The following is a 224,209-nucleotide window of genomic DNA, read 5'->3' on the forward strand; positions in this document are numbered from 1 at the left end:
ACTGAGCTGAGCATTGACTGCAGACATCCCCCACCTCAACAGGAGGGGACACTTCTTTACAGGGAGGGTGGCAGAGCACAGGAGCAAGCTGCCCAGAGAGGGTGTGGAGTCTCTGGAAAATTTCAAAGCCCACCTGGATGCATTCTTGTGTGGCCTGCCCTGGGTGATCCTGCTTTGGGCTGAATGATCTCTCAAGGTCTCTTCCAGAGTGATTTGCCATTGGAATGGGCTGCCCAGGGAGGTGGTGGAGTCACCGTCTCTGGAGGTGTTCAAGAAAAGACTGGATGAGGCATTTAGTGCCATGGCCTAGATGACTGGATAGGGCTGGGTGCTAGGTTGGACTGGATGATCTTGGAGGTCTCTTCCAACCTGGTTGATTCTATGATTCATGACAAAAGGCCAGTCTGAAAGCTGATTCATTGTACAAAAATAGAAATAATGCATTCATATGCAGTTGGGGGATATTTTCTATAAAGCTATCAATATAGTTTAAAGCTGAAATGGAACAATGTGGTAATCTCATTTGATATTTGATCTCCTACAGAGCAGTAAGTATTGGGATGCTCTGAATTCTTGACTTTAAAAAAAATGGACTATACTTTTAAATTGACAACATGTCCAAATTGACAACATTTATTGCGGGCCTGTGATGAACTTTTCTCACTACTACTACTGTTTGTATCAGTGAAACCTGAGATTAGGTGCAGTTCTAGAGTCAATATAGCACAGTACAACATTGGATCCTTCTCTTACAAGGTTAAATTTCCTATCAACAGTACAAATATTCAAGTAGAGATTTTCACTGCTGTGACAGTTTTTAGGAACAATCAAATACATATAGTGTTGGCACTACTGAAAACCTACATAGGAACCTGGTTTGGATCCAAAGTCACTTAATCTCTTTCCAAAATGCATTATAAATAAGAATTGATTTGGTAACATTTAAAGATTGCATTATCAAGAAAGCCAGGTCTAAATGCACCATTTTAACTTGATTTGCCATTTCTCATTATCATTTTACTATTTATTTTGTCCCATTTTTCAATCGAGTGACTTAAGTATTGCCCTTGAGATGCTCCTATTTATAGCATATCTTAGAATTTATTAGGTTCACAAAAATTCAGTCGATGATGTTGACCTTTACAAGAAAGAATCACTCAGACTCCTTAATTCCATTTCACTGCATTGCAGTGGTAGCTACCTTTCTCCATTTCATCTACATTTTACTTATTAATTTCTGTGTCCTAAGGCTGCTCAAACTAGAGGATATTTTCAAGCTTCTCTTTTTTCATAGCTTCTTTATTAAAGGGAAATTTTCTCCTTTTGTAGTTTTCCTTTTCATTGACAACTTAGGATAACAAACAACTGAACTAAGAACAAGATGCTAGTTGGTGAGCTTCTGTTCTGCAGACAGAGAATCACAGAATCACAAATACATTCAGATTGGAAAAAACCCTCAGGATCACCAAGTCCAACCTATAACCCTACTCAACGAGATTCACCCTAAACCATATCCCTAAGCAAACCTTACTTTCCACAAAAGCATGAGCAAATCCAGAGCAGGGCTAAGAATCAAACTGAAAGAATGACCATCCAGGTCACCTAACTGTAGTAGTGTGGGTTAGGTATTCCAAAATTAATACAAAAACCAGGGTCAGTAGAAATGGCATCATACAAGGAGGGGGGGAAATCATGCAAAACTGAATTAACTTACTAGGTTAAATAAAATGTCAGCACTGGGAGGAACATACAGCACTGAGAAACTTCAGCATACCAAGCAGTGTGATGGAAAAGAAGGTGATGGCAGGTTAATTAACCACATTTCATGAAGCTGTAGAAAGATCACAAAAGGAGCAGAGACTCAGCAATGGTAGTAAAAGCTGCTATATTTTAATTTCAAAGCTGGAATTGGCATGGAGTTTGTAATTGCTGCCACTAACTGCTGACTGTTTCATTCCTGTGTTCAAGTGCCCAGTGAGCAATGCCTTAACACAGAAGTTGATTTAAAAACTCAGGAGAAGCTAGAAGGACAGCGAGCCCTGATAGAATCACAATATTTACTCAACCAGAGCCAAAGTCCAGAGCAAAAGCTCTGATGCAGTGACATAAGGCAACCAGTGACAGAACAACAAGGGGACACAGTGTCAAGCTGCATCAAGGGCAGCTTCAGGCTGGATGTTAGGAAGTTCTTCACAGAAAGAGTGATTGGCATTGGAATGGGCTGTATGCAGAAGTGGTGGAGTCACCATCCCTGGAAGTGTTTAAAAAGAGACTGGATGTGGCACTTAAAGCCATGGTTTAGTTGAATAGATGGGGTTGGGTGATAGGTTGGGCTTGATGATCGCAAAGGTCTTTTCCAAGCTGATCAATTCTGTGACTGTGATAACACATGGAAGAGGCAGCAATTTACCAGAGTATAAAATGATTATGCCACACAGAAGGGTCAGGAGAACTCCTAGGTTCAGCTTCTCACTTTCTTATTGTTACAGAAGGGTGGCAAGTTAGCTTCCTCCTTTCAAAGGTATCATCCTTTCCTCTCACAGACCATCTGTGCTACCCAGCATCATCCTACAGCCTTGGCTGCTAGGAAGGAGATGGGACCAGGCAAACCTTCCAGCCCTGCTGAAGCATCACATTGTAAATGAGGTGATGTCCAGATGCAGACCCTGGAAAGCTCTCCTTCTCTCCAGTTTGGACAGTCAGAACTACCAGTTCACAGCATGCCTTTGCAGAGAAATGGACACTGCCTCAGAGACTCTGAGGGACTCGTAACCATGCCTACAGTGTGTGCTGCTCTGGGAGAAATCCAACAGTGGCAATCATCACAATTACAGTAGCCACTACCTACCTGCTAAGGGCAAATCAGTTCATTACTGTACAAAATTGGGATAAAAAGATAAGGGCTATTTCATTTGGTAATACCCAGACTAAAACAGAGCCCTGCAATAGAAAAATGCAAGGCAGGACTACATCCTTCTAAGTCATTCTTATCGATCAAGATTTCCCCAGCTGCTAGGGGCACAGGATCTAAGGCTGGCTGTTTGCTTCCTCACCCTCTAGGCAGGGCTTTTCCAGAAGGGACACCAACTTCTCAGCTATCATCATTAGAGATGGCTGCCCTGCTTGTCACCTTTGCCATGCTGGGAAAAAAATCTCCTTTTCTTCTATCAGGATTTGCCACTTCATTTTCTGTGACAAGTCATGTGGTGGTGTGAAAAACTGGGTTATTATCCTTTCCAGTCTTCCTTGATGTTTCCATGAGCCACATACCCATTGGATATGTGGATCTCTCTGCTACTTTTCCCATGAGGCATCTTTTTTGTGAGGAGAGGGGGAGGTGAAAAGGAAAGGAGGGTGAAATTTGTCATCCCATAGACAAAAGTCTCTGGAGTGTGCTATTTATAGGCCACATCTACCTTCTCACTGACCTTGCCTCCTCTGCACACTTATATATCCATTAGAATTTATTAACTATGAATATATTAGGCTCCAGGTGCATAACAAAGTGACTAGAAATGGTATTTTAATAAAATATCCAAACAGCATGTCCAGGTAATGCCTGCAATGTCCCCATATGCCTCACTACACAGATCATACAAGTTAGTATGTCCTGGCAAAATGACCTGTAATAGGTATCATCAGCTACATCCATTACCATTCAAGACAGGACAAAAAGCCACGCTACTGTTAAGTGTTTTCTGCTTTCTAACTGTTCTGTTTGATACCTAAGAGCATAATATTTTAATTAAGGAAGGTTTAGGATTTTTTTTCCACCATTATGGAAATTATTTTGAAGCAACTTTCCTTCCAGTTGCTTAAGAAGGTTCATTACAATGCGATGCAATTTACCCAGCTGAACAGGCCTGCAGGTGGCCAGAAACCCATTAGAGGGGTATCTACCTACTACAGGGGAAACTAATATTCAGGAGACAGGAAATCTCCCAGGGACTTCGATTTTGCCAGGCATTAACACAGTTGACTGGGTAGCAGGTGGCTGGTAGCATAAATTTCCCTGTAACTTATTTATTAGGGCTCCCTTGCCTCCCTTCTTCTAGAATTATAACATGCTCTTGGCATTGATAAACCCCAGCAAGGGCACACTGTAAAGACACAAGTAGCAAAGTCCTGATAAATATTTTTTATCTATTTGACCTCAGCTATTTGAGCCAAACTGGAGTCATATATGGATTTTTTTTCCCATTTCTGAGGAGAAATAAAGTATTCCTATGATGCAAACCTCCTCATTTGAAATAATATATAACTGCCTGTCCTCCTGAACAGAACAAGAGTCAAAGAGGAATTATGTTCTTCTGTCACAGTTCCAATGCTCCTTTCAGCCAACTGTCTGCTTGGAGAGCTCTCTAGGATTTTTTTTTCCAATACCATAATGTGTTTTTCCTCTGTGGCTTTTTCCCCTCTCCACATTTCCATGATGTTTTCCCTCTCACTGAAGCCCTAGCCCCCATGCTTATTCCTGTGCAAACTGTTGGAGCCACACAATTCAGTTGTCACTCAGCACATGCCTGTGTGCTGTCTATATGTTTTAACTGTCTGGTGCCCCAGAGAAGCTCCTCTGTAGTTTGCAATTCCCTGGAAGGAAAGCTCTTTACCACACCCACTAGCTCTAAAGAGGTTTGCTCTTGTGTATATCAAGAACCTTGATTTTCTATTTGTTCTCCATTTGAGTGCTTTGGGGGTAATTATTCAAATTCTCTGGAATACTCTGAAAACTCCAGCATGAATTCACCAACACCAAGGTCTGTACTACTGCAGTGCATCACACATACAGGAGCTCGTGAACCAGCACTCGCAACACCTTGTTTCACAGCACACTCACCCCTTCTGCTAGAACAAAGCATAAACATTGCATTTAGACTTTTTTCCCCTCACAGACTATTCAGAACAACCTCCTATTCCCTCTCCAGCCCCGTGACCACACATGCTACATGTGGATAGATGTGGATTTGTGTAGGACTGATGTGCTGATCACATCAGCCCTACATTGCAAGAATCCCTGCAAGAATCCCTGCTGGCTGACTCCTCATTTGGAGTATTGTGTTCAGTTCTGGGCTCCTCAGTTCATGAGAGACAAAGAACTACTGGAGAGAGTCCAACAGAGGGCTACAAGAATGATTAAGGGAAAAGAACATCTCTCTTAAGGGGAAAGGCTGAGAGACCTGGGCCTGTTTAGCTTGGAGAAGAGAAGGCTGAGAGGGTACCTGATCAGTGTTTACAAACACCTTGAGTGTGTGTGTTAAGCAGATGGGGCCAGTCTCTTTTCACTGATGCCCAGTAGGATGAGGGGCAAGAGATGCAAACTGCCTCGACATGAGGAAAAACTTTCCTGTTAGAGTGTTGGAGCACCAGAGAGGTTGTGAAGTCTCCTTCTCTGGAGACTCTCAAAGCCTGCTTGAGCACGTTCCTGTGCAACCTGCTGTAGGTGGATCTGCTTTGGCAGGGGGTTGGACTAACTCATCTCCAGAGGTCTCTTCCAACCCCTACCATTCTGAGATTCCAACACAAAGCTGCCTTAGTCCACTTCACGTGCCACATGCATCCTGTGTCACACAGTCTGACTGTGTCCCATGCTGCAGAAAGAGGTCCTGGAGAGGCCAAGCGTATGGAAAGCTGCAGTGTCCATCTTGCAAGCCCAAAGCTTTTTGGAAAAGCACTGCTTTGTGCACATTAAAGACATAGTCTCTCTGCTAACACCCACACGTCTTTTCCTGGAGCTCATAGTCTCCAAGTAAGCAACAGATCCAGAAAGTTGATATAGTTACTGTAAATGGCTTGGAGAATGGAAGTAGGTCTTATGCCTGCTTCTAAGAAATGTCATTAATAAGTAAACATATCCATAAATATTCTGGATGAAAGAGGGGCAAGAAAGACATGCATTTCAGCCACTTAGAAGAAGGAAAGGCAAGAAAGCATTTTCACAGACTCTTCCTGTAAATTATAAGGAATAGCTGCATAAATCTTCCTTGACCTGATTTAGCCATACACTGTGTTTTCCTGTTAAAATATTCACATACAATTAAGCATCCACAGGCAGGCAGACAGCAGCAGAGAGCATGGAGATGTAGGAGTCTGCCACAGAAACAGTTTCCCCCTCACAAAAAGTCCCTAAAATGGTCAATGGAAATGTAATCTGTTGAAAAGTGACTCGAACATTGGCACTTCCTTTGTCCTTTCTCCCAAGTCGTTCCAACTTTCCTTTGTGAAAGTTGTCAGGCAGAGAACAATTGCAGTTATTTTTCTTCTTCTCAGCCCTTCAGTGCCCCACACCATTACCAGACAAATGCTGCAGCTTTATTCACACACATCTCATCTTAATGGCCGTCTAAGGCCGTTTAAAACGAGTCGTTAAATAATAAACTCAGCCACAAATATACAACCATGGCAATAAATTCACATTAGACGTTCAGACATTATGACAGGAAGAGTTTAAATGACTGGAAAGATACTTTAAATACAATTACAAAGGAAATGCCATCAGCTGTGTTTTCTCCATTTGTTTTTTCAAATGAAAAAAGCACTGCTCCTTCAGCACCTTCAGTTCTTGCCCTCCTTCCGTGTGGGAGGAAAAAGGGCCATTTTGCAATCTCTTGGCCTCAAAGAAACTGTCCACATCCACCTCAGAGACTCCTGGGTTTGCCCCCAAAGTATTTTCTGCGTAGCCGTGTTGTTTAAATGAGCCCCACACCTCCTTTGCACTACAAGAGGCAGACATATACCTCTGTGGAGACCTGCCCTGACCCTGCATTGCCAGGGCTCAGCCACGAGGAAGGGTCACCACAGCATGACTATGGGTAGCCCTGGGATGATGTTTCTTGGCATGTTGCAATTGCCCAGCCCAAAAGTTGCCTCTGCTCAAAACATACCTGGGGGAGAACAACTTCTTTGGACAGCTTTGCGTTCAGAAACAGAGAACACCTGTGTTTCCTCCCAAGAGTCACTGGACATAACTTGCAATCAGGTCCAAAGCCTTTCTTTTGCTTCTCCTTACATGTCTCATGCTTCCCTCTGTGCAGGTGGAAGCAAGGAAGAGCACTACCTTACTCAGACTGTCCTGGAGCCTCATGGTAAAAGCACTGCCTGGGAAGGTTCTTAGCAGATGCCCTCCCTGTGAGCAGTGTCCTAAGCAGCTCCAAGGTGAGCAAATGCTCCCATGCTCACAGCAATTAAGCACCTACCCCCACCAAAACCAATGCTCTTAATAACAAATCATCAGCATGCCAACTCTAAATGGAGCCAAGAGTCAGGCAACTCTTCGCCATCAGATACATACAAAGATGCAGTGTTTGATGTTAGCTTGTCTCAGAAGACTCTGTTCTACATGCAGGAGCCTTACATAAGCCTACACCAAAGGCTAAGCTCCCTATTTAGACAACAAACATTTTATTCACGTGTCACAGGTCTTCATGAATACTTTGCCTCTGCAGTGATTGCAAAGGCCTGTACACCTAATGTCAGCAGTTTGAATTCCTCCACCAAGGCTAAATGCTCACACACAAGGTTTTGCACTGCCTAAGTACTGATGGCAGGTGATCAGAATCTGGCCTGATACCACATAAAAATTCCCTGGAGCTGAATCGTTCCCCTGAAAAATGTATTTGGCTTAATTATCTGGTAAGAAAAACAACTTTGCTCATGCTGTTGACCCCTTGTGGAATGGAGTTGATGCAAGCTGTACGTTTTACTTGTTTCTTCAGTTTTTTAAGTCTTTCATTGCCTTTTCTCCCTTTGCATTTAGGAAGAAGCATTGTTTACTCTCACATTAAGCTTAACTGAGAACAATCACAAGCTCCACACTGACAATATATGGCTTTAATTATTTTTCCATAGAAAACTCTCACATTGGAGCAGAGTAACAGAGTGGTCATGACATCCTGCTACAAACTCTTATGTGGGAGAGTGCGTGGTGGGAATGGGTCCTGGGGAGAGCTGACAGAGAGGCAGGAGAAGGCAGAAATGTTCTTTTGGTTTGTTTTTTTTAAAGAGAAGAATCTTGGTGAAATATTTCTGTATGCCACATATACTAAAAGTGCTTCCATCCTTAATGTCATCTGGTCAGAATTATGCATTCAGCACACACTAAAATCTAAATCAAATCATTCATTACTTCTTGAGATTATAATCGTGCTTCTATTAAAACTTTTAGGCAGTGTTGAGCAGACAGATTTCCAGAACACTTAATTTGTCAGCCACATTCTGCTTTTCCTGCCTTTGCTGCTTAGGCTATCTCGTGGCACCGTAAGAAGTCCTGCCATCTGGCAGAGCAATCACAGCCTTCCGAACTAGAACATCATTCAATTCTGTACTTTCTTGGTTTGTTTCCTTGGCAAAGATTTTGTCCTAAAATATGAATCTCCTTACAAGTTAGAAAATACTTCCTAAGTTATTTAGAGCCACAAAAGCCTTGGTACAAAGTGCCCCTTTTTACCCACTCGTGCTGCTTCTGAAAGCAGAGGGGAATAGGACTCTGCATCCTTAATGGTCTTGGCTTTTGCTTCATCAAACATTCGGTACTATTGATATGAGAATTCTTGTGCTGGCAAGAATTCTTCTTTCAAGGGATCATAAAATAGTGTTGTGCATTGAGAGGATCTTTATTCATATCCTACACATCAGAGCTTATTCCACTGGCAAGCTCGCTGAGGCCCAAATCTTGGCCTCCCTTTTATGTCTCCAAGATATTTGCCATTACTTCATCTCCAAAGAACTGTGTTTTTAACTTCCAGGCACTTTCTTCCTTAATGAAAAGGCTTTCATCCTCCAGTAAGTCACTTTAAGGGCACAAATGAGACCTGTATACACCCCCGAGAGAAGGCAGCAGAGTCAGCATGAAGTCTCCAGGTGGGACGAGAACAGCCACACTCAGTTTTCCTACAGGCAAAAGGGTGCAGGGCAGCCTTGCACGGGTCCATGAATGGCTGGGTGGGAAGCTCTTTACACTTTAAGCTGCCTCTCAGTTTGCTGACAGTTTTCAAACCATCTGGCTTGTTTCTATGAACTGGCATCACACCACTGACTTATTGGCAACTTTAGCCATCTTGGATGGGGCAACCTTAAGCAACGTGGTCTAGTAGGAGGTGCCCCTGCCCATGGCAGAGGGGCTGGAACTAGATGATCTTTAAGGTCTCTTCAAACTCAAACCAGGTTGTGATTCTGTGACTTCAGATCCATTGTTTCAATCCCAGACTCCACCCTTAAAACAAATAGTTGCTGTATAGTGAGTGTATAAATGTGCACAGAACTCCAGAAACTTCCAAAACTGCAGTTCAGTTGTTCTGCTGTGATCTCTGGTTCTCAGGGTCCCTTAGCCCTTGTCAGTGAAATCCTGATGGTGAAGAACAGATAACTTAATTACCCTGGAATTAAAGTTTCAGCCTCAGTGTTACCTAGGAATATAAGCATCAAAAGCATCATGTTTTAAAAGCCACTTAAAAGCATGGGAAGGTTGCCAGCTATTCAAGTATTGCCACAGCTCTGATTTTCCTCCAGCTCCCCCGATAGGCAGTCAGAAATGAGACCAGCCTCCCAAGGAGGAATGACAGATGGGATCAAGACATCTCTGCTTATATATCCTGAAAACTTTCAAAGCAAAGAGCTGTACCTGGCTTCAGTTTGGCATGTTGATGCCTTCACATGAGGGAAAAAGCATCCCCCTCCACTCTGCTGACTGGAGGAGGCAGGCTGCTATGGAATCCATACAGACCCAGGTTTTGGAACAAGGGGGTTTGTCAGGGTGTCTCTGACATGCCCACAAGATTGCCATAGAAGCTATGCTGTGTTTATTATGGATTTCTGCCTCCTGGTCCTCACTGTGAAGGCTCAGTCTCAAGGAACACAGAAACCCAGGAAGCTATGGTAATCCTTGAAGTATTCACCTGCAAGACCCAATTCCTTTTTTTTTTTAATCATCGCTTCATAACTCTTACCTGTCTGCTCCAGGCCTGCTGCCTCTCTCTAAATCCTGCTGATGGGCAAAGGGCACCAGTTGTCATCTTGGCTAATATGGTCTGCTTGCTGGTTGGTTGTGTATCTCTTTGCTGTGTCTCATTGCTGCTGCTACACACTTTGATTCAAGGTGTGCCTTGCTCTGAGGCAGGAACTGCCTATAATAAAAATGAATTAAACTCTAGGCAGCCTTTATCGTGCTTCACATTACAGAGCTCAGAAGTTCTTTATCATATGGTTTCTTCTACATATGTTTGTGCAAAAAGAGAATCCTTTTTCTCTTGCAAACGTGACTGACCATAAGAATTCATCATGAGAGGTTCAGTGTTCTCTAGTTAAGCATCCTGCATTCTCTTCTATGGAAGCATCTTGAGAGCTAGACAGAATAAAATAGGAAATGAAAGCCCGCTGAGGCCATGCAATGTGGAAGGTCAGAAGAAAGGGCAAATAGCATCACAGATTTTACCCTTCCCCTCTTGTCCCAGAGTGGTGCAGTCCCTCTTTGCAAAACTCCTCAGCATTTTCCCCTCTACCACTGCTAATGATCCTCCTTGATGCTGCCTTAAAGAACCTGCTCGTTTGAGCTAACCCCCATGTTTGTACTGAAACAGAAGCAGCTCATTAAATTTCTCTTAGATAAATTGTTTAGACTAAGTAATTCTCTCCTTTCCTCCTCTTGTGTTGCCAACCTATTGTTTATAGCCAGCATCCCAGGCTGCGTGTGATGAAACTGCTGATGTGTTTCCTGAGTTACTGACTCAAGCTTTATCTCACCTCTCATGTAGGAAACTGGCTGCTTTATCATTTCATGTTGCTGTGTGCAATGTTTATTTTTCCCCCATTATTAACATTGTATAGGAGGATGTGCCCAGCCCCATCAGCTGTTGGTTGTATTGTGCATACCATACACACAAAAACCCCCCAAAACAGTTCACAAATTCCCTTTGACTTTAAGGACAGTCTCCGGGCGCCTGTCAGTGTGTAGCTATGTCCTCCACACACTCTATTGACTGAAGTTTGCTGGCATTCTGCAGTTTTTCACTTACCTCCCCTCCCCATCAAAATCCACAGGATGTGACAAGAAAAACTCCTGCCCTTTGTACAGACTTAATGATGAACACCTATTCATCTGGAGTCCTCTCAGAAAGCTTAACTCCTCTTTAGGTTTCCCTCTGCTTGAATTCCAGGGGAGAAATCACTAAGCAGTGACTCACCCAATGGGTCATGAAAGCAGCAAAGGAGACCAGGGCGTTGCACATGAATCTCTGACTAAGCTGTTCTGGTCAATAGCAAACTAATTGGAAAAGTCAGATACACAGTCCATGATTTAGAGAAGCTATGTTTAAGGGAATAAGAATACTGAAATTCTGATAGGATTTTGATTTAAACCCAAAGAATGCACAAGCAGTTAGGAAAAGGAGGCAGATCCTTATTCTTTTTTTTCCACAAGAGATATCTCTTGGGCTGATTCAAGTGCATTGATTTTTTTTTTAATCAATTTTTGCAAAGCTCATTTAACTTTTTTTGCTTTAACTGCTGAAAGACATCAAGACTGGGAGGAAGAGGCACTACAGTATTGAAAGAGGATTAGCAGAGGTTGCAGGGGCCAAAAGCAACCGAATTAGAAGATGTCATGGCTGCTAGGGTGTAAAATTGCCTGGTCTGGGCTGTGTGCTGCCTGTGAGGATAGCTTCTAAATCTGAAACATTCTCACACATGGTAGTCACATCTGAATATTTTCAGCTACTGCTTTTACCAAGTAGAACAGATTCATTGCATGTTCACAATTGATTTCTCTGGGTTTCAGAAGGGTCCCCAAAATAAGGTTATCTCACATTCTCAACATCAGACAGTTTGATTATTTTTTAGTGATTCTATTAATTGCTGATTTTGAACCACCTCTCCTTTACTAATAATAAGCATTCTAATTATAAGCAACCAACCATAGAGCAAGCAGAAAATGAGCTACGATTTCAGTCTTTCTACGTTGTTTATGTAGCCTTGCTTATGCTGATCTTCCATTAGAAACCATCAGCTCTCCAAATTAGTTTAAATTTACCTTGGCAAGAACAAAAAGTCCTGATAAAAATACAGCCTGTCAAAATCCAGCTTGATCTTAGGCTTGCTGCTCAGGTCTGCTTCCTTGTCACTCCACTCACCCGGTGGTATTTTATTGCTCTAATTCAGATATTTTCAGTTCCATTTTATGTTCCCTTTCTCAACACCTCACTTCCTCATTAATGTCCAGAATAATGTATGGTTTCAAATGTTTGCCCTGTGGTTATTCACAAAACTCACATAAGCAATGACAGAGCTAAATGCTGATCTCCAAGGCATAGATGTCTGAGACTTGGACCATGTGGAATCAGTTTTCTAAATGTTCATAAACTCTTTTTTCTTAACCTTGGCATCACTGCATTGCCTCTAAGTTTCTCAGCTCTCCAGCTGTATTTTGTTTACACCATTTAAAATTAGTGCCTCACTAACTGTGACACCCACCTCAAGGTATCCAGTTTAGTTATTTTGGGATCAATAAAAACAGGGATACTGGATGTGACACACACTAAACCAGAAGAGTTTGTAAAGATGCAGTATGCAGACCGCTCTTCTCATGGAGAGTTGAGGGTGTTCAGCTTGCTGAAAAGAAGGTTTGGGGAGACCTTCCAGTATGAAAGATAAGAAGGGATTTTTTACAAGGGTTTATAGTGACAGGATGAGAGGGAATGGCTTGAGGCTTGAGGAAGGAAGAAATCTTCCTGGATGTTAGAAGAAATTCTTCACAGTGAGGGTAGTCAGATACTGGCACAGGTTTCCCAGGGAGGTCGTGGATGCCCCCTCCCTGGAGGTGTTCAAGGCCAGGGTGGATGAGGCTTTGAGCAACCTGGCCTAGTGGAAGGTGTCTCTGCCAATGGCAGGGGAAGTTGGAACTTTAAAGCTCCCTCCAATCTAAACCACTCCATGAATCTTTTGCAGGACCCCTAGACAGGAGGCTCATGCAGTGGCAAAACAGGACCTGAACGACCCTGACTCTATATTCAGACTTACATTATACTCACAGGGGCATTTTCTTCTTTTGCTTTAACCCAATTTACTGCTCTTCAGGAACTATCACAGCAGTGATGTGATCCTTGTTACACTGTATTGCAAGCCAGGGGTGATATTTAAGCCATGATGTCTGTGACCTCTTTAGCGCCTTCCCCTCTTCCATCCCTAGTGCCAGAGCACAGAGAGGGCACGGGAGAGTCTCACAGCCTGCAGACAGGCACGGGTTTGCAATGGTCTGTCTGGTGCAGGATGTGAGACGTCGTTCCCATGGGAACTTGGGCCATTCCGCTCGGAAAGTCTGCTTCGTGTGAGGAACACTAGATGGCACACAACAACCGCTGAATGACTCCTCTCTCTTTTTTCGGCTCCGAAACCAAACAGCGGTTTCAAACTATCTGCTTGGAATGTGACTGAAGAACTGAACGCAAAACATGAGCCTTAAGTATGCTATAAAAATCCACTGGGAAGATAACCTTTCCAAAAAATAAAAAACACTTCACCCCACTCCCTCCATCGGAATTATTCTTCTATTTATAACTCTGCCTAACTCGGCAGGTTCAGGATGTAAACACGGATTCTGTTTAGTGGCTTGTTAGGGAGCAAGGGAATAACAGCCTCCTAGTGCAGAATAAAGTCACAGAGCCCACTTGGCTCAGCAGCCTCTGCAATTCGAAAGACAACTGCTGGGACAAGATTCAGGAGACATAACAATCCTGATAGGTTTCGTGGATTCTCTTAAAGGATCCATGCTTCACTTTGTAAGTAAAATAAATTACTCACTTCACACTTTGCATACCAAGAAGCACTGTGATAACAATCCTGATAGGTTTCGTGGATTCTCTTAAAGGATCCATGCTTCACTTTGTAAGTAAAATAAATTACTCACTTCATACTTTGCATACCAAGAAGCACTGTGTCTTAAGAGATCCAAAAGCCCAGAGAAATAGATATATTTTGCTATTCCAACTTCTTATATCCCAGCTTCTTATATTTTAGTGCATCAGTGCTTAGCATGAGTCTGGTCTAGTTTGGGGGACAAAAAGAAAAACAGCCAGTAAAAGTCCTTCAGATCTTTTTGTTTGTAAAAGCACAGCACATAACAAGGAAAAGCATTTACAGGACTCCACACTTCATTTCCAAAACACTGAAGCAATCAGCACTTCACAAATTCAGCACACCAGCATGAAGTGGTGCGATTTCTGTACGTGGGTGAGGTTATGATTTAACTGAAAACATGTGAACTTTCAGCTTCCTGCAAACTGCCAGTGATTGGCACAGCTTCTCCGGGAAACAGAACTATGCCCATGACTATCTGATAGAGGGCCAATCCTAAACTCACCTAAGGAGGAAATTGTAACTGTCAATTTACTGGCAGGAGGGTGTAAATCTTTCCTTGCTTGTATTAGTACAAACTAGCTGATGTACAGGTAGGGTAGGGAGGCTTGACTCTTTCCCTCCTCAGAAGCAGTCTGGAGAGACCTACTGGCCCTTTAGGAGGGGACCTTTCTGAGAAAACAACCACAACCTGTAGTCATGACCAGTATAAAGCACCCACCAAGCTGAGAGATGACTTGTCCAGGGAGAAAAGACTTTCAGTGATAACCAGAGCCCTTGGCAGATATGAGTGCTGGTTTAGGGGGGTTTTTTGCTTTCATTTCCTTTCATGTATTTTTACATATTTTGCATTTCATATTACCTCTTTTCAACTGTGTAAATAAGTAGTTCTAGTTGCTTTTAGCCTACTCTGGTTTGGGTCAAAAATATCTTTTGAGTAACTGGCTGAATCTCCTTGTATTCCAGTCTTCCAGAACGGCAGTACACAAAAACCAGGGTTCTGGACATCTCTCCCCTGCTTCTCATCTTTGCACTATGTAAGAAGACATGTTTTCACATCACTGCAAGGAACAATTTGCTATGAAAAAGCAGATGCCTTGGGAGAAGAATTCATGTCTGTAAGTATCATTAACCTACAAAGTTCTCCAGCATCAGGTTTAAAAAAGGGGAGTGAGAGCACAGATAAGTTCATGGGACTTTTGAAGGGATTCTATTGTAGTAATTATTGATATCTCATTTTCAGTTGTAAATTAATTTCCTTTCCTAGTGAATGTTCCTGTCAGCCTGGGTTAACTAATATATGTTTTAAGGATTGAACAGTAAGAAAAACTATGAAAATAGTACTATGTCAATCTGTATTGTGGCTTACAGGAAACAAGCGTCCAAACCCACGTTCACAAAGTTGTTGACCACTTGCTGTAACAGCTGCATATATTTAAGAGATGGAAAGGACCTAAGTCTATGTAAAGAATTCTTCCACCTTTTGTAAAGACTCCTATTTTTTGTATGGGGTGTAGAACTGTAGCTGCTAATACTGAGTTTGTTGCCTGAAAATGAATGGCATTTGTATTGGGTTTGTCCAAAAGACTTTATTCAAGATCTTAGCCAAAGTTAGTCCGTCCATGCATGGCATTCTTCTCTTGGTGTCTTCCACTTCCATATCGTGCTGCAAATTCACTTCATAAAATCCTCAGCTCTTCAGAAACAGGTTTTTAGCACGGGAACTTAGTATCGGCAAAAGAATGAGGAGCGGTTGTAAACTTCCTGCCAGCATGGGAGCGATTGGAAACACCTGTCCCAAGCACAAGGGCCAACAGTGAGAAGCAGCTTCAGGAGCTGAGATTCTGCACTTGGGGCCAATCAGTGCCAACCCAGCTCTGCCACTTCCAGAGCTATAAGGCTGACCAATTGCAGTTGTACTGGATCGACGGGAAGGAAGTGAAATAACAAGGAGCCACTGCCTTACAAAGGCTTGGGTGTCTCAGAGTTAGATGCCTACCAGCCTGTCTGAAAATCCTCTTGGAGATCTCCCTGCATTTTTAACATACACACACCTGAAGACTTTTCACTAATATTCTATGAACTCAATTCTTGAAAACTGGTCTTAGGACCTTTGTTGCTTCTATCTTAATAAAAGTACACAGCAAATAAACGTGACTATTTACTGACATTTTCTGTAAGCATACCCTATTATTCTACTCCACGTTTTATTCTAGCTACTGTACAAGAAAAGTGTTAAATGTGACTTGGGCAGGGCTTTCAGGCTGCAAATTGCAAAGAGCAGAAGGTGCAAGGGCTGTACATAAACTCTCCATCAGCTGAGGCTTTCAAGCGAAGAGTGAAAGCCTGGCTGGAAGACGTTTGTGCAAGGCTTGCGCTATGCAGGAGATAAACTGGATGCTCTCAAGGATCCCTTATGGCTCTACAGCCCGTGAATAAAGAGCCTCTTTCACTGTACCAGTCTCAGTACTGCGGCAACTTCGGCCCCGCCGCGGTGTTAGCAGCGCTGCTACAAAGCGGGAATTGTGTCGGCTGCTCCCAGCGCTGCGACAGCCTCTGCGGAACACAATGCGGGACAAGTGTGTGAAAGAAGTTCTTTCAGTGCCCCATCAGGTCAGTCGTTGGAGCACAAAGCAGCGCTGAGGAAAGAATCACAGTATCTCTGGTCTGTTCTCACGTTATGAATGCCTGTCATTGGCGGCCCCGTGGACCCGCTAAATGTGATATTTCGGCTGCACAAACTCCAAGTCTTCCCAGCGTGGTAAGTGGTATCTACGGGTCTCCTGCTTTGACGTTTCATGTAAACATTACTGCTCGGGGGGAAGGGGGAAATTCAGAACCAGGATGAACTTGGCTTACAAGAGAGGCTTTCAGACGCACAAGTAGAGCAGAAAAGGGGTTTGTTTTTTAAAGGCTAAAACTGACAGGTTGGCCACTCGATGCCAAACTGGAGAAAAGTTGCTCTGCCAATAGAAGCTAACAGGTGTTAGTGTCGAGACAATAGAAGAACAGGGTTATAAAAAACCCACACCCAACAAATTGAGACATGCTATTTCTTGTTTTTAAAAAGGAGAACATTTTCATAGATGTAATCTGCAACAGCCTGATTTTGGGAGGCACTTGTAACAGCAGCTATGATATCTAAAGTGATAACCAGCTATGGTATCTTAAAGAGGGAATGCTAGCTGGTTTGACAAAACCCAGGTGTGGCTTTGCTGCAGATTCTGAAGTAGTTTCAGCTTAAAAGCAGAGACTTTATCCTATCTCTTCCCCATCTACTTCAGATATTACAAGGAACAGAAGCATGACACCACAGAGCTCAAATGCAGTTAACCACAGAACCTTGCTAGGCATGTGCTGCAAACCAACCTCTGTTTCATTTGGCCATTTCTATAGAGCTGTCAGTAACCAAGCTGATTTCCATCGGAAGCAAGCTGATGTATTTCTTCATTTGGCACGAGCTACAGTGGTCACTGAAACACAGATACTCTCAAACTAGCTGGTGATGAAATATAAAACAATTCTGAGCTAATTAATTCTGAGCTGAAAGAGAGGAGAGTACATATCCAACAGGAAAACCATTGAAAAATATTAGGGGTTTAGAAGAGGGATAAACAGTACATTTTTACAGGAAAATATTAATTTAGGATGGGTTGCATCTACTGCTTAAGTAAGTCACAGACATTTCTGGAATGTAAAAATGAGCAGAAATATTTGCTCTCACAATCCATTCTCAAAACCCAAGTTCTTATCATGTTTATTGGAGTAAACTTCAGATGAAAGGCTACTTCTTGATGTCCTTCAAAAGTAAGCATATTAGAATTCCATACATCCTTCTTGGTGTAGCTTAGCTCTATGGGTGCTTATGCTTCTCCTCTTCATTGATATTAGGGATAAAGACCAAAGCTCTCATTTCAGCAAGGCAGAAGCCAGAGAGGAGGAGAAGAGGGATGTCTCAGTCCAGGCTGAATTTTAAACATGCACATTCTTTCACCACTTTGTTTTTCCCCTCTTGCTGACAGTGCCACACCACTTCATGAGTAAGAGCTTCCTCTGCTTCTGCACCCTCATTTCCTGCTGATTCCATCCAGTGAGCCTCCTTCAGGACTTTCAAAATATTTTTCCACTCAGGCTGGGAGAGTGCATTGAGCTCCACCACAGATGGTGGGGGGAGACAATGTAGAACAAGAAATAGAAAAGGAAGTAAGAGAGAAAGAGAAGGCATGGAAACAGAAAGGGCAAGTATAAATCAAATGAAGAAAACTGAGAGAGGACATGAATAAATGAAAGAACGAGCAGAGTGGTGAACAGCAAAGTAGAAGCAAAAGGGATGCTTTACTGCTTCCCATTTCTGAATACTGGACCATGGAATGAAAATATAAAAGACCTTAGCATCCATTATTGGTAAGAAAATTAAAGCAGACCATTTCTCTGAAATCTGGCTGAGCTGCAAGTGTCATATAACACAGACAAATCCTCTAAACCCTGATGCTACATGGGCAGCTTAATGGAAGAAAATCTGTCTCTTTGCATGCAGAGGGTCTAAGGTAACTAAGGAGTAAAGCTGTGAGTGAAGGCCATAAGAAAGCCTCAAAATTACATGTCTTAAAATAGATAACTTTGTGGTGTGACTGCACCTTCAACAGTACACATTTCTGACCTCTCAATGAAAAACATGAGATGGTTACCTCTACCATCTGCCTTAGAAAGCGGGACAGAGATCACTACTGATCTCACATCTTTGTCTCAGCAGTGCAGACTTCAAACAGCTCAATAAATTATGGGGTTGAGATATTCCAGTTAAATCTTTCAAAAATAGAAACCCTCAACTTTCTGTATGTGAGAAAGTAAAAGTTCAAAACTAAAATAATGTGTCCCCAGGCAGCTTTCTGTACAGCTTCTGCACTTAACTCCCATAAGACAGCAAACACAGGCCTGGGGCTTGGTTTGCACTGTTCTGTAATCATTTGGTTTGTGAAGGCTTCTCGTTTTCCTAGAAGGGGACTAGGAGGCCAAGCCACAAACATATGTAAAAATCAACCATTATTGGGCAAGTTACTCAAAACAAAATAAAACCAGTCAAGGGGAAGGGCAGATCTTCCTCTGCTCCCAGATCAGGTTAGTCAGGCAGACAAGTCTGTTCTAGCAGTACAGAAGAATGCCTGAACATGCACTGGCAATTCATGTGCTGAAGTCTGGGCTGGAAGCACTCTGGAACTGTGCTGTGCCTCTCTCTTTCACCAGCACTTCAAGAAAAGTGCAAGGTAGCATCTCTGCCACCTTTTGGAGCAGGACAAAGGCATCAAATGGGACACTTGAAACTGATGGATATATTCCATTGGGAATTAAGTATCTCAAAGCTCCAGATAAACCATCTTAACATCCTGGGGTGTGCTACCTACACGGTTGCTCTGTGGATACAAGCTGAAGCTGACTTTCTTCACACAGACCTTATCCTGCAGTCAGATCTGCAGTTCTGCAGAGCCCCCAAGCTCTGAATTTCCATCCTGTTGCATATGCAGGGTTCATCTCTACAGATACAGCTGCAGGATCCAGGGTCTTGGGCTCCAATTCTCTCAGGGCATGGATGATGCCTTCCTTCTAGTCTTATTTTCTGTCTATAAGCTGCTGTCATGTAAATGATACCAATATTAAATTTGCTTCTTCCTAGAGAATTTCAGTTGTTACTTTTCCATGCTTCCATCAGGAGTATTCCAGAGGACTTTGTAAAGGAGACATAAGGCTTTTATTTCTGGAATCTCTTCTGCATAGCAGTAAGCTTGGGAATTTTTTTCCCTTGCCCTTTTTTAACTTGTCCAAAAATATGGTTTTGCTTTGGTTTAGTTATTCTTGATTCTAAGTATAAGCTCTTGGGTACTCCTGGAAAATTCCCTTCCCTCCTTGATGTCAGTGCCCTTTGACTACTTGCAGGCATTAATCTTCTTCCTTCCATTTTCTAGTCAAAGTATGTTTTTCTGTCTATTTAGATTGCTTTATTTTCTTACACAGATTATAACCAAAGCTCAGCAGAAGGACAGAAATCCCTTCAGTAAATGCAGTGCAGAGGGCAGAAATCTGTCAAATCTCCTCAGGGAGGCAAAGGCTACAACATCAGCTGGTGTCCTGGTGGGCAGCAGAAAATGTATTTGGAAGCAAATCTATAGGAGGAGGATTATATTTATGGTGTGGCAACAGAAGAGGCTTCAAAAAGGTTTTGTCTTTGTACACCAAAACATGTCAGAATGACTATACCACAGCCACTCACTCTACCACTGTGTCTCCAGCAATGATCAATAGCCTTGAGAAGAACTCAAGTAAGCAGACACTGCTGCTTTCTGAGAAGTTCCAGGGTTGCAGTTCCTGTCATCTACTGCTGCCAGGGAAAGGATGGTGGCAAGCTCCAGCAAGCTGACACCTGGATCACATTTTTTAAGAAGAGAAGGAAAAGCAAAATTCTGCTTGCAAGCTGTATTGAAGTTATTGAAGCAAAAAGCAGCCCAAGGTCACTCTAAAAGATATTATCTCCTATCTCTGTGTCTGCTCTCATTGCAAAAGCAAAGGAGTTTAAGCTCGTAGTAGCTTTGGAGTTTACACACACACACACTAGATTAACCAGACTAACTCAGCCCAATGCAAGTTAAGGAATGAAGCTTTACATTTACAGCTTAGCACAGTGAAGCAGAATGATTAATTGGGATTGTGCAGGTTCAGGCAGAAGAGATAATACGGCGACAGCCAGGCAGAGACTGCCTTGTCTTTGTGCCCTTGTTTTCATACGTCCCAGCAGAGCAGATGGGTTGGGCTGGATGATCTTGGAGGTGTCTTCCAATCTGGTTGATTCTATGAATATTCTATGAATATAGACATCACCTTTATTTTCCTTTCACAGCCAGTAATCTAGTATCTCTTGTTAAAATATTCCAATTAGCCTCAAACCAACACAAAGCTCAAGTTAATTAGAAGATTACTTATGCAACCAGGCACTGTAAAAAAAAAACACAAACAAACAAAAAAGGAAAAACAACAAAAAAAAACCACCCTGCATCATTGAATGTGGAAAGATCTGCCTGGAATAGCTTTCATTTGGCAGGCCTTTGCCAAAGCCATGCTTTCTGAGGAAGCCCAGTGGATGTGGGCTGGATAGCACTGATGGCAGCAGAGCTTTACAATGCATCAGTCAGGTAAAGCTCTGAGCTGGGACACAGGCAGATCCAGCAACTTCTGGCTCACCAATATGTTTCCAGACTAAGGTGGAAAAAAAACCCTCTTGTTTTGATTAGATAAATGTGGTGCAAATGGAAAAGTTTCTTTATAATCACTGGTGGCAAACTCCACTGATGCTATCAGAACTGATGTACATCTCTCCACCACTGCACTCAATTCAGTACAGCACTGAAGAAGACTACTTGAGTTTCAGGTCTCTTGGCACTACTTCAGTTTTCTAAAAACTCTAGCAGGAACATTTTTTCCATTCTTCCTGCCCAGGAAAACAAGAGACAGGAGGAGAGCCTCCTGCCAGCATTCCCAACTCTCCACTAGTGGATTAGTGTCTCTGCATATTAAATGTTAGTATTTTTAATTCTCTTTTAAAAGTTGGTGGCTCTTCTCTTTTCCAGTTGTTTGTGTATGGGAAAAAAAAAATTACTTGTTTTAAATAAATGTGGGGGATTAGGGAAAACTAGGGATGTGGCCCTGTCCCTGATGCCACTTAAGATTAGACTCAACACAGTCCTGGGCAGCCTGATCTAGTTGGAGGTGTTCCTGCTGCCTGCAGCGGGGCTGGACAAGATGACCTTTGGAGGGTCCCTTCCAACCCACTCCAATCTGTGAATCTGTGAAATCCAATTGCAAAACTATTTTGGCAATATTTACTGGGGGAGAGAGGAAATAAAATCATAGCATAACCATTCACTTAACACTGTTAAAATGTGACAATCCCACGTGAAGCAACACTGCCCTGCCTTGTGGAATTATTAAAGCGCACATTGTACCTTTTCTATCTTCAGAAGCCTCTGCCAGGACCTTTAGGGTGTTGTTTTCTTTTTCTGTTTATGTTACTCACTTGTATAGAAACCCAGAAACTAGTCCTGTATTTATTGAAATAGAAAATTAAAACACAACATCACCCAAAAGAGTTATTTATGGTATTTGGGGGGAACAAACAAACACAAAAAACCCCAAACCAACAAATCAGGTTTGTCGTGTGAAATGTAATCGCTCTTTAGCCTCTGCATGTTCCATTTTTGTTCTTTATACTGTTATTACACTAAAAATATACTCTGGCTAGGATAGCAAACCTTGCAGGGATCTTTGGATTTAGGAGCACTGAGGAAAACGAGCCCAGCATTTGCAAAACAGCTACTCAGGATATCTTGCAAAACCAAAACCATGCTTGATTTTGACTGATTCCTCTCTTCAGTGCTCCAATTTAAGTCAGTCTACAAGGCCAAAGTGCTCCAGACTAACTGAGTTTACCAAACTATTACAACCAAACTGGTGATTTCTGGTAGTCATCCTTTCTGGGTAAAGTTCACAGACTTGCAAATAAGCTAATCAAAATCCTCTGCACAGCAGAAATGTGAAGTGAAAGACTTGGAAGTCTGTCAGGGAAGAAAATGCTAGATTCACACTTGAACAGATCCAGTGGTTACAATTAGAGATGTGGATGAGGGCAACAGCTGGAAATAGAGCTGACATCCCCCTACTTTCCATGGGCTTTCCACCAAGTGCTATTATTTATTCAGAAGCTATTTTCCAGGAAAAGAGCCAGCCAGCCTGCAAGAGAGTTGTCAAGAAAATAATTCTCAAAGGGTGTTGGGACAACAGAATAAGCAGGCCACAGATCCCAGTTTTTTCTTGTAGGTCACACTATTTGCCTGTTTATAATAATTTCAAGCTGGCAGTAGTCTGTTTAAAAATAATATACTTGCCGTATTTCTACTCTGTATGGCCAAATAATATTTCAACACCATTTGTTCATCTTTTTGCTCCAGTTCAACATGGAAAGAAGCAAGTTTTTTCATCCCACCACTAGGAATAGGTGCACATACGTGTGTCCCACTGGGTTTGGACCCTAGAGTGGATTTTCAATATATGCAGAAAATTAATGGTTTTGGTTGCCTAAGAAATAATTTTTTATGGAAGAATGCATCTTGCATCTAACACTACAAAGTCTGCTGCTAAGCCATGTCTGCACTGCTTTTAAATACCTTCAGAGTAGCCGAGTGGCTGAGAAAGCATTCAGGCAGAAGCACAACTCCATGGGCAGCCACAGACAGACTGAAGCTGGTGGCCAAGCAGCCTGGGACTCAGTTTTGTGTGGCTGGCTTGAGGTGGGTATATGGGGCACTAAGAGTAGAAAAGGGGCTGTGAAATAAAGAGCTTTGGCAGTCACCATAGGGCATTTCCTTGCTGAAATACCTGAAACCAGAAGGCTGATACAAGAAAAACGGTGAAGCACAGGGCTGTTTCACTCTGCCAGCAGCACAGCATCATCCTTCATGTTGTCAGAAATAGAGTACAGCAGCCATAAATATAGTAGTCTGCATGCTGCTGCCCAAACACCCCATGGGAGAAGGGAGAATTTAATTGCACAATATATGTGGATATAAAAGTGAAATGTTATCATAACTGATCTAAAAAGTGAGGAAACTACAAGACTCATCCAAAGAGGCTTCACTAGCTGCTCACAAACTTGTGTGCTCACCAAGGTTCATGTTTTCCCTAGAAAAATCACAAGTAGTGGTGGCATCAGTCAGAGCAATTATCTACTCCAAATCCAGTGTGACAAATCTTGCTTATTTCTTGAACACTAACAGGGTGTGCCACACAACAATTTAATGCTGATATGAAATGTCATTCCTCAAAGAGAACGCTCTAGCAACACTGCTAAAGAAATCAAAAGGAGGATACTACTGTTGTGAATTTATCCCATAAAGTTTAGCTTATAAAGGTTTATGGAACTATTAAATAGCTGCTTTCTTTACATGGTCCAGAGGAGGGCCACAAAGACCTCAGAGCACTGAAGCATCACTCCTATGAGGACAGGCTGGGAGAGTTGGGGCTGTTCCGCCTAGAGAGGAGAAGGCTCTGGGGAGATCTTATAACTACTTTTCAGTACCTGAAGGGGACCTAGAGGAAGGCTGGGGAGGGACTGTTTAGAAGGGTCTGTGGTGAGAGGATGAGGGGCAATGGTTTTTAAATTGAACGAGGTGGATTTGGATTGGACATTGGAGGGAAGTTCTTCACAATAAGAGTGATGAAATACTGGAGTCAGTTGCCTAGAGATGTGGTTGAAGCCCCATCCCTGGAGACATTCAAGATCAGACTTGATGTGGCCCTGGGCAGCCTGATCTAGTTGGAGGTGCTCCTGCTGACTGCAGGGGGGTTGGACAAGATGACCTTCGAGGGTCTCTTCCAACCCAGTGCAATCTGTGAGTCTCTGAATAGTAAAATACTAACACCAGGTAATATAAACATTTGAGACTCTGAAACAGTTTTTATAATACAGAACATAGTTGCTTCCTAGAAGAGGATGAAAAGTTGAAAATCTTTATAAACCATAAATAGGTACAAGTTTCTAAATGCATCTGTGTATATGTACAGACATAAACAGGTGAAGGCTTTGATTTCATTCACACAGTAATTAATGCACTGCTTTCCCTCACTGCAAGAAAAGTGAAATCAGAACGTCCTGTCTTTTATTTACCAGTACTGGATAGAAAGGAAGCTGACAGAAGTGTCTGGTATAATTTTAGGAGCTAGACACGAGAATTCACATTCCTTCCTCAGCCAGGAAAGCGCTGTGCCATTGAGGGGACACTACCACAGGATGAAATCTTCAGCTATTAAACTCCAAGTCCCACATGCTGGGAGAAGCCAGTCTCCTGCATGAAATTAACTGCATATTAACTCCTCTGACATATAGCAGATCACGTCATAAAACTGCCCCAGCTATTCCTTTTAGCTAAAAATGATGCTTAAATAGATGTCTTAGCACGGTTTTACTTCTTACACTAGTCTCTCAGTCATTCTTCTTTCTTCAGTGATCAAAAAAATGAAATCAAATTTCAGAGTAAAGTCAAACTGTAACAAGTAACTAAGTGCCCCAAATAAGAAATTATCTCATAACTGAGGATTTCTTTTACTAGGTGCTTCAATAATTTCTGCAAGAAGACAAAATGATAAAAGTGCCTTAATGAAAAAGTCTGCTAAGTTAGCTCATTTTTCTCTATTCCAGGAAAAAGAACATTTCCAGAAATATCAGAGTGCTTTTAAGGCAGTAGATGCAGTAAGAGAGAATAAGGTGATACAACAAGGTCAGTATATGGATCTAACAGTGCTGTGTCATTTGGTTTCGCTCTGATTCACTTGTTGAGGTCCAAGCCTTCAGTTGCAGGTAGTGTCACAAGCAAGTCTGAACTTCTTCCCAAAGGTGAATCAAGTTCCTCCTTGGCCTTGGAAGTCAAGGCTGCTCCTAAGAGTATGACTGAAATGAAAATGCCCAGATAACAACGAATGACAACTTCCATTTTCACTTCAGTCCTGTCCTTTGCCACCAAAAATTAAAACAAAACACTGCTTGTACCCAGTTTACCTCCACTAAAAAGGACAAGGTATAACAGATGAGCTACAGAAACACCTCAGGGTTGCCTGCTATCAGTTACATTTTAAAGAAGGAAGAACAAAAGGCTGCCTGGTATCAAATGAAATTTTAAATAAGGGAGAACAAACAAGCCACTTGAAAGTCTTGACTATTTTTTTATAAATAACCTGTGATGCTCTCCAGAATCAGCTGAGCTGTAGGCATCATCTGCCCCAGCCATGAGTCAGCTTGAGTCAGTTCAGTGTACTTTTATGGTACTGTTAGAGCCAGAAAAGACAGCTCTCAGCAGCACAAAAGGAGTCTCTGAAATATGGAAGTCTTTGGTAGGAAGGCTTTCTCTACTATATGCTGGCAATGAAATCAATGGAATAAATAAAATGCCAGCATACTTCACATTTCTGTCTCTTTATTTTTGGCCCAAACAAGGGACTGAAATCAAGGCACAAAATAGAAAGGCAAATCACGTGTTCTTAAGGCCAAAGAATCTGAAATTCTTTGTGAACTGCTCTTTCTGCACAGCAATTCCCCAACTCTGTAAAGAAGCAATATGGATTCAGTAAACAGGGAATGCTTCCAGCTGTTTGCGTCCCTCCCACTAGCAGTATGCATAACATCCTGCCTGGTAGAAGCTGTACTTGTGTTTAAACATGATAAGACTGATTTATATTAGGGGAATGTTACTGATCATCATTCGTGGTGAAGAGCCAGTGACTAAGTAGAAATGGCTCAGAGGGAGCACTGCTGAGTAAGAACTGAGTAAGAAGTTTATAAAACTTGAGAATATGGCCAACAGTCTCTAATCTTCTTAGTAGACAGCATGCAGCTTCCTGTAACCGCTTACACTGGGCACACAGACACCTCTCTTCCAGCCCTCGGGAGAGCCCCAGTATTTGTATTGTAGAACATAAAAGATAGGGAGAGTTTGTCACACTTTGACAATGAGAAGTTAGCTGCCAAGTGCAAGCTGATTATTACAGTCAACAAAGAGAGATATGAGACTCTGTAGGCACTGATCTTCAGGCAGCAGGAATCACTCCATCCACTGACCATGGGATCAGCTTAGAAACTAATTAGCTACCTCAGGCTGAGACAGATCACTCCAAAAGTTTAGTGCTGTCTGTTTGTAAGATGGATCACAAGCTGATGTTCTCTGCCATGCTGTCAATAGCTATGGGTCCAGTGGAGCTATGAAAACCAGCAGAAGCAAAGATCTGCTGCTAAGTCTTTGCCAAGTTTGCAATCCTGGGGCCTGAGTACAAGAGGTCTGCTCTTGAGGACTCCTTGAGGAGCAGTTTTACAGTGCGTAAATAAATATTTAAAGCAGTGAAACACTACTCCTTTTATATTTGAAAAATAATAAAAGAAAGTGATTGCATTTAAAATAATGTTCATCTTCATGATGTTTTCAGGAAGAAAAGCTTAAAAAGAAGGGGGAGAAGGAAGGGCAGGGTAAGATGGAAGATGAGTTGTATAGGGAACAAGTTTTTCTGTGATATGGGTACCAGCCAAGCAGAAGGCCTGTACACTCTGTCTGAAAAGAGAACTTTTCTGCTTGCCTGACAGCCATTGTTTTACAAACAATGGTGAGCTGAAGGAAGGGCTTGCTGGACTTTGACTCTTGTGCTCATGCTAGAAACAGAACCATTGGTTGAACACAGAGATCTAAGTGCTGACCATAAAACAGGTGTTAAAATACAAAGCTGATTGCAGCTAAGTGCCGAACATTGCTCCTGTGAGCAGAAGGCAAGTTCAGCAGGTCCCTCAGTGCCTTGCATAGCCTTGTAGAGCAAGCCTTTGCCCACAGACCACAATCTACCACAATCTTTCAGCTGGACATATCTGTGACTCACTTTCCTCCAGCCCTTCTGTGGGGCAGGAGAACCTTGTTCTAATGTAAACGTACAGTTCTATATAATGGGCACATTGTGCATGGCTGACAGGCTGCCAGGTTTGGTCACTGCCTGCCTCCAGAGAAGTGTTCATTGCTCATGAGAAGAGGAGATAAATGCAACCTGTTACTGAAAGCAGCTATCACAACCATTTAGCACCAGCAGTTCCTGTACTAAGTGACTCTATCTTCTAATACTACTTTCTGTATTAATCTTGTGTCCACATCTAACATCTCCTTCATCCTCTGCACCAGAAAACACAGCCTGGTGCTGACCAGCTGCCAGCGAGGCCTCAGTGACTGCATGGCCACTGCTGAGATAAAACAGTGGTAGCAGCTGCTGCTGCTCTGAGGCAAGGCCAGGAAAACCTGCTGCTCCTGCACACAGCATCACCCGGCCCAGGTAGCCACAGCTTGGTGCAGTCCCATGAGATCTGCCTGGCTCCGTTGCTATCCTCATGAAAATTACTTTGGCTTTCTGCTTTCTCTCCCGCTTTTTGATCTGCCTTTTGGAGTATGATTTTTTTTCACCTCAGGTTTATGATTTGGTTTTCTTTAGTTTGGAAAGAAAAAATTATCTTAGGTAGCATAGGAGAATTTTGAAGAGGCAGAAGAAGAAGAGACAGAATGTCTGTACTCTGCTATCAGTAACAAAGCATGTTGAGAAAGAGTGGGTATAGATAAATAAGCACTCCCTGGGGCAGGGGTGGGTAAGATATCTGGTATACTATGAAGATGCACAGGGGAAAAGACCTGTCAGTGGGTGGTGAGATTATGAAGCTGCCCCCAGGCTCTGTTGATGGGAGGCATTTGGGGGTTAATGTACAAACCATGGTACTCCCCAGTGTGGCCCCACCTGCAAGCTTCAGAAGTGGAATAGGAGATGCTGAGGAACAGGGTGACAGTTCCTCAGATGTGTGGGTTTTAGTAACTCAGAGCTCAATGACTTAGCAGAAACACATAGTGGCTGGGATCTGGACCTCTACTGATCACTTCTGTGATACTGGGACCCTCTTTTGCCAGTGTTTCAGATCAAGAGGGACCTTGACAGGCTGGATGAGTGGGCAGGGGCCAATGGGATGAGATTTAACAAGGCTAAGTGCAAGGTCCTACACTTTGGCCACAACAACTCCAAACAGTGCTACAGACTGGGGACAGAGTAGCCGGAGAGCAGCCAGGAAGAAAGGGACCTGGGGGTACTGCTGAACATGAGTGTGCCCAGGTTCAGGATCAGGAACAATGTGGCCATTAGGACAAGGGAGGTTATTCTTGCCCTGTACTCAGTACTGGTCAGGCTACACCTTGAGTACTGTGTCCACTTCTTGACTCCTCAATTCAAGAGAGATGTTAAGATACTGGAAGGTGTCCAGAGAAGGGCAACAAAGCTGTTGAGGGGCCTGGAGTGCAGCCCTGTGAGGAAAGGCTGAGGGAGCTGAGGGTGTGCAGCCTGAAGAAGAGGAGGCTCAGGGGTGACCTCGTTGCTGTCTACAACTACCTGAAGGGAGGTTGTAGCCAGGTGGGGTTGGTCTCTTCTGCCAGGCAAACAGCAACAGAAGAAGGGGACACAGTCCCAAGTTGTGCTGGGGGAGGTCTAGGCTGGATGTTAGGAGGAAGTTGTTGCCAGAGAGAGTGATTGGCATTGGAATGGGCTGCTCAGGGAGGTGGTGGAGTCGCCATCCCTGGAGGTGTACAGGAAAAGCCTGGATGAGGCACTTAGTGCCATGGTCTGGTTGATTGGACAGGGTTGGGTGCTAGGTTGGGCTGGATGATCTTGGAGGTCTCTTCCAACCTGGTTGATTCTATGATTCTATGAAATGACACCCAGCCAAAACAAACATATAGTCTTCAGCAGGCTTTTAAAGCAAAGCTCTAGTAGATATAAAAGACAATGCCACATAATTATATCAGCTGTATCTACTAAGAAAATAATTTGCCAAATACACTGGAAATACTTTAAAGGCAATAACTACAATAGAAAAATATTTATTTTTCTGGTCACCTGTGTGATTTTTTCAACATTATGGCATGCAAATAATCACAAAACAAAATATTTGACTATTTCTGCTAATAGCTGCAGACATCACTTAGCCAGTTGTCCTATGATGGTATATTCTACACCACAGAAATTTATTTCTTACCTTGTTCACAGAAAGTAAACATACATCATACACAAACCAAAAGGCAACAGTACCAAATGACAGTCCTTATTGTCTTCTGAACATAACTCAATTATTAGATACACATTAAACAAAAAATCAAGGGGAAATTTTGTGTTGATTTAATGTAATTAAGCCAATTGAAGAAAATTAAGTTAAACTAAATGAAATATTATAATTCTGATATTTTGCAAGTACTAGATGAGTTTAACGCACACAAGCACTTGGGGAAAGAGGAGTTGAAAATTTCTATCAAAACCCTACAACAAAGAACCATAACCTCTTGAAGACACAGGGGGGAAAAAGACAATAGCAAACTCAACAGCAAATCCAGCAGTAGCAAAAAAATCAGTATAGAAAGTCAGTAGATATTGTTCACACTCCCATCTCCAATCAAACCTTTTCACCTGTTTTCTGTAAGATGCAAGGATGTGGATTCCCAGAAACAGTGCCCAAGTCTAATAGTGACCTACACACTTCCTAGCTGTCCACTCAAGCCATGAAAACCTGTCTTTTCTTGAGCCCTTCTACACAAAACTCTCCCAGCCACGCTTACCACAGTATGGAGATGCTACATTAAACATTTTGACACCATCTGCAATTATGTCTGCTGGATCTGGCACCTACAGCACTTTTTCTGACATCTTTAGTGCTTCAGAAGTGTTGCAAAATAACAAATGGTGTTCATACACATCTGTACTCTCCAAAAGAGTCCAGAAAGCAGCCAAGTAATTCACCAACTTTTTTTTTCAGCCATTTAGGAGATTATTTTTTCCCCTGCCAATTTCCTATGGCATGGCACAGCCAGACACTGGCAGCTTGACACATAAATGTCTGAGTGTTGGGTAGTACTTGAAGCACAATTTGTTAAGCAGTTCTGCTTACTCTTCATAGTCCCAGCAGACTGAGGCACATTTTTGCCACCCCTTGTCTGCAGCACACTACAGTGGGCTGCTCCTCACCACTTGCACACTCTGGCAAAATGTGCTTGTTCCCCTGCAATAAGGAAGCAGAGCATAACACCTTGGCTAAAAGTCATTCTTCTCTCTCCCAGTACTTAGATTTCTTACATTTTTGGCAGATGGCTATCCCTTCAGCATTTCCTTTTATTTCGCATGGCATATATTTCTACTGCTTTAAAACTTTGCTTTTATGGCAGCTTCTTTACCTATTCCTGGCAGTATTCATGTTATATACCAATTTATCCTCTTGGAGCATATGGTCTCTGGCTTCCTTACCTCTGTCAAAGTTCTCTTCCACTTGATTTGACCAGTGTCTGCTTTCGATGAAGCTTCATGGAGCAGCAGACTATTATTTCAGTCTCATTTTCTAACACCACTAATTATAGTTGTGCCAGCATTAAGAGCTTCTGCTAATGCAGCTACAGTAACAGATGAGATCCTAACCCACCCCACTATTTGAATGGCACATGGGGATGAATCACAAGCTGCACTTACATTGCAGGACAAGACGCAAAAAGTTATTACTGAAAGAGGAAAGGCGTTGGAATAGGTTGCTCAGGGAGGTGGTGGAGTCACTGTCCCTGGAGGGAAATGTGTAGACACAGCATTTTAGCACACAGTCTAACGGTCACGGTGGTATTGGGTTGGCCATTGGACTTGATGATCCTAGAGGTCTTTTATAAATGAAACAATTCTACGATTCTATACGTTAAAGGGCAGCTAGAAATAAAGGAAGGAGGAAGCAATAAAAAGTATTTCACTTTGCAGCAAGACTGGTTTAGCTCATCATACCAAAGTAAGAACTAATGCCAGCTCTAGTGGCCACACGCAGAGGCACAGCTTGTATGATGAGCTGTAAATCCATAGCTTGTTTCTCATTCACTGTTCGCCACCCTCCCGCAAAAGAAAAAAGAACAAACAAGTGTTGAATGACAGATTTTGACTGTTGTTCTTTGTAACAGTAGGTCCTCCAAGAACCTACTTGCAGGAGCACTTTAAAACACTGGAAGCATGTGCTGAACGGCAGCAGACTCTGACCAAGAGACTTGGGGAGTTGTGCTTTAAGCCGGGACGGGGTGTCCGCGTCACGCTAGGCGCATCCATCGCTCCGCCACTTTTGGAAGCAGTTGCCAGCAGAGGGACGGGCGGCCCCCCTCTCCCCAGCCACGCCTCTGCTTCCACGCGTGTCCTTACACCATCGGGGCGAGCCGGGAGGAACCAGGCAGCCTTGAAAAAAGAAAAGCTGGGGTCAACCAGCCTCCCGACCCCAAAGCGAGATAAGAAAAGCCGCCAGCCGTGGAGCAGCCCCGTCCCCGGCAGCCGTCCCGCGGCACGCACGGGAGCTGCGGCGGAGAGCCAGGCAGCCGCGCGCTGAGACAGCCCCACCAAATAAGGCGCTGGCGGCCGGTGAAGGGAGGTGGGAGACAAGTGGGAGACAAGCCGCGCTCCGAGCAGGGAGAACCCTTCCCTCCTTCCCCGCCGCGCCGAGAGCGCCTCCCCCGCCCGGGCTTGACGGCAGCGGGGAGGAATGTGTTTCCGGGGCGGGGAAAAGCGGCCGGGCACGGACCTTCCCCTCCCCCGCGCGCCGGGCTCCCCTCAGCAGCTCTGAGGCGAGGCGGCGGCGGGCAGCCGGACGCGGAGCGAAGATTGAGGCCGGGCGTCCCGCCGTGCCGCGCCGCGCCCAGTCCAGCCCGCTGCTGGAGCAGAGGGGCAGCCTCAAGCGGGCCGGAGCGTGCCCCGCCGGGAGCCAGCCGCGCCGCGGCCATGGCCGAGGTACCGGGAGGACGGGTTGGCGGTTGAGCCGGCCGGGAGCGGGGCTGAACGGTGCCTGTCCTGCCCGAGGCACCGATGTCAGGGCGGGCTGCGGCGGGTGGTGCAGCGCAGAGGGCGGCTAGTGAGGCTTTCCGCCGCTCGCCCGCGCTGGGAGCCGCCGGCAGCCGCACGCCAGCCGCTGCCGCTCCGGGGCGTGGGTTCCTCAGCGCCCGTCGCGGGCGGAGAAGAGGTCCGGCACTGCGGGCGGGAACGTGTCGGGCCCAGCCTGCCGCTTCCTGTGGCGGCGGGACGGCAGCCTCGGGCCTCCCGGGCCCGTGGGGGCCAGCCAGGGCTTTGTCCGCCCGGGGCCTGGCGGTGGGAGCCTGAACTGGTGTCCTTCTTGTTTGGAGTGACCCTGTAGCGGCCGCTGGCTCGGAGTTGGCCCGGGAAGGGCAGCACTCGGCTGGGTAAAGTTTGGGGCGGCTTGCCCACGGGTGCGTGGGAGGTCAGGCGTCGCTCCGAGCGCCCGCTCCGGCGGCGGCAGCAGAGCCGGAGGGAAAAGGCTTTCCGTCCGCGGGAAGCAGGCGTTGGGAGAAGCGCGGTGCGGGACCGAGGCAGTGCAGGAACTTGAGTGCCTCGAGTTTTGCCCTGCACATGTCTGCTGAAAGCAGCCCTTAAGAGCGGTGTATGTGCGCTGTTTGAATGACGGCACGATCGTTGCGCAGCGTACGGACTGCTCCATGCCCTCGGTTTTATGCCGTTATTTGCTCTAAGCTGGCCCTGGGTGGTTAAGTTGCTGCAAGCTTGTATGAGGCTGGAAGTGGGAATGTGAGGCCTCTGTTCTGTGTGGAGATTTCTGAAATAACTTACAGCAACAGGATCACGACGTCTTCTCTTTTATTGCCTTCCTATACCGATGGCTAGAAGGAAACGCGAAGTGCTGGGAAATATTCTGACTCACTGTTTAATCCGAGTCATATGTCGTTATTTTATGGAATAATGTCTGACTTGCCTGTTAAATTCATTAGCAAGTCTTTGTGACTAGTTTTCTTTAGGAAAAAAGTTGACCAGTGTTCTTGGTTCCTTCTGCGTTTGTCCTTGCAGTCTGTTCATAGAATCGTAGAATCAACCAGGTTGGAAGATACCAGCACATGTGCCTGTTGGGCCAAAATGTTGGCTTTCCTGGTGGTTCTGTCACCACTGCTATGGTCCTGTTCATGCCAAGACACACAGACCTCAAGGAGCAAGGATTGTCTCCATTCAGATTAGGGGAACTGCTTGTGTCAAATGCTGCATGTGTGATGAAGTGTCAGAATGGAGCAGGGCTTTATCAAAGCATTTAAATCACCAGTACTCCTTGGCACGTTAACTATGTGGTAGGTGGTAGTGGTAGGGTGAGAAAAATCACTTTTCCATTGTGAAATGCCACTACTTGGTAGCAGGTTTTTTGTTTTGTTTTTTAAGAACTATTGTACCACTAGAAAGATGTAAATTAGACTAAACAAGACTGAAAAAGTTGTGAAGACATTAATTGTTCACATTCATCCCAGTGATGATCGTGAAACTGATGATTCATTCTTCTCTTACAAAAAATATTACTTGCCTCTGGCAAATAATTAAGTTGCATTTTGCAAGCCTGCCTAAGGCTATGTTTATAAAGGCTGCAAAAACAACGAGCCATTGGCAATAGGCAGGCAAGACAAGGCAAGTTTCTAGGGTATGAACACCTTCAGGTTTTGTCCTTTTCAAAGATGTTTCAGCTGAGAGGTGTGGACCTGACAGGCATGCAGAACGAAATTTTAACCTTAATGAGAACTGGAGCTGGTAAGTGCTGTGTCTGTTTGCCAGCCACATTCTAAATAAACCAGACTTACTTCAGAACGAAATGTCAGCAGTTAAAAGATCTGGTGTGCTTTGTGCGTGCAGCCAGGGAGCTCATTCCACTCTGTTCGTTTGGCTGTCCAATCTGCATCATGTTTCTAGTTATGGCCACCCTTGTGGAGGACTGATTGTGAGCTTCTTCAGAATGTGCATGGATTTCTGATGTGAGTGCAGAGTTACAGTGTTTTGTCTTGAGTTTTAAGTGACTTAAGTGGTTCATCTTCTACCACTTCCTTTGGGAAGTGATTCCCACAGCTGAGTACAAACTATGCGGAAACTTATCCTGCTGTTCTCTCTTCCCAGTTCATTATTTCATTTCTCTTCTCCTAGCCTTCCTCTCTAGACCTCTCTTAGGGTAGCGCTGCTATGGGGCAGTTTTGGAAAGCTCCTTGGCTATAACAAGCAGCTCAGGAGGCAGACAGCTTGGGCAGCAAAGGCAGGCCTGAGGAGAGTGCAGATGTGGAGTGGACACGTGCTCTGTACTCCAGTGCCCTGAATAAAATTCCCTTGCTGCCACTGGTATGAATGCTCTTCAGACGTTTGTAAATAGTTGTCATGCCTACCTTTCCACCCAGTCTTGATTTAGTTGAGTGATGTGTGCTGAACTCGTGGTTCAACCAGCCAGCTGCAAGGCTTCCTGGCTGCCCATGACACTTGGTAATGCAGCCTTCAGAAACCAGCCTGGCTGCGATTGCAGCAGGACTGCTCTTGAAGTACTTCCTCTTGATGAGACTCTTTTTGTAAGTCATCATCAGAGGCTGTAGTTCTGGAATGAACTTCTCACGGGCAAATATGCAGTGTCCCTGCTGGTTTTCTGCTGCTCATGGGTGTAGTGGGAGCGGGTACTGAGCTTCTTCAATGCAGACCTGCATGCAATGCCTAGGGAAGCCTTCGCTCCTGTAACCATTGCACATAGGGAGCGCATGCCTGAGCTGTGCTACCTTCTGTTGTCTGCTAGCTGCACCCACTACTGCCTGGAAAAGAGAAGGCTTCGAGGAGACCTTGGAGTAGCCTTTCAGTATCTGAAGGGGGCATACAGGAGGGCTGTGGAGGAACTATTGACAAAGTCTTGTAATGACAGGTTAAGGAGTAATGTGTTTAAACCAAAAGAGGGGAGATTTAGACTGGATGTTAGTAAGAAGTTCTTTACGGTGAAGGTGGTGAGACACTGGCATACGTTGCCCAGGGAGGTTGTGGCTGCTCCCTCCCTGGAGGTGTTCAAGGCTGGGTTGGATGAGGCCTTGAGCTACCTGTTCTAGTGGGAGGTGTCCCTGTCTATGATGGGGGCTTGGAACTACCTGAGCTTTGAGGTCCCTTTCAACCTAAACTATTCTGTAATACATGGCATGGGGAGTGGGGTTTTGCAGGGGAGGAGCAAAGGCTGAATATAGCTTTGCTAACAAAGCTTGACAGATTTGATCTCAACTTCATCAGATTGCTTGATGAACCTGATCTTCTCTGACAAGGTGGCCTGCTTGGTGGATGATGGAGAGGCTGTGGATATTACTTACCTGTAAGTTAGTAAAGCATTTGACAGTCTCCCACAGCATCCTCCTAGAGAAACGGGCAGCTCATGGCTTGGATTGATGGACACTGCTGGGTCAAAAACTGGCTGGATGACTGAGCCCGTGTGCTGAATGGAGTTAAATCGAGTTGGTGTTCCCCAGGACTCAGTACTCTTTGATATCTTTTATCAGTGATGTGGGCAAGAGAATTGGGTGACCCCTCAGTAAGTTTCCAGATGACACCAAATAGGGCAGAGGCATTGATCTGTTTGAGGGTTGGGAGGCCTTTCTACAGAGGGATTTGTATGGGCTGGATCGATGTGCCAAGGCCATTTGTATGAGGTTTAGCAACGCCAAACTCTGGGTCCTTCAAATGCTATGCAATGTTACAAGCTTGGGGAAGAGCAGCTGGAAAGCTGCCCAGCAGAGAATGACCTGGGAGTGTTGACTGACAGCCATCTGAATTACGAGCCAGTGTGTGCCCAGGTGGCCAAGAAAGCTAACACCTTCCTGGCCTGGATCAGGAGGAGTGTGACCAGCAGGAAGAGAGTGTGCCCCTATACTCTTCACTGGGGAAACTGCACCTGTGTTCAGTTCTGAGGGCATCACTACAGAAAAGACATTGAACTGCTGGAGCAGGCCCAGAGAAGGGCAGTGAAGCTGGTGAAGGGTCTGCAGGACAGAGCTGGTGAGGAGTGGCTGAGTGAATGGGGGTTATTTAGTTTGGAGAAAAGGAGGCTGAGAGGTGACCTTCTCACTCTACAGCTACCTGAAAGGATGTTGTAACTGGCTAGGTGTGATAGGAGGAGAGTAATTGGCCTCAAATTGCACCAGGGGAGGTTTGGATTTGGTGTTGGAAGAAACTTCTTGACGGAGAGAGTTCTTATCCACCCAGGGAGGTGGTTGCATCCCCATCCCTAGCAGTGTCTAGGTCAGAGAGATGTGATGGTTAAGTGGTAAGGTTTGACACCAGATTATTGGTAGATTTTAGGTTATGGTTGGGCTCAATGATCTTAAAGGTATTTTCCAACCAAAATGATTCTTTGAATTGCTGTACTTGACCTCCTTTTCACCTGTATTCAAATGGATTTTGTACCCTTTCCCTGTTAGTGAGACTTAGGGATCCTGCAAAAAACAAAGCTAGGCAGGGATATTCATCAGTGTTAATTGCAGCAAGCTAGCTGGTTTTCAGATTGCTCATGCCTCCTCACATGGCACTGGGAAAAGAGATCCAGAAAAGAGGGAATCAAGGCTTGGCAGTACTGGAGGCTATTCTGTTCTGATTTTGTTTTTCTAAAGCTTCAAGTGATTTATATTTTCTCAACTTCTTTTGTTTTAGGATGGCCAATCCCCTTGGTGTCCTTTTAATTCTTGGAAGCTGCAGTCAGCCTTCTAAAGGGGAATCCTTCTTGAGAGTGTCTTGTGGTTTGTTGGTTTGTTTTTTTCAGGCTTCTCACAATCTATTGGTAGAGCTCATAAAGCAATTACATAAATTAAATAATTGCAAAAAATGTAATTAAGGCAATGTGTAGTTAGATTGGTTTTGGAAGTGTCATTAAAAAGTGCTTCCCACTATGTGTATTATTCCCCTATGAGTAGATTTTTAAATTCTAGTTAAAATTTCCTATCTCCCAGCAGCACAAAAACTCAAGATTTAAGTTTGTATTACCTTACCTTTATGTCCTGTCTGCCTTTACGTTGCTGAGTCTACAGGTTGTTCCCACTTGCTCTACTCACCATGCTTGGAAGGCACTTACTAGCAGTAGTAGGTTTAACTTTACATAGAATCACAGAATGTTAGGGGTTGGAAGAGACCTCAAAAAATCATCCAGTCCAACTCCCCTGCCAGACTATAATCACCTAGAGCGGGTCACACAGGAACACATCCAGGTGGGTCTTGAAAGTCTCCAAAGAAGGAGACTCCACAACCTCTCCAGGCAGCCTGCTCCAGAGCTCTGTCACCCTCGCAGTGAAAACGTTTTTCTTTATGTTCATGTGGAACCTGCTGTGCTCCATCTTACATTGCTGGGTAGCTGATTTGAGATGTTTCAGGCTTCTGCTGTGGCATTTGTGCACGTGGGTGGTTTTTATGCAAACACCTGCATCTTAAAGCTTTACAGGAAAATGAGTGTTTGAGGGCTGCGGAAAGTTAGCTTTTGTTTCCAAAGAGGATGTTTGTTTGTTTTTCGAGAGGGAGTGCCACAGAATCATGAAGAGATGAACAAATTCTGCAGCTCTGTCTCCTGGACAGACACTGGCAGTATCTTGATCTGGTTTAAGGCTTCTTTTGTGTCCAAAAAATGGGAATTTGTTGCTCAGTTCTAATGCTGAATGATGTCCTTCATGGTGGTTGGTACCATCTCCTTTTTTTCCTGTGTAGCTCCTCATCACTCCTTATCACTGTTCTGTTGTATATTCTGTTGCCAGTTTCCTGGCCATGCAAGTAACCACAGTGGACTGCAGTATTGACCAGAATCTGTCAGTTGCTGTGGTTATGAAGTTTGCTTGGTCGTTTTTGTGTTTATCCACAAATGGGAAGACACATTTTTAATTTATGTTGTTTTCTGTGTGTCCTGTCCTAATTTGTCCTGCATAGGTGTGGTCCTGTAACCCAAGCTGTTTAACTCAGGATTTCTCATGGTGAAGACCTCTCCCTAGACTTTTTTTCCTCTCTCCCTCCACATGGATTGGTAGTGAAAAAGTTCTGTACAGCTTAGTGGTAAAAAAATTGTCATGTGTTTTGGCTGCATTCATAACAGACTGTGAGCTTCTAGTCCAATTTGAGATGCATAGGCTTGTACTGAAAATGTCACATGGAGAAAAGGAAAGCTCTGACCTCTCTGAATGAAAACTTAGACGCTGGGCACCTCATTGTGTGTCACTAAATAGTACAGTTGTCTGTTTAAACCATGCTAGAGGTGCTCTCTGTAGCACTATCTACTTTCCTATTCTTACACTAATCAAGTGGCTCCTGAATTTCCTAGGCTATCTTTTTGTCCCATCAACAGAGTGAAGATGTTCACAGAAATGGTAAAGTCACTGATTTAGTACAAAATTTGCATATAGCCAAGCCACGTGGTAGGGAAAGTTGCCTGATGAGGCTATAATATTAAAATTTTCTTTTGGGAAAGGTAATAGGAGTTCTGCCTGACTTCTGAACTTACTTTGGAGTGTCACTGAGCAAAGAGTTTGGTAAATTAGAGTGATATTTTGGTTTATATCTTTCTCAGTTTCTCTTGACAGCCAGCTAGAAAAAGGGTTATGAAATATGCTTGCTGCCTTTTAAAGTAGCTTCATGTACTTTCTTTCTTTGCCACCACCACCAGCAAAATATCATTAGTATTCTTGTGGTTTCTATTAGAGGGAGAAGTTTGGAGTAACAGAATTGAGGCTGGAATCTTAACTTTGTTCTTGCTAGTAAGAGCTAAGAAGACACCCAGTGCTTTCTCACCATCCTTTTCATCCTTCTCCCACAGAAAAATGTCTTGCACATATTTGATCAGTTAATGCAGTTCTTTTGGTACGTTCCTGGTACATTCTAGTGCGTAAGCAGGAAGGACAGCTGTTGTTTGTATGGATTCTTATTGGATTAAACTATAGATTTCTGTGTAGTATAGCTAGCACATGCAGGTACTCGCATGTAGTTAGTTTTAAGGCAATTAACAAATAAATTTTTTACCTTTAGAGTTGTGCAGGTAAAGGCAGAGTTGACGTGGAAGCTGAATGGAAAAAGTGAAAGCTTTCTTCTTATACTTTGTGGTAGAACGAAAAACAGTAATTATATACTGGGCTGAAGTGAAACACTGATCTTACCCTCATGCAAAGATGACTGATTTGTGGTTATTTAAAAGAGAAGAAAGATGATCCTATTAATTTAGAAAGAGTCAATATTTCACTTAGGAAATGATGTTATTCTGAGTTAAAGGTGGTATCTTGGATCTTAATGCAGACTTCTTCTCTGAGGTCATGGTTTTGAAGTGCAAACCTACCACCAAGATGTCTGGTTTGGTATAACCTTAACCTCAAAGCAAGTATTGAAGTAAGGGTATAAGAGGTTGTTCCCTTTTGCAAAGGGGTGTCAGCCATCATTGACATATTGGGATGCAGCAGAAGTGTCATCAGTAGGCTGACAGGCAGTTATCCCCATCCGTTCTGCTCTTAGGAGACCTCTTGGCATCCATATGTTCAGGTCTGGGGCTCCCAGCATGAGAAGGACATGGATGTGCATCTGAGAAGGTCCAGAGGAGGCCCACAAAGATAATCAGAGGGATGGAAGAGCTCTGCTGTGAGAAAAGCCTGAGAGAGCTGAAAGAAGATAAGACTACCGGGAGACCTTACAGCAACCTTCCAGTACCTAAGCAGAGCCTACAAGAAATCTGTAAGGGGACTCTTTACAGGGACATGTGGTGATGTGACTAAGGGTAATGGCTTTAAACTGAAAGAAGGTAGGTTTAGATTAGCTGTAAGGAAGAAGTTCTTCCTTTTGAGGAAGGTCAGTCACTGGAGCAGGTTGCCCAGAGCAGCTGTGGATGCCCTGTGCCTGGATGTGCCAGTTTGGATGTAGCTTTAAGCAGAAAGATCTAGTAGAAGGTGTCCCTGCCTAAGGCAGGAAGGTTGGAACTACATCATCTTTAAGGTCCCTTCCAACTCAAAACCATCCTATGAGTCTAGGATTGTTAATTTTCTTTGGTGTAGTTGCAATTTACTGGTTTTAACACAGTGCTAGTCTTGGGCATTGGCATGAGAGTTGTCTGCCTCTTGTGCTGCTAGTTAACCTGCAAAGCCATTTGATCTAGCCTTATCTGCTCTGCCTTTGTAGGCTGGCAGGACATCTGAGGCGTGCTGCTGTAAAGCAGACCATAGGATGCTCTCCTAGTGAGTTGAGCTAACCCGAGTGTCAGGAGTGTATCAGAGAGCACAGGAGGTCATTTCAAGGGCTGGCACTCTAGTAGCTTGGCCAACATCCTCTGCAGATTCAGTTGCTCGTGTATTAAATTGGGCAGCATCCAAGTGCTCTATAGACCCTCAGCTGCCAGGTTCTCCAGAGCTAGGGTAAAGTGGGTTTGTGTGGGTAAGTACAGCAAAAGGGAAAGCCTGTTTCTGATGTAGAGATAAATACACGAGAATGTCTTCTTTTTGATGTTAAATAAAAAGCACTCTCCTAGAGATCAAAAGATGACACATCACTAATTCATTATCATTAAACTGGGATTAGATTTTGCTTTGGGATGACTTCTATTATTACTGTGCTACAGAGAGAGGAGTGGTGAAGACTGTGCTTGTGCAGTCAGCAAGTAGAATGCTCCCTCTTCTGATAACAAAAAAGAGAAATGAGGAAGCCTTTGCTAGCATCGACCACAAGACTGATTGGGTTAACCAAGGTGGAATGCCAGTTTGTCCTGGCTGAGTTTTGTCTTATTGCACTGATGCTTTATTGGGAAATTAGTTTTGGCGGGCATAAGATAAAGGCAGGAATTGCCTTCTATGTTGTTTTCTTTGTTGGGGGGGAGGGGTTTGCACGGCTGTATTTAATGTATGCTAATGTGCTCTCTCTGTGGTGCTAGCTAAAGAGTGTCCTGATGCTGAAAAGAAATCTGTAGCCCATCTGCATAAAACACAGATCTTTTTTAAATGTCACTTTGCTGGGCTTGTGTCAGAATAGATGAAAAAAAAACCAACAAAAAAACAGTCTTCCAGTTGTGCATGAATATAACCTACATGCATTTCCAAAACCATCTTGCCAGTGTAACAGTGCAGGAGGTTACATCTGTTAGTTGATTTTAGTGTACAGTTCAAAAAAAAATGGGGAATTAATTCTTTTGGTGCTGTTTTTGTCATTTCTATGCAAATACAAATTAGTGTGAGAAATTAGTGTTTGAGAACTTCAGTGTCATTTTTCCTGGGTGTGGACTTGAGTGTAAAAAAGGAAACAGCAGATTTCCTTTTTCAGAGGAACAGGCTATACATATTACTTATAGGTTGTTTAAAGTGCATCATCAAATAATAAACAGTGGTAAATACTCTGGTTTTCTATCTATGTGTTACTTCCCTCCACTGCAGATGTTGTTTACATAGTATTTCAAAGGATAGGCTGAAATGTTACATTGACATGTTGCTGGTATCACTATTTTCAGTGGAAAAACTCAACTTCAGCATTGAAGAATAACTGTAGTGTGCAAGTTTTGCTGCCAGCAGTTTTAACACCCACAGCTGACCAACCTGGAAAGTGTTTAGATAGTAATAAAAACACTTGCACAGATACTGGCTCCTTTTGGTGCATAATCCACAGTGCAGTTTCACTTTCTAGATTACAAATCTCAGTATTTAATATGATTAACGTTTGCTTTTAGCTGGAAGAAATTTTAATACTGTGTGCCTCTGTAGAGTTTTAAAACAGCCCAACAAAACAGGTTGCTCTTTAGTGATAACTCAAAACTCTGCAGCAGACAAGTGGTTTTCAAATTTACTTGAATTTCATGGTTTGTAAAATGCTGTGGTGGTCCTTGAGCCATGAATTCAACTAAAAATGTTTTATTTGCATAGGAGTGTGGCTATGCAGTAATTAAACCAACATATTAACATATTAATTGTCCCTCCTGCTGTGTACTCCTGCCATCCTCTTTGCATCAGCAGTGGAAGTCCTAGGGCTGCACATTAAATCATTGAAGCAGCTGATCAAGTTGAAAAATAGCTTGGCAAAGACTTACTTTTCAGCTAGATCAGCTGTTTCAGCTAGGTGACCACACACATTGCTAGTGATATGCTCCAGGCTAAGGGGAGGAATAGGAAAATGTGCAACTCATAGCAAGAAGAGTGAGGGACTCTGATAGTTCAGAAATAAGGTGGCATAAACTGCTGTGGAACCTCACAGCATCTGCTTGTGTGTGCTTCAGTGCTTTTTTGACTTGAGTAATTCATCTTAGCTTGCTAGGTCAGGTGAGAAATAACTCAGCAAGGAGTTATTGCTCAGCTTGTTCCTCTGTCTCAGTTAAGAGGTGAAGGTATGGTCCACAGTTGGCACCAGGTAGGGGAAAGGTGCAAACGGGGGAATTTTAGAGCCTGGAGAAGTTGAGCTGTCTGTGTTGAGTAGTGACTAGCTATCAGATCTACTTGGCCATATTGAGAAACCTCATCTTTTACTATGTTTTGCAGTCCTCTTAGAAGCAGCCCATCAGCTCCAGGCTTAAAATTCTTCATAAAGTATTTTGTGAACTGTGTATTGTTTAAAGTAAAAAACAACCAACCAAACAAAACCCAAGGTCAAAGTTGATTATTTCCCGAGATTGGTCACCTTTTTTGTAGGTACTCAAGCTTCAGGACCGAAGTCCAGATGAAGTCTGCTTTTTGTTTCACTGCGTGTTTTTACCTAGCAAGTAATTGAATGAATAACCAACATGAGTGAGATAGATGTATAAAAACATACATCTATAAAATCAAACATATACAATTGACTGTATGTTTTTAAATCAGGTTTATAAGGCTCTATATATAGTTCTGTGGAATAACCACTTCTTTATTGTTCCTGCATGTTCATTTTCCTCGCTGCTTACCCAGTGTTGAAAGTGTGTTGAGGGTGAGCATTGTTTCAGCACTAGTCTCAGCTCTAAATTGTGTTACAGTAGTTAATCTTTTCTGAAAAGCCTTGCAAATAAGCATTTGGATGCTATCTGGAAGCATCATTATATGTGCCTGCCAGTCAAATCCTGAATTAAAATTTAAAACCCCAACAAATTAAAAAAAATTTACATTTTTTTCCCTTCACTTGTTTTTTTGTTTTTTTCTTTTTTCCCAACTAATTCATTCTAATAACCTGTTAGAAAAAATAAAAATCAGCTGAGAACAGTTCCCAAACTGGCTTGCTGTGTGAGCATTCATAAGCAGTTCACCCGAGGTCAACAGAGTAGGAAGGTAGGATCCTGGTGGTCCTTTCCAGCCATAGCGATTCGTAGTGATTAGATGTTGTGCTGAGGGATTTGGTTTAGTCAGGGACTTGTCAGTGTGAAACTAATGGTTGGACTCTATTGTCTTGAAGGTCTTTTCCAATCTAAGCAATTCTGTGATTCTGTGAGGGGCCTGTGACAGCCTGGATTTTTGGGCTGGTTTAGCAGCACTCAGAGCCCAGTGTAATTTTGGAGGTCCTAGGCTGACCTCCACCTGCTACTCTATGGAAGCTGTTTCTCAGCATTGCCTTGTCCATCTGGAAGTCTGGTCCAGTATGCCTGACCTTACAGAGGGCAGGTTTGGGTGTGGAGGGCAAAGCAGGACTCTAGGTATTGCTCTACCAGCCCAACCAGTGGAGCTTACTTGGAGTGTTGGCGTCCACAAGTGGGAGCAGAGGGGCAGAGGCTGCTTTTTCGGAGGCGATGATGCTGCAGTGCTGCTGTTCCATTTAGCAGCAGTTAACTTTCTTCTCGGTTTTGGTTGCTGCAACTGTATCCTGAGCATTAATGATAGCTACTGGTGGGTGAAGGCTGCCATGTAACGACGAGAGTTTCCGCTGAGTTTGCCCTTTGCGGTGTGCCAGCTTCTGGCTTCCTGCAGTACCTGCAGCAATAGCAGCTGCTTTCTCTTAAAGAAATAGATGAGTGAGGCATTGTGATAGGTAAAAAATGAGAGAACTTCAGTTAAGAATGTAGATGCCACTCTACTCCTTTTCCTTTAAGAGAAAAGCTTGGATTAAAGGAAGTTTAGCCAAATGTTGTGCTGGTGATGGATATTACTAAGGCCTTACAAACATCAGTTACAATCAAATTTATAAGTGCTATATTTATATGTTTAACTTCTCGTTTCTCCCTCTGTGGATGCATGTGAGGTTTAAGTTGCATAAAGTTAAACAGTCTCTTCATGGGAGCTTTAAGTGGTGCAGAGTTGGTGGCAATTTAATACCACCACAAGGAACAGACACCCCTGTTTTCTGCTGGAATGGCTTTCTGTCGTTGTGTGACATTTCTAATTGTGATCTGTCTGAGATGGAAATGCTAAACTTAGCCAAGTCCTCTAGACTAGCAAGACTTATGTAAACAAGTTAAATACTCAATTCACACTCTCCTCTACCAAAAAAAAAAAACCAAAAAAAACCCAAAACCAACAACCAACCAACCTGTGACATAAACAAGAGGAGAAATTAAATTATGGCAAAAAAGACTGATAGATCAAAAGCATTTTAAAAGTGATGAAACCATCACTTTTTTCTCAGTTTTAATTATAATTGCATGAAGAAGTGCTTGCAGTAATGAAATCCCTGAAATATTTGTTATGGAAAAATGCCAACTGACAGCAATGAGATTGAGTACAGCCAGAACTCTTACAAATTCATGAAGACCTGGTGTGCTTTGAGTACTGAGGTTGTGATGGACGTGAACTGCTGGGAAGTTGTTGGTGAGAGTATGGAAAATAGGTATTTTTGTCTGGGATGGTTTTAAGGGGAGAAAAATGTTGGTGTTTTCATGCTTAACATTTATGTCCTCGTTATAAATTTATCCTTAAAGAGGAAGCTCTCAAAGAACACATGTGTAGAAGCTGTTGTAGAGACAGAGGACAGGAGTTTCAACCACAGTATCGGTACCCATGAGCTTGGTGTGTTAGCTTGTTAGCCCTAGGTGCTGTCTCTGTGGTGTGCTTACATGCCAGCGTAAGCAGCATATTAATAGGTTGTATTATTTTGCCCTTAAAATTCATAGAATCTGACAAGTTGGAAGAGACCTCCAAGATCATCCACTCCAACCTAGCATCCAGGCCGGTCCAGTCACCTAGACCATGGCACCAAGTGCCTCATCCAGTCTTTGCCTGAACACCTCCAGGCACAGTGACTCCACCACCTTCCTGGGCAGCCCATTCCAATGGCAAATCTTCATAGTGTTCTTGTAGAAATCACAGTTTTCTGTGGTAGGATGGACTGACAAGGGATTTCTTGGTGAGAGAGAAGTGCAGGTGTTTGATGGTGGTGTGTTCTGCTTTTTATTATTCCATTCTTTAGTAAGCACAGTAGTTTTGAGAGATGTGGAGTAGCAAGTAGTAGCTAGAACCTGGCTTTTCAGGAGAAGATGTAAATGTTTTAGTCAAAAGTAGATATAAACCAAAGGTAATAAACAGTAAAAAACTCATTGCTAGTGTTCTGATTAGATGTAGCTGCAGGCTTGTGTTGCTCTGCTTGAGAATATGCAGAGCTGCATTTCTCTCCTAATTTAATGTTGAACATAAAGCACAATACACCTGTTTGTTAGTCTCATTTTCCAAAATACAGTTGTTAGAGTTCACTCTTTAAATTACAGTCTCTGGATGATTGCCTGGTAAAGATATCTAAATAAACCTGTGTGGAAAAAATAATATTCTCATGAGAAAGAGCATCTGGCTTGGCTCTTTAAATGGTTTGCTGTGTGTGGGGATCAAACACAGGCTGCTTGTTTGCATGATCTGTGTCGAAGCACTACTTGCCTTTCAAGCAAAAAGATGCTTTCAGAAGCATCTCCTAAACTGTGGAGTCTTGGCTTTAAGTTACGATTCAGTGAGTCAGGCAAACATTATACAAAGAGTTTCTTTGTCTTTTGTAGAACCAAGCCAGGGACAAGGACGGTTAATGCAGTTAACTATTCCTAAGTTAGTAATTATTGATGGTATGGTGGGAGGTCTAGTTATGAATTACAAACTTTCTGTTCACGGTGCTGTGTGCAAGTACTATTTGAAAAAGGTCCCCACTTGAAAAGTGGTGCTTGATTAACCAGTGTGAGTCCTACCTGCACCACAGTGCTCTCCAAAAGGTGTTAGAACAAAGGGAAGAAACCGAGGTTGCCCTTCAGTTTGGGGTGACTTGACAGATGAAGGCTCTTTGTCAGCAGCAACATCACATCCCTGCTTCATCTTTTCATTCTTTTGCTTTCTGTTACTGTTGTCAGCATGCAGCCTAGACTTGTGTGACTTCTAAAATAGAAATATGATATAAAAAAACAAACCCAGTGGGCTTTAGTTCTTTACAGTTTACTGCACAATTTGTTTTTGCTTGTGAGGAGTGTTTAGGTTTGCAGCTAGTTGCAGGAGTTTGTCATTAAGTGAAATTTTCAATGGATTGAGGCTCAAGGCCTCATCCAACCTGGCTCTGAATGCCTCCAGGGAGGGAACATGCATGACCTTCATGGGCAACCTGTTCTGGTGTCTCACCACTCTCACTGTAAAGAATTTCTTCCTAATAGCCAGCCTAAATCTCCCCTCCTCAAGCTTCAATCCATTTCCTCTCCTCCTATCACTACAAGCCCTTGCAAAAAATCCCTCTCCAGCTTTCTTGCTGGTCCTCTGAGGTACTGGAATGCTGATCTTCTGAACTAGCCAGTGACATAGACTGATAGTTGCAGATGGCCATGCTGGAGAAGCTGGTCTCCCTACCCCAAGCAGAAGAGCAATTCCCTGGAGATTTTAACTCTTTGTAGTTAAAATTTAAGTCCTAACTGGTTTATTAAAAGTTATTTTAACATGTGATGCCTCACTAGAGCAGGGTGGTTGAGGAAGTGCTTCTCATGAGTGTTTGGGGACTGTGCTTGGTTTATTTCATTGACTTAGAGGCAATAACTGAGAGAAGTGAAGTACTGCTATGTTTTTATTCTGTGGTGGCATGGTAGTCAAAGCAATTGTTCCTCAAAGGTTTTTCAAGACATGACTGAGTAAAGCACTATTGACGTGAGGAATTTTATTTTGTATGAAAACTGTTTCAGTGCTAAAGAATTTCTAATTTTGCATATTAATCTGGGTTAATGCCCCATTATTTCCATATTACTACAAGCAGTTCAAAACCTGCTCTGTTAACATCTGTGTAGTGTGCGGTGGAGGAAGAACATCAAGGTCTTGATGAGCCATGCTGTTGGTAGACTGGCAGACAGAAAGGCTGGTGAAAGCAGGCTTCCTTCTAGCGATTCCGTTTGCATTGGGGTGCTGTAAAGACCTACTCTTGAGACTGTCCTTTTGCTGTCCAGTTGCCTATTCCCATCAGCTTGTATTGGTCACCTCTGTTGGTGGAAGGTCAGGAGCTGAGCCAGTCTGCCAGTCTACCACAGTGCTGATTCACACTCGGGAAGCAAACAGTTTTGCAGGGCCAGTTAAGGTTATGGCCCTTTGATGAAAATTTCTTGCTTTTTACCCATCACTGTTTGTCATAAGTCTCTGCTCCGTGCAGAAGAATCAATCACACAGTTTCGGGATCTGGTGGTCCTGAAACTCACTCTTGCAAGCAGTGTGTCCCAGCTCTAATTCAGTATCACAGCAGCATCTACATTAATTGAACAAGGTAGCTGTTAAGATCACTACATGAAAAACAACCTGGAACAAATTCCCAACTCACCAGAAAATCTACACCACAAACATGGGAGTTTTAATCAAACAAGTAACTCCTTGGTGTGAAACATTTTCTGTGCCTTTCCGAGCAGTATGAACTCTCTGCAGACAGAGCAGCAGGATACTGCTTTGCTGCTTTCTCTTACAGCGAATCGCTGCTTTGCAGCGAGTTGTACACAGAGCTCAGAGTTGCACATCAGGTGAACTTTGAGTTTGCAGTTAGTGTTTGTGGTGAGAGCTCTGGCCATCGGGAGTACTTACAGAGTTGTGGGGCATTTCTGTAGGGCTCTAATGTCTGTGTAATTGCCCTCCCGTGTCACCAGGGTTGTCTGGTTTCTTCAGTTCAGCAAATCACTGTCTTTTTTCTCTTGCCTATTTTTTTTCCTCAGAAGTAAGAATGGCATTCTTCTTGCCAGTCCATAAAACTCGTGCTGAAAAGCAAGGGGCTCAGCTAAAGCTTGCAGTGAGGGAGAAAGGAACTTTTTTACCAGGATAGCCATCAAGTCCTGAAATGGTTGTCTCCAGAGAGTATTTAATTCTGCTTAATTTAGAAACATGCCTCTTCCTGCTTTTTTAATACCAGAGCCTTGATGACTGGGAGTGGGGGCTGACTGTATGACCACTGCAGTCCAGCATATAGCAACAGACTGGCTGAGAAGCAGTATGCTTTCCTTTTCCCTAGGACACTTTCTCTGACCCCATTTTCACCACTTCCACCAAGCCAGGACAAGAGTTTTGTACCCATATGGGTGAAACTAGCCATTTTCTTTGCTGAAATGGTGTTATCACCCAGATCTTTTCCTGGCTGCTGCATCCCTTGGTCAGAAAGCAGTGGTCAGAAAGGAAAACAGGAAGCATAATCAATCAGGGGGCTGAGGCAGCTCCTTTAAGTGATTTTTTTTTTTTTTCAATCCTTATACTAGATCAAAGTGGCTGTAAACATAAATCTCAGCTCTAGGAGGGATCAATTCCATGAGCACTTCCGTTTCAAGCATTAAACTCATGAAAATGCAGCTGTTGCAAAGAGACGTCAGTCTGTGGCAAGCATGAACACTAGTCCGAAAGTGTGAGTTGCTAATTAATTTCTAGGCTTATAAATGTAATTAGAATTAAATGTGGGAATGTGAATAAGTAGTCTGTCATGGTTATTGCCTCAATTAGGTGACTTCTGCACAACAGCTCTTACTGTATGCTTTAATGTTTCCCCCATGCTCTGAAGCATGGTTATGTGTTCCAACACAATGCTTTGCAGCAAGGCACACTTCAGTTCCCAGCAGGAGCAAGTGCCTTTTAATGGTTTTCTAACCTGGGCATTGGCTTGGTGTGTCCTGGAGTACAGGCTGGGATGAGGAGCTGCTCAGAAGTGTTAAACAGATCAGCAGTGGCCTACTGGTTTCTTGTTAGCACTGCCTTAAAACTGGTATAAACTACGGCATGGTCTGGCAGAGTGAATGCTGAGCTGAGGAGTGGGGAGAGGAGAATGACACAGCCATGGATATTTGATTTCAAAGGGGTTGAAGCCTCTGTGAGTCTCCTTCTTTTTTTCTTGACCCCATTTGCCCAGTTAATTTTCTGCATAAATGCTGTTGCCATTCTAATAAATTAAAAAAGCTGCAAAAGGCTTCAGTGGTGTGGCACAGTAAATTTAAGTATCTTGGTGCTCAACAGAGTATAAAGGTGCTAAACGTTCCATCTGCAAATTCAAATTTAGGCTTGCTGTGGGGAATTTATCCTTCCTTTTTCCTGTTGTCACTTAATGGAGTCATTTCAAATTAGAAGCTCCAGAGATTTTCATCAATGCTGGGTTTATAAAGAAAAAAAAATTCTCTTTGAGCATTACTGTTTATAGAGACAGGAAAAAAAAACCCAGCTTGGAAAGCAGCTAGTCCAGACATTCAAAGTTACATCCAAGTTTTTCTTCTTAAAGTATTTAACAAAAATAGAGTTCACAAATGTGAGAAATCATTTTAAAAGCAGTTTTTCAACAGCACACCATTCGCAGCCTTTTAGAAAGGATCCAGCTGGTGATGCAGTTGTTTAAAGAGATTTTGGCAAGCTTACCTTTTGTGAGGAAAAAAATCAAATCACTTTTTAAAGGATTCTGGAACATTTGAATATTTTTTCCAAGGATTTAATTAAAAAGAGGAGAACAACTATAATAGAAAATATGTAACTGTTGCACCAAAAATGTCATTTATTTCTTCTAACAATGAGTCCTTTTCTGTTCCCCTCATCTGTGGTTGAATACTGGCATGGGGACTGCAGCACTGCCTTATGAGGAGAGGCTGAGGGACCTGGGACTTTTTAGTCTGGAGAAGAGAAGACTGAGAGGGGATTTAATCAATGTTTATAAATATCTGAGGGCTGGGGGTCGGGGGGGGGATGGGATGGGACAGGCTCTGCTCACTTGCTCCCTGGGATAGGACAAGGAGCAATGGATGTAAGCTGCAGCACAAGAGGTTCCAGCTCAACACAAGGGGAATCTTCTTTACTGTAAGGGCCACAGAGCACTGGCACAGGCTCCCCAGATAGGTTGTGGAGTCTCCTTCTCTGGAGACTTTCAAGGCCTGTCTGGATGTGCTCCTTTGTGACCTGAGCTAGATTGTATGGTCCTGCTCTGGCAGGGGGGTTGGATTCGATTATCTCTTTGGGTCCCTTCCAACCCCTAACATCCTGTGATCCACAAAGGGCTTCTGAAGGCTTGCTTTGCCTGTCTAGTGTAGTAGGGCATTATTCGGTTTGTCTTTTTTTGCCCCAACAGAGTTTAGCAGCAAGGCAACCCTCAGTACTAAGCAGTGACCTGCCGGAGGATGTGTTTGGCAGTGCTGCGCCCAGGCTGCCGCAGTGGCTGGGCGGGGATTGGAGGGTGTGCGTCGCTTTGCTTGCCTTGTAGAACAATCCGTCTTGAATCCAGCAGAGCAAATCTTCGGCTGGCTTTTTCCAAAGCTCGGCAGATGAAAATGCGATCAAGCACTGGAGGTAGAGGAAGCAGCTAGCGTGTGTCGGGGGGCAGGCGGCTGGCTTGAGGAGAGCATTGGCTTAGCCATATATGGAAGAGGACATTTTCCTTCTGAGCTTCACGGGGAGCCTGTGCCCTGAACTACATTCATCATGCTGATGCATTTCCACAGGAGCGTTTCTCTTCCAAATGGTCTTAGTCATAGTTTTAGCACTGTGTCACATCTCTGCTGGTTTATTTCTACAGTCTGCATGGGCTTGCTGTGCATCCGCTGCTGGGCTGCCCTAAAAAGGTGAACTGTATGATTTTCTCGGTTTGGCTAATGGAAAGCACAGTTCTAAACTGATGCCAGCAGCTTGGTTCTCTTCTTACTGAAAAGCCCACCCCATTACGGGCTTTACTTAAAGCAAAACTACTTCTTGAGTAACAAAATATCCTTTCATTTGAGGGAAGTATGGTTTGCAGAAGAGAGACCATGAAACTAGAAAAGGAGCCTAAGAGAGAAGCATCCTGGTAAGGCTTTCCAATCAGTGTGCTCCTACACCATGTAACTGCTTTCTCACTTTAATTCAGTCCCTTTGTCTGTCTTCCACCTACTCATATTTGGTGGGTCACAGTTCTGCTCTAAGCCAGGTTTGTGGCTGCGCAGATTTGATTTAGATGACTGCTTATAGAGGGGACTTAAAAAAGAGTGTTCATGAAAGAGGAGCTGGGAGTGAAGGGCTGGTAACCTCTGCAGGTGACAGTGGAATTAGATGTGTGCAATAAGTAATGTTCCAAAAGTAAGGTATAATTCCAAGAGCAATGGTTTTATTTGTGTTTTTTCATCCGTAATGTCTTGTGTTTGTTTGCATAACATCTAGCAAAAATTCTCTTAATTCTGTGTTAAGCTCCCCCCACCTTCTGGCTACAGCATCCCCTGAAGGGAAGAGCGGGCCAAAATGATCCATCAGGAAAGTATGAACCGTCTCATACTGTTGTTGGATACAAGTTGTTAGTGAAGGGCTGGCTTCTGTTTAAAACACACTCCACCAGATTTTAGAGCAGCTATCCTTTCTTGTGTAGGTCTGGCCAGATGTGCAAAGTAACAATTATGAATGGCTCTAAGTCAATATGGGAAAACCAAAGCTCAGCTGCTGGGTTAACTTAAGTTTTGTTCACTTCGCTGCTAATTTACAAGAGTAATAGAACATCTCTGCAAAATGACAGCTTCATTTGAAAAGACTCAGCCAAATTCACTTTTCCTTGGCTGTGTTGCAAGACATTTTTTAGAAGTGAAAGGTATTAAGGGTATTGATGTTTACAGGATGACTGGAAAGGCTTTAATTAGCAATAACATTTTAGGATGACCAAGGAAATTGGCAGTAACGATTCCAAGTTCTCAGAACTCTTATGAATAAAAGAGAAATTAAATTTAAAGTAGTACCAAAATTTCCAAGATGTGACAAGTGACCCTGGCTGACACAACTGACCCTGACCTGCTGTTAAGAGTAGGAGAAAATCTAGGAAAGAGTGATCTGTTTGAAAACTGGTTTCAGAATGTAATCCTAGCTCTGGAGTACTAAGTGAAGCCTCACCACTGATTAGGCAAAATGAGAAGGCAGTAACACTAAACTGTGTTTTAGAAGCATTCAAATCTTGTCTCATAAAGCATATACATGTTGTGGTTTGTATGGATTTATTTGGCTGCCAGGCTTTCATTAAGATCTATAGCACTGAACAAAGGGTGGTGTGGTTTTGTTAGTAAGGATGGTACCCATTAATTCTCTGTTGTCTAGAGAATTAAAAAAAGTTTACTTCAAGGATACTTGTTGCGTATTGTGAGACGAAATTTCTAGTTTGGAGTATAAAGTGCAAAATGGGGCTGTAAAATGCCCTTTGAAGAGTCCATATTGGGAATGGCCTCCTGTCTTAGAACAGAGACGTGACTAGAGAAGATCTATTTCCATCTTGTATATCTGTGGTACCTTTATTTAGAAATCTCTCTCTGATAGCATTCAGGGCATAAATACTTTTTATTAGATGTTAATACCAGAATGGCTTAGGTTGGAAGAGACCTCAGAGATCATCTACTCCAACCTCCCCACCATGGGCAGGAACACCTCTCAACTACTTGGCTGCTCAGGGTCTCATCCAGCCTGGCCTCAAACAACTTCAGGGAGGAGGCAGCCACAACCTCCCTGGGTAGCCTCTTCCAGAGTCTCACTCCCCTCCCACTGAAGAAGTTCTTCCTAAGATCCAGTCAAGCCCCGCTCTCCCTCAGCTTCAAACCATTCCCCTTAGTCCTGCTGCTAATATATTATTAGCTCAATTTAGTTTCTTTCTCCCCTGACCGATCACTTTGAAATTTCTCATAGCTGTCATGAAAGTATTTCAAAATAATTTGCAAAGCTACCCTTTTTGATGTCTTCTAAACACAATGTAGCCCATAGACATGGCTGTCTTGGAGCAGCAATGCCCAGCTGGTACAATTCAGATAAATTGATTTGCATTTGCCCCATGTTCCTTGTCTCCTGTGAACCACAGCTAAATGGCTGCAGTTTCATGCAAAATTTTTTTTCCACTGCTTGTTAGAATAATTATTTTTCTCCTGTGTTTGTATTTCAGATTAATGTAAAATTGTTCACATGGGCTGGCATCCTCTGTTGCTTGATGTGGAATGGTTTCGCTCAGCAAGGTAAGTCACTTGGTTGCATTGCAGTCAGTTAATGTTGCTTTTAAACTGTATATATATTTAGCAGTTATTTATGTAGATAAATAGAGTATTGTTGAAGGAGTGCTGATGGCAGTGCAGCAGTCATGTCTCATGTTAACAACCTGCTTGTAGTTAGTACTTAGTTTACGAACCTGGAATGAAACACTCTAGAATTCTGCTGTTGCCAGGACCTTTTCATAAGTGAAGTGACTGATTTCTGTTCTTTGCCAGGTGGAAGTGACTGTATAAAAGCTAATGCAAAACACTGTGGTGAATGTATACAAGCAGGACCAAACTGCGGTTGGTGTAGAAAACCAGTAAGTGTTGTAACATTCTTGTTATGGTTTATAGTTCTCTCTTGTTTTCATGGTTTAGTAAATACTTTAAATGTGTAAGAAATGTACATTTTTATTGATAGCTTCCTCTAACTCTTCAATTTGATACTTATTTGTACTTCAAAACTCAGATACTATCATTTTCCTGATTGGAATATAATTGCTTTTCACAACATGTTTGCTAGTTCTGTAGATCTGAAGACAACCTTACAGGCTGTCTCATAGTCATTTCAAATCATTCCAGTATGGACTCTGTCTGGGTATCCTTCAATATATTCTTCCAGTGACATCAGACTAGCAGGTTCTGGACTTGCACTGTTGGAGTGAGTCCAGAGGAGGGCCACAAGGATGATCAGAGGGCTGGAGCACCTCTGCTGTGAGGACAGACTGAAGGACTTGGGGTTGTTCAGCCTGGAGAAGACTCCAGGAGGACCTTAGAGCTGCCTACCAATACCTGAAGGGTGTTTGACAGGAATGCCTCTCAGCTAGACCGCTGCTAAAGGCCTTATCCAACCTGGCCTTGAGCATCCACAACATCTCTACACAGCCTGTTCCAGAGCTTCACCACCCTTATACTGAAGGACTTCTTCCTAAGATCCAGCCTAAACCTACTCTCCCTCAGCTTAAAACCATTCCCCTTGTCCTATTGCTGGACCACCGTTATGAGAAAGGCCCTCTGCAGCCTTCCTGTAGGATCCCTTCAGGTGCTGGAAGACAGCTGTAAGGTCCCTCCAGAATCTTCTGTTCTCTAGGCTGCACAAGCCCAGCTCCCTCAGCCTATCCTCCTAGCAGAGGTGCTCCAGCCCCAGCCTAAGTAGAAGACGGAAGCTCCTGTACTACATGGTAGTCACTGACGTATTTAGTATAATTTAAGGACTGTGTTTTATTTCTGAGTTGTTTTTTTTTTCAATTAATTTTTTTATGGAGTTGTTGTAAAAAAGTGTTATTGTGAGTAGAGTGCAACAAATTGTGGACAGCTCTGAACTTGACTCTCTTTTGCCTGTGTTTTCTAGGACTTTTTGCAAGAAGGAGAGCCAACGTCTGCCCGCTGCGATGACTTGGCAGCGCTGAAGAGTAAAGGCTGCCCTGTGGAAGATATTGAGAACCCCAGGGGGAGCACACAGGTGCTTGAAGACAGAGAAGTAACAAATCGTAAGATAGGTGCAGCAGAGAAGCTGGATCCACAGGACATTACACAGATCCAGCCACAAAAATTAGTACTGAAACTAAGAGTCGGTAAGGGCAGTTTCATTCTAGTTTCCAGATGATTTTTCTATCACCACCACATCTGCATTTTTTGGTTTGAGTGTGTAACCACTTTGCTACAGAAAGCACTGTTGTTCAGGTAACCTGATCAACTGCAGAGCCGTTCTGGGCACCTCCAGCAGTTCAGATACTCCAAATACTTTTGATTATTTTGTGAAAGTTTAGGTAATATCTCTTGTTCCCAGTAGAACTTTGGAGAAAATAAGTACAGCATGGATTGATTGTGGGGCTGGAACACCTCTGCTGCAAGGACAGGCTGAGGGAACTGGGGTTGTTCAACCTGGAGAAGAGAAGACTCCAGGGACACCTAGTAGTAGCCTCGAGTACCTGGGGGTGGCCTACAAGAAGGGCTGAAGAGGGACTGTTTATAAAGCCCTGCAGTGACAGGACAAGGGATAATGGTTTGAAATGAGAGCAGATTTAGGTTGAATGTGAGAAACAAGTTCTGCACCATGAAATGGAACACTGGAACAGGTTGCCATGGGAGATAGTTGAGGCCCCCATCTCTGGAGAGGTATTCAAGGTGTGGCTCAACAAGGTTGTGAGCAACCTGATCTAGTGGAGGCCGTCTCTGCTCACTGCTGACCTTCAGAGATCTTTTCCAACCCAAACTCTTCTATGATTCTATGAAATTTGTGCGGTAAGATCTTAGAGGAACCTTGTTAAAATCATAGCAAGCAAGGATGTGAAACTATAGCAACCAAGAGCCGATTGGGTTTTGGCAGGTTAGCATTTTCTGTGGGGGATAAAATAACTTGGAAATAGGAAGTTGGAATTGAAAGAAATACTTCATTTTTTTTTAATCATAAGTTGATGTTAAGCATTTCTAGTTAAGAGGGGAAAAAAATCATCACTGGAACACAACTTCCATCACTAGTTCAAAGTCTTTAAGGAAAAGAGTAGTTTTTCTTGCAAGCAGCACTGAGGAGGCTTTAATGGTTTCTATTTGTTGTTTAATCTCTGAAACAGGAGAACCTCAGACATTTTCATTAAAATTTAAGAGAGCTGAAGACTATCCCATTGACCTTTATTATCTTATGGACCTCTCCTATTCTATGAAAGATGATTTAGAGAATGTGAAAAGTCTTGGAACAGCTCTGATGTTAGAAATGGAAAAGATCACTTCAGACTTTCGAATCGGTAAGAAAGATTTGCCTGTTGTTAACACAAAAAGGCTACAAAAAAGAGAAAATGAAGTTTCCTTCCTGAGGGTTGTCACATAGTTACATCTGAAGAGTAGTTCTTTCAAAATTAGCAGTATTATGGCAGATACTTTAGTACATAGAACCTGTTGAGTAACATAAGAGAACATGGTGCTGATGGAGAAAGTAGAATGTGAGCAAGTGTGAGACTTCTTCCTGATGTTGGTTCAGCTACAATGCGTTTGCGTTCTGTTGTGTCATAACATAAATAAGAGACTGCCATTCTTCAACTCACAGGGTTTTTATTGTTCTCTCTTAGGCTTTGGCTCTTTTGTGGAGAAAACTGTGATGCCATATATAAGTACAACACCAGCCAAACTCAGGAATCCTTGTACAGGTGACCAGAACTGTACAAGTCCATTTAGCTATAAAAATGTGCTCAGCCTTACTAGTGAAGGAAATAAATTCAATGAGCTTGTAGGTAAACAGCACATTTCTGGGAATTTAGATTCTCCTGAAGGTGGATTTGATGCAATAATGCAAGTTGCAGTTTGTGGGGTAAGTGTGTTATTAGTTTTCTTACATGCTGTATAAGGTGAAATTGTTTGAGTACAGCCTCAGTGTTTGAAGATGTCAGCTTCTGCTAGCTGAACAAGATAGACTGGGCAGACTGCATGGATACATGCATTTGTCTTTTTGTAGAGACCTCTGGTGAGTGAATGAAACCAGGAAAGGTGGAAGTGTCAGTTAGAGGCCATGTTCACAGCAGATAGATGCATTACAAAGACAAAGTTTCTAAAGTTTGCTGTACAAGAAGAGTCAAATTCTTCTCCAAAGTGTATGAAATCCTAAGTAAGCATTATCTTCAAGTTATGTCCAAGCCTTACATGCTTCACTTAGTTGTTTTTTCTGAATCATAACTTGCTTTTTGGGCAGAAAAGATGTAAACCTGATTCTTGTTCACTTTGAAGATCTCATCTGGATCACTGCATTCGACTTTGATTTTTTTTCTGTAGTCTGACAGACCTTTCTCTGCACCTCTGCAATGTGGACTCTCAAAGTGATGTCCATGGTTATTGCTTTATTACCATATTGGGGTTTTTTCTGTTGTCGATCAATAGACTCAGGGCTTTTATGGAACCTTATTTTAGAAGTGTTACTCATAAGCCTTTTAGGGTTTTGTGTTGGTTGTTAATTTTGGGTGATAACTGGTATTTCTGTGAGACTTTCCTTAAATTACATAGGCCTTCAACTCTTCGGCAGGATTAAAAACAATTAGGAAAGGGTAGGTTACAAAATTAGGCCATGGAGTTGATACTCATGGGACAGTGACTAAGGACAGTCCTCAGGCAAGCACTGTGCATGGTACAAAACTGGACTAACTTGGCAAAGCTTGATGGTTCTTCAGAACCAGACTAGCTGTGATCTTCCAGTTCAGGATTGCAGCACTTCTCTGCACACTGATGATGTCCTCTCAGCTTGGGCTGTAGGGGAGTGATGTAGGAGTGGACCTGGTATCGAAGAGCTGGGCTGTTTGGCTGGTGTCCAATTTCCCTGTCACTCTTTGGGTGCTTTGGCGAGAAATGAAAATACACATTTCTGGGCTCCCCAGTTCAGGAGGGGCAGGAGACTGCTTGAGATGGTACAGCAGAGGACTGCAAAGATGATTAGGGGTCTAGACCATCTGTCTTGTGAGGAAGGGCTGAGGAGGAGACTGGCTGCCCAGAGAGGTGGTGGAGTCTCTCTGAAGTTACTCAAAACCGCATGCATGTGTTTCTGGACAACCTGCTCTGGCAGGGAGGTTGGACTGGGTGATAATCAGAAGTCCCTTCCAGCCTCTAACAATTTGTTCTTCACTGATTCTTACCTTAGTGAAAAACCTGCAACAGACATTTTGAACTAGGCACTTATTTAAGGTTTGAGTGAGTTAAGTGGTTTCTAGAGTGACACTCTGCAGTGTGTGGCTTCTCCTAAGTCTGTCTCCTTTTCATGCATTTATCTCTCAAGTGTTGGTTGGTTGGTAATGCTATCAAATAAATGAGTGCAAAATACCAGGAATCCATTTGTCTGTTTCCCAAGGAACAAATTGGCTGGAGAAATGTTACAAGACTGTTGGTGTTCTCCACGGATGCTGGATTTCACTTTGCAGGGGATGGGAAACTTGGTGGAATTGTCCTACCAAATGATGGAAAATGCCATCTAGAAAATAATATGTACACAATGAGCCACTATTACGTAAGTCTTTACATCATCTTCTAAGGGAATTCATGTTTTGTGATGCTTAAGCTCAATGAACTTCATTAGGTCATCTGATATAGGTTCAGACTACTATGTCATGTGACTTTACTCCTCTCCATATTAGATCAAATAACTTGGACTTAACTAAAGCAAATGTGCAAAAGTCAATCCAGTCTTAACTGGAAAATTGCAAGAAATGGCAACTTTCACACTATAATTTGAGTTGCTGGATTTTAAGCTCTTTAATAATGAACAATCTTCCATGTCCACTGGCAAACTGTGGTGGCTCTGTCCAATTCTTTTATCATCCTGCTAGCCTTTGTGTTCAGAAGTAGTTTACTGACATAAAAATACTGAAGGGAGCATCTTGGCCAGCTTCTTTAAGACTGCTTGAAATACTACACTACAGAGTTTTGTGGTATGCTTAACCACATTGCCTTTGTGGTTTGTTGATATTTGTAAATATTGACATTTACTGGATGGAGTAAACACAATAAGCTTTACATAGTTTATGGGTACATACATTCCTAAAGTGAATACTGGTCAATAAAAACATAACATTAATTCAGTTTTGCTCTCTTTTTTTTTGTGAGATAGAGCTTTTCACTGAGCTTAGTCATATGGAAAGCTACTGAAGGTAATTTTCTGGAGATGAAGGATTGAAGGAAGATGTTAAATGGCAGGGAATATGATCATATTACTGTGAAAAACACCAATCTTTATGGGGCATAGATTGGAATCTTCTTAATGCCTGTTTGTTTTCAGAAAAAACAATTTGTTTTGCTTCAGAACTGACTGTTTAGAGGGTTTATATTTCTAAAAGTGATTTGTATTTATGGTGTGAAAGTATTTCTGATTATATTCTCTCAACGTGTCTCAAATTTCATCTGTGTTTTATGCTTGATTTTTATAGGATTATCCCTCTATTGCTCATCTGGTACAGAAGCTTAGTGAGAACAACATTCAGACAATCTTTGCTGTCACTGAAGAGTTTCAAGCAGTTTATAAGGTAAGTAGATGCATTTCTGGTCTCTTATTTTTACTTTTTTTTTGCCTTGAGCAGCCAGACCAATTCATATTTGCTCTGAAATCATTAAAGTTGCTTCATTTGAAATTAAAATAACTTTGGAAGCAATCAGGGATGTAATGAGCCTGGAGAAGAGGAGGCTTAGGGGTGTTCTCATTGCTGTCTACAACTACCTGATGGGAGGCTGTAGCCAGGTGAGGGCAGAACAAGGGGAGTGACACAGTCTGAAGTTGTGCTGGGGAAGGTCTAGGCTGAATGTTAGGAGGAAGTTCATCCCAGAGAGAGTGATTGGCATTGGAATGGGCTGCCCAGGGAGGTGGTGGAGTTGCCATCCCAGGAGGTGTTGAAGCAAAGGCTGGATGGGACACTTTGTGCCATGGTCTGGTAGATTGGCTAGGGCTGGGTGCTAGGTTGGACTGGATGAGCTTGGAGGTCTCTTCCAACCTGTTTGATTCTATGATTCTATTTTGCTACTCATTTCTATTGTTGGTTTGGTTGAAGTCAGTACTGTGTGTGGAATTTCTAGGGAGAAAGTGCCCCCCCCTTGCTCCTTTTGCACTTTATAGGTAGGAGGGAGTGGAGAACATGCACTTTATAGAGCGAAAAGTTGATGAGGAGTGTAGACAGTGAGTCAAGAGGGCGTACTTATGGAAGAGTATCTTTTGTCTTTTGTGATATATCTATATTCCTGTTGTTTAAAATTAACTGCTGGATGTGACTGAAATAGGAAATGATTGTGTGTATTTTTACTTGTTTTAACTGAAGGTACTTTGATTTGAGTGGCTTTGTTTTTTTCTTGGCTTTTTGATTTGCTTTTTTTTTTGTTCATTGGGGATTTATTTGTTGTCTTGGTTTGGGTTATGTTATTTGGGGGGAGGGTTTTTTGGTTGGTTGTTGGTTTGGGGTTTTTATTTGGGGGGGATTTTGTTTAGTGTTTTGGGTTTTTTTTAAGTGTTTTCTTTTTTGTTGGAAATAATTTTTATCTACTTAGCTTTAATGCTGTGGAAGTGTGGTTCTTTGAGATTGTGAAGAGAGACTGTAGAGAAGGTCTTAGGATTCTGTTGCCAAATTTGACATGAGAATCCAAGGGAGAAGAAAAGGCAGCATGTTTGTTTGTATTAGTAGTGCCTCAAAAATCATGGTGATCACAGACAACACTGTAGCCTTGTTTTTTTCTTAATTACTTGATCTTGACTAATTAATTCACTAAAACAATACATCAGCCTACAGGTATTTATAGTACAAATTGCACTGTGTTAGTAGGAACTAATTTATTCTTCTCTCTTTGTAAATATTGACAGGAATTGAAAAATCTGATACCAAAATCAGCAGTGGGAACGTTGTCTTCAAACTCCAGCAATGTGATTCAGCTGATCATTGATGCATACAATGTAAGTTCCGGCTTTATTGGAGTTGCATTCCTTTTTCTTGCTTCTGAGTTAATGAGTTTTTCAGACAGGTACTACAAGGTGGAGTTTAGTTTAGGAAGTTAGTGTACTGAAGGATGAAGAGAAGTACACAGGTTCTTTGCCATCTTTGGTTCTTGTGCTCCTTCCATGTGGAAGTGAAAAGGGCTGGTTAGCAACCTCTTGACCTCAAAGTAAATGTTTTTGTCGACCTTAGGGACCTCCTGGCTTTGGCCCGAAACTGTTTTCTATATAGTTATGTTATATATATAAGGCTCATTTCTTCTTTGGACTAAATGGGTCAAGCAAGTGGAGACCTGCCCTGCCCTTGTGTGACAGGGTTCAGTCAGGAGAAGAGGTCACCACAGCGTGACTTGGCAGCCTTGAGCTGGTGTTTCTTGGCATGTTGAAACTTAGGTAATCCCAGTATAATGCCCGTGGGACTGGTGCTCAAACTCTGCATAGCTGTACAATGTCTTTTCTTCAGCAAAATGCTTATTCAATTCCACTTGAAGTTAGCTAATAACCACTGTTTTAGTCCCTTTCTTCAGAGGTTATCCTGGAAAACACTAAGCTCCCAAAAGGAGTCACAATCAGTTACAAGTCCTTCTGCAAGAATGGAGTGAATGACACACAAGAAGATGGAAGGAAATGTTCTAATATTTCAATTGGAGATGAGGTAACTTATTGTATGTGCTGCTACTGGTGAGGGATTTCTTAGGGTGTTGGGCAGTGACAGGACATGAGGGAATGGATCCAAGCTAGAGGAGGGGGCATTTACACTAGATTTTAGAAAGAAGTTCTTCACCACGAGAGTGGTGAGACGCTGGAACAGATTGCCCAGGGAGGTGGTGGAAGCCTCATCCCTGGATGTTTTTAAGACCAAGCTGGATGTGGCTCTGAGTGACTTGATCTAGTGGAAAGTGTCCCTGCCCATGGCACTAGGGTTGGAACTGGATGATCCTTGAGGTCTCTTCCAGCCCTGACAACTCTGTGATTCTGTAAAATTCTTTTTAAGTGTTCCAACACTCAGCTTTGGGGTTTTTTTTAAATAGTGCAGCCAAAACTCCTTTTAGTAATGTGACACTCCATTTGTTCCTCTCTGCAGGTTAAATTTGAGATCAATGTAACAGCTAATGAATGCCCACAGAAAGGACAAAATGAAACAACGACAACAATTAGAATTAAACCACTGGGATTCACTGAAGAAGTGGAAATTAATCTCCAGTTCGTCTGTGAATGTCAGTGCCAAGGTGAAGGAGAACCTAACAGTCCTATCTGCCACGAAGGAAATGGAACATTTGAATGTGGTGCATGCAGGTAAATAAATAGGCATTATTTTTGCCAAAGAGAAATAGGAGCAAGACCTATTGTCCTTAATTAGGAGTAATTAGTTTTACTCTTTGTTTGTTTGCTTTGGTTTAGGTTTAGTTTGGTTTTGTTTAGTGAAAGGACAAGAATTACTGTTACAGACCTATTTTTCTCTTAGCATATTTTATCATACTGCCTGACATACTTGATATTTGACATACTGCCCGTCAGGCAGTGCTGCAGTTGACAGATTTGGTCATTAGAGCAGCAGTTTTGTCCCGAATCAGAACTCATATCTGGCCTTCAGTCAGTACTTTAAAGGATATAAGTAGGTCTTACCACCTTTTTCTGTTTTATTTGGAGGTCCATCTAGTATGGCAAAACGAAACACTTATGGGGCAAAAGGAATAGGATAGCTGTGTGATGTTTTTGCAGGTGCCCATACTGACCTCCTTTTAATGTGAGGGTTGTTTTGTCACATGAGAGAGACATTAACAGTGAGTTTGTGGCAGTTCAGTGAGAGATGATTTCTCGCCTGGAACAAGTAATCGTCATAGGAGCATCTTAGTGCAGTTCACTGCAATGGCTTCAAGATGTCAGCTGGAAATCTCACTTGAAGTTTAGCTCAGAATATCCCTTGAGATAGTAGTTACTTTTACTCCTTTGTGCTGTTTTTGCAGAGCTTTTTCTTGTATGACTTCCAATGAGGTTTACATTTTCTGTCATGTTTTCACCTTGCAGGTGTAATGAAGGTCGAATTGGAAGACTATGTGAATGTAGTACAGATGAAGTAAATAGTGAGGATATGGATGCTTACTGCAGGAGAGAGAACAGCACAGAAATATGCAGTAACAATGGAGAGTGCATTTGTGGACAATGTGTATGCAAGAAGAGAGAAAACACCAATGAAGTCTATTCTGGAAAATACTGTGAATGTGATAACTTCAACTGTGATCGATCAAATGGTTTGATCTGTGGAGGTGAGAAACCACTTCTGAGTTTTCTGCAGGCACAGCTCAGCAGCTGTCCTGTTCTATCAACTTCACCCTGCGGGGAGTAGTGCTGTTTTCCTTAAAGATCATAGTCACTTGGTGATAGATGAGAATCTTCACAGCTGTAGTGATTGAAAGCACTGTTCTGTTAATAAAAAAAATCTCTGATCATGAACCTTCCCCATTCCTCGAATCGCATCTCCAAGTAGGATGTAATGTGACCTTAACTGTGTATTGCAGAATTACCCTCAGGTATTATAGTAAGAATGCTGAGACAACTGTCCTGAGATTCTAATATTTTACTGGCTCAGTGTAACCACTGTGTCAATAAGAAGAGATAATCACCTCGGTTTACTTGTACTTGGGGGTGCTTCACTTGGTGCCTGACAAGATACCAGTGAGATGCTATCTCAAGACTGAGAGGTAAGTGACAGAGAGTGTGCAAGGTCCAGAAAAACGCTTGAAGTGCTTGAGCAGGGCTATGACAGCAGTTAATTCCTGAAATCAAAAGCCATTTAGAAAATCCTTCTGCAGCCACTTGCTAAATTATTTTGCTGCCTGTATTCCTTCGGCTACTTTGTACTCCTGGTAGGAGTGTAACTGCTACCTCAATTTTGACTGCGATAGAAGAGTAAACAGTGGAACCACCACTAAGCTTTAACTGATTTATGAGAGTACCTCATCTGTCTGATTTGCTCACAATACACTGGTGCTCACCAGCTCTACAAAGGATGGAAGCAGTGGTTGTGAATCAAAATATATGGTGACAGATCTGTTTTACTTAAACACTTTATTCTCAGTGGAGAAGAAGAGGAAGCAAAAGATCTTTCCATTTTACCCGAGTCACTATTCTGGACATCTTGTTTCCTCTGTAGGGAGTGTGAGGAACATAGAGCTTGGGAAGTTGAAGTCGGTAGAACAGCAGCTGAGTGGTGGTGTTCTAAGGAGCCACAGGTGTTTCATCTTCCAGTGTTGCAAAGGCTAAGTTAGTGTGTCACTCATCTTTCTAGATCCTGCTTTGTAAATCTGCCTGAGATAGCCGCACTGAAGCAGTGCTGCACTGCTCTCCACCCAGGGGGTATGGCCAGCACAGTATACTCTCTCCAATCAGCTTTGTTATTTTGTTTATGTAGGAGGAGAAGGGGGAGAAAGGGAGAAAGGCCTGTAAGTAGTTTTACAAGGAGCTAATGATCATTTTGCAGCTCTTCATTCATTAGTATCTTCCTTGTCTCTCCACCAGGGTGTTCTTTTCCCTCTATTCCATGATGGTCAATGTCTGTTTCTTACTGTCACAAGTGTTCTGGATAACGTTGGGCTTTATTTCACTGAAGTACCTTTCCCTTGTCTAGGAAATGGTATCTGCAAGTGCAGAGTGTGTGAGTGTTTCCCCAACTTCACTGGCAGCGCCTGCGATTGCTCTTTGGATACCGCTCCGTGCATGGCATCCAATGGGCAGATTTGCAACGGGAGAGGAACCTGTGAATGTGGCACCTGCAATTGTACAGATCCCAAATTCCAAGGCCCCACATGTGAAATGTGTCAGACTTGCCTTGGTGTCTGTGCAGAGCATAAGTAAGTACCTGAGCAAACAAGTCCCAGCCTCTGATGCATGTGAGTTTGTGATACTCGTATGTGCAGAAGTTTTAGAACAAAGCTTTTGATACTGTGCTTTATTCTGCCCTGAAATGTGAACAGATTCAGCTGCCCAAGGCCTCATCCATCCTGGCCTTGAAACCCTCCCAGACACAACCTCCCTGGGCAGCCTTTTCCAGAGTCTCACCACCCTCATACTGGTAGATCCGGTCCAACCCTGCTCTACCTCAGCTTCAAACCATTCCCCCTAGTCCTACTGCCAGACACCCTTGTGAAAGGTCTCTCTCCAGCCTTCCTCTAGGATCCATTCAGGTATTGGAAAGCAGCTGTTAAGGTCCCCCTGGAGTCTTCTCTAGGCTGAAGAACTCCATCTCCCTCAGCCTATCCTCACAGCAGAGGTGTTCCAGTCCTTGGATCATCTTTGTGGCCCTCCTGTAGAGTCAGTGTTTCTTATGATGAGGGCTGGGCGCAGTATTTGAGGTGAGCTCTCAAAAGAGCAGAGTGAAGGGGCAGAATTCCCTCACTTACCCTGCTGGCCACACTCCTCTTCATGCAGCCTGGGATACAGTTTGCCTTCTGTGCTGCATGAGCACACTGTCAGTTTATGTTGAGCTTCTTAGCAACCAAAACCCACAAGTCTTTTTCTTCAGGGCTACTCTCAAGCCATGCAGATTGACTTGGGCAGGTTACAGGGATCCCCTAACTCACAGGTCCTCACTGACAACCAACCTTCTGCAAGCATGCGCAGGTCTAGAATGTGACAGGCTGCAAAATCTCTTCAACTTAACCTTCTGAAATGAACATCAGAGGAGCACGTGTACACTTCCAGAGCAGTTCAACTGCCAGCTAAGCTTTTTGCTTAAAATTTGTCTTCCAAAATACTATTGAGAAAGCCAAGGATTAAACACAGCTCTGTGTGGGCTGGTGACATTTGCATCCCTGCCTTTGGAAACCTGAGTTTTTAGAAACCAAGTATTTTCTACATGGAAACGTTGAAATAAGTTTATGATTAGTGGCTGGGCTGTTTCCTGGCTTTGTGCAGCTGACTTTAAGGTTTTCTCTCAGCACAGTATTTTTAGTATAAAAATCCTGTTCGGTTTGAGTTGGGTTTTGTTCCCTGAGTTATTCAAAGTGAGAGCCTACTGTAAAAGTTGTCTATTTATTCTTTTTAACTTATGTCTCAGATTTCACTGTAAATATTCTGTTCTACATTCTCCTCTCTGAGCATATTCATTTTCCAGGGGGAGGTGTTGAAAAAATTTTAGCCTTACTTTGTTTTATAGATTTAGGCAATGATAGGGTTTTTTTCTGTCCTTGAGGCTTCTGGGTAGTGCAGAGTGAGAGGAACTTATTAAAGAGGACTTTTGTTAATCACAAGGTACCCAAATGTTCTGGCTGGTAAAAAGTGGTGCTTTGCCTTTCTTTTTTTCCCTGTTCTTTCTGACAAAAGGGTTAATTTTCTTGGTTCCCCCCCCCCCATTTCCTCCTTTGGTTTAGATTTAATACTGGAAATCTTTTCTGACCATACTAAAAAGCTTTGCTTCTGATTTGTACTTCCCCAGGGACTGTGTACAGTGCAGAGCTTTTGACAAGGGAGAAAAGAAGGAAAGCTGTTCTCAGGAATGTATGTACTTCAACATGACACGGGTGGAGAACCGCGACAAGCTGCCGCAGCCTGGGCAGCCCGACCCACTCTCTCATTGCAAAGAGAAGGATGTGGATGACTGCTGGTTCTACTTCACCTACTCTGTCAACTCAAATGGTGAAGCCAATGTCCATGTGGTAGAGACCCCAGGTATGAACGTGTTGCCTACTCTGCCTTCATCTTTGTGGTTAATTGACGCAGTCCTTGTGTACTGCTCACTGATGTGTGTGAGTTAGGTGTGTGCAGAAACAGGAACCTGTTCCCTAAGAGAGATTTGGAGGGGTTGGAACTTGCGCGGCTGTAGAGCAGCCTATGTCTCTCTAGATCTGTTTTTTTTCACAGAATAGTAGGGGCTGGAAGGGACTTCCAGAGATCAAGGCCAACCCCCTTGTCAGAGCAGGTTTGCCTAGGACAGGCTGCACAGGAACACATCCAGGCGGGTTGCCTAGGGAAGTTGTGAAGTCTCCTTCTCTTGAGACTTTCAAAACCCACCTGGATGTATTCCCATGTCAGCTGCCCTAAGTGATCCTGCTTTGGCAGGGAAGTTGGACTGAATGGAGCACAGGAGGTTCCACCTCAACACAAGAGGGAACTTCTTTACTGTAAGGGTCACAGAGCATTGGCACAGGCAAAGGGGCTGTGGAGTCTCCTTCTCTGGAGACTTTCAAAGCCTGTCTGGATGTGTTCTTCTGTGACCTGAGCTAGATTGTATGGTCCTGCTCTGGCAGGGGGGTTGGACTTGATGATCTCTTTGGGTCCTTTCCAACCCTTGACATCCTGTGATTCTGTGATCTCTGGAGATGCCTTCCAGACCCTACCAATCCGTGATTGCTAAGACAAAATGCAAACTAGAAAGATAAAAATAGGCTGGATTGTTGCAGGATGTACAAATTCCCAAACCTCCGTTATTTGAAAGGAAAATAGTATTGGCCTGTCTGATAATTCAGAAGAGTGCTTCAGAGCAAAGTCAGATTTTGAAAGCCTCTGGCCATGCATTACTTTTACCATTTTGTAACATCACACTTCTCTCCCTTTGCTCCCTAGAGTGCCCCAGCGGCCCTGACATCATTCCCATTGTAGCTGGTGTGGTTGCCGGAATTGTTCTTATTGGACTTGCATTATTATTGATTTGGAAACTGCTAATGATCATCCATGACAGAAGAGAATTTGCTAAATTTGAAAAGGAGAAGATGAATGCCAAGTGGGATACGGTAAGTCAAGAGGCTTTTAGCTGTGTAAAAGCTACAGTAGGTGTGGAAAAACAGAAGATGTGTTTTTATGGTCGCTTAGTTGAAATGTTGCAGGTTGTATTCCTGCCTTTTGGCCTGTGGAGGCATTGAAATATCCTTGGTTTGATCTAGAGGTTTTTGTGGAGGGACTGAAATATTCCTATTCTTGACTGACTTTAAACAGGTTATATGTTACCACTAGCAAAAACATCCCCAAACAACAACGACAAAAAGCCTCAGTGAAAATATCAAAACAAACCCCAAAAAGGCACAAAAAACCCTCTCAAACAACAAAACTAACAGAAAATATTTAGAAAACAATAAAAATTTACAACAACCACATTTACAAACAAGCCAATCCCAGCTTTTCAAGAAGCTCTTTCTGGGCTAGCAAAGCAAGCAGTAATTTCAGCTGAAGTAAAATATGAGAGCCAAAAGGTGATGATGATGACAGCGTAGTTCAGCTCTGCAAGTTCTACCACACTTTGCACCATACTGTCAAAGGTGAGAGTCACTTTAGTGTAAAATGAAGCAGAAGGTTTTACACTGCTGAAAGAGGTCTTGTAAATGCCCAGACTGGTTTTGTTGGGAGATTCCAAGAACTGGGCACAGAAGTGTAACTCCTTTGTTGAAAACTTCCCAGACCCTTGTTAACAGAAGTATGCAATAAAAATAATCCTGTGGTCCATAGGCTTGCACAGGCTGTAGGGTCACTGCCCCTGGGAAACTCTAGGATGCTGATCAAAACTCCTTTGCTAGAGTTCTGGAGGGGCAAAACCCCTGTTTGCTTGATAAGAGAATAAAGAAACTTCTTAGGGAGTCATTTTGGTTTAAGAATATGAAATAATTCTACGCTGAGGGGAAAAGACTGACTAACCCTGTTCTTTCCATAAAGCATGCTGATTCTTTGTTTTTGGTGGTAGCTGAGAATGTTACTTTCCTCCTGTTGAGTTATTCGACACTGACCATTTCTTCTGCTTCAGCAAGAAAATCCAATATACAAGAGCCCTATTAACAATTTCAAGAACCCAAACTATGGACGTAAAGCTGGTCTCTAAGTCTCAGTTTGTATCTTCTTTCTTTTTCTTCCTTTATTTTTTCCCCTTTGCATGTTACTTCAAACTCACTGTGTGTCACAGTCACTTAATCACAGTTTGAGTCTTGCTTCCTTTGTCTACTGCTGCTTTGATTCTGGGGTTGTAAAGAGTGTGGCTTGAAAACTGTTAACTTGTTTTGAGAGTGAGACAGCTTCCTTACTAACCACCAGTACTGCCTTAAACTGTTCTACAAGTGATTTTTTTTTGGGGGGGTGGATGGATGTGTGATGGAACAGCTGTTAGGGTTGAAGAAGCTCTTTGGATTGTGGAGAGAGGCAGCATTTAGGGGAGGGTTTTTCTTCTGCTTCAAGTTGTTATTTTTGCACAGCTAGTTTAGATAGTCTTCAGATAAACCTCAGCCTATAAATATCACTGTTTTTATTAGAATAAGGCTGGGAACATTCAGAGTAGCCTTACATACTCTCCCTGGCTTTTGAACTGCTTTGGCTTATTAATCTAGTACAGCACTGGCCTATAGTTAAAGTACAAGAAGCACACACTCTTGATTTCATAAGTGATTATGAATCCTATTTTTTTCCACCCATACTTCTACTGAAACGGGCAATATTGGAGTCCTTGTAGCCCAGCAGGCTCAAGGTTCTTCAGAGAAACAAAAATATTAATGTAAGAGGAAGAAATGTTCCTTGTCTCTAGATGCATTTTCACCCAGTTTCTTAGGCCCTCCTAAACTCAGCCTGAAGACTTGACCTCAGTTTGGAAATGCTGATTTCACACCCACCACACAAGGAGGAGCACCAGTGTCCAGCAGAGTGAGTCAGTAAACCAGCAGTGATGGACAGGGATCTGCTGTAGACTTAGAGATGGCACTTTCTCCAGCAATTTAGGTGTTTTGGGGGTCATAGGAAAGGAAGAGGAGCTGAGAAAGGAATGAGAAAGGGAGGATGAGATAAGGAATAGATGTCAAAGATATTGAGAGGTGGAAACAGAGAGAGCAGAGGAGTGAAGTACTTGGGAATGCAGCACATCCCTGTAAATATCCAAAGGATTTTTTCAGGAGCCAGTGGAAGAGTAAGATCTGTACCTCTAATTTTACTGTCTGCCATCTTCCTTTTTCCAGTGCTGCAATGCAAAGATTTTGTAAAGCAAAAATGAGGGAAGAAGTCAGGAATTAATAGTATTGGAACTCTCCTCTGTCCTCACTGTGGCAACAGCTCCAAGTCCTGTGCCTTGCATTCTGAGCCCTTGATGAAATATACTTCGTTTTCTCTTTGCAGTCATTTCACCTTCCAGTGCGTCCAAAACTGATTGTGAAAACTTTCCTTTTGCTTGCTACACCGACCACATTCACCTGCTTTCCATTTTTCTTCTCAGAATCTATTACTCTAGGGATGAAACAGACTTCTTGTTCCTTTCTAACAGTCCACTTAATCCTTCTGATTAAGTCTCTGTTCCCTTCTCATTTGCTCTTCACTTAGCTGTGCACTTCATTGTGTGGAGGACAGGCGTTTAACAAACCATATTGTGTGTTAACTTCTGTGCTCTCGTTCTTTGCCCTATGACTCTTCTCAGGATCAAATGTTCTTAGTGCTGCCATTTCTCCTCCAAATGTCCCTCTTGCAGAAAGCTTTTCTCATGGGTAACTAGGGGGATTGAGTTCTGCCTTTTTGTTTCATTAAAAGTGTGAAGGAGTGTAGTTATTTTTAAACATGACCTTACAATTTTTGGCATTCCTAGAAATAGCAGAATTCTGGGGAGAGCTGAGTTCAGCTTTAGTGGCCACCAAAAAGGAGGAGATCAGTATTGACAGAACAGGTGACCCACAGGAAGAACAGAAAATCCTCCTTTCCCCTATAACTAAGATTTTCTGGGTTTTTTAGATCAAAGTAACCTTCCCTTTAGGTGAAGAGAAAGTTGTCTTATATTGCCAAGGCAAGAAAGTCACCTGAGATCCCATGACAAGAAAACTGCACTGCAGCAGGCTCCCTTGGGTTGTGTGGGTGTACAATAAAGTCAGCTGCATGCAGTCTGCGTGACCCTCCTGCCTCATCCCCAGCAGTCACACACACACACATGGGCTTGGGCACTACAGCACCATGAAGCTTGCTGTGGACCTGGTGCCCAAATACTTCACCAGTCCATGATGTTGTGAACATCAGAGTGTCCTTGCAGGTGATGCTTCATCCAGCTAGCTTGAACTGCATCCAGCTTGTCTTTGGCCAACAGTAGGCTCCTGGAGTCTTCCACTGCTGTTAGGCCTTACCGTTGCCTCTGCCTGTCTGGTTTAGACCTGTGCTAGTACTGAGCAGCAGGCAGCTGCTTGCCTCCAGTCATGGTAGATGATGCCCTCTGTTGTCTGTGCTGCCCTTAACCTTGGCCTTTCCTTCATCCTCAGATGCAAGTGCCGCATTTGTGGGTTGACAGGTGATTTGGCTTGTATTGGTGTAAAATTATTAGTGAAAGCTGAAAATGGTAGGAACCAGCTCTTGAGCAATGGATGAGTTTAAATATTCTAGAGTGCAGTTTCTTGCAGTGACTTAAGACTTAAACCCACTAAAAAGATAGCTTCTCTGTGGAGAAAAATGGAGTAAGGATCAGACAACATGATAAGCTCATCTTTATGCAACTCCATACGGAAAGCCCAGTCTAGTTGCAAATGAATACTGTTGCAAGCACATAGCTCTTAACTCTCTGCTGAAAGTGGCTTTTAAACGTAGCTGCATCTTCATTGTATTGTAGCTCACCCAGGCTTGCCTAGAGCTAACTGCTTGTTTTCCTTTGGGTTCCAGGGTGCATGGTGTTTTCATTTACAGCTGCGTATGGCAAATGTGTTTGCCCTAACTTTGCATGCTGAAAGTGGCATAAAGAAAACTTGCTTCTTGCAAACCAGCAGTAGCTGTCTTAAGCCAGCAAATTTGGGATAGCATGGTTTAGTAGCCAGCTCAAAACCTGGAATGCTGCCAATCTCTGAAAGTTGCCGTGGGGCCTAAAGAAACACAATCTGAAGGTTGCATTGGACTACTGGACATTTATTTACTACTGCCATGTTAGTTGTCATGATAAGCTATCTGTGGAAGACCTCTCCAAGCCAGAGCTGAGGCACAGTGCTTGACTGCAGCTGGAGAGGCCCAGGGCTGTCAGTGCTTAACAGAAGAGGGCAGGGAAGGAATAGCAAATCTGTTGGGTGCCAGTGCTGTGGTTTAGGCAGAAGAGTCCCAAGAGCTGTTTAGCTGATCAAACATGAGGTTGGGGTAAGCTGAGTCATTCTGTGCGGTGGCTAAATCTCCACTGTTTGTAACTGGAACTGAGTCACTCAAGTGACATAGGGAGGCACCAAGTTAAGGGCCTTACTCAGTGACCTGAGTAATAAGAAATGTACCATTTGCTTGTGCAGAGTGCATTTTAAACCTGATTCCAAGTCTGAACCAACTGTACGAGCAGCAGCCTGCAAATTTCCAAGCTTTAGTCGTAACCTTTAGACCAATTCCTACACTATCTGACAGAAGTGATCTGGCTTTTACAAACAAGAAAATGTAAACATTTACCCTTCCTGTGTGCTGGGGGTGATCTATTGTGTAAAATGTTGAAGGTTAAAAGCCCAGTGTAGCAAATAGTACCTCTTGCCTTGCCTTTGAGAGCTGTGCACTATCTTCTAGCCTCCAAGTGATGGAGCCTGTTAAGCTTCTCTGCTTCACAGACTTCACTGAGTTATATTTTTAAGATAAAAATTTATGAAGGAAACAAACAATCTGTATTGCCAAGCAGCATAATGCCATACTTCAGTTACAGCTTCAATCCCTCATTCCTGCCTATATTTACAGTTTCATTTACAGCTTAATTCTTGCAAAGCTTTTTATTAAAAATACTGGAAGGGAGGGTAAATTTTGTTTTAACTTGGCACAAACACTGTTGCCATGATTTAAATAAAACTTAGCTCCTCGTCCTCTTTGAAACCAGTGGCTGATACACTGTTGATCCAGACTGGTTGAAGGAGCCTTTGCTGTATGTGTTTGAAGCACAGACAGCACTGGACACTTGTGCCCCCTCCAGCTGCAGACAGGTGGCATTCACTCTTCTCAAGATCTGAGTCAACAGACAACCTTGACTTCTGGTGCCCAGCAGTCCAGGTGCTGGCTGGACCTGAGAGACTAGGCTGAAATCTCTCAGGTCTAGGTGGGACTGGATGTGCCTCGTTGTTCTTTTCATGTAGAGCAGCTGGCTCCAAGGAGTCACACCCATTTTCTGTGAAAGGAACCATGACAGGCAGGCAGAGTGCCAGCTAAACCTTAGCAGTTGGTGTTGGGGTAGACCATATCCGTGCCCCATACCAGGCCTTGCAAACAGAAGGCAGCAGATTTCCCAGGACCTGTCACACCAAGTTGGTTTCTTGCTCACCTGGCTACCTTTTGGCACATCCTGTGGTGTTCCCAGTTGGCTTTCCAGTCTGAAAGAGCAGACACAGCTGGTGTTTGTGTTGTGTGGAGGCACTTCCTGTAACTGACTGCAGGAAAAAGCGCTTTAACCGGAAATACTTTACATGCTGTGTAATGTAATAGAGCAGAATTGAATCAAGGTGGTGGTATGGGCTGTCTGAGGGTGGGGGGAGAGAGATTCCCTTACTGCTGCCAAAGGCCAGATCTGGTTCTGGACAGGACTGCACTCAGGCTGACATCTGCACAGGAGCCTTTTCTCCTGATAAAAGAGTAACTGAGTTCAAAATATTCATCTTAGGTGTGCAAGGATCATAGAATCAGTCAGGGTTGGAAGGGACCACAAGGATCATCTAGTTCCAGTCCCCAAGCCATGGGCAGGGACACCCTACCCTAGATCAGGCTGTCCAGAGTCATAAATGGAGTAAAATTTACTGGGTTATAAAAGAAAATTGGGGGGCTTGATTTGGAGGTTTTCAAATGTCAGTAAGAAATGGGTAAGCAGTTCTTCTGGAGGCATTCCTCATATCAGTAGAAATCACACTTTAATTGCAGTATTTGCACCTGAGTAGAAGTTTCTTAGTCCTAACTCTGCATTTTGTGCCTGTGGGGGTTGAGAGGACCTGCAGGAACAAAGTAAGAATGACAAACTTTGGATGCTCAAATGCTGAGTGTGTTTTACCAGAATCCTAGAAGCCTTTCCTCTTTGTTTCTGGAGTTCAGTTCTGAGACCAGAGGAGCTATGTCAGTGTTTATTACAGCAGAAGGGGGCCTGTGGCCACTCACAGTTTCAAACAGTCTTAACAGGCCTGTTCTTCTCCTAAAGCTCTTTGGCCACAGACCCCTGAGCTGATGGCTCAGCCCTGAGATGACCACAGAAGGTTCAGCCACTCCGAAGGAAATCTGTGGTGCAAACTGAGCAGGATTGTGCCCTAACCCTGTGCTTTATTAGCTGAGCATGCCTTTGTTCAAGTCACTAGAAGGAAAAGTAGTTTGACTTCAGCTGTTTGTGTGTACAAACAAAACATGAGTGTGGTGTTCCTTAAGCTAATTCCTTGGGCTGACTTTTCTCACAGACAATGCTTTGCTCATCTCTTTAAACCTTAATATAAATCTTTTTTTTTCTTCTTTTTTTTTTCCTTTTCTAGGGTGAAAATCCTATTTACAAGAGTGCAGTGACAACCGTGGTCAATCCTAAATATGAGGGAAAATGAACACTCCTTGTATAACTTCACAACACTGTATGCAGCATAGCAATTTTTGTAGTCACAGTAAGATAGATTTTAGGGGCAAACTGCAGTGATTTTACTAATTTCATTACATATAGGTTTGTTTTCCTGTGCAGGTTTTGAAAATGTACCATATGTAATTTGTTTTGGGGGTTTATTTTATTTTTTATTGCAAATAAAAGTAATCAGTGCCAGGGGTCTGACAGAAAAAAAAAAAACAAACAAACAAACTTGAGACTGTGTAGCCTTGTCAGCAAAGGGACACATGGTGCCTTTTTGACCTTTTCCCCTCCCGTGCTGTGAATCCAGGCCTTCTGCAGGGTGTGATACTGCTGTGGCACAACTGGGAGGGAAAGGGTTAAAGCAATCAGCATGAGGGCTCTGCCTAGCCATTTAGTATTAAACTTTTTTTAGCTTTACAGGGAAATCAGGGCTTGAGTTTGCAGATACCATTCAAGTCATGTAGCATGGAGCTGGGTGGTTAATTGGTCTTCTGCTTGCTAAGTGTGTGGTAAGTTGGGTAAGTTGGAAGGGAGCAGTGGAAGGGACTGGAAGTGTGTGCACATTTATTCCTCATTATGAAGTTGCTCGTTGGCAGGATCTGGTTAAAATGCAGAGGGTTTGGGAAGAATGTTGAAGAGGAAAAACAAAACAAATAGCTTTAAACCACGTGCCATTACTGAAAAAAGTTGCTGACTGGTGACTTGCTTACTTTGCCTTTGTAAAATGCAAGCCCTGGGTGGCAGTATCCTGAAGTACCTTAACCAAGACATCCTCAGAACACATAAGGGCCTTATGTCATAGGGTGTTTTAGTCTGTAACGTTTCTTTGGTTGAAAGCCTGGTGCTTTGTCACCCTTCTAATCCTCCTCACACCTTTTGGTTGCGACTCTTTGTGTAATATTTTTGTACCAACACAAGCGTTTGGTTTTTTTCCTTTTTTGTTTTGTTTTGGGCAGTCTTAGCTGTACATTTGCCTTTCCCCCGTAGCTAAGATTGCATAGTTTGTCATGTGCCATCATTCTTAACATGTGCCATGTATATTTGCCTTTGACCATCCAAACTGCATCATAGTCATCTTCTTGTTTTAAGTGCCTTTTTATTTTAACAGATGTTCACTTTTTACAGTGCTATTACTGAAGTTATTTATTAAATAAAAGTACCTTAAAATACTGAAGTCTTGTCTCTTTTTGTCTTGTAGAAGTTGATACTGTCCAAAAGGCCTGAGAACTGTCTTGGTTGGGCAAAAGGTAATGATAGATAATGTAAGAATCAAAGAGTGGTTTGGGTTGAAAGGGACCTCTAAAGGTAATCTAATCCATCCCCTCTGCAGTCAGCAGGGACATCCTCTGCTAGGTCAGGTTGCTCAGAGCCTTGTCAAGCCTGACCTTGTATATCTCCAGGGATTGGGCCTCAACTGCCTCCCTGGGCAACTTGTTCCAGCATCTCACCAATAATGTTCTAGACAGATGATGAAAACCACTGTGAAACTTCCATGAATGTAGCTTAGGAGGGTGTGGTTATCTTTATTTGAACAGTTGGTACTCCAGGTTTGCCTGAGAAGCTGTGGGAATCTGTTTTAAAGTCCCTTTTAACTTCTCTCTGAGGGCAGAAGGAACTTCCATGAAGGGCTTCCATGAACTGGGAGGGAGGCATCAACAAAGAGATTAGGCTCTGTGTGTTTGTCTCCATCTCTCTCTGAGGAAAACAGCTGGAGCCAAGAGTATCCAAGGGCCAGTTTGGAGCAGATGCTGTCGTCTTGGGCCAGTTACTAGAGAAATCCACAGTGTGGTGGGCAAGCAAGTGAGTACATCAATGTGTGCAGGGCAGGGAGGTTTGCAGGGGAGAGCAGATATGCAAGAAGCAGCTGCTGAGTGGGCCAAGTGTCTAAGCCCATGCCTGAGAGCAGTGGACACTGTATGTCTGTATTTCCCACTGCCATTCCTTGGTTCTGATCAGCTGGGAAGGCCAAGGGGAAGAGGCCATGGGTCCTATTCACACTGCCATGAGCACTGTTTTCTGTCTGGTGCTCTGTCTGTCCTGTACATGTCAGGGGGAATGTGCCGGCGGATGCTTACAGCAAATTCATGCTGATGCTCACCACAGATTGGACCTGGGGACACAGCTGCTGCAAAGACTACAGAAGTCATTCAAAGTGAAGCGTCAATGAAATAGTCTAGAGATAAACAGGAGGAATAGCAGCAGACTACCAAGAGCCAGTGTTTAAGAAGGCTTCAGGAACTCAAGAATGGCACCAGATCTCATAGGAGCAGAAAATGGCTGACATGCATAGCCTCTTAAAAACTGGGGCTTTCCGGGAGTTAAAAAAACAGAGAAGAGTTATCCAGATGGTTCTGCTGCTGTATGGTAAGAATAAGTGGATGCATGGCTAAGTATAAACATACTGTGAAAGAGCTACCATGGGTGGAGGGAAGTCATAGCTTACAAATCCAGACTCCTCTGAGGCGGTCAGTAGCAAGCAGACAAAGAAAGTTATTCAGCCTAGGGAAAGGAAGATTCTGGGGGACCTTAGAGCTGCCTTCCAGTACCTTAAAGGATCCTACAGGAGGGCTACAGAGGGACTTTTCACGAGGGTACCTAGAGCCAGGACAAGGGGGAATGGTTTGAAGCTGAGGAAGAGTAGGTTTAGACTGGATCTTAGGAGAAAGTTCTTAAGTACCATGGTGGTGAGACTGGAACAGGTTAACCATGGAGCTTGTGGCTGCCTCCCCCTTGGATGGAAGGGTGGTGTTCAAGCCTGGGTTGGATGAGGCCTTAAGCAGACAAGTCTAGTTGAGAGGTGTCCCTGCCTGTGGCAGGGGGGCTGCAGCAGATGATCTCTAAGGTCTTTTCCAGCCTGAGCCATTCTGTGATTCCATGATTTAAAGCAATGGTGACTGACAGCACTTATGTTTCCTTCTCTTAGTTTTCTATTAATGCTGCCCTGCCAAATTATTCTATGCAATGCCAACCTGATATTGACCCATTTATCCTTTTAAATCACTGGCACAGCACCAGCTCCATTACAGCCCTCTGGGAATTTTCCACTGTTTCAGGAATAACTATAAATTAGTATTAGCTGTGCAGACAGCTCCTTCATCAGCTCATTTATTCAGTAGCTCTATGAGACAGTCTTCAGTTCACAAATCTGTAATCAGCTAATGCATGTGCAGACTGCAACACTAGCTATGCCCTTACAGTACACAGTTTTCAGTCCAACAAGTTTAATTAGGGTTGGGTTTTTTCCTCTTGGTCTGAAATAGCCCATCAGTTCCTCTAGAGCTTAATAAAGCCTCAAAATCTAACACACATTAGTCCAAAACCCCTTTCTAACCAAGTTCTTCCTGCTTTCAGAAAGTCTTTCAAAGTTCAAATGATCTCCAGAGATATTCTCAGAATTTATAGGTGATCCACAATTTAATACAGAGTTTCTTACACCTACAACATTTTATCACCAAATTTTCATCTCAGGTTTCTATGTTCAGTTCCATTTGCCACAGAACAATGGCAGGTAGTTACTGAATTGAGTTGTGCTTAGATATAAACCATATTCCAGCTGACATAACACTATTTTTCAGAGGCTTGTAAAAACAAGACAGCTGCAGCTGAGTAGGGAGGACGAGTCCAGCCTCTAAGTAGAGAGGATGAGTCCAGCCTCTCAGAAGTGTTCTGCAGCTTCAGCAGAACCACAGCATGGAACACAGTAATGGCTACAGCAAAAAAAAAAAAGACACAAAGGAAGAGCTCTGCCTTCTGTGCTTTAGAGCAAAGCTCCTGAAGAACTTAGCTGCCACATCACAAAAACATAAACTTTTCAAGAACTTACTGAGGAAGTAGATTGGATGAATGTTAACAATTCCTCAATACATGTTGCTATCAAGTGGATTCTTCTTGCCAAACTTTGCCTTATCTTTACTTCCCAAAGCTAACTTTCTGTGTACTCAGGTGCATAGTCTCAGGACACTTTCAAAGTTTTCCCTCACATTGCTTTTAACACAAACCTCCCACATCCCATGTTGGGATCCATCACCTTTCCCTGTTTCTGCAAATGGAAGTGGCCTGTCAGCCCTAAAGAAAACCCTTGTAAATATGATTTACATTTCTTCTTGTAAGATACTTCACTCAGCACCATCCCATCTGAATTCTTCCACCAGCTCTGAGTTCTCTTAGACATCAAATTTACATTTGCCAGTATTATTTGCAAGTGTCCATGTGACCTGAGGAAGTAAGGATACAGGAGGCTGTTTCCTTTTGCAAAGGAAAAAGGGATGTCAGCTGTCATTGACATCCTGGGCTGCAGCAGCAGCAGGCTGAGGTGTGATTATCCCCATCTGTTCTGCTTTCAGGAGACCCCTTGGCACACATGGATGTGTGTCTGAGGAGGTCCAGAGGAGGCCCGCAAAGATGATCAGAGGGATGGAACAGCTCTGCTATGAGAAAAGCCTGAGAGAGCTGAAAGAAGAGAAGGCTCTGGGGAGACCTTACAGTGACCTTCCAGTACCTAAGCAGAGCCCACAAGAAATCTGTAAGGGCACTCTTTACAGGGACACGTGGTGATGTGACTAAGGGTAATGGCTTTAAAGTGAAAGAGGGTAGGTTTAGATTAGCTGTAAGGAAGAAGTTCTTCCCTTTGAGGATGGTGAGTCTCTGGAGCAGGTTGCCCAGAGCAGCTGTGGATGGCCCATGCCCATGGTGTCCCTGCCCATGGCAGGGGAGGTTGGAACTAGATCATTTTTAAGGTCCCTTCCAGTTCAAACCATTCTATGAGTTTATAAATTACATCTTAAAAAACATATATATTAAACCCTCTTTTAGGTAAACTCTACCTAGTTACCAAGCCAGAGCAATATCTGAGCTAGTTTTAAATGAGCCAGGTACCGACAGAATTCAGTTAGCGTTAGTGACAAAATACCAGCAGCAGTGGTACTGAGCTCCTTGGCAGGATGTACTTCTTCATGCACAGATTTATGCTCTTGTGGATAAATATTCTTCCTGTTCTTCTGTTCTCTCATAACATCTTCTCTCATTAGGCTTTATGCTGTTAGTATTTTGTACATTCTGCCAGTATTCCCAGGCTTGTTTAATTTATTTGGCAGTCTGTCATCTCAATATCAAATCATGTAAAATCTTTTAGCCCATTTGCATCTAAGTCCCTCTTAAAATAATCCTACTTTCCACAGTGTCTCCAGTAACTTCCACTAGTGACTGTTTCTTCATCTTGAGACCAACAATTGCTAGAGCAGCAACACTTTTTGACTAAGTTCATATGAGGTGTTAGCTGAAATTAAGCAGGGACCTAAATAATAGAATACAGCTCTCCACATTTATTCTGCATTTACCAGGACTTGTCTGTTTCACTGTCTTCAAAAGCGTCTTTGTCTTTCAGATCTTCTTTACCTGCTGACAGCTTAGCAAGCACACTGTGCAAAAGCTCAGCTGTTTTCTTCCCAAAGATAAAAGCTACTCAGAAAGATGTTCAACAGAGAAAACATCTAAACAGTGTCTGCTGCTTTTCCTCTAAAAACTGGCACACTGTTTTCTGAAAAGAGTGAAGTCAAATGTCTGTAACTCTTAAGAATTAGGCTTTGTTGCATCTCTTGCTGCAGGTGTGTGCTTTCCATGCACTTCCACTCAACAGTGAAGACAATGTATGTGCTAGGGAGAAAACACAAATCCACCATGCCTCAGAGACTATTCCCAATAGACTTTCCTACATGTGTCACTTAGCTTTTGGGAAGCTGAGCAGCAGTGACATTGCTCTATGTGTGTGCACAGGACAGAAGGAGAGAGATCACCTATGTAGCTGCCACCAGCCAGAGCATGTGGAGAGAGAACTGAGCTGGAGAGATGGCTGGATCTGAGGCTGGACACAGAATAAACCAATTTTTTCATCTTTTTTTACAAGAGAGAAGGGAAAAAAAGCCACAGGACGTGACAAACATCTTGTGATGATTGAAAATTAGATGCAGCAGGCCACATTTCTAATGTGAATGATTTAACAATGAAAGGACAACGGGAATTTAAGAAACTGCTAGAAATGTATGTTGAGGTTACCCCTTCCAAGAAGTCACAAAAGGTTTTCAAAAGCAGCAGAGATGTACTGAGAACAGAATCACTACAATCACTTGCAAGCTGCAAGTGTTGCCCATCAAGTGGAACTGGCAAGAAGACAGACAGACAACTAAACAGTTCAGGTAGCAGTCACTACCATTTTCAACCCTCAGAGCTGTAGGAGACACTCTACAAGAGCTTCAGAGTAATGTGACTTTTTACATCTCTAGTTTATGATACAGTGCTCAGGTTGGAAGGGACCTCAATAGATCATCTACTCCAACCTCCCCACCATGGACAGGGATACCTCTCAAGCACATTCAGCTGCTCAAGGCCTCATCCAGCCTGGCCTTGAATGCCCACAGGGAGGAGGCAGTCACATCCTCCCTGGGTAACCTATTCCAGAGTTTCACCAACCTCATACTGAAGAACTTCTTCCTAAGATCCATTCTAAACCTGATCTGCCTCATCTTCAAACCATTCCCCCTAGCGCTACTGCTAGACACACTTATTACAAGTTCATCTGCAGCCCTCCTGTAGGATTTCCTTCAGTTTTATGACTTGGTGCTTGTTTTCTTCTTCAACCTACTGGCCACAAAATCTATTTCATTCATTCAATAAACTGATTTTCCTTCAAGTTTTGGCACAGCTATGAAAAAAAAACAAACACTAAAGGAATTACAAGCCTTGGCTTTTCAAACAATGATCTGGGAGAATACCTACAACATGTGAAATAATAGACAAAAGCTCCCAGCTAAAGATATTAAAATTTAGTTCTTACTGAGCTGCTCTCAGAGCAAGACTCAGGCTGAAGGAGAGTTGTTGCTGCTGAGGCCCGATTCAGACAAAGGAGTAAACTAAAGTAGCTTCAGGACTGCTCTTGCTGTTTGGTGAAGGTTGCTATTATGCAGTTGTGCCATCTAGGGATCACAAGAGTGCAATATCCAGGGCCGTGCTCCAACAAATTCAGGGCCTGGCAAATCAGGGGTTCTATTTTGCATCAGCTTCAGCTACTTTCATTTTAAGAATTACTCCAGAGAGCAGTCACACCTACTTTTCTTCCTCCTACTCCTGTGTCACACAAAGAAAGAGATGGGACTCAGGCTGGTTCAAAAATATGTTCTTGATTTAAGAAACATCATTAGTTAACTGTTTGGGAGCTGTGATCTCTGTACACAAGGATAAATTAAAATCCCTCCTAATTGGACTGAAAGAGGACACCACTATGTTTTTCTCCCCATGGCTAACCTGAAGCTCTGAGCACAACTTTACTGTAAACCTTAGGCCTGCTGATCTGCCAAGCAGAGTTTTGATATTCCAGCAGGCAGGAAGTCTCACCTGTGCAAGAGAAGAAAAAGGCAAACGGGGACAGGCACAGTACTGCCTCTATCAGGTCACTGCCCACTTCCTTTTGGATGGGGCTAGCAAGGCTCATGGCTGCTGAAGGCAGACTGTAGGTAAAGTTCTGCAAGTTTTGCCTGGCCAAAACAGAAGTAGTTAGCTGCATGACCTCCACAGGGTGTGTGTTTCAGTGCATGCTCAGGGCTCATCTATTAGAGCTTTGGCTGCAGGGAGGATGATCAGAGGACTGGAGCTCCTCTCCTAGGAAGACAGGCTGAGAGTATGGAGAAGCTCAGAGGAGACCCTGTTGTGGCCTTCAAGTATCTCAAGGGGGCTATGAGAAAGCTGGGGAGGGACTTTTTAGGGTGTCAGGTAGTGATAGGATAGGGGAGGGGAGGTTCGGATTGGATGTTAGGAAGAGGTTATTCACCATGAGGGTGATGAGACACTGGAACAGGTTGCCCAGGGAGATGGTGGAAGCCTGACCCCTGTATGCTTTTAAGGCTAGGCTGGATGTGGCTCTGAGCAACCTGACCTGGTGTGAGGTGTACCTGCCCATGGCAGAGGGGGTTGGAACTGGAGGTCCTTTCCAACTCTTGACGATTCTGTGATTCTTTGCCATGCTTACATTTTATGTTTCAACATTGTGGTTTAGGAGTTCACTGACAAAACCAGGAATGACTCAATACAAGGAGCTTCAGTTCATGCTAAACATGGACTAGAACAGAGAGCTTTGCTGACAGTCAGGGAGGTTGTGGAGTCTCCTTTTCTCGAGATATTCAAGACCTGCCTGGATGTGTTCCTGTGTGATCGGGTATAGGTGATCCTGCTCTGACAAGGGGTTGGACTGGTAACATTCTGTGATTCTGTGACTTTTCATGCCCCTTGCTAAGAGATGCTGCTGCCATTAGGTCCCTGTGAGTGGAAGCAGCAGGGCAAGGAGCATGTTTCTTACTGTACGTGAGCAGCACAGGAATGAGTGTTACTACTGTCTCAGCAGCATACATAGAGACAGCAAAATCTGGACCAGACCAACAAGACATACAAGGCGTTGCTTGAAAAGGCTGCATCCCTGCACCATGGAGTAGCTGCTAATGCAGACTTCCTCTTGCTGATTGATTACATTTATAATCATGCTAATTAAGCTTGGTCTTCAGAGCTTTTCAGGCAGAGAGGTAAAAAAAAGGACTGATACTAAACACATTGTTTACACTTAAAAATATGAAAACTGCCAATAAATACATCCCATAAGCCACAATCTCTTGAAAATCAGCAAGGGCATGAAAAGTCGAATATATTTGATCATCAAAATTAGAGATTTCAGAAAAATTAGGTTAAAAAATAATCACTAGTATTTGTCCCTGAGTGGTTTGAATTACAGCTGATAATAATGCAGAAGAGCAGATTTGTCAGATAGGCAATTTTCATATTTAAGAATATGATGGACAGTGTAATAGTACTAGAGGATATGAGCTACATTGTTGTCTAGCAGCAATTAATAATAGCATGAAAATCAACCACAGCATTCTTCTATCTTCAAATAATTAACACCTTATCATTTGCATCCAAAAACTCTCCAGGTGAGCTGATCAAGTAATGCATGGAGCTTGCTGGCCAGAGTTTATGCTGCCTGAGATTAGTTACTCAGTGAAAGAGACTCAAAATAAAATGGTATCATATATAAAAAGGTGAGGTTTAATAACAACAGGATAAAAAATAACAAATTAAAGCTTTTATGACTGCATCTCATAGCCTTGCTGAATCTGGAATTGTCGAGGGCTTTGTTTCATCTCAGACCTTCATATCCTCAAAGCTGTATGCAACTGTAGGCTTTTCTTAAATCTTCCTTGATATTTCTATGCTCATCAAGCTTTTGCTGACTAAACTGTCTCCTTGCATTCAGCATGTCACCAGCATCAGAATATTCCAAAAGAGAAAGCTGACTTGTAACACCATTGCTGTTGCCATACAGATGGTGCATTTGTTTGCAGCAGCAGTAGAAGTCAACACCAGGAGCAACACTGAACAGTTATGAGCTTTTTTTTTTTTCAACAGTGGCCCTTTATTCTGAGTGACAAATGTAAATTCAGGAAAGAACAGATCAGATCTGCCTAACACACAAAGCAGTCAGCAGGCAAGTCAGTGGAACGCAAATGGAACTCAGCCATTATTCACCTTACCTGAATCCATGGCACTTCTGCTGAAATTTCCTAGGCATAATGAATCATGTGGGAAAATGATTTCCAGGAGTACTTCATCTAATAAAATCCATAAGGCATCCCCTTAATTGTCAGAAGATGAAAATCTGTGAAAACAACAGACTGTATCTGATAAAGCAGAAGCATCAATTGCCTGCTGCCTTGTTTTGACACAGCACACTGTAAACAATTCCACAGCAGCAGCAACAGCTGCATCCTCCAGCCTGGGAACAACTCAAGAACCACTGTAGTCATAAAACCTAAAGTCGAGCAAGTGAAAAAGATGCTTTAGCAGTCACTACCTGCAAACCTTCCAGTGAGTATTTACTCGGCCTCAGAGGTGAGTTGTCATTTGGCCAGCGTCTACTGTGGATCTGAGTAGATACTTTCAGATCATACAGGGGCACAACAAAAATAACAAGGGACAGAAAAGCTGTCCTCAGAGATATGTGGCATACCTTGGCAACCAATATCAACAGGTGTTTGGGAGGTTTATTTCTGGGGTTTGGGGTTTTTGTTTGTTTGTTTGTTTTATTTTCAGAGGCTCCCTTCCATACTTATAACAAACAGCTTCTCCACTTTGATTGATTTGGCTTTTTCCACAGTTTTTTCCATTGGACATCATCCCAAAACCATCTGAACTGTCACTAGCAGGACTTCTGATGTGAAAAGGATGAATGGCATCAACATATGACAACACTACAATTTAAATCTGCTTGGTCTGTACATAAAGTGAGCTCTCGGCACAAAGAAAGAAATTCAGCAGTGCAACCTCAGTGTCTGGAACAAAGAAAAGCACTGCTAGAAGATGTTAATTAGAATTTTTATCTTAATTTTAATGAGAAAAGTAATTCTTACTGCATGGTACTGCAGAGTTAGAATGAGAGAAAAACAGTGGTGAAGGTCTTATGGTCAAAGGCACCTTGGGTCAGCTCTTGAAGGGGGGCATAAAAGCTGCAGTATCTGTAGGTGTGTACAGGTGAAAGCGAAATTCCAAGAGCAATGTTAAGTCCTATTGACAGAAGAAGAGACAAGGCACAAGTGAAAAAGGGTCAGTACAAAGGATACAGAAATAATGGCATGGTTTCCTGAACAGGGGCACCTTTAATAGTAATGCAGCAAGAAAGAAAACTAACTTTTGGGATATAGAGGGGAAAAAAACCATCAGGAGTTACCTTACTTTAGAATGTGGCGAGCAGTGTGACACTGTAGGTGCATATTGCACCTACTCCTGATGTCCATGATTTGTAAAGCAAGAAGACTGCTGATAAACTTGAGAACATCCATAGCAATGAGTAGCATTTTGTGAGCCTTAAGTACTCAAACAAAATCAGAGCTTGGAGAGAGAGCTGGAAAGAGGAGGTTTAATAAGTGACAAACCCTGTGTTTCAAAGTTGAATTTCAAGCAAGTCAGATAGTCACTTTTGACCTACGTCAAATGAGAATGAAGCTGGGGAAGTCCATATTCTCCTTTGCAATGCAGTTGGGCATCAGTGATCCATTCTTATGCTGTAATTTATGAATTTTCCAAATTACAGCAAATCAAGGTTTTTCAGCTTCTTCAAAGGCAATTATGCAGTGAAGTGAGCATTAACTACTGAATAAAAATGCACAATATTTATGCATTTGGTGATCTTTCAACTGCAAAACATTCAATGCTATTCTTATGAAAAGAGAATTAACATTTACATACCAGTTGCAAAAGCACTTTTATATCCTTCAGCTGTTGCTGATCTACCTAATGATTTACTCACTGACTAAACAGGATTGATCATTCACTTCCTAAAGACATCAAGAAAAGATTGTCAAAGGAAGATCAGTGCAATTTGTTTATTACAAGTGCAGAGATGGAGACCTATTTGGAAAATGTGGCAGTAGAGCTAAATCTTTATGGGCAAGACAAAAAATAATGAAAAGGAAAGATAAAGAATAACAAAAGCAATTACACTGCAAGCAGCACAGTACAGAGTGGTTTTGCTGGTTTAAGAAGATGTTATTTGAGTGCTGTCAGGTTTTAGCCACCTTTTTATGTTAATTTCAATCCTAAAGTACAGCTAGTTAGTTTCTTTGATCCTTTATAGCTATTTCTCTGGTTTAGAGTACAATCTCCAGATGAACATTTATAACAGTGAGAAATTTTGGGGAAATCAAGCTAAATGAGGATTTTTCTTAAAGCATACAAATTTCCTTGGAACACTTATTTGGATATTTCAAAAGCCACAATGTGCATTTCAGTCACTCTCTCAGTTCTCAGCATGTAGCACCGTGTTCTCCATTAAAACCAAAGATGAGATCAAATACAAGAGAAAATCAGCCCAGCATTGACAGTTACCATACATCAGCTCATCTACAGAACCAGTAAGCTTTAAATCAGAAAGGAATTTGGGGTAGTTCAAACTCTCTCACATTTGCCTCACCAGAATATTTCTGCAAGTGTTCACCAAGGCTTAGATCATTTGAGGTTAGTTACTCTGCAGTGGTTACAGCATGGTCAGCCATGGCTGCTTAAGAGCTGCCTGTTGTTGTTGCTGTAGCAAATACAATCTTATCTGCCCTGTTTCATGCAAAAGAACTGCAAAGGATTGGCACATGTGCACCTGCTATAACTGCAGTGCCACTGCTCAAGGTGGGAAATAGAGAACAGCAACATCACAAAGAGTGACCTGAGAATGAGCCTAAGGAGCGTGCCTCTCCTCCAAAGCACAACTTGCTCTCCTGGACGGAGCCATGCCACAGCCTCGTGGCCCTTTCTGCCTCCTCTACGATTCAAGTGAGGACTCTGCCAGCCCTCTGCTAGTTTATGGACATTTCATCTCTGGGATACTGCAGGGAAATGACTTGAGCATCTCTCCTACGAGCAGAGCTGTGGGGCTGTTCAGCCTTGAGAAGACTGAGAGGGGATCTGATCAATGTCTGTAACTATCTGAGGGGTGGGTGTCGAGTGGAGGAGGCCAATCTCTTTACAGTGGATGCAGTGATGAGATGTCCCAGTCTGGACCATGAGTGTACCCGGGACTGGAGGACAGAAATGACTCTCACTCCTCTACAGGAGTAAGAATGAGGACACTGCATTCTATCTACAAGAGCATATATACAAAAGGCAATCAGGCAGAATAGGTACAAAACCCACTGGGCCCGAACTGGCCTTCTAGAGTCCTCCACCCCTTCTACCCTCAGTCGGCCTGAGGGAAGGCCGAAACTGCCCTCCCGAGCTGGGCCTGCAGGGCCTGGGTGGGCTGCAGTGACGCAGCTCAATTCCCTGCCAGCCGTGAGGCAAGAGTGCACTGTGCCCAGAGAAGGGAAGGGAAGGAAGGCAGGGAAGAGAAGGGAAGGAGGTCAGTCAGGCACTGCCTTTGAAGCTGTGGTACCAGAAGATGGAACAGGATAACAACGTTACAGTATCCTGGGATAAGCAGAGGGCTGGGCCTCTGTCCCTACGGTTTTGTTAAGGGGCACCTAGAATCCCTTAAACTACCACAAAAGACAAGGAACAGTGGATACAAACTTGAACATAGAAGGTTTCACCTCAACAGGAGGAGAAACTTCTTCCTGGTGAGGGTGGCAGAGCCCTGGCACAGGCTGCCAGAGAGGGTTGTGGAGCTTCCTTCTCTGGAGACTTTCAAAACCCACCTGGATGCGTTCCTGAGAGATCCTGCTTTTGGCAGGGGGTGTTGGAACCTATGCTCACTGGAAGTCCCTTCTGTGATTCTGTGAAGGCTCCTCAAAACACACTTAACAGGAAAAGGAATCTTCACAGTGTGCACGGTCAGTGTAGTCCCCCAGACCTCCTGTGTGCTTATCCACTTGCACTAACAGCTTTGAGGTGACTGTAATAAGAGATGCTCCTAGAATAAGCACTGCCACCAGCAGCAGGGCTTATGAATTTACTAGGTACAAGTTAAGCAGCATAACTCCTGGGCAGAAAAATCAACACACAGGCCTCACACTAATGGTTAGGAGCAACCCTTCTGTTCCTATAGAAAGCATGCTGCATCCCTTTGTGCCCCTATCATTTGAACTGCTGTGTATCTGTTTCTCTAGGACCTTTTAACTTCTAGCAGGCCTGGTTTATGATGCCTTTTGGATCCTTTCATTTGCCTCTCCTATATCAGACGTAAGCTTTGCATTTGTATTTTCAGTCCTCTCTCAGCCTACTTTCTCCCTTATCTGTTTTCTGTCAATGTAAAAAAAAAAAAAGAAAGGAAACTGGTGCAAGCTTGATTACACTTCTGTGGAAATGTTTGTGTTTTCTTCCATGTCCTCCTCCTTGTCGGAGAAGTTTTCCTTCAGCAGCCACAGAACAAACTAATTTTCTTCATCGAATCCTACCTTATGTCTTCTTCACCATGATGTATACACAGAAACAGAAGTTAGGCTGACCTGCCTTCCCAGCTGATCAATAGTCTTATTGTTTCCCTCATCTGTCTGTAGCCATCTGCTGTCTTTTGTCTTTTGCTTTGGAGCTCTTCAGGGCAGGAATTATCTTTTTGCCCTATATTTCTATACAGTATATCTCCATAATCGTAGTCCAGGATTAAGGCTGATAGGCAGTACGATAATACAATGGCAATTATAATAATGGCCAAAATTGCCAATAATAATGGTGATTTCTGCTCAAAGTTCTTTGTAGATTTTCTTTTAATGTAAGACTTAGAAATATGAGGTATTTGGAGGAAAAAAGTATCAATTTATCTGTTTTTTTTTCAGTGTCTCTGAAAAAGGTGTAGAATAGCAGTAGATGGGAATATTAATTCAAGTGCTTTAATATGGTGCTGGATCAGGCTCAGCAGGTCTGACAGCCTCTCTCCATTGTAACTCCTACTAAAGGCAGCAAAAGGACTCTCATGAGGAATGAATCAGGCCCTACAAGCCCAGGAGCAGCATGCAAGAGAAGCTGTGCTACTGCCTAGCAAGATTGGTGGCTCAGCTAGAGGACCACTTCCTGACGTTTTTACGGTAACTCTAATTCAAATGTGCCACGTTTTGCTGTTTTATTTCCTTTTTAAGGTGAAGGGGGGAAAAGTTAAAGGGCTACAACACTCCACAGGGTTATAATAAGAGAAAATCCAAGATTATTTCCACAGCAGCTGTAATTCAGGCAGACTCCTGCGAACCACAAATGTGAAAACACACATATTACAGAGCGTCTATTTGTGTCCGAGAGGCCTAAATTCCAGTTGCTGCTGGGAATCCTCATTCCAGTGTCCTCTCTGTGCCTACGTGCTCAGTTGCGAGCCTGGAATACGTATTTGAGGAGGGTGGGGTAATTTTCTCTTGTGGCGAGCCCCGAAAGTGTTTAGAATTCGCCCGTCTTTTCCCAGCACAGCTCCAGCACGGACTACCTGACTCAGCTCCCCGAACTAGAGCCACAGCATCGAATTTCCCAACCCACTTCATTTGAAAGCCTGCCAAGATAGGTGAAAGACCTTATAAATATGTAAAGCAGGAAGTTCAAATTACACAGTGATGTAAATTCCCAGTGATTGATGCCCTTTTAAAAAACAATAATAATTTTAAAAAAAAAAAAAAAAGGCAGCAAATCCCAAACCCAAATCCTGCAGAAAGCCCAGCGCTGGCAGATCCGCGCTGCTGCCCGCGGTGCCTGGCGGCGCCGGACGGAGTTTAGGCGATGCCTGCTCACTTTTTCGTGGGGATTTTATTTTGGATTTCTACCACTTCCTGGAGGCCGAAGGGGGGAGGCACAGTGGGAGGAACCAAAAAACTCGGTGCCACAGCCATTTTGTTTGTGGGCAGCATGGTAGAATTCTGTCAGTCAGTATAAGGAGGGGTTTTTAAAACAGTATTTATGGAAAAGCTATCCCTGCCGTAACGGATGTATCTGTTGAATTTAGTGTTCATTTAGTTCTTTCGTAAGGTAGGTGTTTATATTTGTAAGTAAATCGAGTATTTGCTGGGATTCGAGCTTTCCCTCCCCACTTTCCAGGAATGATGGATTTTGTTTCAGGCGTGACTGGCTTTTTCAGATGCTGGCAGGCTGCTGAACTCCGGCAGGGTTGGGGTGCTGGGGGGGCCGGGAGGCGGCCTGAGGGGAGCGACCGAGGGATGCGCTCATCGGCAGAAACTTGCTTCGGGGTGAGGAGTGGGGGCTGGGCGGGGGCAGGGCAACGGCAAAGTCTCGGAATTATTTTCCCCAGCTGTTTTTCTTTATTAATTCTCAAGAGGCAGCCGCTTTCATTGAAGGGGGGCGGATGAGGCGGGGGGCTGCGTGGAGCGAGCCGTAGTTTTGCAGTGTCACCGAAAACCAGCGCTAGACTTTGGTCCTGTGTGTTTCAAAGGCGGGTGTAAAATGGCACACTGCATTTTTCCAGGCGGCGATGGCGGGGGCAGCGGGGAGGGGGGCGGGGGGCGGCGGCGGCGGCGGCCGCTGCCCGCCGAGTCCATCGAGCCGCCTGCCGGCCCTGGCAAAGTTGTGACCCCGGCGGCACCGGGTCCTTTCCCCCCGCCCCGGCTCCCGGCCGCCCGCCGGCATCACCCGCAGACCCTCGGGGAAGCCATCCCCTCGTCCTCGCCCCGCGATCCTGGCGGGGTGACGGGAAGGAGGGGAAGAAAAAAAAAAATGTGAGAAAAAAAGGAGGAAAGAAAAGTCTCACTTTGCGCGTTTGCGAAATATTTTAAGGATGTTCGGGGAGCCCTTTGCAGCATGGAGGTGGCTGGTTGTGGCAGAGCGAGCATGCAGTCCATATTGTTACAGCCCTTCTGCAAGGACTGCCTTCTTCCAAGGTAAGTTTGTGGTTTTATCCAAAAATATTCGTTGCTTCTGTTTTTGGCATGTATTAGTGCTATGGAGGGGTTTCGTTGCGTTGATGAACAAAACGCAGCCTTATATTTTTCTTGGCTTTGATCCTCATGTGTATCCCACCCAACGATGTCTCCTTTAATACCGACAATTACTGAAGTCAGTTTTGTTTCTTCTTTAAAATTTCACACACGCGAAGCTTAACGGCCATTTAAGTTCAGTTTAAGAGTATAAGAACTCGGATATTTTCCAGGAGAACTTGGGGTTTTTGGTTGGGTTTTTTTTTTGGGGGGGGTGGGGAGGGATTTTTTTTTTCTTTGGTTCTGCCTTTTTTTTTGTTTGGTTTTGGTTTCTTTACCGAGCAATAAACGGATCTAGGAACAAATATGTGACTGTCTTTAGAAATATAATGCAGCTCTAATATAAAAAGGAGCGGATTATGTTGCTGCTGTATGGTCTGGTGGTGGCTAAAAGAGTTTACAATGCCATTTGTGATGGCTCTTGATGGATTACTTTGGTCTAAAGTACGAAGGAAAACTGCCCTTGGTATGGTGAAGGTGGGGATTGACATAACAGGGTTTGTATTAAGTTATGCCTCCTACTAACCAGTGACCTTTTTATTTGCAAATTAGCCCTCTTCTGGCAATTAGCTGAAAGCATTAGTTATATAAAGGTTCTTAATTCACCACACTATTTAGATATCTTGGGTTGTTGGGTTGGGTGTTTTTTTTTTGAGGGGAGGAAGGGGTGGCTGGTTTGTTTGTGTTTTTTCCTCTGAGAAGGTACATTTGGGAGACATTTTGTAATTTTGGGCATTTTTCTAGAGGCTTGCCTTTTTTTTTTCCCCTTCTCTCTCTCTCTCTCTCTCTCTCTCTCTTTTTTTTTTTTTTTTCCTCCTTTCACACGGTGGGGGATCCTTTTTGTTTTGCATTGATGGGTGTTGGTGGCGCTGTGGTGCTCCGAAACAATTTGTGTCCCTGGCTCTAAACAGGGGAGGGGGCCGCGGGAAAGGATGGGGGAAGAGAAAGGTGGGGCACGGCTTGATCTATTGTAGCTTTTCCTTTTCTATCAAAAGTAAGCGCAGATTAGTTAGAGAGACGATCAAACTGTGTCTCTGGGCAATCGTAGTGGTGCGTGAACTGTGGCCCGGAGCAGGCATGACCTCACCCTTTCGCTGGTTCCTGTAATGAAGCAGATTTTAATTTCTTCTTTTCCAGCCCTGAACCTAAAGCCCAATTTTCTTCACTAATACCAATTTCGGCCCTAGCCCCGAAATGGTTTTACAGGGGCTGCAGATGAAAGGTTTTCAAACGATTTTTGCATACAATATGGAAGGCTTTGGTACACTCTTATTGTGCAACTAGTCCATTGTTTGCTTGTTGTGAACTTAAAGGTTCTGTTCCCTGCTGGTTATGAAGCCCTAAGGTCCCTCTTGCTCGTGTGCTTGCATATGCAGATTTATCACTGAGGTCTGTAGGAGTTTGGATTGTGTGTCACGGTGGGATTGTAAAGAAGGGAAAGCTGAATAATCTTTCAGATTGTAACAGGATTCACCTGAGGTGGGTGGGTTTTTTCTTTCCTGTTGCTAAGTGGAGCATGCGTTTTACATGTATTTATAAACAGGTATCTCTATTCACGTGTGCTCTTCTCTTTTCTTACCACCTACAGATTACCTCAGCTCTAAGTGCAAATGTTTTAGAAGGCTTTCTGCTAACATCCATATTAGGTGTTTAAGAAAACAGAAGTGATTAATGTTCTAAGAAGATAGGTGGGAAGACATAGTCAAGCCTATGATCAGAAAATATGTTAGAAAACTCAACAGGTTCAGGAATAAATTTAACACTAAATTTAACACGTTTTCAAGGCATCGGTGTTCCGATTATTTTGGAGTGATATGAAGCTGGGAGTTTTGGAGACCTTTGCATCTATTTTACATTTCAATGCCCTCATTATTTTCAAAGAAGATATTTGACAACTAGGCAGTTTAAAACTGCCTAAACATCTCATGAACGTTTTAATTTTCAAAGATGGATTTGATTTTCTTTATAAAGAAAGTTTGGTCATTATTTAGTTTTATGGCAACTGACATACAGCTTCAGGTAGATCTCTGCAGTGGTTGTCTTCTTTAAGTGGTTTTACTTCTATTTTTCTTTTAAGGAATGCAAAATTTATCTTTATCTCAGATAAATACATCTTGTAACCTCCTTCTAGTAAGGGACATCTCCATCCAAGAGAGCAGGCATTATAATCTCATCTGTCAGACAAGATCTACTTTTATGAAATCTTGGCTGGAACATAGAATTCTGTTAGCCTATGACAATGCAACATGACCATTACACCTCCACGTGTCCTGATGCAACTTTTAGGTGTTGCAGGTAAGTATGGACCCTCTTAGAAAATTGTTTTTTGTACATCTTCCATCTCTGGAATCACTAGATGATCCATCTCTGATCACTAAGTCACTAGGATGGTATTTTGGGTTATGCCAGTGGAAGCAGAACCAATTACTGTTGGGTCTATTATAATAATTTTAAATCTTACAGAATCTCTCAGTCATTTACATCAGCTTAATTCTGATGCAACCAGAATTCTCATCTTTGCATTGTGTAGACCAATGTTCAGTTTACTTATCCATGGAGCAAATGCAGTGCAGAGCAAATGATAAACTACTGAGGGTAGTGTTGTAGTTTTTCTCCTCTTGTCATCATGACAGTGATGATTTCTTGTGACTGCAGCTGTGCATGCAGGCCATGAATGAACTAATGGGTAGTAATCTTGCTGCTCAGAGGCAGCTTCTAGCTCAGTGAAGTCAGCAAGAACATGAATGCAAAAATCCAACTTTACTTCACACTTGCCTTTCTTTCTCTCATTCAGTTTGAGCTACTCTTGAACATTGCTTATGGTTTTGCAACTTTGAAGATGCATCTGATGAAAACGTTTGTTCTTACTCTGACCACGAGGTGAGAGGCGTGGAGAGCTGGGGCTTTGCAGTTCAGTGGCTTTATCACTTATCTTCTGCTTCCTTTTTGAGCCACTGTGGAAGAAGAAATAGTTCCCAGCAGATATTACCAATAAGGAATATTAGTCAATTAAAATTTAGCATTCTCTCAGAGCTAAATAGCAAGTTATTTATCTTCTGCAGAAATGCCTTGAAAAGTCACTACTGAGGGGTACCTTTGTCTTGATTAGGTGTTTTACCTACCCTGTTCCTTCTGAAATGTCTGTCTGTGGAGTGCTAAGACTTTTTTTCCCCACTCCTTTTCTTCTTGGTAGGTTTCTTAATTTTGTGCCTTTATGTATCTCTCCCTTTCTAAGATGGCAAATCAAGTCCATTTTTCTCTTAATGCAGTTTCTCTTGTACTTAGAAACTCTATACAGACTCCATATACCTTTCAAAGGTATTTGGCTCTCCTGCATTAAAACCATTTGAAGTGTAGCATCCTACTGTAAATCAAGTAATCTTTCCCAAAATCATAACTCACCCTTAGTAATAAAATGTTCTGTGTCCCTTCATGATGCTTCTGCTACCTATGTTACTGGTGTTACATACTGAAGTGAGACACAGGCTAAAGATGGCTGGCTGTCTAAATATTGTCATAGAAGTGCAGATATGTTGATCCCAGGCAGATTTAACCAGCTTCTGAAGTTAGCCAATAATAATGTGAAGACAGTCCTCCAGATGTGTGTGCTGGTGGCATAAAAGAAAATCACCTGAGGCTCAGTTCACATAAAAGCTCCTGCTTCATTGGCTCATAAATCACTCTGTTTTATCTTTTCCTATGGGTGATAACATATCTTGGTGACTGGGACTCATGAGGATTCCTTTTTGAGGGTTCTAAACTATTCAGTGTCTCTTTGACTCAACACTCAACAGGGTTTCAGGAGTAGGGGGGGTAAGGTCTCTTTATATTCTAAACCTTGTGACATAGTTTTGTTTCTCACCTTTCTTATTCCACAGTTTTGTTCTTTGTAGTGCTCCACATCATACATGTCAGCACCAAGTTACAGCAGTGAATAAAAAAAAAGCTTGCTTCAAGGATCATGTGTTTCCCAGCTGTGAGCAAAGGATCTCTTGCTTGCTTCAGGCTCCCATCTTCTAGAAAGTTGGGTCCCTCCACATCTCTCCTGGACTGGTGTTTGTATGGTTTTGCAGTGTTGTGAAATGCTCTGCTGTACCTCCTACCTGCCAGAGGAAACTGCTGTGGCTAGCTCACCCTTCCACCTTTTCGCACTCTTCACATGTTTCGTTTCTTTTACCATACAGCTCAATAATTTAATTAATGTTGTAGTGAAGATGTCTAAACCACTGAGGCAATCCTAGATTTAAAATACTTCAATAAATAGATGATGTGGGGATATCTGTGCTTTGAAACAGAATTTCTCTGGCCTGTTGTGAGTATAACTTAGAATCATAGAATGGCCCGGGCTGGAAGGGACCTCCAAAGGTCATCTAGTCCAGCCCCCCCCCCCCTGCAGTCAGCAGGGATATCTTCCACTAGATCAGGTTGCCCAGTGCCTTATCGAGCTTCACCTCAAGTCTATCCAGGGATGGGGCCCCAGCCACCTCCACGGGCAACCCTGGACACATATGACACACGTATGAAACCACACAACAGTGGCTTCATCTCCCTTAGGCTTCTTCTGATTGTTAGCTAAGTCTTGTTTCTAGTATATTGTGTTGCCACTGAGCTGCCCTTTGGTTGCAGGAGCAAAATAATACCAGTACAGTGAATTTCCTCCATAGGAAGTTTTTGTTCATAAATCTGCTACTGGTAATAGCTAGAGCCTACCACTGGTGGTCAGAATTTGACCTCTGAGTAGGTATTGCAGTGCTTGAAAAGTAAGTACATTTGCCAAAAAAGTCTTAGCTTTTTAATTGTCTCCCTGTGTAAAGAAGCAGAGGTGGGATATGCCAAATAACATGTGAGTGCTAGTCTTCACCAGGGAGCTGAAATACCGTTTTGGAGGTCCCAGATGACAAAGGGGAAGCTGCTTAAAGGCATGCAACGCCATACAACAGTCGTTAGCTATGACCATGTCTGGTTTCAGCACCAGTGAAAATGGTGCAGGCTCCAAACATTAAGTTTTCTGCACCCTGTGGGAATTCAGAGCTATGGCAAATGGTTCCAAGTGGTGGGACACTGACTCTCCTCCCTCCTCCATCTTCTATTATTGAAGACAAACTGGATCACTTTTGCTAGGGAAAGGGAAAAGAAGGAGTTAGATTTTACAAGGTGTTGGGCACTAGGATTCCCCAAGGAAAAGAGGTGGGGCTGAATCTCATCGCTGCTCCCAGGGCTGCTTTCTGGATTTTATTCAATAATATCTATATCTAAAATGTAAGAAGCCCTGGGAACAGTGAGCAGAGCCAAGGACTTGTTCCTTTCACAGCAGTCCTCTTTCAGTCAGGTTCCATTTTGTTTGTTTTGTTTCTGTTCTCTGGGCTCTGTGCTTACAAGTGTGTGGTTAGCTGTCTAGCTAACAAGCCTCTAAGGTAGTGTTAGCTCAAGCTTCAATGGATTAACTGTAAACCATGCTGTAAACTGGAGTCACTGTATCATAAACACTTAGTGTAGAACTTGTTTCACCATCAGTTTAGATGAGTGGTGTTAAATCTGACATCCTAGTCGTTGAAAGGAAGCAGGGGAAGTAAATCACATCTTTAAGACACAAACAACAACAACACAAAATAACCCAAAACCAACAACAAACAAATCCACCACCACCAAACCCCAAATACAACAAAACCCACACCAGCCCAAAATCCCAAATGTTGGATTTCTGTTGCAATATGAACCATAATTTAAAGTTCCCTGAGTATCCTGATTAAGTCTCCATCTGTCTACCATGGTTAACTCAGATGTGAATGGTCTCCATCAAATGCATCCCACCCCCTAGTATTTGCTTTCCTGAATAACACACACAAGTCAGTAAAATCCTCCCTTCCCTTTGGAGCATTAAGAAACTTGCTAAATAAAAGCAAGCCCTCCCTGGCCTCACAGGTGTGTGCATCTTGAATATTCATTAACACACATATGAGAGAATTTTCCAGCAGGCTTGAACATACTCAGGTGCATTATAGGCAACCCTTAGGTCCTGTATCTATTTCTTGGGAATCTTATGCTGCATAGCCTTGTGGCTAAAAGGATAATATCTTCAAAGGTTGCTTTTATTGGCAGTTTTTCATCTCTAATGCCAGGTCTATGTAGGTTTGTGTTTTCTCTTTTGCAAGTTCAAAAATTTGCATTTCCTGACAGAAAAGGATAAGACTTTTGCTCTTCTGCTGGAAATAGATAATCATATGATTAACTTCCTTTGACTCAGAAATTATTCATGTGTTATAAACCAGTGTTTGCAGAAGTCTGTGCCTAAGCAGAGGTGTCCAGACTGTCTCCCCAGTTCAGACTTTGTTTACCATCATGCTTTAAAGTAATTATCACGAATGAAAATTAAATAGTGACTTCAATGTTACTATTATTGTTTTCTCTTTCAGAATACAAACTGGTTTGGATAATGGTTTTTAAAAAAACAGAGTCAGGCAGGTTTAGATTTTTTTTCCCAACTTTTTTGTTGGTTTGTTTGCTTTAATTTGTTTTTGTTGTTGGTTTTGTTTGTTTATTTATTGGGGTTTCTTTTCAGTGTGTGGTTTTTTTGTTGTCTGTTGTTTTTTTTGTTGTTGTTGTTTTTTGAATTTCTGTTATGGTTTTGTCTGGGGTGTTGTGTTTTTTTTGGTTAGGTATTTGCATGAGTGTGTGTGGTTTTGTTTTCTTTTAAACTTTGCAAAGGGTTTACATTTTAAAACTTTATCTATTTTGCTACTTAATCCAGAAAGATTATTTTCTGAAAGGAGTTGTTGGACAAGGTGACTGAAGCAAGAATCCAAGGTGTGTTTAGTATAATATTTTTTTGGAGGGAATGCATATTATGGAATGAAAGAGTAAAGGAAAAAAGTCTTAAGTCACTGGTCTTTTTACCCTGACAATCCTTAGGATAATTATTCTCAATCCATTAAAATTTTAACATGAAAAGATATCATAGAATGGTTTAGGTTAGAAGGGACCTCAAAGATAATCCAGTTCCAACCCCCCACCATAGGCAGGGATACCTTTCATTAGAACAGGTTGCTCAAGGCCTTATCCAACCTGGCCTTGAACACATTCAGGGAGGGAGCAGCCACAACCTCCCTGGGCAACCTGTGCCAGTGTCTCACCTCCCTCACTGGAAAGAACCCTTTGCTAACATTTGCTTTGAATCTCCCCTCTGCCAGTTTAAACCCATTTCTCCTTGTCCTGTCATTACAAGATCTTGTAACTAGTTCTTCCCCACCCTTCTGCCCCCTTCAGATACTGGAAGGCCACTCCAAGGTCTTCTTGAAACCTTATCTTCTCCAGGCTGCAGAGCCCCAACTCTTGTAGCCTGTACTCAGCAGAGGAGCTCAAGCCCTCTGAGCATCAGCATAATTTCTGTTTTTTTGCTACTGCTGTATCTGTAATAGAAGAACTGATTCCACTATCATGTGTTTTCCCTACACACATAAAAACTTAAGTCTCTTGAACAAGTCATATAAAGGAATGTAATTCCTTTCTGACAGTACTGAAAAAAATCACACAAACTCTTTGTACTTTCAGATACATTTTAGGCAAGAGATTAGTGAGATGAGCTCTATCTCCACAGGAGATAATAAGAGTCTGTAAAATGGTAACCTTCTTGCAGTCATTCTGCTCCTTTGATGGAGTCCACTGCCCCCACCATCTTTAAGAATTTAAGTTGAAGTCATGAAAGCATAAATGCAGCAATAACTTTTGCTGCTCCTCTCTTAGCTTTATGTTACAGCAGTTAGGGAACTGCTGGCTGGTGGCATTTTCTCCTCCTTTGGATATAGCTCGGTGACATAACAACATTGAGGTTCAGCTGAGTTTCCCTGAGGATGCTGGACTCTACTTTGGAATGTTTATGGCTGACAACATGTTACCCAAGTAAGATGACACCATTCAGTTGGTATAGAACTCCTATCATACATGTGGATGTATGTTGACTGTTATCCATGTACTTGAAGTTACAAAAGCCCACCCATACATGGGGATATGTAATCAGTATGAAAGAAAATACATATTTCATTTGCAAACAAGTTCAGGCACTAATGTTGCCAGCAAAGGTATTTTCAAGTATAGCATATGACAGTGCATTGCTGTTTGGAGTGTGTATTTATTTGCAGGTCACAAAAAGTTAGTTTTGTATTTTTCAAGTGCTTTTTGCACAGGCTGTATCATTTCAGAGCACTCTGTTCTGTAGCCTTCACAAACTGGATCATGTGAAGAAATAGGGTAGCAGTACTAAATGGCAGCTAGTGGAGGGTAGCTTCTAATATGGATCTTGTCAAGAAGCTTTTTTGTTTATTTATGTACTTGTTTGGGTTTTTTTTTGCTGAGTGAAGTACCTGACCAGATTCCCATTTGGTACTGAGTGCAGTTTCATAAGCAGTGGGGCTGGTACAAATGAAGGGGCAGTGCAGCTAGAATGGATAGCAGAGCCAAAAATGGGACAATACCTTAAAAAAACTTTATTAACTGAGGCAAGAAGTGACAAAGTCATAGTCTTGTACAGGGAGACTGAGAAATAACAGAACCGTTGCTCCTTTTGGCCTGTCTTGGTTTTGTTACCATTACCTAATACAGAATAATGTTACTTTTCTGCCTGTGAAACACATTGGTCACATGGGAAATCCCTGTTCACTTTTTAAGAATGGCCACATGCAACAAAGTGTTAAAACTTCAGATTCTGAGGCAAAAAAAGCAAACTTTTGTGTTTCTGTTCTGAATGATAAGGACACAACTGATTTTGTAGTGCTGCTTCAGTGGTCATTTCTAGTGAGGTGCTGCTCATGAGCATATCAACAGTGGAAAAACTACATGGTCGTGTTTAACACTTCCAAACTTACCATTCTGCCAGGCTGTTGTATCTCCAAATGTAAACATCTTCAGGCAGCTTTGGAATCTAAAGGATTGTGTTTATTTACATTCTGCTGAATGGTAAACAGAAAAGGGAGATTGAGTGCAGTATTATCCCTTCTCATCTCTGTTTGGTATTCTGCAGTGTAAATTGGAAGCCCTTACAAAATATAAAAGGTGACAAAGATTTGGCCCTGCAGTGCATGTTCCTACCTGTTCATTACAGAAACAAAATCAATATATATATATTTATATATACGTACATGTGTGTATGTCTATACATATGTATGTATATATCACATTGTATATATAGACACATATATAATTTATCACATTATATATATGTGTGTGTGTAACGTGTTAATTACTTTCCCTTCATTGAGACAGGAATTTTGGTCACTACTTCAAATGATGATTCAGAAAGCTTCAAACAAGATTTGCATCTATGGCATCTCAATCATGAACACCTAACGTAGCTGACTGAATATACCATACCATTCCTTGAGATGTCAAAGCTATGAAACACTAAATTCTATCCATTAAAAAAAAATCACAAAGCTATTCTACACCAGTTTTGTAGTATGTCTGAATTATTTAAATATGTTTGACAGTTCCATTATCTCTTTTAAAAGAGACAGTTGACACCAGCAAATAAGGTGAAATTCACTGTGAATTGTATTGGTTCATTTATGGTTGAAATCTTCATGCTGTTAAGATAATTTCTTTATGCATCTACTTACTACCCTAATGTGACATCTTACAAAATAATGAAGAACCTTTAGTGTCATATTTCCCTACATTTATCTCACTTTAATCCAAACTCCAGGTAGCTTGCTGAAATGATTTAAAAGCATATAGCTATCTGCAATGTGATTAAAAAAATAAACAAACCCAAAAGATAGCTGAGAAGCAAATTGGAGCAGAAATGTCCCTAGCAAATGTAATAAACCAGTATTACACCTACAGAATCCATACTGAAAGAGCCATCTATAGCTTTCCAAATACTCTTAATTAAAAGTGAGTCCTAGAAACAAAACCACCTATGTTAACTTTATAAAGTGTCACTTCTTAATATTCGATTATTTAAAGTGGCAAAAAAAGGGCCAGCATCACAATAGTCAGCATTTATGTGGATAACAAGAAAAAAAAGGTCAACAAAATTGCTGTATAAATTAGCTGAGTTCTACAATAGTGGAAGCAGGATGTAAACTAGTCCTAGGGTCAGAAAAATGAAAAGCAGCAAATATTTATGGATATGGTCATGCAAGTTAGTGTAGTGCAGTGCACACTCCTCAGTTTGTGAACATGTGTTACCTTCTGCCACCAAGAACTATGGTTAAGTGTTTGTCAGGTGAGAAGCATCTTTTACCTTTAATGTGTTCTTTTAATGGTTTTCTGCTACAGTTCTAAGTAGGTTCAGGAAAAGCATGTCTAGAGAAAATGAATGTACGTAAGGTGCCAAATACCCTGGGTCTCTAATCCCAGTCTGATTTTTGGGCAGGGGGAAAGGAAGGAAAATAAGGGCTGGAACACCTCTGCTGTAAGGATAGGGTGAGGGAGCTGGGAGACTCTGGGGAGGCCTAAGAGCTGCTTTCCAGTAGCTGGAGGATGTTGTAGCAGGCAGAAACTCTTTCACCCCTCCCCAAATGAGTAAAAGTCATAAAAAATAGAGCCTTAAGGAAATGGTTCTAGTGTTAAAGATCTAATTTCAGTGACTTTTATTAAAAAAAAAAAAGTTAAAAATGCCATATTCATTATATTTACATTACCTTACAGTTCATTAAGTTTCAGTTTTTAAGATGGACACATAGCAATTTAGTGCAAAATAATAATTTACATTTACTGATCTTTTGGTCGCTATACAAAACAGCAATTTTACAGTAGTCTGCAAGTGTGACTATTTTGGTAAATGCTATAAAACAGCAAAACTGCAACTCTGTCTCTATATACTAACTGAAAGGAAGGCAAACCTGAAATACTTCTCTCTTTACATTCTGTGCATTTTCTGGATATCAAAATAAGGGCATCACATTGTTTTCAAACATCCCACTGTACATCTTACTAGCAAATTAATTTAGGTACTTTTGAGGACTAGTCAATTTATGCTATAAAATAGTTAAACTCAGTCTGTTTTTATTGGCAAAATATTAAAAGCTGATGAGTCCGGGAATTTCAGGCCAAAAGTCTTTCTTAATTCATACTGTTCTGTTTGTATCCAAATGTTATTGCCTGTTCTGCTTGTTCTGCACTTTTCCCAAGCCTGTGGTGGGGTTAGAAAAGCAAAGGTCAACTAAGGATAAACTTGAATATTTTTCTTTGTAGTTCAGCATACTTTCCTTCTCATTATGTATTGTTTTTCTTTCATCAGTGGAAGCAGAGACTTATATTTAATGGCCTTATTTCTTGCTAAGCTGCCAGGTATTTTCATTTAGTGTTTTGGATCAAAAGCAATCTATGATAGCATATTGGGGTTTCTCCCCCCCCTTTTTTTTAATTATCCCCCTACATGTCGGCTAGTTGAATGAATGAAATTATTCAGCATTTGTGGGGAACTGTAGATATTTTATGTGTGATTTCGTTTAGGATTATTATTTCTAGCCAGTGTTTGCTTTAAGTTTTATAATTAGAGAGAAATAAGCATTTTAAACATCTGGTTCAGATGTAACTACTGAAATACAAGTGAGTACAATGATATTCCTTAGTTCATGCCACTCTCCCTTTTACAAAGAAAAAAAACAACAAACCAAAAAGCACAACCAAAACAAAAAAACCCTCCCTTAGAAAAAAGAAAAGCCTCGTATTACCCATTTGCAGTAGACAATTTCCTGTCCCGAAGAGGCTGTGCAGCAAAAGAACTGGCAGATGAAAAGTTTGGTAGACCTATGGGGAAGTCAAGCATGCAAATAGTTGGCTTAAAACTGCTGCTAATAACTACTGTTTCATCCAGTGGTTAAGAGTTGTTGCAGATTGAGGACAATGGTGTTGTTACTAAAGAAACGGGGTTTGCTTCTGTTTTAAAAATTACTAAGCAAACCAAGGCTTTCCTAATGTTTGTGTTACATTTATGTCACGTTTTTGAAACGTTCTGTTTCCCAGGAGCAATGTATGATAGAAGTACTGTCCACCGATTCCTCTATGACACCATGGAAGTATTTTGCTTTAGTATTTTGTCACTTAGGTTGAAACAAACCACTAATTTCTTGCGTTTATTTTCATTAAAAAGTGTAACTTCAAGGAGGCGGGTTTATTTCACTGTATAACTAGAGTTACCTTCTGAGCTAACGCAAGAACATAGCCTTAACTAGACAGCTGTAGCGGCGGCTTGGGAGAGGGAGGGCTTTGACATTTTTATGGCTGGGCTGTGCTGACCCGGGCCGACACGTGGGGACATTACTGAGACAAGCGAGACTTCAGATTTCCTCTCTCTTACTAACAGCGGAACGCTGCATTAATTTAATCAAATCATTGAGATGTAAACGAGCTTACCTAATGAGACGTGCTCAGATTAGTTCTAACCTCAGCCTGTCGTGAGCTCGCTTTAACGGGTAACTGGTAAGGTAAATCCAGGCAAGGGTTAAACTAGTTCACGTGTCTGCACTTTGCTACTGGACCAAGTTTCTGAACGCCTGGCAGAAAGGGGCTGGCAATGCTGCTGTGGCGGTGACCGGCTCATGCAGCTCTGCGTGTCTTCAGGGAGGTGCCCGTGTTTCTCCTTCATTTACCACGAATGCGAACTTGGTTCCGCGATGCAGGGAGGGACGGAGCCCGACAGGCAGGTGCTGCTGAGGGGCCCGGAGGTGCAGCCTCGCTGCTGAAGGCGCAGCGAGACGCCCGAGACAGGGGCCGCTGCCGCCCCCCGCGGGGCTCGGGCCGGGGCCTGCGGCTCGGGGTGCTGCCTCTACCCGGCTGCCCCTCAGCCGGAGCCCCGCGCCGGGTGCTGCTCCGGCGGTTGCTCGGGGGCAGCAGCGCTCGAAGGGAAGCGGGCGGCCTCGTCGCCGCCTACTCGGGTCGGGGTAAGTTCAGCGTTCAGGGCAGGCTGTCCTTCGGTCTGGAGCCCAGCCGGCCCCCGAACGACCGGAAAGGTCGGGGCCGGAATTTTCTCGTTCTGTCCCGCTTCTCTCCCCCACTTTTCCCGTAGGTAGGAAGCTGTCAGGGAAAGGCGCTGCGCCCTTTAGGTCGAGGAGGCATTCTCCCCCAGCGATGGGAGGATCTGGGGCCAACTGAACCTCCATACCGCTCCAGGAGCGGAGCGCGCCTTACCCTGCTCGACAGCAGGCGAGCGGCGCGGTCCTGGACATAGGCTGAGGAGAAGACCTGGTCCCACCTCTTCCTCCCCCACGCGAGACAGGGGCTCGCCAGGTGCAGCTGCCCCCCTTCACCCCTGCTGGTCCCGCTGCCGGCAGCAGCGCCCCGTTCCCGCCGCCGGCCGCTCCGAGCTCCCCCGCGCTCCCGAGCCCGCGCTGCCGTGCCCGCGCTGCGCGCGCTCTCCCCCGGGCGGCGCCGTGCCCGCGCCGCTGCGCGATGCAGTGTGGGAATGGCTGTGGCGCTGGGGTTGGCTGAAAGAGGCGGCCAGTCGAGGTTTAATGTCCGCCATGTTGGCCGTGGCGTATTGAGCGGAGCCGGAGCGGCGGAGGAGAGAAGCCAGCGCCCAGCCCTGCCGCGCCAGCCGGCGCTGCCGGGCCCCGTGTCGGAGTGCGCCCCGCCCTGCCGGGGGAGCCCCGGTCCCTCCATGAGATCGCTCGGCGGGGTCCGGCTCTCAGCTCGGAGCGCTTTTGCTGTCGCCCCCCCCTCCCCAGCCGGAGCCGCCATCGCCGCCTAACATGAGCAAACTGTCGTTCCGGGCCCGGGCGCTGGACGCGTCCAAACCGCTGCCCGTCTTCCGCTGCGAGGACCTGCCCGACTTGGCTGAATATGCTTCCATTAACCGGGCCGTGCCGCAGATGCCCACGGGCATGGAGAAGGAAGAGGAGTCGGTACGTGAGACCCCCCCCCCCCCCTCGGCCGGGTCCCTCCATCCCCCCCGCACCCGGGGCCCCCACCTTCGCCTCTGCGCAAGCACAAAATGGCCGCCATCTTCTCCCCGCTCTCCCCGCCCGCCGGGAGGGGGGGGGCCTGAGGAAGGAAGGTGCCGAGCCCAGCAGCCCTTTACCGCGCCTTCCCCTAGCGCTTCTCCGCGGCCCCCTCTCCCGCCAGCCGGCGCCCCCCGGTAGCTGCGGGCCCCTGCGGGAGGCCCCGAAAGGCACAAAGGGAGTCACGTGATATTGCCAGCGGCCGCCATTTTGTCTCTTAGTTCTTGGGCCGGGCCTTGTGCGGCAGCGGCGGACAGACGGGCCTCGGCGGCGCCGTGCCCCTCTTGCCCCACCGGGTGGCGCTGCTGAGCCGAGCTCTGCCGCAGGGTGCGCTCGGAAGTTGTGGCTGCTGCCGCGGGAGCGCGCTCCGGCCCGGCCTCGTGGGGGAGTGGGCAGGCAGTAGCGGCCGGGCGGGAAGCGGATCGCAGGGAGCTGGGCACGGCTCGTCACCGGCCGTGCAAGCGCTGTCGTCTTTGGCGGTACCGCCGCGCACGTGTTGTGGTGGCGTGCCGTCTCCTGGCGGGCAGTAGTGTTCGGGCTGCTGCCGGCCTGCGCAGACTTAGGCAGCGCTCTTGCGACTCGGCGGGAAGCTCGGGGCTGCCGGTGAACTCCTGTGTGAGCTTAGTTCTCTGTTACTACTATGGATGTTTTGCTGCCAGAGTTAAGAAATGTTTAGGTTTATTTGGAAAGCCTGGAAGTGCCTTAAGAGACAGGCACGTGACACAAGTAAAATTCTGACATTCACTAGGTGGAAATAAAAAAGTCACTACCAAAGTAAGAAAATCCGAATTGGGAGACCAAGAGTCTATCGCATTCTGCGCGGTTTTGCTGTCTCGGTGGAGAATGAAACTTAAAGCTGTCCGAACTTCAGGTTCACTCTGATGTTCACTTGACACTTTATAGGACGGACATAAACGCTTAGTAGCTGCTGCAGCAAGCAAACTCTTACTGAAGTGGGTTATTTGTTGTATTCAGTGTTTGCAGATCTTTAGTACGATCAGTTGCTCCGACTTGTGCATTAAGCACAGCAAATAGGAGAGAACTGGAGAAATACAGTTACGTAAACAAGTTTTGGACTTGAATGATAACGAATGTGACAATTTCATAGGTTTCAGTAGCTGTCAAGCTCCTGTCCTTAAGGGTGACAGGCTGTGAAGTTCTTTGTATTTCTAGACGTAGCAAGCTTTGAGTTTTATTTAAAATATAAAATGCGTTTTTTTTAATACAGTTTTATTTTTGTGGCACTACTGCTTTAAGTTAAGCCTCTGATTTTTTTTATGGGAAGTCTTCAGGGTGACTGATTTCTAAGGAGTTTCTTTGCATGTTGCATCTATTCAGTAACTGCTCTCTGAAGCTTTCCTGGTGTGGCTGTCTGCCCATTATTTCCAAGTTCTGCACAATCTATGAGTTGCCTTACACGTCCACTACAGTGTATATTGTGAAGTGTGATTGTTTAATATTTTTTATTGGTGGATTTTTTTTTCTTGTGGTTTTGTTTTAATGGACCATATTTTTGTGAAATAAAGGTATTCAGGACTTCAACATGGTATCTGTTTGGTAGTGGGATTTAAGTGGTAGGTAGCAATGGTTAGGTGCTTGGTTTTGTTTTCACGTAGCACATAGCTGTAGATTCTGAATGTGAGAGAGCTCTCCTAATTTCCACTTACAACAAATGAAAAATTCTAGCACCTTTGCTATGGTACTTGCTTGCCAGGTTTCTCAAAGTGAACAACTCTTCATGAAGGCGTTTGTTTCTGTAGGACTGCTACGTTGCTGTATTTTATTTTTCTGTATTCTTTACCTGGCAGTTAAAGCTTTTCAAGCTAGAAAATTACACGGGGTAAGTGTATATAGCCTGGATATACCTAGGTATAAATGTCCTAGCTAAGGAAAAGTAGTCATGGGCAAGGGAAAACGTTAATTACAAGATTTCTGTGGTTAGCATGATGCTTCCATTTACTAAATCTAGCTTTGAGGGTTGTACTTCAGAGCTGTAGGTGTAAATAGACACTTTCCACAGTTGAAGTTTGCTCCTGTCTTTAAGTGTGTATACACACAAGCACATACCCTCAAGAAATTTTATTTGCCATCAGTAAACACAAGTTGATGCTAAACTCTTCTCCTTTCTTGTTTCTGTAAACTCACTAAATATCCTTCCCCCGTGTTGCCCCGAAAGGCTTTCTCTTCAGTTTTAGATTGGCATTTATAACAAAGAGATGTGGTAGTTGACTACAGTTAAATCTTACAGCTTTCATATTCTGCTATATTGTTTCCCAAAGTTAATGCAGTGCAAGATTTAGGAAGGTTGGGAGTTTTGTTTTACATAGTGACTAGAGACTTGATTTAGAGGATTTTATTCTAATACTTAGGAAAATAATAGGCACTTATTATTATCAGTTTCTTTTTAAATGGTGGCAGTGTCCAAAAGAAGCTGGGAGGAGGGGACGCTTTAGCATGAGCAGGTATTTATAGCTGTTTTATAAATAGAATTCTAACACTGCCTTGAGTTTTGCATAAATGTAATTTTCAGTGAACACATATCTGGAGTTAAGAGCTCTCCTCTTGACTAAATAACTTTCCCTAGGGAAAAAGGCAATCAAAGAGATTTAATATTCAAGCATCAAATCACAAGGTATTTAAGTAACTAAAATAGTGGTTTGGTGCACAAAACCTAATCTGCTTCCCCTTCTTTCATCTCCTCTTTCTTCCGTTCCTACAAAAAATAAATATGGAAAGTAGTTCTAATGTATTGATATGAGGGATGTAGTAACTCTTAAGAGTGGCAGCTAAGGGCCTTAAAATTATATGAATTCTGTTAATGAGTATACTTTTCTGCTTACTAAGTCATAACTTCACTTAATGGACGCGTTTGGAGCTAGAAAGCTATAGTAAAAGTTCTTCAGCACACAGAGGTACTTGAAGTTACCATCTGATACTGTGTTCTGATAGTTTGTTTAGCTCCCAAGTTTCTAGGGTAAACATGTGTGACTGTTGCCAAGTCTGTTGCTAAGTCTGTTGCTAAATCTATGAAATGAAAACTCGTCAGAAGACATATGCATGGATGAAAAAGCCTTCAAAAGAAGGATGCTTCTTACACAACATTAAGCATCACCTGTCTCAAAATCCTGGTTTTGAGCAAAATGCATCCTTAGAGCTGTGACTTTGACACCCAGATGAGGTTTTCATCCTCGGTGTTGATGCAAGGGAGAGTATCAAGTGGTGAGAAGTCCTGTTGCTTTATTGTATTACTTCCTCTTTTGATTAAGGGCATGGTCTGTTGGTTTATGCTTAACTCTGCCGTAGCAGCTTTCTTGACCTCTATTAGATTTCTGCTAGACGGATGCACTGTGTTATTCAGGGTTCAGCATTTAAAATCTAAGCTTGCTTTCTGATTTTAGCGTTGGTAGAAGCAGATAGAAGAATAAAGTGCTGAGCGTTTGAAATTCCAAGCAGTACAGTTGTCCAGTTTTTACTGTGTACCTTTGAATATGTGTTGTGATGTAACTACCAGGTTGCATAGACAATGGGATTAAGTTTGTATGTGCAATTGTCATTTGTAAATTCTATCACAGTCTGTTGCCTGATGTTCAAGCAAACTGTTGAAATAGTTTAAAACTTTTGATCTCTTTAAGTCCAGAGTTGGAGTTATCTTCCCTGCCCTGGCTTTGGGAATGTTTAAGAAAAGCTTATTTAGTCAAATTACATTATAAGGGGGAAAAAAAGAGTCTAATATCACCCTGACCTGTCAGTATTTGCTAAATGCTATGTAAGACCTGATGAAGATAACATGACATTCGTTTAGATGCTTTGGAATACTTCAGACACGTTTTTTAGTATGACGTGTCTTAATTTAGTAAAGCACTGTTGGTTAATTTCACACTTACCCTGTCTGGGTTGAGTCCAAGGATCATATCCTCTCCACAAAACTGCCTTGAGCGCAGCTATCGTAGATCTCTCCTTCCAAGCAGTACCTGCACAGAAAATAAGCCTTTCTTTTCTCAAATACATGATGGAGGCACTGGGAAGATGTCGTATCTGTATTCTCTTGCTGCTCAAAATGCTGTTTTTACCTTACCAAGGGAAAAAAAGCTGGTAAGAAACCTACAAGAGGGTATCCATATGTCACCATCTAAGCTGTGATGAATTTAAATGTGTGAAGTGTATAGCTGAGGTGTGGTGAGTCAGTGCATGAATGGGCTTGAAATACAGATGTAGATTTTGCTAAGTCCTTCAGTCTTTCTTGTTCGTTATGTTCTCACCAACTTAAACTGCATTTCATGTGTCCTTCCATTAAAATACGTATTTTCTACTCATTAATCAACTCTGTGTGTGGTGTTTTTATATTCTTGACATAATCACTGCCTTGCTGATGAAGGATTTACTGTCTTGTAGGAGGAATGAGAATGACTGTAAAATGTAACAGATACTGTAACTGAATCATTAGTTTCAAGTCTGGGTTTTTGTTGTTTAACATATAGACAGAAAAGTGCGTGTAAAGTTCTTAGTTTACAGAAGAGAATCTGTGTTTGATAATTTCATAGGAGGGAAGCAGGAACAAGGGTTCATTGCCATTATGTCTAAAGCAAGTCTACATAAACACCTTGCTCACAGCTGGAAGAGATTTTCCTGAGCCTTAAATCTACCTTTCAGTTTGGTATTGAGTTTACTGTGTTACTTCAAATACACCTGTGCGAAAAAGATGCAAGATTCTTAGCAAGAGAATTTTGAGAGGAAAAAACTGACAGCTTAACAAAGATGGCCAAATTTCAAGTGTCCAACTGTCATACCATGTCAAAATCCTCAGGTCATGAAAAGTGGTTCCCCCTTCGTCCTATGCCCTACTCCCAGTTATTTAGTGGCAGCTTACTGATTTTTTTCCCTTCAGTTACACCAAAGCTTTCTCAGTACTGTGTTGGAAGATCTGTGAGCCTGAACATTCATGCAAGTTAAGAAATCTGGCTGAGGATGAGAAGGAGCTTCTGTAGTGAGCAATTCATGCATTGTCTCCCTCTACCTAAAGAAGCTAGCTAATTCCAATGTCCACCCGGAGACCAGTGATAAGTGGCATCCCTCAGGGGTCAGTGCTGGGACCCAGTGCTGTTTAACATCTTAGTCAGTGACATGGACAGAGGAATCTAGTGCACTCTCAGCAGGTTTGCAGATGACACCGAGCTGTGTGGCACAGTTATAGAAACATCCAGGTTGGAAGAGACCTTCAAGATCATCCAGTCCAGCCTACCACCCAGCCCTAGCCAGTCAACTAGACCATGACACTGAGTACCTCATCCAGTCGTTGCTTGAACACCTCCAGGGACAGCAACACCACCACCTCCTTGGGCAGTCCATTCCAATGCCAGTCACTCTCTCTGTGAGGAACTTCCTCCTAACACCCAGACTCGACCTCCCCTGGCACAGCTTGAGACTGTGTCCGCTTGTTCTCTTGCTGGTTGCCTGGGAGAAGAGACTGACCCCAACTAGCTATGGCCTCCCTTCAGGTACTTGTAGACAGCAATGAGGTTGCCCCTGAGTCTCCTCCAGGCTAAACAACCCCAGCTCCCTCAGCCTCTCCTCACAGGGCCGTTTTCCAGCTTCGTCACTCTTCTCTGGACACATTCCAGTATCTCAACCTCTCTCTTGAATTGAGGAGCCCAGAAGTGGGCACAGTACTCAGGGTGTGGCCTGACCAGTGCTGAGCACAGGGGCAGAATAACCTCCTTTGTCCTACTGGCCACACTATTCATGATCCAGGCCAGGATGCCATTGGCTGTCTTGGCCACCTGGGCACACTTCTGGCTCATGTTCAGCCTACCCACAGGTCCTTTTCTTCCTGACTGTTCTCCAGTCACTCTGTCCTCAGCCTGTCGTTGACTTGCTAGAGGGCAGGAATCTCATCCAGAGGGACCTGGACAGGCTGGAGCAGTGGGCCCAGACCAACCTCATGAAATTCAACAAGGCCAAGTGTAAGGTCCTGCATCTGGGTCAGTGCAATCCCAAGCACAAATCCAGGCTTGATGTTGAATGGCATAGAGCAACCCTGAAGAAAATGACCTGGGGGTCTGGATTGATGAAAAGCTCAACATGAGCCAGTAGTGTGAGTGCAGCCCAGACTGCAACTGTGTGCTGAGCTGCAGCAAGAGCAGTGTGGCCAGCAGGGCAAGGGAGGGGATTCTGCCCCTTTACTCTGCTCTTGTCAGATGCCCCCTGGAGTACTGTGTGCAATTCTGGAGCCCCCAACGCAAGGAGGACATCAAACTCTTAGAGTGAGTCCAGAGGACTCCATGAAGATCATCAGAGGGCTGGAGCACCTCTCCTATGAGGACAGGCTACAAGGTGGGGGACTCTTCAGCCTGGAGAAGAGAAGGCTTTGAGGAGACCTGGGAGTAGCCTTCCAGTATCTGAAGGGGGCCTACAAGAAGGAGTAATGGGTTTAAACTGGTAGAGAGGAGATTTAAACTGGATGTTAGGAAGAAGTTTTTTCCAGTGAGGGTGGTGAGACACTGGCACAGGCTGCCCAGGGAGATTGTGGCTCTTCCCTCCCTGGAGGTGTTCAAGGTTAGGTTGAATGAGGCCTTGAGCAACCTATTCTGGTGAGAGATGTCCCTGCCTATTGTGGGGGCTTGGAACTGGATGATCTTTGAGGTCCCTTCCAACCTAGACCGTTCTATGAATTATGTAGCTCAACTATACCAGCAGTGTTTTCCTTTTACAGTCAGAGGCAGAGTGGTGTCAGAGACTTCTATCACAGATTAGCAGAATTTGTTTGAGGCTGGAATGAGATTGCCCATCTCAGTTTGAAATCAGAAGAAATAAAATTTACCGCTAGGAACAAGAAGTATGGACTCCACCAATGACATTTCACAACTTTTGGGGAACTATTTCTGTGTAAAAAAAAAATTCAGATAGGCCTAGATAGGTCAGCTATCATGAGACATGATCTGTTGTGCCTTAAAGTTTGGTGCTCACTACAGGTTGTGAGCAGAAAGTGGTTTGGTAATGTGATGCTAGTTCTGTGTATGGGATCAGTTAAATATATAATAATGGTGAAGGTATACATGTCATGCTCTAATATTGAAAACACTTAAGGTCTCAGAAAACAGAAGAGTTGGTTGATCATCAGTGCTTTACATAGATCAGAGGCTTCTCCAAGAGCTCCAAATGATGGAGGATATGATTTAGCAAACTCATTTTGGAAGAACTTCAAATCAGGACATCTGCGTTCTAGGTGGAGGATGATCTTTTTAGAATTTGATTATATTTATTATAGATGTCTATAAATAAGGCAATTTAACTCGTCCTAAAGAAGGCTGTTCCAGAAAAGCTAAATGTAGAGAAGTGTTATGGAATGCGTTTGAAGTATGCATACTGAAATTGTTTTTACCCTTTTCTTCATTTCCCAGTAATTGCACAGAGAGAAGGCATGTAACGTCAGTAGCTGTAGGCATAGCAGGGCTAAATACATTGAGACTAGTTTTTCATCTTCAGACAAGACAAAAATAGGTTAGCCTTAGCACTTTTTTTTAATTTGTAATTAGGATGGTTAACCGTTGGAAGAGATTTTAAATCAGTATTTATATTAAGGCTTGATGGGGAGAAACACAAAGAAAGTTTGTTAGCAGTGTTGTTAATATCAGAAGGATTGCAACTGTCAGGGTTTGAGAGTGAGAGGAGTTTGTCTGGGTAAACTGTAAGTGATTTTAAGGCCCGGCTGATATGGAACAGCTTTATCTCCTGAGAATGTTTTACATCTTGTCCTAAGGAGGAGCCCCATAATGTTATCTTCTGACTGTTAAGATTTGATCTATCATGTAATGGAGCTCAGCAGATAATTTTATATTAATTGTGTACAGTAAAAATGATTGATGTTTATAATGGGAAGGGGCAATAATTTAGTAACTTTGCTTGAGGATGCCATGGCTGCTTTTTTCAAATTGAGTAGCTAACATCCTGTATTTTATTACAGTAAAATTTAAGTTGCTTATGGGAACCTGCCTAATACTAATTTGTTTTGGGTAGAAAAAAGTGCAATGTGATAAGTCAGTAAATCTGCTAATGTTTCAAGTAGACCATTTTGCTTGTCACTGTCTCAATAATCCTGTCATGTCCCTCAGAAATGTATATGCAGTTCTTTCAGTATCAACTTGTAAAGGATATTCAGTGTGAGTTTTGAATACTTAGAAGTTAATATGTTACTTTTTTTTTTTAAGGAATTTGTTTGTATGTGTGGGAGTCTGCTACAGCAGAATGCATTTGCCTTAGATATATGTAATAAGTTTCTTTTCCTTCTTCATTTCTGCTTTCTAATTGCAAGGGGTAAATTCAGCTTGAATATCAAGGAAGGCATTAAATGACCAATGTATCAGAATAAAATGTTGGCTGCTGCTCTTCTGTACATAACCCTCTTCCTGTTTAATGAGCCTTTGCATAGAGTCTGCCCTCCCTTCCAGCAGCACATGTATCATTTGTTGTGTTCAGCTGCATGCGTGTTCAAGAGCTACCTCTGTTCTGAGAGAATCTTTCTGAAGGTGAATTACATGAATTCAGGATGGAAAAGAAGTTTGAAAACTTACTGCTTTGTCAGTGTCGTCAAGCACAGATAGTTTGAGTGGGAGAGGAAACTATGCTCTTAAGGTTTAAGTACCACTCTTAGGAATTTATTTCCTTCATGTTTAATTTGGGAGTTAAGAAATTCATGCTTTTGTAATTGGAAGCTTTCAAGAGTGTATTTTTGGAAAGGACTGATTTCCAACATCTGCTTACATTCATACCTTTATACCAATTTTGTGACTCCCAAGCTTACTTCCTAGCTGTAAATAGAAATCACATCTTGTAGCTTGCTTGGAAGGCTTTTATTTGAGGAGAGAGTTTTGTAGCAAAGGCTGCCCTACCTGTAGATTTCATGCTACTGTCCCTTTCATAAATTGAAGGGCTGTAGTAGAACAGACAGGATAGACTACTCAAGTTATAGGAGACCTACAATGATCATGTAGTCCATCTGCCTGACCCACTCAGGGCTGACAAAGCATGTCATTAAAACAGGACATTGTCCAAATGTCTTTTAAAAGCTGTCAGGGTTGAGGCATTGACCACCTCTCTAGGGAGCCTGTTGTGTTTGACCACTCAAAGAAACATGAATCTGCAGATTCTTTGCTGATCAGGTGTCCCACTCAAAGAATAGCTGCGAAGAAGATGTTAGCATGAACAGTTGAATTCTGCTTCCAGGTTTTCCTTTCAAAACTCAAGGAATTTCTGTAAGGGTTGTGGTGTTACGAAAGTATAATTATTGTGTGGGTTAAAGATGCGGAACTTGTTCTGGAAAGGGAAGAACGTTGCTAGTTGCTTTGCTAGACTGCTGATCTGAAATGACTCGCCTAAAATGCCTTTCTTGGCATCAGTGGAAACACTGATGCAACTCGATTTGTTTACTCCTGTCTGTGCCATTATCATTCCTTGTGTTAGTCTGTCTACACAGTATGTGACATGTTTTCTTGCCAGGTGTTCCCTGAGATTCAGTTATTTGAAGTGTCCTGTTCCCTCATGATTTTAAATTACCTGGTTTTGTTCTAGGGTTGTTTTTTTTTAAAGTAGATGAGTCACCCTTTTTGGAGTGGTTGAGGCAACATTGCTAAGGGCTGCATGCTAGATCAAAGCTAGACCGAGATAGCTTGGAGAAGAGAAGGCTCTGGGGAGACAAAATAGTGGCCTTTCAGTACCTTAAAAGGAGCCTACGAGAAGACTGCAGAAGGACTGTTTACAAAGGCCTAGAATGATAGGATGAGGGGCAGTGTTTTGAAATCAGAGAAGAACAGATGTAGATTGGATGGTAGGACCAAGTTCTTCAGTGTGAAAGAACACTGGAACAGGTTGGCCAGGGAGGTAGTTGATGCCTCATGGAATTAACCAGATTGGAAGAGACCTCCAAGCTCATCCAGTCCAGTCTGTCACCCAACCCTGGCGATCAACTAGATTATGGCACTAAGTGCTTTGTCCAGTCTTTCTTGAACACCTCCAGAGATGGTGACTCCACCACCTCCCTGGGCAGCCCATTCCAATGGCAGATCACTCTGTCTGGCAAGAACTTCCTCCTAACATCCAGCTTAGACCTGCCCTGGCACAACTTGAGACTGTGTCCCCTTATTCTGTTGCTGGTTGCCTGGGAGAAGCTGTTCAAGGTCAGGCTTGACAAAGCTCTGAGCAATCTGATCTAGTGGAGTATTTCCCTGTTGACTGCAGGGAGTGTTGGTCTAGATGACTTTTGATTGTCCCTTCCAACTCACACCATTCTATGATAATGCTGTATTCCTGTTTTTCCCAGTGCCTTTATGGTTTTGCTTAAGAAATGCAGTTTTAAACTAAGGTAAATCTGTGCTACTCACCTCCATTTTTGTGTTAGCATTTCAGCAGGATGTGTCTTATGTGCCTTTGATACTTATTTTTCTCACTACCTCAAGTACAAGAAAAAGAATTCTGAAAATAGTAGCAGAAAATATCAACTGACTTCAGGAAGATTTTACAGTACTGTGATCTGATTTATGGTATTTAGAATTCAGTAACCTAGATGCAGCTCAGAAAAGAGCTGAATTCAAAATAGCATGGGGTTTTGTTGGAAAGCTCAAGAATGAATCTACAGGTAAAAGCTAGTTTGAGTTTGAGCCCTGCAGAATTTTTGCATTTTGTATAATTACTGGAATCCTGTAAGTGGGTTATTTCTACAAAACTGTTAAATCCATCTCATGCTTACAGATAAGGTTACACACTCTCTCTGTATCCTAACAATTCTTTTCTGGTTTGTGTTCTTTGCCAAATATGATGAACTTGTTTGCCATTCTCTTGCTATTTATATTGTTATAAGAAAGTTACAACTAATATTAGTGAACTAGCTTAGTTTTTTTGAGGAAGATGCTATGCCCTTTAAAAGTAGGCTAAGTCCTGTGTGAGACTACTCAAATGTTAAAAATAAAGATAGCTTAATATTCACAATCTAGCTTGGGCAACAAATGTATTACGGAGTTAGAACTTGAACAAACTTGATCTTCAAGGCAAATAGGCAAGACTATTTTCTTACTGTTTATGAGTGGAAAGAACTACCAAAACTGAAGTCAACAGAAAGTTTGTTTAGTGTGAAAAATGCATGTGTGAGGAATTAGTGAAATATGCATGCTTACAAGTATCTGCTTAAAAATGTCTCTCCCGGAGCTGTAGGATGAGTGATTCACAGAACTTGGTTGCATGTTTGTTCTCTCAGAATTCATCTGAAGGAGAGGTGTTTTCTTTGAGGTTTCTTGCCTTTAAGTTGTTTCGAAATCTATTTAATGTTAGGTAAATACTGGAAATGAAGTTGACATACCTTGATCTGAAACAGAAAGTGGTGAGTTTTGATGATTATCAGGGGGTTAGTAGAGGAAGATGTAGTTAATACAGTAACTTGTCTGGCATAGTACCTTGAGATGATGGTAGATACTGAATGTTGTCTCTGGGAGCTTTAGCTTGCTTTTAAATAGTTGGGAGTGTGGAATACAGAATGTCACAGAAATGAAGACAGAACCTTGACGTTAATAAAACTTGGAGAAGCTGGTGAGGGAAGAGAAGCTCTGAACTGCCACTACGTTTATTACTGAGGAAAGTGTAGTGCAAACTGTCTTCTAGCTATTATTTTGTGAGTGTTAAGGTCATGGGTGTGTTGCCTGACTATTGCACGTAATAGTTCCACTGTTGTGTGACAGAATTTTAAGAAGTTCTAAAGCCATTTAGAAGTGATAGGACATTTAAATTAAACATTAAAATGTTGTCTTTAAAAGAAACAGTGTGTCTGATATCTTATTTTGGCTCCTATAAACCTGCAATTTCCCTGGTATCATTTTCCAGTGTTAAGACAATGAACCTTTAACTTTCTCTGTACTCAAGAGCTCTGCATAATAAGCACTTTTATAGTTAATAGAGAAGGGGGAAATGTAGTAAAAAATTTGCAGAAGAGATTCGCTTGTCAGAGTTTTGCACCATGGTCGGGAGTGTATGTACAGTTTTGTACTGAATACGTACTGTGTTTGTACTGGATATTTGTCTTGGTTTTGTCGTTTATTCACACTGTTAACAGAGTGAGTGTGGATGTGTATGTTAGACTGCAATGTAATTTCTCTTTGGATTGTCACAGAGAGAACTGTTAGCTGAGAAGTATACTCTGGGTTCTTTGAGTGCTTTGCTCTTTCGCATTCGTGAAGTAGGAATCCACATTTGCTGCTGAGGATTTGGAGGAAGTCAGGCCACCGCTTTGGCAGATGGCAATGTCTGCAGAGGCTTAATTGAAAATTGAGGTCCTAAGCCATCTTTTGGCAGCAGTATCATTTCCAGGAATAGAGAGAACATCATCTTGTTTTGGCTTATATTTAATGAACTGACTCTGCTTGATCAAATCTTTGCCAAAATACTGAATTAGGTGGAGGAAGTAGGAAACTGTTGTCTTCTAGATAGCTACTGGTGCTATAGCATAGTTTCTTTCTAACAATGATTGGGAAAGGAATAAAATCTGCTTAAAAAAAACACACAATGCCATGTATCTGAGAACTTCAGGTAGTCACAGAACAAGAGTGCTGTCAGAAATCCCAAAGATGCGAAATAAAAACATTTGAAACAGCTTTTAGATGTCTTCAAGCTGTTTTAAAAGGTCTCAAGTATTAGTCTTAAGGACTTTTCATATTGGTGTTTTGTTGATTAACCTAAGGGCAGCAGGCTACCCCCGTAACGCTGGGGCTTAAATGTTGAGGGGTCCTAAGTACCACAGAGACTTCTTTGTGATACCAGGCTGTGGCAAGTACTTTGTCATCTCTCTTAGAATTTCTTGTTAACACCACATTTTATGCTAATCCCTGTTTTTTCTGACTGTGCATTATAATGTTGATTTTTCACCTTCTTTTGAGCAGTTGCTATTTGATCTTTTGTCTTAAGCACTTGGAAAAAGATGCAGTTGTCCAGTGAAGTGGTGTGAAGCTTAAACCTTAATTAGTTATCTGAAAGCATAACATACTGGGCAGCTCTAAATTCTATTCTCTAAGAATGCGGTGTTGTTGATGTTTTTCAAGAAACAATGTGCTAAATGATCTTGTGTAAATAGTTGTTAATGACAATACAGCTAAAGCGCTCCTTGCACAAAAGGGACTTGAGGAATTCAGCCAAGTAAAATCTCATTTGCAGCGTCTGGTTGGTTACAGGGCACTAGGTGGTGAGAGGTAGGATGTTTGTTATAATAGGGTATTTTCTGAAGTTTCTGTGTTGGTAGGTGGGCAGTATTCTTGGACACAGTGTTTAGACTGCACAAAGCAGTCTCTGAGATGTCAGTTACACTTCTACACATCAGTATGCATACGATGCAGGCACATAAAGTCGTCCATACTCCTACCACTCTGATCTTACTCCTGAGTAGCCAGGAATTGCCCCTTAAGAGTCAGTAGCTCTGCAGCTGCACATGTAGAGAAGCACACAGCTCTGTGTTGTGACCATCATGATAGGGTTAAACCATTCTGCTTAGGAGAAGTGGAGAAAATAAACAAGTATCTTATTCTAAGCCAACAACAGTGTCTAAATATCCTGCAAAGTGAAGACTGATGTTTGCAGCAGGAAATACATAAACTCATCACAGTATTGTAGTATTTGGAAAAGCATATTTTAAGTTATTCGATGTTACACCTGTTGCTGTCACTGTTGAAGACGCTTGTTTTCCCCCTTTGTAGCATCAGACCTGAAATTCTAATCTGTGGTGTGAATACAGGAGCTGAGATGGTGTGGTAATTGCTAAGTAGATGTTTTTAAAAAATATTATTACTTATTTAGTAGAGGCTTTATGCAGTATAACTCCTGAGTATATCTCTTCTGAAATTTTTCCTTTTAGGGAGGGCTACTTTTAGTTTAATGTCTTACGAGCTTTCTTCATATCATTGCTCGATTGGTACATGAAAAAGCCTCTTCTCTTAGAGTTACAAACTGCAGTGATTTTGTTTGGAGGGTGTATGTGTCATTTGTTGGTTTTGAGTGGGGGGTTGTTTGGTGGGTTTGTTGTAATAGAAGTTGTAGTTTAGAGATGCACAAAGTGGGAAATGGTTGACAATGTGAGAACTATTTGAGTGCAAGATTAGGTACCCTTCTTGCAAGCTTCTGGATATTTGTGCAGTTCACATTTCTGGTCATCCCTATATGACAGTTTCTTTCCATTGTGTGTTATATATAGAAAGTACTTACTGCAGATGTCATGGAATCTACAAAAGTGTGCTTGTTCAATAGATGGACTTTTACTGCTTACTAAGATTTACCATATGCTTTTCTATGGTCTTCTTGTAAAAGGGTTTTTGTTAATTTGATTGTTTTTGAAGTCAGAAATAAGCTTGGGAGTTTACAGTGATGCTCTGGAAGCATTTTAGTGTAATTTTTTTAACTGAATTGTTGTGTACTAGCTTTTTCTATGAAACACCTGTGTTTTTTGGTTTTTTTTAAAGATGTTTAGATTTTTACAGCAAACTTATCTGACCTGAGTTGCTGAGCCTTATCTCATGAATGAGTAAACATACAACTGTTGATACTTGGGTTTCCTGAAAATGGTTTTGTTGTTTTGGTGTCTCCACATAACTTAAATAATGGATAATCTCAGTATAAATATCAATTAAGTTCTATTGCTATTTAAATGAGGATAAACATTTGAAGCAATGAAACTGTACTGTACCAAAGAGGTAGCTAAACCTCACAGGAATGGTGTACATGAAACAATCTCATGGGAAGGTACAGTTATAGCTTCGCGTGTTACAGATCCTGTGTAAACTCTATGGTTTGTTAGCTAGTTTACCATTTAATTTTTTTTGTTCATTTACCTTTGTGTGTGTGTTGGGCATCTCACATGCCTCTTTATTGTGTAACTCATGCAGAACTAAAAAGCTTCATAGAAGAATAAGTACACAAGCCAAATGTCTCTTGCGCTCCTGGGTTTTGATACCTTGTGGCTCAGGGAGAGAACAGTTGTGGAAATGTGGCTGTGACTCTTGGACATTGTTACTGTCCTTGGTAGGGATATTCATGGGCTCATTTCAAAGATGGTATTAGGTAGAGTGTCGCTCTGGTAAGATCCATGCTTGTCTTGTAGAGCTTGATTACTGGTAATGCCTAGCATCTAGGTTAGCTCAGGCAATGAGTTTGGGTGTTTGTTTAGATAAATCCTCGGTTGGTTGTACAATTTACTGTTTAGAGAGCTGACTTTCAAGTTTCAGGTAATGTTTAGTCTTGTAGTCTTCCTGCAGATTCGTGGAGGGAATATTTCAGGTGGTTTTAATGCTTTTTAACAAAGGAAACCAAATCCCGTTCTTGGTTAGGCTTGTGTTTTCCTCAGAATCTTTGAGCATTTGTAGATCTGGGAAGCTGTTATCTCTGCAGCTTGTGCGGTCTGGCCTGTGGAAAGGAATGCTTTAAGTCTTCAGTAGACAGATACTGAGGAGATATACAGTCCTCAGACTGTATGTTAACTGCTTTATTCCTTTGCCTTGTGTTTTTCTCTTCCACGCCTGTCTTGATCCTGTATTGCTGCTGAATTGATTCATGGATACAGACTGAGATACGCCTTAAAGGCAAAGGGAAAGGGGTTGGTTTAATGAGAACCACTTGAAAATCTGGTCTGAGGAGCAACTCCTATGGAATGAGTGGTGGGTTTGGATTTTTTCCATAGTTGAAATATAGTGTAAAATGTTTCCATTTGACTTGTTTTAGGTTTTATCTATCCACATGTAGATTTACAGTTTAGCTTTAACTTCACACAGTGCTGTGTAAGGTACTCTGCTGTGACACACAAGGAGCAGCTGAAGCATCCTGTCTGTGTTGGCATACGAAGCCCTGAATGAGCAGTGAAAAGGCGCAGAAACTTGGTTTTTATGAAGTTGGTCTATCCTGGTACTTGTTACTCGAAATTGAGGTTGGATTTTTTTTTTTTACCAATACTCAGTACTGTTCACTGAGGTATCAAGTTTCTGTAGCTTACAAAACTGCTGGAACCCAAGTGTGGAGCTTTTGCCAACCAAAACTATTTGAGTGTTTTTTCCAGTAGTGCTGACACACGGTAATGTTTACAAGCAAGCAGCAAGACGTTGCCACATGTGTCTTAACATGGGAGCTTACTACAATTTTAGTATGAGTCAATGAAGTTCCACTTTCATTTTCCCCATACAAGGGGAAGAAAATTTTACTTTAAAGACTTATCCAGGCTCTCCTATAGAGTTTTATAGCTGAAGGGTCTGATAAGGAAAGGCTAAATTCTGGATGCCATTTTCATTCTGTTGTAGACAGTATCCTGAAATCTGTATTGTTGTGAACGGAATCAAATCTTAGTTCAGTTTGTGCTACTGTTTGGTTTTTGTGTTGAAGTCATGTTCTGGACTAAAGTAATGTGTCAAAAACTTACTAAAGTGTTTCTCAAATAAATCCCCCTAACTAATGGATTCTAGTTATTAACTACATTCTGCTTAATGTAGATCAAGTCCATGAATACAGAAACAAGATTTTCCAAGGAAAGGGCAGACTCCTTGAATCACAGAATCAGTCAGGGTTGGGAGGGACCACAAGTATCATCTAGTTCTATCCCCCTTTGCCATGGGGAGAGACACCTCACACTAAATCAGGCTGTTGAGAGCATCATCCAGCCTGGCCTTAAACACCTCCTTGGGATGAGGCTTCCACCACCTCCCTGGGAAACCTATTCCAGGGTCTCACCACCCTCATGGTGAAGAACTTCTTCCTAACATCCAGTCTGAATCTACCCATTTCTAGCTTTGTTCCATTCCCCTTAGTCCTGTCACTACCTAACATCCTAAAAAGTCCCTCCCCAGCTTTCTCATAGGCCCCCTTAAGATACTGGAAGGTCACAGTAAGGTCACCTCAGAGCCTTCCCCTTTCCAGACTGAACAGCCCCAACTCACAGAATTGTCCAAATTTAACATGGGGAAAGCAGATGCTCACAGTGGTATGGGCTACCTCACTCCTAGCTAGTGTTCTGATAATAACCAGTAATAATTATCAGTTTCTTGATAGTATGTTAATTACAAACCCACACATTTTTAGAAGTAAATTAGACCACATTTTCACTGAACAATGCTATTTAATCCTATGCTGCTATTTTAAGTTGGTATTTGTAGCAGAAATCTAATTAGTACAGCAATTACAGTGGAATCCTTCTTAATTTACTACTCATGAGGTTGACATCAGTTGATTAACAGAAGTCATCTCCATAGATTTTTTTTTTTCCTTGATCTTTGGAATATGAATGGATAGTTTTACGCTCTGCTATAATAACAAAAAAAGACAGTTCACTGCATTCAGTGGTTCAGGGTATTGAGGAATTTTGGTAGCTTCAGAAAGGAAGAGCTACAGCCATGTGGTTTGGGTGAATCTTCAGGCAACTTTAATTGATGTGAGAATGTATTTATCTTGTGTTGATATATGTTAGTAGTCATAAGGGAAAGATGGCTTAGAATTGCTTGGAGGCAAGACTGAGAGGAGGAGGTGATCTGCTATCCTCTTCAGGACCTATCAGGGAGAGCAGTGAATGATGCAATGCTGCTTTGCCAATCTGTCTCTTCTGTCACATTTCACTCACCTTTAAACTATTGCTAACACACTATATGATATTCGTGTACTTGAAGTCAAGGGATGAGAACGTTGACGTATGCTTTGCAGTGTAACTGTTGCCTTGCCATTAATCAAAGGTCAGATCTACTGATATTAAGGAGTTGGGCTTTGTGGTCTCGGAGCAAAGAATCAGTATAACCCAGGGACTGATCCTGTGCCAGTATAATGGTTAAAGAATTATGTGATTTGCAAGGTGGGATCAAATTGCCCTCTCAGTATGACTTCAGTCAGATTTGGAGCTCTTAGAATTGGAGAATCACTTACATTAGAAAAGACCTTTAAGATAAAGTCCTACCATTTACCTAGGACTGCCAAGTCACCACTAAATCATGTCCCTAAGTGCCACATCTACATGTCTTGGAAGTACCTCCAGGGATGATGACTCAGAACCCTTCTCTGGACAGCCTGTTCTAAGGCTTAACAGCCCTTTCAGTGAAGAATGTTTTCCAGATACCCAACCTAAGCCTCCCCTTACTCAGCTTAAGGCTATTTCTTCTTGTCCTGTTGCTCATTACTTGGCAGATGAGTCTGACCTGCATCCCACAGTAACCTCCTTCCAGGTAGTTGTAGACAGTGACAAGATCTTCACTGAGCCTCCTTTTCCAGACTAAAACACTGTAGTTCCTTCAGCTGCTCCTTATGAGACTTGCACTCTAGGCCCCTCACCAGCTTCATTGTTCTTCTCTGGACACGCTTCAGCACCACAGTGACCTTGTGGTGAGGGGCCCAAAAACACAGTATTTGAGGTGCAGCCTCACCTCCTTGCTGCTGAATGTAGGGGTCTGCTGGCTGTCAGTCCACACCCCCAGGTTCTTTCCTGCTGGACAGTCTTCCAGCCACTCTTCTCCAAGTCTGTAACATTGCCTAGGGTGGTTGTGACCCAAGTGCAAGCCTTGTGATCTTGGCCTTATACCATTGGCCTCGATACGTCAATCCAGCTTTTTCAGGTTTTTCTATAGGGTGTTCCCACCTTCAAGCAGATTAACACTCCCTCCAGACTTAGTGTCATCTGCAAACTTTACTGAGGGTGCACTCGATTCCCTCTTCCAGGTCATTGGTAAAGATATTAAAGAGCTGGCCCCAATACAGAGCCCTGGGGATACTCACTTGTGACTGTCCACCAACTGGATTTAAACTGCATTCGCCACAGCTCTTTGAGTCTGACCATCTAGCCATTTTTTTTTACCCAGCAAAGAGTACTAAGACATGGGCAGTCAGTTCTCTAAGAGAATGTTGTAGGAAACTGAGAGACTTCAGTAAAGTTCAGGTAGGCAACATGCACAGCCTGTGGTGACAAACTTGTCAGAATGTCTTTGCTGTTATGCATTTTTTAGCATCTGATCAGATGATGTAGTTGAGCTAGTAGAAGGATGTGTGTGGTATGTTTCTGTAGTAAGCTGAGAGTCTGTTGTTCAGGAAGAATGGAGCTTTTTGTGCTAGAAGCCACTAGACCTACTTGCTGCCTTAAACATAAATACAAAGGAAGTCTGGAGTACCTCTGAACAGTCACTGCTATATTCTGGTTTTGTGTTCTATACCTTTGCTTCTAGCATCACTGGTGCTTGCTTCTTCCTGAGCAAATAATTTCTATTATAGTGGCAGATAACTACTCCCCAGAGTCCCACAGACTTATTTCTGGTACTTGAACTGGCTGTAGTGAGGGGAAAGGAATAATATGAGTGTGGGCTGGCATAAAACAGTATTACCATAATTTTGGTATATGTAATTCTCTGACATTACTCTATGTTACCTTCCTTATAACCTGGGTGTAGGAACAATACTGTCCTTGGCTATTTAGCAGCCAAAAATCCATAGCATATAGCCAGGTACCAGGTTGCTCTTGCTTCAGTTCATTACCTCTGGATGACACAATTAGTTGCTGAATACATTTTTCACAGTTCCTAATGTTTTGTTGTTTTATCTTAATTATAAAGTAGTGTGTTTGTTTAAGATGAGCTGCAGTTTTGTTTGGTGGTTCTTGTATGTTTACACTATTTTCTAAGAGTTCTACATCACAAGTTGTTACAAGGTAAATGTCTGTAGAAAAGACAGATCTGTGACTTGGCTGACTTAATATGTCCTTGGTTCTGTCTCCACTGTGATCCTTGGAAATATTTTTTGTCAGGCAAGGGATGAGTGTGAGAGGATGCTTTCTAGTCATATTGATGTAAATCAGCAGTTCCACGGAGATCAGTGGATGGGCAGTGGTTTAATGTGGTTCCCAGTAATGAGAGAATCAACTGTATTGTGTTTTTGTGTTTCAGAGGTTATTGTGATGTGCACAGACTTGCACTTGCTTCCAGGTCCTTGTAGAAGTAACAATATTTAAAGAAAACCTGTTGTGTGGCTTCCTCCACCACCCCATCTTCCTTCAACTAAGAGAACACTCATTAGGGTAGACCTTCAGAATTTGAAGACTTTGTGCTCTGCTCTACACACTGGCCTTGGGACTTGGTTGTTTGAGTTATTTCCATAACAAACACCCCTTAAGTGGTTATTTCTTCTAAGAGGTCTGGAATAATTTGGAGAAACATGCAGTCAAATTACTAAACAGGAGACTGCTTCTTTCATTCTTAAGAAAATGCACTCGTTGCTACTGCAGTGACATTTTTGTAAATTGACTTTCTAAAATTATGATATCTATTCTGTCCCTCTTGGCCTGTTCAGCTGTTAATGACAGGGTTATGTCACTTACTCTTTCAGTGCCTTGTGTTGTGGTTATTTTACCTTGAATTTAATTTCTGAAGTGTGCTGCAGAGTATTTCGTCAGGCATCTTTGTTCTCCGTCAGTTTTCTTTGAGGAACTGTAAGTAATTTAAAATCCAACGGTCATGTTGCCAAAACCTTACCGAGTATTAGCAAAACGTGAAGGAAGGTAAATACTGTTTGCTCTCAGCAGCTGAGTTTCTGCTTGCAGGCAAGGGTACCTACTTATGTAGTCACCTTGAACCACAATTACTGTAGCCTTTCTTTTGTCTTCTAATTCGTGTAATTCAGCTTTTTCTAATGGAATACCAAGTACTCAAGTTCTAAACTTGTTTTCGAGAATTATAGCTCTGTCCTTGCTTGATGATATGAGAGGTCCTGTTGCTTCCCTTAAAACAACCAGAGTTCACATTCCTTCCAGCTGTAGTGAGAGCTGCTCTGCTCTGTTCCTGTTTTCCCTGAAACCTTTGTTGCTGTTTTGCTTTAGGTTTATCCTTTCACTCTTGGAGATATGCCTGGTAATACTAATATAATAGTGGATACAAGGGACCAACTTGGTATTCAATTTGGTACATGGTGCCTTGCTACATTTTGGGTGGTTAGAAGAAGGGTTGCTGTTTAGATTCGCTTTTCCTGTAGAGTGATAATTAGAGAAAGACTTCCAAAGGAGGGAGGTGGTCGTTGAGCTTTTGTTTGTTTAAGCAGCTACCAGTAGTCTTATGAGCGTTGGCATTTCAACTCTCCAAATACTCTTCCTGGATGGGAATAAAGTGGGAAGAATAAGGTGCGTTTTCATGTTACTGGCTGTGCTTTGCAGATAGTAATGAGACTGTTCTTCTAAGACATCTTCTGTCTGTGGGCTGAGTGCTCCTGCTGCATCCCTTTGACTCAGGGATTGCTTGACCATGTGATGAGCCAGTGTAGGATGCTAACCTGGTAGAAAATTAACTGGGGAGGGAGAGGAGCAAGCAGATTTTTAGGTTTTGGATAAACTCTGAATTACCATTTAAGCACAAATTTGGGTGAATGTTAGTACAAAGCAGAAAGAATGAGGCTTGAGGAACAGCACTGTTCTTTCAGAAATACTGTGTCAGATTAGCCTCATAGCACAACCAAGGAAGTTCTTTTGGATGTAAGCCTAATAGGTTGAAAATAGGTAACATAAAGTGGAAGGGAGTTTCAGTGAGAATAAACTACCTTCAGTAAGTATGTGTTGTGGAATGTAGCATGTACAAAAGATCGAGGAGAAGCAACCTGAGAGAAGGAAGTAACTGCGATGGCTCCTGTGTTTTGACTGCTGGGGTTCAGGTTTAAGACAGCTGCAGATATCCCAGTGTAGCTGCAAGTAGAAACTGATGACCTGGAACAAATAATATGTAAACAGTACTTAGCAGAAAGATTTACCTGAAAAGAGGAACAAGGTGCATGCAGAATCAGAGGAGAATATCCGTTAAATGTATAGCAAGAGGGAAACTTCTTGATTGTGTTTGATAAAGAGATTATTATGTACTATAGCGTTTCATGAGTCTTTTCTCTTGGTGTTCATTTTGAAAAGATTTTTTTTTAATTTAGTGATGCAGCTAAACCAGTTCAACAGCTAGCTGCTACCAAAGGATACCATCTCTCTCTTTCCCCAGTGCCTCTCCTGTCACCTGCCCCAGCACTTCAGGGAGCTAACTTGTCAGCAGACTAATTATTTATAATTGTTTTCAGGGAAAAGAAAAGGAGAAGTGGGTTGCTGTGGTTTTGGTTCCCTAAGCTATTGTCATAGGTTCAGTCTGGCATAAAGCAGTGGCAATGTGGAGAATGACAGCAAGGGACACAAGACTGCATGTTGTGGTGCTGGTTAACTGCTAAGTGAGTTTCTTTCTCACGTGACAAATGACAGCCTTTGAGCATGACTAATCCATCTAAAATTCATGCTAAGAATTTAAAGAGACAGTCTGAAATTTTCCATGTCTTTGAGATCTTCTGAGGGGCAAATGATGTTCCAGAGAAGGGTAAAAGACACTGCAATCATGCTTCTCAAAGCATAACATAAGCCCACAGAAAAAAACCCTCTAACAAAAAAATCCCAAGCCAAAACCCCCGTTACAGTCTGTTGAAAAGACAGGAGCTACAGGCTTCCAGACAAGCTGTGTTAACAATTCCTGGAGGAATATGAATAATGTAAATTGTTTGGCCCCAGTAATGACCTGGAAGATGCTGATCTCTTTGTGAACAGCCCACAGGAGTTTTTAAGAAACAAACTCTGGTTAGTGGACTTTACAGGAACTGTTATGTAGTGGAAATCTGGTTGGAAAAGTACTTGGATGAACAAACTGAAAAAGTTGTATTTCTGAAGAGATAACTTTAAATTCCTTTCAGAGTTTTCAGGAGACTTGAGACTACAGCCTCTGCATGTTAAATCACAGTAATATGCAGGCAGCCTCTACATATTAAATCACAATAATATGAAGACAGCTGGCATATTTTATTAGGATTTGGAATTCAGAGTCATTCTGACAAACTGAGGAAACCACTGCATTTTTAACTGGAAAGCCCTTAATTCAAATGCATGAGGTGTTGTATTTGGGTAGGAGTAATCAGCTGTGCAGTGACAGGGAATGAAGGATAGAAACTGTAAGGTGTAGTAGGTTAGTTTAACTGCAGATACTAAATATGCTTTAATGTTCAGAATGAGTGCTTCCAGAGTCACCAATCACACCTGCTTGTATATTTGTTACTAGGAGAGACAGATGTGCTGAGCCATCAGATGAGATTTTTGGAGTTGAGGGCAAAGTCACCGTTGCTTATTCCTGTCCAGATAAGTGAGCATAGATTGCACTGTCTGCATATTTTCTTTTATTTAGTGGAGTATCTTTTGTGATTAAGTGAAAGAGCTATAAACAGCAGATTAGTTTACCTTTTCCAGTAGTGAAGCTCCAGATGCTTTCATAATATATAGGTCTACCAACATGCTCTGCTCAAATACTGAGTTGTTCTGTAATTGGGATGGAAGATAGAAAGAAATTATTTTGTACTATAGAAGAAATTCTCTGCCACCCCTCCTAAGTGATGTGTCTGCTCTTAACTACTGGAGGATCAAAATCAGTCCAGTGAATTACTTGCGACTGTGCTATTTGTCTTGTTCTCATTATTAATTTCTTCTTGTAAGGAAACGTTTTGACAGAGCAGATGTGAAACAGATCTCTGCAGCTTGTTTGAAGATAAAGACAGGATAAAATCCTGTGAGTATTTGCAGCAGAGTTATCCTTTGGAACAGGTTTTATGTTCCTAAAATTCAGGCAGATGTTGATAATTGCCTCTTGTACTGAAGGAAGAGTAAATTTAAGTCATGAAGACAAAAATGTAATAAGATCATATGAATAAACACTGATGTGGTTTTGCTTCACATTAAAGCCAGTCATCCTGATACCCTTTCACTCCAGTTCCTGTTCTGAGTATTTCAGCGATCTGGTTTATGGGATCTCACTGATTGCTGCATTTCCACAACTGATGCACCATTGGTTTACTGAGCATCCTGGAAGGAATAGTATAGAAACCTCAGAAACCGGCTTTGGCGTAAAGAAAAAAACACTGCATTGCATTGTCAGTAACCCATTTAGTACAGGCATGCATCTCACTGTGTATGTTTTTGTTGGTAGCTGTAGGAACTCTGCTGATACTGCTTGACTGTTCCACAGGAAGAACAGAATGTGTTTGAGTAGTAGTATGAGAAAATGACTAGAAGTCATGTTAGAAATCTGCTACTAGGATTGTAGTAACGGATCTAAATGCAGTTTAAGTTTGAAGAACAATTGCAGATTCTCACTCTTATGGTTTATAGTTTAATAATAACTTTAATTGATAGATTAGGAGGGGGAAGAGGAGAATAATGGAAAGCATTGCATTAAACAAGAATATCTTTAGGAATCATTCTCTGTCTGGGTAAAAATAGTTGCTTCTCTTTTCAGCAGCTCTTCCTTTCTGGTTTTCTGACATCACTGGCAGTAAATGACCATAGCAAGTAGTGAATATCTGTATGCAGTTGCTTGCTATGATCTGTATGCCTAATTCGTTTTAAGTGTCTCTCCTGAAACATGTAAAGATGGATTTAGCTAGCTCTGTGTGCCAAGAACATGCAACTTGACTTGCTAAGTTTAGTAGCCAATGTGTTGTGTTCTTGTGTGCGAGAGAGAGCTCCACCTACTGGAAAAAAACTTCTGGTTCCTGGAGCGCGTTTTGAGGGTCTGATACCGGTTTTGTGGGTCTCTTGGAATGAGAACATTTGCAGAGAAATAGACTTTTTTGCCTTTTAAGTCAGAGCTCTGAAAGTATTTTCTCTGGTTTTCATCTTGACGTCTTGTGTTTGTAGGAACATCATCTCCAGCGAGCTATCTCAGCACAACAGGTATATGGAGAGAAGAGGGATAACATGGTTATACCGGTCCCAGAAGCAGAAAGTAATATTGCATACTATGAATCCATATATCCTGGAGAATTTAAAATGCCAAAGCAGCTGATTCACATACAACGTAAGTAAAGGACCTCATTCATTGAAGTCTACACTGAGAGCTTCGTTTTGCTAATAATGGAAGAGATTAATGTCTGTTGAGTCCTCATCAGGATTAACTCATGAGAATTGTTTTTTTCCACATGTAAAGGAATACTTCTAACTGTAGAAGTATATTTGGGATTTGATCAAGAGGTAGATAGATGCCCTTTTTGACTGTCAGTCTCTGTGTTTCTGCTTTAAATTTAGCAATCTCAGAGGCCTGTTGCTGTCCTCTGTTAATGCAGTTGTTAACAGCTTGCAGGGAATCATAGATTCATTAGCAAGGACACACACAAATCTATTTGAAGTTGAGAAACAGACTACCTGTCCCCTGAAGCTTAACTAGGATTAAATGACAGTAGAATTGATTTGGAAGCCAAGAAGAAATGGCAGTAGTACAAGCATTTGCCTGTGCCTAGATGAAAATATTCCACATCCAAAAGATGCAAAATACTGTGTTTCAAGAGAGTGGATGACTTGCAGTTGTGTTGAGTTTGTTTTTGTTGGAAAAAAGCAGCAATTCTATATGGATATGACCCTTGATGTGAGCACCACATCACTTAATATTTTAATGATATTTTAAAAGGTTATAATTTGTCACATAATTCTATTGCATGGTATAGTTGAAATTTAAAAGCAACATCTGTGCTACATAAATGGATGATCTCTTGCCTAATTAATTTTGGTTAAATGTTAAACTTCTATATCAGTTTGAGCTTCACTAATGATTTAAAGTATTAGTCATAGAATAGTTGGGGTTGGAAGGGCCTTCTAAAGGTCGTCTAGTTCAGCCCCTCTGCAATGAGCAGGAACATCTTCAACTAGATGAGGTAGATGAGAGCAAGGCGCTCTGCTTCTAAGCAAATGAAGAAATAAGTACCAGCAGTCTTCCATGCTAATATTAGGGTTACCTATTTTTTTTCTCCTCTTCTAGTGGTCCAGCAGCTGAAATGGTGATTTTCAGCTGCACTATATTCTACCTATTAAAAGCAAGAAATGCTTTTTGCAGCGTATTTTCACATGTGCACTGCAGAAGTGCATTGTGTCTCTTACAGGCTAAACCAACTTGAATGAAGTATGAGAACTAGAGAGATCTTGTTTTGAAGGCAGAATGCTGCATTTCCACAGGATATTGTGAAAAATAGAACAGCTGATGGTTGTTCTGCAAAACATTACTTGCTGAAGATGCCCTGCTATGCTGACAGGGTTGCGCCAGTTTAGTCTGACTCATGTACATTACAGAAGTCCTTGCTGAGGATGCGTGTGAGGTCACTGGAATACAGTGGGCATGCACTTGTCAAAATAGCTCTAAAGTGCATTTGAGATGAAGTCTGTAACTATTGCCAATAAACTGCAGAATCCTAGACACCATTGAAAATTCTGACCAGTCTAAAAATGTCCAGCTGAAAACAGGGTTGAAGTCACTAGCTTGACCACTGGTAAGCTTCCATTATTTAACAAAAGTATAGCCAAATAGATAGCAATTTCAGCTCCTGATTTTTAATGGTGTCATTTAATGACTTTTTTCCCAAGGTAAAGCCAGATAGCACTTTGCAGTAGTATTACTTCAGCATTGGAACAAAACATTTCTGTAATAAAACTAATTTTAACTTTCCTTATTGTTAGCTTTTAGTTTGGACGCTGAGCAGCCGGATTATGACTTGGATTCGGAAGATGAGATCTTTGTGAATAAGTTGAAGAAAAGAATGGACATCTCTCCTTTGCAATTTGAGGAGATGATAGACAGACTAGAAAAGGGCAGCGGGCAGCAGGTACAACGGTGCTTTGAATAAAGAATTTGAAATAAGCACTCTATATATTGCTGTGTGAAAGTGACATGCTGGGTTTTACATTTAGCCAGTCAGCCTGCAAGAGGCCAAGCTGTTGCTGAAAGAAGATGATGAATTGATCAGAGAAGTATATGAGTACTGGATTAAAAAGAGGAAAAACTGTCGAGGTCCCTCTCTTATCCCAGCAGTGAAACAGGAGAAGCGAGATGGTTCCAGCACTAATGACCCTTATGTTGCTTTTAGAAGACGAACAGAAAAGATGCAGACACGAAAAGTAAGTAGATCGATGCCTCCGTCTTCTGCTATATTTCTGTTCCTTCTGCCCCTCTTCAAAAGGCAGCTTACATAAAGAACAATTCTTCTAAGTAGTATGAACTCTGTCCACAGAATCGGAAAAATGATGAAGCGTCGTATGAGAAGATGCTTAAGCTGCGTCGAGATCTGAGTCGTGCAGTAACCATCCTGGAGATGATAAAGAGGAGGGAAAAAAGCAAGAGAGAGTTGCTGCATTTAACACTGGAAATCATGGAAAAGAGGTAATGCTTACTTAGAATGTGCCACAGAATGCTTTGAGAACTACTTTGTGTTCAGGTTCCCACAAATACATAGAATGGTGAGAGGTTTTAGGCTTTCTTTCCCATTTGCAGGCTAACATATATTTATATATGGCTCTGGAGAGCAAAAGAAAATGTTAGGGACTTGCTTATTACAGGAAAGTGACCCGTCACGCTAGTTCACATTGTTTTGTTAACATGTGTACCTGTACTCAGATGTATGTGTACATCCTCAGTGTTATACAGGAAGAGACATCATAGGTTCAGATCAATTAATTTTGAAGATTGTGTTAAATATGTAGTTTATAAGGAAATCCCAATTAATTTTCTGGCTGTTACCATTCTTAATTTTCTTCATTATCCCTATTGCTGGTTTACAAAGCTTCATCTAATGCCCTCTTGAAGAAAACATGAAATTCTTATTTATAGTATAAAATGTTGTTCTGCGAGTCATCTCCAGCTAGTGCTTCTTCTGACATCCTGTCTGTCAGTTGTGCTGAAGACCAAATGCTCTGTTCTTGTCAACTGTCATTTTACCAATCAACTGAGAATCACATTTCCAACGTGGAGTTGTTCTTGAGGTTGATATTTAGAGTTGGAATTGATTCCTCTATCTTAAACACCTATGTTTGAAAACAAGTGTATTGAGTAAGTGTTTTAAAGCTTTAGGTGTTTTTGGTTTTTTTTGGTCTGGCTTCTTAGGGAGACAATTTGAGTATCTGTCAAAGGCTCTTCTTTAAATCATTGGCCATTTTCAGTAGAAATACAGGAGAGAAATCTATTCAAGTAGCCTTCTTAAGAAAATAAGGTGTTGAACAGAGGAAAGACTAATGCTTACCCCAGCAGAAAACTCCACTTCAACTCTGCACATTCTACAGGATTTAAAATGTAAAATGCTTCATGGATCTGCTTGTTTAACAACTTCGTAACACAAAAGGGGGAAAATTGATGAACAGGGCACTCTGCCTCACTGTTTAAAATCTTTTGAGTGATAAATACATATTTTTAAATGGTACTTGTCTCCAGGTAAGGGGGAAGGGAAACCCTCCCATGTTGTTTCCTTGTAGTTTCAGCTTCTTGCTTCTATTATCTTGTGGAGATGTCTTATAGGCTTTGTCAGAGTAGCTGTCCTTTCACATGAGCATTAGTTATCACAATGACAATTCCAACTAAAGAAAAGTTCCTTCCCTGAAACAATACTTTCTGTACTTCTTGCTGTCATCCTGGACATCCCTTTACCCTAAGTTTCAAATAGTAGTCTGTGTTTCTCTGCTGCACAGTTTTTATTCACCAGACATACATTGTAAATGTTTAAACAAATAGGAAAATAAAAAATTCTGATTTCAGGTACAATTTGGGTGACTACAGTGGAGAGATAATGTCTGAGGTCATGGCACAGCGGCAGCCGATGAAACCTACCTATGCTATTCCCATCATTCCTGTGACTAACAGCAGTCCTTTTAAGCACCAAGAAGCTATGGAACTTAAGGAATTTAAAGTTAAAGTGAGTAATATCAGTAGCAAGATTACTATTCCATGCTGCCACACATGCAAAATGCAGCATTCTAGGGTGGAAGGAAGGGGGAAGCTTTTTGAAACTGAAAATTTGCACTGGCAAGGCTGCATTTGGGAACAAATGCTTTATTCTGTTGGAGTTGGGTTGCTGTCTGTCCTCAGGATAGGAATAAAGGAAGTACAGAGGAACTACAGACAAAAGGACAGATGCATATACATTATTCTGGAAAATACAAACATTTTTTCTGTAATACTGAAGTTAGGATATTCTGAACAAAACTGTATTTATTACCTAGATACTGGACAAAGATAGTACTAATGAGGTAGGACCTATAACTTGTTTTAAATACAGGTAGTTATTTTCATCTGGAGTGCTGTTCTTTGGGTTTTTTAAGTGTGAATCACTGATTCTCAGCATGTATTAAAGGGAGTAATAGAAGTTAGGCTTCTCAAATACTTAGAATTTCAGAAAATTCTTTTAAAATTAAACACATTTCCCCAACCCCTGTGAAGTCAAGGTTTAAGTGCATCTCCCAGGTATTTAAGAAGCCTGACTTCTGTTTTCTCTTTAATACATTATTTGGTACTTAGAAATTTATCATGAGAAATTACTAAGTGTTAGAAAATACAAACGATTCCTCTTGGAGATCACTGCATGTAATTCTATTGCACTTCTCTGAAGTAGTGTTGCTAATCTTAACCACAGTATTCTGTCTGTCACAGATGGAGCAAACTAGTGCTTGGCTCCACCTTGTCCTGTTAGATGTTTCAGTTACTGGAAAAGAAATAGAGGTGTTCATTGACTGCATGGTACTGCTGTCAGGATGGTGGAGAGACTAGTTCACTTTTTATCTTGCTTAACACTCCTGGTTTAATTTGCTGATGTGTATTTTTGTACTGCTTTTTTTTCTCATAGCAGGATAAACCTGATGTTATTAGACCCAAAAGAAAGTATGAGAAGAAGCCAAAAGTCTTACCTTCGTCTGCTGCTGCAACTCCTCAACAGACAAGTCCTGCTGCACTGCCGGTCTTTAATGCTAAAGATTTGAATCAGTATGATTTTCCTAGCTCGGATGATGAACCTTTCTCCCAGGTAGGAACTCTAGTGTTCTGTGCTGCTTTTTGGGAAAGGGTAGGAGTACAGATCAAGAATTTACTGATCTATCCTCCTGCACCCTGATTTCACTTTTAAAGGTTTTGTCTGGTTCTTCGGAGGCTGAGGAAGAAAATGATCCTGATGGTCCCTTCGCCTTCCGTAGGAAAGCAGGCTGTCAGTACTATGCTGTAAGTAGAATTTTCTTATCTATCCTAAACCAGAACATTGTTGTGAGGACATACCTCGTGTTTAATTGTTAAAAATTATTTTAAGCCTCATTTAGACCAACCTGGCAACTGGCCATGGAGTAGCCCTAAGGAGGGAAGAGTAGGAGATGTGCGTTACAGATACTGCTTAACCACGCTCACTGTACCCCAGCGGTGTATTGGGTTTGCACGCAGACGGGTCGGCCGTGGTGGAAGGTAAGTGCTATGTAATTGTCACTGGTTTGGAACGTTTAGTAAGATAATTGTACCAAAAAAAAACTAGGGGTAGGGTGAACTAACAAAACCCCAGCAAAACAAACAAAAACCACACACAAACCCCAGCAAAACCCCAGAAAATAATCACTAATACATCTCTTTAAAAATCTCAGCTCCTGAACAAACCCCAAACTCAACAAACTCAGAGCTGGAGATACCAAGGAAATTGACTTCTTATACCTATATGCAATACAATTTTTTTTAGCTGATTGATGTCCCCATTTTTATTTTGCGGTAGTGGAAGCCACTTTCATACTGGTTTCTTAAATGTTCCTAGAGCTTGGTTTGTTTTTATTGCTGGTACTCTCAAACTCTGAGTTGAAAATACCTGTGTATTTTCAGCTGTGATTGATGGCTTACATTTAAATGATTTCTGTAGTTGTGATTTTTGCTAGTTTCAAACACTACTTGAAGACATTTAACAGAATGTTCCAAACCCATTTTCCTGGGTTTGGAACATACTTGGTGACTTACACTTGTAGAAGAGAGTTTTGGGAACAATACTTTGAAGTGACAATAGCCATTAAATCTCAAAATACCAATTAATTGGTCTAGAAGCAAATGTCCAAAGTATCTGTATCAAATCATAATTTTTTTTTCAGTGTTTGTGATATTTCTTAAATATTGTATAATGTCTTTAAGAAAATGATACATGGGTATTAAACTTTAATTCAGAAAGATGCAATGATGTGATTCTGATTTCAGATTAATGATTAGTATCAAGTCAGACTGGCATATCAGCAAAATCTGAATGGGAGCTGAAGGCTCTTAGCGGGATTTTGCTAGGGCGTTTCGAAGTTAATGTGTGACGTCCCTGCTGCATGGGGATGATAGTAGGTATATTCAGTATGTATGAGTGAGTAAAGGCTTTTGAGTGAAAGTTACTATAGGAGGGCATTTGAATTGCTTTTTAGGTACTTAAGCAATTTTATTCTCTAGGTTTGTTGGTTTTGGTTTTTTTTTTTCTAGTGGAAATGTTCTCTTTCTGCCTGTTTGGTTGGGATTTTTTGTAAAAGAGAATAAATAACAAAGTTATATGTTGTTGCAGTGTCTTAATACAGACATGACTATGTTCATGAGCTTTTAAAACATGAAAAGCTAAAATATACATATGAAGAGAAACTTATTGTGCTACTTACTCCAAAGTATAGTCCTACATGTTTAGGGAGGAGAGGTTGCTTGTTGCAGAACAGTTCTGTGTGGTTTCTTTTCTCTTTTTGTCATCCCCACACACATGGCAAACTGGTGACTTGGTATTTACTTGCCTCTGTGTAACTCTGCCTTGTTTTCCTGTTTCCAGGGTGCTACTAGACAGAGCGCATTCGGACTACGATAACACATTTCATCAGCTGGATTGGGAAATGTTTTCCTCATCACAACACTCTTCAATCAGTCAATTTGCCAATACCTCAGAAACAAATACCTCGGACAAATCTTTCTCAAAAGACCTCAGTCAGATACTAGTCAATATCAAATCATGTCGGTGGCGGCACTTTAGGCCTCGGACACCATCGCTACATGACAGTGACAATGACGAACTCTCCTGTAGGAAATTATACAGGGGTGTAAATCGAACAGGCACAGCACAACCCGGGACCCAGACATGCAGTACCTCTATACAAAGTAAAAGTAGCAGTGGTTCAGCACATTTTGGTATGTTTATTTTGACAAACTTGCTTCTAGAAGTTTTAAACTTGGCTCAGAAAATCCAGAGTATCGTTAGGTCGCCAATGATCTGCTTTGATGGTAACAGCCCATTTTCACTTTTTCCTATTTATTCGCTGTAGAGAATGTTTGTTTGTATTTTTTGCTAGCAGCAGTGTACTGCATCTCACATTGATGTGAATGCTGCCTCGGTATGTACTTGTAATTCTAGAAACATGAAGGTTTAAAACCCGATATTGTAGGGTTTAAGCTGGCACTGAAGATCTGATTTTTTAAAAAAATTAAAAATGTGTTGATAGAAAGCTTAATAGAAAGATTGCATTCTAATTTTTTTCTAGTGCAAGGTGTGGTGATGGGAAATGTTTAGTTAAAATGCTTGCATTTCAATTCTCAGCATGATATGAATTCTTTCATGAGCTGACATGAAATTAAATGTCGTTTCCCATCCCAAAAATACCCAGCCCACCCCTCCTGATGAATCTGCTCGTGGTTGACAAAACTCTTGCACTAATCACGTCTACATCTCGTCAGCAAGTGGCAGATTGCATCTCATAGAAGCTAAATTGCAGAACTGAGGACCTGTGTCTAGAAAAATTTCATGTGGTGTTACTTGTTCTGTTTGGAATATTACTGGATAGCATCTCTCTTTCTATTGGGTTCTTCACATTGGAAGATTGGTATTTACATAGTTAGATTCTAATTTGAATAACTCTTGAATTCTGATCAGTTGGTACATTTAATGTCATCTTTTTATAGAAAGTGAGGCAATGTTACTTTTTTTTTTACAAAGAAATAGTTCTGAAGTTCACCACCATTTTGTAAAGAGTCTTTAGAATCGTGTTTTCCTTGCCATTTTGAACGAATGACTTCAGAAATTAGGAAACCTGGATGGATATAAAGTAGGTGTGGGTTGGGGAGAGATACATCTACATATCTAATACACTCCCCAGACTGTGGGATGTTTTGGAAATTGCCGAAACAAAAAATTTTACCATGGTGTCAGGTTACTTAAATCTTCCTCTTTTCCAGTGTATTTTGTTCTTTTTCTTCCTGCACCAGCTGTTGAGTTTTTCCCTTAAAATTCTTCCTCCTTGCATTCTTAGTCATACTGAGCAGCTTTTGTTCTCCTCACCCCTGTCTTCCTGTCTTTTCTCTTTTATGACTCTTGCTGAAAATGTATAAGGGCTGAAATTGATGATTCCTTTTGTTTGTGATCCAAGTAGGGCTGTTAGTTTTTAAATTCTACACCTGCAACATAAACCCATCAGTATACCAAGTCTAGAGAAGAGCATGATCTGTAGTGTAGAGTATAAACTGTGATAAAATGATAGTCAGGTTATTAGTGTGAAAACAAAACTAATGTGCAATGAACACATTATAAATGCACTCTAAAGTAGCAGTGGGCAGTATATTACCTCTGAAAACCACAACAACCTGAGATGTTGCCTGTTTAAATTGAGTTTAAAGCATATGTATATAAACATACACACTCCTATAGAATCTTTTTCCTTTAAAAAGATGAGTAAGGTATTTACTTCCAAATTTTAAGAATTAAACTTAGCATTTCAGTTATGATGAGTTCTGTATAAGTTTTTAATTATGTGGTTACATTTTGAAACCATTGGGAAAATAATATGCAAGAGTCTTGTGTGTTACATTAATTTGTGCCTGGAGTTCTATGCAGATGGTTTATCATCTGTAAAATATGCTAGTTAGTGTTCCCAGCTTTTCCATATTTAAATGTTGTGGAGTTCAGATAATTTTAATAATTTGATCTATCAATGTAATAACTAAAAAATAGCACTCGGTCTGAATTCAGAGATATGCTTTAAATTAGTTACTGAAGTCTTTGGGTAATCACCTTTTATTAATAAAACCAGGTAGATTGTACTCATAATTTTCTTTTTATCTTAATTGAGATTTTTGTAGCATTGGAGTTCTGTGAGTTTGTGTGTGATGTAATGATGATATGCTTAGGTGTTAGTAAGGAGCATGTGGCCTAGTTCATCTTGATGCTGTTCAGTTTCCTACTGGGTTTTGTTTTGGTTTTCCAGTTTCTTAAAGGGTTCTTTAAGATACATTACACAGATTACAGGTATTTGTGTGTCTTCTTTATGAGGTGTGTGTCATTTGGGGCTGGAGCTGCTGAGTTGTGTTATCTTAGTTCTATAGCAAGTACTGTAAAGAACTTCAGGTATCCAATACCCATACTAATTTTTTTCTGGTAGTTATTGGAGCAGATTTACAAGCCCTGTAGAGAGTTCGTGTTCCCTTTTCTTGGCTGCCTCTAAAGTACTAGGTGATTGTTGTGGACTTGGATTGTTTTGCTTTGTTTCTCATAGCCTTTTTGCTTTTTGAATTGACAGTAGGGCTTTTTACCACAAAACGTTTAATGCATCTCTGTTTACAAAAACCCTTTTGTCCTGTTACTGTTGCTGCGGGTCGTAGACAAACCAGAACGCTTGTCTTTCAGATGAAGCTCACCCTGAGATTCAGTAGTGGTCTGCAGAAATGGTCATGTTACTAGCACTACATGATAAGTTTTGTCTGTTTCTGTATCGAAGACCTTTAGAGAAGTACTGAGCTTTTCCCACCTTGGATGATCCATGCAATGTACCGCAGACATGGAAATATTGTGGAAAACCTTGTTTTTCAAGTCTGGTCTGCGTGTGTCCTGGCTTAACCCCAGCTGGCAGCTCAGCCCACATAGGTGCTCACTTGCTCCCCCCAGTGGGATACGAGAGAGAATTGAAAGAGTAAAATAAAACTTTGATTTGAGATAAAGACAATTCAGTAGGTAAAGTAAAACAAGGAATTCTTTCATTACTTCCACTGGCAGGCAGGTATTCATCCATCTTCTGGAAAGCAGGGCTCCATCACACATAACTCTTAGTTGAGAGAGAAATACCATCACTCCAAATGTCCCTTTCCTTCTCATTCTCCCAGCTTTCTGTGCTGAGCATGACATAGTATGGTGTGGAATATCCTTTCAGTCAATTAAGGTCAGCTCTCCACCTCTGTATCCCTTTCAAGCTTCTTGTGTATCCCTAGCCTGCTTGCTGGCAGCGTAGTGAGAGGCGGAAAAGCTCTTGAGGCTGTAAGTACTGCTCAGCAGTAAGAAACATCCCAATGCTTACCAAATGCTTTTCAGCCCAAATCCATAACATAGCTCTATACAAGCTATTGGGAATAAAATTAACTCTATCTCGTCCAATACATGGCTGGTACAGGCATAAAATTAAGATGATATCTCAAGTCTGCTGTTAACAGAAAATAAGCACAAACAAACAAAAATGTTAATCCCTTACAATTTACTTAAAAGTGAGGCTTGTACTGGACTTGTCATATGCCGAAGGACAGGCTTTATCAGGACCAAGGCTCTGAGAGAACTAGCATCACTTTTGACGAGGGTGCTTGGCTCTTCTTCATCTTACAGAACTGAGAGAAAGGAGCCTTTGTCTTCCTGCAAAAAGAGCTGATCTGATGACATTCAGGCATATGTTTTACAGAGCACCACTGCAAAGCAGATGAGGAGTGAAGCGTGATTCTCTTGGAGGAGGAAGTCGTTCAGTGGGAAAGCTATTGACTGTGAACATGCTGCAAAATTGCTTATGCAGAGGAGCCTGTATTGCTGGCAGTCTTATTGGGTTCCTGTATCATAATCTTCAGAGGTGGTCTTAAGTCTGGAGTGTACAGTACGCACAAATACTCACCTCCATTATCTGTGTCCTAGGAATTCAGTCTTCCTAGTTAGATTGATCAAGTTCTGCCAGGCAAATGGTAGTCTTTGAATTGCATTGCATTATAGAGGGAATCTGCCTTCTTTCAGTTAAATGTTATGTTCATATTTTTGGAAGCTTGTATCTAGTAATCAAAATTGAAGCATTTAAAACTACACAGCATGTGTTATTCTCTTGTAGCCTTGTGTTTATTTAGAAGGCAGACCAGAGATACCAGTCACGAGTGAAGGGTTTTAGCACTGGTTCTCAGGTTACGCAGTAAGATCAGGCAACTTTCTGACTTATTCACCCAAAAAAATATGTCACTTTGAAAAGAAAGTCTGTGATCTGTCAAGACTAAAGAGGCTGGAAGTTAATTAGAGTATACTTGTGAAATACATAACTTCTCCTTTTGGAAGAAGCTTAAGTGTTCTGGCAAAACCCATACGGAAAACTGAGGTGTTGTGATGCTTGGTAGTGTAGACCTTATTGTATGTAAAAAACTGCAGGCATCCTGACCCCAGAGAAGTTTACCTTGCATTTTCTTGTAAACTTGAAGTTCAGGTGATGTGCTGCAAGTTGTGCTTTGCTTTTCTGTACTTTCTTCTGCAGGAATTCCTTAGAAAAGTTTTTCCCAGTAAACTTGAATACTTTTTTGTATCTCTTAATCTGTTTTTTAAAAGCAAGTTTTCACACTTGGATGCCTAGCAGGATGGTGAGCTAGACTTCCATTTCCTGAATGTGTTAAGCATCTGCATTTCCAAAATTGTCATGTTCCTTGAGGGATCTGTATTGTTTGTGCTCTCATTAAGACTGTCTGACACCCATCTTCAGGCGCTTCTTTTTTTCCTGGGAAGAAGCAGGAGGAAGGTCCTCAATGCTTGTGGCCATTCCTTGCACCAGACTGAAAGTACTTGTTCTACCTTTCCATTGCTTGCGTGCCATCACTGATTTTTGGTTTAGATCTTTTTATTTCACCTTTGTATATGTAATAGTCTCAACACTGCTGTGTTCTCTTTCCCAAATGCATATTTTCATGTTGTAGGATAAATTAGTCATGAAAAGTACTGACGTTTGTCAGAGCCATTATCAATTATCATTGGCTTATCTGTGGCTGAGACGTTGAGATACTAATCAAAGCAGCAATGGCCTGGCGAGTAACAGATGTTTATAGCCCACCCTAGGTTTAGTTGAAGGAGGGAATCTTTAAAAAAAAAGCCTCTTTAGTTTGGGAAATGTGGCTGGGGATGAGGAAAGAATAAATACTAGAACATATGAACACCTCTGGAGCCTTTGTAGTTACACTGGATTTTCTCGTTCGGCTTCAGTCCAGTCAGAGTAACACCTTGCTCCAATGTGCTGGATCTTTGGGCTGGTGTGAACTGTTACACTTAGCAACCCATACAAGGATGGTCTCAATATTCATTACAGTGGAGCGAACTGCACCCCAAATTGCCTGTGAGAAGTGTAAATGCATAGCAAGCATTTCTAGCCACCACTCAATCGCTAGTAAAAAGCTTCACTAATTTATTTTCTGTCTGTTCTCCTTCCACTACCAGGTAGGGAGTGCATATACAGATCTTTTGTCTAGTTCATGATTTCTAAGTCCAGGGTTCTGCTGTTAGGAATTAAGTTCTGTTGGGCTAAAGTGTAAGGCTGTCATAGTTATCGAGGGCATAACAATTCATGTTCTCATAGTCTCTAATAATGATATGTTTAAGTAAAATATCTTGAACTTCTTTTCAGAAAGTGAAACATCTTTGGGCCTGGTGCATCAAATGCTAAATCACACTGATGGCTCTAAGTCTCTCCAATCTTCTGAATTCACTGGTGAGAACTTGATATACAGTAGAAAATCTTTTTAACCAGGCTGTGTAAACCAGATAATATATCTCATGAGAGAGGGATTAAAAAGTGTGATGTTATGGGTTACTTAGCATTATGACTGATGTTTGTTTTGCATGGACTTTGGCATTAGTGATCACTGATGGCTGTGCTGTGCAGCAGGGATGTGATGCTCTCGTGCTTCCTTTAAGAAAACATTGTAAGCTGATCTGTGACCTTTTCAAACCCTTCAGCACTTCTGTGCTTGATGGGGTTTCTCAGTTGGAAGCCTTAGTCGTGTGATCTTTCTTCTTATCTGATCAAAACTGCCTTTTATTGGCCTTCACCTTGGCTGGAAGGATCAGAGAATCCAGTATTCTGAATGGATTCTTAGAGGCTCTTTAAACCAAATGTAATCTTAATGCTTCAGTTTTCCTACTGAACTAACAGTTCTGCTCTTGGGAACATGTATCTAACTTGATGTTAGGAAGCAATGGCTTTTTTGACGGTACTGTTAATTACTCAGCTCTTCAGATGTTTGACAGGACTGAAGCACTTGCTGAAAGGTTTAATTAAGCTGTTTAAGTATCTCAATATTAAAACTTTATTTTAAAAAATACACTTAACTTGAGTAGCTCATTGTATTTACTCCACAAAACTTGCTCAGTTTCCCTGGCAAATCCAGTGAGCATCTTCCAGTCAAGAAATCAGAAGGAATGCCAGTAGAGGGACCAGGAGTTTACGCGTGCACTTTCTGTTTTCCAGGATGAGGTTCCTGGTTTCTAGGGAAGCAGAGTAACCGCTACTAAGTCACTTTGCAGTAAAACTTGAATCAGTAGTCAGGAGGGAAGCTCTGACTATTAGGTTCATTCACTAATTTTACCTGTTTTTACTACTCCAACAGCTAGCTCTTTAGCTCACTGCTTTCAGCCACTTCTGGGAAGGGCTTGTATTTTCAGAGAAGCTAACTGTGACAGCATTATAGAACCAGTACACATTAAATGCTGTGGTAAAACTAGGTAGCAGTGTAAAACCAGGTTTATATTGCAGTATAAAATCACTGAGAAACTTAGATCTGTTGACAGCATCACTTTGTGCTCCAGAAAACGCCTGTGGAGTATCAGCATCCTACACAATTTGATAGACAGGTAACCAGAATCATCTAATGTTAAGATTTTATTCAGTGAAGAAAAGATTGATATGTAATTATTCTAGAGATTACAAACATCATGCTTTTTGCTATGTAAATGGTTGTAGGAAAGCATTCATAGTGGAGGGTGGTGTTAAAAATACTGGTTATTGCAGGAGATTTGTGGCTGTTACTGAGATACTAAGCAGTCATTTATCCTGTCACTCAGTAACATACAGTGTTTCTTCCCTTTTTTTCACGGGTGCAAACTTGAGAAGCAGCTTCTCCTACCTTCTGTTCCTTTTTTGCAGTCTGTGAGCCAGAAAACGCTGCTCTTACTTGCTGCCCGAGTATAGCCCAAATACAGGTGTGTGCACTGTACCAAGCTGTTAAATAAAGGGGCTAACAGTACAACGTGATGGACTAACTTAAAATACTGAGGGTTGTCTCGACTGAAATGCTACAACTTCACTCAGAGTTCTGTCAGAAACAATTCAGAAGCAGACTGAATTGTAATTGTTTTGGTTCAAACCAGTGTGCTGCAAACAAGTAAGAATCATTCCTGTAACCTAGTCTTGGAGTAAAACTTGAGCTACTCATATTCTGACAACCATCTTGATATAGATGACTCCAGGTAGGGATGTGCCTTAAAGGTTCCTAATGTTTGCGGCGGTTAGGAAAGGAGTTGGGTTAGGTTAACTTAAGGAGTAGGAGCCTTTCACAAATTACTGAATGTATCTTGCAAAGTGTGTAGAAGTGCTGGGAGAAAGAGTTGTTAGCTATGAAAGACAGCTGAGATCTTCTGAAAGTGTTCTTTATCTGTATCAGTGCGATTGAGGAAGTCCCATCTCCATCCCCCGTTAGATTCTGTGTAGTGAACACAGCTGGCTGCTCTGTCACTCTCCAATTTAGTAAACTCTGTAGTACTAAGTAGTAGCCCCAGCGTGCTGTTGAAGGGGAATCTGGAGGTACTGCAGCCCTGTCTAGGGCTTTAAAATTGCCTGTGTTCTTTTCAGCCATTGAATGTTATGTTTTGTCCACTAGGCGCTGTTGTTCACTTGTCTGTTGCCTTACTAACTCCTCTTAAAGCCTCGAAAGTCTCCAGAAATAACAGGAGTGTGTAACTTTGTGTAGCAATACTCTTGAGTTGCCAGAAATATAGTTGCTGATTTAAGGGTGGAGGAAAGGTCTGGGCTTACTTCTTGAATGCTGCTTTTTTTTCAGGCAGGCAAAGACCAGTGTATGACACAAAATAAAATTGCTTTCATTTTTGGTACTTCTTTATTTGCCATCTTTGTCTGACACAGATGAAAGATTTTCAAATGTGCCCTGTCTCCTCTTTAGAATAAAAATGAGAAGATTCTTAGGGACGCTCAATGTTTTTCTAGACGACATGATGGTAGCAAGTTACTAAGTTTCACATCAGTGTAGCTGCGTCTGGCCTTGCAGGTCAGAAACAATCATCACCTGCAAGTCATGTAATTAATAATGCCTACATTCTTATGGTCTGTAATACATTCTACTTTTGAGTTGCCTTTTTAAAAAGGACATTGGAGTTAGAAGCTCTGTGAAGTTCAGGACTCTGCTTGTAGATGTAGAGGCACAGCACTCCACTGAGTCTGTCTCTTGATTTCCTTCTTCAATTCCTGTCACGGTGGTGTACCAAAGGAGTATGTAAGGTTAAACAGAATGGAGTACTTAAATGTGGAGTCTGTACAACAGGTTTTGGACATAGGAATGCTCATTTTCAGAAGCAGCCTATCTCAGTCTTATGTTTTCAGCTGCAGTGTAATGTAGTCTGTATAGAGCAGAAGGGGAAGAAGCCCAGTGACAGTCTTAGTGACTAGAACATACAGTCACTTAGAAGATGAATCAAATGTGCTCTTTCACTTGCATGATTGCTTTTGGTTTGGACAGTTCTCAGTAGTGGCACTGTTTTCAATTAAAAAACCTTCGCTGTAGCACTTCCTTAGTATAGAGAGGGAAGAGCTGGCATATTGTCTGTAATCTTTTCAGGTACAGGAGCACATCTGGATATGCTATGGAATGGGACGTGTGTGTAAATCAGATTGATTTAGTTTATGTCCTTTATGCGTAGTGTTATATTTCTAAACTGGATGCACCTCAATTCATAATCTCACAGCAGCTCTCTAGTGTTGTAAACAGTGTTTGGAAATGTCTGGTAGAGTTTTAACTGTATTAAAGGAAGCAGCAAAAAAAGGCCTGAGTGTTTTAAGCTAAACTGAAAAACAGGAAAGAAGTTGTTCTTGAGTCCCTTTACAGACAGGACAGGTAAATAATATCCATTGCATTTCCGTGGTAGTATTTATAACTGTTTGAATATTTGAGCAGAAGTAAATGCAGCTGTTTAGACGAAGGTGGTGGCCATAGTGGAGCTCTGCTGTGATTTGCTTGCTTTGACAGCTGTGTTAACTGTTTTCATAGTGGTGGAAAACTTAGAGCTGTAAGGGTCACAGGCTACTTAAAAAGAAATATACTGAAGCAGAATTGAAAAATGTAGTTCTGAAGGTTGCTTACAAAAAGAATGGAGGTGAGCACCTAAAACTACCCTAAGCACATCTCAGTAAGCTACTGGTTTGCCAAAAGAGTACTTTGGAGCTGGGTAAAGCAGCATAGATTGATTGTGCTTACTAAACTCAGCTAAAATAAAAACTGGGCTGAAGACTTGAAAACTGAAATGGACAAATGAGATAGTTATCATAGTGAACATTTTAATTCAGTCAGAGGTGGTGGTTTAACATAGCCTTTTTTTGCCCATTTTCCTCTCTGCCAGATTGTGAGTTGTCTTTATTTACCTCCCTTAAAACAACCTATTCCTAAGCAGTATATTTACAGTGTCATACTGTGAAGTAAAAATACATTTAAAATACATGGAGCCATCAGAATCATTGGCACTATGTTGGCTAAACCGTACTGATTCTAAATTCTAGGGGGGGAAATCCCATATAAATAAGTTGCTACTAACTGGTGTAGAAAAATGAAATAATCTAGCAGTACCAGAATAGCAAATGCTCATTTTTTTCTCCTCTGCTACTTGCTACTCAGCTTCCTACAAGCTAATCTTTGTATGCTAAAGCCTTCTTGCTCTAACTTCTGTGTTTGGTGACAATAAAAAAACAGTATCATGAGCTTTCAGTTTATATAAAACAGAACTAAAATTAAACCAGCTAGCTCCTGAATTGTAAGTTTTGTCTTTTTTTTCAGTAAGGGCATTAATGAATGGTGTTACTAAGCTGTTTCCCTAGGAATAACTGTAAAAGATGAAGAAATGAAACAAGTTCCCCTTGTGAATCTGTAGAGAGAGCACTGGGCTTTATCAGTTTTCTGCTTGTGGGTTAGCTTGGGTGAGACTCTGGTTGATCTGTGGTCACCTTGCAAAGACTTGAGAGAGAAGGATGTAGTTCTGTCTAGTTCTGTAATGATGGAGTTGCTTGTGCATATGTGGGTAAAACCAACTTAAATAGCTTGCACAGTTTTATAAGCATACCCAATGTAAGATTTTAAGCTAAAGCATATCTTAGTTGTAGGTGCTCAAAGCCTTCAGAACTCTCTGTGAGGGGTGGCAGCACGCAGTTCCCAAGCACTGCATAGAAAACAACTGTACTAATAGTGCAGGTACTGGAGTTTCACACAGTGACAACAGTGATGTCATTTCTACCTGTAACTTCTTTTTACTCAGTTATTAGAGACTTTTTTGGTGGGTTTGATTGTATTTTGGTTCCTTCCTTCTCCTCCCTTTCAAGCAATTAAAACCTGTATACTAAACCAGAGATTTTTAAAAAGGGAGGGCTTAATCTGAGCATAAGTTTCTAGGAGGATGGTGGCCTTTTGGCAGTGTGTTTAGACTATTAAGAACTTGCTGTGGTGTATGGTTACTCCTATTTACTTACTTATTCTTAGGATTATAAAATAGATGTGTTTCTATACACAAGAGCTACGTGTTTTGATGTAGTATTTTCTCATTTTATATTTTGTTCAGCATTTACAGCCGAACAATACCAGCAACATCAACAGCAACTGGCACTAATGCAGAAACAGCAGCTTGCACAAATTCATCAACAGCAAGCAAATAGTAATTCCTCTGCCAACACATCACAGGTGAGGGATTTGTCTGTGCTATGATTTATCCCTCATTGTTTCCCACCAGGGTTCATCTCTAATTGTCAACTGTTGCCATAGAACCTTGAAACTAACCAACAGGAAAGTGGCTTTCGCCTGAATCTACATCATAGCCATTCTGTAAAGTGTTTAGAAGGGACACTGCAGGTGAGTGTGGCAGGCATTGCCTCTGCTCCCTCTTAACAAAACAAAGCAAACAAAGATGTGTCAGTCAAATAATGAACATTTCAAAGCCTTAAAACAGGAATTGCAGAGATCTCCAGACATGTCATTATCCTCTTCGTAATGGGAGATTTTTAAAGCAGGATTTGTAGTTAATAGCTAAAGCTAACTTCTAAATGTATCCTCCATAAAGCTGTGGAAGTATCTACTGCTCATAAATGCGTGGTGGTTGCAGTGCTGATGGACACACAGAAAAGGTTCAGAAGTTGTTAGCAATCTGAACCTCTGAGTCTCTGAACTGGGTTTGGAGTTTCATGAACACAAATTGGTCTGTGAAACAAATGTTGTTCAGTATAACAATATAACTTATGAAAGATGTTCCTTTTGTGTTCTAAATAGCAATGGGAATTTTGTTCTCCGTTGTTAGAAGTGCATGGCAAAATCAAATAAATCACAGATTTTAAATACTCATACCAAATGCTGGCAGTTTGGCCTGAGAGAATGACTGGGCCACAGTTGTGACTTACATGTATTGGTTTTTTGCTTTATTTGTTTGTGTAACTTTAAAATGGGAAGTGTACTGACTTTTGGAAGCCTCAATTACATGTATTTGCCACCATTGTTCTTTTAGGGTTTTGTTTCCAAGACACTGGATTCTGTTAGTGCTCAATTTGCTGCTTCAGCTTTGGTTACATCAGAACAACTGATGGGATTCAAGATGAAGGATGATGTGGTGCTTGGAATTGGGGTGAATGGCATTCTTCAAGCCTCAGGTATGCAACTGTTGGACAGAATTTATTCCCTCTTGATTTTTTACAGTGGAGATAGAGCTGTCCAGAGTTGAGTGTTCTGAAAAATCATCTTAATGTTTTGTTTCTCTTTTGCAGGAGTGTACAAGGGCTTACACCTCAGTAGTACTACACCTACAGCACTTGTCCATACAAGCTCATCACCAACAGCAGGTTCAGCCTTGTTACAGCCTTCAAATATAACACAGACTTCAAGTTCCCACAGTGCACTGAGTCACCAAGTAACTGCTGCCAATTCTGCAACAACTCAGGTCCTGATTGGGAACAACATTCGATTAACTGTACCCTCATCAGTTGCCACTGTAAACTCTATAACCACACTCAATGCACGACATATACCTAGGACTTTAAGTGCTGTTCCATCATCTGCCTTAAAGCTGGCTGCAGCAACAAATTGTCAGGTGCCCAAGGTATCAGCTTCATCCTCGGTGGATGCAGTACCAAGGTAGGTTTTGTATCTGCTCACATTTTCTAGCGTTTGCTTGGATTGGTAAATATCTTTAGGACAAGTAAGGACAGCTGTATGAGATCAGGCTGGCTTCAGTTAAAGCTGTGTACAATGGTGGTCAGAAAGCGTTGTGTGGGGAGGAATGCAAGAGCAGACAGACTTCCACACTGAGGGCTTTCCAGGCTGGCCACCAGACCAGAAACAAGAATTAGCTGAGAAGTGACATTGATGATCTGTTAGCAGTAGATTATGCCAGTGTGCTCCACTGTTGAGCACAACTTTTGGCTGTTAGATTCTGTGTGAGGGCTGAACTGTTTCAGAATTCAGTGTCAGTCCTCACAAGGCAGTTTGCCATCAATACCTGTAGGGTAGCATTGGTCTCGGGTGTGCTTGCACGTGTTGCTGTAGTTTGACCACCAGAGGAGACTTTAGAGGGTGTACTGCACTTCATGTGTCTAACAGTTTGAGAGAAGTAATTGTCACATTCTTTAACCATAATAACCACATTCCTTACTAAGTTCTTAACTTCTGTCATCTTCCTCAGTTTCAGATGGTTGGATTGAAGATGAATAAAACACAGGTTAAACAGGATTGCAGTTCAGCGTTTCCTTAGTTCCAAATTCTGTAACTAGTGACTTCAGCAGCTTAGTGCATGTTTTCTCTTTCTCCAGCACAAATCTTGATGCTTAGAGTGCTCTGTGTTTCTTTCCTGCATGGCACAGTGGCTTACAGGGAGGTTTTACAGCTGACCCTACAGTGTGGACACTTCACAAGCAGTCATTGCTGGGAGTGAAGCACACAGTAAGCGTGGAAGTGCAGGCTGAGTGCATTTCAAGTCTAGGCCCTTTTGTCTTTGCTGCATTTTTGCAGCTCTGGTGCTGGAGAGCAGTTTTCTATGAAATGGCTTTTTTCTTTGTCCAGCCTTGGGAATCCTTTGCCAGTCCTTTGGGTCCAGCAGGAAGAAGTAGGGAGGTGATTATCCTCTTGTACTTGGTTCTGGTGAGGCCACGCCACAAGTACTGTGTTCAGTTTTGGGCACCTCAGTACAAGAAAGATATTGAGGTGCCGGAGCAAGGGCACAGGAGGGCAGTGAAGCTGGGGAGCGGCCTGGAGAATAAATTATCTGAGGGAGCTGGGGCTGTGTAGTTTGAAAGAGAGGAGGCTGAGGTGAGATCTCATGGCTCTCCACAGCTCCCTGAAAGGAGATTGTGGAGAGGTTGGGTGCTGATCTCTTCTCACAGGTAATTAATGATAGAACAAGAGGGAATGACCTCAGACTGCCACTGGGTAGGCTTAGGCTGGACATAGGGAAAAAATTTTCACAGAAAGAGTGGGCAGGCACTGGAATGGGCTGCCCAGGGAAGTGGTTGGGTCACAACCCCAGAGGTGTTTAAGAGTCATTTGGATATGGTGCTTAGGGTGCACCTTGTAGAGCAGGGCTATGGGTTGGGCTTGGTGCTGCCAAGGGTCTTTTCCAACCGGAACGTTTCTGTGATTCTGTCAACAGGGAGAACCACGAGGCGGAGAAGCCAGCACTGAACAATATAGCGGACAACACAGTAGCAATGGAGGTGACGTAGTTTCCACGGGAGGGGCTGCAGCCTTGGGGACTCGTTTAGGTGCTATGCATCAGTAGCATTTTGAATGCAAGGGATGATGGAATGCCGCACATTGCGTTTCCATGGCAGCTGTGGGGGACTCGACAGCAATGCACATCTCTCATGCTTTGGTTTTTCTTTTCTTACTGTTAATAGGAAAGAATCAACACCTGTAAATTAACAATACAGCAATTACCTGTACAGTACTGCATATTTGTAATACCCTTGTATATATGTTACTTGAATACAGAACTGTTCATTTGTGATGCTTTGCACTTGGGGCGGGGCGGGGAGGGAGGGAAACAAACTGCAACAAAGTAAGAGTGTGAGATGTGAGATTGTATAGAGATGAAAAAGTGTCATCACATCCTGTGCATGGTGCGGAACCTGCTGTTTTATCTATTTATTGTGCCGTGTTTACAGTTTTTTGTACACTGTACCTTCATTGGTTCCTGTGCTGTAGTAAATGTGTTAGGTAGCCGTGGACTCCTTGGTATTTTGTAAATGGTATAACATAACTTGGTTCCCCTCTGGGTCCCTGAGTTTTCTGTGTATCATGTGAAAAAATGGTGACATACATACAGAATTTTTTGAAAAGGCATCAGTTTCAAATTGGGGAATGTACTGTTCATGGGGATCTTCCTGTCTGAGCATCGTAAGGCAAGTAACAAGCTAATAATGAAGTCTGAGTTCTCCCATCCTAGCTTGTCCGCAGACATGTGGGCAGTTTCTGGTACTTAAAGCACTAAGATTATGTTGCTGCTCCCCTTGTTAGTCCCATTTCCTTGCACACCAAAAAGTGTTAGTATGCAAACGGAGTCCTTACAACTGGAGTTTTTGTGTTGTCTTGCCCTTTTTTGAAGACATTGTATTTTTTTATTGTATTAACTGTTTTTAAGACTTCATTCTTTACTTGTTCTTAAGAAAAAGGATATAAGGGAGAAGAATGCAGTAATTGCTGTACGTGTATCATCATTCCAGTTTCTAAAACAGCCAGCTTTTTTCCTTTTAAGATTCTCCAGAAGGCTGCAAGGCCAGAACCACAACTATCGGGTGCCTTCCTTTGGAAATATTTGACCTCTCTTCTGTGAAGAGAATGGTACTTAACAGACTACTATTAGTGCTTTGTCAGTACCGAAGTCTGAATGCCCACTCCAATGGCATACATTATCCTTAAGGTTTTTAATCCCACCTGGAAAAATTGTGACAGAATTCTCACAAAATAAACCCAGGGCATTACATGTTGACAAAAAAAAAATAAAAGTGTGGTTGTGTTTTTTTTAATTCATTGAAGTTCTGTAACTGTTCTTGCTTTGATCCAGAGTGTTTAATCTGTGGGGTCGATACTCTTATTACTTAGAGAGGAAGTAAGTGTTATATGATGGCATCTGTCAAGACTTCTACCTGTGAGAACGTTGAAGGCAGTAGGGGGAAAAAATAAGTATTTTTATTGATACTTTTGTGAAAATTCTGTGTTGCTAGAAGGGAAATGTCCTGAACTTGAGAGTTTTTCTGAGGACTTAACCAGAGAAGCAGGCAGATAAACAATCAGAATGATCAGCTGGAGAAGTGGCTTCCAGAAGCGCACAGGCTGTCCACAGGGTATGGCTTAAAACAGCTGGATTAGTCCATGCAGAAAAAACCACAAAACACTCGGAACAAGTGATGGAAGATTGCTGCTTCAGGAGGAGTTCTGATGGGAGAAGGTAGGTGCTCAGATAGCTGAAACTGCAATATTACTGTCTTCTGCTTGAGAGAAGTGAATACAAACCAATGAAAGTGGTGCATATGCAAACCGTGTACCTTGTGGTGCTGCTGGCTGCATTGTCACTGGGTGTTTTGTAGTAACATTCCCTGCCTATTTGTATGTGATGGCTGACAGCAGAGATAGTCAGAAGTTTGGCTTTATTTTCCAGGAGTGTTTTGGGGAGGAGTGAGTGTGCTGGGCTTGTTGGTGTCTGAGTAGGATTAACAAATCCATTGCTTATTTTGTTGAATGTTCTTGAGTTCATCACCTTCTCTTATTTAAATACATATATATATACATATAAAATTTCTTTTTGTTTTTTTTGAAAGGTTCCCAAGAAGTAAATTTATAAAAACAATCCCCTCAGGAGGAAGAGAGAAGAATTAGGATCTGTCTCTCAGGGAAGTAGTTTACAGTAAGAAATTTCATCAATCTGGGGAGAAAGCTAGGACTGAGTGAAGAAGCGCTGGCTGCATTGATGGGGAAGAGGGAAGGGACAGAAGGAAACTGGTGGTTCCATTCAGCTTGCTCTGGAACTGTGGTAGATAAAGCAGAAAGTTTAGTAAGCTTCAGAGATCTACAAGAATGAGGCTTTAGGATAAAAATGTCCTAAGCAATTAGTGAGCGGGTCCTGTTAGTGCTGATCCAGGTTCAAATCTCAAAAAAAAAAAAAGATCTAAAATGAGTTCTAGTGCTGGAAGTGCATCAGAGTTGTAAAAGCAGAGCAGCTCAACGCCTTAGCCTGTTAGTATGGTGGAACTGGAACACGAGCTGTGCAGAAGGGTCACCAAGAAGGGGGAGGAAAGGTTTGTTTCTTGCAGAAAGCTGCGTGTCTGATGCTTATCTGAGGTCGTTTGAACTCTGCTAGTTGCAGAGCAGCAGCTCTAAAGCGGGGCAGCAGCCAGGCTAACTTGAGTAGCAAGCTTGTCTCTCGCCATTAGGTGGCTGCCTAAACCAGCACAAAGGAAATTCTAGCTCCCGGCTAGGACCTCTGGAGCAGTGCTAGAAACTCTGCTACAACTCTTCAGTGTAACTGCGGTTGTTTTGTTAGCATTAACTTCTGCTTTCCCCATCCTCATGCACATTATCTGCTTGTACATGCAGCAGTCTGTGAAAGCTTTCATAGTGTCTCTTACCCTCTTATGATACATCTGCTGAAGGATTCACACCATGAAGACATGGAAAGAAAAAGGTATGTGCTTTCCTCTGCCAGAGCTGGGATTATGGCTGTGGTCAGGACATAGGAAGCAATTTCCATTCCAATTCATAAACTGTATGAAACATTTTCAGGTGTTTGGGTACAGAAGTCATCCCTTCTGGTCATGTACTACTGATGTGACTGTGGTGACAATCAGTCTCTAGTCTTGGGCGGCAGGGATGTTCCAGTAAGGTTTTTATTCTTGAGATAATTTGTTTTCAGTAAGCTTTAGTTTTCTGTGTAGTGTGCGTGTTGGAAGATGCTTGCAAAAAAAGCAACCTGCTATTAGTGCAAGATTGTGTTCAGGTATCAAAAGTCAGAAATCTTTTTGGAAGTGTGAGACCTCAAACTGAAAAAGCAGATTTTTCACTGTGAGGGTGACAGAGCACTGGAACAGGCTGTCCAGAGAGGTGGTGGAGTCTCCTTTACTAGAGACATTCCACACCTACCTGGACGTGTTCATGCATGACCTGCTCCAGGTGGTGCTGCTGTGGTAGGGGAGTTGGACTCAGATTTTTTAGGGTCCCTTCCAACTCCTAGTATTCTGTGATTTTTGCCTACAGTGTGTCACAGGAAGGAAATGGAAGGTTAAAGGCCTTTAGCTGACACAGAATGAGCAGTTTACAGATTGTTCACAGACCAGGTACCACTCTACACAAACTACATGTACTAAGAATTGGTGTTCCTTCCAGCAGTAACCTGCCCCAAGTGGTACCCATCAGTACACCCTGTTCGTGGCTACCTGCTCAGCAAACCTTCACCATCCTGGAGATACTTCCTTGAGTCCACAGTCAGCATCAGAGATACGATGAAGGAACAGCAGAGAGCAATAGGTACAAGCAATGCAAAAACTTGTGGTGACTCAGGTCCTGGATCATGTTCCCATTGTCTTCCTGCTTCCCAGAGACACCCAGCCTAGCCCTGCTTCAGTGAGCCACTCCTCAGCCCAGGCCCCCGGGCAGGCTACTTCAAATTCCTGAAAAGTCCACAGCACATTCAGTACTGAGACTCCAAAAGTTTCCCAGTGTGCCCCTGCATAATCCATTTGTTACCCTCAGGAACAAGGGGCATAGCATGTGTCGAATTTCTCATGGTCAGCTTTAATGAAGCTTTAAGATAGAGCCATAATTGCTTAGAGTTGTAGGCTGGAAATCAGAACAAATTTACACCAAACAACACTCTGTACCATTAGAAGTCTGTTCACAGCTTCTCGGGGCTGCTTGTAGCATCATGAGCCAGCCCCACAGGACCTGTTCCCAGTACAGATTTGGCCTTAAGTGTTCCTAAGCTATTGCATCTCTCCTGATTCTACTTCTAAGCCTGACTGCTTGTGTCCCTCAGAACCTGGGCAGGTCATACCTTCTCATCTACCTGTCCTTGTCTTGGGACACCACCAAGTAAAATGGAGAGCATTGTATCTTCCCTCCTGCTTTTCTGATCAGCTCATTTCTTAGAGATGATGCCCTTGGCTTCAGCACAGTGTAACTGGGAGCAGCTGTGTGCAGCTCTCTGACTTTGCCTAGCTGAAATTCAGGCAAGAATTGTCAGAAGATTTTAACAGGGAAGCTGAAATCATTCTTCTGCATGGGTGTCAGAACTCACTTGACTGTGAGCTCACAGGTCACAACAAACGAATCTGCAGAAAGATTTCACTCTCCACAGTCCAAGCACACCACCACGGGTTCCTGCCGAACCGCAGCAGCACTAAGGAGCAGCGGTATTGCCCGACAGTGTAGAGTCACCAGGCTGGCCTGGGCTGGCAGGGGTGGGGCACACACCCTAATGGAGATCTGCTCTCACCTGCTGTGGCTTTAATCATGTGAGTAAAAGTTTTCTCGAGCTCCTTTCACAGGTAGCCCCAAGGGCTCTGCCTCAACACCCGGCGCTAGTTCAGGTGCTGTGAGAGCCCTGCAGCCACCCTGGACAGAAGCAGTGCTGCGCTCTGAAAGACTCCGAGGAGAGCTGTGGGAATATCCAAAAGGCTGAAACACAGCCAGTGGTGAGAGGCAAACAGCTCAGCTGGCTTCTTTCATCGTGCTCCAGAGACCTGAGCATGGTCTCTCAAGTGCCTGCAAGCAATGCAGTGGCAGGACAATAAAAAGCCTTCGAGCTGCTAGGAAAAAAACCCTTAATTGACCAGATGTGATCGTTTGATCTCTTGCAGCATGTGCCCTTCCCGCTGAGCCCCAGAGGTTGCTACATCCACTTGTGTTGTTTATCAACGAGCAGGCAACTGTGACCTTGTCTCCACTTTTTGATATTGTGACTGATCTATGTGGAACATTCAGCTTGTATAAAAGAAACAACTGGAGTGAAACAAATGAGAGCTGTCAACGGGAGCCCAGGATTTTCTGAGCTTCAGCTGAAGGCATCTCAGGATTTCCCTTCACAGTGCTGAACCAGTTCCTCTGCTACGTTTCCTCTGTCAGTGGATTGAATGCAGTAGTGTTGCTCCAATGAGAAAAACAACTGATGTTGGAACCTGGAAGCTGCTGTTGAAACTCAGAATGTGCTCCAGGTTTTCAGCACTGAAGATCTTGCTGATTTCACTGCAAGGTTATACTGCAATGAACTCAGTTTTGATTTGCAAGAGTGAATTCTGCTATAAAAGAAGCATAGCAATGAGATAGAAAATACTGCAGCTGGAGTCACCCTCCCAGGAACTAGGCTGGCCTTGGCAGCTGTCATCCCTCTGTGTCTTAGTGCATAAGCAATGGAGAAATCTTGTCACTTTGAACTTCAGGATGAAATCAGTCCTTATTTACAGTTACACCCAGTGACCGTGGTGCACAGGAAGAGTGTGGTTATGAAAATGTAGTCAGGACAAGTCTTAACACATCTGCCCTCCCTACCTGACTGGGGCAGGATGTGCTGGATTAGATCAGCTGCAGCAGTGCCCCTGCCACCGTGCCGAGCAGACGAACACTACTTAGAGTTTGTGCAGACCAAAGCTGTCACTGCTGGGAGCACTTCTGGAGCTTGGGAGCTCTGATGAAACTCTAGGTTCTTGTAGGACCCCTCTGAGTCAGGGTGCCTTCTGCTGTAACACAAGCCATGTTTGGTGTTACTCCAGCTATTGACCACAGAAAATATCTCTTAGGAAGACAAAGCAAAGTTTATTAGTTAGTAATGACCATTCTTTTTTGAGCCACAGGGCTTGGTCTGCTTTATGGAGCAGCACATCTCCCTTGTGGCACTCTCAGGTCAGGTATTCCCAAGATAAGCCACAGCAGGCTGACAGATTCGGCACATACAGGAGATCTGTGCTGCTCTGGAGTGGCAGCTGGAGGCCAGGCTACCCTGAAACATTTCTCCTGGCACTATACTTAGACACTTGAATCTCTTCTGCAGTGCCTGTCTGAGCACCCACTAACCACCTTCTCCCCAAACTGTGTCTCCTGCAGGTGCTGGCTGAGGCAATGGGCGGCTAAGGCATCTCTTCACACTGTGTGGCCACATGGAGGATAAGGGCTGACTGTGAAAGCAAGTGCAAAGCGAGGTAGAAGAGGACTGGTAAGTAATGTTTCTTTGCTTCACTGATCAGATAAATCTGTCTCTGCACTAGCAAGCTTCTGCAGCAAATTCAAACCTCTCCATCTTGAAGCCTGCATTGTAGCAGGCAGCTGTGAATTCAGAGCAAAACCCACTTCCTTAGTGAAAAAACATAGCTACAGTCAGCAAAGGGACACTTATGGATAAGATCAAAGTAGCTCCAACTTGGAAGGCAGGATAGTGTCTTCTCAGTCCCTCCAAAAGGCAATGTATAGTTTCACAGTATTTTAAAGCAGAACCAAGGACATAATGTTCCTGAGGTATCAATTAACTTGAGTGACTTGGAAAGCTCACCTTGAAGCCGTGCACATCGTGCTGCCATTAAAAAAGGAAACACTGCCAGCGTTTGTTGAAGTGCCAGAATGAAAGTGCTGTGTTCAGGCTCACCCCAAGCGCCTCATTGTTTCCATCCTATCTCACAGGATAATCAGAAAGTGTCTGGGCCATTCTCCACCCTTTCCTTATTTTCTCTGGAGGGAAGCATGAAATCAGCAGCTTTCTCCTTTGGGTCACTTTCTGTCCTTTGCATGAATGCTGTTTGCTTTCATTGCTTAGAATTAATTTTCTTAAATCATAACAATAATGAAGAGAGTACAATGCAGGGACAGTGCAGACCAGGGAAGCTGGTAGGCTCTCCTCTGCAGAATCGTTAGGTTTCTGCACTACAGAAGGTTCCTCCTGAGTGTAGAGACAGCACAGAGAGATGACCCTGGCTGGGCTGAAGGAAGCCTGTGTGGCTGTCAGGTTTGTAGTTTCTAATTTGGTGCTCCAGCATTTAGTGATGTCTCTGGAAGCAGGAGGTGTTAGCACTATAGAAATGTTTACATACAGCTCCCAGCTAGCTAAATAAACATTCAAAGAGCCAAGTTTGTTAATGCCAGGAAGTAAACCCCCTGCTGATAACACATAAGTAAGAAACACAAATAGCAACCAAAAGCAAAGTTTCTGTGGTCTGCAGGTTTTAAGAGGTGTTTTAACAAAAGAGGAAACAGTCAAGATAACTACATCATGAATTACTTAGTGTGGCTCATGGGACTGTTACCTGCTGTAGGGAGTGTGGTCACCAGTCCAAGTCAGCTTCTTTCAGTCTGTGAAGTCTTTGGCAATTTAAGATGACAAACCACAAAGATAAATTGTGCCTAATGAATCTGCTGGCCTAGGACAGAGTCACAGTTCTGGTAGATAGGGGAAGAGCAATTCAGGGGGACTTCAGGGCTGCCTTCTAGTACCTGTAGCGATCCTGCAGGAAGGCTGCAGAGGGACTTTTCATAAGGGTGTCTGGAGATAGGGCAAGAGGGAATGGTTTGAAGCTGAGGGAGGGTAGGTGTAGACTCAATCTTAGGAAGAAGCTCTTCAGTGTGAGGGTGGTAAGACTCTGGAAGGGGCTGCCCAGGGAGGTTGTGGCTGCCTTCTCCCTAGAGGTGTTCAAGGCCAGGCTGTCTAGTTGAGAGGTGTCCCTGCCCATGGTGGGGTCTCTTCCAGCCTAGGCCATTCTATGATATATTTGTTTACTCATGTAAAACCAGGATTTTTATGTGTACCTATCAACAAACTCTTGGTGCAGAATTCCTTTTGCTAAGACTTCCTGTTATTCAATCATGCTAATTCTGTTGTCTCTGTTATCAATCTCTCACTTTCTCAGCTGCACAACAAAGAGACTAGAGGCATAAACTGGGTGGGATAACAGCTTCTGGCCACAGGCTAACTCACACTTGTCCAAGGCAAGACAGGCCAGCTTTTCTTGTTGCCTGAGGTGAGGCATGAGGAGCCACTGTTCTGCTGGAAGCACAAAGTGTGCTTTTAACCACTGGCAGAATAATGAAATGAAAGAACTTGAGGTCAAATCAATCCCCAGCCATAAATACTAGGCACTGACATGAACAGCACTTCTTTGGCACATCTGAAGGCAGAATGACGCAGAGGATGATACAGAATGACACAGAGGATGATATTTCCATTAGGACTCATTTTCTCATCCCATCATTGCTACCCTGTGTCATTTCATTTCATTGATTTTCCCCCCCCCCCCCTTTTTTCATCTTATTCCCAGCTATTTTATGGGAAATATTCTTTTTATTCTCTCACAAATGGTAAGGTGTAGAGTCCACATTTGCTAATCTCTTCCAATTGCTTGCATAAATGACTGAGTTTCAACCATTAAACCTTTCTGTGCTCATCTTTTCACCTGTACTTGGTTCTGCTGTAGCAGCTGGCTTCTGTTCTCCCCATTTTATACTCCTTCCTTGGCTTCCTGGTAGGCAGCCACCTTTCACCTGAGGATTTAAGCAGCATGAAAAGCAAGGCAAGCTTTCAACCTGCTGCTACCCCAAGCTTCTCTGTGATGAACATGGATGCTGTGCTCTCCGCAGCAGTGCCCAGCATTGTCTGTGGCTTTAGTGGATTTCAGGTGCATGCCGTGAGGGATTACCCTAATCTTCACCTGCAAGTAGCAGAGGTAATTCACCTTTAAGTCTATATTTAGCAAAGGCTTTTAACACCTCTCTGCTGTGCAGCTGAGTGCCTTTAGCATTTTAGTACCAAACAGTTGGCAAAGAGAAGTACACTGGAGTTTAGAGCCCAGGCATTATGTGTGGTACTGATTTCTGCCTGTGAGTTACTGCCTTGAAGTGTGAATGGCTTACACAGAACTGTAAGCAAAATATTCAAGCAATAAGGAATAAGATAGTGCCCTCTAGATAAATTGCTTCTAAAACTAACTCCTTTGACTGCAAAATGAAAGGTAGCTGAAAAAGCATTCTGAAAACATGATGTTTTAGTTGTCAAATTAGGAAGCCACTGTCTCTATTTTAAGTGTAGTGGCTAACCTCCATGCACATCTGAAATTGTGTCCTGTACACAAATGGTTCATGGCTTTTTCATGGCAATAGAGCAAATTGGTGCACCAAGTTGTCACTCTGCAGACACCAACCACCATACTTCCAACCATACCTCAGCACTGCAAGAGAAGATCTTATGGTCCAGCTTGAAGATCTTATGGTCCAGCTTCCTGAGAGTGGGTTAGAAATCATTCTTGCTAAATGCACCTTCTGCTTGGTCAAGTTTCTGAGGCAAACTCAGGTTTTGTCATCAAGGAGTTTAAGTTAAAATGAGGAACAATTGCTTTAATATGCAATTGAGGCTGCACATAAACAAATACTCTTCCATATTCAGTAATATTCTCTAAGCATAAAGATGGCATCATCTTAGGAGCAGTATCAGTTTTAGAGATGCCTATGTCAGAAGGCTTGAAACTTTGCATTCTGTTCCTAGTTGTGCAGTTGGTGTGGTAAACTTCTCTCTTTAAAGTATGTCTACACACAGGCAAAGTAAACCAGCCACATCAAAAATCACCACAGAGATAACATAGCATAGCTAACTACGAAGCTCGGCATCTCTTGTGAATTCAAAGCATGCTTTGTTCTTTAGAGTATTTAGTTTCTGGCCCATTGATTCATCAGTAGAGCAAGCATACCTTTTAGTTTCAAAAACAAACCCTCCACCCATCCAAAGCTTAACACTTTGGGACCTCTACTATAGCTACAGCTGTTGCTTTTGTGAGGAGATTGCCACACAGAGTTGGAAAGAGTCTAGTGTTTTCTTGGAAACGTGGTCAAAATGATCAACTGAAGAAAAGCTTCCTGAGGTTTGTTTGACTCATCTGGTTGTGTTCTAGAGGTATCAGTGTCTTGGCAAGTAAAGCATCTGTTACGGCTCAGGGAAGGCACTGAAGTGCGCCCACCAAGCAATCACACGTTTCACTCTTTGTTTCCAAGAGCAGCCTCCTTACCTGTATGTGCCCCAGCAAAAGCTTCTGCTTGTTTGTGTGGGTAAGCTCTAGTACAGCCTCGATGCCTGTGATACCTGCTGCTCCTCAGGGGCACTGCTGGCAAAGGAGCCTGCGCAGCCCTTCCTGCGGTTTGAAGGGAGAGAGGGTAGGAAGAGAAGACTGCCCAGGATGAGGAGATGGATGGAGACAAACCTCAAGGATGGAACTCAACAGCCTCTGCTGCAGTTTCCTTGGCGCCAATGGTCTTCCTGCTGGAGCACAGCCTCTGGCAAGCCGCTGAGATAAGCACTTTGTCAGGCAGTTTGTCTTGGTGCTCTGGAGCAGTGCCTGATTGTAGCTGCTGATGGCAGTCAGAAGCCATCAGCCAAACCCACTTCCAGGGATTTTGATATAGCAGATCCTGTTTGTTCCTCTACAACTGTCCTCCCAAGCTGCCTGCCTGTCACTGACCCTTCAGATCTGTCTGGTGGTCCAGGTTGCTGTCTTTCTGCTTTATCTTGTTTCTCTTGACACAGGCAAAATTGGTATAGTTAATATGTCTGGTTTAAAGGCTTCTGAAGGCTCAAAAACATTGCAACAGGATGCCGAGACTTGCCTTGAGGACATTTGTCTGCTTGCAGCAGAGGCCAGAGCTTAACAAAGGACATCTTTTAGCTGTTTGGTAGCATGGAAGGGTACAGCTGGTCTGAAGCCAGGTCCTGACAATCACCATAACTGTAATTAATTTGGACCTCTGTAGGCAGACATGTGAAGTGCGATTAGTGATAGCATCTATGTCCTAAAAGAAGTAATAAACACATGCTTATATGCTCTACATTAAAGATTAGATGTTCAACAGGGCAAACACAGGATGTAACAGCTTCCTTTCAATGGCAGCTCTGCGTTCTTATTTCCCACCTCAGACTTACTGGTACCAAAGTGATCCTGCACCTTTGCATCAAGCAGGTATAGGAGGAAAAAGGACATGTTTTCCATAGTAAAGGCACCAAAAAGATAGGTTAGATGACAGATTGAATCCAGCTGAGTAATTGCCTCCTTGCTGACAGCCTCGGAAAAAGTGTCACGCAGGGTAAGTAGAGTGGTGACCAAGCTGGCTTATCAGGGATGTAATGTCTGCTTTCCTTCCTTGTCAGAGTGGTGAGAGAAATCTCTGGAATTTTGTCATAGAATAGAAGTTTGTCACAGAATCAGCCAGGTTGGAAGAGACCTCCAAGATCATCCAGTCCAACCTAGCACCCAGCCCTAGCCAAGCAAGCAGACCATGGCACTAAGTGCCTCATCCACTCTTTTCTTGAACACCATCAGGGACGGTGACTCCACCACCTCCCTGGGCAGCCCATTCCAATGCCAATCACTCTCTCTGGCAACAACTTCCTCCCAACATCCAGCCTATCCATTCCCCAGCACAACTTGAGACTGTGTCCCCTTGTTCTGTTGCTGGTTGCCTGGCAGAAGAGACCAACCCCACCTGGCTACAACCTCCCTTCAGATAGTTGTTGACAGCAATGGCGTCTGCCCTGAGCCTCCTCTCCTGCAGGCTGCACACCCCCAGCTCCCTCAGCCTCTCCTCACAGGGCTGTGCTCCAGGCCTCTCCCCAGCTTTGTCGCCCTCCTGTGGACACCTTCCAGTATCTTAACATCTCTCTTGAATTGAGTGGCCCAGAACTGGGCACAGGACTCAAGGTGTAGCCTGACCAGTACTGAGTACAGGGCAAGAATAACCTCCTTTGTCCTACTGGCCACACTGTTCCCAATCCAAGCCACAATGCCATTGGCTCTCCTGCCCACCCAGGCGCACTGCTGGCTCATGTTCAGCTACTATTATCTACCAGCACCCCCAGGTCCCTCTCTGCCTGGCTGCTCTCCAGCCACTCTGTCCCCAGCCTGTAGTGCTGCTTGGGGTTGTTGTGGCCAAAGTGTAGAACCCTACACTTGGCCTTGTTAAATCTCATCCCACTGGCCTCTGCCCACCCATCCAGCCTGGCAATGTCCTTCTGCAGGGCTTGGCAGTGATCCGCAGAAAGATATAAGCAGCAGGAGGCAAGCAGCCAGGAAAATGACATGCACAAAAACTCCAGCTGATATTGAAGTGCTGGAAGACAGACTAATCTAAGTGGGATTTGGGCTCACTTTGCCTGTGACAGTCCATGCTGAATTTGTAATGAGAGCAGGACAACTTTTGGACAGGACAACTTACTTGGGCACCTTTACACTGCTGCTGCTGATGCCAGTGCAGACCACTCTAAAAGACCTTGCCTGTGTCAAACGTGCCATGCAGTCTTGTCTCAGCAGCAAGAGCAGTTTGGCTGGAGAGGCCAAATGTCTTCAAATCCTGCTTTTTCTAACTAGACTCCTAAAGTTTAACCTGGAAGTTTCAGAGAGACATCTCGGAATCTTATCTCTTTCCAGGATACATCCAGCTCTGCCAGATCAGCTGAACAATCAGCCTTCAAGGATGAGATGATTGCTATGCAAACACCACTGTGCTCACCAGTGTATGGAATCCTCTCAAGGCTTTGTGCCTGAGGAGTTGCAGCCTGTTTCAGTATAAAATGTGGCATATTACAGGGCCTCTTAATTGCTACAGACTCTTGTGGATAGTGGGAAATTTTAGCTTTCAGTTGTGCTTTGTCTAATAAACATTCTGAGGAAAATATTTGCCTTGGATTAGATGGGGAAGATAACCCAGCTGGTAGCTTTCCATGTTGTCAGGAACATGAAGCCCGTTCCCTGAAATAAATGGCTTGTTCAGTTTCATGTGTCTGCTAGAGCTAAACACTCTGCAGCAGTAAGATGGAAAAAGACAGATCCATCAGCAACCACAGAGACCAGGCCCTAAATAATTCAGATATTAGGGCCTGGCCTGGCACAGTGCCTAGGAGTGAATCACATCCATGCCACTGGACTCTTGGTGGCCTTTCTCAGATGGCTCTTACTATATATTTCTACAGTCACTATCTATTATCTTCAGGGTAATAATACTATAGCTATTAGAAGACTTCTACTGATGGCATGTTTGGCACCCAGAAGCCTCGTTTCTCTAACTTAGAGAGGCTTTTATGCCTCTCACTGTTACTCCTTTTGGATTCATTTTGCTGTTTGTGACAGCTTACAAAGCTGGATCCTGATCCTGGGCCTTGTCACTCTTACTAAGCAGATTTCACAGAATCACAGAATTAACTAGGTTGGAAAAGACCTTTGAGATCAATCATCAAGTCCAACCTATCACTTAACACCTTCTAATTAACTAAGCCATGGCACTAAGTGCCTCATCTATCCTCCTCTTAAACACTTCCAGAGATGGTGACTCCACCACCTCCCTGGGCAGCCCATTCCAATGCCAACCACTCTTTCTGTGAAGAACTTCTTCCTAACCTCCAGCCTGAACCTGCCCTGGTGCAGATTGAGGCTGTGTCCTCTTGTTCTGTCACTGGGTGCCTGGGACAAGAGGCCAACCACACCTGGCTACAGCCTCCCTTCAGGTAGAAAATAAGGTCTGCCCTGAGTCTCCTCTTCTCCAGGCTGCACCCTCCCAGCTCCCTCAGCCTCTCTTCACAGGGCTGTGCTTCAGCCCCTTCACTAGCCTTGGTGCCCTTCTCTGGATACACTCAATCACCTCAACATCTTTCTTAAATGGAGGGGCCCAAAATTGGACACAGTACTCAAGGTGTGGCCTGACCAGTGCTGAGTACAGGGGCAGAAAAACTTCCCAAGCTATTCCTGCTGGCCACGCTATTTCCTCACCCACCCCATGCTTTCTGAAGTCAGCAGGTCTCCATGTGTGTAATGGCAGCTGCCTTCTTAGCCTCGACTGCCAAACTGAGTCCAAACAAAGAAAGAAGGAAAGCAAACACTTACTTTGTAATGAATCAAACAGTCTAATCCAGTGCAGTGAAAAAGGTCATACAATCAACCAGGTTGAAAGAGACCTCCAAGCTCATCCAGTCCAACCTAGCACCCAGCCCTATCCAATCAACCAGACCATGGCACTAAGTGCCTCATCCAGTCTTTGCTTGAACGCCTCCAGGGACAGCAACTCCACCACTTCCCTGGGCAGCCCATTCCAATGGTCCTGCAGGGATGTGTTTATAGCACACAGGATGTTAAAACAAGTCAGTGATAAAAGGAGAATGACTTGAGCAAATCAAGTGTCCAAATAACTCATCAAGCTTTGAGTTGGAAAGAGGGCTTCTGAACCAGATGAAGGCTGTGAATCAGCAGCTCTGGAATGCCAGCACAGAAAGAATGGTAGTAATGATCCAAGGGGACACAGAGGCATGCAGAAACTGTTCCAAGACTGTTTTAGCAAAGCACATGTTTCTTTTATATATATATATATTCCTGTGGTGGTAATGTCTCAAACACTTACTAGCTTAGTTCCTCAAAGCATGAATTGAGGTCAGAGTCCCTGAGCTTCTCTCAGGGAAGAGATGAAACCTTCTGCCACCCAGACACTTAAAGCAAAATTTAAAATGAACACCCCCCTGATTTTTGTCTGCTGGAGGGTGGAGGAAAAATGTTGAATTACTGCTGCTTAGTTGCCAAAATCTGAATTCCATAGGCTGAGTTCTGCTCTGGCTCCCAGGACAATGGGCTGAGGAACAAGCTGAGGGAAGCCATGCCATGCTCCTGGCCATCTGACACCAAGCACAGCATTCCTTGCAGTGGGTGGGGAGAGGAGACAGGCTGTGGGTGAGAGCAGCATTTGTCCCCAGCTAACTTTGGCTGTTTGCTAATTAGCCCTAGCATAGATGCAGGTCCTGCGGCAAGGCTTGGCATGTGTCCCTGTCCTTGCCCTGCTGACTGCGCGCTCTCCTTGGCAATGGGGGATGCTGGATCATTGCAGTGCTCAGGCTGCCTTACTAAAGATCTTCTGGGCTCTCTGAGAAGATACTTGTACAGGTCAGTGAGAGCCTCTTTTCCTTCTGGCAGTGTCACTCATTTTTTCACACCTGTGAGAGGTGAAAGATACCAAAACACTTTTTGGCCTCCTTGGTCTGTGTGAATTCATAGCCCTTGTGCATCCCTGGGGAAAAATTAGATTGGGTTCACTAGAGACAGCAAATGAAGTTTCTCGTTCCTGCAAAAGGAAAAGCACGGGATATTGCTGGAAGAAGTACGTCTCTTCAGGGGAGATGTTGAGATACTGGAACGTGTCCACAGGAGGGCGACAAAGCTGGTGAGGGGCCTCAGTTCTGTGAGGAGAGGCTGAGGGAGCTGGAGGTGTGCAGCCTGGAGAAGAGGAGGCTCAGGGCAGACCTCATTGCTCTCTACAGCTACCTGAAGGGAGGCTGTAGCCAGGTGGGGTTGGTCTTTTCTCCCAGACACCCAGTGTCCAAACAAAAGGACACAGTCTCAAGTTGTGCCAGGGAATGTATAGGCTGGATGTTAGGAGGAAATTCTTGCCAGAGAGAGTGATTGGCATTGGAATGGGCTGCCCAGGGAGGTAGTGGAGTCCCTGGAGATGTTCAAGAAAAGAGTGGATGAGGCACTTAGTGCCATGGTCTGCTTGCTTGGCTAGGGCTGGGTGCTAGGTTGGACTTGGATGATCTTGGAGATCTCTTCAGCTTGGTTGATTCCATGATTCTATGCTGGGAAAATTACCCTTTTTTGCATGAATTAAGCCATACTTTAGGAAATTTGGTGTGAGGCTAGGCTATATCTACTTCAAAAGCTGCTCAGTGACTTTGCAATGGAATTTTCTTTTCTTTCCTTTTTTTATCATGAACAGGAACAAGAGAAGTGATGTAATGCTAACAATAAATAAACTTTTCTCCAGCTTTCAACCCAGAAAAAAAACTTCAGAAGAATTTTCCTTGGTTGCTCCTATCAGCTGACTGAGTATACCCTGCTCTGCCCAGCACACAAAGAGACCATTGTCAACGCTCAGAAAACACCTCAACACTTCATGCAGAAATCACATGAAAGAGTCTTCTTGGTGACTAGATGGATCAGTTGGCAAGAGGAGGAGTGGGAGCACTGAGAAGCCTACTCTGTGTTTATAATTACCACACAGGCTGATCAAGGTATTGTTACTTTTTTTTTCTTGTGGCTCTGTTGTCAGCAAAGTCAAACACCTTTATGGCTTCTCTAATCTACCTGAAGATGCATTATCCTTGAAATCCATCTCAGCATTATGAGGGAGGAACAGTCCTATCACCAAGGAAACAGTAATTATTTTCTTCTCCTCAACATGAGGAGAAACTGCTTTACAGTGAAGGTGACAGAGCACTGGAGCAGGCTGCCCAGAGAGGTTGTGGAGTCTCCTCTGGAGAACTTCAAAACTCACCTGGATGTGTTGCTGTGTGGACTACCCTGGGTGAGCTTCGTTTGGCAGGAGCGTTGGACTCAGTGATCTCTGGAGGTCCCTTCCAATCTCTAAGGTTCTGTGATTCTGTGGTTCTTTCAATTCAGAATTAGCTGTAGCTGTCAGTAGTTCCCCAAAACACTTTGGTCTAACTGAGAATAGTAATGCTGAGTTCTTTTTAGAGAGAAGGGTGGTAATTGTTGTGTGAGTGCTAGTGCCATCTCTGGATGTAATTTGTATGAAGATAGGACAGGGAAAAACCCAAAATACAATGAGAATTTCTTGTGTTCCATTCTGCTTCTCAGCTGAAAAATCCCATCCAAGCTGGTAATGCACTTTAGCATGGGTTGAGGTCAGGAAGAGAACCTTCTTTTCAGAGGACAATTAGAAAGCACCGTTCCTCAGCCTGGTGCTGTGCTGTGCCCCGAGGCATGCAGTGCAGTGACATTCCTTTCAGGCCCACTATGCCCAAACTGAGACCAGAGGGAAATATAATGCTACTTTGGCTGGGCCTTTTGCACTCCAATAGCTGCAACTGCATGACTGAAGGGAGCAGCAGCAGCAGTTTTCTCCCACTACTAATGAATCCTAGGCCTCACTTGAGAAGACCACTGGTAGGATGAGAAAATTATGTCGCTCTTCTGTCTATTCATCACTAACTACTGCTCGCATTGCTTATACATGTGACAAAAATGGCAGTCTGGGCATGGAGGACACTGCTGGGGAGCAGCCTGTTGCTCCTTGCAGAACACCAAGCATATACCTCGGTGTGGGAGCTGACCTGAGCTGCTTATGCCTCGCATTGCAAAGCATCTGGGGCATTACAGAACTTTGGAAGGGCTCCATGAGCAATCTTTAGAGTGTGCACCTTTCTGAGTGCCTGCAGGTCAGAGACACAGAGTAAGAGGACATGAGTGCTACCTCTGCTCCACCATAAGAAAGCAGAAGTGATAATTTTCTAACATCCTTACAGGAATTAAATTGACCAGAAGATCCTAAGATGTTCCAAGAGCTTCTAACACCAGAAGCAAGAGCAGTGCATCTCACCAGGCACTGAGCCCACTCCCATAGCTAAGCAACAGAAGCACTAAAAAGGACTATGGGAGGATAAAACCTTGCAGACACAGAGAATCTCCTCCCAAAAGTAGATACGAAAGAACAGTTATTCAAGTGTTAATTCTGACTTCGGAGTCATTCTTATCTTGATCTGTGAGCCCTATCCATAAAGTTATCACTCTCCATCTTAAAACATTTTGAGTTTCTTACAACAATGTACCATTGTTGTCTCTTTTCCCAGGGAAATCTAGCCATGGGTGTTCAAGAGGAATCTAGTGCTTGCTTTTTTGTTTCTACTAAGCCCATATGAACTTGTCTGTTAACTCTTACATTGTTCTGCTAAATATTATATGTCTAAAATAATAGTAAGCAGTGGTGCTTCCTATAGACCAGGCTGTGCCTTCCAGCAATGGAAGCAGAACTGATGTGCCTGCGATCAATGTCATCTGTAATGCTTACACAGAAAGGGCAGCTGCTTCAGACAGTCAGCTCATGCATAGAGTTCATGCTTCAGCTTCTTCTCTCAGCTTCCAACCTGATAGCTGGAGTGATGCAGCAGAAAACTTCGTGGCAGCTCTGGGAGGAAGAGGGAACTGTGTTCTATCCTTGCTGCCGTAGAGAAGAGGAGAGGATAGCCTTGAGCTGAGGCAAGGACAGCTGAACTGCAGCAGTCACACAAACCATGAAACGCTTTGATCTTCCAAGTTGTGAAAGTACTTACGGAAGAGAGAATTAAATATAATTAAAGCAACAGGCAAGAAAGATGATATTAGCAGCTCTACTTTAAAAAAAATGCTTGGGATGCCTTCTGGACATTGGGAAAGCAACAGATCCATTAAGGAAAACCATTGCAAGGCTGGATAGGGTAGGGTTATACAAAAGCTGAAAACTAACTAACATGAATGAAAACTGGATGTGATGGAAGTTTATTCAGGATGACAAAAGCTCTGTAGATGTTGCCAGAAAGTGATTAGTACCTGTCTTATCCCTCACCTGATTTTTTTTTTCCCTTTACTCAGCCACTCCTTAGTGTGCTAACTCAGCACTTCTCAGAGCTTCTGAATAACCAGCACCAAGAACTGCTGCTTTCCCACACAGCAACTGCATGTCGTAAGATCTGGCAAAGATCCGGGGTGGGGGGGAGGAAGAAAAAAAAAGACAAAAGAAAAAGGCTTTTATTAAGCATCTTAAGAAATGGATGAACCCTCCTTCCTGCGTCCCATGGACAGCGTGGTAAATGAGCTTGCTGAAGATCTGGCTCTGAAGATGGGGAAAAAGGTAGGCACTGCAGCAGGAGAACTGCATGTGCATGCATGTGCACACACTCTCCACTCCCTTCACTTAGGGCAGCTCTCCAGCTAATGAAGATTCCTCAACTCGACTGCATGCAAGGCAAACATCCATTTATGGGAAGCTCTGTTGTCAGGATGGTGAGACTGTGTGAGGTCAGCAGCAGAAACTTCATATAAAAGGTTGATTTTGAAGCATAGTTGTCCCACCCTCTCAATCCCCACGAATGCTTTGTTTGCCATTGCCAGAGAAATTTCTTTAGCACACAACTTGAAAAGGTGCTCTGAGCTGAGCAATTCCAAACTGGACTTCCAAAGTCAGCTCTGCTCTGCATATCTTGTGTGGTGTCGCCAACAATAAATGTCAGAACTGAGATAATTCTGTGGATGGAGGAACTAGAGAAAGGTTTGGATCCCTCTCCTCTGGCATGATTTCTGCAGAGATTCATAGAACAGTTTTGTGATTCTGTGAAGTGAACTTGCTGGCACTGCTCAAGCAAGGTCCTTCCTTAAGAAATCAACTAGCACTTCCCAGATACCAGTGTCTTTTAAGCTTTAGATTTTGGAGAAACATAGGAAAAGCTGAGACATTAACTGCTACATTTAGGGGCTTTGGATTTCTTTGATACCTACAAATTGATATTCAGAAAAATGCATTAATTTAGACTTTTGATTTTCACCTCCCTCAAGTTCCTGATAAACTACACTTCATCACAGTGGAAGCAAAAGTATCAGAGAAGTCTCCATAAGCTCCACCAAAAGGTGGGATTTTTTTTTTTTAGTCACTGAAAATCAGATCTTGCTCAATCACCTGCACAGCCTCAAGACAGAAGCTCTCAAAAAAACTTATCTTTGAATTAGTCTAACACTACTAGAAATAATTCAGTATGATCTTGGTGACTGGGAACAAGCTAGAGGTCTAGTTGATTGGACAGGGCTGGATGATAGGTTGGACTGGATGATCTTGGAGGTCTTTTCCAACCTGGTTGATTCTATGATTCTGGGGTTTATGCATGTCCAGTTAATGTCAAAATAAAACTACTTTTTAAAAATTACCTGTGTATTTCTGTCAAGAAGAAGTCAATGCCTACCCGCAGATGCATCTTCCAAGTGTCTTTCATCCTTGTGGTTCACACAGAAGCCTAACCTTGACTGGGACAGGAGATAGACTCACAGAATCAGTCAGAGCTGGAAGGGACCACAAGGATCATCTAGTTCCAACCTCCCCTACCTTGGGCAAGGGCACCTCACACAATCAGATTGTTTGCTGGAGTGAAAAGAAGCTTTAAATTTTCATAGCTGAATGAGCCCTTCAGATAATCTAGTTGGACTCCAGTTGGATCTTAGGCCACTAAACTAAATCTACCAACCTGCTCATCTCTAGAATGTACTTAGTTATTGAGTCCCCTCGAGCTGAGTTGACCAGGCACGGTGTTGGTAAAAACTTTGAAACATATTTGAATTAAACCCTCTGAAGCATTAAATGTTGCTACTTTTAATTAGGCTTTACTAACAACAATGCCAGGCTTCATAAATCATCTTAATAGCTTTTATTTACAGAGTGTGTTACAAGTAACAAAGAGTTTTGTTTGAGGTTACACCGTATCTGGCAGATGAATCACTCCTTTGTCCTACAAATTGGCTTGCAAATTTGAAATAAGTTCTACCTGGAAGGTACCTTAAATTCTCAGAAGGCAGGGGCTGTATTTTCCCAGCACACTGCAAATTAAAATGAGAAGAGTGCTTGTGCTTGCATTAGGAACACCAAACATCAACAACTGCTCTCGATGAATGAATCTCAGAATTCTTTACAGAGCAGGAGGAAGTAGCTTTAATTTGCTTCACCACAAACACCTGGGTTAAAGATTTATTCAAATATGCCATATTTTTTGAAAGACCCAATCAAGATCACTTTTAGTCTGCTGGAATCATTGTGATGGCTTATTACATCATTATCTAGACACAGTTTCACTGTAAGGCTCAGGTTTGCCAATTCGCAAAATCATAGAAACATCCAAGTGCTTGGAAAAGCCCTTCAGGATCACCAAGTCCAACCTAGAACCCTACTCTACAAGATTCACCTTAAACCATATCCCTAAGCACCACATCCAAATGACCCTTAAACACATAAATTCCCTTTGCTTAGCATGGTTTTATTGCTGGAGATCTAAAGCAGCTGGAAATCATTTACAGAGGTTTATTGCACAGATTGTAAATGAGAAGAAATGTGGTGAGTAAACCACCACAGACATTTCTTAGCTAAATAACTTCTAAGTAAAACACATTGATCCTTGCTGAGAAGCTTTACCAGACTCATTTGTCTGGTAAATAAAATGTACTTTATCTATAGGGTCATGCTAGGCTTAAACTGCAAAGAGAAAGACTCGCTTTTGGTGACAGCTGAGAATTGGGGTTGCTCATATTACGTTACTTTGAAAGTATTTAATCCTAAAAAAAAAACCACTAAATAAAAACACACAATCACAAAAGCAAACAAACAAACCCCCAGAAACTAAACAAACCAGCAAAAAAGCTACAGCTGTTTCGAAATCATATAGAAGACAATAAATATACTTCCAGTTGGCAAAGAGGGAGTGTTCTGCAACTACAACAAAGTGGGAAATGTACAGGATGCTTGGCCTCTGCCCTGCTTTCAACAAAGTGACACCACATCTTTCAGCACAAGTCCTCCAGGCTGCTGGTCAGCAGAGGTAACACACAGCCCTCTTTGAACGCACTGCATCCTTGTGTCAGACTCCAGGGAGGTCATTGCTAGAGAATGGGTGCTGCGTGTTTTGAACAGCTTAACAGAGGAGAAAAAACTCACGACAGAATCCTTGAAATGGATCTGTGAGCAGGCTGCTTCGGTTCAGCAGAGCTCATTTGGCAAGGGCTCCCTCAGCCAGCATGACAGACACCATCAGCCAGCTCTTCTGTGAGCCGGTATAGAACCAACAGCTTCCAAGCAGGAAGTTCCTGCATGCTTATGTTTGTCTGTTTCGACAGGGTGAAAGTGAGTCATTAGCTGTGCATGTGCCTGCTGTCTTTGAGGAGTGGCTGCTGATTGAAACACTTAAGAGGTAAGCAAGCTGGAGCACCTAATTCCTTGAGAATCACCTCATTAGGAGGTTTCCTCCTTTCTGCAGATGTTCTTACCTTGGGTGCTGTATCTATAAAAAGGGTTAAAAAGAGGATCCTGGAAATTACTGACCTGTCAACCCTCACTGCCTGGGAAGAACATGGAGCAGATCCTCCTGGAAGCTATGTTGGAACACATGGAGGACATGGAAGCAATTCCAGACAGCTATCATGGCTTCACCAATGGCAAGTTCTGCATGACTAGCCCAATGGCTTTCTATGATGGTGTAACTATATCACCAGACAAGGAAAGACCAGCAGATGTCTGCCTGCCTTTGATGCAGTCCCCACAACATCCTTCTCTCTAAGATTGAGAGATACAGATTTGATGTGTGGACTGTCCAGTGGATGAGGAATTAATTGGATGATCACATGCAAAGGGTAGTGGTCAACAGATCAATGTCCAGATGGAAAGGGGTGACAAGTGGTGTATCCCCAGGGTCTGTACTGGGGTCAGTGCTGTTCAGTATCTTCACCAATGATACAGCAAGATTGAGAGGAGCAAATCTGCAGATGATATCAAGCTGAGTGGTGTGGCTGATGAGTTTGAAGGATGGGATGGGTGGCATTTAGAGGGACCTGGACAGACTAGAAAGGTGGGCTGGGGAAAATCTCATGAAGTTCAAGAAGGCAATGTGCAAGGTGCTGCACCTATGACAGGGCAATCCTGGGTATCAATGCAGGCTGAGGGATGATGAAATCAAGAGCAGATCTACACAAAGGGACTTAAAGGTGCTGGTGAATGAGAAGCTGGGCATGAGACAGCAATGTGCACTTGAAACCCAGGCTGATGACACTCTGGGCTGCATCAAAAGCAGCGTGGCCAGCAGATGAAGAGAGGTGGTTCTGCCCCTCTGCTGTGGTGACACCTCACCCAGAGCACTGCATCCAGGTCTGGAGCCTAGTAATATTTATTAATTCAAGAATAAAGGTCTTTTTTCCCCCTAAAATAACTTCAAGGCTATTTGAAGAGTTTCCAGTACAAATCATCTCTCTGTCAGAAAGCAGACTGCACTTGAGCAAGCTGACTTTGTACTTCGCCCAGTTTCAAAGTTCATTCCTGGGTGCAAGAGGGACAGCTGCAAGCTCAGGAGACTCTGGAGATCAGCTCTGATCAGAATGGTTTACCTGATGGCTTCAATCTAGGTGTAGTCCTTTTATTTTGACTAGAATGAAAGCTCCCTGTAATAAATAAAACTTGCAATAGACCAAGCTTAGGGGGAAAATACCGTGCAGCCTCTTTTATTAGGATGAAAAGATGAGGAGAAGCTCCCATCACTGGAGGTGACATCAGAACTTGTTCTCTGGTCCTCACTCGCCCAAACACGGCTCCCCAGCTCCGGAAGCAACAAAGTTCGCGGGCACTCTGGAAAATCCTGAGTTCTCCGATGCCTGCAAACACCTCCTGCCACTGCCCACCAGCGCAGCCCACCGCCCGGCGCCGCTGCCGCCTGAAGTGGTGTCCGGTGGCTCCCTGCCAAGGCGACTGGGCGAGGTGTCATCCTCCCCTTGCTGCACGGCGGCAATGGTTAACCGCAGTCGTGTGGCCGCGCACTTGCTGGGGGCCCAGGGTACTGCGCAGGTACGGCGAGAAGGCGGCAGATGACAGCGCTTAGGCAGCTCCTATCGCACCGCCCTGAGCGCCTCCAGCCGCACTTGGCCCCACTCACTGCACCCACCGGCGCCCTGCGGCGCCCATGGGGCCGGACCCAGGCAGAGCTGCGCCTGCGCAGCAGCTGCCAGCCGAGGGGCGGGGCGCGGCCCTGCGGGAGTGACGTCACCCCCTGCTCCGCCGGCGGCACCGCCTCTGCCCGGCGCGAGGGGCCGGGACTCGCCGGCTGCAGGCGCCGCCATGGCTGCCATATTGAGGAGGAAGTGAGAGCGGGAGGCGGCGGCGGCCAGGAAGGAGCCCTTCCCTTTTCCCTTCTGCTTGGGCGGACGCTGGGCTTCCCGGTCAACGGCGGCAACGGCGGCCTGCGAGACCCCCGGAGCGGGCGGTGCAGAGGCAGCGGCAGGTGGCGGCGGAGCTGAGCGCCCCGGAGGCGGCTTTGGCCTAAGATGGCGGACCCGGCGGAGTGTAACATCAAAGTGATGTGTCGCTTCAGGCCCCTCAACGAGTCCGAAGTGACCCGCGGCGACAAGTACATCGCTAAGTTTCAGGGCGAAGACACCGTCGTCATCGCGGTGAGGGGCCGCCCCGGACGGGAAAGGCGGGGAAAGCGCTTGGGGGAAACAGGGGTGTCAGGGGTCGGCGGGGTCAAATACCGCGGGGATGGGCGCGGTGTGAGGCGAGAGGGCAGGGCTGAGGCGCTCGGGAGCGCCCACGGGCGGGGACGCCTCGAGAGGAGGGGAGGTGGCCTTTTTGGGTGGGGGGAGAAAAGGGAGGAGGGCAGCCCGAGCTGTGGGCGACGCCGAGTGGTCTGCGTGAGGTCGCGCAACGAGCGAGGAGCTGGTGGGGGCAGTGGTCCCCGAGCAGTGGGCACTGGGCCGCAGGGACACGTCAACGGCAGCAGGTCAGGAGAGCTCTGACAAAGGCTCTCGCGAAAGGCTTGCGACTTGGGGCGTAGCATGAGCTTGCGTTGCCTAGCCCGAGCCACAGGGCATGCTTCGGTGTGTCCACGGAAAACGCGTGAATTACGAGGTGAAGAGTAACAAGCGACTCCTGCGATGTGTCCCCCGGCCAGCCTGTCCCGGGTTTTGGCGGCCGTGATGAGTTTGGTCACTAAACACACATTTGAAATACGTTCATTGGAGCTACCATCGAAGTAAATGTCCTTAAAGAGTTTTTTTTGGAAAGAAAATGCAGAACGGTGCAGGCTCCAGTTCATTGCTGCTTGTGGTCTGTAAACCAATCTCTGCTAATAGCTTCCTTTTTAAAATATAAATAAAACCCAACACCAACCAACAGCATAGGTAGGCCACTTGGCTTGTTACACCTTTGTCAGTGTGTTTCAACTGAAGTCACCTTGCAAAGTCTGAGGCCTGTTACAAAACAATCTGGATGTGATGAGAAGATATAATCCTTTCCTTTTTGTTCAGTGTGTCATTTAGCTACAATATGGAACTGGAATATAACATTGAAACACAGTAGTTTATTGCCTAGTTTGGTTGGTGTTGTACATACACACTTTGTTCCAAATGCTTGTTTTGGTTTTGCTAACTTGTAATTTGTGTTTTCATATAAATAGTCTTCTGGTTCTGCGTTGCTGAAAGTGACTTAGATGTCAGTTATTGTTTGTTTTCAGATTTCGTTTTTATATTCTGTTTCTTGAGGCTACCAAGACAGTGTTTTATGCTATGCTTCTTAAGGGTTCTTTGCATGGTATCTGAAGCTGAAGGAGGTGATTTAATAAAATACTTCTCTTAGTATGGCTTCCTTCAAGAAAAGACTGGATGAGACACTTAGTGCCATGGTCTGGTTGACTGGATAGGGCTGGGGGATAGGTTGGACTGGATGATCTTGGGGGTCTCTTCCAACCTGGTCGATTCTATGATTCTAAATGCTTTAGTCTGTTAATATTCAGTATTGAATTTGTCAATGAAATAGGAGGGTTCATGGGTCTGGAGCTACAAGACTGAAAGCATGCTTGTGAAGTGAAGTAATTTGGGCTTGTGTCAATCGGCAGGTTAGTATCTTGGACTACATCTCTTTTCCTAAGATTGTACAGATAAGCCCTGAGTAAGGAACCAAACCTGGAAACCCAAAAATCTAACTACAGCAAATGATCTCACTTCCGATGTGGCACCGCATATTCGGTTTAAAATCAGTGATTAAATTTAGAAACCTTGTGGTGCTTTTTGACTTTTTAAAAGTAAAATTTCCACATCTTTCAACAGTTCCAGTGTAAAGGAAAACTTAGAGTGTTAAAATATTTTTTTTAAGTATGCTAGCTACTATATTGGAGTAGAACAGTGGTGGCATGCTTCTGAGGTATCATGTGGGGGCTTTCTGGACAGGGTTAATATTTAGTGTTGTAACTGTACTTGGATGCTTTCTGCACTGGTAAAACTGATCAAAAAATACTAATCTTTCATTGATCCTAGGTCCAGGACATGCTGTGTCTGACTCGGGGAAAAATGCCTCCCCCCAAATTGTTAGATAGGGTAGCAGTGACAGCGTGTGTGTTCTGTTTCACAAAATCTTAAAGGATTGAATTTGCTTTTATAATGGAAAATATATGACAAAATTGATGTTCTCAAAGTTATGACTTGATCGTCTAAACTCTTCAGACAATTACTTTAACTTGGTTTGTGTTTTTTGTTTGTTGATTTTTTTAATGAGCTGACTTGGAGGTTTTTACAAAGTTCTAGACCTTCTATCCTGGGGCAGTAGCAGGCCACCTCTTCTGTGGGAGGATAATAACAGAAACACACCCTCTCATGAAACAGTTTCTAAAAACATTCTTCATTAAGCTATATGTTTGGTCATTTCTAGCTGTTTGATTTCTCTCTTTATTGCTACCTGTTGAGCAGTAGTAATTGTGCCACTTTTTTTTAACAGCTGCTTGAAGGACTTGCACATTCTGTGTGTGTTTGGGCTTGTGCTGTACTAATAAAGGCTTCTTTAATAGTTGGGAGTTGCCTGTAATGATAGATAGGAGGTGAAGACTAGGAGGCAGTGGAAGCAGAGCTTGTACCAGACTGCAGATTTGACTTCTTTGTGGAAGAGAGTTGGGAGGGAAATCAGTCAGTGCAACCAGACCCTCTTTCCTTGACTCCCCTGTCTGTCTTCTCTTCCTTTCCTGGCTCCCATGTAATTGCTGGCACAGTTGTTTTTCTGGACATGTGAGTTGTTTTCATTTGTATTAGATAAAATACTTGTTTCAATTGTACCTAGCATGTGACAGCCATTTGAGGGGACGTATGGTGTTAGTCTGGTTTAAAGAGCAGTCTTTGAAAAAGTATTGACCTTCCACAGGACAAAATACTTTAGCTTTTAAATTATTAAAGATTACTTGTTTCAGTTTACTTTTTTTTTTTAATGACTCCTGTAAATTAAATAGAATAATTCTGTCAAAACATTATAGGGTAACTTGTTACAAGTATAAGGTTTTTAATGTTAAGCATTGTAAATGTACCTGCATACAGAATTTGACAGTTATTTGCTTGTGAATAAGATGAATTGGAGGAATAGTATGGTTATGATGCAGTTGTTCATCCTTCTTTTTTTTTTTTTTAATGTAAAACTGCTTGCGACTGAACAGCTTTGTACTTCTTAACACATCTATGCTTGTTTTTAAAAAAATTTCTATACCTAGTCCTGCTCATCTTAAAACTAACAGAAAGGTAAATTGCTGAATGTAGTGACACTGGAGGATTTGAACTGAAGCCTAAGCTGAAAACAGTGCTATCAGATGACTGAAGTGATGAGGTGTTTTGGGCATTCACACAAATGAACACTAACCCCCTGTTGCCCAGATGTTTCTAGCGATGATCACAGTATATTCCTTATTTCTATGTCTTTTAAGAAAGAATTTTGACTCCTTGCTTGTATGTTCAGATTCGGTTAGAGTACTATTTTTTTGTGTGTATGTGAATGCAAACTCTCTGATCCTGGAAAGAGCTTGAGACATTTGATTTCATTTTTCATTATATTTTAAAACTAGTATTGGGTAGTAAATAAGAGCAAGGCTAGGTTTAAGTCGAGGTTAGAATCAGGTTAATGCTGTTACTGCAGGTCTTGTCAACAGATTATTCAAAAGGAAAATAATTCTTGTGTGTCACTGAAAGCAAAGGCTGTACTTTATAAATGCAAAAAGGAAGGTGCATTTTTTAACTTCTGTACTAGCTAGTGTGATGGAAAGCACTGTTTAATTAGAAACACACAAATAAAAATATTTTTGTCTACACTGGAGCTTTAAACAGGAGTCAAACATCAATTTGTAACTGAAACATTAGTATTGTTTCAGTGTTACTGTATAGTATTTTTTTTTACTTCATTCCATGAATTGTGTACTAAAAGACCTTTTTCAGATGATACTGGCATGATGGTTTAACAGAAAGCAGGTATTCTATCTTATAGCAACTTGTAAAGTTATGCTAAAGAATACTGCAAGCTGTGATCCCTGGCTGCTGTACTACTTGCTTAAGAAACACCTCCATCATCTCATGTTTGTTCTGAAATTCAATGAACATTTTTATGCCAGCAGTGTTTGCTTTTCTCTTTAGAAGAAACTTCTTGCTAAAACAAAGCCTGGCTGGAACTCTTGTTCGAGAATTCCTCTCTGTTTTGGTGCTTGTTCCTAGCCATGTTTTTTAAAAATAAAATTACATCTGATATAGTCTTCCTTTATTAATAAATAATGGCTGTAAAAGTTGATACTTGAGTTGCAGTATTTGCACAGAAATAAGAAAAATAGGCAGAAAGAGCTGAGATCCATCAACTGTTCTGCATCAGCTGCAGTATTGTATGCATAGAGCTATAGAAAACTAGTATTTTCTTATCTTAAAAGTTTGCAACACTGCCTTTTCACTCCTTAGCAATGATGGACTCTGGTGTGTCCAAGCAACAATGCCTTAGCTTAGTAACATACTTTCCAGAAATTATTTGGTGTGAGTTTTTTGATTTCAGATATTTTGTGTTGGCAAGAACATTTTTTATTAAAGATGCAGAACTGAAGGGAAGGTTAAGCCTTTAACCTCTCATCAAGGATAAGCTAAGCTAGCCATGGGAGTGTATAGCACTGTTTGAAGTGCCTCTTCTAGCACAACCCTAAAAAGCATCTGAGTTTTTTGTGGTAGAAATACACACTACTGCTTTCTCAGGTGCATTTTTGCTACTGATTTTGCTTCTGATATTAATGAATAAAAAATAAAGTGAACTTGGGCAACCCTAAAAATAACTGATTCTGTAATTTATGGAAAGTTACAGGAGTAAAAATTTTTTTTTTAATTCCATGAAGTTAGCTGTAAGTATTTCTCAGACTTTTGAGATGAGGTCAGACAATCGCAGAATGGTAGGGGTCAGAAGGGATCTCTGGAAATAGTCCAGTCTCCCTGCCAAAGCAGGATCACCTAGGACAAGCACACAGGAATATGCCCAGGTGGGTTTTGAAAATTTCTGAAAGAGGAAAGTCCACAACCTCTGGGCAGCCTGTTCTAGGACTCTGTCATCCTTACAGTAAAGAAGCTTCTCCTTACACTAAGATGGAACTTCCTGTATTAGTTTGTAGTCATTGCCCCGTGTTCTATTGCAGGGCACCAGCTTAAACAGACTGGCCCCTTCTTGACACCCACGCTTAATGTGTTTATAAACACTGATTCAAGAGTTCAATCTAGTTGTGATTACAAAAAAAAAACCTCCTGCAATGCTCCAAATCTTGTATCATACAGATAGATTGAGCATCCATTTGTAGGATTGTGGGTAGCTGCTCTAAAGGGTAACTGCTGAACTGTGTGCTTAACATAAACCCTTTATTAAGATCCAGTTTAACTCCTGCTAAATCATGTTGGCAGATGTACCTTTTTGAACGCTATGAAAGCACTTGCAAGATTTTTACTGTGTGACCACATCTCTTCAGTGTGAGGAGTGAATGGAGCTGAATTTTCTCTTTGGAGAGAGGAGGTCAGAAGTTCAGTTCACTTCATATTTTATGTGTGGCTTATAGCTTGTATGTGTTAAACTTCATTAGGATTTGAGCAAGACTTGTAAAATTCTGGAGCATGTCAAAACAGCATCCTATCACAGCAGTGACACTACAGCTACCACTCATGGACATCATGTGGTAATGTTGCTTGGACCTTCCATGTTTTCAGTTCATCATAATATCTGATTGTTTACCACTTGGGGAGGAAAAGGCATCTGGTATAGAAAAAATATCTAACACTTTAATCTTTCTTGATTAATCTCTTAAAGGTAATGAGGCTTTCTAGGGCAGGGTAATCTGTATAATGCTGTTTTAGCTTTGTTTACAGCAGAAAGTAGACTGCAAAGAGAAGTGATAAGACATAGCATCACAAATGCCAAAGATGTGAAGCTATACTGAGTGGGAGGAATTCGTGTTCTTAAAACAACTGTTGTGGAATTTGCTGGGCTAAACCAGCTTGGTTAGATACTGATTCAATAGTGATGGAGTCAGGGCGCACCCCTAATGTGGGTTTTCAGGGGTGTAATAAATGCACCATTATTGCTGAGGGGAGGGAAATATATAATTTGATTTTAGCATGCTTTGAGGTTGTATTGTGGCTTCATCTAGGAACATATAGTAATGAGGTCATGTAAACAAATATCCCACTTTCCACCTGCAAGGGATGGGGAAATGAAAAGTGGTATAAATGGGACCTCTCATGAGAATTCTTCTGGCTGAAGTTGTTTTGTGTATACATTGGTAGTCGTTAACCTGAAGGAAATTGGAATTTGTCATATGCCTCTCAGCTTTCACTCTATAAATACGATAAAGGGTTTATTACCTGAGTGAAGTCCTTACAGGTTGGCTTTCTGTTCTTACTGGTTCAAGGCATTTAACATGCTGCTATTCTTTATGTTAACATTTTGCAAAACAAGAGACTAACTAGATGAGATACTGTAATTTGTCTCTCTTCTTTTACGAAGCTATTTGAATAGTCTAAAAGTGTTCTGTATGTACAGGTTATTCTCAAATTAGAAAACATAACTTTCCTTCAGCTTATAGTTCAATTCAACCCACCTTTGCTTGGCAGAAGAATAAAAACAAACAAACAAAAACTCCAACCACCACCACCAAAAAACAGCTTCCCAAAACAAAACATAAACACCGATGAATGCTGTTTAAAAATTTAGAAGAGAGTTTTTTAGAGCCTGCTGCTTGCAGAATGATTGCAGACTAGTGCAGGCTGTGCCAGCAGTCGTTTTTAAACAAGGTATCTTCCTTCACTGAAAACTAGGCCTGAGACTCTGGGATTTTCTTGTGCTTTCTTTTTACTTCAATAAAATCCAAGTTTAAAAAAAAAATCTGCTATTTAGCATCAAAAGTATTCTGTAGTAACACATAAATGCACAATAATATGTATATGTACAAACACACACTGCTAATGCTGTACAGATTGTTTGCAGTGACTTTGGACATTATCACTTTTCTCACTGTATTTTTCCAGTATGTAATATTAAATATGAACCTCCAAAATGGTATGTTTCAGTGCATAAAGCATGCACTTGAGCAGGAAATACGTTTGATTAATGTTTTGTGATGTATGACTGGCAGTGTGTAGTATAGTTGACTGATGTTTGTGAAGTTACTTTTATGTAATGTGTACACAAGCTTCATTTTCTTAGCTCAGGGTTACTTGAAATTTGTTGTCTGTCTGTCTTCTGGTGTGTGTAATAGCCTCAGTTCTTTCTAGAACATAGGAATTTGAGGTGTATTTGAAGCTAAAATGAGTAATGCAGAGGCCTTGTGATTTCCCTACTGTGAAACAAGCACTCTGACAATTTTCAGCACCTTAGGGATCGTTTCTGCCTACAGAGTCTTGTGGTTTCTTGAGCATGTTTACACAGTGAATGCTGTAATTATTTTTTCCGAGAAAGCTCATCCATCTGTATTCAAGGCCTCTCAGCAGACAGATCTGTGTTGACTCTCAAAAGTTTTGTTTGGTGTTTTATTTGGTCTTTTGATTTATACTAGACATTAATGAAAGACAAATGGAAGGTCAGCCTGAGGAAGGGAATGTGGTGGGTGGGCAAAAGGTGGAAGCTATATTTGTCTCTGCCAGGGAGGTGGTTCCAGGTTATCCTTTAGATAATAATGAATTAAATATAGGTTAAATGGAGCCCTTAACAGTTGTGGTGAGTTAGCAAAGGACCTAGGTCCCTTGTAAACTTTGCCTGTCTGCTTGGCTACTTATTGAGTCAAGCTCTGAAAATGCTATAAAAAATTGAACTTAACAAGATGAACATAATAGTTTATGTCCTTATGGTTTGTTAGCTGCTTAGAACTGCGTTATGAAAATCTCAAAATCCAACATTTCTTTCAGAAGGCTATGTCTCACCTTCCTCTTAAAATGCCTTCCAAAATTAGTTTTCTGTAAAACATTCTCTGCCTTCAAAGTGCTTTTGCTGCTTCTTATGGAGCTCTCTTTTAAGGATGTCATGTGTGGTGAGGTAGTTTTTGTGCTGATCATAGATGATCTAAATGTTTCTTTTTGGTTTGTGGTTTTTAACAAGTGTTACCAGGGCAGCTACTTTGTGTGATGTGGTACAATCTGTTTCTGATCGTTTACATTTAGCAGGAGAGGATAAGGGGTTCTCAGGTGTACAGGCGAGGCATTGGCTTACCTTGTAAATCAAGTAAAATGAGATCATGTAGCAGTCATTTTGGAGAACTATTTAGATAGCACTTTGAAACCAAATATATTTAATTTAAGGCCTTGCTTGTAGGTAAGCATGTGAAGATTTAGGCAACACTTATATAAGCTGATTTCCTTGTTGCAGTCTTCAAGTGCTTAAAATAAAAGGTTGCCCTGAGACAGTGCAGTTCAATTCTAAACTAAATGAGCAAACACCTTCCAGTTCTGCTTTCAGTGCCTGTTTTTATAATAACTCTCCCGTGTCCTTTTTTTTTCCAGTCCAAGCCATATATATTTGACCGTGTATTCCAGTCAAACACATCACAGGAACAAGTATACAATGACTGTGCTAAAAAGATTGTCAAAGGTAAGCTGGAACAGCAACTGTAACCGTAAGGAAATGGCTGGTGTTTATAAGGATTCAGGTGTTGAAAACTGATACTTTTATGCTCCCCTTTACCCTCTGAATGTTTCTTGAGAGGGAATGTGGATCATAGCAGTACAAAATCACCCTGTAGACGAGCTGATAAATTGTCAGTGCTTACCCTGCTCTTTCAGCTGTTTGCAACATTTGATAATGTTTATCTGTTGTGTTTTGTGAAGTTTTCCTTATATGTCGTTTGGTTGTTGGTTTTTTTTTTTTTGCATGGTTTAGTTTTGGGGTTTTGGTGGGTTTTTTTTTAAATTCTCTGCAAAAGATTCTTTGAAACAATTTGTCAGAAGTTAGTCAAAATAACTCCTATGAATGGGCTTGATGGTTTTCAAACCCCTCAAACTTATTTTTGAGGAACTGGCTCCACCACTGATATTTGGGGAATCAAAATTGTGACTGGTCACCACCTGGGTTTAACTACTTTCACCACAACTCCTTGGGCCCAGGGTGTACATTTCCTTCAGACTTGAATTGTCAGAACTGATCTAGTAACTTCAGAAAATCAGTTCTTATCACAAAGAAGGTTATACCAGCCTATGTTGTTATAGTAAGCAATTAATTTCTTGAGGAGATCATTAGTAAGTTCTAAGCAATACAACTTTCAAACAAATTTAACAAAGCATTAGCAGAACCACTTAAAATGCTTTTAGTGACAAGAGAAGATTGGGTAAATGTAAGGGTTTTGTGGTCACTGGAGAAGTCTCTTCAGCCTGGCAGTTGTATCGATTTCCTTTTTGTTCCTGATTCTGAAGTCCTGATTTTTTTCTAGTTTCAGGAACAGATGCTTCTAATACTGTAAACTTCTAAAACACAGTCAATAATGAGTTAATGCATTAAAAGGGCTGGGGAGGAACACACTCTCTCTCCACCAGCTGTAGCACTGAGTTTCCTCTGAATGATTTAGCTTGCTGAACATTTTAGGAACTGCCAGCTTGCATTCTATTTAGTTTGACTTTCCTTTAGAAGAAGGAAATGAACCCTAATGAAAATACTCTTTCTCTTTAGATGTACTGGAGGGATACAATGGTACAATATTTGCTTATGGGCAAACATCATCTGGAAAGACACACACTATGGAAGTAAGAATCTAAAAAAATCTCTTAATGTCATTGTCATTTCTTTTCATCACAGTAGCCTTATCTTTCTAGAAGTAAGATGTCTGCTTGTTTTCATCTTGCAATGTTAGTTTTCTTTCCCTTTCCGTTGCAACATTTTGATACCAAAGATGTGTTTTTAGGACTGAGAATGGCAATTACTGTATTATTATTTTAGTGCTCAGTAGCAGGGTGAGAAACTCAAGAATAATGTTGAATAGTCTCTTTTCATTTTTACTAGTTTGGGAGATTTGTGAGCCTGTTCTTTTCACTGCTGAAAAATGCTTTGGTTAAAAGGATAGTAAAAGCTTTTCCTTTTAGATAGAATAAGTGTGTGTCATCCCTGACAGCTTTTTAAAACTACTTTGCTAACTATTTGTTTTGCCTTTGGATAGTGTTTGTTGGATTCAACAGGAACATCTCATTTGATTCCTTCTTTTCTAATAGGGGAAGCTTCATGACCCAGATGGAATGGGTATTATTCCAAGAATAGTGCAAGATATTTTTAATTATATTTACTCTATGGATGAGAACCTTGAGTTTCACATTAAGGTAAACTTTTCTTCACTGTTACTTATTTAATCTGTATTAAAACTAGAAGTAGCCTCTGGTGAAGTGGATGTTTATCAGTTTCAAATGTCTGTAACCTGGAAAATCTAAATGCGAGTTGTTTCTGAAATAACTGACTCTTTGTAAAGAAGAATTAATTAACATTGATAAACACTAGTGGTAGCTGTTCTGAAACCTGTGGCAGTACTGATTAGAGTTTGTAGCTTTTGATCAAAGTAGTTTGTTTTTAAAGGTATATTTTTGTTCATCCTTAGGGACTTAAGCTAGATGTGATATTATGTGGGAGGTCATAATAGTCATGGTGGATCCTTCTGATTAAAATGTAGTGTATCTTTTGGTTTCTGGTGCTGTATTTTTATTCCCTTTCTCACTTTTAGGTGTCATATTTTGAAATCTACTTGGATAAAATAAGGGACCTTTTGGATGGTAAGCCTTTTATTTCTATTGAATGTAGAAAATAAGTTGTCCTGGAGAGATTAAAAAGTCAAAGAAAAAGCCAACAAAAAACACCAAACAGAAAATACCTCTGAGAGTAACAAAACCTTATCATGATAGCAAAGATAGGTGTGCAATGTGCTAATAACCTATACTTGATAAGAGCACCTCAAACTGGGAAAGCATGGGGCTATTCTGTATAGTGCTACCAAAGCTGCAGTAGTGGTTGTTGCACATATATGAAGTTTTTATAGAGCCTTGCTGAGAAACAATCTGAATGAGACATACATTGTATGCAAAGAAATTGTATGTACCTTAGCTTTAAAACGTTTTCTCTTCCAGTTTCAAAGACCAATCTTTCTGTTCATGAGGACAAAAACAGAGTTCCATATGTAAAGGTGAGCATCAATCTGATGTGCTTTCAACTTGCAATCCTTTAGTATGTGCCACTTTTATTTGGCTTCTCGGTGTGATATTGTATTTTATTTTGTTTTTCCAAAGGGTTGCACAGAGCGTTTTGTATGTAGTCCAGAAGAGGTTATGGATACTATAGATGAAGGAAAATCAAACCGACATGTAGCAGTTACGAGTAAGTGTTATCCTTTGCCTCCTTTTAGTGTTTTCTTGATTTGCTTCTAATATGCCTTAAAAAGTGGCAAAAGCAATAATAGCAAACTAAATAATTCAGACTTTTGAAAGGGTCTTGCATAAGCAGTTTCAGCATGTCTCTCAGATACAAGTATTTCAATTCATTACTTGTTAGATGTTGCTTGGGTTGAAAGAAGAAAGTGATCAATGAGGAGCTATGAATCATCAGAGAAAAAGGTGCAAAATCCCAGTTTGAGGAACGATCTGTGGATCTATAAGTAAGGCAACTGTGGCTTGTCTGCAGTTGGCCACTATTTTGCATATTCTAAGAAAAGCTAATCAGAATATATATTCAGACATGCTGCAGTAAATCTGCAGCATCCCAGTGTCACAGGTTTTATTTTGCCTGTGGTGTACCTTGTGGCCAAAAAGGAGCCGTGTCTGTGATGGCAAGGAGCTGTGTCAAAGGGTCTCTGAACTCCCACAAGAAGCAGGGTTAGGAAGTGATGAGGAACAGGAGAAAAAAGGGACAAGGAAAGATGAGGTGCATGTAGAATAATGCTTCAGTTCTTGGCAACTGAAGTGACTGTCAGATATCTCTGAGAGATAGTTTGAGGGGGAGTTTCATAATCTACCTGTGCTTAGCTCTTTATTCAGGAAAAGAAAGAATATAGTCATTAGGGAAATAAAAATCCTCTTTTTTTTTTTTGGTTGAGAATAACAACTAAAAATATGTAGTTACTTTTAAGGAAGAGCTCAGTCTTGTATTTCTGCTTCATTGCTCCTAGGTTGTAAGTGGGGACCAGACTAAGTAACAGGAATATAGCAGAAATTTGGACAGTCTGATATTCTATGAAGAACTGCTTCTGTGGCGTCAGTAAACCTGTCCTTTTAGACACGGGAGGGATTTATGGTTACAAAGGAGAAATAGACAGATTGCTGTCATCTCAAATTTTATTAATGAATTAAAATACTTGCTTAAATGCAGTAAATCTTGTTTACTCTGCATGTTTCACAGTGGAGGGGGCAATAGATATTCAAAGGAGAAGGAACTGAAAGGTTATGGCAACCTAGTTCAAATTTTCAGGAAAAGACAAAATGTGATACCTTCTAAACCTACCCAAAAAAAAAGTGTGTTCTGGTGTCAGAATGTATATAAGCTTTGTGTTCTAGTGCAGTAAATGAAATGTGTGAAGTCCATAGTTGACAGGCTTAATCTTATCAGTGAGCTTATGTGATATTAATAGAAGCCCAAGGGAAAATGGATCTTCATTAATCAATTAGACAATACTATTGTTTTTGCTGCCTCTAGTTTTATTGTCCTTGAGAGATTGCTCTCTACAGTTTCATTGGGTTTAGGTCTGTCACTTCACTGTGATAAGAGCCTGTTCTATTAAGTTAGTTTGCTTGTACGCTAATTTTTACAATCTCTATATTTTGGATTGTAGATATGAATGAACACAGCTCCCGAAGCCATAGTATTTTTCTTATTAATGTAAAACAAGAGAATACTCAAACAGAACAGAAACTAAGTGGAAAACTTTACCTTGTGGACTTGGCAGGTAGTGAAAAGGTAATTCTGAAGTTTCTTCTGCCTTGAAAAACTGGTTATTCTTTACAGCCAAATACTTTACACGAATGTAAGAGTGATTGTTCACTTGTCATCTCTGAAGTGTTTGTTTTAATTTTGACTTTGGAGTGTGGTTTCTGAATCCTCAGTTGATTATTAGATGCTTTTTTCATTAGCTGACCTGCATTTCTGCAGTGTGGATTTGTAAATATGGAATAGGATAGGGAAGTAGGTCAGAGTTTGGTCTTGGTATCTGTGAGAGCGAGTGTACAGGTTGGCTAGCAAGGTATCAAGCAGTGCCTAGTGTTTTAATTTGAAATTCTGATTAGCACTGCCCAAAATGACAGCTTGCTTTCCTGTGTCTGTGGCTTAAAGTAGAGAAGGAAATGTATATCATTTTGCTTATGCTGCATCACTCCTTAGAGACTGTAATTAGCCTTTTAAGGGCTGCATTTTTAATATTCTTTTCATCTTTGCTTCTGGGTTTGTCCCCATCTTTGTCTCCAGGTTTGTTGAGTCTTTTCTTCTTGCTATTGTCTTTCCTGAAGTCGTTGTTCTGTGTCCTCCTTGTTGTCTCTCACCCTGTGTTTGTTCTAAAATGCACTTCTTAGTAGTAGTCTTTTTCTCTTTGAAACTGGAAGCATTAATGTGAGAGCTAAGTTAAAGGGCTGGATTGCAGCTCTTCTATCTCTGTATTTTTTGTTACTTTTATTTTTTATTTCAAAATTTACTTTTTATACTTTTCTGAGTCTGTCTTCCATGAGAAGGTGTACTTAGCAGGGGAAACATTCAGTGTCAAAAATCAGGAAGATCTTCAAACTGAGATCTAAAGGGAAAATTGATAGCAAATCAGGAAAAGAGTGAAGAACAAGTTGCTCATTCTAATCCACCTTGCTTGTGAATACTTCAATGTCAGGGAGATTGATTTAAAAATTAAATTATGACTCAAGGCTTATATTACTGTGGAAGGTTGGTTTTTGAGAGGCACTTAATAATTGATTGAAATATTGTATAGGTTAGTAAAACTGGAGCAGAAGGTGCTGTGCTGGATGAGGCCAAGAACATCAACAAGTCTTTGTCTGCTCTTGGAAATGTCATCTCAGCTTTAGCTGAAAGCAGTGTAAGTATTCTCTTCAGTGTTTCTATACTTAAAGGTTAAAGGCTGGCATCTCTGAACATGACATTATGCAGAAATTCTTTACTGATTTCAGTGATATCCTTTGGAGTCTTGTAAACAAGTCCAGTTGTATCAATGCATTGCAAATGTGCTGTATTAAAATATAAAGTTACATTTCACATAGAGGGGCATAAGCATTGTACTGGGAGTTTTCTTGTGCTCCAAAAGACACTGAATACAGAAGTATAATTTCATGTTATTCTGTGCATGTTCAGTCTTAGGATTTATGAATTAAAGTAGAATTTCACATCTTTTTAATGAAGCTGTACCTACCAAAAATGTAGCTCTTTCTTCAACAAATTAATCAATGTGAAAACCTTGGACTGATTCATTCCACTGTTCTCTTGGTAGACTTACGTTCCATATCGTGATAGTAAAATGACCAGAATCCTGCAAGATTCACTAGGGGGTAATTGCAGAACTACCATTGTTATTTGCTGTTCTCCATCTTCGTACAATGAATCTGAAACCAAGTCTACTCTTCTCTTTGGCCAAAGGTGAGTAAAAGACTTAATGTTTTGCTCTTAAACAGTCAAATTAATTGGATGTTTACTTTCTTTTCATAGTTATTCAGTGGATAAGTGTTGGGATTTATCTTATTTCATATTATGTAAAGATCTTGAAACTGGGCCAGATAGCAAGAACTTATTTTCAGGAGGAGAGATTCAAAATGTAATGTATAGTATTGAAGGGTAGTGAATGCTTTTTTTGAAGTAGAATCCTGTATTATTCAGTAGAGCCTGTCCTCAGTCATCCTTTGGCTTGTTGAATCACATCTTTAGGTGTGTTTCCTGTATCTTACATTCTAGTCCATTTGAGTTAATGCTTCCATCTAACTAGTACTTGAATTTATAGGTATTCATTTATAATTTGGTATTTTTTTCAGATACCTTTCCTTTACCAGTCCTTTATCAATACTTCATTGTAATACTCCAGTTTTTGACCAATAGGTTTAATTATTCCCTTAACTGAAGTGCAATACAAAAGCTGTCAGTGTTTTCTGTAGCCGGTCTTGTCCTCCATGTTAGCATACCTTTAGCACTTTAGTTCAACAAGGTAGCTTTTCTGTTGCTCCTTCCAGAGAAGTTTGTATGATGGGAAGTGGACTAGATGATTTCCAAACTTCTTTAAAAACTTGGAGCATATAGGTAGGTAGTGGACATAGAATAATGACTGCATTCTGCAGCAATAGAGGTTTCTGGTCTCCTTTTAGAATCTAGGAGTCTTCCTTTCCTTGCAGTATTGAATGAGCTATCAGGAAATGTCTTCCAGATGTAGCTCTGTGGCTTCACTGCCTTGTGCTCTTGACTTCTTCAGGAATTAACAGAGTAGACTTCTATCTACAGCCATGATGGTTAATCTGGTATATTAGTTCAACCTATGGATGTTACATTTATACTGAAACCCTCAACTGCAGTAACTGGAGGAAGAATAAATATCATGTAACTTGGTAGGAAATGATGGGACTGATTGCTTCCAAAAGACAATCTAAGACATTGCAGAAAAAAAGTCTTATAGGAAGCATAATATGGAGGGGAAGACTTCCTCCTCAGAGAACAGGAAAAATGCTCAATGGTAGATAGGAGTAGGAGACTATACAGAAGGATTACTGAGGTAAGTGAGGTGTGTCACTAAAGGAAAAGCCCAACATTAATTTTATGAAGACAGGTTATTAGTGTCTATAGTTTTATCTCTGAAGCTAATGTCTTTGGTTAATGGAGATCTAGTAACTGGATTTTTAAGTAGAAATGAGATGTTTCTTAAATAAGCTGGTTGCCTTACACCTTCTAAGTGTAAGCTTCCCACTGGAGAAATATTTGCTAGGCATGCTGAACGTTACCCTTTGTTCAAACTTACTCGCTGATGTCCTGACTTGAATTCTTCCAGGTAAAATTATGCAGCTGAATCTTTCCAGCTTAACAAGCTTGAGATTTTTCAGGCTTCCCAGAGTTCTTTAGCAGTTATGTCAATCCAAGGGAAGGAATAGTAAGTTGGCAGGGACTATGAGAAAGCTTTTGGGAAAAGTGAGACTGCTTCTGCTTTCACCAGACATATGGCAATTTTATTTCCTACCCTTTCATTCCTTTCTTTAAAAATGGAAGTTTCAGAGCTTTTTGCTCTTTCTATGTAGAGCAAAGACCATTAAGAATACAGTCTGTGTCAACGTGGAGCTCACTGCAGAACAGTGGAAGAAGAAGTATGAGAAGGAAAAGGAGAAAAACAAGACACTGCGTAACACCATCCAGTGGCTAGAAAATGAACTCAACAGGTGGCGGAATGGTGAGAAGCAACTTTATTTTTGCTCTGCAAACCTTAGGTCAGGCAACAGACATTGAGTCTTCAGCACAGCAAAAATAACTAAGCACTGTGCAGGACAGGAATAAGAATATTTAAGGTAGGATGTGACATTGACATTGGAGCTTAATATTTTTCACATTGGAGCTGGAACAACTGCTGGTAATAATGTAATGGCAAAGATGCTTGAAAGTATATTGCTAATAGATTCTTCAACACCTGGTTTTCTAGCAGACTACATGCATTCTAAACCTTTTATCTTAGGGGACAAAAAATGTTATTAGTTGTAAATGCAGAAATCAAATAAAATACTTACCCTAGTTTGGTTTTCTAATTCAAATCACTGTCAGAAGGTCTTGTGCTCATTTAAAACTCAGACTTGTTAATAGGCAAAAACCCTACCCAAACCCCAGAGCTGCTGACAGTAGGGAATGCATACCTGTTCTTTCTTCCTGGCTAACTAACACTGATTGAAGTGTCTGGCAGAATGCAAGTTGTATGTGAAGCCTTCAATTCAGGAAAGTAGGAACATAGGTGGTACTTAGAGATGTTTTGTGGAGTTTGGCTGCTACAGAAGATGATTTCACAATCTTGTAGACAACTGCACACATTCTCACTTAATCACATCTTACTACACTTATTTATTTTTTAATCCTTTTATTTAAAAAATCTTCTGTGGAGATGGTATGAGGCTACATCTGAAACGTGAATTATAGTTCTTCCAGAATACTGACACAAGATACTGGTGTGCTGGAAAGAGCCTATGTCTTTCAAGGTCTGCATAAAATGGTCCATAATAGGATGTTAAGGAATTTAGTTCACCAGATAAGTGATTTTTTTGTTTGTTTGTTTTCTATGTTAATTGTCCTCATGAGAAAGGTGTAATGAGCATTAATGGATAAATATGTAACCAAGAAGATACTTTAAATTCTTTGATGATCTTGAAGGTCTTTTCCAATCTAAGAAATTCTGTGATTCTGTGAATTAGAAGCAAAAGCATTTAAAAGTAAATAGGGCTACCTATCAAAACAGCTGCTGAGGGAAAAGAAGGAATTTTGCTGTTTCCAGAGCAAGTTAGGTGTCTTCTGAAAAATATGGCTTGATGTGAGATTTGGAGGTCATAGCAGAGGAGGTGGGTGAAATAATGTTCTATGGTAAGCAGAAGATAGTTTTGGGTGATCTAGTTGGTCATATTTTGACCATGTATGCATGCAAACTCAATTGCTTACTAACCATGGAGCAGTACTGTTAGTACGGAGTGTGTAATACTTCTCAGGGTTGGTTTTGTGGAGAATACTTCATGGCTAGATGTACTAAAACTGAGTGTATTCTATTCTTTCAGGGGAAACTGTACCAGTTGATGAACAGTTTGACAAGGAGAAGGCCAACTTAGAAGCTTTTGCAGTGGACAAGGATATTACTGTTATTAATGATAAACCAGCTACCACAATTGGAGTAACTGGTAATTTCACTGATGCTGAGAGAAGAAAATGTGAGGAAGAAATTGCCAAGCTATACAAGCAACTGGATGACAAGGTATGGTGTTCTTATTTAGTGTAGGCCCTCTTGGAAACACATCTTGAACTATATTGTGTAATATTTAATTTGCAGTCTTCATTTGTTAGTACAGCTTGCTAAAGTGTTTCCTGGCAGTGATTCCTCTAATTCTGAAGCTCTAATTAAGAGAGACCAGAAGTTGATTTATCTGATCCTGAGTATCTTTTCTTAGTTGCTTTCCATCTTTTAATGAAAATACTAAGAATAGTCCTGTAAACTGAGGTATCAGTACATAGGAAAAAAAAAATAAAAGACAAAAATGAAAGTTAGGAAGGAAAAGTCAGTGAGAATCCTGTACAGTATTTTTGCTGTCTTGCATCCTAGCTGATTATTTGGGATAACACTGTATCAGAAGAGGAAAATAATGAGAAAGTAGGAAAACAAATAATTGGAAGAAGCAAGTCTTTCTTTTTTCTTCTGCATTATACATGTTTTACTTGAAGATATTTTTAAGTTTAAGCAGTAGTACTAGAGCTGGACATGGGTAAAAAGAAATTCTTGTGTAACTTCCAAGAAACCACCTTGAAGACTTAGAAAAACGCAGGTATAAGAGCTTTGGGTTTTTAGGACATACATTTCAAGTTAAGAGCTTAATGGAAGAGCCACTGAAATCAGAAGGATGATGATTATTTTACTTTAATTGTTTTAAGTTGTGCAATTGTCTCAGAATAAGGAAAGTTAGATGGCAGACATCTACTGTGTCTTAGATTATTTCTCCTAAGTGGTATTGAACATGGTCTATCTTCCACTGCAGGATGAAGAAATCAATCAACAGAGCCAGCTAGTAGAAAAACTGAAAACACAAATGTTGGATCAGGAAGAGGTGAGGTTTGTTCTTGTATTTCTCTTTTGATTTTAGGTTTTCCTTTAAAGACATTGAATATGTTCTGAATAGGTAACAGTTTATGACCAGACAGTAGAATGATGCCTTACTACTGTACAGTGGTTCTCTTCTATTTCTTATCTAAATGCTCTGCCTTTTTATTCACTCCACTTACACTGTCCTGATGGCTAAACTTAAACCAGTGTTGTCTGAACCTCAGGTATCCATGAAAACTGAAGGAATTGAAATATATTATATAAACACATCAGCAAAGTGCAGTGGGCACTTGGTCAAAACTAGAATAGCTTGATTTTCTGCAAGAAACTTGTTTTAAGGTTTACTTTCGTGATGATTTGGGAGTTATCCAGCCCCTCCCCACACGCTTATCAATTGCTGCTCAAGAGGAGGAGAGAAATGCAATGGCTTTTAGTGAAAAAGGAAGTATCTACATGTTACTTCAGATCATACTTGTTAGAATATTCAGTTTGTATGCACATTTTTGTCAGTGGTATAACTGAACAAAACAGGGAAAAGACCTATTAATAATAAAATCCTTAATTCCATTTGTCCAATGTATCAGGATAAAATAATGCTATAGCACAGAGATTTTTAAAAAAATCTTTGCATGGCAAGAAGGAAATGGATTGAGGGCTCAGGAATTTGAAGCTACTATTTAATGTTACTTAAATAACTTTGCCTTCTTAGCAACTGTTCACTTTGTCTAATTAATCTTCAGTAGCTAACCTTGTTAGAATGCTGGAAGTTCAGTCCCTGGCCCGTTGCCAATTTCAGGCCCTTGCTGTTCTCAGAGTTTGCTGTATTCCATGTGCATTTCCAGTTGGTGTGCTTATGTCTCTTGATTTCTAATCACTTCCATTTTGAAAATACTTGAAAAACTGAATAAATCCCTCTGCTTGGTATCCTGTTGCATGATACTGGATGCCAACAATTTATATATAAGCTATTCTAGTAGCTAAAAAGGTCAATAAAATTCAATTTATACACGGATTTTTTGTGATGATTGATTGATTGTTGTTGTTATTTTAAATAAATCTCCATTGATGTTGCAGCTTCTAGCATCAACCAGACGGGACCAAGACAACCTGCAAGCAGAGCTGAATCGCCTTCAGGCTGAAAATGATGCCTCTAAAGAGGAAGTGAAAGAGGTGCTACAAGCCCTTGAAGAATTAGCTGTCAATTATGATCAGAAGTCTCAGGAAGTAGAAGATAAGGCAAAGGAGTACGAACTGCTTAGTGATGAACTTAATCAAAAATCGGTATGAAACTTAGATTAGAAATTACCAACAGTCTTCAATATAACTTCTCTTGCCTTGCCTGTATGTCTTGAAGTCATTTAAAGGTTTTTCACAAGGGGAAGTGGGACTTTTAAGTCTACAAGAAACGGTGTGAAAATAGCTCCTAAGATGAAAGTGTGTTTTGTTCATTGAAGTGTATCTTCTTTTACTGTAGGTCACTCTGGCCAGTATAGATGCAGAGCTTCAGAAACTTAAAGAAATGACCAACCATCAGAAGAAGCGAGCAACAGAGATGATGGCCTCCTTACTGAAAGATCTTGCAGAGATAGGAATTGCAGTGGGAAATAATGATGTCAAGGTAAGGATTAGCTGGTGCTGTGTTTTATGCCATGTATTACAACCAGACATTGTGGATAGAATCAACCAGGTTAAAAGAGACCTCCAAGATCATCCAGTCCAACCTATCACCCAGCCCTAGCCAGTCAGCTAGACCATGGCACTAAGTGCCTCATCCAGTCTTTTCTTGAACACCTCCAGGGATGACAACTCCACCACCTCCCTTGGGACAGTTGGGTCAGTTCTCTTAGTATGGTAAAAATAACTGCCAGAGGAAGCCTTATGTGTATTAATAATTTGGACCTAGGTCCCAAACAGAATTTGATTATGCAAGGACAAGATCAGGTATGATTTTTTTTCCCCATGAGATAGTGTTTTTATTTGTCCTGTGAAACTGCTACATATAATGGTCACAAACAACATTATCATCTTGGAAATCTGATGCTGACCTGCAGTGGCAGTGACTTGAAAAATGGAATGAGGAACTGAAATAAAATATAAATCTAATCTATAAGGTCATTGTAGGGTAAGAGTGTAATCAGTGCTAGAGATCTGTAGTGAATTGTATTTCCATCTTTGTCTCAGGTTTACCTTTTTTTTTAACCTCTTTTACCAGTTCATCTTTGTGCAAACTTCTGAAAAAGCAATCAGAAAACTTTAAAAGGTGGAGGAAAAAATAAGGAGGTTACATTTTGATGTTTAAAGGCTTTGATTATCAACTGAGACAGCAGATGTATGCTGGGTACTAAGTTGCTCCAGCTCATCTATAATTCTGTTTTGTTTTCTGGTCTTTCTAAATGTGTCATTCCACACTTTTTTCAGCAGCCTGAGGGAACTGGCATGATAGATGAAGAATTCACAGTTGCAAGACTGTACATTAGTAAGATGAAATCAGAAGTAAAGACAATGGTGAAGCGTTGCAAACAATTAGAAGGCACACAAGCCGAGAGCAATAAGAAGATGGAAGAAAATGAAAAGGAGTTGGCTGCCTGCCAGCTCCGTATCTCACAGGTAAATGTTTCTTTTCAGCATACTTTTTTAATGTTCTCTGGAATTGGTTAACCTGCTGGGAAAAGAAAGTTGCAATTTCATTATGACATAGTATGCTGTGATTGAGCAGCCACGAAGCTCAGCTGTATCCTCAATACTCTTTTTGTTTTGGATGCTTCCTGGTGATTACATGACAGGATGTTGGAATTTCTGCAATATGCCTGTAGCCTGATATTGCTTTTTGTAGTACTTGGGTTAAATACTAGGGTCCATATGTTCTCCACCACAGAGTCTTTACAGATACAAGCCTTACAGAAGCAGTGAGTACTGGGCATTCTGCCCACTAATGCAGCAAGCTGGGAGTGGGAAAGGTAGCAATAGCACAATAAAATTATGATAAACTTGCATAGCAAATTAAATTTTCTTCTGATGTGAGAGAGACCATTTTCATCTGACTGTTGGAAAAGATCAGTGATGTTACTTCTAGCACTTTCACAAATTTTAATCTCCACATGAAATACAATTTTCTGGTTTGTTCTACATACAGGTGGTCATCTTTTCTTAAATCAGGAGATGTGTTTGTCAGTGCAGTCTTCTAAATACAGTGAGCCTCTCTTGCCTCTAGTAGTATTTAACGTTCAAAACACTTCTATCAGCCAAAAATCTATTTTGTTCCAATCAAAACTTGTAGATTGTAGTCTTTTAGACTACATTACAGATCTACTTCAATAGTTGAATTTTTCTTAGAACTTAGCTGTCACTATTTTTGTTTTGAGATCAGGTAGCTTGTTTAAACCTATTTATGCAAATGTAATTCTGTGATACCTAGTTCCAAAATAAATGAATCTTTCCATTCTCCAAGCATGAAGCCAAGATCAAGTCATTGACTGAATACCTTCAGAATGTGGAACAGAAAAAGAGACAACTGGAAGAGTCTGTGGATTCTCTTAATGAAGAATTAGTTCAACTGCGAGCACAGGGTAGGAACTGCTTCCCTACACCCCACCAGCATGTTGAACATACAGTGATAAATAAGGAATTGTTCTGTTTCGGTTGAAAGTCAGAGCTGTAGAGTGGCTTTTTGCTACTCAACGTGTAGAACTGGTTGATGAGAATGCACATTTGCTGTTTGAAAGAACTGCTATGGATAGGATTAAAGATCACACACAGTATCACACACAGTATCACCAAGGTTGGAAGAGACCTCACAGATCATCAAGTCCAACCCTTTACCACAGTGCCCAAGGTTAGACCATGGCACCAAGTGCCACATCCAACCTTGCCTTGAACTGCCCCAGGGACGACGACTCCACCACCTCCCCAGGCAGCCCATTCCAGTGCCCAATGACTCTCTCAGTGAAGAACTTTCTCCTCACCTCGAGCCGAAATTTCCCCTGGCGCAGCCTGAGGCTGTGTCCTCTTGTTCTGGAGCTGGCCACCTGAGAGAAGAGAGCAACCTCCTCCTGGCCACAACCACCCTTCAGGTAGTTGTAGACAGCAATAAGGTCACCCCTGAGCCTCCTCTTCTCCAGGCTAAACAACCCCAGCTCCCTCAGCCTCTCCTCGTAGGGCTTGTGCTCGAGGCCTCTCACCAGCCTCGTCGCCCTTCTCTGGACACGCTCAAGCATCTCAATGTCCTTCCTAAACTGGGGGGCCCAGAACTGAACGCAGTACTCGAGGTGTGGTCTGACCAGTGCAGAGTACAGGGGCAGAATGACCTCCCTGCTCCTGCTGACCACACCACTCCTGATGCAGGCCAGGATGCCACTGGCTCTCTTGGCCACCTGGGCACACTGCTGGCTCATGTTCAGGCGGGTATCAATCAGTACCCCCAGATCCCTCTCTGTCTGGCTGCTCTCCAGCCACTCCGACCCCAGCCTGTATCTCTGCATGGGGTTGTTGTGGCCAAAGTGCAGCACCCTGCACTTTGAGCTATTGAACCCCATCCCATTGGCCTCTGCCCATCTGTACAGGCGGTCAAGGTCCCGCTGCAGAGCCCTTCTGCCCTCCAGCTCAGTCACATCTGCCCCCAGCTTAGTGTCATCTGCAAACTTGCTGATGACTGACTCGATGCCCTCATCCAGATCATCTATGAAGATGTTAAAGAGGATGGGGCCCAGCACTGATCCCTGAGGGACACCACTAGTGACTGGCCGCCAGCTGGATGTGGCACCATTCACCACCACTCTCTGGGTCCGGCCCTCCAGCCAGTTCCTAACCCAGCACAGAGTGTTACCATCCAAGCCGCGGGCTGACAGCTTAGCCAGCAGTTTGCTGTGGGGGACAGTGTCAAAGGCCTTGCTGAAGTCCTTGTTACTGATTTAACTGCTCTCTGTAGTGAGAGGGGACTTACTCCCAGTTTTACAGCACTGGGAAAAGAATGGGCAGCTGAGTTCCCTGTGAGCAAATGTGCTTAAATGTGGTTTCTCTCCTCTGTCCCTACTAGAAAAAGTCCATGAGATGGAGAAAGAGCACTTAAATAAGGTTCAAACAGCAAATGAAGTCAAGGTAAGTTAATGCCTTTGTTTTTTCAAAAAGCGAAGTCAAGTATGTCAACTTCTTAAGGCACGTCATGTGTACTCTTTTTTTTTAATAGCAAGCTGTGGAACAGCAAATTCAGAGCCATCGTGAGACACATCAGAAACAAATCAGTAGCCTAAGAGATGAAGTTGATGCAAAGGAGAAGCTTATCACTGAACTTCAAGAGTAAGTCATTGTCGTTTTAGTAGTGCCAAGTGCCACTGGGCTCTGTTGAGTACAGAGTATGGCAGGAAGGAAGTGGCAAGGGTTTCCTGCAGCAATGTCTTTCTCACTTGTGTTGCTTTACTGAGTGTCCTGTCTGACAGACTCAACTGACACAGTGTTTCCCTTCTGTGTGCAGCCAAAACCAGAAGATGATGCTTGAACAGGAACGTCTTAGAGTTGAGCATGAGAAGTTGAAAGCAACTGATCAGGAGAAGAGCAGAAAACTGCATGAGCTGACGTAAGTGATAATGGTGCATAACACAAAAACTAACAATCTAACATGGTGAGGTGGCTCTCACTGTATGATATGCTAGAGAGAGGCTTCAGACTCTTCCTGAACTTAACTGTTTAAAAACCTTTGCACTACATTAATATTGAAGGTGAAATGATGAAAGATATGAAGGCCACCACTTCTGTGTTAATATGCTATGGGTTGGAGTAATCAGCTTCTCGGTTTACAGTGAAGTATTGCATGCTCTAAGACTGAAAGAGGCTTGAAACAGCTCCCTTTTTGGTTCTTGTGTTCCCTTGCTGGTTTTTAGGTTCTTCTGTGAACTAGTTAAGTGATTTCAAGTAGTGTATTCTTGAGATGAAACAGCTGCATTCTCCATGAAGTAACTAAATACAGTCTGTTAATTAATTAGAGACTGAAAAGTGAATGTGAAATTAGAACTGAATTCTGCATGCAGCTCAAGCGGAAAAGCAGTTCTCAACTTTTAGAAATCTGACCGTAATCTGGAAATGTTTCTAGAGTGTCAGCAGCCTTCTTCTGCCGTAAGCTAATTGATCTTTAAAGAAGTTAAGTTGAAATGCAATGCATTTTTCTTTTGGCCGTGTTTAAAAAGACAAAATTACTTCCATTTTGTTACTCTAGGATTCAGAATAATCAGAGATACCTGATGGTCTTTGCTGGTAAACTGTAGGCAACACTTTCTTTCCTTTTTAGCATTACAGTGAGATACAATGCTGGTTTAACTGACTAAAATTTTAGCAGGACTCTGGTCCTGTGCATCCATCTTGCTCTGATTTATGTGCCACAATGATTACAAGATTAGTTACAATAAGCTTTTGTGTCTTTTAAGATTTGATCCACACACCAAATTATTGCTGCTTAATCAGTTTGCAGGCTAAATTACACATAGCATTGATCCCTTAAAGGCACTTGCTATATTAGAAACTTCCCTCTCTGAAAGACCTTCAGAGCAGCATTAAAAATTAGTTTCATATTCTGTGTCCTGTCTCAGCCTTTCTAAATCAAATTCTTTCCAATTTTATGTCATAAATGTGCATGGCAAGGAACAATTCAGATTGTATTCCTGTAAAATGAGATTGGTTTTGAATGATGCTTTGGCAAGTGTGCTGGGGGTGAGATGGTAGAACAAAACATACTTACCTCAGTCAGACAGAGCTAAGATCTCCCAAAGTGTTCATTGTGAGTCTGACTCTGACAGCATTTCTTTAGCTATTCTAGAGATTCATGCACCTGAAAGTATTGTTTGTAGTCCTCCAATATTAAAAGTACTTCCCTCTTTTCCTTTCACAACACCACCTCACATGGATTTCTGAGTGTGGTCTCATCTCTTGGTTACATCTTCAACTGAGGACCTCAAACGAAAGATGATTTTTCATTTGTACCATGTAGTGTTCATGGCTATAACGTAAAACGTTGGCGTTTCCAGTTTTGCTTGGATGCTTCAGGATGAATCTATTCCCTTCCAGGGTTATGCAGGACAGACGGGAACAGGCAAGACAAGATTTAAAGGGTTTGGAAGAGACAGTGGTAAGATAATCAGAATATGTTCCAAGGCAAATGTCAATAGTTGCCTTTTTTACCCTTTAGAGTTTTTTTTTAAGTGGGTGCTCTCATTTGTTTGTTTAATTTCTTGTCCTTACTTGCAGGCAAAAGAGCTTCAGACTCTTCACAATCTTCGGAAGCTGTTTGTTCAAGATCTGGCTACTAGAGTGAAAAAGGTAATGAGGTGCTGTAGTGAAAGTGGATCTTTCTGAGAATGCTTCATAAACGTCAGTTTTTACGAAATTAGGAATTGATCTTTATGCAGATTATTTTGTCTCGACTGATCTTAATATGCATGTTCACATTTGTACTCAGCCTCCTCTCTCTCACCCTGCCTTTGTTACTGCAGAGTGCTGAGATTGACTCAGATGACACAGGAGGCAGTGCTGCACAAAAGCAAAAGATTTCCTTCCTGGAGAATAACCTTGAACAGCTTACAAAGGTTCACAAGCAGGTACAGTGATTCTTCATTTCAAGTTTTAATCAAAAACAAAATATGGTGTCTTACTGTAGAAGTGACTGAATGGATATCGGTCATTAACTTTCATAATTCAATACTGATACACCTTGAATACATCTCACTATAAACTAAGATAGTAAAGCTTTCCTGTGAAGTAAGTTTAACAGCTACTGTAAGTACATGTGAAGTCTAGGGGCTACATGCCTGTCTCTGAAGAATGCAGACTATCATTGAATGGTCTGTGTTGGAAGAGATCTCCAAAGGTCATCTAGTCCAACCCCTGCAGTCAACAGGGGTATCCTCCACTAGATCAGGTTGCTCAGAGCCTTGTTGAGCCTGACCCTGAATCTCCAGGGATGGGGCTTCAACTGACTCCCTGGGCAACCTGTTCCAGTGTTGCACCACCCTCATGGTCTCACACAGTCTCACAGTATCATCAGGGTTGGAAGAGACCTCACAGATGGTGCAGAACTTGCTCCTAACATCCAACTTAAATATGCTCTTCTCTAACTTCAAATCATTGCTCCTCATCCTGTCACGACAGGCCTTTGGAAACAATCTCTCTGCAGCCTTCTTTGCAACGTTTTTCAGGTACTGGAAGGCTCCTATTAGGTCTACCCAGTGCCTCCTTTTCTCCTGGCTGAGCAACCTTAGCTCCCTCAGCCTGTCCTTGTAGCAGCCCTCTGATCATCTCTGTGGCACTTTAAGTGCCTATGTTGGGTAACATGTTCTCCCACAGTAACTGATTTTCAAATTTACCAAAGCTTAAGCAAAGATAATATAAAGTAGTATGCTGCTCTGCCTGTTCAGGGGCATGAGGGTGTTTGATTGCCTTTCCCCATGAAGATAGATACAGAGAGAATAATCGGTTCTGGTTTTGTAGCTGGTACGGGATAATGCCGATCTTCGCTGTGAACTCCCTAAGCTAGAGAAGCGACTTAGAGCTACAGCTGAAAGAGTTAAAGCTTTGGAGTCTGCCCTGAAGGAAGCTAAAGAGAATGCTTCTCGTGATCGCAAGCGGTATCAGCAAGAAGTGGATCGTATAAAGGAAGCTGTGAGATCCAAGAACATGGCCAGAAGAGGACATTCTGCGCAAATCGGTTAGTCAAGGCTCCCTTGCCCTTCAGAGCTTCATCTGCCTCCTTATTGATCTGTGTGCATGTGTGCAGCTTCCAACCCTGCATGAACATGACGTGTGTTTTCTCATGAGCTGTGTTTTGGTTATGAGACTGTAAGTGTGTGTGGGTGGTGGTGGATTTTTTTGTTTCACTGCTTATTTTAAATGGGTCTATTCCTCGTGGATGGATTTTTGTACATGCTGGATAAGGCCCTAAAATTCTAGCCAGAATCTCAATTCCGTTTCCTAGAACAGAACAGTATGCTGAAGGTGAGTCGTAAGTCTCTAAAATCCTTTTTATTCTCCTGCAGTTTCAAAGGCTAAGTAGGTATGCCAAAGCAAGGAGATTAAGCTATTACCTTAAGCAACAGTGAAATTGTCTTGCTCTCTCTGTGTTTTGGGGACTTGACAGACTGAAACCCACAACTAACATCCTAAGATCCCTTAATTATCTTTTTTGTTCTTGGGTCAAAACACACAGTAGTCTACAGCCTTCCCAAGGGGACTAGAATTGACAACCCAGCAATCCGTTGCAGCTAGTACTGTTTGGTATAGCGTGCTGAGAGGACAGTCATGTTCCTTTAGGTCCTCCACACAACATCGTGCTGTCAGGTGCTGAGGACCAAGAAGTTGTGTGACCCGTGGAGGACTTAACTGTGCCTGTTCAATTATTGTTGCAGGAGTAACTGTGTGTTCCAGTCCTTTTATTGTCCTGTGTCAGGACTTCAGTAAGCAGTGCACTTCTTTGAAATGCTTGTGCAACTGAAATGAGCATTGTAGTTAAACTTTGCTCTCATTCTGTAGGTCTGCAATGTACAGAGTAGAATAAAGTTGCCCTTTTTTTGGGGTTGGCTCAAGTGTCAGCTTGAGGACAGATGCTTTTCTGTCATCTCTGCAAAATGATCTCCAAGAAGACAAAATCGTCTAATGAGCTTCTCACATGTATAAAACCTCTTGTATGTAACTGTCTAGATGAACTAGTCACATCCTACTGGGGATCAGCTTCCTACAAGGCAGAAATTGAGAAGTATCCCTCTGATGCAGTTGGTACCTGTAGGGACCTTATATCCACTCTTACCTACTGAAACTTTAAATGCTTCTGTTTAATAATACAGAACTCTGCAAAGTCATACCGTTCTGCATGGGCTGTTAAGAGCCACTGCAGAACTTGTTGAAGTTAGTGTACTTAGCATATGCAGCTTGTGAACTGGGTTTAATTCAGATCAAGTTTTATTTTGTATTGTTAAGAGGCTGATGAAGCAGTGTTATCTGTGGGGTAACTGGCACACAGAACCACTTGCAGAGCAGAGTAGCTAGTAGCTTATCATTCAAGTAGATGTGGGAAGTACAGCAGGGTATAACAATTCCTTACAGGGACATAACCCCGGTGAAACTTTGTCTAGTGATGTGTCTTATTAGGGTTCTTACTGCCAAGGAATAGGGCTCTGGCAGGGAAGTGCAGGTAATTGCTACTGAAAGCTTTGCTAGCTTTAATTCTAACAGGGGCAATAAAAGCAAAACCTTGTCCGTTTTTCAGTACTTGTTATAGTTGGCACTGTTATGTTAGGTTTTCAGAATAGCACCTCTTAAACTTGTTTTCTTATGCAGAGTGCGTTCGGTTCCCTTGATTTCCTCTGGGACACTGTCAAATAAAGCATTAGTAAATTTGACAAACCAAAGGTTAAACTGTTTTAGTGAGTCCTGGTTCTCTCCATGCAGCTAAGCCTATCCGTCCTGGCCAGCACCCAGCAGCTTCTCCGACTCATCCAAGTGCAATTCGTGGTGGAGGTGCATTCACTCAGAACAGCCAGCCGGTTGCACTGCGCGGAGGTGGAGGACGGCAAGACAAAGTGTAAGCTTCTCGTGGAGAGTTTTGCAAATGTCATTTAAACCACTTGTTCTCTTTGATTACATTTCATGCTATGGTGTAAAATCACTCACTGACTTCCTTTTTTACAGTTTGATAGTTAGAGGAACAGCAAGCATGTACTGCTGCTGCTCTTTGTTAAATTTATACTTGTTGGGAAGTGGTAGTTCTGAAGGTGTTCTGCTGGAGCAGAAAATGCAAAACTGGTCAGCTGGAGACAGTTACCAGTCATAGCTAGGAGCTGTTCTTTGAGGGAGCAGTGAGGAGTTCTTTTGGCCTCCTGGTATCTTTTCATCAGAAACATTTGTATCTTGCTCTGGTAAATGCACAAGGATAGCTTTCCGAAAACACAGTAATTGAAATTAGTATGTGCACTTCCTTGGAAATGTCTCTAATCTCCCACGTAATTGGGAGATGAGGCCTGCAACTTAATGTGCTTAAGTTGCTCACAGAATTACATCTCTAATTAACATCTGCATTAGAGTTGGGCCGTTGGTCACCTAACAGTAATGGTTTGCTGCATGCTGTTGCTCATCTTCAGAGCATTTCTATAAATGTTTTGATATTCTTAAGAGAAGTTAAGGTTCTCTGAACCTTCAGGCTGAAAATACTCCTACAATGACTTCATGGTACTTGAATCCTGCATACTTCTCTTCTGAAGGGCTCCAGAGCATCTTAACTTAATCTTGGTTTTATTTGGTGGTTCTTATTAGCCGTCTTTCCAAAGCTTTCTCTCCATTTTAGAGACAGTTAGGTTGTGGTACTGACCACTTATCTGAGTGGTGTAAGAACTGGACACTTAAAGGCTATGTAAACAGTGAATAGTGAGTAAGCACGAGTAACTTGGCTTTTTGGCTTCTGGAGGTACAAGCTTTAACTCTTATTTTTCTCATTTACAGTTGCTGAAAAGTAAACTCAGCGTGAGGAGGATTGGATATCATGTAGAGAGAGTCATTCCATGACAATAATCTCTCCCTTTGGGGACTGTAGGATTATTTTTTGAAAATGTATAAATTATACCTGGCCTGTACAGCTCTTCCCCCTTCCACAAATTCTGCTAACTGATTCCCAAAAAGAAAAAAACACAACAAAACTAGAGTGCAATTTTGGCGTCTTGAAAAATGACATTTACTTAAAGTGTAGCTCTGCTCATTACACAGTTTGTCTTTCATGTCTTAAATTTAGTCTGCACTGTGCCAAGCTGAATGTACCTTGAGAAAAATCTTAGTTCAAATTTTCTAGCTTAATTCGTGTACATCTTACTGTCCTAGGGAACGTGCAACAGTGTTTTAAGTACACTTTCATTTCGATCACTTCACCTAACACTACATGTCCCACGGAATTAGAGTTGCACTCTACGTTACAGTTTCCTTTTGGAATGCTGCATAAAGCACTGGAACTAAATTTCTTTGTACAGTGTAAGATTACTGAAGTGTGCTTATGACAGCTGCCGTGAGGCACTGCGACAGCTACACCGCAGAGCTGAAGAGTTCGATCTGAACAAGGCTGTGTAACTGTTATCTGATTAAATGCCCCTTTATCGGGCAGGTTAGAATTAAATATTGTACAGTAATAAGAGAAAACCTACGTTTACAAAAAGAAAAAGACTTTGGCAGTGGATGATCCCATCTGTCCTCTTCCTGATTTTACACACAGTACAGTCTGGTGGAGTGAAAACATTCTGCTTCATTCCGATGAGCCTGTATCCATTTGCCTGTAGCTGTGATGGTTCACTTTTGCTGTTTTATAATAGTGAAATGAGTGCAACCTGAAATTTAACTCGATATTCCACAACATCTACAGGATCAGAATTGTTGGCTACAATTTTAATTTTTCAGTTAAGAGAAAAAATTTCAGCAACTGGTCAATTAATTCGGATAGGCTAATAAAGGATACGACTTTTAAAACCTGCTGTATCTGGACACCCCAGAGACAGATGTTAAAGAAATAAAGTGCTCCCCTGAATTGTATTTGTAATTGGTTTGTAAGTAGGTGTATGAAATGTCCAAGGTAGTAGTTGTTAAATATTTTTCTTCTCTTTGCAATAAAGTCCTGTGAAGTGGCTAACAAACTGAAACATGGGATTTTTTTGGGTTTGGTTTTGTGCTCAAATATTCCCACTGAGATGAATTCCGGGGTTTAAGATTTCATAGTATAATTTGCCTAACTTATTTGTAGGGTTTAGCCACTATAATTTTTAGAACAGCCTTCTTCTGGATAGAAATTAGTTACCAGGTCTTTAAGAAAGAAGGAACTTAGTGTTACTGAAAGAATTCAGTGAGCTTTCCAGACTCGGTTGGTACCACTTTGTGTGCTGGCTTGGATGTTTTTTTTCTTTTGCTGGGTGTTCATTGGTTGTTGTGGAAGCAGGAGAAGACTCTGTTCAGACAGCAAATCACTTTGAACTTTTTCTATTATAAATAGACAAAATATTTATATTATGATGGAGTGTAGTCAGATTTTTGGACCTTGAAGCACTTTTTTCTATGTCTACAGCAGTCTGAATTTTTAATAGTTTGGTTGTTTTTTTTAAGGACTGAGTGTATCAGTCCCGAAATCTCACTGTTTTGGAGTTTTCAGCTTTCCAAGGCTGTTTCGTTCACAAGGGCTGCCAGACACTCCCAACTTGCAGTTGTTTTAGAGCATGGTTAAAGACAGCATACCGAGGAGAGGAAAATGAAGGCAGAGCAGACTGTTTGGATGGAAATTTCTCATAATGGAAACAGCACTATCTGTTAACTTTGTCAATATTAACTACAGGTTTTCAGACCTTCATTTGTTAATATGCAATCATAAGAACTCATTTTCTTGCAAGAATACACTCAAATGAAGCAAGATTTTTTTTTCTCAAGCTTGTGAATTGAGGGCTTTGTTCCTGTAGGCAATTATCATGGATTTTGGTGCTGAAAATTGCTGTGTTTAAAAAAAAAAAAAAGGTAACTAGCTTGTAGCTCAGCATACATCACCTTTTTGTATTTAAACTTTTATTTTAGACCTTTTATGAAGTTTACCAAGAACTGCCTCTTAAAATGTAAAAAGGAAAAACAAACACAACTTTGTTTTCTGGTTTGGCTGTCGTAGGTCAGCCAGAAAGGACAATTACTGGCTTTTGTAATTTAAAATACTCCGTCTGTGTGAGGAATGTTCAACACTGCTGTTTCAACCCGCAGTCTTTGAATGGTGGTTCTTTTGATGTTCCTCTAGATCATATTTTTTAAAAGATGGTTTAGGATAGGAACTTGGTGAAATAATATTTATTTCTGGTGAAAGACTAAATTATTTACATAACTTAAATGCTGACTCACTACTGTGTGTAACTCTAAATTTGACATGAGGACAAGTCTACCTGTGGAACATGATTTAACTTCAGTACACTTAAGATGCATTAAAACAGTTGGTTTGGGGAAGACGCCATATAGTTTTAACTTACCTGCATGCTGTAAATGTATTTGTGTTTAAATAAAGAGAAGAAAAACCTTTGAAATGTGTGTGTTTCTTCAGTCTGCACAGAGAAGGAAAAAAAAAAACACCTCCACAGGTAATGTCTGTGGAAATGTTTGTGAATTGACTACACCTGTAGTCAGACCACAATGTGAACTTCACCAGGCTGACCAGAGCCATTTCTTTTAGCCTGGCTTCGCTGGAGGTGCTTCAGCCTGCTGATCCTCTCTCTAACCTCCTCTGGACCCAACTCCCGCAGGCCCTAGAGCTGGACACAGTACAGCCTGGCACAGAGCAGAGATTGAACGCCCTGCTCCATCCCTAGCCTTGGGTCTCTTTTCTGTCTTTAATCTGAAATCCCTGTTCCGCCACCAGCCCCAAACTCCGGAGGGCAGAGCGGGGGCAGAGCCTCCACTGCCAGGCTTCGCCCGGCGCCCCTCCAGCGGCGCCGCCACCAATCACCACTAGGGGGTGCCAGAAGGCCTGGAGTCGGCTCGAGCCGGGGCCCGTCGCGGGCGGGAAGCTCTCCCGGGGCGCTCCGTGCGCCGCAGGCCCCAGCCGCCGCCAGCGACTGTTGGGGCCGTTGGCGTTTGGCGTCCTGTGGCACCTCTGCGCTCCGCTTCCCGTCTCCATTGCAGTGTCCCTCCACTCCCTGAAGAGCCGAGTTTACTCGCGTTCACCGGCAGCAGGCAGGCAGCAGTCGGGCCACAGCGCAACCTTCTTGCGGCGCCTCAGGCTCCCCTAGATCTCGGTCAGCTGCCAAGCGCTTTGCTTCCTTTAAACGTGCCTGTGTTTTGGTAGGTCCTTCTCGCCGCATGAACGCCTTTCCCGTCTCTGATTTCAGAGGAGACACTTCCCCAGGCAACGGAAGAGCTGTTGTCGGCTTCCCCGGCGCTGGGCTTGTAAGGACACTGACCCTGCGGGGCCTGCTGCCCTCCGCTTCCCCACGGAGCTCACACAGAGCCTCGCCCTCCCGCAGCCTGCCGTCCTTTGTGGCAGGGCTGCTGCTCAGGCCCTTGCTTCCCAAGGTTCCTGATGCATTCTCCCATCTCTGAGGAGGAACCCCGTGGAGTTTCTTCAGGTGCAGTATCACTGCAGAGTCCCCCTGATGTGTGACCTACATAAAGGCACTGAAACCCTGTAGAATTCGTGCTTATGCTAACAACCCAGCTGGCCTTACAGCCACAGAATTCCTGAGGTTGGAAAAGATCCTCGAGTCCAATCATTATTTCACACTGACAAGTCCTTGGCTAAACCAGATCCCTCAGCACAACATCCACGTGGGCTGCGGTGCCCACCGGTAAGTGCTGCTCTAGAGCCTTTTGAGCCACCGTGCAGCACAAGTGCCATCTGTTATAAGGAAAGCACAGGGAACAGATCCTGCCTCTCGCTCTCAATCTGACGTGTAAACCTCTGCTGTCCCCCAGAGCTGCATGCAATTGAATCTTGCCCTTAAAATGGTTCTGAGTAAGTACCAGAGTACTGTCTTAGGCATTTTCCACTATTTTAAACCACTGTTGTTTTTTTCAGGGAGACGCTTGGAAACGTCACTAAAATTTGGTATCTTTATCTGTACTGCAAAATAGTAATTTAAGGTGCAGATAGTCAGACCTGTGCAGTAGATGAATCATTATCAAACCCACTCAGAGGTGAAGCTCTGAGACATTTCTGTATTTTCCTCTCATTTTTAGCAGACTTGGCTCCGTTGATCCACAGATTCATGAGCAGCACGAGAGAGGCGGGAACAGTCATTCCTGATGAGAAATGGATTCTTTCCCCCCCACGCTCATTATTGTAGAGGACTGTCAGTTTCCCTTGGCAGCCTGTACAATGGGCTTGCTCTCCAATAAATGCAGATAGCATTAAATTAATGTTTCATTCCCATGGTGACAAACAGTGGCATCCAGTTCCGGCACAGGATAATTCAGTGACAACGTGGCAGCAAACAAGTACTTTGCCTGTTGTGGGCTAGTCAGAGATGCAGAATGTTTGAACCGATCTCAAAGCTTCCATGTATCTTAGGGCAAGGTTATTAACACTGGTGAAAATGAGCTGGGAAACAGAAAATTAAAGAGTATCTGTGGGGGAAAAAAAATTAAAATCCACTAGGTATAAAAAGAAGCGTAAAGGCATGAGTCAATTTCCATATCATTTGTTCTCCTGCTCCTCATCTGTCTCTAACTGTGAGGAGAAGAGAACTATATCTGCACGAAGTCCAGGAGCATAGCTATCCATGGAGATGAAGAAGAGGATCTCAGGTTCTTATGCTTGGTTGATGATAGTGATAGAAATCAGGCTGCCAGACCTTTGAACGGTGGAGTTTGACTTTGTTATGTTCTTTGATCAGAGTTTGGAAACTTAGGATAAGGCAAGGCTGTAGAGCATCAGACCCAGAGGTGTTTGAAAACTGTTGCATGAAAGCGCTCCAAAAGACAAGAGAAACTCGTAGGGCTGCTGAAGCCTGAGGGGTGATCAGAACCCCTCAGCCCCCTCCCATGTTGCTGGGAAGGGAGCTGCTGGCCTTCAGGCAAGACCTGTTCCTGAGGCGCCTCTCTGCTTCTCCTCTGCTGCTTTTCTCCCCTTGTACTGGATGCACAGCTGTGAGCCTTCATTAGGCCCAACAGTGAATGCATTGTTCTTTTGAATTTATATTACATATGGTAGATACTCTGGAGGGAAGAAGGTACTGAGCTCTTAAGACAACTTGCAAAGAAGGAAAGATGTTGCAAGGGCAGGGAATTCAGCCTTCGTTATTGTGATTTGCCTCAGGGTTTTGTTCTGCATATCAGCAGTTCTGCAGGAAGGGGAGGACCTGCGGCAGCCTCTTAGAACAGTAGGTTCCCCTTTCATTTGTGCTTAGCTGCGTGTCCTGCGTGTCTCTGAAAGGCTATTTTGCTGGCTGTGCTCTCAGAGCACTGCTTCAGCAAGTGCTTGAGATAAAGCCTTATGAGTGCTAGTTGGTTGGGTTTTTTTTTTCCACCAGATTATTTAAAAGCATCACATTTGTGTCCCCTAGAATTGTTCTAAAAATTCTCATCACGCTCGTTTTTCTTTTATTAATGAAAGCTCTGGAAGCCACATCTGGCATGTTTTATTGATCAGAATCTCATGGCTGGAAGCTCATCTTGGTAGCTATAGCAACAGAACTTCGCCCCCCTCCCCGCCCATGTCAGCATACTCCACAAAAAGTGGAGTATGGGAGAGCAGCTCATTTAAATTACTGTGCAGCTAATGATTCTTTTTTCTGTAACTAATTCTGAGGTTTTTGATTTGATGTAGTCACTAATGGATAGGAACAAAATCTTCTGACAGCTATATCTGCTGTGGAAGCTCATGAGAGAGAAGAATATGGGTGGACATTGTGCCTCAGAAGTCTCTTTAAGTCTCTTTTTCTGTCATATGTTGCTCCCGTTCTCCACTGGGTTTCAGGCACCCTGGCCAGGCTGAGGGCATGGGCCCCAGGGGAGCAGCACCATGAAGCAAGTATTCACAGCCCTCCTTCTGCAACACAGCCAGGCAGGGGTCTCAAACACTGGCTTGCTCCAGCTTTAAGGGGAGCATAAAGTGCTCCCAAAATCTTCCTAAGGATTAAAATGAAATTATACAGGCTGAAATGATAACTTTCTATAACTTCTGTGAAGTTAGCCCCACCAAACTGATCTTATCAGAGACTTTCTCAGGTATGTCTACTCAGGCAAGCCCCTCTGAACCAGGTAACCTCGCCTGCCTCGTGGGCTGGCTCTTCTTTCAGCTTCCAGCTCCGATGTCTGGCTCTGAGAGCACTGGGAGCAGCATTTCTTCATTCTGTCTAATGGTGGAATCCTGCTAGCACTTGAAAATGGTGGTGCTGGGACAGTCAAATGAAGAAGTGGGTGGATGCTCTTGCCTTCTTTGCTTTCCCTTAGGGCTTTCCAGCAAGGCAAGTGGAGAACTGCCCTCAGCGTCTATACAGAGCAGAGTCAGATCCAGCTGCAGCTGCCTGCCTTTTTGTGGTCTACAAGAAACTATACACAGGTATGAGCAGTATTGCTACAGCACTTCTAGAGATTTAGCCCTTGATACCTCCTTTTCAGCAGCTGAAAGAAACAGCCCTTTGGAAGTGCTGGAGAACACAGCCATGAGAAAATTGCAGAGGGAGAAATGCCCTCTTCCCTAGGACCCCCCACCGCTCCCCAGACAGGGGCTGGAAACCGTTCCCATTAGCACCCTGGTTGGTGATCAGTGCAAAAATATCTTGATGTGTGATTTTGATGTGTTCTCCCAACAGGGGCTTGTGTTCCTCAAGTCCCATTTCTGGTGTGGGAGGTCTCTCTAGAGCGTGCAGACTTACTCAGGCTGAGATCTTGGCAACATCCCACATTGTTGTTAATGTTGTTATTATTGTTGTTGTTGTTTTATTGTTGTTTTTTTACCAAGCCCATAGCTGCAGGGCATGCCACTTGGGGGCTCTGCTGCTCACCTATTTGACCCCCATGTCTGTGCAGTCCTCTTCACAGCCCCGCCAGCAATGAAGCACAAGCAAAAGCAGATGCCCTTTTGCCCCAGAAACCCCACAGATCAACCTCTTCATCCTGCTTGAAAACCAGAGTGGGATGGGGTTTTTTTGTGCAGCGCCTCTCCTGGGTCATGTTGAACCTCCACCCATCCCAGCGGATGGCTGTGGCTGGGGCAGAGGAGGTGCCACTTTCGCTCAGCCGCAGCACTGGCATTTTTCCCCTGTGCAGATGATGCAGCTGCTCATGCGTGTTAATCCCAGCGCCAGGTCACTGAGCGGGAACAAGGCGAGGATTGTTCGTCTGGGGCCTGGGTGAAAGTGGGAACACAAGGCCTGGGGAGGGGAGAGGAAAGCCACACCGCCCCAGCACAGACAGGCGCAGATGCTGAACTGTGTCTCTGTTTCACTCGCGGTGATACCAAAAGGCTGGTTGCTGGAAGAGATGCTGGAGGAGATGCTAAGACCTTGTTGCTGCTGAGTAAAAAAGGTGAGCTGGCGTGGGTTGGCACTGGCTTGGTGAAACACGTTTCCCCTGTGCTGCACCCGCAGAGCAGCCCGGGAAAGGAGATAACCATCGGGAGAATCTGTAGCTGCGGTGCTGCAGGGGATCTGACGCGGCAGAATGCTGCTGCCGCTATCGGCTTCGGCTGCGTGCAGCTCACTTTCCTGCCAGGGCAGGTCCCACTGCTTTAACGCTTAGAAACTGGGGCAGGCGAGGTGGTAGGTCCGACCTCGGTGGGGAGGACCAGTCTGCTGCGTGGTTGAGGGTGGGCTCCATGAGGCTTGGCTTCGACTTCAGCCAATCAAGTGCATTGCTGCAAAGAGTTTTCAGTTTTGTGTGGTGAGAGTAGCAGTGGAAGGGTAAAGTAGGTCTGCAAGAGTAGGCAGAACTGGTGTGTCTGGAGGCAATGACAGAGACAAAATGGCTCATGTGGTTGGGAGGAAGTCAAGAAGACTTCTTCAGAGAAGTGGGTATTGGGTTGGTCTGGAAAGGAATAAAGGTGTAGAGATTTTCTTTCCTCAGTTCAGTTTCTTCCCTTAAATTTCCTGAATGCCATCCCAGGCAGAGCCTTTGACCTTAAGCAGGTTTGGGCTTCTAACAGAGCAGAGTGGTGTCATTGGCAGGATCAGTGACAGAAAATTCAGCATCCACAGGGATGTTTGGGACTCATAGAAGCCTCAGATGTTTTAGAAAAGATTGAGACCACCTTTTCTTTTAATTCCTGTTGTGTCTTCACAGCAGTGCAGACTACTCAGCACTGCACACATCTAAGAGGAGCCCCAGACAATGTCATGCCCCAGCTCTTAGATGTACTCACAGCAACCCACACTGACCCTGTTATCTCCTGCTTTTCCACACCTGCAGACATTGAAGTCCCTACATGTCTGCCAGTTCCCAGGCCACCACATCCAGGGATAGGAGATGTGCTGACCCTTCTTACACCCAGATTAGGAAGTCTTGGTGGCAGGGAATGTGCTGCAGGGAGCATTCCAGTATTTCTTGTTCAATAATTATGGGAGTGAGGACAGGAAAGGGCTTTTGTACCTCTGCTGCTGAGTGGTGACCTCTAGGCCAGAGACTAATGCTGACTTGACCCAATAATACTTGTGGATTCCATTCAAAAAAAGGAAGAGCTTCCACAGGTGGAGCTGAAAGGGCAGCAAGAGCTTGCACCTGCTTTTGGGCAGAGCAAGGGGCTGGACCGGAGTTTCCCACGTCTTGGCTGACAGTCTTAACCACTAAGCCAGTGGGTGAAAGTAGCAGCAACCAAAACCAAACCCAGCACCTAAATGAACCAAAACAGAAAGTCATGATTCATGTATGGGTCTGCAGAGAGGATCCCCATCTCCCACTTCCTGTGCACCTTCAAAGAGCTGAACAACCTCCCCTTTTTATTTTAAGATGGGATTAGAACAAATAGTTGCAGAGAAGAGTTTAAACCCTTGTGGGGAGCAGGGCTGGGCACTACCTTCTCGAGCAGCTGTTCCAGCAGCTGCCTGGGGCATGCTATGCTCATTGCACTGGCTTTTTGTCTCATGGATAGATACCTACCTTTTCAGTGATCTCCTGGGTCACTGGGATGTTGTGAGTGCTAGCCAAAAAGCTTAGTATCATCACTGTGACTGGAGTTCATGTCCTGTAGCTAATCATGTATGGTGACTGTAGCAGGACTGTCCTCCAGGCTTGGTGCCTGCAAGTGCCAGGCAGAGAAAGAAAGCAGGGCAATGTGCTTAGCTGAGGAATTAGGTAGTACTGATGGGATCATTTGGTTTTGACTCAGCATTCATTTAAGATGCACACATTAACAAGCGTTCCTTAAAGTCAGAGAGAAGCTGACTGCTGTCTCCTGCACCAGAGGCCTCAGGCTACTCTCAGCACTGCACAGTGTGCCCAGTATTTATTCAGATATATGTATAACAAATGGATGTGTATGTACACATAGCTGTGTGTGGATGGATGCAGGCATATGTATGTTTGCATTGCTGATTGCTCAAGACAGTTATGTTCTACTCATGCTTTGATACAGAGAGCTCCTCGTGGATGCTCTCCAGCTGAAATGACCTAATGCAGGTTACGCCTTGAGTGTGGGCTTGGGCAGGGCCCTTCTTCACTGCCCACGCAGCCTGAACTCAGCAGCAGCCCCACCACTGCTTGGGGAGGCTGCAGCTGGAGATGCTTCTGCTCCAGGGAGCAGGGCAGCCACGAATCAGCATCCTTGGGGCTGGCGGGAAGGGAGCAGCCACCCTGCCCCAGCAGGGCATTAGCTGCTGAAACTGGCTCGGTGCAGACTGGGCCTGGTGCCAAGTGCCAGCAAAGCTCGTGTTTTGTTTAATACAGCCACTTCCACAGCAGAGCTGGGCTTGGCAACAGGCCTGTGCTGCAGGCTCCCTGCTGTGAACTTGTTGCCCACTCCATGGATGCAGGGAGTGTTCACTAAGGAGGTGCTTAATGCTGCACTGCTCCTACCACCAGTGCTGACAGCAGCAAGGTGCAGGCTGCTTGTGCTAGAGCAGCTGGCAATTCAGGCAACTCGTTATCAGGCAGCATTGGTGGCTACTGCCACTTCTGCACTGGAGTGGATCGTGGTAGAAAGCTGCTTGCTGCCACCTCTCTCTGCACAAGCATCCCCAGAGTGTCAGTAAAGTGGAAGATCTTGTCCTGTACTCAGATTTACTTGGAAAAAGATAGGTCACTAAATATTGACTCACTCTGCAATGAGACTAATACGCTCCAAACAGCTGCAGGTCTCTCCTGCCCTCTGAAATATTCTTGTGGGGAAGCAGTGTGGAATATGTTGCCCTCTGAAATGTGATTTTCATTCGATGTGTGTGCAGTCCTGTCAGTGACGTAGCCCCAGGCTGTCTTGTGCCGGTTTGTTTTCATAATGGCACTTCTTGCTGCTAAATATCTTCAAATTAAAGAAAAGACAAAGAAATATTGGGAAAGCCTTGCTTGAGACAGGGAAAACAGCTCCCTGGAGAAGACTGAGTTTATTGCTCTTAGTTTATGAAACACTTCACAGAGGTCAGACTTCTTTTCTGTGTAAAGATCACACATGGGGTGCAGGATGATTTACTGAAAGTCTCATAGGATGTTAGTAGCAGAAGCTTTTGGAGGGGGTAAGGTGGTAGGGCTGTGTTCAGACTCAAGTACCTTGCTTTCAGTTTGCCTTTTAAACTGCTCTGAAATAGCCTGAGCCAACATCCTGCCTCTGCCTGTACAGTTTGAGCTGTGTCCCGACCCTCCCTATCTCACCTCTCAAAGAAGGGCAAGCCTTTGCTCACAGGAAAGAGAAAATTACAAGTAAAAAACAACTGCCAACCTTCAGGAAAGGGCACTGTGCTTTGAAGGGAGCCAGCCTGCTCACTCGTTCCGCCGTGACTCACATCCTTGGTGTCTGTGCACAGAGCCTCGGCACGAACCTGAGTCAGGATGCTGACGGGTGCCACGGGCATGTTTAGGCGAGTCGGGAGGCTCTGCTCTCGGGACCAAGGCTGGCACACATCACCCTTCCTGCCACAAAGCAGGCACCTACCAAACTCGGCAGGGGCACTTAGGGGCACTGTATCTGCTCGGCGGGCACTTTCTGAGAGTTCCTGGCTGTCCGCAGCAGTGCCCTGTGTGTCTCTGGTGCGAGAGCCAGGACCTGCCCTGCCCGGCGGCTTGCTAACTCCAGAGGCTGTGCAGCAGGAGGTGTGCAGCAGGAGGTGTGCAGAGGGCAGAGCTGGTGGCACCAGGGTGCTGCGAGGTGTGGCGACTCGGCGGAGGTGCTGCCGGCCCCGCGGCGGGCGTGGGCACAGGGCGGCCGCCACGCTCCTGCCTGGAAGGAGCTCCTGCCGCCCTTCCTCTTTAAAATGACGACATTAGCTTGTTTGGAGGAGTGTTATTCGCAGTCCTGTTTCACTCGATAAACTTCCAAGTTGGGTTGACGCCAGGGAAGGTGCGAGCTGTTAACAAGCCAGGGAACCCAGATCCACTCTTCCTACTTGACGTAAGCAGGTATGAATTTCACTCTCACACCGTGACACCGCGGTGTACCTGCCGCTGGCCCTCAGCCTTTTGCTGGCACCACTTGCTTAAGGTTCATTGCAGTTTTACACTTCTTGAGTCACCGGTTTGGATAGATAAAATCTTTGCTGTGTTGCTACCAACTCTGTGTGTGCAAACAGGAGGAAGTGTGGAAGCGCTCGACAGGACAACAGTAATTAGTTGAGACTTCCAAAGCGCAATGCCCAATTAGTGCTGTGTCACACACCAAATACCAGGAGTGCAATGAGAGGCTTGTGATGGCAATTAGGAATTCCAGAGTTTTAGGGCACTTGCTGTGCCAAATCCCCTTCAGCTTGGACAAGCAGCATCAGGCAAAGGGACTGTTTGCATCTCACAGGAACTCTCTCACAACCTGATCTCCAGAGAGATGGCAGCTCCTCTGGCCTGGAGCACTGTCTCTGGGTGATAAAGTAACCCTGAGCCCAGCTCTCTCCCTGCAAAAAACAGTCAGTGAGTATTGAAGGACCTCCTGCTGATCTTTCCTTTCTATGCAAACTCCAAGAGCCTCTCCCCTCTTGAGCTTCTCTCTTCCAGGGAAGAGTAGATGTGCAACAGGTGGCCTAGGGCTCCAATCCACCAACCCACTGAGGAGCAGGAGCACAGTAACAGCAGCACCTGAGCAACACTTTCCTCCACCATGTGACAGGAGTGTTGCACACATTAGACTGACAGTGAGTGTCTCTTTCTTATGGCACCTGGAAAAAGACCTCCTCGTCTGTCTTACAAATATGAAGCATGGACAGCCCTGCAGGTCCTATGCCCTATTGTTCTGCTGGGGTTTGAAGCCTAAGAGCTTCACAAAATCATGAGATTTCAGGTACTGGAATGCTGCTATAAGGTCTCCCCAGAGTCTTCTTGAGAGCCAGTTGTTCCTCCAGCTCTTCTAGCCCTCCAGCAGGTTTCCAGGAAATCATGCAAATAAAAGAGAAGAGAGTCATGGAGACAAGCTGGAAAGATAGTTAGTCCTCCCTCGGAGAGCAGCTGTGCCCCCATTGTGCTGGGTGAATGACAAAGCTCTGTCAGGGTATCAGGCTGACCCAAAACATTGCAGCTGTGTCCAATTGACCGATAAATCATGTCCTGTCTGGGGATGCTCTCCTGAATAGCTGGGTAATGGCTGCTTGATGGCTAAAGGCTCCCTGATGTGTGAGGTGCCATTTGGAGTAGATGTGAGCCTCTATGCCTAGGGGTGAGAGGTTTTTCAGTGGCACAAATGGGAAGAGCATCCAAGCGAGCACAAGCGGGGGTCAAGAGCATCCTGCAGTATTCCCCCTCTGTAGTGGAGAGAATTGTTACCACCAATTAATTAAGATTTTGTTTGGTTGGTTTGTTTTCTTCCCCGGAAATATCTATTTGGGTCAAATTTATGAACAGTTTTGGGATGACTGAATTGCTTCTGAGGGAGAATTTGCAGTTTCCATCTAAGAAACCGTTGAGATCCACCTGTAAATTGCTATGAACACTTTGAGGATCCTATGAGCAGGTATAGGCCATGTAGAAGAGACAGAAGTGAGACAAAACATTTTCCAAGTGAAGGCATAATTAGGGATTAGAGTCTGATCCTACTGCATAGTATAATTAGGAGATTATAGCATGGCATTGCCCTGGATTAGACTTGACAGAAAAGTCTTTACCCTGCTATATAAACGCTTCCTTTTGAAATGGAAACCTGGAAACAAAAGGTCTTCACTGTCTTGAAACCATGTCCTGTGGCAGCCTTGTGTGTGCTAGGGTTTGCATGTTAAGGAGTGAATGGAAACTTGTGAGGTCTCCTGGGTTAGAAGTAGAGAAACCACTGGTGGGAGGTGGCCACCAGCTCCATCTGCTTCTTCCCTTTCCCTGCAGGGAAATAGGTCCCAGCTGAGTCTCCTCTGTTGTTCCCAGCCCTGCCCAGGCAAACCTTTCTCTAAGTCATCAACAACACAGGGCAGTGTTTTTGAGGACCCTCTGCTCTGGCTTCTGGGCAGGTTCCTGCTTGGATCTCCCCTAGGGCTTGGGAAGAGGCTTGAAGGGCATCTGCCACTCCCTTGAGCTTTGAGCATTGCACAGGAGGACAGAACTACTGCCTTATGTTGTAATTTGGGCCAAGGAAGGCACCCTGTGTGCTGATGGGCAGGGAGAGTGGGAGACACCCACGTGTGCACAACCCTAGTACCCCTGACTTCTGCTTCAGCTAAGCCAGCCCCTAAATCAGATGAGCACAAAACTGTGACAATCAGCTGCATAGCTCATGTTCCCTTATCTCCTTACCCTACAGAGTTTCTAAATTAATAACTCCTTCCATCCCCCAAATATTAAATCGTGCCTCTAAATGAACCACCAGCAGGATAGGCTTGGTATGCTCTTGGTACCATGAGCTGGTTCATTCTTGACAATAGTCCAGTGAAAAGAATCTGTGCCCCAAATTAAGCAGCAGGGGTGCTCTGAGCTGTAGATTCCTGAGGAGAAGAGGGCAGTAGGGACATGTAGTGCCCACTCACAGCTCCCAGTGCTTTGCCGTGGGTTCCTTTGTCACACACTGTATTTGCAGCAGCAAGGCTGCCCAGTTCCCATGGCATCTTCTTCTCTCTCCATGCCATTTTTTTTCTTTTCTGTAGTGTTAATTCTTCAACAGAGAAACCACCTTTTTACTGTACTGTACCTATTACTTGTTCACAGCAGTATAGATTGCAAATACAAACAACTCAGAGTTGTTCTCTTATTATGTACTCTGGAGCACACAGGTGAATAATAAAACAACCATCTGCATCTTATGGTCAGTTAACAAGAATAGATTCATGGATGAATCACAAGTGACAAAAGCCCTGTGGCCTCTGCAGAGCCATTTCCTGAGTTTCTTTCTGATGCTCAAAAATCAATGGATAATAAATTTTCAACAGCCTTCACATGTAAGTGCCAGATAATAAGAGAAGATATTGACCAAATCAAAGGCTTCTTTTACTTTGGGGAGCACTGATTTTAATAAGGTCATTTGTCTTTCTCTTGCTGTGCAGTCACAGAATGAAAAACTGCAGAATTTACAGAATAGGGAGAGTCATCAGCACATCATCTTGTCAGACCATGATTTATCTGGAGAGGAATGACTGCCAGATTTCCTCAGCCTAGGAAGCTAATCCGAACACCGTGGTCTAGTCATTTTGCTTAAACCTCCCAGCATTCACACCAAGCCAAATAATCCAGAACTAAAATGTCCAAATGTGTGAATTCAACTAAAAATTACTCCAGAGCAAGTTCCTGGATTCTTATTTTAAGGTATTCTTTGAAATAGTTTTGCAGCTTCATCTATAATATGAACTATTTGTGCTACACCATAGGTTTGTGTAGTAAATGTAAATGTTTTCTCTCTACACTGTGTTTTCCCTGCCTTCCCCTTGAATACCTTACTTTGCTGATGAGCTAGTTAAAAAGTTATTTGAAGTTGTGAATAAAGAAGTAAGAGAAGATTTAGAACTATAAAAAGTGACCTGCATACTTCTATAAAAGCACCTCTCTGGGGGATATTACATGACTGTGATGTACAGCCAGGAATAAAAGGTAACACAGCAAATTGGAGCTGTCATTTTGACTCCCATTAAGAGATTAATTTTCTTTTGACAGTGAGCTTCAATATAGTGACACAGGATATGAAACCATAAAGGTTTCTTTTCAAGATGCCTACTGATAGTCACCTGCCTGGTGTGTACCTGCAAAGTGCAGGAGATTTTCACACTCGGCCCAGCAGGACCATTGTGTAGTTGGTACATCAGAGGCCACAGGGAGGCTCAGGAGCTCTTGAAGTCAGAGTGCATCCCTCTTTCCAGAGGAGATTTTTGTTTGTTTGTTTTATAAGGTGTTAACCTTACTGTTCCTAAAATACCTGCGTGCTTAGAGCCATTTAGAATGTAAGCCTTCTCACCTGTGTTTAGGGTTAATTAACCCTTGGGAGAAAAAGTCTTCTTGTGTATCTCCTTGTATATCACAAGGAAATTACCTGATCTGTATGTAAAAGGAAGCCTGCCACCAGTGTGGCAGCCTAGTCTGGTGTAACAGTCCTGTCATCATGGCACGGGGTGGGGGAGGTCACTTCGGGCTTCACCCAGAGCAACTCATTCCCCCAGCAGCCCCAAAGATTCCCCTGGCACTGCAGTGAGCCCCAGCTCACAGCTCAGCCACCCGATATAAGGGGCCTGATTTGACTCCCAGGACCTGGATGAATTTCTCTAGAAGTCCGCTCTGGTTTTCAAGCAGATGGAGACAACCCATAATGGGTGAGTGGGAGGAGAGGGGCTCTGTGTGCTGGTGGGGCAGGAGTCTGCCCAGCAGCCCTGCCAAACTCCAGAGGTAAGGTTAGAGGGGGAAAGCAGGGAAGAGAAAGCAAGGCAATGAATAATAGATTACTGAAATCTGGCCAGCCAGAAAGCACATCCACAGAAGAGGGGAAGAGTGCATAATTCATCTGCAGCTGCTCAGAGGGGGTTTTTAACAGAGACAGGTTGCACATCCACTTTGTTTCTTTTTAGGCTGTCCAGTTGTGGAAGTGTGGGTTTGTTCCTTCATCTGGGCCTTAGGGCTCAAAGGTGACCCAGCTACTGTCCTGCCATCTGCTGAAGCATGACCTGAAAATGAGTGTTACCTGTACTACTGCAGGCAAGAAGCGGTGAGTGGAGAGGATGCACCTCTAAAAAGACAGGGATGAAACCGTGGTACTACCTCCTTGATGGCTATTACCCAGCTCCTGAGGGCTGTCTGTCTTGTGACTCACCACTAATCACCCTGCTCAATTGCAAACCATCACATTTATATAAGATTGGCTTTTTTCACAGCAAGTGGAAACCTGCCTAGCTTTCTCATGTTTCTCCAGAATAAACAAGGAACAGGAGAGAACACAGGCTGGCTAATCCAGAGTGTGTGAAGGATGTTACCTTGGGAACTGAGTATGGTTGTATCTAGGAAGTGAACATGTTTGTATCCAGAGGTGATAATTTTACCTGACAAACTTATACCCTGCATCTGTCATGATTAAATGCCTCAAAATTCTCACTGGTGGTATAGAAAGCAACATAAATATAGGCAGATGCTGCCAGCTCAGAGATCTGCCAACATCCCGTTGATGAAAGTCAAAACAAATCAAGCTGCTCTGGAGGAATAGCAAAGGAGACAACATGCCCTGGTTTCCCTGTTCCCCGTGAGGAGGTGCAAAGGTCTGCGCCCTAAAACCTGTGCATTTGTAACCACCGCTGTTCCATGGCCACCTGTGTGAAGCTCCTTCTGTTGTCTCAACTTGCTGTGCTCTTGGCTGCAGTGAAAGACTTTGGCAACAAGTTCCTTGCTCTAGTTCGTGTGAAAACCTTTCTCAGGTTCTACTTTGTAACATTGCAGTATCACTGAATGTTCCCTTCTTTATTCTTTCCTTTTTGTTTTGTGAAAGAGCACGCTTGGGAACTTTTGATCTGCTTTCTCCTTCCCATGATGTTAGATATATTTTTTTTCACATAGTGTTTCTTTGTACTGGTCTGTTCCAAGGATGATTTTTTCCCAGTCTCTTAAAAAACCCCCGCATAAATAACAAAGGCATAATAAAGTGGGAAGAACAGGTAATGCCCAATCGTAAAACATACAGAAAAATACTGAGCTACTCCTCCATTTTTATGTCTCTCTTGCCCTCTTCCAAGAAGCAAATGAAAAGGGCTGAGAAAAACAATTGTTTTGAGTAGGTATGTAATTGAGATCCTAATAACATAATTGCAAGACCAAGAGCTGAAGACCTGTGTCTTAAAAATTAGTGACTGTTTATTTTTTTACCCACCACTGCATCAGTGGACCTGCGTTAATGTCTGCTGACACAGCAGCTCCTCAATCTCCGCAGCAACAACCTGTTTGATGCTTATTTTTGAACTGTTGTGTGTTCAGCACCTAATGAGACACTTAGTTTGTGGCATGCTTAGATTCTGTGGTCTGCGCCACCAGTTCTGTGCCTATTTTACTGTTCTCTTGTGGCAAAGCTGATGCAGGTAGGTGAGCACTGGCACATCATTCAGTGCCAGATGCCCTGGCACAGAAAGCTGCAGTCTGAGACCTGCTCAGAAGTAACTGGTACTTTATTTTCTGACCGAAAGATATGTTACCTATAGATACTGTGTTTGCTTTAATGGTGACTTCTGGTTATTAATGCACTAACCAGCGCCCATTACATTGGAGGAGCAGGGAAGGATGATGTATTTGCAGTGAATAGTAAAATCACAACAAAGAGAGTCTCATTCGTTCAAAAACTTCTCAGATTTGCTCTGAATTCGTTTGAACGATGATGCCTGGGGAGAGCAAAGCAACAGCAACGCCGCCGTATTCCCATCACAGAGCTGGGGGAGGGGGCTGCTTGTCTTTAAACATTCACTGTCGACGTGAAAGACGCAGGTTCAAGTCTCTGCTTGAGGGTATTTCAGCCGCCTCCACCACCTCTTTCTTGGTCCTTCACCGCTAACCGCCACACTATTAAACATTCTGGGGTGCTTGCAATCCTGTTGCTGCTGTTCCACTTAGCATTAATAATTAAACCTTCGCTGGCAGAGGGACTGAGCTTCACATATCTTCCATCCTCCAGGAGAGCTCCAGGCTGGGAAGCATTCACGTCCTTTGTTGGAATGACTGCTCATATATTTTCTACACTCTGCCAGCCAGAGGGACTGAAGGTAGCTCACTTTAGCCTCACTGCCTCGTGGTGAGGATGCTAATCTGGAAGAGATGGTAACCATTATTTTAAATCTGCTTTGTCTGAACTAAACTACAATGTCTCTGTTGTGCTATAAAAGCTCTCACATTTAAATTTGTTTTGACCCAAGTTGGGGCCTGTTTTTAGTTTTGTTCCTCCCTAGTTTTTGTCTAGGCAGGATGTCTGGGAACTCTCTCTCCCCTTTCATTAATTGCAAACGTAATGATAACAAAACTCTGAGGCAGTGAACACCTCTCACTTGGCTTTGGAGTTTATTCATCCCTAAGGTACAGCTATTATTTCATAATTTGAAGCACCTTCTAGGTATTCTTTTATCAGTAGTGTAATAGATACTTAGAGCTCAGTGATTACTTCCTTGTGAGCCTGCCTTGGTGTTTACAGCTTTTATCCTGGCTCAGCTGTTTGCAGCAGCTCTAGGGCTCCTCCCTTCCAGGACATAGTTTCATACTGACCGAAACCAGCATCCTACACAGCATAACCCTGTTCTTAGGGCAGACAGGTGCTGCATCATATTTCTTCCCACTCTGCAGGAAGAGATCATGGCCTCAGTTATGTAAAGCAGTGGATGGAGGATACACATTCGGTACTGCTGAAGTCATGAGCTAGCACACACAAGGCTTCTAGACTTCTGAACTAGGGGCAGAGCTAATTAGAACTGGCTAAAATGTCCACCTGTTGGACACGTTTTTATTTCTCAGTCTTTGAAAGAGAAATAAGCCTCTTCTCCTTCCAGAATTATTTGCCATCAACATTTTCACCAAAAGGTTTAGCATTTATTAATTGGGAACTGCACTTTCCAAATGAAATCTGTGATTGCATGAGTCTCTGGTTTTGGTGGAAAGAAGAGAGTTTGAGGATTGGCTCAATGACAGTTTTCTTGACTGCTTTAGGGAAAGACAACACAGAAAGGGCTTGAGCTGAGGGGAAAAGGT

General features: G+C 42.6%; 3 protein-coding genes and 2 long non-coding RNA genes across 17 annotated transcripts; all 5 read left to right on the plus strand.

The window, feature by feature from the left end:
* The first annotated feature begins 14,591 nt into the window (after window positions 1–14,591).
* LOC135185669 (uncharacterized) lies at window positions 14,592–16,186 on the plus strand. Of its 2 annotated transcripts, none has more exons than XR_010306568.1 (2): window positions 14,592–14,957; window positions 15,211–16,186. It is a non-coding gene; the product is annotated as an uncharacterized LOC135185669 (long non-coding RNA). The 2 variants fall into 2 exon arrangements; XR_010306569.1 differs by having other exon boundaries at window positions 15,542–16,186.
* Window positions 16,187–16,204: 18 nt separating this feature from the next.
* On the plus strand, window positions 16,205–75,634 carry ITGB1 (integrin subunit beta 1). 2 transcript variants are annotated; one of them, XM_064162613.1, is made up of 17 exons: window positions 16,205–16,600; window positions 25,079–25,157; window positions 53,473–53,542; window positions 53,792–53,877; window positions 54,909–55,131; window positions 56,131–56,301; window positions 56,623–56,861; window positions 58,383–58,538; window positions 59,455–59,550; window positions 60,870–60,959; window positions 61,513–61,653; window positions 62,083–62,294; window positions 63,027–63,265; window positions 64,627–64,849; window positions 66,433–66,665; window positions 67,560–67,726; window positions 74,378–75,634. In XM_064162613.1, exons 3-17 carry the CDS (start codon window positions 53,518–53,520, stop codon window positions 74,441–74,443), a joined length of 2,367 nt encoding a protein of 788 aa, XP_064018683.1. In that variant the 5' UTR covers window positions 16,205–16,600; window positions 25,079–25,157; window positions 53,473–53,517; the 3' UTR covers window positions 74,444–75,634. The 2 variants fall into 2 exon arrangements, with proteins under 2 accessions (XP_064018683.1, XP_064018682.1); XM_064162612.1 differs by lacking the exons at window positions 16,205–16,600; window positions 25,079–25,157 and adding an exon at window positions 31,646–32,223.
* Window positions 75,635–89,686: 14,052 nt separating this feature from the next.
* On the plus strand, window positions 89,687–151,925 carry EPC1 (enhancer of polycomb homolog 1). 10 transcript variants are annotated; one of them, XM_064162621.1, is made up of 17 exons: window positions 89,687–89,922; window positions 90,685–90,788; window positions 129,531–129,690; window positions 131,337–131,482; window positions 131,568–131,774; window positions 131,888–132,036; window positions 133,402–133,558; window positions 134,486–134,662; window positions 134,764–134,853; window positions 134,939–135,087; window positions 136,448–136,800; window positions 142,278–142,361; window positions 147,485–147,603; window positions 147,685–147,771; window positions 148,418–148,559; window positions 148,674–149,040; window positions 150,551–151,925. In XM_064162621.1, the coding sequence occupies exons 3-17, from the start codon at window positions 129,591–129,593 to the stop codon at window positions 150,621–150,623; spliced, it is 2,400 nt and encodes a 799-aa protein (XP_064018691.1). In that variant the 5' UTR covers window positions 89,687–89,922; window positions 90,685–90,788; window positions 129,531–129,590; the 3' UTR covers window positions 150,624–151,925. The 10 variants fall into 10 exon arrangements, with proteins under 10 accessions (XP_064018691.1, XP_064018693.1, XP_064018692.1 ...); XM_064162623.1 differs by lacking the exon at window positions 89,687–89,922 and adding an exon at window positions 90,262–90,343; XM_064162622.1 differs by lacking the exon at window positions 89,687–89,922 and adding an exon at window positions 90,280–90,330.
* A 22,594-nt stretch (window positions 151,926–174,519) lies between these two features.
* Window positions 174,520–207,567, plus strand: KIF5B (kinesin family member 5B). Of its 2 annotated transcripts, none has more exons than XM_064162628.1 (26): window positions 174,520–174,899; window positions 183,255–183,342; window positions 184,414–184,487; window positions 184,950–185,054; window positions 185,450–185,498; window positions 185,850–185,905; window positions 186,009–186,096; window positions 187,544–187,668; window positions 188,681–188,785; window positions 189,194–189,339; window positions 190,974–191,122; window positions 192,480–192,673; window positions 193,449–193,517; window positions 194,588–194,794; window positions 194,988–195,131; window positions 195,935–196,120; window positions 196,962–197,079; window positions 198,546–198,607; window positions 198,696–198,805; window positions 198,981–199,082; window positions 200,564–200,624; window positions 200,744–200,815; window positions 200,989–201,093; window positions 201,983–202,199; window positions 203,936–204,068; window positions 204,983–207,567. In XM_064162628.1, exons 1-26 carry the CDS (start codon window positions 174,774–174,776, stop codon window positions 204,987–204,989), a joined length of 2,898 nt encoding a protein of 965 aa, XP_064018698.1. In that variant the 5' UTR covers window positions 174,520–174,773; the 3' UTR covers window positions 204,990–207,567. The 2 variants fall into 2 exon arrangements, with proteins under 2 accessions (XP_064018698.1, XP_064018697.1); XM_064162627.1 differs by having other exon boundaries at window positions 174,521–174,899; window positions 195,932–196,120.
* Window positions 207,568–212,362: 4,795 nt separating this feature from the next.
* On the plus strand, window positions 212,363–223,542 carry LOC135185825 (uncharacterized). Its single transcript, XR_010306641.1, has 3 exons — window positions 212,363–212,506; window positions 221,071–221,207; window positions 223,149–223,542. It is a non-coding gene; the product is annotated as an uncharacterized LOC135185825 (long non-coding RNA).
* Window positions 223,543–224,209: the final 667 nt, after the last annotated feature.

Source organism: Pogoniulus pusillus, chromosome 23 (assembly GCF_015220805.1).
Source record: "Pogoniulus pusillus isolate bPogPus1 chromosome 23, bPogPus1.pri, whole genome shotgun sequence".
NCBI lineage: Eukaryota > Metazoa > Chordata > Aves > Piciformes > Lybiidae > Pogoniulus > Pogoniulus pusillus.

What these genes read in the sequence shown, in the direction of transcription:
- ITGB1 (XM_064162612.1), top strand. An exon ending in AGTACTGAAACTAAGAGTCG is followed by an intron (nt 55,132 to 56,130) that starts GTAAGGGCAGTT and finishes TCTCTGAAACAG; the next exon opens with GAGAACCTCAGACATTTTCA. An exon ending in CCATGTGGTAGAGACCCCAG is followed by an intron (nt 66,666 to 67,559) that starts GTATGAACGTGT and finishes TTTGCTCCCTAG; the next exon opens with AGTGCCCCAGCGGCCCTGAC.
- KIF5B (XM_064162627.1), top strand. Translation starts at nt 174,774, where the DNA reads ATGGCGGACCCGGCGGAGTGTAACATCAAAGTGATGTGTCGCTTCAGG. An exon ending in ACAGAGTTCCATATGTAAAG is followed by an intron (nt 185,906 to 186,008) that starts GTGAGCATCAAT and finishes GTTTTTCCAAAG; the next exon opens with GGTTGCACAGAGCGTTTTGT. An exon ending in CCGACATGTAGCAGTTACGA is followed by an intron (nt 186,097 to 187,543) that starts GTAAGTGTTATC and finishes TTTGGATTGTAG; the next exon opens with ATATGAATGAACACAGCTCC.
- EPC1 (XM_064162615.1), top strand. Translation starts at nt 104,573, where the DNA reads ATGAGCAAACTGTCGTTCCGGGCCCGGGCGCTGGACGCGTCCAAACCG. An exon ending in CTGGAAATCATGGAAAAGAG is followed by an intron (nt 132,037 to 133,401) that starts GTAATGCTTACT and finishes TTCTGATTTCAG; the next exon opens with GTACAATTTGGGTGACTACA. An exon ending in ATGATGAACCTTTCTCCCAG is followed by an intron (nt 134,663 to 134,763) that starts GTAGGAACTCTA and finishes TCACTTTTAAAG; the next exon opens with GTTTTGTCTGGTTCTTCGGA.